Below are 288,358 nucleotides of genomic sequence, written 5' to 3' on the forward strand. Positions count from 1 at the left end.
TGCGTATTCTGAGTACAGTTCTGTGAGGTAAATTGTTTTATCCATAATAACCCAAGTGAGTAGAAAATCACAGAGGAGTATCCCATTTAATTATTTTCCAAGTATGTAAACAGGTCTTGATTCAAATGGCTACTCGGTAACACTTCTGGTTCAATTTAATTTCACGGGAACGCAGTGAATAGTAATGAACTCAATTCATTAAACATTACACGTTCCTTTATTATAGAATGGTCCACTAGAAAATCTGGAGATGCACATCTCCAGGCCTGGAGAAAATTCAAGGTGAAAGTGCTCGAATAGGTGTCCTTCACTAGAATAGAAAACTTGTTAGCTCACTTTATAACAACACGAAAGAGGTAAGTTTATTGCATCAGCTGATCAACAGCACTTGAAAAAGTATTCGGTCACTAGTCAGAGGTATCTTGGTGCAGGAATACAAACACGATATTATAACGATTCATCTAATAAGTTAACTGTGATGATTTATTCAATTCCATTGGTGAACGACAATCTCTGATAAAATACCATGGAACCTATTTGAATTTTTTATTTTATTAAACTAGTATAAAATTTCACCTGTTGATTTCCGTTGTCATCCGGTGATAAAAATTGTCCTTCCCTTGCACAGTTCTTTTACATTACATCACATGAATGTTCGCTCCATTTCTTGATTTAAAATGACTTGTTTTCATTGTTATTTTCAAAATTAACTCTGTATTATGAGTTTTAAATTTAAGACGACATGAAAATAGAAATTCAGAGATTTATCTGGAATCTAACAGCGTGTTAGAAGTAATAAAATGAACGGGTAACATACGCGTAAAGGTAATTAAATAATTGATATATAACATGGGCTTCGGCGAGGGAGGAGAGCTGTAGAACAGATAATCTCTTAAATACAAAATCATTTACTGTAAACTCATCTGTCCTTGGTAGCCTCTGTGAGAAAAAAATAGTTCGATCCAAACAGGATTTCATTCTGCCGTCCGAGATGTCATTGAGACCAAAATTCTGAATCGTTTTGATAATCAAAGCCATGTCAATGAAAACGGTGCTATGTAAAAGTGAAACGTATTTCCAGTGACTATGACCGGCATGCAAAGCTTCAAAATGATTCTTTCTTCCTTTCATTCCATCATTCATTGATTCATTCGATCTTTTATTCACATTCTGTCATCCGTTAGTATCTTATATATCCTGGAATGGAAGCTCCGAGAATAGCTGCCCATTCTGTCTCTCGGATGAAGTACTTTTAGATGGTTCGTGTGCATCAATTTTTATGATAACCACATATTTTCTAAAGGATAGCAGGTTTCGTTTCCTAAGTGTGCCTAATGTATCTGATGGACCTACGCACGAATGCTGGATGTTATTTTATATTTCATGAATGTGCAGAGCATTTATTTATAGGAAGTTACTTATATAATAATACTGCACTGCATTCTTTCGATCTAGTGACAGGCTAATATTGATTTATTAAACATGAATACTTTGTATTTTCTTACGGAGTACCATGAGATGCTATTGGGCAGAGGAGTAATGTAGAATATATTAAATTGTAATTTGAAATACATTGCATTCAACTTGTAGTTGATATTATGTATTAATTCTCATTGTTAACCAAGTTATATCGTTTAATATTTAACAATTTGGGAATTAAAGCGCGCGATGGGGATGTCATAACCACAGGAAACGAAATGTATCATACGATAACAGAACAACCCACTTCAATATGATTGATGAATACATGTTAACGTGATAGATTCATTTATGCAACACTAAAATGGTACATTCCACAGTATTAAACTAGAGGTGGATTTTTTGATTTCGCGTTAAATGGTATAAATCATTATTTGCGATAGAAAGTCAAAGAAACTCTGACACCAGTTCACAAGTAACCTAAAACTTTGCTCAAACGGCTTTTGGGATATTATTGTAATACAATTTTTCCAACGATATTTTAATCGCTCAATACGTGAAATTTGTACCATAGAAAAGTACAGATCACCCATGCTTTATATTTTATTTGAACCTTGTGACAGTAATACATATCTTAAGGTTGAAGAGTCCAAGTGAATAAGCATAAAAACTGTGATGTGTTCAAGCTATTAATGTTTCAAAAGATCGTCACCATAAGACCTATCTGTGTCGGTGCGACGTAAAGCCCCTAGCAAAAAAAAAAAAGTTTCAAAAGCAGGCTGGGAGGAGGTAGCATATTTACAGCTGGACGTATTGGAAGTCAAAGTTTATTAGCCAGATGTGAAGCAACTAAGTATTCTCTGGAGTATAGACTAATGGAATAATGTTGAATTTCTCTAGTATCTTTTTCCTATTATTTGCCCTGAAATCGAATGATGTCATAGGTTTGCGTAAATTTTTGGGCACGTTGAAGTAATCTGATTTTGAATGCTGCCCACCGTGGTTACAGACTATGAGATGTTGTGGGAGTTTGACATTGATTCCAGTTATTTTAATCTTTCATATTCAATTTCCTATAACTTTTCGACAACTATTGCTTTCGTCCGACCCTGACGGTATTAATATTGCGATGTCTTTATTTTTCCTGCCTTTCATAACGATTTCTAACGAAATTCTCATTATCTGAAGGGGCAGAGGCTAGATCGCTTTCTCCTACGAAACTAGCCCTTCTTTATCTCCCATTATCATCTCCATAGATCACAGATGTTTTTTTTTGCAAAACGTGGACTATTGTAATGTTTGAAATAAGCCATATATAATTTGTATTTATTATAGTTCCACCAAAGTGTAAGAAAACTTGTTTGAGCAAAGAAGCACCAAGGAAAAGTAAAGAGATAATGCACAAAATGTACTATGTAACCATACATACTTATGCAGCTGAGACTTGGTCTTTGACTAGCAGGAAAGAAAGTAGAATTCAAGCCAGTATGATAGGAAAGACGAGGATAGACAGAGTGTGAAATGAAGATGTTAGGGAGGAAGTTGGGATAGGAATGCTGAATGAGAGAGTTGAAAAGAATAAACTAAGGTGGTTTGGACATGTAAAGAGGATGGAGGAGAATATAGGCCTAATTCCATGATAGATGTTGGAGGCAAAGTGCGAGGGCAAGAGAGCAAGAGGGAGACCTAGAAAAGGATAGATTGAATCAATGAAGAGCGGCATAAGAAGACGAAATTTAGACTGGGATAAGATCGTGAAGGAGGAATGGTGGAAGGAAAGAGGAAGATGGAGCAGTGCCATAAATACCTCAAGCCAGCAGGAGCTGGATAAGGATGATGTAGTTAGAACCTGTTGTTCAGCTCAAAATACTTTCTCATATTGACAATTTTCCTCTATTTGTCAAATATGACATTATATTATATGCGTATTAAGTAAGTTTATGGAATTTGGCGTATATATGGCCATTGCTTTTTTAGGTTGATAAATCTGCTCTGGGCACAGTTGACTGCCTCAGACGGTTGAGGCGCTGGCCTTCTGACCAAAACTTGGCAGATTCGATCCTGACTCAGTCTAGTGGTATTTGAAGGTGCTCAAATACATCAGCATAGTGTCTTTGCTGGCAGGTAAAAGGAGACTCCTTTGTACGAGTGTAAATATGTGAAGAATGTATTTGTTGTATATATTAGCTCAGTAGGTCTGTGAAGCAACTAATGTACATGGGGCTTGCCCTTTTTCGCTAGACCATCCATATAATCCGTTTGATTTGTAGTAAAAAATAATAATAATAACAACAAAATTCCGGAATACCCGCGTCACCGAAAGCCGTAAAAGTAGTAAGTGGAACGTAAAGGCAATGGCATTATTATTATTATTATTATTATTATTATTATTATTATTATTATGATTATTATTATTATTATTATTATTGATCCGCTCTAAATTGGTGTACAACTCCACAAACTACATAAGTATGTAAATTAGGTGTATAACCCAAAATTTAAGTATTCTGTGACAAATGTTAATTTTTTGAGTTCCCTACCATGCAAATATTTCTCAAGAATGTGAAGACAAAAACTATTTTATTCCCTGAAGAGTTGAAGTTTTTACTTTGCTTTTAAATCGTTGCTTACGTATTGGATGCGATGTTGACGCTGCACAAAAGAGTTTATTCGCCTGTGACCTGTATGTTCAGTTCAATTCAACGAATGTTATAAGGGTCCTGTAGTTCTGCTGACTTTCCCTTAAAATGATGCTTGACTTGATACAGAATTTTGTCTAAGACCAAGCTGTCTCAAATCAATCAATCAATCAATCAATCAATCAATCAATCAATCAATCAATCAATCAATCAATCAATCAATCAATCAATCAATCAATCAATCAATCAATCAATCAATCAATCAATCAATCAATCAATCAATCAATCAATCAATCAATCAATCAATCAATCAATCAATCAATCAATCAATCAATCAATCAATCAATCAATCAATCAATCAATCAATCAATCAATCAATCAATCAATCAATCAATCAATCAATCAATCAATCAATCAATCAATCAATCAATCAATCAATCAATCAATCAATCAATCAATCAATCAATCAATCAATCAATCAATCAATCAATCAATCAATCAATCAATCAATCAATCAATCAATCAATCAATCAATCAATCAATCAATCAATCAATCAATCAATCAATCAATCAATCAATCAATCAATCAATCAATCAATCAATCAATCAATCAATCAATCAATCAATCAATCAATCAATCAATCAATCAATCAATCAATCAATCAATCAATCAATCAATCAATCATTCAATCAATCAATCAATCAATCAATCAATCAATCAATCAATCAATCAATCAATCAATCAATCAATCAATCAATCAATCAATCAATCAATCAATCAATCAATCAATCAATCAATCAATCAATCAATCAATCAATCAATCAATCAATCAATCAATCAATCAATCAATCAATCAATCAATCAATCAATCAATCAGCATTTAGGGCTGTCGTCCAGGTAACAGATTCCCTATCAATTGTTTACCTATATTTTTCGTAACCTTTTCAAGAATTTTGGAAATTTGTCGAACGTTTTCCTTGATAATTTATTCCAGTCTCTTTTTCCTCGTCCTATAAATGAATATTTACCCCAGTTTGTCCTCTTGAATTCCAACTTTATCTTCACATTATTATTAAAAGCACCACTCAAACGTATTCGTCTACTAAAGTCATTCTACGCCAACTCTTCACTGACAGCTCGAAACATACCACTTAGTCGAGCATCTCGTCCCCTTTCTCTCAAATCTTCCTAGACCAAAGTTTGCTACATTCTCGTAATACTACTCCTTTGTCGGAAATCACCCAGAGCAAACCGTGCTGCTTTCCTTTGAAGCTTTCCCACTTCTTTTATCAAGCTGTCCTGGGGAGGATCTCATACACTCTAGCTGCAGGCGTACCAAAGTCTTATACTTCCTCCCCCGTACATTCTTATTACAACCCCTAAATACTCTCTCATCGATGTGAAGAGATGTGTAACCTTTCTTAACAACCTCGTGAATATGATCCTCCAATGAAGATCATTCCTTATGTTAATACCCACGAATGATACTCAGGTATGTTATTGAAAAGAACTGTGCAAGACACCAGGAGGACTGAACGTTTCTCACTTAAGTTTGAGAAGCACAAGAATTTCGGCTAATTTTCAAAACGGTCATCGCAGTTCGAACAACGTTTCATACTGAGGTGGTCATTTGTTCAATAACGGTGACATTCCTCGGCTGTTGTCGCGGCCATGGATGATGTGGCACTCCAAGGCCCTCGGGAACGCTCTTGCTTGGCCTCAGAGGGCGATGACCGTGAAACCTATGCCCGCCATACAATTCATACTCCATCATGTAGTTATCCGGCAGACCTTCCTCTGATATACAACCCAATGGAACGTCAGGAAGATCAAGTGTATTGGCGAACGAGATGCTTTTCGGCAAACGAGGTCGATGGAAGTAACCAGGGGACGGCGGAGCGCAGGAACACATTTCTTGGATTGGCGCGAACACCGGGACTGCATCTGGTGGCGGTCGCTTCGGAGTTCCCACCAGAAAGAGCAGCGCCGCTCCCACCATCGTGGACAGGAAAGAAAAGTAATATCCAGCTTTAGGATGACTTTCATTGATGTAACCTGCAAAGCAAAGAAGAAGGAAGCGTTTGATAAACTCAACTACGTACGTGTTACTGCTACATTATCATCCAGACATGGGATTTTTAGCCAGTAATAGGTTAGAATGCTAACTAAATAGAAAGTGTTTTTCAACCCGTTCTTCCATAATGTAGCAAGAGTAACATACATTCTAGGAGTTCTATAGGCCATACCCCTAACATCTATGCAAATCTCATAGCATAACCGCTGTACAGGGTAGTGTATACCTGTTTCTCGCTTAATATTTTTGCGTTCTAAGCTAATTAGCGCCTAAAAGTCCGGACTCTGCTCATAACATTAAGAAAAAGAAAAAAGAAATTACTTAAGGGAACATTCAGCAAAGGCGTCCAAAGATAAACCTCTAAGTGGTGGTCATCCCCAACAAATTATACATTTGAAATTTGGGGAACGTAATATAGAAGTGTTGATTGGACGAAGCTATTTAACATACTGAAGGTGATGGGGATCAGATAACGAGAACGAATAACTAGCTACAATCTGTTTAAAAATCAGTCTGCGGTGATAAGAATCGAGGGCTTTGAAAAAGAAGCAGCAATCCCAAAAGGCTGCAGTTGTCCCCCCCCCCTCTTTTTCATTGTTTATACAGAACGGGCAGTAAAGGAAATCAAAGAGGAATTTGGGAAGGGAATCACCATCCAAAACCCTGAGATTTACTGATGTTATTGTTATTTTATCTGAGACAGCTGAAGATCTGGAGAAATTGCTAAATGGTATGGGCAGAGTCTTGAGTTAGGAGTACAAGATGAAAATAAAAGTCCAAAACAAAAGTAATGGAGTGCAGTCGAACGAAGTCAGGTGGTGCAGGTAATATTAGGTTGGTAAATGATGTCTTAAGGGAAATAGATGAGTATTGTTACTTGGGTAGTAATATAACAAACGATGGCAGAAGTAAGGAGAACATAAAATGCAGACTATCACAAGCAAAGAAGGTTTTTCATAAGAAAAGAAATTTGCTCACTTCGAACACTGATATAGGAATTAGAAATATGTTTTTGAAGATTTTTCATCTGGAACGTGGCATTGCATGGAAGTGAAACATGGACGATAACTAGCTCAGAAGGAAAGAGAATAGAAGCTTATGAAATGTGGTGTTACAGAAGAGTGCTCAAGGTGAGATGGATAGATCGAATCACTTATGAGGAGATACTGAATCGAGTTGATGAGAGGAGTTGTATTTGGCTAAATTTGACGAGAAGAACAGATAGAATGATAAGACACATCTTAAGACACCCAGGACTTGTGCAGTTTGTTTTTGTGGGGAGTGTGGGCGGTAAGAACGGTAGGGGTAGACTAAGGTATAAATATGACAAACAGATTGGAGCAGATGTAGGACGCAGTAGCTACGCAGAAATGAAATTAAATGAAAATATTAGCGCAGAATAGGGTAGCATGGAGAGCTACATCAAACCATTCTATGGATTTGTGACTCAAACACACACACAATATTGAAGTATGCCCATTATCGATAATTTTTACAAAGATGAATGTACAGTGTGGTTATTGCACCAAGGATTGGCAGCGATATGCGAGTAAGGAAGGTGCTGGCTTTAAGACCGAAGGCTGAATACCAGTAACGAGCAAGGGAAGCGATAACACAGTCAGCGAAAACCGAGTCGTGTACAATGCTGAACATTTATTACAGTAGTAAGTGCGAACAAGATTAAAGTTCGTGTTCATTGGGGGACCTGCCCTCCGACAATTCAAATACTACAATTCTCGATTCTTAGCAATTACAGGGGCCTTAGGCAACATACCGATTCAACTATCATGAGGGCTACACTCATTTGACCAAGAAATCGAGGCTCAGCCTCGGGAACAATGTTCTTTAGTGACAACATACTGAATTACTTAAAAACCAAGTTAACACATTAGCCTTTTCAGAAATAAGCCCTCTTACTATTTACTGAGGCCCTTAGCCTCTACTGACAAGAGAACAAATATGTTACATTCTGAATATTAAACAACTCCCTCCTTAAGCCTGAAGTTGGTTGACAAGCATTTCTCCTACCTCCACGCTCACGGCTAGGCGACAAGGTGGCTTGCTCGCTCCAAGCGAACTGAACCAAGTTCTCTCCGAATTCCACAGCACCGTGCCCACCCTCTGCAGGGGAGAGGAGGGGCAAGGTGGAGAGACAACGCGACAAGTGCGCAGGGCGGAGGAAGGCTTGCCAACATAATATGGAAGGTGCCACCAGGGCGGAAATAATTTTCGCTTTTCCCTGGGGCCATAAGGGGGACGGGACAACATGTGTATTTATTAAGATACAAGGAGAAAACATACTAACTACAAATATACAATATACGCAGATCGATCTGTATAAATTGAAGATTTAAGAGAATACGGCGAGGGAGAGTATCTCTTGGTACAGTTATAATTGCAGTAGAGCACAGCTAAACTGTTAGCCCGTCTGCTCAATGACAGAAGGAGAAGTGTTGTGTACAACTGATTCTACTTGAGCGGTACTTTACCTGTGATGGGAACTCCAAGAAGAACTGGTAAAGCCTCTGCGCCTTGGACAAAGCTCCAAGCTCGTGTGAAATGCCTCGTTCTCACTCGTTCCATGGTGAACATCTTGAGGGAGTAGAGGAAGCCGCCAAGACACACTCCGTACAGCCACACAAAGAGTACGTACCCATGGTAACCCTGCACCGCGCTCAGCGCCAGTAGAGACACACCTGAAAGGAAAATAACCGCAAAGAGTAATCAGCTTTAGGAACACTCAACTCTTTTATCAGAATCAACAGTGTGAATTATTCCAAGTGATTAACATGCAACAGGGTTTTATTATACAGTACCATAAGTCAATGTATCCATTGACAGTCTACTAGTATTGAGCGAGTTCTATAAATTCTGAATGATGAATACGCTAGTTATAAGAAAACATCGATTAATTTTTGACGAAATCATCTTTAGTTTGAAACAATGTTCACGTATGAGGTAAATATCCCGGTTTTGAGAGCCAAGAATAACGGCCGAGGGGATTCGTCGTACTGACCACTCGTCACCTCATAATATGCAGGTCTTCGGGCTGAGCAGCGGTCGTTTGGTAGGCCAAGGCCCTTCATGGGCTATTGTGCCATGGGGTTTAGTTATGAGGTAAATATATCCTTACAGGAATTATACTGCCAAACACGTTCTCAGTTTCATGTTACTGATTGTTGTTTGAAGGGTATTTATTTTAGGATTCACAGCATTTTCCCATTTAATTGGGGTCAGCATTACATAAGGGTTAAGCCCTGTTTTACGGCCGGGCATGTTCATTGACGTCAGCCTTGTTTAGAGAAATTTGTTCACATATTTAATAATAATAATAATAATAATAATAATAATAATAATAATAATAATAATAATAATAATAATAATAATAATAATAATCATGTAACTCAATGCAATGACACTGACCGCTATCATGATATGAATTTTAAAGCCTCAATATCAGTTTTGTCAACGAACTGAGGCCTGTGTAATTGTTAACTATTTGTGGACCTAGGATCATGGAGAGTGTTTTTGGGCTCGAGATTCAGATAGCAAATCCAGTAAATGATTGGAGTGTCTGTTAAGGAAAAATCTAGGGAGAAGAAACTAGTAAAAATATCACTCTTATCTAAGAAGTAAAACAGAAAAACAGTCCCATGTCTATCATCTTTGCTATATCTACCTGGTCCGATAAACGTTTATTTGTTGTGTTTGCGAATATCATATCCCATTTATAAGTGAAAAGCAAAGCTGTCTACAAACAGGCATTGAAAATGCAGGGTGAAGTGGAAGATACAGGCTTCCATTATCCGTAAGCTCGGCATTAAATAGGATGGAGTGAATAGCTCTATGACCGGTCGTCTTTGCGCCCAGGAACTAACATGTTACTCATTTCTGGAGTAGATTGAGTGAACCCTTCGGTGATGAGCCTATCCAGAAGTGAAGTATCGTTTCTAATTTTTTTGACTGCCGGGTGGAGACTATAACCTGCGTATTTCCGCGTGAACAGCGAAATGCTCATATACAAATCTAAAAAGTCATTCTTTCTTTCTTTGATTATTGTTAGACTGAAAGTTTAATACGGTATCCACAATGATATGTAAATATGTAGTTAACTGATCCCCTTATTATTAAAATATAACTTTGGACTCACGAAGAGAACTCTGTCGTCAAAGTCCCGACACACGGTAGCCACTCACCAATCCCCACCATCGCCGCCTGACACAGGTACTGCCTGGAGATAAGGCACTGTTCACTGGGACGGACCACCACGAGGCCGAATCCGACACATCCCAGCGCCGTGGCGAACCCGAGGAACGTCTGCATAAGCACCAACGCGCTGTCCTCAAGTCCCTCTTTGTAGCCCTGCAGCGCCTGGAACCAGCAGAAAATAAATACAGAGTGTTAGAGAGTTGGTCATACTGATAAATAATTAGGTCGATATCTCGCGCGGATGTCATTCTATCAGCCAATGAGATCGCTTCTTGTCGGCTTTGTGAGGCGCTGTTGCTAAATCTGAACTTGGGCTAAGCCCGGGTTGAGAGCACCAATCGGAGAAAAACTTCGCCTGGGGAGGGACTGAACTAGGGACCTACAAGCTGACAGGATTGTGTCATAGCAACTGCGCTACTGTGACACCGGCGGTGTGCTTTTCTTTGACGCTGATTGCATATTTAGCAACACAGCCACTTGAATTCACCAGCGAAGCGATCTGATTGGCTAACTTACGAAGCTAATAATTTTCTTTTTTGTTATTTGCTTTACGTCGCACAGACACGGATAGGTCTTTTGGCGACGATGGGACAGGAAAGGCCTATAAGTGGGAAGGAAGTGGGCGTGGCCTTAATTAAGGAACAACCCCTGCATTTGCCTGGTGTTAAAATGGGAAACCACGGAAAATCATCTTCAGGGCTGCGACAGTGGCGTTCGAACCCACTATCTCCCGAATGCGGGCTCATAGCTGCGGGCTCCTAACCGCATAGCCAACTCGCCCGGTCTAATAACATAACAACGGCGCGAGATATCGAATTGCATCCGGGAGAAAACGGGTTCGAACCCCACTGTTGGCAGTCATGAGGATTGTTTTCCGTGTTTTCTCAATTTCTCACCAGGCCAATGCTGGGGCTGTACGTTAGATAACGCAATGGCCGCTTCGTTGCAACTCCTAGCCCTTTCCTATCCCGTTGTCGCCATAAAACCTATCTCTGCCGGTGCGATGTAAAGCAAATTGTGAAAAAAAATGACACTTTTAGTGATACTTTCATTTTTAGAAGTGTTGAATGTCATCTCCTTTTGTCAACATGACTTGATTACATGTAACAAGCTTTAACAGCTTCTTTTGATATAAAAACGCGTATTGACTATAAAATCAAGTAGCGAATATTAATGAATAACTTAAATTATATTTAAGTGGTCCAGCTATTCAATACACATATAATTTATTGCATCTAGTACATGTTTCTTCCCCTAAGAGACATCATCAGCTGGAATAAATTACATAGACTAATAAGTAAAAATACACAAATGACATAATTAGATTGGAAGGACAAATCGCAAACACTTTTATATGCAAGGACATTTAAAATAAATTATTAGCAAACTTTGTTAAAGTTGAAAATGAAATGGCGTATGGCTTTTAGTGCCGGGAGTGTCCGAGGACATGTTCGGCTCACCAGATGCAGGTCTTTTGATTTGACTTCCGTAGGCGACCTGCGCGTCGTGATGAGGATGAAACGATGATGAATACGACACACACACACACACACACCCAGTCCCCGTGCCAGCGAAATTAACCAATTAAGGTTAAAATTCCCGACCCTGCCGGGAATCGAACCCGGGACCCCTGTGACCAAAGGCCAGTACGCTAACCATTTAGCTATGGAGCCGGACTTTGTTAAAGTTGCAAGTCATACATTCAATAAAATTGGTTGAATTATTCATTAAATCCTTGATGATAAATTTCGTGGGAGCCAACAGTTGTATTCATAAAATCGTTAGATGCTCGTAGTTTTAAATCAATGGTTTTTATTCACAACAACATGCACTAGAAGTAACAAATTTTATATATACATATTGAATAGGCGGACCACTTAAATATAATATTTAAATCATTTTTAAATATTCGCCACTTGAATATAACTTGAGTTAACAAGGGAAGAATATCGTCCCTGTTCTGCCAAAACGGCGAATGTCCTATGCATTATTTCCCTTCAGACTGGTCATGCCTTCAAGCCATATATTGACATGCAGTCCATCAGAACAATTTTCGTTGAGTTCAATTTCCTATGTCCGTGGGTAAAGGAAAATGAACTTTACTGTACCATACTGAAGGAATGTATGTTTGCATGGCATTTACCCACTCCTAAAGTGCGATGTATTTGAGGTTCATTTTCCTTTACACATCTGCATAGGAAAATGAACTCAACGGAAATTGTTCTGATGGAATGCATATCCATATGTGGCTGGAAGGATTGACTAGTCGTAAGGGAAATAATGGATAGGAAGAGCATTGTCACATTGGCCGTTTTGGCGGAACAGGGACGATATTTTGTTACAGTTACCTTTATAACAATAAAAACTACTTCCAGGTACATGTGGTTGTATGCACACGTGTCTGGCATTATCTTGCTAAAATATAGTCTTGAATTTTTTGCATGTAAGAAGAGAAGGCCTACTTGTCTCAGAACGATATTTACTTAATGGGGCTGGAGCGATTGCACCATTAATAAAGGGTAAGTGGACGACATTGCAGGCAAAATTGATATAAAATAGGTAAGATTTGAACTGGAATACCTTACTTCAATTTTTGCAATATAAATTAAGAACTCTCAGAACAGACAAATTTGTACTTTTTCGAAAGTTATTGTATATTTCTTAAATAGAGTACAATATAATTTTTAGTATTCACCCTAAATTTTAGGTACACTTTACTAAGGAACAATTAAATACACAGAGCTGAAATTAAGAATTCTATTTTTGTGTACTGTCATATGTGAGATGTACCTAAAAAGCAACAAATGTGTTCCTTAGTGACACATAGAGCTTATTTTTTAAATTGCCATTTTCAAGATCACAAATTTAAAGTGTCTGAAAATAAAAAGTAAGTACAATTTTTGTTCTGACCAAAGTCTATTATCACTCACCAAGTCTATTAGGTATAATTCAGAAATTTTACCTCCTGAAGTACAGCCATTACCTAGAAAAGTGTACCTGAAATTTGGGATGCATGATAAAAATTAAGTTGTACTATATTTAAAATATATAGAATAACACTATTTTCTAGTAATATTGAAAACTTTTAGGATGCTAACAGATAAGAAGAAGTTTACCTGTTCTGCGAATTTTGATGTTTTATTGCAAAAAATGGAGTAAGATATTCTCGTTGAAATATGATCAATGTTTACGTCAGGTTTCTCTGTAATGTTATCCACCTCCCCTTAAGGACACGGCCGCTACCTTCCCAGTCCTTGTGTCACCGGCAACCTTCGATGTGTTAGTCTGACATTAAACCACAAGCAAACATAAATCTTACTAGGCACTAGTAATAATAACAGGAATACAATCTAGATGTGATTAGTTGTCATGCCCGGCATCCAAAGCAGTAATCTTTTACATTGGCTGTTGACGCTGTACAAAATTATCTCAGGTAGAAATAAACGATGGGCGGTTTCACATAACATAACCAAATTTATTATGAGACAGCAGTAACAACACTAAAACAAACACACATCGAGCCCACAACACCAGATATGGTCGGGCGTCACGGTAGTAGTGACGAGGTGTGCACTGATGCGTGCTGCCACCTGACGCGACACAGTTCTGTAAGACTGGTTGCGGACCACAGGGGACCAAGATGTAAGAAGAACCGAACAATGACATTGGGCGTCTGGTGCAAATACAGAATAACGCCATTCAGCGGGTTACACTCATGATATTCACTTAACGTTTCATAGGGGGTAAACTAATGGCCAACCTTCATTGAATGTGGGTGGAACGTTAATATCAAACTTAAATTCTGAATATCCTATTAAGAATTTTATCAATCAATCAATCACTACTGATCTGCATTTAGGGCAGTCGCCCAGGTGGCAGATTCCCTATCTGTTGTTTTCCTAGCCTTTTCTTAAATGATAGCAAAGAAAATGGAAAATTATTGAACATCTCCATTGGTAAGTTACTCCAATCCCTAACTCCCCTTCCTATAAACGAATATTTGCCCCAATTTGTCCTCTTGAATTCCAACTTTTTCTTCATATTGTGATCTTTCCTACTTTTAAAGACACCACTCAAACTTATTCGTCTACTGATGTCCTCCCACGCCATCTCTCTACTGACAGCTTCGAACGTACCACTTAATCGACCAGCTCGTCTCCTTTCTTCCAAGTCTTACCAGCCCGAACTTTGCAACATGTTTGTAACGCTACCCTTTTGTCGGAAATCACCTAGAACAAATCGAACTGCTTTTCTTTGTATTTTTTGCAGTTCATGAATGAAGTAATCCTTGTGAGGGTCCCATACACTGGAACCATACTCTAATTGGGGTCTTACCAGAGACTTATATGCCCTCTCCTTTAGATCCTTACTACAGGCCCTAAATACCCTCATAACCATGTGCAGAGATCTGTACCCTTTATTAACAACCATATTTATGTGATTATCCGAATGAAGGTCTTTTCTTATATTAACACCTAGGTACTTACAACGATCCCCAAAAGGAACTTTCACCCCATCAACGCAGTAATTAAAACTGAGAGGTCTTTTCCTATTTGTGAAACTCATAACCAGACTTTTATCCCCGTTTATCATCATACCATTGCCCACCGTCCATCTTACAACACTATTGAGGTCCCCTTGCAGCCGCTCACAATCTTGTAACTTATTTATTACTCTGTACAGAATAACATCATCCGCAAACATCCTTATCTCTGATTCCTCTTCTTTACAGATATCATTGATATATATAAGGAAATATAAAGATCCAATAACACTGACTTGAGGAATTCCCCTCTTAATTATTACAGGTTCAGATAAAGCTTCAGCTACTCTAAGTCTCTGAGATCTATTTCAACCACTCATACAGTCACTCTTTTTTCTAGTCCAATAGCACTCATTTTTTCCAGTAGTCTTCCGTGATCTCCTTGAACTCATTGTCGAATAAATTAAAATTAAAATCCACAGCCGATTCCCAGTCATCGACCGGGTCAGGATTGGGAGGAATGAAGCCCTTATCTAGCGGCGAGGATAGGAATTGTTCCGACTGCCGAAGCTTGTCGCACTCGTCTGGGGCAATGATTAATGACTGACAGATGAAATGAAATGACATTGGAGAGTGTTGCTGCAATGAATGGTGGCAGGTAAACTGGAGTACGCGGAGATAAAGCTATCCCGACTCCGCCTTGTCCAGCACAAATCTCATATGGGGTGACCGGGATTTGAACCACGTAACCCAGCGATGAGAGACCGGAGCGCTTCCGCCTGCGCCACGGATGCTATTGTTGAATAAATAGAAATGTTAGATGTTCAATAGAAATTACGCTCTAATGTATAATGGACATGAAGGGCCAATTTTTTAATTGAAATGTGAGATTTTCATTGTATTCTTTTCTATCTTGGCGCAGCTCTTTGTGGCAGTTCACCTCTCGTGTTACGAGAGACTCTTGTGCAACTCCTCTTCTTACGACTCATTCCACAAAACGATCCTGGGCTGAGTGGCATTGCAGAAAATGTAATTATTCATCACTCACTGTGGAAAGTCTGTGGGCCCCATTAAGCCCCGGGCCCGACTGCAAGCCCTAACGCTCCACTGGACTAGCTCCTATTCGTAGGCCAATGACAATCATTTCATCAGTGACTCAGGCGTGTATAATGGCTTCTTCATGGTGTCGTCTGGCGCCGTGGCTAAATGGTCAGTGTGTTAGCCTTTGGTCCAGGGGCCCTGAGTTTCGATTCCCGGCCGGCTGGGAGATTTTGACTTTCATTGGTTAATTCCGATGACTCGGGGTCTGGGTGTGTGTGCCTTCTCCGTAATTAGATAGGACCCCAGCTTCACAGAAGGGCAGGTTTCCTCAGAAGACCTCCACCAGGCCTCTTCGGAAACCACACGCCATTATAATAATAATGAATAGGTGCGATCTACCAGCACACCTTTCTCTTCAGATGGTTTGAGGTATCTACAGTACTAATTACGTTTCTTGATAGTTTTACTGGTGATTCTAAAATAACTTATTTTATAATTTAACGCCGGCCCCGTGGTGTAGGGACAGTAAAGGGATTTTTACCTGCATAGAAGGGCTGCTTAGAGGTCCACTCAACCTGCGTGATTACAAGTGGGGAACTATCTGACGGCATTCCTTGCGACAAGTATGATGACGGTGATTGGATTCAGTGCAATAGTTACATGAAAAGTGCATCAAAATTCAGGAAGAATTGTTTTATCATTGTCTTGCATGCCAAAAGTGACGATCACAATTCAGGGAATCGTATTTTATTGCTTAGTATTTCATAATAAATACATTAATTGACTTATAAGTGTTTATATTCACCAGTCCAAATTACAGGATCGCATGGTCCAAGTTACACGCTATCGGTCCAAATTGTACGATAACAAATTTTAGAATAAATATTACTTTTAAACAAATCCTAAAGATAATATCAACATGTATTTTCACCAAATTATATGGTACATTGTACTTATTATCGTGAATGAAATATGAGAAATTTTTATTACGGTCAATAGAGTTATGGTCCAAATTACACGGACTTCCCCTACGCCTGAAATGTATGAAACTCAGCTACATAACTGGAGAGCGACTAGATGATACTTTTCGTCCGACTCGTACTGGCCTTCGGTTCATAGTGTCCCGGGTTCTATTCCCGGCCGGGTCGGGGATTTTAACCTTCATTGGTTGCTTCCGTTGGCCCGTGGACTGGGTGTTTGTGCTGTCCCCAACATCCCTGCAACTCACACACCACACATAACACTATCCTCCACCACAATAACACGCAGTTACTTATACACAGCAAATGCCGCCAACCCTCATCGGATGGTCTGCCTTACAAGGGCTGCACTCGGCTAGAAATAGCCACTCGAAATTATTATAATAAACTTTTTCATGTTAATCTATTAGCGTCTGAAAGACCTTTCCCTGGACTTTACTATCACACAATTACTTCACCTCTCCTAGCTCATTGTTTAAAACAATTAACTTCCCTGCATGTGTTTAGAGCAAAGTATATACGATCTGAATGAGAGAGAGAGAGATCCTCATTACACCGTTCATAGCGATCTTAATATCGGCAGACTAACCAGGTAGAAGACGGGAGTGTATAGTCCCAGCGCTGCAGTGCCGGATGATAGAAGCAACATCTGCACCGTCCGAGTACGCAGAGGAGACAAGTCGAAAAGTGGAGGCTTCTCCACTCTCGTATGCGTCTTCTTCTCCTTCATCTTTTTGCGTTGGTTCTTGAGGTGGAGGATGGCACGTCTTTGAGGATGGTACATGGAGGCGGAGCGATACAAAGTGCCCAAGAAGAAGGCGAGACACAAGGCCACAGTTATAGCTTGGAGTCCTAGCCTCCAACCCCATTTACTGAAAAAGGAAAAGTTGAATTGAAATAATATACAAACCTTCATGAACATTTATTTACAATTTATATGTCGAACTTTGCGACAAAACTTCATCATTTTTGTAACACTCCTTGATGATATCAACTGAAATATGTGTAACAGACTGAAGAGCGTTTTGGCATATGGGTAGTGAACATTCATTGAGTGTGATGTTTTATTGTTATATCACATTTTCAAATATTGTTTAAAAGTAAATGCTATTATTTCGGGGCGTCAACTCATATGGATATTTTGCCCCTACTGGCACCATATTGTATGCACCTGCGTGTAATTGGAATGGCGAAAGTGTGGAATGTTGTGTGTGAAGAAAGAAAGATTAACGACGTCAAAGACACCCAGTCCCTAGGCCAGTAATTTTAATCATTACAATTAAAAACCCCTGACCCGGCCGGCAATCGAACCAGGGGCCGCCGGGTGACAGGCGGACGCGTTGCCCCCTACACCGCAGGGCCGGACTATATCCGCATCTCTGAAAATGTCTTAAGTTGAACGAAGTTGCGGCGTGTCATGGGTTTATATGATGGGAAGGACAGGCGTAATAAAATTAAATGCATATACGTGTTAGTCGTACCAAAAGAATATCAACTTCGGCCATGATATTCTGACTGGAAGCACATTAGGTCCTCAGTTGGTTCACCAGAAAATCTGAATGCTCCTGAAATACAAGTAAAGGACGTTGCATGCCTCCGCCGAAAAGCCACCCTTGGTTACCACCTGTTGATCCTCTATTACGATGTTCGTTTCCCTTCAAGGTTAATTCGTAACCTTACTCCCACATATTCCCCCCCCCCCCCGGCCCCGATCTCTCTCTCTGTGTTAGTGTACACGTGGTCACTGAACTCAGCCTCTGGATCGGGAATCTGCACAAGTACAGAGTGTATTCAGGGAATTTGCAGACATGTGCTGTGCTGGTGCTTTTATGTGTTATTGCCGGACTGAGTGGCTCAGACGAAGCATTGGCGTTCTGAGCTCATGCTGTTAGATTCGATGCCGGTTCATACCGGTGGCATGTGAAATACGTGAGTCTTGTGTCAGTAAATTTACCTGCACGTAAAACAACTCCCGTGCTGGGAAATTACGGTATCTTTGCTTCTCCGAGAACCGCAAAGGTAGTTAATGGGACGTAAAATTAATAATATTATTGAAATAATTTGTTTGTGTCTGGTTTTAGTACTTACCCCACAGCCTCCTTGTAGAGCACTGAGAAGAGCGCTATCCCGACACCACCCCCTGCCTGCACCACCATCTCCACGAACTCTCGTCTCCTCTTGAAGTAGTGACCCAGCATCAGCGAGGAAGTCTCTCGCACCATTCCTGTTCCCACTCCCATGACTACGCCGTAACTGTAATATAAACGTAAGGAATGTCATTTTATTGAACTGAGAAGATTTCAAGTAAGGTAAGGATGTGAATGAATGGATTTGGAATGAAATCATAGACCTTATTTAGACGTACACCACAGAATTCAGCGTCAACTGCACGACCCCTCTAACAAAGCACAGTACGATACCTTTTGTCTATGCCTTTGAAGATCTACTGCTCGAGGTTCCTTTCCAAGATATAACGCCACTTTCGCTTCTGGGAATTACGAAGAAACGAGCCATTATTCATCGTAAGTGACAGTACGTTTCCAGATCCAGCCACGCAGGGAATTTTTGAGAGGAAATTTGAGGACATTAGCTCGTCGCTGAGACTGAATTGCAGTACTTCTTATAAATCTACTCGTCAAATTTTGAACAGTATATTGAGGTAATGAATTTCATAGCAACTGTGAGTGCTGAAAATTGACTTATCCGAACAAGTTTTCTTTGAGCACGGCCCTTCATGTCCTCAATCCTCAGCGGCTGAAGTGACAATAATGAATTTTTTAACTACCCTTCAGTTGTCCCGCAGGAGCGTGTGGATCTAACAGGAACAGAAAATCAACGTCAATCGATTGAGCCTGCTACAAAGAACTTTTCCGGCACTTGCCGTGAAATGAAAGTGGGAAACCACAGAAAACCACTTTCATGACGTTGAGGTTCGAACCCACGCGTAGCGAGTGCGGTAACCTATCTTCAAAAATACATGGATTACAATTACGGTATAAAGATGGATTTCCCACCTAATCAATACTTTTTATTTTATATTGATGTATTTAATACATTTTACACTATCGGTTTCGGCCTTTAATGTAGGCCATCTTCAGTTGCTGAAGAACCTTAATTTTACTAAAATAACATGCAGTGTTAAAAACTACTTTTTTCTAAGTTTCAGACGACTTAAACTATTTATAAGTTTAAATTATACAATGTTGTGATGAAACCTGTGTCAAATTGGGATATAAATTCTATCCAAATGTTCATTTGTGAAGTGTCACTGGTGTGGTCTTGATGTTCTGTTAACATGCTCTTAATGAATTGTACATTTCTGTTAAAACAAGTACATATTGTGCATGTTTAAAATATGCCAATTTAGGTGAAATGAATACATTGAGTTAAAATCTTATAGTTGGGTACTGATCGCCACCAGATTAACTTGTGAGTTAATGTCGAATGTTTTGGAGTAATATGGTGGGAGAATGCCTTCTTGCTTAACTTGTGATCTGTAGTAAACTTGTAATGAGATGCATCGGAATATTCTCTTGCTATCTCCAGTCGATCGCTTACGTGTTTTTCGTGTACTGCTTCTTGTGTGGCGAGGGCTGGCCTTTGTGACGGTGACACTTCACAAATGAAATTTTACATATAATTTAAACCCAAATTTGACGCAAGTTTTACCACAACATTGTTTAATTTAGAGATAAATCGTCTTAAACTTAGAAATAGGTAGTGTTTAACACTTATTTTACCAAAATTAAGCTTCTTCAACAGCTGAAGATGGCCTATAATAAAGGCCGAAACCGGTACTGTAAAATGTATTGAATACATCAATATAAAATAAAAAGTATTGATTAGGTGGGAAATCAAACTTTATAATTGTGATCGTTGGAAACATCAACGCGGGGGTAATGAAGCTGACCTGGAAGTTCAGCTCGGTGAAACAGATATGACTTGCTGTGTATCTTGACTTTTTAAAACATAATGCGCCCGGACTATTTAAAAAGGCGTCACTCCCTTGTGTCAGCAGGAATATAATGACAGTTACGTCAGTTTGTTGCTGTACATTAATAAAACGTTGTATATCAGTCTAACACATAAAATCCATCTATAGAGCCCTACACGGATACTGATATCTGCGATGTTAGTGACTTGGCGGATGCAAACTGGAGATATTTCTATTTATTCACCTTTACTCTGGTAAAGGGCTACTCTAGGAATCTCGACAAGTTATTTTTCCTCGTGGTGAGGCGACCATTGAACCACTGACATTCATATGGGAGAATGGTGATACGTAAAACATTCTCAAGACCAGAAAACAGCAAATCTAACCTAAGCCTAACTTGCTCCTGCCCACATTTAGTGCAATGAAGGAGCAAAGGTTCCAAAAGAGAACAACGCAATATGTCGATAGTTGCCATAAGAGGAAAAAAAAATGGAAACCTACAACCTGTTTTCCAGTCATTGACCGGGTCAGGGATGTAATGAATGAAACTTATATAGGCCACTACCAAGGTGATTTATTAATGAGTGATAAATGCTATGAAATGATAATGCAGACTGTTGATGGAATGAAAGATGACAGGGAAAACCGGAGTACCCGGAGAAAAACCTGTCCCGCCTCCGCTTTGTCCAGCACAAATCTCACATGAAGTGACCGGGATTTGAACAACGGTATCCAGCGGTCAGAGGCCGACGCGCTGCTGTCTGAGCCACGGAGGCTCTTGTAACAAGAGGAATTCCCTCATAAACCTGTGACTGTGAGAGTTCCGATGCAAGGTATCAGTCATGTTGTATTATGTTAACAGATCTATCCGTTTCAATACCTTGAAGTTAAATACTTGCAATGACCGCGGATAACCGTTTGCGGGTGCGCATGCAGAATAATATTTTGTACATCTGCGCAGGCCTCTATCTATCTGTAGTCACGTGACAACTACCTGAGCGCAGTGCTTACGAAATAATGCCCCTACGAATTTCCACGAATTACTAGCGAAAAACAATACATTATATTAGCACAAAAGGAGTCCAATGTAGTTTATATCGTTGACCAAGTGGCTCAGACCTTCTGAGCTCAAGTTGTCGGGTTCGATTCCTGCTCAGCCCAGTGGTATTTAATGTGCTCAAATACGTCAGTCTCGTGACGGTAGATTTAATGAGACTAAAAAAATTCCTGTGGAGCAAAATTCCGGCACCTACGCGTCTTAGAAAATTATAAAGATAAATAGTGGGACGTGAAACCTACAGCATTATTATAACAACAGAATCGATGACATGAATTATCTTTCGTGTAGCAGAATTTGAAAGTTCGCTGTAGTAGTATTACTAATAGCGGCACACAGGTGCGCGAAGTGTTTTAGTAATACAGGTTGAGCCAAAAATCCGTTAACATCTTACGAGGAAATACTTCACAGGATATTGGAGGTGGAGAGGTATTAATTGACACACATGATTGGCATGACATGGCGTTTTATTGACACCAACAACGAGTGCACAAAGAGGCCAAACGATGGCGCTGGACAGCAACGGATCATGAACAAATAGCCAGACATGCTTGGCATGACATGGAGTTTTATTGACACCAACAACGAGTGCAAAAACAGGCCAACAGATGGCGCTGGACAGCAACACGTCACGTACAAATAGCCAGGCATGCTTGATATGACATGGAGGTTTATTGACACCAACGAGTGCAAAAAGAGGCCAAAAGATGGCACTGGACAGCAACGCGTCATGCACAAATAGCCAGATATACTTGACATGACATGGAGTTTTATTGACACCAACAGCGAGTGCACAAAACAGGTCGACAGATGGCGCTGGACAGCAATAGGTCATTGATGCCGCATGAGACGCGTGAACGGCACAAAAAGAGCTGTCGCGGGAGAGGGCGTCAGATGCACCTGCAGAGGCGGCATATTGACATTTCCAGAAAAGGCGCTGTTGGCGAAGCTTAATTTACTTTATTTTGGTGTCAGAAAAGCCTCATGGCATGCCAATCATGTGTGTCAATTTTTACCTCTCTACCTCTAATATTCTGTGAAGTATTGCCTCTTCAAATGTTAACGGACTTATGGGTCAACCTGTATCACCATCGTCGGGTGTATAGCGTTTAACGTTACTGTGACCGAACGAGTAGCTACGTGGTAGGGACCACGAAGTACACAAGCTTATAATCGGGAGATGTTGGGTTCAAACCCCACCACCGGTTTTCCGTGATTTGGCACTTTCGAACCAGAAAAATGTCGCTGAAAACTTCAGTTAAAGTGACATTAAACCACTAGCAAGAAGTAAACAATAACAATACATGAACATTGTGATTGTTTTACTTACCTTTGTGAAATATCCCCTTGGATCCATGATTTGACTTATATTACTGTTTGAGTCATCAGTCCACACACTACTTTGCTGCAACCCTCCATGCCACCCTGTTCTGTGCTAACCTTTTGATTTCTACGTAAATCCTACATCCTACATCTGCTCCAATCCGCTTGTCACATTCATACCTTGGTCTACGCCTACCATTCTTTCTGACTACACTTCCCCTCAAAAACCAACTGCATAACTCCTGGGTATGTGTCCTGTCATTCTATCTGTTCTTCTTGTCAAATTTAGGCACACCGATCTCCTTTCACTAGTTCGATTCATTATCTCTTCCTTCGTGTTTCAGTCTCCATCTCACCTTCAGCATTCTTCTGAAACACAATTTTTTAAAAGTTTCTAATATCTTTCTTTCTGAGCTAGTTATCGTCCATGTTTCACTTCCAAACAATACCACGCTCAGTCTTCAGAAACATCTTTCTCATTCATTCCTGTATCAATGATGGAAGTGAGCAAATTCCTTAAGAAAGGTCTTCGTTGCTTGTCTAGTCTGCATTTTATGTCCTCCTTACTTCTGCCATCGTTAGTTATTTTACTACCCAAGTAACCATATTCATTTAGTTCCTTTAAGACTTCATTTCCTAATTTAACATTTCCTGCACCACCTGACTTGGTACGACTGCACTCCATTACATGTGTCTTGACTTATTTATTTTCATCTTGTACTCCTTACCCAAGACTCTGTCCACACCATTCAGCAACTTCTCGAGATCTTCTGCAGTCTCAGATAAAATAACAATATCATCGACAAATCTCAGGATTTTGATTTCCTCTCCTTGCATTGTGAATTCATTTCCAAATTCCTCTTTGATTTCCTCTGCTGCCTTTTATCTATAAACTTTTGAAAAGGAGGTGGGAAAAGCTGCAGCCTTGCCTCACTCCTTTATGGATTGCTGCTTCATTTTCAGTCCTCGATTGTTATCACTGCAGATAATTATTCGTTCTCGCTATTTGATCCCGGTCGCCTTCAGAATTTTAAATATGTTGGTTCACTCAACATTATCGAATGCCTTTTCAAGACCAATGAACGCCAAGTGCGTGTGCTTTTGTGACTTATATTAGCTGGATTTCAATTCTCCTGAACTTGACCTATTTTACAGAGGTCACAATGCTGCAGATTTATGTGATAAAGGCACTATATTTATCACAATATTGTTGTATGTGTTCTTGACATTTCGCCTATTTTCCTTTGAAATGTGAGGAAGATAAAACGAAGGAACATTAGCAACAGCTCCCTGTAGATGGCATATATACTCAATCTTCATGAATAAAATGTGCTATTTTGCTCTAACAGAAAGCAGATGCAGAACGTATCATAAATCTTGGGCAGTACAGCGTCCACTCTATGTCTGCTACTTTCAGTTCTGCCAGAGACAGTCTCATTTCTTATTCAACAATCTCTCTTAGCTTGAAAGTTGTCTTTATATTTCTCTCTTCAGTTAGAGTAAGAACGAAAGAGCACAGGTGTGCACTGTGCAAGCAAAATAACATCACCAATGATATCCGGTTATATTTGTTTCTTATTTATTATTATTATTATTATTATTATTATTATTATTATTATTATTATTATTAAGAAATTCATCGGAATTGGGAAATATCCCGGCGGCAATGATCACTTACTGTACTGGGATGAAGTAAATTTAAAACATAATTATCCAACAGCAGCAGCTGGAACAAGATTACAGCAAAACTTCTATGGGAGGAAAATATTACAAGAAATACTACTAGTTTAAAATTATAAATCCAGCATTACTACATACATATTCACACACTACTTAAATATTTCCAGTGCTTAACACTACGGCGTACAATATTGTAGGTTGAGCAGTACAATGACCTACTACTAACTCAACATTACAACACCGTCATATACAAATTCACACATAAATTAAATAATTCAGATGCCTTAACACCTTAATTTACAGTGGACTGAACGTTGCACTAAATATGACACCATCATATAGAAATGTGCACGCAACTTTAGAATGGTGGAGCCTATTCTCGAAGCATTTTACATCTTTAAGAAAAAGGCTCTAGACAGATGCAGGTAATTCATTCCAATCATCAGTTTCCCGATTTAAAAAACGAATATTTGCCATAGTTTTCTGCGACCTACCTTTTACATTTTGCCGATGACCTGTCCTACTTATATAAAAGGGCTTTTCTAGTCGACTGTTCAACTTTCCCGAACCTGGCTTATTCGTGGAGGCAATATACGTGGCATATAACACATAAATGATATAAGTAAAGAAGTGAAGTCAGAGATGAGGCCTTTTGCCAATTGTCTTTTTCTGTATAGATTAATAAATAAGTTACAAGATTGTGAGAAAATGCAAATTGACCTCTATAATGTTGTGAGATGGACAGTAGGCAATGGTATGATAATAAACGGGATTACGAGCCAGGTTGTGTGTTTCACAAATAGGAAAAGTCCTCTCAGTTTTAATTACTGAGTTGATGGCGGGAAAGTTCCCTTTGGGGATCAATGGAAATAGATAGGTTTTAATGTAAGAAAAGATATTCATTGTTTTAATCACACAAATGGGATTGTATATAAAGGTTACAGGTATTTAAGGGCTGTAGTTAGGATGTAAAGAGGTGTGCATATGTATATATCTGGTAAGACCCTAAGTAGAGTATGGTCCCAGTGTATTGGATCCTCCCGAGAATTACTTTATTCGAGAACTGGCGAAAATATAAGGGAAAGCAGCTACATTCGTTCTGGATGACTTCCCACAAAAGAGTAGCGTTACATAAATGCTGCAAAGTTTGGGCTGGGAGGACTTGGGAGAAAGGAGAGGAGCTGCTCGCCGAAGTGGTATGTTCCGAGCTGTCAGTGGAGATATGGCGTGGAATGACATTAGTAGACTAGCAAGTTTGAGTGATGTCTTTAAAAGTAGGAAATATCACAATATGAAGATAAGCTTTCAAGGGGACGAATTTGGGCAAATATCCGTTTATGGGAAGGAGAGTTAGGGATTTTAATAATTTACCAAAGGAGATGTTCAATAAATTGCCAATTTAAGAAAAGGCTAGGAAAACAATAGGGAATGTCCCATTAGGGCGATCGCCCTAAACGCAGATCAGTAGTGATTGATTGAAATACGTATTCGTTCCCTTCTATCGCTAGCGTCTCCCACCCGAGTTTCTCTGTCATACATTCCACACAATTTCTGGGACTGAAATCGTTAAGCACGAGTCTTGGAGCCTTTCACTGTACCCTTCCAAGTTTTTTAATGAGTCCTGTTTGTTAGGAATCCCATATGGCTGCTCCATATTCCAGGACTGGCCTGATGAGTGATGTCTAGCCTTGCACCTTCGCCTGGGAACTGTTGCCCTTATGCACCCTCATCACGAAGTGAAAGAACTTGTACACTTTAGAAAGTACACTTCCTACATGGATCTGTCTTTACGTGGATACCTAGGTACTTTCATGAGTCACTTTGTACGAGAGCGTCCGATGCTAGACATTATAGAAAATCCCCTTGCTTGTGTTTCTTTCCCATTCTTATGACTGAATTTTCAAGAATTTATTTTCATTTTGTTATTTTCTCTTTCATTTTACATTCCACACAATAAATGGATGTATCGTCCCAGCTGACTTTGTTTAGAAGAGAGTACTCCGATCCCCTAGTTTTGGATCGCCAGGAATTATGGAGAGAGTAACCATTTATTACAATCCAAATTATTGCTGATACCTGCGTGGTTTTGTGACAATTAATTTATCTATTAAAATTACTCTTACTCACTATTTACTCTCGATATCTAAGTTGTATTTTCTAAGATGTTTATATTTTTATTTTTGTGCTCGGCGTTAACATTGTTATATTGTGTCCTTGCAAGTATTTATTTGTGTCTCTACTCTGGGCAATGTTATCCTTACCTTACAATAGACATTATGAACTAATTGAATGAATGAATGAATGAATGAATGAATGAATGAATGAATGAATTGCCTGATTGTGTTGTATTCATGCATGCATGAGTAGATGAACACTCCTCTGTCCCAATCATCGATTAGCACCACCTGGGGAGAGATCTCTTATTATTGAAATGATGAATCAACGAATGAATGTTCTCAGCGCAAAGGTACGGAACGTCATGAGCAGAGGAAGGGATATTTAATATATTGTAATCTAAGCACGTTCACCTGCAATTAACACATAGTTACTAATGAAGAATAAACAAACAATGACAACAAGAATACAACCGTAATACTAAAAGTGATCAATTTGTTGTGATTCAATAAAATTACTTTCGTATTTTTCCAAAGTCTTAAAAGTTCCTTTGTTTTTAACAGTCCTCGTTTAGCGATTTACAAATTTCAGACTGTTTGGGGACTAAGGTGAAAAAATTAAATGTTTTGTATGCCTGTGAGTTAGTGTATCTTTTCCGTTTTACGTGTATAACGGTAAAACTACTAAAGGCATTTCAAACAAACTTTATATTTAAAATGTACATACTAAGGAATGCCTTTTTGAGGTACATATCTCAAAATCCCTGAATATAGTGTGCGTTTGCAGGGAATCTAAATCGAATTATTCTAAATCGATGGTTTTCTTTTAAAACCTCGTATGTCCAAATGTTCTTCCTACTCATTATATTCCTTAAGACTGGTCGCGCCTCCCGGTCATATATTTGTATGAGGTCCATCAGAATAATTTTCGCTGTGTTCATTTTCCTTTGCTAATGTCTAAAGGAAAATGGACCTTACCGTACCGTATTGTAGCGATATTGATTGCATGGTAAATTTACACCCTCCTACAGTATAATGTATTTAAGGTCCATTTTCCTTTACAAATTGGCAGAGGAAAATGACCATAACGAAAATTATTCTTTTGGACTGCATATAAATATGAGACTGGGAGGCGTGACCAGTCTTAAGGAATACAATGGATAGGAAGAGCATTCGGACTTACGAGGTTTTTAAAGAAAGCCATCGAAATATCTCCGTTCTTTTGGGTTTACGAAGAAAATAATTACAATGAAATGATTCAAATACTGTATAATGTTAAACATTTCTCTTTCAGTGCACGATTTTGGTAGAAAGAAGTGTTTAGAAATTTTGAATTACATGAGGACGAGCAAGACGAGTAAGAGGCAAGTCCAAAACCAACGTTTCGATCCTGCATGACTCTGTTCTGTACCCTACTGATATTTTAAATACTCTTCCTGAACACGAAGTTAATCTGGAAGTTGGACCACTTGTTAAGCTTTTGAGCCATAAGTGCGTTTTCAAACTACACCAGCGGAAATGGGAGAAGCAACAACGTGAGGGAATGTTGATAGGGAGGTGAAGTTTGGTGAGGGCATAAAGGGATTGAAACTGCGCTAATGATAGAAGATATATGTAATATTACTATAGATTCGCCATGCAGAGTTCAAACTGTATTCCCAAATACCCGGTCAGAAAAATAAATATATCCCGGAAAATATTGACGCGGGATTAAACATTGTAATCAAAATCACAGAAGATTCTGGAAATAGCCTCAATCTAAGAAATGAAAACCTGAGGATCCGACTCCACTTTACTCAGAGCTCAATCCGAGAAAGTTCGTCTGGACGCTGTAACGCATGCACAGTAGTGAACTTGTAAGAACACAGAAGCAGCTCCTTCTTGATAATGTTTCGACACGACGATCTTTTCATTCCCACTTGCACAGATAAACGGCCTTCAGATTTCGTCGTACTTCGTTCCCGGATTTCCTTCACTCGAGATGTTCCAACACTTTTCGGATACTTGCGGTTTTTATTCGCTTCAGTTTCACGCCATTTTGCCACTAAGTTTTGCAAACAGTTCCGCATGGGTTTCCCACGAATCGAGCTGCGCGTAACACTCGACGATGACCACGTGCCTGTTTTGTCGTGAGTAGAGATGGCTGAAAAATATCGTAGCAGTTACTTTGTCACAGTTACATGCTTGTCACTGTTACAAATGTAACGAGGACAAAATATAACAGGTTACCGAGTAACGACAACAGAATAACGTACTAGTGAAAACAGTAACTGGGAACTGGGAACAGTCACTAGTAGCTGTTTGCAGACAGAGAATGTGTCCCTTTCTCCGCTGTGCCCACGTTTGCGACACACAGCGCGCTGCTGCGGCGCGTTAGTACAACTAACCTTTTTGATCCACCTACGTGTCAGGAAGCACTGAAATAATTTCAAATACTAAACAAATAATCGGACAAATCAGGTAGCAAAGCAAAATTATGTCATATCAACAGCAGAATATAGGAAAGATTACCCAAGAATAAAGAAGGCGGATAATGTGCATAATGGCATTATGGATAATATATACACATTGGTATCCTAAAATCTACAACTTTCTTGAACTCCGGAAAATATTTTAAATTATTGCAATATACAGGGTATCCTTGAAAAGATTCCAATATGTAACCAATATTTATAGGAACGCTTTCCCTTCGTTTATTGTATGCTACTTTCTCTGTAAATGTAGGAAATATTTTGTAAAACAACATGTATTTCCAGGAAATATTCATGGGATGTATAAAAAAGTAAATTAGATTTTAATTAAATTTTATAATTAACTTTTCTCAGAATTCCTTTACAATAAATGAACACTCTCTCCCTATAAATTTGCTTTCATCTGAAAAAGTAATTGTGTTTAATTCTGTCACCTACCTTTCTTCTTGGACGGGAGATCTGGTTGCAGTCGAGGTTGGGACAGGGAAAAGGACAGACTTTTAAAGAAAGAATCTCGATACACGGAAAGATACAGTGCCCTGGAGATTCAGGACTCTACTGGCTCACAAGCTTCAGTAAGCACAATGAGGAAACATGATACTCGGGAGACCAAACCCAAACACTAGACACCACTCCTGAGGGTATCTTTTAGTGAGGTTTGATTTCCCTCAAGTATCTCTATGGCTCATAAACCATCAACGCCTCTGTTCTTACTTATTTTGTAACTTAGGAATAGTAGGAGTAGTTACTCGCCATTTCTGACGCGATAAACAATTCTGTGTTAGGTGATTAAGAGGTGTATTCAGTCACCACGGATTTGCATTTAGGGCAGTCGCCAAGGTGGCAGTCTTTTCTTAAATAAGTGAAAAGAATTTCGAAATTTATTAAACATCTACCTTCGTAAATTATTCCAATCCCTAACTCCTCTTCCTATAAATGAATATTTGCCCTAATATTTTCCCTTGAATTCCAACTTTATCCTTACATTGTGATCTTTCCTACTTCTAAAAACACCGCTCATACTCATTCGTCTCCTAATGTCATTCCACAGCATCTTCGCACTGACAGCTCGGAACATACCATTTAGTCGAGCAGTTCGTCTCCTTTCTCCCAAGTCTTCCCAGCCCATACTTTGCAACATTTTCGTCAATTGTCGGAAATCACCCAGAACAAATCTTTTGGGGTCTTTCGAGTTCTCGAATCAAGTAATACTGGTTAGGGTCTCACACACTGGAACAATATCTAGTTGGTGTCTTAGCAGAGACTCCTTTACATCCTTACTACAACACCTAAACAATCTCACACCATGTGCTGATATCTCTACCTTTTATTTACAATATTTACAAGATTTCTGCTTATATTAACACTCAGGTACTTACAGTGATCCTCATAAGGAACACGGTAATTATCTAAAATGTTACAGGGGGAAGCACCAGTAGTTAACAGAAGAAGGTATCATTTCTATCAGTAAGAGAGACAGTTACATGTTATTATTCCCTGTCAAGTGTCCCGAGGTCAATTGCTAGCGACTTAAGATGTGATTCTCATTAGGCCGAACGGCATCAAGGAAGGGATTGGGTGGCCAAGAGCTGATTGTTTCGTGTGATTGCCGACGTGTGGGAGTTGTGTGATTTTGGTATGTAGTTTAGCAACATTGCAATTTTAATGTACCGCTGAAGAACACTGTTTTTCCTTATAATTAATATTAGGTTATTACTATCTTTATAGTGAGCCTCCGTGGCTCAGACGGCAGCGCGTCGGCCTCTTACCGCTGGATATCATGGTTCAAATCCCGGTCACTCCATGTGAGATTTGTGCTGGACAAAGCGGAGGCGGGACAGGTTTTTCTCCGGGTACTCCGGTTTTCTCTCTCATCTTTCATTCCAGTAACACTCTCCATTCTCATTTCATAGCATCTATCAGTCATTAAAAAATCGCTTTGGGAGTGGCGACCCCATCGTACTAATAGCCTATATCTGCTTCATTCATTACATCCCTGACCCGGTCAATGACTGGAAAACAGGTTGTATGTTTTCATTTTCATTTTCGTTATTTTTATAGTGTAAATGAGCATAATATACCGGGTAGTCGAAAACAACATGAACCGGATATATGATCGTAAGAAAGTTATTCATGCTGATAAATAATTGGAAAAATATAGTCAGATATCTCGCGCCCTTACATTTTTGAGCTGCTGAAGTTAGCCAATCAGATCGTTTCGTGGGCGACGTCAGGTGGGCTTGGCGAGGCGGTATTGCTAAATGTGCACGTGGCTTATCACCGGCTTGAGAACAACAATAGAAGAAATAAACTTCTCCAGGGGAGGGACTTGAACAAGCACGCTACGGTGCCATTGGCTGAAACCCACGGCGTGTTGGTGTTTGATGTTCACTTCTCGGCGTGGTTCCCGAGTTGGACCAGGCCACGTGATTGGATAAATTCAGCTGCTGATAGAATGACAACGGAGCCAGATCTCGACCAAAAGCTGGACAGACGGACTTAAAAATGTGACCCAAAGTTCATTCATAATTTTGGTTTTAATTGCATATTAAATGTTTAAAAATTCAAAATTCAGGAGGAATGCAAAAGAGTTCTAGTGAAATTCGTCTTCATTCAGACAGTATATACTTTTAGATTAACATAATTTTGAAATACGAATAGGAATTGTGTGTTTGTCAAAATAAGCACTTTAAGAATTTAGAGTGAAATATTTTTTCCACCTAGAATGAATTCAGCGAATCCGCAACGGACGTCCTGGAGAAAGAAACTGAAATTTGTAAACTGGAATCACATTTGGCATAACCATACCAGGGTTACAGAAATTGGAATTCGGAAACCTTACGTCAGTTGGCTTTGCAGTCATCTCCAGGTTCCTAGGTATGAAGGATCGTCGGTTTACAGACAGCACGTTGCAAAACATCGAAAGACTTCAAACTGCAGCGATAAGAACGGAGGGCTTTGAAAATGAAACAGCAGTCCAGAAAGGAGTGAGGCAAGGTTGCAGTTTGTCCTCCCTACTTTTCAATGTTTATTTAGAACAGACAGTAAAGGAAATCAAAGAGGAATTTGGGAAGGGAATCAAAATCCAAGGAGAGTAAATACAAACCCTGAGATTTGCGGTTGATATTGTTATTTTATCTGATACTGCAGAAGATCTGGGGAGATTGCTGAATGGTATGGACAGAGTCTTGGGTAAGGAGTAGAAGATGAAAATAAAAAAGACCAAAACAAAAGTAATGAAGTGTAGTCGAACGAAGTCAGGTGATGCAAGAAATATTAAATTAGGAATTGAAGTCTTGAAGGAAGTAGATGAATATTCATTCTTGGGTAGTAAAATAACTAACGATGGCAGAAGTAAGGAGGACATAAAATGCAGACTAGCACAAGCAAGGAAGAGCTTTCTTAACAAAAGAAATTTGCTCATTTTGAACATAGATACAGGAATTAGAAAGACGTTTTTGAAGACTTTCCTCTGAAGGGTGACATTGTATGGAAGTGAAACATGGACGATAACTAGCTTAGAAAGAAAGAGAATAGAAGCTTTTGAAATGTGGTGTTACAGAAGAATGCTGAAGGTGAGATGGAATCACGAATGAAGGGATACTGAATCGAATTAGTGAGAGGAGATTGATTTGGATAAATTTGAGGAGGAGAAGAGATAGAAAGATAGGGCACATCTTTAGACATCCAGGGCTTGTTCAGTTGGTTTTTGAAGAAAGTGTAGGTGGTAAGAACAGTAGGGGCAGACCAAGGTATGAATATGACAAGCAGATTAGAGTAGATGTAGGATGCAGCAGTTATATAAAGAAGACAAGTTTAGCATAGGATAGGGTGGGATGGAGAGTTACATCAAACCAGTCTATGGACTGATGACTCAAACAGCAACACAACTTGAACATAATTTGATACCCCTGCTTTTTAAGCACTACTTTCATTTTTCTCTTTTCGGATGTGGTTTACCCAGCTCGATAGTTACAGTCGCTTAAGTGCAGCCAGTATCCAGTATTCGGGAGATAGTGGGTTCGAACTCCACTATCGGCAGCCCTTAAGATGGTTTTTCGTGGGTTCCCATTTTCACACCAGGCAAATGCTGGGGCTGTACCTTAATTAATGCCACGGCCGCTTCCTTCCTACTCCTAGCCTTTTCCTATCCCATCGTCGCCATAGGACCTATCTGTGTCGGTGCGACGTAAAACAACTTGCAAAATATATATTTACTAGAGAACAGTTGTTTAAAAGATGATGATTCTAATTGAGAATGTGGATTAAAAAATATGGAGTTGCCAAAAAGCCGCTAAGACCTAAAACAAAGAACCAATAAGTCAAAAAATGCCGGAAGAAAGGCAGAAAAGGACAAATAAAACCCAAAATTCTCTGGCGTACATCGATCGAGAATGAACATTGTTACGGATTTCGTCTTTGGGCACTCGAGTAGAAAAATGATATTTCCTCAACTTCCGGCGAGCCCTACTTATCAGTGTGCCCAACGCCTTGGCACTGATATACTCTATTCACGTAGTTGCCGACCTTAACTCATGTACATAGATCAGCGTTCGTGGCCTTACTTCCATTTCCCTTACTTTATTGTGTTCTGTTCATGCTTCCTTTCTTTCTTAATCTGTTTATCTTCCAGGGTTGAATTTTCCCTCGGAGACAGCGAGGGATCTCATCTCTACCGCCTCAAGGGCAGTGCCTGGAGCGTGATATTTTGGGTCTGGAGATACAACTGAAAAGGAGGACCAGAACCTCGCCCAGGCGGCATTACCTGCTATGCTGAATAGTGACCTTGTGAAGGATGCGAAGATCGGAAGGGATAGAGGAGGAAGACGGAAGGAAGCTGCCGTGGCATTAAGTTTAGTAACACACCGGCTTTTGCTGGATTATAAGTGGGACACCACCAAAAAGCTCTTCGAGGATGGCTGAAGTGGGAATCGAACCCGGACCTCCGGCGATGGCAGCTAATCATGCTAACCACTACATCACAGGGTCTGTTTGTGCACTCGCGTATGTTTTTCAATTTATATGTTACTTTATGATATTTTTCTCTTTCTTTTTTACTTTTATGTTCCGTACTTCCTGTTATTTTATTAGTTGAGGTTTAATTATTTCTTTGTTCATTGGATATTCTTCAAGTGTGTTATTAGCTTGGTTATTTTTGATTTCGTAATAGAATAGTACATTTTTATTAATACTATTGCGCTTTGACGGCCCCACCGGTCTCTATGATGTTTTAAGGTTTCTTCCTTCCTGTTCTTCCAATATTTCTTCATTCTGTCTGATCATCATTTTCGTTCTTCTACTGAATATACTATTTTACTTGTTTCTCTTTTATAAATTTTTGGTAGGAATCTAATTTTACTATTCTTCATTTTATTTACTTTGTTTGATTTATTCTTTTAATCCTCCAGTGTTATGTCTAATTCTTTCATGCCTTTCTTATTTCTTTTATCTAGACAGGTTGTTGATTTTGTTTTCAAAGCTACTCCGAAATTCTTCCTATTAACCTGTCTTGAGGTGCTGTCAACAGATGACCAGAGAATGATGTTCTTTTCCTTAAATAAATAAATAAATAAATAAATAAATAAATAAATAAAAAACGTCTTCCACTGAGTTTCGGGATGTTAACTGAGTAGAGATGGTTTCGATTCCCACCTCAGCCATCCTCCAAGTGGTTTTACATGGTTTCCCCCTTTTCCTCCAGCAAATGCTGGGATGGTACCTAACTTAAAGCCTTGGCCACTTCCTTCCTTCTTTCTCGCCTACCCAAACCCTTGTTCAGCATAGCAGGTGACACCGCCTGGGCGAAGTACTGGTCCTCTTCCCCAGTTTTATCTCCCGACCCAAAATCTTACGCTTCAGGACACTGTCCTTTAGGTGGTAGAGGTGGGATCCCCCCGTGAGTTCGAGGGTAAAACCGACCCTGGATTGTAAATGGATTAAGAAATGAAGAAATAAAGAAAGAGACAACGAAAGAAAACATAAGAAAGAAAGAAATATGCCAGAAATATATCAGCGCATCAATGTGACAGTGTGTTGAATTTGAACATTTGATGTAGGTTTCATGTGTTGTGCTGGTAGCGTACCTTCTGTTTCTGTGATTAATGTCCTATAGAGAGCTGGAGAGAATTAGTTCTAACATTAAAGCATTTTGCAGAGACGATATCCATACAAAATATTTTCTTCCTCTACGTGTGAGAAATGTATACCTCCTTGTCACACTCTGTACATTTAACGCTCCATCAGTCAAGTAGATCGCTTTCTTCTTCTTCTGATGCCGTCTCCTCACAGAACGTTCAAAGAAATATTGATATGTGTTTTAGAGATATGCTTTTAGTGTTTTAATTTACATTGTATTTGCTATGTGTTTGACAGACTGAAAAGCCTTTGCTACATTTAACTAAGTCAACACTGGAAAACATGGCTTCATTTTTAACAAAAAAAAAAAAACGACTTGAGCTAGACATTCAAAGTCATTGTTCACATTCCCTTCTTATTAGAAGACTTCATATCAATATTTCTTTGAATTTCTTTCTCAATGATAAATGGTCGCATAATCCCGCATCACTTAACTTCGTTATTTATTTATTTGAGTTATTGTTCAACAGGCATTTATGCCCACTTACAGAACATTTCCATTTCTTATTTCTAATGTTATAAATAATTTACAATAAAAATTACTATAAGATACCTAATATTATACTTGTCAAGTATGGACAGTGGTAAGTGTGTGTTAAAACTTGCATAGATGGCATTATTATTATTATTATTATTATTATTATTATTATTATTATTATTGTGAAAGAAGGTGCTGGATAGAATGGGTCTAACTACAATATCAACAATTAATTTAAAACTTTAAATAAAGGTTATATTTCTTTCCATAAAACAATCTTAACAACTTTCACTTAGTGAAATAAGAATGACAAATTTGGGATAAAATTAGAGAGCCCCATAATAGGGAAATTAACAATTTTGGGCTTAAGCCCCCGATTTACAAGTTCTTGAGCTACAAGATCGAATTTACAAAATCTGCAAAATCTCAATGTTTAGACAAGGACAGGAATATCCCAATTTAAGAGCACTTTGCTCTAAGGATTACAAGTACGGCCTTCCAAAGACACCCCTCAATATTGCAGTAAACTTAGAAAAGAGCTTACATGCTCTCCAACATTAACAAATTTCTTAAAGCCTACTCAAGTCAACATTACATCAAAAAATCTCTGGCTTCTCTAGGCACAATTTACAATTGAAATATAGGGGTAGATTATTGGCCCGAACACAAAATGAATGGAGGCGTACACTTGCACTCCTAGAACCTTTTAAAACCCTAATTGGGCTCTCGGCCCGATGATGCAGAGGCTAATCCCAAGCTACTGAGGTGACTCGAATGAAAGTTAATTTAATGCGTTACAGAAAAGAAAAACAAATTAAAGGTCGTAGTCACCTCAAACGAGTTGAAGGGAAACTGGAGAGGGTAACGCACTCTCTATCCCCGATTTACAGTTTTAAGAATTTATGAAATTTTACATTAGCCGAAATGAAGTTTACATTTTAGAAAACAGAAGGTTACATCATTAGAAATTTGAACCTTTCCCTCGTATATGTCTGCGGAGGTAGCTACAGAAAAATAAGTCTGGTGTTCATTACCTTGGCTGCTGGTCTGCCTGGCAAAGAATGAGGCGCCCCACCTCCTGTCTTAACATACACACACTCTCAGAATTACGGCGATCAAGAGACAAGGTAGTCGGAAAGGCCGCAGCATATATACGAGAGGGGACGGTTCTAGAGGGTTCTGGACTAATACGGATACAGTCTGTCGATTTTATTGGCAGAATCAAAAGTTACACCCAAAAAACCAACAAAAAGCCTGTGATAGACTGAAAAATAATTACAGAAAATTGCTATTGTCCAAATTCAAAACTGGCGGAATGAGAAGGAAGTATTGCAAACCTAGAAATATATAGAAAAAATAAATGAAAATTTAATTTACTTGAAAAAACCCATAAACACAAAATTTCTTTCAATAACAAATTCTTTTACCTTGCACCAGAGTGCATGACCTCAGTTTTTTATGGCATCTATTGAGAAATGTAGAAACTTTTGATGTACAGAAAAACAAAACAAAATAATTCTAATCAGTTTAGGTAACTTAGAAATGCCAAACTTTTCAATTATGCAGTAGTGACTTCATGCCGTAGCAGTTTCACGTTTTGTTGGATAGATGGAGTTCATTAAGGCGCTTCGTTTGAATGAGCGGAGTTGAAGTGTACCTCCCGGTACAATTATTATTATTATTATTATTATTATTATTATTATTATTATTATTATTATTATTATTATTATTAAATGTACGCGTGATGATCATCAGCAGGCTCGTAGTTCACGAATATCACCTCCTGAACCAACCGACTGCAATTGTTGATAATCGAAACAGACTTGGGAGTGAATTTTGACAGTAAATTGTTGTTTGCGTGAACATAAACATTATTACCTCGCGCGCTTATGTCACTCCTTGGTTTACTCTACAAGTTTTCTGACATTACAGATGTAAATGCCCTCAGAGAATTCTACGTTTCGTTCATAGTATCGATTGTTGAATACGCCTCTCCAGACTGGTCCATTTCTTGATCAAATCTCAGCCAGCTTGACCGTGTACAATCTTTCTTCTGTGCAATCGTCAGAGACAGGTTCCCTGCACGTCGCAATTTTAGCCCTATCCAAGTGGTTTGGAAGCTAAAACTCAGAACTCTTTCTGCTCGGAGAAAAGTAGCCGACCTAAAGCTGCTATACTGCACCCATCGGATGAGTCTGATTGGCAACATTTTAATAATTGTATTTGTTAATAAATAGTAATAGCCAGCGTTCTTAAACAAAGGGACAGCATTGGAAATTAGTGGTAGCTAGCTCGTGAGAATGAAGCCTTGATAGGAACCCACGCTTTTTTCTCTGCTAAAAATAAATTATTGGGACACCTGTTATTACATCATCTTTTGGAACTGCGTAGTTAGAATGGAAAAGTACTGGCAGGAGTGACTGAGATGGAGAATCATGGTTCTAAATACCCGAATCCCCTTATTTTGGAATGAACTCGTCCATATAGATGAACAGCGGAGTATGTGCTCCAATCAGATTGCTGCATTTAAATAATTTCAAAATTTGCGCGACCAAATGATATGTGGCTTGTAATTAATCCCTGTCAGTATTTAAGGAAGATTATATTAAGAGGAGATGTCAGTAATTATTATAGTAATTCTGAACTAACTTATTGGTTTGTGGCAAATGGATTGGAATATTGTGTATCCAGATGTTTGTTATCACCGGCAGTGGGAACCCCTTGCCAGCGTGGAGAGTGGTTTATCAGCGCGGCAGAAGATATAGTCCAACTAACGCCTACTGTATTGTAAAAGAAATTACGAACAATTTTAGAGTCACGATGCATCATGGCAGTAACAAGAATTGATGCAATTTGTGTGTACAAAGCATTTCATGTTTTTGGTAATTTTGTTTTGGAGCTACCCAGCATTCCTTTGGTTGGGATTTTTAGTGGCAAGAATTAGTGTTCCTACGCCGATTAGTGCGCCAACATCCCCGAGTAGTGGCTTCTCATGAGTCAGTCATCATCAAGAGTCTTGTGGGGGTCAGACGTGTCTTAACTTTGCTCCGTATTCAAGTACAAAGGTACAGAATTGTGTGTATTTATTACTACAGTGGAGGTGGAAATACGCTTTATAAACAGTAGTTGGGCTGTTAAGGTATTTAAAACCACCCAAGTGAGTGGAGTATTAAATTGACAGATTTTACGAGTGTTCAGTCTATGCAGGGCGAAGACGAAACTTTGAATTATGCAGTAGTGCATCTTAGGTGACGCAGTTGGAGTGTGTAGCCCGCAGAGCAACCCAAACAGTTTAAAATATGTGTGTAAGCCGTAAATGGTGGAGAACAATTAGCCTGCTACCGCGGAGCTGTTAGTATGTTTGAAACATTTGAGCGGAGGAAATACTCTCCCTCTCTATAAGTATTTAGGTCGAGTGGGGATGGACACTTTCTCCCCCAGCTGGGGCTTTACAAAGGAAACCGTTGAGCCCATGCAAGACTTCGCTTCGTGAGAAGCAGCAGTGTGTTAAAGCAGAGTACGTAAAATCCGGCCTAAGTTCCAAAATATCTGAGTACTGCGTATGTGTGTATATATGTATTACAGTGTAATGTCTAGTTTTAAAACAAGTTATCGTGTTTAATATTATGAGTAGGAAATAAACGTGTGCAAAGTGTCAAGCGAGAGTGGAAAGTAGTAATATAAGCCAATGCCGGATACAGCAAGAATGGTCAATGATATTAACATGTTGGTCATGAATCTGTAAGACAACATGGCTGCCTTTAGTCCTGGCGATCCCGAAGTGCCATCAATGTGAGTACACAATCTCATGTTTGATTTAAAATCTAAAGCTTTCCTTTGATAATGGTATCTTTATTTAAATAGGTATGCGAGTGACGATGATGTAACTATAAACCCGAGTACACAGCCAGAAAATTAGGATAATTCCGTTTATGAGTAGTGTAAATATTTATATTTATTATTATTATTATTAATCGTGTGTGTACTAAATCTGATCTGTTAGTATCGAACAAGTTATATTTTTGAGGCAATTATAATGGTGTTTCGCATATACCCGAACTATTATTATTATTATTATCAGTAGCATTGTCAGTATTGCATTTAGGCGGAATTTTTTTTTGTTTCACGCAAGCACAGTTATCGTGGTGGGGGAGTGATGAAGTCAATTAATGATAATAAAACATATATATATATATATATATATATTCAATAGTTACTGTCGAGAATTCTGTTGGGACGACAGTAACACTGATACATCCACATATTGGTTGTTATGGCAAGTAACACGGTTAGACAGTTGAGTGAACAATGCTAAATAAAAGGATTTATTTTGGCTCAGGTAAAACAAGGTGTTGTCAAATGATAAGAACGATATTGAGCAACGGTAATTTATTTGAGATGTTTGAAGGTCCGTAGTTGAGAGTATATGGTAACACATAAGGTTATTTACCTGAAGATAATTATGGGGAACAAAGAGTATGGTGAACATATTCTCAATAAAAATGGAAATATAAGTATCAGCGTGATAGCTGAGAGGTAATAGAATTCGTGCAGGATAAGAAATGATGATGACGTCGTAAATGAATAAATGTGAGGAAATAAATAAGCCAGTTAAAGAAGGTATACGAGTTAGAAGGACCAGATGATACATGTAAATGGTTTAGCCGTGATACAATATCGTTTATTCAGAGAAAGTTATAGTACGCATTTGAATGATATTTTAAAGTTAGGTTGGTAACATGGATCACACAACTGGGCTGGTGTGGATGCTTGCCAGTAGGAACTATTTTATTGGTTTTAACAGATGATGATTATTATTATTATTATTAATATTAAATATATTTTATTACTTTATTTGCCTCGTATTAGCCATCATTTAGGTACATTCTTTTATTGTCTGTGCATTGTCTATGCATTTTATTCTGAAGAAACCACAGTAACATTTGCAATGGGTCATGGCTATATTTCAGCGAATTATAATATGTTGAGACGCTGAAATAAGCCAAAAGTGTGGTGTGTGCTGATGACAAGGTTCATATATGTATATATTAGTGGAACTTTAGGTATTAGGTTAGGATTTCTGGCTGCGTTATCTCGCTTGGTGTACATATTAGCATAAATTAGTGTATGTTTATTTAAAGTAGGAGAGATGGTCTTTTCTAGATTAGTTTTACGATATCTAAGTAAGGGTCACTCGCATATATCGGAAGTAAAGCTTTAGATTTGTGTGCAACAACAACCAAGGTCCATTATGTGAGTTAAAGTTACTGAATTCTCAGGTTAAAGCAAGTATTGTTTATTGCACCTAGAAGGAAGATATTGAAATTATGGGAACTCAGTAACGGTTTTGATAAGAGAAATATTATTATTATTATTAATATTGGTGAACTCTATTATGAGAATTTCATGGTTATGCCTTTACACAGTGGATTAGGTATTTCATTAAATTATGGCAAATATGGTTTTATAGATAAAGAAAACCCAATAAGCACTGTTAAGAAAGATTCTATTCAAATGGTGTTACTCATGGCAAACGAATGTTCTAAGATAACTGACATAAACATACTACAATTTATCAGGATGGTGGATCAAGAGTACCGTAATTACAGGTCATGTTAAGATATTATTATTATTATTATTAATATTGAATATTATTATTTAACATTTTACCAATGCAATTCACAAGCAATTAGGGAGTCTTGATGAATACCATATTAATCACTTGTGTCAATCAATTGTGGATTTATTAATTAATTAAATAATTTACATTTTATATATTTTTTAAATTCAATTTATCTACGATTTGGTTAACAACAGTATTGGATTTTGGTAGGCGATTATAAATTCTTTAGGATTTCTTTTATGATATCCAACATAGAAATAACATTCATTAAGTGATATTACTATTATCGTTTCAATTATTATTATTATTATTATTATTATTATTACAATATTATTATTATTATCATCTCGATGCATTGTACATTCACTGATGTCACTATATTGGAGGATTTGAGTCACAAGATAATGTTTTCCAGTGGTCAGTTAGGCAATTAATTATGTAATTAATAAATTTGAGTACAATCAAATTAGTAAAATTAATTAATTATTATATTATGGTAACTTTTGGTATGCTTGTTTGCAAACTTATTTCACATATCTGAGAGGTTAGTAGTGACATTCCTAGATTTTGATCTGCGCAAAATCGTCGTATTATTTCAATTATTATTATTATTATTATTATTATTATTATTATTATTATTATTATTATTATTATTATTACTATTGTATTACATTTTAGGTTGGTTTTCTAAACTTCAGATATGCATTTGGGATATACTGTGGAGACTTTCCTGTATTCTTTTAATTAGTTTACAATGTAATTCAGTGATATCAAAATAATTTTATTAATTAATTAATATCGATATATTTTTTTTAATATCTAAAAAACAATTTTATCTATTATAATTATTTTGACTGATGGCAAGTAGTATTTTGATGAATAACTTGAATTGGCTGTATAAAAAGAAATTATTCACATCAATATTATTATTATTATTATTATTATTATTATCATTATCATCACTAAATGTTCTCATGAGTATATTGTTATTCAATTGATCCACCTGGTCTATAAACAACATTATCCTAGTAAATGAGTACAGTTACACAGACATTATATAATTGGATGAACAAATATGGGAAACATCATTTAAACAAATTTTATGGAAAATTATAAATGTTATTCTTTAGGGATTAACGAGGTGGTCATGTGTGTCATTAATGAGAGTTCTAGCTGTACAGTCTCATATGGAAATAATGTAACATTAACAAGTCTATTTTACATTTTATAAAATTTATTTACTTTTCTCTTTTGATTTATCAATAAAATTTTATACACATATTTAAACTCAAATCAGTCTGAGTCATAAATTATTGTAGTCAATAGTTTACCGAATGCACTATCCCTATGCATCCTGATTCGACGACAGGGACTGATCGCGCCTGAGAAGAGGACCTCACCACCTTCGGTAAGTATATTTTTTTTTAGGGCAGCCGAGGCAACATTGACATCTAATCTACACCGAAGGAGCTCTGCAAGGGTGCATAGGTAATCAGGAATAAGTTGTAAAATGGTCACCCAACGCTGGGGCTTGACTGTCGTCTATAAGGGAATGGTAAGTCAACGTTAGGGTTATTTAAATGACCAGACTGAAACTTAGAACATTCATTGAACTTGTAGTAAAATGAACACTGTGTAAAAGGCGGAATTTCATATATGTGATACATATTGAATATATGTTATTAATGTTTATTTATGTAAAACATGGGACATTTGTTGTTGTTGTATATAGCACGTAAGGTCACCTAGGCATAGAGGCAGACTTTTATGCATAATGGTTATAACACAGGAGCAGTGGGAGCAGCTGGTCGCGAGCATTAATATGCTCAACACCAAGGTAGAAACTGTACAGAGTGAGATGAAGGAAGGACAGGACGAAATTACCAAGAACTTAACAGAAAGTTTAGAAAATAGTCAAACAGTACTCAAGGACGAAATTACTAGGAACTTAGCGGAAAACTGAGAAAGTAGTCAAACAGTACTCAAGGACGAAATTACTAAAAACTTAGAGAATAGTCAAACAGTACTCAAAGAAGAAATTACTAAAAACTTAGAGAGTAGTCAGGCAGTGCTTAAAGATGAAATCACTAGGAACGTAACTGAAAGTTTTCCCAGAAACTAGAGGATACGCGGGCTATGTTGGAGACACTCGATGATAAAATTGTTAGTAGTCAGGGCGAACTGAGAAAGGAATTCCTAGATAACCAAGAAAAGTTATTAAGGCTCTGCGAGACTAATAGGGCACACACTAAGCAGGAGTTGCATAATTTAGCCGTTGCACATAAGCAACTAATTAAGCAGATAGGCGATGTAAGCATATCATTTACAAAAAGTTTGCAAGAAACCAAAGAAGAAGTGCAAGCTCAGTGTGAAAAGATGTCACAAAAGATCGTTATGATCGAAGATAGGGTCAGTCAGGTGGAGACGGAGACACGTGATAACCTTACGGCGGTTAGCACAAAAATGCAGGAGACCATGGAAAGGTTGGACCAGGGATTCAAAACGGTCGAGGCCAACCGGGTAGCAGACCAGGAAAAGGTGACACAACAATTCGCTGACATGAAAGAAGACATAGTTGAATGGCAGGTGGACATGAATAATAAATGGGAACAGTTAGACAAAGGCTTGATCTCTAGTGAAGAAGGGGTTAGAGAAGAGGTGAAAGAAGTCCTAAATAAGGAAATACACCAGTTGCAAGTACAAAGTGATAACTTGGCAACGTTAATAAAATTTGTGACAGAGGAACAAAGCGAAATTAAGAAACAGCTGGCTCAAACCACGACACCACAGGTAGTGACAGATGCTAATCCGTTCCGGGATTTGTTGATTAACAAGGAATCCAATACTCCATTAACTTCAGTTGGAGGTGGACAAACAGTTGCTGCACCGGCAAATCTCATAAATGTGCTTAAGATTACTGACGAACAACCGAGAAAATTTAACGGGAGTGGGTCGTTAACTCCAAAAATGTTTCTGAAAGATCTTAAGGCCTACTTTAGGGAAATGCAAGTACCTGAAGAAAAGAGGTTGAGAATCGCAGAAAGATATCTCGAGGGCTCTCCTAAAACATGGTTTATTGGTTTCCGATTTTTATTTGAAACTTTCGAAGATTTTGAAAAGGCATTTCTGAATCGGTATTGGGGAAGCGACGCTCAACAGAATTTAAGGCTTGAGTTGTATTCCAGAAAGTACAATTCCAGTATGCCTACGAGATACAGTGATTACTTTTTGAACCAGCTGGTCAAGATGAAAGAGCTAGATAATCCTCCTTGTCAGCAGGAGTTGGTTCAATCCATAGTAAAGCAGTTTCCTCCAGATGTACAAAGGATGATGATTACCGCCAAAGCACAAAGTCCTGAGGAAGCGGAAGGAATTTTGCGACAGCTGGACAACACTGTAAATATGAGCACTCCGAGGCAAGCCAAGGCCACAGAGCACAGGGCATTTGTAGTTGACGCGGTGAAGGCAAATGATAAACAAGACGAGAAGGGACGTGTCACTGGTACAATTTCAAGACGACTACCGAATGAGAGGAATACACCAAGTGGTCGAGAATTTTATGAACATCGGCAGTATCAACAGAACTACAATTATCCCAGGTCATATTCGAGAAGATACTGGAACAAGGAGCAAAATAGATACCAAAATAGGAATAGAAGTCAGCCATATCAACGGTACAGTCGAAGAGGAACGTGGAGTGATCATCCATCGCAGAGATCAGGCTACAGGAATCCGGAATACCGCAATTATGAGAAGAAAAGGTATGTGCAGGAACTGCGGGAGCAACAGCAACAGCAAAAGCAACAAAAGTGGAAGCAAGCGTTGGACAGACAAGACTTAAATCCCGATCTCACTGGAGCAGAGAGTATTGAATTTCAGCGAGCAAGGGAGCAGGATGGTCGACGCCAACAATCGCTTAATCCAATGGCTCAAGCTTACCCACCTGGGGGTAATAGTCAAGAAAAGAAGAAGAGCACCAATTTTGAATTCTCAACTAAACCTAACTGGAATTAATAGATACTATGCTAAATTCGCACCACTTTACATAGGCCCATATCGTGTCACTCAAACCTTTAACAACAATGCATACAAGATAACGGATCTGGACGGGAACAACGAAGTCATTTTCAATGCTTCAAACTTGAAACTCTATAGACAGCCACGACACGAGGTTCCACCACAAGTTAATATCGCCGAACAGTGGGGAATATCATCAGAAGAAGATGACGTCTGCTCCGAGAAGGAGGAAGAAGATGCGGAGGACACGGATTCATCATCAGATGAGGAAACGACATCCCTTGTTTCCGAGGATGAAGACAACACCATTTCGGCCCAACGCCAGGGAGAAGAGAGAAGAGAATGCTGTCCAGTATGTCTGCAAGAACAAGTAGAATTGAGGAAGGTTTTACTAAATATAGCAGAACAGTTAATAGAGGAACAGAGACGCCATCTTCAAGAGAATCAAGAGCTCCGGAGTAACTTGCTTAAGTCAAATAGAACATAAAATAGTACAGACTCACAGATGGTTGCAAGTGATGCACACAAGTTACATTATCAACATGGAGGTGGAAAAATTTTCTCGATACTCTCAAAATTTTTATTTGAAGTGGGAGAGTGTTGCACCCATCGGATGAGTCTGATTGGCAACATTTTTATAATTGTATTTGTTAATAAATAGTAATAGCCAGCGTTCTTAAACAAAGGGACAGCATTGGAAATTAGTGGTAGCTAGCTCGTGAGAATGAAGCCTTGATAGGAACCCACGCTTTTTTCTCTGCTAAAAATAAATTATTGGGACACCTGTTATTACATCATCTTTTGGAACTGCGTAGTTAGAATGGAAAAGTACTGGCAGGAGTGACTGAGATGGAGAATCATGGTTCTAAATACCCGAATCCCCTTATTTTGGAATGAACTCGTCCATATAGATGAACAGCGGAGTATGTGCTCCAATCAGATTGCTGCATTTAAATAATTTCAAAATTTGCGCGACCAAATGATATGTGGCTTGTAATTAATCCCTGTCAGTATTTAAGGAAGATTATATTAAGAGGAGATGTCAGTAATTATTATAGTAATTCTGAACTAACTTATTGGTTTGTGGCAAATGGATTGGAATATTGTGTATCCAGATGTTTGTTATCACCGGCAGTGGGAACCCCTTGCCAGCGTGGAGAGTGGTTTATCAGCGCGGCAGAAGATATAGTCCAACTAACGCCTACTGTATTGTAAAAGAAATTACGAACAATTTTAGAGTCACGATGCATCATGGCAGTAACAAGAATTGATGCAATTTGTGTGTACAAAGCATTTCATGTTTTTGGTAATTTTGTTTTGGAGCTACCCAGCATTCCTTTGGTTGGGATTTTTAGTGGCAAGAATTAGTGTTCCTACGCCGATTAGTGCGCCAACATCCCCGAGTAGTGGCTTCTCATGAGTCAGTCATCATCAAGAGTCTTGTGGGGGTCAGACGTGTCTTAACTTTGCTCCGTATTCAAGTACAAAGGTACAGAATTGTGTGTATTTATTACTACAGTGGAGGTGGAAATACGCTTTATAAACAGTAGTTGGGCTGTTAAGGTATTTAAAACCACCCAAGTGAGTGGAGTATTAAATTGACAGATTTTACGAGTGTTCAGTCTATGCAGGGCGAAGACGAAACTTTGAATTATGCAGTAGTGCATCTTAGGTGACGCAGTTGGAGTGTGTAGCCCGCAGAGCAACCCAAACAGTTTAAAATATGTGTGTAAGCCGTAAATGGTGGAGAACAATTAGCCTGCTACCGCGGAGCTGTTAGTATGTTTGAAACATTTGAGCGGAGGAAATACTCTCCCTCTCTATAAGTATTTAGGTCGAGTGGGGATGGACACTTTCTCCCCCAGCTGGGGCTTTACAAAGGAAACCGTTGAGCCCATGCAAGACTTCGCTTCGTGAGAAGCAGCAGTGTGTTAAAGCAGAGTACGTAAAATCCGGCCTAAGTTCCAAAATATCTGAGTACTGCGTATGTGTGTATATATGTATTACAGTGTAATGTCTAGTTTTAAAACAAGTTATCGTGTTTAATATTATGAGTAGGAAATAAACGTGTGCAAAGTGTCAAGCGAGAGTGGAAAGTAGTAATATAAGCCAATGCCGGATACAGCAAGAATGGTCAATGATATTAACATGTTGGTCATGAATCTGTAAGACAACATGGCTGCCTTTAGTCCTGGCGATCCCGAAGTGCCATCAATGTGAGTACACAATCTCATGTTTGATTTAAAATCTAAAGCTTTCCTTTGATAATGGTATCTTTATTTAAATAGGTATGCGAGTGACGATGATGTAACTATAAACCCGAGTACACAGCCAGAAAATTAGGATAATTCCGTTTATGAGTAGTGTAAATATTTATATTTATTATTATTATTATTAATCGTGTGTGTACTAAATCTGATCTGTTAGTATCGAACAAGTTATATTTTTGAGGCAATTATAATGGTGTTTCGCATATACCCGAACTATTATTATTATTATTATCAGTAGCATTGTCAGTATTGCATTTAGGCGGAATTTTTTTTTGTTTCACGCAAGCACAGTTATCGTGGTGGGGGAGTGATGAAGTCAATTAATGATAATAAAACATATATATATATATATATATATATTCAATAGTTACTGTCGAGAATTCTGTTGGGACGACAGTAACACTGATACATCCACATATTGGTTGTTATGGCAAGTAACACGGTTAGACAGTTGAGTGAACAATGCTAAATAAAAGGATTTATTTTGGCTCAGGTAAAACAAGGTGTTGTCAAATGATAAGAACGATATTGAGCAACGGTAATTTATTTGAGATGTTTGAAGGTCCGTAGTTGAGAGTATATGGTAACACATAAGGTTATTTACCTGAAGATAATTATGGGGAACAAAGAGTATGGTGAACATATTCTCAATAAAAATGGAAATATAAGTATCAGCGTGATAGCTGAGAGGTAATAGAATTCGTGCAGGATAAGAAATGATGATGACGTCGTAAATGAATAAATGTGAGGAAATAAATAAGCCAGTTAAAGAAGGTATACGAGTTAGAAGGACCAGATGATACATGTAAATGGTTTAGCCGTGATACAATATCGTTTATTCAGAGAAAGTTATAGTACGCATTTGAATGATATTTTAAAGTTAGGTTGGTAACATGGATCACACAACTGGGCTGGTGTGGATGCTTGCCAGTAGGAACTATTTTATTGGTTTTAACAGATGATTATTATTATTATTATTATTATTATTAAATATATTTTATTACTTTATTTGCCTCGTATTAGCCATCATTTAGGTACATTCTTTTATTGTCTGTGCATTGTCTATGCATTTTATTCTGAAGAAACCACAGTAACATTTGCAATGGGTCATGGCTATATTTCAGCGAATTATAATATGTTGAGACGCTGAAATAAGCCAAAAGTGTGGTGTGTGCTGATGACAAGGTTCATATATGTATATATTAGTGGAACTTTAGGTATTAGGTTAGGATTTCTGGCTGCGTTATCTCGCTTGGTGTACATATTAGCATAAATTAGTGTATGTTTATTTAAAGTAGGAGAGATGGTCTTTTCTAGATTAGTTTTACGATATCTAAGTAAGGGTCACTCGCATATATCGGAAGTAAAGCTTTAGATTTGTGTGCAACAACAACCAAGGTCCATTATGTGAGTTAAAGTTACTGAATTCTCAGGTTAAAGCAAGTATTGTTTATTGCACCTAGAAGGAAGATATTGAAATTATGGGAACTCAGTAACGGTTTTGATAAGAGAAATATTATTATTATTATTAATATTGGTGAACTCTATTATGAGAATTTCATGGTTATGCCTTTACACAGTGGATTAGGTATTTCATTAAATTATGGCAAATATGGTTTTATAGATAAAGAAAACCCAATAAGCACTGTTAAGAAAGATTCTATTCAAATGGTGTTACTCATGGCAAACGAATGTTCTAAGATAACTGACATAAACATACTACAATTTATCAGGATGGTGGATCAAGAGTACCGTAATTACAGGTCATGTTAAGATATTATTATTATTATTATTAATATTGAATATTATTATTTAACATTTTACCAATGCAATTCACAAGCAATTAGGGAGTCTTGATGAATACCATATTAATCACTTGTGTCAATCAATTGTGGATTTATTAATTAATTAAATAATTTACATTTTATATATTTTTTAAATTCAATTTATCTACGATTTGGTTAACAACAGTATTGGATTTTGGTAGGCGATTATAAATTCTTTAGGATTTCTTTTATGATATCCAACATAGAAATAACATTCATTAAGTGATATTACTATTATCGTTTCAATTATTATTATTATTATTATTATTATTATTATTACAATATTATTATTATTATCATCTCGATGCATTGTACATTCACTGATGTCACTATATTGGAGGATTTGAGTCACAAGATAATGTTTTCCAGTGGTCAGTTAGGCAATTAATTATGTAATTAATAAATTTGAGTACAATCAAATTAGTAAAATTAATTAATTATTATATTATGGTAACTTTTGGTATGCTTGTTTGCAAACTTATTTCACATATCTGAGAGGTTAGTAGTGACATTCCTAGATTTTGATCTGCGCAAAATCGTCGTATTATTTCAATTATTATTATTATTATTATTATTATTATTATTATTATTATTATTATTATTATTATTATTATTATTATTATTATTATTATTATTATTATTATTATTACTATTGTATTACATTTTAGGTTGGTTTTCTAAACTTCAGATATGCATTTGGGATATACTGTGGAGACTTTCCTGTATTCTTTTAATTAGTTTACAATGTAATTCAGTGATATCAAAATAATTTTATTAATTAATTAATATCGATATATTTTTTTTAATATCTAAAAAACAATTTTATCTATTATAATTATTTTGACTGATGGCAAGTAGTATTTTGATGAATAACTTGAATTGGCTGTATAAAAAGAAATTATTCACATCAATATTATTATTATTATTATTATTATTATTATTATTATCATTATCATCACTAAATGTTCTCATGAGTATATTGTTATTCAATTGATCCACCTGGTCTATAAACAACATTATCCTAGTAAATGAGTACAGTTACACAGACATTATATAATTGGATGAACAAATATGGGAAACATCATTTAAACAAATTTTATGGAAAATTATAAATGTTATTCTTTAGGGATTAACGAGGTGGTCATGTGTGTCATTAATGAGAGTTCTAGCTGTACAGTCTCATATGGAAATAATGTAACATTAACAAGTCTATTTTACATTTTATAAAATTTATTTACTTTTCTCTTTTGATTTATCAATAAAATTTTATACACATATTTAAACTCAAATCAGTCTGAGTCATAAATTATTGTAGTCAATAGTTTACCGAATGCACTATCCCTATGCATCCTGATTCGACGACAGGGACTGATCGCGCCTGAGAAGAGGACCTCACCACCTTCGGTAAGTATATTTTTTTTTAGGGCAGCCGAGGCAACATTGACATCTAATCTACACCGAAGGAGCTCTGCAAGGGTGCATAGGTAATCAGGAATAAGTTGTAAAATGGTCACCCAACGCTGGGGCTTGACTGTCGTCTATAAGGGAATGGTAAGTCAACGTTAGGGTTATTTAAATGACCAGACTGAAACTTAGAACATTCATTGAACTTGTAGTAAAATGAACACTGTGTAAAAGGCGGAATTTCATATATGTGATACATATTGAATATATGTTATTAATGTTTATTTATGTAAAACATGGGACATTTGTTGTTGTTGTATATAGCACGTAAGGTCACCTAGGCATAGAGGCAGACTTTTATGCATAATGGTTATAACACAGGAGCAGTGGGAGCAGCTGGTCGCGAGCATTAATATGCTCAACACCAAGGTAGAAACTGTACAGAGTGAGATGAAGGAAGGACAGGACGAAATTACCAAGAACTTAACAGAAAGTTTAGAAAATAGTCAAACAGTACTCAAGGACGAAATTACTAGGAACTTAGCGGAAAACTGAGAAAGTAGTCAAACAGTACTCAAGGACGAAATTACTAAAAACTTAGAGAATAGTCAAACAGTACTCAAAGAAGAAATTACTAAAAACTTAGAGAGTAGTCAGGCAGTGCTTAAAGATGAAATCACTAGGAACGTAACTGAAAGTTTTTCCCAGAAACTAGAGGATACGCGGGCTATGTTGGAGACACTCGATGATAAAATTGTTAGTAGTCAGGGCGAACTGAGAAAGGAATTCCTAGATAACCAAGAAAAGTTATTAAGGCTCTGCGAGACTAATAGGGCACACACTAAGCAGGAGTTGCATAATTTAGCCGTTGCACATAAGCAACTAATTAAGCAGATAGGCGATGTAAGCATATCATTTACAAAAAGTTTGCAAGAAACCAAAGAAGAAGTGCAAGCTCAGTGTGAAAAGATGTCACAAAAGATCGTTATGATCGAAGATAGGGTCAGTCAGGTGGAGACGGAGACACGTGATAACCTTACGGCGGTTAGCACAAAAATGCAGGAGACCATGGAAAGGTTGGACCAGGGATTCAAAACGGTCGAGGCCAACCGGGTAGCAGACCAGGAAAAGGTGACACAACAATTCGCTGACATGAAAGAAGACATAGTTGAATGGCAGGTGGACATGAATAATAAATGGGAACAGTTAGACAAAGGCTTGATCTCTAGTGAAGAAGGGGTTAGAGAAGAGGTGAAAGAAGTCCTAAATAAGGAAATACACCAGTTGCAAGTACAAAGTGATAACTTGGCAACGTTAATAAAATTTGTGACAGAGGAACAAAGCGAAATTAAGAAACAGCTGGCTCAAACCACGACACCACAGGTAGTGACAGATGCTAATCCGTTCCGGGATTTGTTGATTAACAAGGAATCCAATACTCCATTAACTTCAGTTGGAGGTGGACAAACAGTTGCTGCACCGGCAAATCTCATAAATGTGCTTAAGATTACTGACGAACAACCGAGAAAATTTAACGGGAGTGGGTCGTTAACTCCAAAAATGTTTCTGAAAGATCTTAAGGCCTACTTTAGGGAAATGCAAGTACCTGAAGAAAAGAGGTTGAGAATCGCAGAAAGATATCTCGAGGGCTCTCCTAAAACATGGTTTATTGGTTTCCGATTTTTATTTGAAACTTTCGAAGATTTTGAAAAGGCATTTCTGAATCGGTATTGGGGAAGCGACGCTCAACAGAATTTAAGGCTTGAGTTGTATTCCAGAAAGTACAATTCCAGTATGCCTACGAGATACAGTGATTACTTTTTGAACCAGCTGGTCAAGATGAAAGAGCTAGATAATCCTCCTTGTCAGCAGGAGTTGGTTCAATCCATAGTAAAGCAGTTTCCTCCAGATGTACAAAGGATGATGATTACCGCCAAAGCACAAAGTCCTGAGGAAGCGGAAGGAATTTTGCGACAGCTGGACAACACTGTAAATATGAGCACTCCGAGGCAAGCCAAGGCCACAGAGCACAGGGCATTTGTAGTTGACGCGGTGAAGGCAAATGATAAACAAGACGAGAAGGGACGTGTCACTGGTACAATTTCAAGACGACTACCGAATGAGAGGAATACACCAAGTGGTCGAGAATTTTATGAACATCGGCAGTATCAACAGAACTACAATTATCCCAGGTCATATTCGAGAAGATACTGGAACAAGGAGCAAAATAGATACCAAAATAGGAATAGAAGTCAGCCATATCAACGGTACAGTCGAAGAGGAACGTGGAGTGATCATCCATCGCAGAGATCAGGCTACAGGAATCCGGAATACCGCAATTATGAGAAGAAAAGGTATGTGCAGGAACTGCGGGAGCAACAGCAACAGCAAAAGCAACAAAAGTGGAAGCAAGCGTTGGACAGACAAGACTTAAATCCCGATCTCACTGGAGCAGAGAGTATTGAATTTCAGCGAGCAAGGGAGCAGGATGGTCGACGCCAACAATCGCTTAATCCAATGGCTCAAGCTTACCCACCTGGGGGTAATAGTCAAGAAAAGAAGAAGAGCACCAATTTTGAATTCTCAACTAAACCTAACTGGAATTAATAGATACTATGCTAAATTCGCACCACTTTACATAGGCCCATATCGTGTCACTCAAACCTTTAACAACAATGCATACAAGATAACGGATCTGGACGGGAACAACGAAGTCATTTTCAATGCTTCAAACTTGAAACTCTATAGACAGCCACGACACGAGGTTCCACCACAAGTTAATATCGCCGAACAGTGGGGAATATCATCAGAAGAAGATGACGTCTGCTCCGAGAAGGAGGAAGAAGATGCGGAGGACACGGATTCATCATCAGATGAGGAAACGACATCCCTTGTTTCCGAGGATGAAGACAACACCATTTCGGCCCAACGCCAGGGAGAAGAGAGAAGAGAATGCTGTCCAGTATGTCTGCAAGAACAAGTAGAATTGAGGAAGGTTTTACTAAATATAGCAGAACAGTTAATAGAGGAACAGAGACGCCATCTTCAAGAGAATCAAGAGCTCCGGAGTAACTTGCTTAAGTCAAATAGAACATAAAATAGTACAGACTCACAGATGGTTGCAAGTGATGCACACAAGTTACATTATCAACATGGAGGTGGAAAAATTTTCTCGATACTCTCAAAATTTTTATTTGAAGTGGGAGAGTGTTGCACCCATCGGATGAGTCTGATTGGCAACATTTTTATAATTGTATTTGTTAATAAATAGTAATAGCCAGCGTTCTTAAACAAAGGGACAGCATTGGAAATTAGTGGTAGCTAGCTCGTGAGAATGAAGCCTTGATAGGAACCCACGCTTTTTTCTCTGCTAAAAATAAATTATTGGGACACCTGTTATTACATCATCTTTTGGAACTGCGTAGTTAGAATGGAAAAGTACTGGCAGGAGTGACTGAGATGGAGAATCATGGTTCTAAATACCCGAATCCCCTTATTTTGGAATGAACTCGTCCATATAGATGAACAGCGGAGTATGTGCTCCAATCAGATTGCTGCATTTAAATAATTTCAAAATTTGCGCGACCAAATGATATGTGGCTTGTAATTAATCCCTGTCAGTATTTAAGGAAGATTATATTAAGAGGAGATGTCAGTAATTATTATAGTAATTCTGAACTAACTTATTGGTTTGTGGCAAATGGATTGGAATATTGTGTATCCAGATGTTTGTTATCACCGGCAGTGGGAACCCCTTGCCAGCGTGGAGAGTGGTTTATCAGCGCGGCAGAAGATATAGTCCAACTAACGCCTACTGTATTGTAAAAGAAATTACGAACAATTTTAGAGTCACGATGCATCATGGCAGTAACAAGAATTGATGCAATTTGTGTGTACAAAGCATTTCATGTTTTTGGTAATTTTGTTTTGGAGCTACCCAGCATTCCTTTGGTTGGGATTTTTAGTGGCAAGAATTAGTGTTCCTACGCCGATTAGTGCGCCAACATCCCCGAGTAGTGGCTTCTCATGAGTCAGTCATCATCAAGAGTCTTGTGGGGGTCAGACGTGTCTTAACTTTGCTCCGTATTCAAGTACAAAGGTACAGAATTGTGTGTATTTATTACTACAGTGGAGGTGGAAATACGCTTTATAAACAGTAGTTGGGCTGTTAAGGTATTTAAAACCACCCAAGTGAGTGGAGTATTAAATTGACAGATTTTACGAGTGTTCAGTCTATGCAGGGCGAAGACGAAACTTTGAATTATGCAGTAGTGCATCTTAGGTGACGCAGTTAGAGTGTGTAGCCCGCAGAGCAACCCAAACAGTTTAAAATATGTGTGTAAGCCGTAAATGGTGGAGAACAATTAGCCTGCTACCGCGGAGCTGTTAGTATGTTTGAAATATTTGAGCGGAGGAAATACTCTCCCTCTCTATAAGTATTTAGGTCGAGTGGGGGTGGACACTTTCTCCCCCAGCTAGGGCTTTACAAAGGAAACCGTTGAGCCCATGCAAGACTTCGCTTCGTGAGAAGCAGCAGTGTGTTAAAGCAGAGTACGTAAAATCCGGCCTAAGTTCCAAAATATCTGAGTACTGCGTATGTGTGTATATATATATTACAGTGTAATGTCTAGTTTTAAAACAAGTTATCGTGTTTAATATTATGAGTAGGAAATAAACGTGTGCAAAGTGTCAAGCGAGAGTGGAAAGTAGTAATATAAGCCAATGCCGGATACAGCAAGAATGGTCAATGATATTAACATGTTGGTCATGAATCTGTAAGACAACATGGCTGCCTTTAGTCCTGGCGATCCCGAAGTGCCATCAATGTGAGTACACAATCTCATGTTTGATTTAAAATCTAAAGCTTTCCTTTGATAATGGTATCTTTATTTAAATAGGTATGCGAGTGACGATGATGTAACTATAAACCCGAGTACACAGCCAGAAAATTAGGATAATTCCGTTTATGAGTAGTGTAAATATTTATATTTATTATTATTATTATTAATCGTGTGTGTACTAAATTTGATCTGTTAGTATCGAACAAGTTATATTTTTGAGGCAATTATAATGGTGTTTCGCATATACCCGAACTATTATTATTATTATTATTATTATCAGTAGCATTGTCAGTATTGCATTTAGGCGGAATTTTTTTTGTTTCACGCAAGCACAGTTATCGTGGTGGGGGAGTGATGAAGTCAATTAATGATAATAAAACATATATATATATATATATATATATATATATATATATATATATTCAATAGTTACTGTCGAGAATTCTGTTGGGACGACAGTAACACTGATACATCCACATATTGGTTGTTATGGCAAGTAACACGGTTAGACAGTTGAGTGAACAATGCTAAATAAAAGGATTTATTTTGGCTCAGGTAAAACAAGGTGTTGTCAAATGATAAGAACGATATTGAGCAACGGTAATTTATTTGAGATGTTTGAAGGTCCGTAGTTGAGAGTATATGGTAACACATAAGGTTATTTACCTGAAGATAATTATGGGGAACAAAGAGTATGGTGAACATATTCTCAATAAAAATGGAAATATAAGTATCAGCGTGATAGCTGAGAGGTAATAGAATTCGTGCAGGATAAGAAATGATGATGACGTCGTAAATGAATAAATGTGAGGAAATAAATAAGCCAGTTAAAGAAGGTATACGAGTTAGAAGAACCAGATGATACATGTAAATGGTTTAGCCGTGATACAATATCGTTTATTCAGAGAAAGTTATAGTACGCATTTGAATGATATTTTAAAGTTAGGTTGGTAACATGGATCACACAACTGGGCTGGTGTGGATGCTTGCCAGTAGGAACTATTTTATTGGTTTTAACAGATGATTATTATTATTATTATTAATATTAAATATATTTTATTACTTTATTTGCCTCGTATTAGCCATCATTTAGGTACATTCTTTTATTGTCTGTGCATTGTCTATGCATTTTATTCTGAAGAAACCACAGTAACATTTGCAATGGGTCATGGCTATATTTCAGCGAATTATAATATGTTGAGACGCTGAAATAAGCCAAAAGTGTGGTGTGTGCTGATGACAAGGTTCATATATGTATATATTAGTGGAACTTTAGGTATTAGGTTAGGATTTCTGGCTGCGTTATCTCGCTTGGTGTACATATTAGCATAAATTGGATGCCGTTACGCATCAGTAGACTAAGCGCCATTTGATGAAAATTGAGATTTTAGCGCCATCTTGTAGAGGAAGGCTTGAACTATTTATAAAAAATTCCCCACTGCATTACAAGAGGCCGTTAGTTGTTAGTAAACAGAAAACCTAAGCGACAAAGCGGAAATCAGTAAAAACGTAAATTGCATCAGTAGACTATGCGACGTACCAGTCTGCATCATTGGATCAAGCGCCACATTCCTCACATTGCGCGCGGATGACAGCGTGGGAGCCTGCATTTTCGATAGAGCTGACATTTTTACGTGGTGATACATTGAGTGGTTTATCAAGTGACGAAATTCAGCGATGTATCAAGTACTTCCAAAAGTAAGGAGAAGGACAATGTTACTAATGCAGCTTGCTAAGAAGGTTGCGTCTGAGAATCATTCTCTAGAATTTGATGGTGAATCTCAGGAAGTAAATCTAAATAAGTCAAGACAGGGACGACCACGGGAAAGTAGAGTTCCTTTTCACCAGGCATTAATACCTCTGTGGCCAAAAGGAAACCCTATCTCTGAAGCCAAACTAAGAGACTTTGGTTCGCTGATGCACCTAATACCTACAGATGCCAAACAATTTTACCAGAATCTTCAAGCAGATTCTCAGATCGTGGATGACGTAGATGAATTTAATGGAGATCCTGATTTCGAGATTGAATGAACTGAGAGCAACAATCTTATTACCTGTCCAGTGATTTGTGTGTATTTATGGGAGAAAATATCTTTAATCACATTTTCTGTCTCAAGCAGAACAAAACTTACCCATAGGCTTAAAAATATCACGTCAATACTGTACTCTCAGAATATAATAGGCCTATCGTGAAGGAAAATCCATTAAAAATTGTATAGTCTAGAATGGCTCATGTCTTACCATTTGTATTTGACTCAAATAAGTTGAAATTCCTAAAATCAGTAAGTCGTTATAGCAACGACTTTAGAGAATAGCTTCCCTTCTAGAATTTCTCCAACTAAAACTTGAATAATGTACCGGAGTTGTGGCGCGGCTCGTGGTGGATCAAGCACTTAGCGGGCCTTTTCAGACAGTAGGAGATTTAGTTTTTAATCATGGCTGCCGCCACGTTGTATTTTTTTGAAGTTTTACTCAGTAGATATTCAACAGTTAGGTGTTATTGGTGTAGCATCGTGATACATTATTCGCACTTGAGAAAAACCTTAAATTGCATCAGTAGACTAAGCGCCATTTCTTGAAGAAAATCTATGTAGTGCGATTATAAAAATGTTGAAATTTGGTGAGAAGGTACAATCTATTATCCTACAACACCAGTAATACCATATTTAGTAAAATTATGTTCGCCCGAATTTACACATAGAACCAAATTTAAACGCGATTATCTCGCAACCAACTTTTGGCGCTTGGTCTAGTGATGCATAACGGCATCCAATTAGTGTATGTTTATTTAAAGTAGGAGAGATGGTCTTTTCTAGATTAGTTTTACGATATCTAAGTAAGGGTCACTCGCATATATCGGAAGTAAAGCTTTAGATTTGTGTGTAACAACAACCAAGGTCCATTATGTGAGTTAAAGTTACTGAATTCTCAGGTTAAAGCAAGTATTGTTTATTGCACCTAGAAGGAAGATATTGAAATTATGGGAACTCAGTAACGGTTTTGATAAGAGAAATATTATTATTATTATTAATATTGGTGAACTCTATTATGAGAATTTCATGGTTATGCCTTTACACAGTGGATTAGGTATTTCATTAAATTATGGCAAATATGGTTTTATAGATAAAGAAAACCCAATAAGCACTGTTAAGAAAGATTCTATTCAAATGGTGTTACTCATGGCAAACGAATGTTCTAAGATAACTGACATAAACATACTACAATTTATCAGGATGGTGGATCAAGAGTACCGTAATTACAGGTCATGTTAAGATATTATTATTATTATTATTAATATTGAATATTATTATTTAACATTTTACCAATGCAATTCACAAGCAATTAGGGAGTCTTGATGAATACCATATTAATCACTTGTGTCAATCAATTGTGGATTTATTAATTAATTAAATAATTTACATTTTATATATTTTTTTAAATTCAATTTATCTACGATTTGGTTAACAACAGTATTGGATTTTGGTAGGCGATTATAAATTCTTTAGGATTTTTTTTATGATATCCAACATAGAAATAACATTCATTAAGTGATATTACTATTATCGTTTCAATTATTATTATTATTATTATTATTATTATTATTATTATTATTATTATTATTATTATTATTATTATTACAATATTATTATTATTATCATCTCGATGCATTGTAAATTCACTGATGTCACTATATTGGAGGATTTGAGTCACAAGATAATGTTTTCCAGTGGTCAGTTAGGCAATTAATTATGTAATTAATAAATTTGAGTACAATCAAATTAGTAAAATTAATTAATTATTATATTATGGTAACTTTTGGTATGCTTGTTTGCAAACTTATTTCACATATCTGAGAGGTTAGTAGTGACATTCCTAGATTTTGATCTGCGCAAAATCGTCGTATTATTTCAATTATTATTATTATTATTATTATTATTATTATTATTATTATTATTATTATTATTACTATTGTATTACATTTTAGGTTGGTTTTCTAAACTTCAGATATGCATTTGGGATATACTGTGGAGACTTTCCTGTATTCTTTTAATTAGTTTACAATGTAATTCAGTGATATCAAAATAATTTTATTAATTAATTAATATCGATATATTTTTTTTAATATCTAAAAAACAATTTTATCTATTATAATTATTTTGACTGATGGCAAGTAGTATTTTGATGAATAACTTGAATTGGCTGTATAAAAAAAATTATTCACATCAATATTATTATTATTATTATTATTATTATTATTATTATTATTATCATTATCATCACTAAATGTTCTCATGAGTATATTGTTATTCAATTGATCCACCTGGTCTATAAACAACATTATCCTAGTAAATGAGTACAGTTACACAGACATTATATAATTGGATGAACAAATATGGGAAACATCATTTAAACAAATTTTATGGAAAATTATAAATGTTATTCTTTAGGGATTAACGAGGTGGTCATGTGTGTCATTAATGAGAGTTCTAGCTGTACAGTCTCATATGGAAATAATGTAACATTAACAAGTCTATTTTACATTTTATAAAATTTATTTACTTTTCTCTTTTGATTTATCAATAAAATTTTATACACATATTTAAACTCAAATCAGTCTGAGTCATAAATTATTGTAGTCAATAGTTTACCGAATGCACTATCCCTATGCATCCTGATTCGACGACAGGGACTGATCGCGCCTGAGAAGAGGACCTCACCACCTTCGGTAAGTATATTTTTTTTTAGGGCAGCCGAGGCAACATTGACATCTAATCTACACCGAAGGAGCTCTGCAAGGGTGCAATACAAAGCAGCTAATGGTGTATTTAAGTCTCCAGAATTAGTTTCCTAATTCCTCTTCCACGTCCCATCCAGTAGTACCAGATTGAAGAACCTCTTCCTTACTCCCGGATTTCTCTTACCCAAAAGTGCCACCTCTATACGTATTCCAGCTACATTTAATACTTTATTTATCACCACGGACCTATCATATCCTTCCTTCTCTCATGACATTTCTCACGTAACTTAATTTTCCTTCTGGTTCTTGCCTGTCTCTTCTCTTGTATTTAAGTGAGTTTTCCTTTGTTTATGTAAATATGAGTGATCCAGGATTTTACATTTTCATTGTGCATATTTGTGTCCTTTGTAAATCTATATAAATAAAGTTGTAAGGGGTCCGCTGTCTGTATTTTCGTTTGTTTTGACAATTTTTCAGATATTTATCCGTTTTAGGTCAACTCAAGACTGAACTGTTTTTTTTTGTATTTTTCGTGTCTGTTTGTCTCTTTGTTCCAGCATTACAGCGAAACGGATGAATAGATCTCGACTAAACGTCATATTTAGTGTATACTCATCCTGGCGAAGGTTTGGTATGCATATCATTTTAAACTCTTTGAACAGACGGGGGTTTATAGGAAAAGCAGAACAGTTTTCCTCCATTTTCTCTTATAGTATTGATTTTCTGTAAACTCCGTGAACTTTATATGAAACGTCTCTTTATTATAAACAACTTTCGTTATGTTCATAATTTAGCTTTCTCTTCAAATGACGGAGAAAATGACTACTTTCTACGGATATCATGCTCTGCATTGAGTGACCGACAGACCGACAACGAACCTACAGGTTACCATGGCAACGTCTCTGACTGCTTGCCAGCAGGAAAGTAACGTATTGCCATTTTCCTCATAATTTCTGTAAATTCGTGGTTGTTCCTTGAGTAGAAAGCAAGAGAGTGGTCAACTGGACATTCTGCGGGATATTGGCGGAATATCGTTGGAGGTTACAACCGTCCTCGAATAGTTTAAGTAATAACACCATTAGTCAACTTCTTATCTGTTTGCCTAAGAATCCCAGCGTTAAATTTCTCCTCTGTTACCGCCTTCTTATATCCAGAACTCACACCAGCATAATTTATTGAGGGGCATTTGATTTTCCAATACATTCACTTGGTATTTACATATGTGTATTGTACTCATCCCGCTGTCCTCAGTTATAATCCTATTTTCTATTAATTTCAACTTTCTAAACTGTATTACTTTCTTCCTTAAGTACTCCATACTTGAGTGCTAATCCAGAAACCTGGACAATCTTTTCTTTGAGGAAATACAACTTCCAAGTTATGCATATGTATAACTTTTGGTCCCGGAAAATATCGGAAAATGGATGAAATTTTAACGACGGTGCAGACCTTCCTTTCGGAATAATTGGTGGCTAAACCGTAAGTTGTATCACAAAAGATCGCGTTTCAATTTTCAGAGATCTACAACTTTGGGCCTATGACTTTTTGTCGTATCTGTATCCCTTATTCGTTAAATAGTACTGCATTTCTCGAGTTCAAGTTAATTTTGTACTTTTTACACGTATATGTTATTGTTTGGCACACTTATAGGAAAGATGCAATCATGATATTGAGTACGCACATTGACATGAAAAGTGGCCATATGTGCGCAAACTTTTATGACTCCGGGGTCACATGAGTATCAAAATAATAAAGTAGTATGTGAAAACTGTACCAAATATCACCCCATTCCATGACCAACTGAATGTAACCCATAAATATAGGAGATACGAGAAAATGTCATAGGACCAACCATGTAGAACACTGAACGGGGCGTCTCATGGTGAAGTCCGTTTGTAGGTGCAATTTAATATCGTTTTACACACTGCCTTTACAGTAATTTAAGGAGAAATCCGTATACGATGTAGAATACCGTAGCGAAGCACGGGTACATTTGCTAGTGTTTGTATATTTTTCATTTTAGATTAATAACTATTGTACATATCTCGGATCTTCGTAATTCGTTGTTATGCTGATGCTTATCTTATCTATCTATATAAATAAAATTGTTCGTGTCTGTTTGGTTGTCTGTTTGTTCCACCATCACGTCGAAACGGCTGGATAGATCTCAACCAAACTTCATATTTAGAGTATACTCATCCCGGGGAAGGTATCGATATGCATATCATTTTAAAATCTTTGAATGCACGGGGGGTTTATAGGAAAACCAGAATGGTTTTTCCACCATCACGTCAAAACGGCTGGATAGATCTCAACCAAACTTCATATTTAGAGTATACTCCTCCCGAGGAAGGTTTTGATATGCATATCGTTTTAAAATCTTTGAATACACGGGGGGGTTTATAGGAAAACCAGAATGGTTTTTCCACCATTACGTCGAAACGGCTGGATAGATCTCAACCAAACTTCATATTTAGAGTATACTCCTCCCGGCGAAGGTTTCGATATGCATATCATTTTAAAATATTTGAATACACGGGGGGTTTATAGGAAAACCAGAATGGTTTTTTCCACCATCACGTCGAAACGGCTGGATAGATCTCAACCAAATTTCATATTTAGAGTATACTCATCCCGGGGAAGGTTTCGATATGCATATCATTTTAAAATCTTTGAATAGACGGGGGTTTATAGGGAAACCAGAATGGTTTTTCCACCATCACGTCGAAACGGCTCGATAGATCTCAACTAAACTTCATATTTAGACTATACTCATCCCGGGGAAGGTTTCGATATGCATATCATTTTAAAATCTTTGAATAGACGGGGGGTTTATAGGAAAACCAGAATGGTTTTCCTCCATTTTCTCTTATACTATTGATTTTCTGTAAACTTCGTTTACCGTACGTGAAACGTCTCTTCATTATAAACAACTTTCGTTATGTTCATAATTTACCTTACTCTTTACATGACGGAGAAAGTTACAATTTTCTGCTGGTACCATGCTCTGCATTGAGTGACCGACAGACCGACAACGAACCGACAGGTTACCATGGCAACGTCTCTGACTGCATGCCAGCAGGGAAGTAACGTATTGTCATTTTCCTCATCATGCTTTTAAATTCGTGGTTGTTCCTTGGGTAGAAGGCAAGAGAGGCGTCAATCGGCCTATCTGCGGGATATTGGCGGTATATCGTTGGATGTTATAACCGCCTTCGAATAGATTAAGTAATAACACCATTAGTCATCTTCTTATTATTTGTTTACCTAGGAATCAATGGACCTAAATTTCTCCTCTGTTAACGCTTTATTATATCCATAACTCACACTAGCATAATTTATTGAGGGGCATTTGATTTTCCAATACATTAACTTGGCATTTACATATTTGTCGTTATCCGGCTGTCCTCAGTTATAATCCATTTTCTATTACTTTCAACTTTCTTAACTGTATTATTTTCTTCCTTAATTACGCCGTATGTACGCGAGTGCTACAAACTACTGGATGTATTTCCACCAATACTCATATTTAGAATACACCTGTCCTTGATAGGTTTTAGGGCAAATATTGTTTCTAAATCCCTGAACTGACTGGGGGTTTATACGAAACCGAAACAGTGATTTTGCACTTCCACAAAATATACACAACCAACGTTAATTTAAAGCTACCTGCCTTGGTAGAAATTAATTTCTAAACCTTTTTTCTCATGTGCTTCATTTCGATACGAGGATTAATAAGGGAGATATCATTAACGGACCGTTTTTTTTTGTACAAGTCCCATCGGACTTAACTCACGAGCGGGTGCGTGTAAAGCGTATTCCTTACAACTTGAAAACTACTGAAGACATTCGAACCAAAATTCATATTTAGCATCCACCTGTCCAAAGGTAGGTTTTAAACGTAAATAACATTTCATGTTCCGGAATGGACTGGCGGTTTATAGGGAACCGAAATGGTGATTTTACTCTTCCACAATATATACAGAACAAGACCAACCTGACTGGAAATCGACCAAACGTGATGGAATTCCACCTCTAAACCTTTTTTTCATGTGCATTTTTTCGTCAGGAGGATTAATAAGGGAGATATCATGAATGATCAGTTTTGCAGGTTAAGTCCAGCGGACATAGCCAAAAAGGTGTTTTACATGGAGCAGATTCCTTATCTATATAAATCAAATCGTAACGACTGTGTGCCTCTACACTGACTATTTTGGCGAAATTTTTCGTACAGCTTTCCGTTTAAGGGGTAATAATGACCATCTGCATAATTTTTGGTTTAGTTTCCTGAAAGTCCTAATTTTTACCCGCCTAGCCAAAAATCCAAATTGCGGCATAATCTGCCAGAAAAAAAAGAAGATAATTGAAATTTGACAAAATTATACGTTTTAGCCTGTAACGAACGGAATACATCCAAGATCATTAAATTTTTCACTTTTTATCCCCGAAGAATATCGAAATATGCAGGCAATTTTAATGATGGTGCAGACCTTCGGAAATTCCTATCATATAACAGATTGCACAATCGCCGTTCAATTTGGAATGATCTACAACCTTGGTCTTATGACTTTTTGCCGTATCTGTATCCCTTTTACGTTTGATTTTTCTCTATTAATGGATGTTAAGTCAATTTGGAATTTTCACATGCATAATTCATACCTTCGATTACTTATATGAAATATAGAATCATCAAACTCTTCACGAAAATTGGCCCACCCAGTATCCATATATGAGCCAAATGCTATGTATGTAGCTGTCACATAATTATCCGAAAAGTAATGTAATGTGAGATAATCTTACAAGAACGTTACCCTGTTCCACGTTTCTAACTCAATCTGACCCAAGAATAGATGACATATCATAGGACCAGCCATTTAGGCCACTAAATCCGGCGTGTCTTATGGTATAATCCTTTGTCGATATGACGTACGTTTAGTAGCAGTTAATCTGTAAATGAAGGTCTTCAATATTGTAAACACGCATATACTTTCGTATGTCGATCTATATATATTCACTGATGTCGATTTGTAGCGGTCGAGAAGGGGTGGGTCTGCTATTGTAATCAGTACTCCCCACACCGACTTTGACTGGCAGTATGAAAGGGTTCCTTCTCCAACTCCTGTGTAACTGTCATTAGTACGGAAGGTCTACAATTGTAATGAATAGTTCACTTCTCGATTTGACTTGCAGAAGGCAAGTGAGCATGCAGTTTTGTTTAAAACTCCCCTACCCGATTGTGTTTGGCAGTAGGCAAGGGTGCCCGCCATTATAAAGAAATGTCCTCATCTAAAATGTGACTGGCATTAGGCATAGTGGCCTGCTATTTTGATGGAAACTCACCAACTTGGTGTGACTGGCAGTAAGCTGGCTGGAAGTAGGAAAATGGGCCTGGCATTATAATGATAACTGCACAACTCAATTTCGAGTGATAGTAGGGTAATTGCCTGCCATTATAATAAAAACTGTAATCTGTCTGGAAGTAGGAAAGGGGGGCTGCCATTTTAACGAAAACTCCCCAAATCGATTCTGTCCGCATAGGAGGCAATGGGGCCTGCAATTATAATGTAAACTTCCCAACTCGATTGTGAATGGCAGTAGGCAAGTGAGCCTGCCGTTATATCACAAATCCATAACAAACACTTTACATTGGAAACAACGTACGGGGACCTCCCCATGCTCTTTCTCGGATAACGCTAAGAGACATGCAATTTTAAAACAATCTTATTTACTGCATGCACACTATTTACTTCGATATTCGAATACAATGTAGAATACCGTAGCGAAGCACGGGTACATTCGCTAGTACTACATAAAATAATATCTTAAATACATAAACCATCATTATAGACCGTTATGCCTTTCAGCGTTCAGTCTGGAAGCCTTTGTGAATTTACTAAGCGTCGCCACAATCCTCTATTTGAAACCACCAAGTTGTTTCCAAGGAGTTCCTCGCCTGTCAAATGGAAGTGGGATTCCGTTACTGCCGTAGGTCTAAATCTTGCCTAAAATGTTCTGAGCTTGGTAAATTAGTGAAGCAGGATGCTACCCTACTTACACATAGTCCAAGTGAGGATCTCTCCTCTAACGGGTTAGGGACCACAGATGGATTGTCTAGTCTTAGCCACCTGGGCACAAGGAGGGCCATGATTCAGAATATGTCCGAGATGCCCACTCCCATTCCGTAGCAACTGGTATCCCTACTCTCAGGACCACTTACTAGGCCACTCAGCCGTTGCCCATGGTTCACGAACTAGCACCTCACTGGTAAGCGATGTACAGTGTGTTGCGAATATCTTGGACAGAGACGAAAAGGTATGATGAAGGGATTCTTCTAACTCAGGTAAGGTTCAGCCTCGTTGATGTCATTGCCGAAAGGAAAACTCAACTTCTCAGCCACGTGTTAAATCACTCCAATTGGCGCATCACCAACTGGAAGGGTGTGTTGAAGGTAATATACCCAGAAGATGGCCTAGAGCAGCGTTTCTCGATAGCATCACACAAAGGTGACCTTATCACGAAATCAAACAACTGACTGAAACAAGGCAGCACTTTATACAGAGATTAACAAACAATTTGTTTTATAATTACCTGAGCATAACTTGGTGAAGCTGTTGAGCGAATGAGGTGAAGAGACAAGCTAGAGCCATGACCAGACCTCCGAATACAGCTGTGAGGCGCGTCGATTTCCGGCGGCACACAGCGACCACAATCGGTGCTGTTGCGAGAGACACAGCGAGGCAAAGACATCCAATCCAAGCTGCAACAAACCACAAAAACTAGCGATACAATACGCAAATTTTAACAATGCTGTTTTGACATCTGTACATAATAGTGAATCATGCTGTAAGTGTTATAGGTAAGATCAAGACTACGATTTTAGATCGAAAGGACACCACAGTTGATTTGGATGTCGTCTTCAGTGTTCAAAGTTTCGAGATTGATTCCATGCACAGTCGATTTGTTAAGGGTGCTTAAAGTTATTAATAGCTGAGTTATTATGTTAGTAGAAGTACCGGTATACACTCAGCTGCACAATGGGTGGTCTATCTGGTCCGTTGTGGGAGCTTCATTGCAGTTCACGGAATGGCTACACGCAGTAACGTAAAGATGGACAAGTTGCCGAATGTTGTGGGAGCTGAGAAATAGGCGGAAACTCAATTTGTTGAAATACTGCGTGAGGACTGTGCATATTTTAGTGGGTTAACGTCACACTAATATACTAACGATTTTCGGCGACGGTGAAGGGCAAGGATTGGGAAGATAATGGCCGTAGCTTTAATTAAGATACCGCACCAGCATTTGCCTGATGTGAAAATAGGAAACAACGGGGAAAATTCTATGCACTTCTCAGGGTTCAAACAGATGTATTATATAAACATTCGGGCTAGATTCTTTTGGGTGTTATCAGCCCCACAATTGCTGTCTTCCGGCACTGCACCGTGTTCTGGGTAGCCATTTAAACACGCATTTGATATCCTCTTCCACGATCTCTCCTGACATGCGCTGTCCACACGTCAATATTCGGACAAACGACATCCAGGTTGCAGTATATTCGGTAAGGTAGAGGAGCGGTTATGCCAGTATGAGACGGTCTAAGTCCATGGGGGTATATCCGGACTTATTTTAAAAGTTGAATGTCTCTGTTGCTTCAAACAATCCTTTGTTAATCAATATAAATATAATTGTACATCGTACGCGTATGAGTGGTGTTTGCAGCTGTATAAATAGCGAAGAGCAGAGGTCCTAAAAGAGAACCTGTGTGGAATGCAAGCCTGTACAGCGATGTAGCTGAAGAAGACGACACAGAAGAAGGAGAAGAAGGTCAAGGAGGCGTCCAAGATGAAGCGAAAGGAAAACAAGAAGACAACTCGCCGGATGAAAATATTGAGAAGGATTGTCTTCTATGCGAATGTGGAGAAAGTGAATGTAGTGAGAGAAGCTGTTGTCACACAACCCCATACAAGTAGTACAGATATTACAAGCACAATGTAGGGGCCGATGACCTAGATGTTAGGCCACTTTAAACAACAAGCATCATCATCATCATTACAAGCACAATGGGAACGAGCTATACTAAACTGCATAGAATTATAAAACTTAATCTGCAATTCAGACGGTATCCGGATGACCGTAGACTGCCTACAAGTGGATCGTTGTACGAATGTACGTGAGATTACACTAAGAAGAGAATCAATGTATGTCCAATGGACAGGGGGCTATTTTGAACAATTTTTAATGATGAAACGTGTAACAATATACCAATATATTGTGAGTTTTCCTTTCACTTTCTTTTCCATACGAATGCGCCTGCTTGGCGCGGCAACCCAACGTCTTGCGCAGTATGTATCTGAAGCACCCGGCACGCACTGGTTCGTTAAAAGCCCATTTTCTCACGGCAAACATTTTGAAAATCTTCAAAACTGAGTTAGATGAAACACAGGAATTGTCTTTACGATGCACAATATTCTTTATATTTACAATATGCTTCAAACTGAAACCATGGATTAGAAGGGAGGCCACTTTGGAGAAAAACCACCAACAATGGCAATCAACTCTTATAACCCAGTGGCGACTGCTTCTTCATGAGCTAACGAGAGCCACGGGCGTGATGACTCAGTGTCATCGACATAGGTTTTGAATTTCAACTGAAGCATTTTTAGATAGATAAGTTATTTGTCCTGGCAAAGATAGGGACGAGTATCCCCGTCTTACACTTAACCAGTACACAAAATAGGTTGAAAACTAACTAATTGCACACTATTAAAATGTAACCTATCATAAACTTAAACTATGTATAAGAGAATTACTAAACAAAATAGAAGTATCTGTGAAATATAACTCTTGTCCTGTGAGTTTCCACCCAGGTTGAGAAAGGTACAGGGGAAGAAGAGGATTTCAAAGAAAAGAGGACGAGGAATTAGGAAAGTGATTATGTCTTGCTGCCTTGCTATTTGTATCTTTCCACAAGATATTTCTCGGTCACTGATATCCCTCTGACGACTTGGGGCAGATTGTTCCATTCATGAATTGCAGTAACTGTGAACGAATTGCCATATGCTGAGAACTTGTGACTGGGCATGTTCTGTGCTCTTGTGTTTATAGAATAGAGATTGTAAAAACGTTATTCAAGATAAGGAGGATAATTGACATTTCAAATTATTTTCAATAAATTTGAAATGGCAAGTCATGACCTATTTATTGCATCCCGCATAAAAATGTAGGTTTCGTGTGTATAGTCATGATATTATCAGATACCTAAAATTACAAGCTTGCTTTAGATTACTATTGTTATCTGAAAATGAACTCATTTGCGACTACACAGAGTACTTAGAGGCGTTTATTCCCAGTAGTACAGGCTTGGCCTCTGTAACTTTCGGCCATAATCCCAAAGAGGGCTTTAGACCTTTCGTTTCAATTTTCAAGGAGAGCAAGTGTCCGCCGCCACGCAATTTTGATTTTTGGACCAGTAACTTTCACCTATTGTTTTTCACAAAGGCCAAGAAGAATGGATATCCAATACCCTGTGAAATTCCATTTTATGCCTTTTTTTTAAGAGGTTAGACTGTTGAGCATACTTCTTGAATTGTAAAATGTAGGTTGGGCCTTTGATCGGCCCAGGCATTTATGGAAATAGGTTCCTAAATGCAAATTTTATAGGACAAAGATGCTCTGAATATGGTGTAAAGGGAATTGGGAGATTCGTCTCCTTGACTATGTTTTGAAAGGGGCCGCAGCGCTCTTGGAGAATGTATAATTAGAGAGCTTCGAGCTCAAAGTTTTTAATTAATTGTTATTCGATTTTCTAAAATTGTTACCCAATCTTCTGAACATTTTAACCTGAATTGTAAAGTTTGTCTTTGAAAAGAAATAAAAATAATAGCAGAGAAAGAAAATATAGTTATAATTTAAAGTTTTAAGTTAATCGTCTGATTGTCCCATTCATGCCCGCACCTCCTTTCCCCCCTCCAAACCAAACCAAACCCCCTGGCACTACAGCCCTACCAAGCGACCGCTGCTCAGCCCGAAGGCCTGCAGATTACGAGGTGTCGTGTGGTCAGCACGACGAATCCTCTCGGCCGTTATTCTTGGCTTTCTAGATCGGAGCCGCTATCTCACCGTCGGATAGCTCCTCAGTTCTAATCACGTAGGCTGAGTGGACCTCGAACCAGCCCTCAGGTCGAGGTAAAAATCCCTGACCTGGCCGGCAATCGAACCCGGGGCCTCCGGGTAAGAGGCAGGCACGCTACCCCTACACCACGGGGCCGGCTTCTTTCACCCCTCCGCTCCACAAAAATACGGTATTAATAATAATAATAATAATAATAATAATAATAATAATAATAATAATAATAATAATAATAATAATAATAACCCTCGGAAAATGACGCTACCCGAGGGTCGACGGGGCAGACTTGGAGCGTGACAGCAGGCAAGCTACCAGTAACATGATGCTGATCAGGCGGGCACATGTCGGGTCACCCGAAAATTCTGCAGCCGACAATTCAGCCAGGAGAACTCAACAGCTACTTACTCCTCGTGCCGAAGATGTTTCAGAAGTACAGCTGAGCACCAAGGCAGGTAAACCGAGGCAGCGCTTGAAAGGGGCAGATGAAAATAACGAATTCCTAATGCGCTCCTACTTTATAACTACGAACTTACAGAAAGACCTTACAACGTACAGGAAATGCACAGGTGTTTTGTGGACAAATTCCTTCAGTTCTCCTTTGTCACAGAACTAAGAGTTGCAGACCAAAGGCGTGTAATAGTAACCAACAACAGACTCCCTGCCACAATAATTCATAATCTTAAGGAAAAAGCTGCTAAAATTCTATCTACAAGGCCGAGCAGTGAAGGCAACTCCATCTCAATGTCTCAAATTCGGCAGGACTATCCTGGAAGGAAAGAACCACAGGGAGACAAATATGTGGAAATAAGAGAAACTGGTGATAGGTCAGGTGCTGATGAAGCATGTCGTGCTGAAGACATGTTTAAAGAGGCAATGGCGGAGTTCGTGGGTCTCAAAGTGAACTATAGACCAAAACTACCCAAAATTCTAGGAACACCATTGGGCACATGACATCCTACAGCAGTATATAGAACAATCCAGTAGCATAGAGGAAACAAATGCCCTCATTTATTCCGCAGCAGTAACTGTAGTTAGGCTGAACAACCAAAATCTAATAACCCTCTCTAGAAGCTCTTGTAAGAACGCAGATTCAGAATACATTCCACCATGGCAACGTCGATTACAAAGTGATATCCAAGAGCTAAGAAAACCACTGGGCAACTTTCCTCATACCTCTGTAACAAAACGAAAACTAACAGAAACTTGAGGAATTTGTTCAGGAAAATCAACACCCACACAAATGATCCCGAACACAGAGAAAAGAATACATTGACACCCAAAAACAAATTTTGTTCGCAAAAGCAGCAAGGCTCAGGAGGTACAAAGTGTCTCGAGTTAGGAAATTGCAAAACAAACTTTTCTACAAGAATGAGGGCCAGTTCTACAGAACGCTCAAGCAAAACTTGCAAATTATGGCAGAAGAACCTCCAAGTATGCAGGACACGGAGGACTTTTGTAAACCTATTTGGTGTGGCAGCACAGTCCACAATACAAACAAAATATGGATTAAAGAAGAGAAAAACAACAATGGTTATACAGAAATGAGTTTTGATACCATAGAAGAAAGCCACGTGAATAATGCTGCCAGGAGAACTCAAAGTTGGAAAGCACCAGGTACAGACAAAACACAAAATGTTTGGTAGAAACATTTCACTTGTGTTCACAAGAAAATAGCCTAACAATTCACTTACCTCGTTTATCATCCTCAAGAGTGTCCTGAATTTCTTACATCAGGAATTACATACCTTCTACCTAAGGAAGGTGAAAATGCTAAAGATCCATCAGCTTACAGGCCAATCACTTGTCTACAAACGATCTACAAACGTTTTACGTCCATACTCACAGAAGAAATGTATAAAAATATCAGCAACCATAACATTCTGACTGAGGAGCAGAAAGGATGCAAAAAGTCATCACTAGGGTGCAAAGAACAGATAATCGTAGACTCCGTTGTAACACAACAGGCAATATACTCACAAAGGAACCTGTACACTGCGTATACAGATTATCAGAATGCATTTGACTCAGTTCCCCACTCACGGTTAAAAGAAGTACTTCATTTGTACAAGATCAATCCTGCCATAATTCATTTTCTTGAGGTTACTATGCACAATTGGAAGACAGTGCTCTGCACTAAGACAAAAAATAAATGTATCATGTCCGACAAAATTAAAACTGAACGTGGTATATTTCAAGGAGATTCATTGAGTCCTCTGTGGTTTTGCCTTGCAATGAATCTCCTATCCAATCTTCTAAAAGCTCCTTGTTTTGGATTTGATATTATATTAAATATAACAATAGGATAGACAGAATATCTCATATGGATGACCTGAAAGTGTCTGCCCAGAGCGAAGCAGAAATGAACGCCCTGCTGAATATAATAGACTCTTACTCATCTGATGCGGGAATGACGTTGGGAGTAAAGAAGTGTAAGCTGCTAACAATTAAACGTGGTCGGTACACAAACTTCCAACCATATGAGATTCACACCGGATCCATGATTGGAGGAATGACACAAACAGAAACATGCAAGTACCTTGGATTTGCTCAGAATGCAACTCTGGAACACAAGAAAATCTTTCGTTTTTTTGCTATTTGCTTTACGTCGCACCGACACAGATAGGTCTTATGGCGACGACAGGACAGCAAAGGGCTAGGAGTGGGAAGGAAGCGGCCGTGGCCTTAATTAAGGTACAGCCTGGTGTGAAAATGGGAAACCACGGAAAACGATTTTCAGGGCTGCCGACAGTGGGGTTCGAACCTACTATCTCCCGAATACTGGATACTGGCCGCACTTAAGCGACTGCAGCTATCGAGCTCGGTCACAAGAAAATCAAACAGGAACTCATTGACAAATATACATCGAGGTTGCACCATATTTTTCACAGCCACCTAAATGCCAAGAACAAAATTAAAGCAAAAACACCTACGCTATTCCAACTCTTGTTTATTCATTCGGAATTCTGAAATGGTCTGCTACAGAAATAGCATACAAAGAAAAACGAGAACTTTGCTCACATCCTATAGATTAAATCATCCAAATTTATGCATGGAAAGGGCCACTCTTCCACGAAAATCGGGAGGCCGAGGAGTACTTGATCTTCAAGTCATACTCCAGAATCAGATAAAGAACCTAAGGAGATACTTTCATAAAAACAAGAAAACGCCCTTCTCCATAAAGCTGTAGTAGTTGCTGACAAGTACACTGTACTGTATCCATATAATGCCTCTGACCCTCATATAAATCATCAAGTATCCCCGCAGGAGAAAGAAAGGACCTGGCGAAAGAAGAACCTCCACGGAAAATACTACAGCAATCTAAACCAATAGAGTATAAACAACAATGCGTCGTGTATGTGGTTACAAACTGGGCGCTTATTTGCGGTGACAGAGAATTTGCAATTGCTATACAAGACCAAGTAATTGCCACAAACAATTACAAAAAGTACATCATCAAAGACACCAGCGTACTCTCCGACAAATGTAGACGATGCTCCGTTCACCTCGAGACGATAGACCATATCACTGGGGGCTGCCCAGTACTTGCCACCGTAGAATCCACGAGACGACACAATCATGTCTCGGGAATTATACACCAGGCACTTCCTCTGGAAAACCAGCTAATTCAGGAGCCTATCCCTTATTACAACTACCATCCAACACCATTCCTGGAGAACGAGTCAATATAAGCTTTATTGTGACACTGCTCTAGTGACAGTCAAAACAGCCAACCATAACAGATCAGACATCATACTGGTAAACAAGAAAACTGGGACAACTTTCATTATTGATATCGCTATCCCCAATGACACCTACATTTACAGGAAGTACCATGAAAAAATCTACAAATACAAAGAACTTGCAGAAAAAACGAAGAGGATCTGGAACATGAGACTGGTACGGATAGTCCTTGTGATTCTGTCAGTCAACGGCCTCATTTCACACACACTTCACAAGAGTCTGCAAGAACTGGGTCTTCCTGCAACATTCTGTCCTCCTGTCAACACTCATTGTTGTGGGATCGTTCCTCTCGCAAGAGTGAAGATCCCGTGATCTAGAGTTTTGTATATACCTGTACATCAATATTTGTGTTGTAATGTATAAATACTTCAATTATTGTAAGCCACTTGGTGCATCCCGTGCCCCGTTGCTACCCATAATTCCTGTCGAGAAGTGTATGAATAATAATAATAATCATAATAATAATAATAATAGTGGGGATTTACCAGTTACCTCCATCGGGTGCGTCCCATTGGAATTGGGGAACCTCGCTGGCTCTGGCGCCAGCAGAGTCATAGGGTAGTGGGGAAATAAAACACCACCGTGAAAAAAACTGGTCCCTTGCCAGGGTTACGGCAAGGCTGGTAAATGACCAGAAGCCAGAAAACATCTTGAGGCAACCTGTAGGGCTAACAACCCTAGTTGTAAAAGGATGGGTACCCGTCGAAAGCAAAGCCAAGTCAAAAAGCATGATGGCACAACATTTCAAGAAACATACCCCAGGGGGTAAATCTTCGGATAAATCCCTCGTCGTGAACGCCACGGCGACGAGTCTCGTTCAGATTCTGGGGGAGACTCGACATCATGCAAGAGATGAGTCGAAGCGTCTCGGTGTACCCCGAAGAGTCAAAATCTCAGGCCAAAATCTAAAATCTTTCTAGCAACTTTCAACATAAATTCACTTACACAAACTGGCAAGCTGAAAACCCTCACCAAAGGTCTTCACGAAAATCAGATATCCATAATGGCCCTACAGGAAACAAGGTACCCAGATGAAGAGATTTTTGAATCCGAAGGCTACCGATTTTTCAAGAGCAAAGCGCAAAGAGAAATCCTCAATGGAGCTGTGATGCTTGGAACCACGTTTGCTGTTAGAACCAAGATCCTTAAATCGGTTGCAAATTTCGAACCTGTAAATGACAGATTGTCTACACTCACAATTAAATGCGCGAACAATACCTACGCCCTAGTTAACGTACATGCTCGTACAAACGATAAGAACAAGTCTGCTCCAGACGAAGTTGATAATTTCTGGGACCTACTGGATGAAAAATTAAACAAAATCCCCAAACACCATGTCAAGCTTCTTTTGGGTGACTTCAATGCCCAACTAGGTCGTGAACAGAAGTACAAGAAAGTTGCAGGAAATTACCCTACTCACAAAAGAACCAATCCCAACGGCAAAAGACTGGTGTCCATTTGCGAAAATCACAACCTACAGGTCATGTCGACCAACTTTCGCCATCTACCCAGAAAGCAAATGACTTGGCGTTCTCCCGTCCAAGCTCACGGACAGTTCCAAATTGATCATGTTGCAATCTCCAGGAGAAACAGCCCTGAGATTATGAATGTCAAGGTAAAGAAAGGCATCAATGTGGCCTCAGATCATTATATGTCTCTTATCAAATTCAAACCAATTCCCGCAAACACAAGGAAGACAACCAAACAGATCACACGCTTCGACAATTATAAACTTCGGCAAAGGGTCGAGGAGTTCCAAGAGAAGGCTAGACCAAATGACTGTGACATTAACAATGCCAAAAGTCTCCTTGTTGAGGCCGCCAAAGACGTTGCAGAAATCAAGAGAAGCAAAAGGCATGCCTGGCGGAATGGTACCTGCGAATCAGTCTTCCAAGAAAGACTCAATGCGTGGAAACAGTACTACTCTACAAAATCAGAAAATGATTGGGAAACCTACAAAACCCAACCTGCCCAAGCAGCTAGGGTGTTCAGAACTGAGAAACGTAAATACGAAAAATCTCTCAATGAAAAGATAGAACAAAACTTTAGGAAGAATGAAAGCAGACAGTACTACAGAGCCTTCAAACACAAACTCACTGGCTATAAACCACCATCTCTATACTTTGAGCGAAAGGACGGCACACTGGCGACGTCAAATGAAGAAAATTGCAGCATTCTAGCAGACTACTTTAAGAATTTACTTAATTGCTCTAAACCGCAAAGCCCTATTGATACCAAGGAACCCTTACTCAGGTACCCAGATTCCAGACCACCCGACAGAGATGAAATCAAGCGCCACATTGCCCGTCTCAAAAATAACAAAGCGCCGGGTGAAGACTCAGTAGTAGCAGAACTATGGAAATATGCCCCAGAGAAATCACTTGATATCTTGCAAAAGCAAATAGAAGAAATTTGGAACAAGGAGACCCTACCCGAAGATTGGAAAATAGCTTTGATCCATCCATTACACAAAAAAGGCAGCATGAAGAACATCAACAACTACAGAGGAATATCTTTGCTACCCGTGACTTACAAAATTCTATCACTTGCCATCCTGGAGCTTTTGGAAGCACAAGTCGAACATCAAATAGGTGAATACCAAGGAGGGTTCAGGAAAGGTCGCTCAACAGCTGAACAGATCCAAAATCTAAAAACGATCATCAGATATTATACACTAAGGTCCAAGCAGTATGTGTCTCTCTTTGTGGAATTTAAGAATGCGTACGACTCCATTGACCGGGAAGTCCTGCTAAACATCTTAAATGAATTTGAAGTTGATTTGAAACTGCTGGCATTAATTAAAGCCACCCTGACCGATACAAAATCCAAGGTGAAGTTCCACGGATGTCTCTCGCATTCCTTTGACATCAAAACAGGAGTCGGGCAAGGTGATGGGCTATCCCCGATACTCTTCAACTGTGTTCTTGAAAAGATCATCAGAACCTGGCGGGTGAGATTACAGGAAACCAACTACAGTCCATTGAGAATAGGAACCAAATCCAAGGGGATCGCAACAGACTGCTTAGCATTTGCCGATGATATTGCTGTTCTCTCAAACGACATAGGAACCGCTAGAGCTCAAGTTGAAATTTTAAAGGAAATCGCCGAACAAACTGGTTTGCAGATATCGTTTGAGAAAAGAGAAGTAATGACTAACATCGAAGAGGCTCCACCAAAACTCCATACAAAATACGGAGATATCACCCGAGTAGACAAATTCAAATACCTGGGTGAGATCATAATGAAAAATGGACTGGACAAAGAAGCACTTCAGGAGCGAGTACGCAAACTGGAAATAGCCTACCAAACATCCCGCACAATCTACAACAAAAAATGCCTTTCCCAAAACACCAAGATACGTCACTATGAAACAGTTCTGAAGCCAGTAGTTCTATATGCAGCCGAAACCCTGTCTCTAAATGCCAACAAAGGACTCCTTGAAGAACTGGAGAAAAGAGAACGCAAAATTGTGAAAGGAATCTTGGGATCAAAGTACAGAAATGGAATCCATCAAAAGAGATCCAACAAGGAAGTCTACAGCAAAATAGAGAAAATTACCGACACAATCAGAAAAAGACAGGCACGATTTTACAGTCATCTGAAAAGAATGGACGGAAGAAAGTTAACTAAATAAATCTTTCACTTTTTTTATTCAAACCCCAAAACCACAATTCCCTGGTTTAGAAATACCAAAGAAGACCTGCAAATGCTACATATCTCAGCTGAAGACGCCCTTAACAGAGATCTATTCCGCAAGAAAATATTGACGAACGGGCTAAACCGAGACGAGCAACCGAAGAGAAGACACGGTACCTCTTGGACAGAGGAGCGTAAGCAGGCCCACTCCCAAAGAATGAGGGAAATTTGTGCTCTAAAGAAGGCCAAGTTCAGTGTCAAATGCAACAAGACTTAACGTGGTCCTTGATGGCCCCAGCGAAGTATACATAATAATAATAATAATAATAATAATAATAATAATAATAATAATAATAATAATAATAATAATAATAATAATAATAATAATAATACGTAACTTACAGTATGATATACTTTTTAAAAGTCCTATATAATAAGTATGAAACCTTTGTTAATTGTTGTTAATATTATTGAGACTTTTTGTATGTATTAAGCGTTAAAGTGTTTCTTTTGAGAAAACTGTTGATAATGGAATTTTTAAGTTACTGCTAAATTCAGCAAGTAACAATTTGTAAAAAGAATGCAGCATTGACTTAATCCTTTCCCCTTGCAGCCCCATATAATCTAGAAAATGGAGTAATGGGTATAGGTTTCCATTATCTGTGACAGTACTATGAGCAAAGTGTGTTCTCACACTCCCCTTGGTAGATAGGATAATGGGTGCAATGACCCGGGGCATTTGACCTGTAGGCGAGGTTAGGACGTTATAAACTTGCGTACGAGGGCAATTCTAAAATCACGGGCTGAACCTGGAGTATCCCAATCGGTCATGTGACATTTTGCTCTAGCGCCTGACACTCGGGAGCTGTCATCGGCGAAGTTCGTGCATGATCGTCGTGGCCGGATATATAGCCCCACCCTCCCTCTGCTTGAGCTTTTCAAAAGTAAGGATTTCCATTTTTCTCGAGCTCATTGTAATGTGAACGGAATTACAGGCTCAGTGATATAACTGAACGCTCACAATGCGATTGCGTGTCCAGTTCTAAGAGTGCTGATTGGTAGACATCCTAAAGAGTAATAAGTGGCTGATATTATTATCTACTTACAAATATTCGTATTGTCCTATCGTTATGATGGAGGCCCATATCATATTGCAGATGCAGAAGTCTATCACTGCTTTACCTGAATGTTTCATCTTAAAAATGTCTATTCAATTTTCTATAATTAAAATATGTAGAACATATTGAGCACACCATGCTATTCATTACTAGCTTAATTAATAATTTCACTCCAAAATTCTCAGAGAAAAACTCAAGTTCACGTCTTAACAAACCTCATTACAGATTGGGAGAAGTATTTTATCGTGTCGGAACTTCGGGAATGCATACACTACAAGAAAGGAAATCAAGTGTTGTCTATAATTAAAGAATGTACCAAGCACACGAAGTTATTCACGAATATTTTACAATTAAATAATACACTAGCTTAATTAATCACTTCACTCCGAGATTCTCAAAGAAGGAAAGGTAAGCGGGACTTGTGACTACACAATGCGTTCGTCCATATGAGGCGAGTGACAACAAATATAGCCGATGACGGCTCCTGAATGTCAGTCGCTAGATGCAAGTTAATCTGACGTGTAGGTGAGGACAGGGCGTCATTATGACGTGTTAACTTAACCTTGCCCAAGAATGCTAGCCTAACCTCACACAGGCTGTTTACGGGCTCCTCTTGGAGTAGCCCAGTTGGTCAGGTGACCTCCAAGTAGAAGGTAACACGTCGTAATGATATCCTAACATCACCTATATGTCCTCTGACAGATTAGGCTCCTCCATGGGGACTCTGTGAGGTTAGAATTGCCCTCGTAGGTAAGGTTATAACGTCCTAACCTCATGTAGGGTTCAAAAGCCCCAGGTCATTGCACCTATTGACCTAACCGTTTGGGCTCCTCCAAGGGGAGTCTCTGAGGTTTGGATTGCCCTCGCACCTAACGTTATGACGTTTTAATCTCATCTAGATGTCAATGCACCAATTGTTTGAGAATCATCATAGTCATACTACTAGGCCCGTTGTTTTAGCACCCTCTTTTTCCTTCTACTAAACTAATGCTGACTCAGCGTGAGGAAATACTGATTCAGCACCCATTGTCCCGGAACACACTTTGGTCATAGTACTTGTGACGTTGGCACAAAGTCTGATAAAGTTCATAGCACTATGCCTCGCCACATTTATATACCTCGTGGAATCAACCTTGTACTCATTGCCGATACAGGCTGTTTGAACCATAGAACCATGTGTCTGTTCGGAAGTGGATAACTCGCCTAGGCAGCCTTCAAGTAAAATCAATAATAGAATACACAACAGATTCGAATTTGATAGGATGCATACGATATCATTTTGCTACCTGCACGGCTGAAATCTAGTTAAGACAAACAATCCAATACCAGAAGTATTTAATTTATAAGTCTAACAGAATGGAATTGATCCCTTATCCAATAAAGCACCCCTGTTCAGTGCAGCTTAACGAGAAACGAGCTTTAAGAAATTAAGTTCATGGCTTTATTATTACTGGCAAGCCGATTACCTTTACCTCCACACGTCTTTATGACAATCCTTGACTATGTAATTCCTTTAACGTAAGCACAGTGTGTCTCCGGAAATTTAATTTCTCTCTTTAATACTTATGAAAACGTGTATATCAGGAACAAAAGTTTAAATTATATTTGTGTGCTTCTAGAAGTATTTTTACTAAGTTATGTGTGTTTTGCATGGCCAGCGCGATATTTATAGAATAACTTTACCGAGTGATTGGTGCCAATGAAGACTAATAAAGATATTTCGATGAGTGGAAGGAGGTACAGTCAGGTGTGAAGCCTTGCGAAAATAATATACGATAATAATAGTAATAATAAAAATATAAATTGCTTGGGATTCGGGGACGACTCACTGTTGCTAGCTAATAACATTCAAAAACCCAGTAATGAGATAACAAGTATACAAAATAAAGAACAAAAATAGGACTGCAAATATCACTTGAAAAGACTGAGATAATGGTAGCCGATTCACTTGTAATTAACCACATAAAAGTAAATGACAGGAAAATGAAAATAGTGGAACAACTTAATTGTCTATGAGAAATTATAACATATAACTTGGACGAGAAACCTGCGTGTCAAAAAGAACTAATAAAATGATAAAAGCACACAAATTAACATGGTCGACATACAATAAAAATGTGTATAGATCAAAACGAAATTAAAACATTACAAGGCGGTAGTTCAATAGGGGTTGCCATACGGAAGCAAAACTCTTCAGAGGAACAGAATCGACAAAGTACTAAATGCAGAGATAAAAGTAGCACGGGCATGCATAAATAATAATTATTAAAATTATTACTACACTTCCACCTAAGTTAATCTCTCTTCGTCACTCCGAAAATAAAGTTATTTTCGAATCCGTTTGTCGTACGAAGACGAAATTTCAAATGATGGCTTTGATTTTGTTCCCTAAAAGTTAAATATGGACAAATTAGTTAAAGCACGAGCTAGCATGTCAATCTAAACAATTCACTTACAACACAAGAGTCCTAGGTTCGAGATGTGGCAAATTTGAATGCATTTTTCAACATGAAAAGTGAACGGTGGCGGGAAGATTGTGTTAAGGTTTCCAGCCTCAAGCTTGCAGAAAGGAATATATTATTCATTACAGTGAAACTCTGTAATGGTGCCATGATGCAGCGCCAATTACTAACTACCTTTTTTACATCTTAGGAAAGATTTAAATATTCTGAAAAAGATATATAACTTCGTAATTTATATTCCAATTATTTCGGTTTGTAATTAAATGTTATGAATACTAAGTGAAGGAAAATATTTTATTTGGTGTAATGATCAAAGCTGAATTAGAGTGAATTTATCAGACCGTCTAATATTCCCTCAGCTGGTGAATAAATCATTACAGATTTTATAAAAAGAGAGTTTTACTATAATGAATACAATATTTCTCTCTGGAAGCTTCATGGATGGAGTAAAATCAATTTAAAAAATACTTCACGTCTACCGATGGTCTTGGCGTGCATAAAATGATGCGGAGATCAATTATCATATCTTGGTGTGCACCATATAATTATCGTCTTGTCGTGATGGATGCGTGTCTGGGCGCACCCAGCAAGTACCGGTACCCGCCTACAGGGAGCGACGACAGAGGAGCGGCTCTGAAACTCATATTCGCTTATTAAGGAGAAAATATCTTCAAAATTATGAAATAATACATCATTACATCCTCCCGTGGAATTTCACAGAGTGAATTCATCGAAGAGAAATGATGCTTGTTGTTTAAAGGGGCCTAATATCTAAGGTCATCGGCCCCAAAGAGAAATGTTTTCAGATACTGTGCAGTGAATATCTTGTCTGAACTCTTTGCTATTCTTTCGGATTCTGCTGTTATCTCCAAAAGCAATCGGTTGAGAAAATTTGAGGGAGGTAAATTTCGAATTTCGGAAACGTATAGAAAATAATAAACCCGGCGAGTTGGCCGTGCGGTTAGTGGCGTGCTGCTGTGAGCTTTCATTCGGGAGATAGTGGGTTCGAACGCCACCGTCGGCAGCGCTGAAGATGGTTTTCCTTTGTTTCCCATTTTCACACCAGCCAAATGCTTGGGCTGTAAATTAATTAAGGCCACGGCCGCTTCCTTCCCACTCCTAAACCTTTCCTATCCCATCTTCGCCATAAGAACTGTCTGTGTCGGTGCGACGTAAAGCAAATTAAAAAAAAGAAAAATAATAATATCATTGATTTTTACGTCCCGCTAACTACTTTCACGGTGTCTGAATTTTGTCCCGCACGAATGTTTTACGTTTGTAGTAAGGGTAACATAAATTGTAGGCGTTCTGATGGGCTGAACCCCTGCGTTGTGCAAATTAGACCATGCTTGTTACTCGCGCCAAAATAAAAATTCCGGCTTTCATGATAATGAGATATTGGCGTTTCCGAAGACCTTAAAAAGTAGTTAGTGGGACGTAAAACAAATAACATTATTATTATTATGATAATGAGATAGGGAGAAGCTGAACCCCGTTGTCGGCACGTAGCCTACTCCTTTCCAGTAATACCAGGAGGTCTGCTTAAAGCTTTACGTCTCCATCCGACGGACGAATCATTTTCAACAGCGTAATATACTATCACTCCATGTGAACACTGCAGAGAGGTTTAAAAATGAATGCTAGTGAAAATAGTTCCGACGTGTATGATATGAAAAATATAATTTCCAAGGCTAAGGTCGTCTTACGAGGGAAGGAATTGAAAAGGATAGGTACATAAGGTCTATGATTACCCCTGTTTATTATTTTTCTTTTTTTTGCTAGTTGCTTTACGTCGCACCGACACAGATAGGTCTTATGGCGACGATGGGACAGGGAAGGTCTAGGAGTGGGAAGGAAGCGGCCGTGGCCTTAATTAAGGTACAGTGCCAGCATTTGCCTGGTGTGAAAATGGGAAACCACGGAAAACCATCTTCAGGGCTACCGACAGTGGGGTTCGAACCTACTATCTCCCGAATACTGGATACTGGCCGCACTTAAGCGACTGCAGCTATCGAGCTCGGTCTATTTATTTATATGTGCGAGCTGGGCTTAGTTTGAAGTCAGAGTAGTTGTAACTTGGAAGCAAAAGACGTAAGCTTTTTTGTGCCAATCCCTAAATTGTACAATACTCAACTTAAGAGTGTTCAATGCATGCCCCTAGGTGGCACTGCAAACCGAAAGTAGTGGCATCTCTTAATAAAGTTGAAAATCATGTACTCTTCAGAATGTTCAGTATATTTCCGTAAGATTTTTCACCGTACTCGGTCGTTTGAAGTGTTGCCTACCACTAGGGAAAGCACTTATTGATGGTATAATAATAATAATAATAATAATAATAATAATAATAATAATAATAATAATAATAATAATAATAATAATAATAATAATAATTTGATGTCTTTGGGAACAGTTCTGTGCTCCTCTGCACCGGGCACGTGCGCTCTTGCGATGCTGGATGTAGCCATTGATACTGTAAAATAAGCCGAATGCTGTGGTTTCCATGCCTGGCGGTCAGAGTAAATGAGACGAATTCGGACCTCTACTTCATTTCTCTTCTTCGTTTTTGTACGTCTCTTCCACGGACAGTTTAATTAAAGGTATAACCAGCAATAAACTCTATCTTCATATGTGTTGTTTGGAGTATTGCCCCCGGTACTATCACCGAGCACGGCTCAGTGATAATTAATTATAGTTAATGAGAAACACTTTAATCAGCTACAATTTCTCAGAGGCGAGCCCAAAAGCAAATTACTCGTACATTATGTAGTGGTTAGCGTGATTAGCTGCCACCACCGGAAGTCCGGGTTCGATTCCCGGCTCTGCCACGAAATTTGAAAAGTAGTACGAGGGCTGGAGCGGGGTCCACTCAGCCTCGGGGGGTCAACTGAGTAGAGGTGGGTTCGATTCCCGCCTCAACCATCCTGGAAGTGGTTTTCCGTGGTTTCCCACTTCTCCTCCAGGCAAATGCCGGGATGGTACCTAACTTAAGGCCACGGCCACTTCCTTCCCTCTTTCTTGCCTGTCCCATCCAATTTTCCCATCCTCCTACAAGGCCCCTGTTCAGCATAGCAGGTGAGGCCGCCTGGGCGAGGTACTGGTCATTCTCCCCAGTTGTATCCCCGACCCAAAGTCTGAAACTCCAGGACACTGCCCTTGAGGCGGTAGAGGTGGGATCCCTCGCTGAGTTCGAGGAAAAAACCGAACCTGGAGGGTAAAGAGATTAAGAAGTAGAATAATAATAACAAGAAGAACGATTACAAGTAAAAATTACTAAGAAGTTATTGTTATGGGTACAGGAATTGAATTACTTGTACCGAATTACTTCTTAACTCAGGATATTAGCTCCCTTCAGATATTTAGTTCTAATAAACTGACTTGAAGGCACTGATTTCGCTCAACAATGGCAATGAAAGAACGGAAGCGCAGATATTTGCCTGACTTCAAAACATACAGTGAATCTTAGAGAGTGCCAGACCCCTGGTGTGTGGGTAGTGTGCCTACTTCTTACCTGGATGATCCGGGTTCAATTTTCGGCCAGTCCAGGGATTTGTGTTGTGAGCAGAGTGCCGGAACAAGGTTCAGGCTGCCTCGTGAGACCAAATGAGGCGTTGTGTGAGAAGAGAAGCAGCGGGTCCGTGCAGGAAAGCCAAGTAATACGACCGAGGCTTTCGTTAGTGTGGCTACGTGGAACTACAGTATCTGGGCTAAAGTCGTCTTGGCAGGCAAAGGCCCTAATGACTATCGCGCCGCAGTTTGTTCCATTTTTGAATTGTAAAAAGCATACCACTCCTTGGATGAACGGCCAGCGTAATGGTGAATTCCTCAAGTTCCGCGCTGTGTGTTTGTGTTTGCCTTAATTTACATACCGCACATTACACTACAAATCGCTACAGAAAGACGTAATAATAAGTGCATCGCATGTATGTAGGAGGATGGGAACACGCCGCCATGTTTTACCAAGTACCTTTCTTGCTAGGACGTTCATGTAACTAGGCAAATCATTGCCGAGGAATCTGTTCATTTTCGCAAAATATAGAAAAACAAAGAATGTCATGTATCCACTCGCGTTTTAAAGAACATGATGGAAGAAAATCGCCATTTATGTAAGCAAATAGTTTGATCAAATTAATAGACATATGCCTGGTTGCAGAAAAGCCAGTCAAATTTTGTCTGGAGTTTGTTTGGCAATCAGTATGGGTTTGATTGGCAATCATATTATGTGAGTTTCATAAATAGTAATCAATGTTTGATCGACGATCAATCTGCCATCAGATTTGACCAGGAAATTCATGCTTTAAATTCAAGGATGCTTTTCATTCATTAAATACAGCTGATTAGACGTTGCAATGATAAATACATTCACGTTCATGTAGAAAATGCGATTTGAGTGACGTTCTATTTTGCTTTACGTAGTCATTATTCTCATATATAACCTCGACCTTGAACCTGACGCCAGGATGGGCATCCAGTCGTAAAAGTGAGCGACATTACTCCAATTTAGCGAACGAAGGTAATTGGGAAAATGTCAGGAGAAAGAACAAGAAGAATGTTGTTGGCTTTAAGTCACACTAACTAATTTTACAGTTTTCGGAGTAGCCGAGGAGCCGTAGGAGTAGCGTGCCTGCCTCTTAGCCGGAGGCCTCGGGTTCGATTCCTGGCAAGGTCAGGGATTTTTACCTTCATCTGAGGGCTGTTCGAGGTCCACTCGGCATACGTGATTACAATTGAAGAGATTGTGAGACGGTGAGAAGGCGGTCCCGGTCTAGAAAGCCAAGAATAACGACCGAGAATATTTGTCGTGCTGACAACGCGACACCTCGTTATCTGCAGGCCTTCAGGATGAGCAGCGGACGCTTCGTAGGCCGTGGAACTTCGAGGCTCTTGCGCCGTGGAGTTTGGTTTGGTCGAGGAGACGAAAATTAGCCCAGCAAGAAGAAGTAGAAGAAGAACAGGAACAATTTTATGTTAATGAAATTTAAATGAGGTATCTTTTTCTTTTTATTAGTGGTTTAACGCCCAACTAATAGATTTTCGGTGACGCAGGCATAGGAAAAGACTAAGACTGAAAAGGTGGAAGTGGAGACATTAATTAAAGTAGAGATCAAGCGTTCAACTGGTATAATATAGGAAACCACGGAAAGCCATCTTCATTGCTTCCGATCATGGGGTTCGAACCCACCATTCCATGAATACAAACATCGAGCTGTACTACGCAGTACGGATAAGGAAGTTTTGATCTATGAAGAAAAGTACAGCAATAATTTCAACTCGCTGCGTATTCTGAAGGACATTTTTTTTGCTAGTTGCTTTACGTCGCACCGACACAGATAGGTCTTATGGCGACGATGGGAGAGGAAAGGCCTGGGAGTTGGAAGGAAGCGGCCGTGGCCTTAATTAAGATCAGCCCCAGCATTTGCCTGGTGTGAAAATGGGTAACCGCGGAATACCATCTTCAGGGCTGCCGACAGTGGGGCTCGAACCCACAATCTCCCGGATGCAAACTCACAGCCGCGCGCCTCTACGCGCAGGAAGGAAAGTAGAGATGAGTATGTTGGCTAAATGTGGCAAACGTGTTGGCTACGTTGGTGAATATTGACTACTGGAATTTAAGGATATATGTGGGTGTCTGTAGCGCCGTACAGTTGACTGAAAATTCTGCCTCTCGCGGCCCGATTACCCGGAGTCTGAAAGTCTGTCATTTTATCGTACTGATGTCGCATACGTCCTTTAAGCATGCCTATAGGTCGGTAACTCTTGTACAGAGGCTATAATATCACATCCACGTCTCTGAGGACTGTTCGTATAAACCACACGGAAAATAGCTGAAGCACGGAGGGAATTTTGAACATTTCATATGCTGGTATGGAATTAAAATCAAAGGTAAAATATATGAAACGACACGATTTCATGAGAAAATTGATCTGATTGCAGAAAAGGAACAAGATCTAGAGATCTCTCTAAAGAAGTGAATGACCACATAAGAAGCATCAGCAGGATTAAAATAAACATACAGTATCTGAAACGAAGATCACGTGACGGAAATCAGACTGCAAATGTCTGCTTGGTTGGAGAAAGACTTACCTATGTGAAACAGTTCAAATGCTTGAGAAGTCTCGTCTCACAATTAAGTATTTATTTATTTATTTTCCACCTAGTCGATACAATGATTGCTTAAGGCAATTTTTAATGGTCAAAAGTGGTACATGTTTCGTATATTATCAACATCTTCAGCCACATAACACTGTTTAGATTAAAAATATATAAATTGACAAAGTAATGCTTTAGAGGAAGTGTCCTTACAATTAACATAAGATTGACAACATTAAAACAAAATAAATAAATAAATAAATAAATAAATAAATAAATAAATAAATAAATAAATAAATAAATAAATAAATAAATAAATACTTAATTGTGAATCTATTGAAGTGCGATACGGACCATGAAGCTGATTTTATGTAAGTCTCATCTCGTCAGGTGGAACACGTTAAAATGATGTCCGCTCTCGTATTTCAGGCCAAGGAAGCCTTCAATAAGAAAAGACGTCTACTACTGTAACATCAAAGGCTACCTCACTTTCTGTGAGGAAACATTTTACTTTGTTCGAAGCATTTCAACCTGGACTGTGTTGGAGAGGGACAAGGCAAGAATAAGAGCATTTGAAATGTGGTGTTGGCGTTGAATCCTATAAATACCATGCACAAGGAAGGTAACAAATGATGAAGTTTTGAATAGAGTGGAAGAGAAACTCTCATTGTTACAAACTACTGAAAATCGACGCAACAGCTGGGTTGGTCATCTATTGCGTCATTAATCCTGGCGCATTTCACTGATCGAAGGAAAAGTGGAAGGGAGACCAAGAAGAAAATTTCTAGACGACATAAAAAGAAGACGTCCCTACCACCTAATTGAACACCTGAATCAAGAGCGGAAGTCATTGGAAGAAGATCATGCTGCCCACCAACCTTCGGCTTCAGCAGACAAAGAGGAAGGAGAAGCGGGAATGTTCTGTTCCTGTGTGTATTAATACACTGCGTAGAGTTGTAGAAAACGTGTTCTAACATGGAAGTAAAGCATTTACGGCCCGGGGTCCATATAACATATGTACTTCTTCTTCTACATGTGGGCAATGTGCCCTGGAAGTTAGGCTACATCCTGTACACACGTCACGGGGCGGAATTTGCATTTAGAATTTCATATGAGGCAAATGATATAGCTTTTAAAATGTTCTACTCCACGTAGTTTTGTTGCCAGGGCAGTACAAAGCTTACTAATGGTATGCCACATGAAGGACCAGAAGTGGTATTTAGATGGGCAAATTTAGATTCTTCAAACCTTCGGTGAAAATTCCCCATCCTCACAATCATTCATTCACAAATTGAATTTATATCTATATTAAAAAACTGTAACGACTGTGTGTCTGCACATTGACAATTTTGGCGAACGTTTCATTCATTTATCCGTTTCAGGTGTAATAATGACCATCTCCACATTTTTAGCTTTGGTGTCTGTTTGTTTGTTTTTATGAGTTCTTATAACTTGAGAACTACTGGATATATTTATAGCAAACTTCATATTTAGAATCCAACTGTCATTAGGTAGGTTTTAGTGCTAATATTGTTTCTAAATCCCTGAATTGGCTATGGGTTTATACGCAACCGAAACAGTGATTTTGCACTCCCACAAAATATACACAACCAAACGTAATGGAAATCTACCTGCCTTAATGGAAATTGTTAGAAACCCTTTTTTCTTATATGCATTATTTCGATATGAGGATTAATATGAGAGATATCATTAACGGACCGTTTTAAATCTAAGTTCGAGTGGACTTTCCTTAGTTTTTTAATTATTTGTTTGTCTGTTCGTCCCTTTGTTGATTTCTTGTAACTGGGAAGCTACTCTATATATTTCTACCAAACTTTATATCTGCCCTTATTAGAATCAATATTGTTTCTAAATCCTGGATTGGTTTGGAGGTTTATAGCAAGTCGAAACAGTGATTTTACCCTCCCACAAAATATACGTGACCAACGTTAATGGGAAACTACCACCCTTAATGTAAATCGATTTCTAAAACTGCTTTTCTCGTGTGCACCTTTTCCAGAGGAGGATAACAGGGGAGATATCATTAATTGACTGTTTTACAGGCTGTCATATAATGTCAAGTTGGGTTAAATGGTTTAATTAAAGAGCCATTTTACTATTTTCGAAATGATATATAATAACAGAGATGAAATGAAATGGTGTATGGATTTATAGCCGGGATATGTCCGAGGACGTCGGCTCACCATTGTGCAGGTTTTTGATTAACCCCCGTAGGCGACCTGCGCGTCGTGATGGGGATGAAATGACGATGAAGATGACACGTACACCCAATTCCCGTGCCAGGAGAACTAACCAGTTATGGTTAAATCTCCCGACCCCGCCGGGAATCGAACCCGGAACCCCTGTGACCAAAGGCCAGTACGCTAACCATTTATCCATGGAGCATAAGAGAGGTTGTCGTCAACGACTGGTTTCATGAGTCTTCAGCCACTGTGCCATTCCCGGTTTCAGATGAACAACAATATGTAACCGAGAAATAAATTACGCACAACTACGGACAAGGAACTGTGTCGTTCAATAAACTCTGGCATCTACCCCATTCTGTCTCCACTTTGTTCAGCGTTATCGTACTTCACGTTACTGCTACCTGCTTTTGTAGAAGAATATCAGTTTAACATCCCGTATTAAACGTTTTAATACAGGCATGTTACTTTTCGAAAATTCATGAAGGAATCGTGAAATTGATTACCAATACCCGCGCGAGAACGATATAAAGTTACTTACATTTTTTAGCTTGCCTATTTTCAGAGAATGCCAGAAATCTTTCACTCACTGCGACGCTCCCAAGACTACTGCGTGCCCGTAATGGAGCACACACAGCAGGGAAACTCACGGTGATTGGTTGCATTAATGCGCTGAAATTATTAGTGTGTCTGAGGCCTTGTGTTACCTAGCGATATAATGTATGACTTATAGTTTGCCAGAAATAATCTTCGTTACACAGGCTGAGTTTCGTAACACCACCTCTTCGTGCAAGCTGCGGAATGAGAAGCTGTAACGTCAAAATGAAACTGAGACAAAATAGAGAAACTGCTTACTGACGAATTGTGTTTGAGAAATATAATCAATTTTCAATGAGGAAAAATCAATTATTATTACTACTAGTAAAGTCGTTCAGCCTCGGAAGACAATGCGGACAGCATTTACAGAGTGAGAAGGCAAACTTGTATAGATGTTCGTGGTTGAGAAATGGACATAACTTAATATTACAGTCGGATAAATATTGAAAAATTACAGCGAATAACGGTGGAAATAGGTTTCATAAGAGGATGATAATTGGGGTTGGTATTATTTATTTATTCAGCGTATGGCAACACATTGGAATATGCAGAGATATATAAATTATACACTGAAATAACTAGGACGTTATTATAATTAGACATAAAACATAGTATACAATGACAAGGTATGCATTTATATAGTGAGAGTTAATTTGACTATTCAGTTAACAACATCTGGAGTTAACGTTATAAAGTCCTGCAGATCATCCGAGTAGGACGTAATACTACACTGCTGCACGATGTGTTGAATGGTCTGAGGAGCCGCTCCACAAACACAAGATGGATCAGAAATTTTGCTTCATTTGAAGGGAAAGTCATTACGTACTCCATGGTTTGTACTAACCTTGTTGGCCGTTTTCCACGTGCGTTGAGGCAGATCAAAACCAACTGGTTTAATGTGGATATTTAAAATAGTTTTAATGTCTGGTGGTGCATGATGGATCAATTTTTCTTCCCAGCGATCATTTATATTGAAGCCCTTGTTTAAAAGTTCAACCGCAGATAATATTGCTTGATGTATGGATTTTAACCTGCCGGATGTTGCACTTGGAATGTCGTTACAGTACGAATTGGAAGGTCAGAGTGATCCAATATTTTCTTCTCAGATTGAGGTTGGTACTAGAGTATTTAACTTAACTGGTGACAGTAGGATGTGGCTATTTCTCCAAGGTCTTCTGGGCAATGAGGGGGATCCTGTGTGGATGACTCGGATAGCATCCATGACCCCAACGCTTTTTATTAAATGTGAAAGATTTCTGCATGTTAGTCTAAATGTCTTGAACCAGATTTGCGTTCATAGTGCATAATGCTCTTGCTATCTGTGACGTTTACAAGTACTCAGACCATTCCCTGTAGACCTGTTGCTTGATTGTGGGCAGGAAATCAGAATATAGTAAGTGTAGAGGCGATGTTCGCATATAGTGGCTTCTTTATCTTGCTGACCTATTATCTAGTTCATCTTTACAAAGCATGGCCTTTAATCCATAGGTGATGTACTTCCTGGGCTGCTTTCTGGGCGGTATAGATTAAGTTCAAAGTATATATTACATACTGATGAGTAGACAGGTCCGAACGACAATTTTCGAGCTTTTCAAGTGCATTTTGTGAGTCAGAAAGTATTGGAATCTGACGGAAGTGACGAATTCCATATCTAATGGCTGAATGAATACTAAAATTTCTGCAGTAACGATCGACGTCTCTTGAGAAAATCACATGTTCATAATATTATCTCTTTCAATAAAATATGTAATGCGATGTTACCTAGCGACCGTGTTGTGAAGTTCTGATGGATGGCCATGTGCAGCTCTCAAGGTACTGTTGCAAGGTAACTGAATGATACCATTTCGTTACACACATTTTCGGTTGACCCCTAGGGCTAAGACGTATTTATTTTCCTCCAGCTATTCTTGATGAAAGTTGTGAGTTCGTTCCTCACTTCAACTATTTTGATGCCCTTTATCACGTCATTTTTAAAACTGCCCATACATCAGAAACTGTGCATCTCAATTTTAGTACATTGCATGCAACTATTCTTATGTTTAGATACGTATTGAAACTTGCTATAATCTGCATACAGATTTTATTATTGTTTTCCAACTATTCAATACATACATTGTTTTTTGTCGCTAGAAAATCATTTTGCTACAGTTCTACGATAACAGGGACATGTTCCGCTCGACTTACGAGCATCCTCATCCTTTATAACTTTTCTCAAGGTTGAGACATAACGTTATTGACTTTGCTTATAACTAATTTGTGCTTAATTATAATCTTAAGTGGCAAAACACATTAACAGAAAGACGTTTGAGAACACAATGAACAGATTAACATTTAAAATGACAGTGTTAAAAATGGAATAAACATTAATTATATTAATGCTGATGTCCAAAACATGGCAAGTTCCAATAAAAATGAAAATATGAATTTCTTCTTTTTTACGAACTCAATTGTTAATGAGCTATTGTATTGTGCTGGTTAAAATTTGAGACATTAGCCCTATTAAAATTAAATCGTAGCCTACCTGAGGCTTAAAAGTCTTAATATACGTGTCGAAGAAGTGAGAAATGTTCTACGTCTCGTATTAATTTGATGCTTGCTGCAATAGTCTATTGCTTATATCTATTGATCATTTTTAGTACATTCACAAGTTTCTGGGTACTCACGTTATTCCAGTGGTTCTTCAGGTATTCTCACGTTATAGCCCTCCACAGAAACATTCCTAATCTGAGGTCTGATTCAGAACACGTTCGCTTTCCGGATTTCTCTTTCCTTTCCACGTCTTATCCCTTGGGGAATACGTCATTTGTGTTCACCCCGAATTCAATGAATTTATCAAACGCTCGCTCGTGGTTGCACGAGTAACTTTCTGGTGTTTATGCTCCAGTGAAGCTGAATCAATGTGCGGGACGTGAGGCCACTGAAAGGAAGCGAGAGCCATCTGTACTGTATTCATCATTCAACACTCCTGGACTCGGGTAGCCAGGTCCTTTGCTCAGCGATAGCAAATTGCCCTATCTGAGAAGCTGTGTACAGGAGCACGTGCTGTTGTACATTAGGTGTACCGTGAGGTGTACACATCAGTGGTGTCAAACTCAAACCAGTGTGCGGGCCATGTAACAGCGGGCTGGTGATAAAGAAGAGAACATTATTTCAGTGTGGGATAATGACGATATCCCTAAATGCAGATCAATGTTGATTGATTTGATTGATAGTATATTTTACTGAAAATGATATAATTGATATCCAATCAGAATATCATACCGAGCGAGTTGGCCGCGCGGTTAGGGTCGCGTAGTGATGACCTTGCTTTCGGGAGGTAGTGGGTTAGAACCCCACTGTCGGTAGCCCTGAAGATGGTTTTCCGTAGTTTCTCCTTTTACACTGGACAAATGCTGGGGATGTACCTTAATTAAGGCCACGGCCGCTTTTTACCACTCCTAACCCTTTCCTATCCCATCGTCGCCATAAGACCTATCTGTGTCGGTGCGTCGTACAGTAAAGTAAATGGTAAGATGCACGATGGTTAGTGTCATCATGGCGGCTCACGTTAAATTCCTTCGCCACAGAAACAAAAGATTTATAAATAATTGTTATCAGAAGGAATTAAAAACTTCCATATTCATCATTGAACACTCTACACTTCTTGTCAAATTTTGTCTTAACTTCAATTTTACTGTCTTGATTTTTAATCTCGGAAAAGGAAAATTAAATCATTAACACGAATAATTGTATTATGATGCTGGATTTAGCATTTTATACGAGTAGTATTTCTGGTGACGCCCCCCCCCTGGTGTAGGGGTAGCGTGCCTGCCTCTTACCGGGAGGCCCCGGGTTCGATTCCCGGCCAGGACAGGGATTTGTACCTGGACCTGAGGGCTGGTTCGAGGTCCACTCAGCCTACGTGATTAGAATTGAGGAGCTATCTGACGGTGAGATGGCGGTTCCAGTCTCGAAAGCCAAGAATAGCGTGCTGACCACACGACACCTCGCAATTTGCAGGCCTTCGGGCAGAGCAGCGGTCGCTTGGTAGCCCAAGGCCCTTCAAGGGCTGTAGTGCCATGGGGTTTGGTTTGGTTTTAGTATTTCTTGTAACGTCTTCTTTCCATCGAGATGTTTGTTGTACTCTTGTTGTTGTTGTTGTTGTGTAATTATGTTGTATCTTTACTTTATAATCACTTGTAATGCTAAGCTAGTGAAGAGGTCAAGCTATAGTATTGTAAGACGTAGTGTTAAACACAGGATATTCTTAAGTTGTGTGCGAATTTCTGTATGATGGTGCTGGATTTAGAAATCTTAAACTAGTAGTATTCCTTGTAATATTTTTTTGCATGGAATTGCTTGTTGTACTTTTGTTGTTGTTGTTGGATAATTATGTTTTAACATTACCTTATTACCACACTATTGTACATAACAATTGCCACTGGGATATTTCCCAATTGCGATGTATGTGTTAATAATAAAATGCTGAGGTAAAGCCAGATCGTCATGTGTATTGTGTGCGTGCGTACAAGTTTACAACTGACGTTCAGAGAAGACGAACGAAGCTGTTTCTGCATCCAACTACTGGTTCCACCTGCTGACGTCAGAGTGAACTACGTGCTGCCTCCCGGCGAGCACTTACCACTGAACCGACCGTTGTACTGCATTAGGAATCACCATAACTACCAAACAAGAGGTTTTCTATTGCGTGATTTTTATTATTATGCATTTATGTTTGGCTCTCATGAATCGAAACTTAGTAGAAACTTCAAGGTTTGCACCGGGGCATTTGAAATAATACCGCAGGGTCAACCTGGTCTAGGCCACACATTGGCCTGTTTGAACACTAGCATAAACAATGGGTACACGGTCTCCTAAAACGCCTACCGTTTATGCAACTCTATCTACAAAGGTTAGGCGCGGGCTGGAGAATTCCGTGCAACGAAATGTGCGTAAATGCGATCTATCCTGTACTGCACTGAAATCCACTCCGTACGAGTCAGGACGGGACCCCTTGGATAAAGGCCTTCGTGGCATGGAGCCAGCAATAATAATAATAATAATAATAATAATAATAATAATAATAATAATAATAATAATAATAATAATAATAATAATAATAATAATAATAATAATAAATCTCAACCACTTGCATTTAAATGAAGCGCCTTGAAGAACGCTATCTATAACATAAAAATTGAAACAACTATTTCAAGAAGTTGGAACATTTTCCCTTAGATGTCTCCATTTAAGAACTGATGTCATGCATTCTGGTGCAATGTGGAATAAATAAAAATTAAAACAAATTTTGTGTTCATAGGTTTTCTGAACTGAATTGACTTTCTTTACTTCAAGGTTAGCAACACTTCTTGCTCATCCCGCCGACTTTGGATTCTGGCCAATCAGAAATTTTGTATATTTATTTTTCAGCTAATCATAGGCTTCTTGTAACTTTTCGATTGTCCAATAAAAATGAGAGGGTGTGTCTTGTCTTAGCCCAGAGCCTTCTTGAACCTTCCTCTTGGGTATAAAAGCTGACGCCTTTTCGATTTAACTTGTCTTATTGATCGTCGTTCTACCGAATGTGGGTGTTAAGAGAGGAGGTGGCGGCGAGCAGAACATCAGCTAAGGTAATGGCCACCATATTTCTAACCCTGTAGGTATCTCTGCGAGCTAAACTCGAAGGGAAGTTTCCAATCTTTAACTATGTAACAGTCTATTTCCAAAAATGTTTTTTTTTTTGCTATTTGCTTTACGTTGCACCGACACAGATATCTCTTACGGTGACGATGGGACAGGAAAGGGCTGGGAGTGGGAAGGAAGCGGCCGTGGCCTTAATTAAGGTACAGGCCCAGCATTTGCGTGGAGTGAAAATGGGAAACCACGGAAAACCATCTTCAGGGCTGCCGACAGTGGGGTTCGAACCTACTGTCTCCCGAATACTGGATACTGGCCGCACTTAAGCGACTGCAGCTATCGAGCTCGGTTCCTAAAATGTAAACTTCTCTTTCTTCTCATGTAAGGTAGGTAGGTAAGGGTTATTCTGCCCGAAGGCAGGTCCGAACTTCCGCAGAGGTGTTCTTGAGCCGGAGTTTACGTGCGGTAGGGTGCCCAGTTCCTTTCCGCTCCTCCATTCCCTTACCCCCACCAACAGCGAGTGGCAACCCTTCCAACTCCTGACCACGCCCAATGTTGCTTAACTTCGGAGATCTCACGGGATCCGATGTTTCAACACGGCTACGGCCGTTGGCTTCTCATGTAAAAGGTCTAGTAAATCAAGTGTACTTAAGGGAAATTCGGGAATAGAGAGTGTGACACCCTCTCGAATTCCCTATCAACTTGTTTTTGAGGTGACGATGTTTTTGTAACGGTTTTCTCTCTGTAGGCTTGTAACTTTTCTTGTCCATCCAGTCACCTCAGTCGTTCAGGATTAGCCTCTGCATCATCAGGCCACAAGCCCAAGTAGGGTTTTAATGTTTGGTTTCAAGGAACACAAGTATTCGCCTCCATACATTTTGATTTTCGGGCCAGTAATTGAGCCTGTTATTTTGTACGAACGCCAGGTAGAATGGGTACTCGATACCCCTGTGTAAACTTTAATTGATATGGTCTTGTAAATTATAGGTTGTGCGTAGAGTGGCCTGAGATTGTAATTTATTGAGCAAGGACGCTCTAATCCGAATTGTAAAAGTTAATGGTTGCCTTGAGTAGGCTGTAAGGGTTTGGGAGCGCAGTCTCTTTGGTAGAATTGTAGAGCACTGAGGCCCTTTTCTTCGAATGTGAAATATATTTGTGTGGTGCCTTTGGAACTCGTAACCGTTGGAGCAAAGTGCTCTTGAAAATTGTGATTTATTTCCTGTAAAACTAATTGGGAGATTCCTCTCTTTGACCATCTGTCTGAACGCTACATTAGTGATGTAGGGACTTCTGTAAATAGGGAGCTGGAAGCTCGATTTTTGTAACTAACCTTTTTGCAGGTTTTTCTGGTTTTCTATTTTGTAAAAACTACCTCTGTATCTGAAATCTTATTATTTGTTAAAATTTAATATCTGAAAAGAAATATTACCTTTATGTTAAAGTTTTAAATTTATCTTTGAATATCGTAGATAGACCCATTCAAACCAGCACCTAACTTCACCTCTCTGTTCCGCGGAAAACACGGTAATAATAATAATAAATAATAATAATAATAATAATAATAATAATAATAATAATAATAATAATAATAATAATAATCACTAGGACCTGGCGAACAAAGCTATTAGAAGGTGATTATAGTCTTCTGAGAATGGAAACAAAATATAAGGGGATCATGATCGACTGTCTAGCGTTTGCTGAAGACATCGAAGGATGTAGAAACTGCTACGGTGCAAATCGACCTCCTAGAACAAACTGGCTTGTAGATATCTGTTGAAAGAAAAACGAAGTAAAGGCTAACATCAAAGATGCCCCAGAAAAATTCCAGGGAATGTAGTAACAACGGAAAATGTACTGGATTAAGAAGCTCTTACGGAACGAGTACACAAACTTGAAGTAGCCTATGAAGCGTCGCGCTCAATATACACAAAAATGCCTGTCTTAAAATACTAAACTACATGATTATGGAACTGTTCTGAAGTCAGTAGTTAGTCGTATGTCGATGGCCTAGATTGAATACCTCGTATCTCACAAACTTCTTCCTATCCATTATTTCCCTTAAGACTTGTCACGCCTTCCAGCCGCATTTGGATATGCAGTCCATCAGAACAATGTTCGTTTGGTTTATTTTCCTGTGCATACGAGTAAAGGAAAATTAACCTTATAAAAATTATACTCTAAGAGTTAGTAAATACGTCACGCAGACATACTTTCCTATAGTACGGTGCGGTAAGGTCCATTTTCCCTCACACATCGGCAGAGGAAAAAAGAACACAACGAACATTGTTCTGATGGCCTGCATATTCATGTGTGGCTGGAAGGCGTAACTAGACTTAAGGGAAATAGTGGATAGGAAGAACTTTGTGAGATACGAGGTATTCATTCTAGGCCATCGATGTATGCATTTGAAACCCTATCCCTAAATGCTAATGAAGGACTCCTCGAAGAACTGGTGAAAAAGAGCGCAATCAGAAGTATCATGGGATCCGATTATAAGCATGGCACTCATAAAAAATCTAGCAAAGAACTGTACAGTAAATTAGAGAAAATTACAGTAATAATACGTAAGAGACGGGCTCGATATTATGGTCATCTCAAACGAATGGACGGAAACTGGCTGACTAAACAGATCTTGCAAACCGAACATCAAAATGCCCTGGCATATGAACACTCCAAATGCCGCATATGAAACCCAAAGACGCCTTCAATAGAGATCTCTTCCACAAAAGGTACTGACGAATGGGTTAAACCAAGACAAGCGACCGAAAGGAGGAAAATATACCAGCAGAGCAGAGGAACGCAAGCTGGCCCACTCACAGAGAATGAGGGAATTTTGGACTCAAAAGAAAGGGAAGCAAACTGCCAAATGTAACAAGACATAAAGTGGCCCTAGATGGCCCCAAATAATAATAATAATAATAATAATAATAATAATAATAATAATAATAATAATAATAATAATAATAATAATAATAATAATAATAATAATAATAATAATAATAATAATAATAATAATAATAATAATAATAATAATAGTCTTTTTGCGAGGGAGTGTGGAAAATCTTTCATAAGACGCTTGTGAGGGTCCGCACTCAACAAGTGTGTGGAGATTCTTACCCACTAAAAACCACACTCCCTTTTCCCACGACGTTTATCTCCGCCCCGGAAACCGCTCTCGCATTACTTCAGGGCGGATGTCGTGCTTAATGCATCTTGTGCTTCTTCCTTCTTCTGCTTTACTGTCTGTCGTAATCGTCCAGGTCCTTCTTCTTCTGACGCAGAATATTTTCTACGTAGACTGCCACCTGGTCCCAAGATTCTCGACTTCGTAGCATTACTGACACGATCCCTTCTGGTGTCAATTCTCCGTGCGTAACTTCTAAGCATCTTCTTTGTGGCAGCCAATGAACACACACAAAGAAAGTATGTGATACGTCATCGATATCGCCGCAGTATATGCACACCGGACTAGTTGCTAGCCCTATCCTATGAAGAAATTTTCGGAAGTATCCATGACCTGTCAAGAACTGTGTGAGATAGTAGTTCACTTCACCATGATTTCGGGCAACCCATACGCCCAGAGAAGGTATCAGTCTTTTAGTCCATTTCCCTCTGGAATCATCTTCCCATCTTGTTTGCCATCGTTGCATTCTGCGACTGTGAGCCAAAGCCTTTGCCCTTTTCCTTCCTAGCTCTTCTTGTGTGAACCAAATTTCTTGTCTTTCGAAGGCCAACAAGTCAATGGGAGCTACTGCTGCTACTACTAGAATCGCGGGTTCTGATACTGTGCGATATGCGCAAGCAATTCGTAAAGCTGCTCTCCGTTGTACAGCCGCAATTCTTCTCCGATATTTCACAATTTTTAACGATTCAGCCCAAATTTCCGAACCGTTTAGCAGTATCGATTGAACAATTGACATGAGAAGCCGCCTTTTACTAGATATCGGTCCCTTGATATTTCCCATGAGTCTACTCAGTGCAGTCATGGTTTTCGCTGCCTTATCTGTTACCCGTTGGATGCGGTCCCAATATGTAAGCTTGGTATCAAGCGTTACACCAAGATATTTTGTGCTCCTAGTTGTTTCGATGGCTATCTGTCCGATCTGCATCGGTACAACAGTATTAATCCTTTTCCTCGTCAGGAGGACAATTTCCGTTTTGTGATCTGCGAGTTCTAACTTGTGATTTATCATCCATTCTTTGACACGTCGCATCACCTGATTCAATTTAAATTGAGCCAGCTCTAGGTTACGGGTTACTATCACAGCAGCCACATCGTCAGCATAACCCACAAGTTTTACATCTTCTGGCATCTCCAGACGTAACAAATCATCATACATGATGTTCCAAAGGTGTGGTCCGAGAATTGAGCCTTGCGCTGCACCAGCTGTGAGCCGTTTTCTTCTCTGACCGTCTTCCGTGTCGTATAACAATGTACGGTCTTTCAAATAGTCTCGCAGTATATACATGAGATATTCTGGTAGCTTGAAAGTGTCTTCTAGAGCTTCCAAAATATCACTCCATCTTGCCGAGTTGAAGGCATTTTTAACATCTAGAGTCACAAGAAGCGTCAGTTTCCTAGAATAATGATTACCCGTTTGAATTCGTTCTGCTGTCTTCACCACTTCCTTCACAGCATCTAGCGTTGAGTGACCTCTGCGAAATCCATATTGTTGGTCGGATAGGTCGCCAGCTAATCGGACTGATGCTAGTATTCTCGGTTGTAGGAGCTTCTCTAAACCTTTCCCGACAGTGTCCAGCATACATAGATGTCTGTAACCCCCAGTTTTCCCTTTACTGATCAGAACCAATCTAGCTATCTTCCAACGAAAGCTAAAAATTCCCGCTTTCAAACAATGATTATACATTCTCAACAGCAGTTGAGGACATAATTCGACTGCCACCTTTAGTACTTCTGCTGGAATACCATCTGGACCAGGGGCTTTCTTATTTCTAAGGGAATTAATTGCTGTTATCAATTCTTCAATTGTAAAAGGTGGTACATTGTCTAGTTCTTTCTCGGCCTCATCATCAATCCTCTCTGTATGATCAGGGAATAGTATGTGTACTATTTCTTCCATGGTACGTGGATCCATGATAGGGCTTGGTAGCATCCCGAATTTCTTCATGACAATTTTATACCCTAATCCCCATGGATTTTCACCCACTTCATTAGACATTTCCCACCACTTGTCGGCTTTACTCTTTTTAATTGTATTTCGCAGTCTTTTCTTCATAGTCTTATACTCTACTGAGAGAGCTGCGTCGTTATGTCGTGCTCTTTGTGTCCTTCGTCTGAGTCGCAGGCATTGTTTCCTCAACTCAGCAATTTCTTCATTCCACCAATATGCTGGACGCTTGCCTCTCCGTTGTTTGATTCTGGTCATTGATGCGTCGCATGCTTGCTGAAGGAGTCTCATGGTGTGTTCCACGCATTTATTAGCAATAATGCTTCTTTTGCCTCCGTGACATGTGTCCGTCATACAATTCATTCCATTCTGTATTACTTCATGAAATTTTTCTCTATCCATAGTGGCTATGTTCCATCTTTCTGACTTGGGCGTGGTAATCCTTAGATTCGGAGTCTCTTGAAGTACACGAAAAGTGATATACTGATGATCGCTTCCAGTATATTCTTCAATTACTCGCCATTCAGTTATCCTAGACGCAATGTCTTCAGAAGCAAAGGTTACATCTGGTATAGTTCCCTGACACCCTGGTCGCCGAAAGGTTGTCACATTACCAACGTTGATAATCATTAATCCCAATCTCGCGACCATCTCTATTGTACGCCGCCCTCTAGAATCTGTTTGAGGCATGTTCCATTCAACTGCTTGAGCATTAAAATCACCAGCAACAACTAGGTTAGTGTTCATCCCTTGCAGAGTATCTTCAAGCCCATCTAGTTTTGTCTGGAAGTCAGAAATAGCCTCGTTCGGGGTGAAATAACAGCTGACAAAAATTACCTTCTCAACTTGGACCCACACAGAACCATCTCCGCATCCTTGATTTGTAACTGAGTATTTTCCAAGGTCTGGTACCCATATCGCAGCTGTCCCTAGATTGTCTGAAAACCAGCCTGGTTGATCTCTGTCTAGATATTGTTCGCTGAGAATTAAGATGTCTGCTCCTATCTCATAGATCATCTGCGTCAATAGATCATTGGCAGTTAGACTCCTGTGTATATTGGCTTGAAGGATCTGTACCATTCACCACTGCTTTTTGGCCTTTTCTAGTGCTTCACGAAACACAATACACTTGCCTGATCAAGAGCATGATGTCGTTTTGACTCTTCAACGCCCATATCTGTGCAAATTATGCCTCGTGGATTCGCTTTGCATCCTACTGCCTTGTGACCAGCTTCTCCGCACTTAAAGCAGAGTTTACTTCTGTCCAATCCTTGGCAGTTTCGTGCTTGATGCCCATATGACAGACATCTAAAGCACCGAGGAACTACGGCCCACCGTCTTACTCTGCAGTATAGCCAGCCTAGTTTAATTTTGCCTATGTCTAACAGCTTTCGTGCCTCGCTATCTTCTATCTCCACGATGGCGATTTTTTGTCCCCTGCTGTTCGGATTTGTGATTGAGACCTTCAATTCTTGATTAAGATTTTCTAATTCTCGTCTTACAGCCTCCTTTACGTCGGAGATAGTGGTGGCACTGTCCATGTCCCGAATTTCCAATGTAGTTCTAGGCGTCAAAACCTTTATTCGCCATCATGTCCAAGAGCGCCTTTAAGTGATTTATTAAAATTGTCTCTATTCTCCTTTTCCGTGGCCTTATTAAATTCAAGAAGAACTGCTCCAGACATAGTTTTCCTGATCGATCTAACACTGGCGCCACTGTCTTCTGGGTTCACCTTGCTGCGGATATCCTTCACAACATCTGCAAAAGTCTTGCCATTCATTGGTTTAATGAGTACGGCTTCTGGGCGGCTTCTTATAGTTGAACGTTTCCGTTGCTCGTTCTTTTTAACAGTTTCAGATGCCGGTACTGGTTCAGGTTGAGTACCTTCATCTTCATCTGCCTTCTTCTGACTTTGTTCCCTCTTCTTCTTCTTCTTCTTCTTCTTCTTCTTGGATAACGCTATTTCCCAGTTATCCTGTTCCACGTTTCTGTTTGTGGTGCTCTGTTCTACTTTCTCTTGATCGGGCAAATCCTTTTGCATTAATGCCCTAGTTGCTTTCCAAGCTTTTCTGTGCGTAGATCCCGCATCTAGGGCTTCCTCCAATTTCTTTAAACCTTGATGAATTTCAATCTTCATATTTTTCTGCTGAATTGCAAGAATACTTTTCAACAGGCCCCTGGCGATTTCCAGTTGTTCTTCCTCTTTTAGCATATCCTCCATAATTTGTTGAGTGATATCAAGCCTCGGATTCGTTTTCGCATTCTGCTCAATACTTCTATTGCATGTATCATGCGTGCGCTCCACGTCCATGATATTGTGGCCATGTTCCATAGATGCTGGATTCAAATCCACAGAGTCGCACTGGATTGCAGCTCCCGACATCGTGCCGTGAGTAGGGAGTCCAGCTGGCCGTGACTCAGGTCGCAGAGATATATCTATTCTCTGTTATTTTCTATGACGAAGCTAGGTAACCTTTAAACGCATTTTCACTAACACACAATGTCAATGTCTTGAAATTTTCACCCACTACCGTAGTTTATCCTATTAAATATTGAAAGCACGGATATTAAATATTACTTACACTCACTTTCCATGTCAATATACGGGTGATTACCAACGAAATCTTCGATCATTTCATGGACAACAGACTTACTCTGCACAACAGCAATCTGCACATTAATAATAATAATAATAATAATAATAATAATAATAATAATAATAATGATAATGATAATAATCTTGTTTGTGGAATTGCTTTTCTGTCAGTAGCCTACAAGATCCTGTCACTATCCATCTTTGAAAGACTAGAACAGCAAGTTGAATACGAACTCGGGGAATACCAAACAGGTTTTCGGAAACCATACCATAATAAGATACCATATGCTGAGAGGTAGAACCTATGTATCTACATTTGTAGACTTCAGGAAGGCATACGACTCCATCGACCGTGATGTGTTGCTTAACATCCTTGAAGAAATGGGACTCGATGGGAAACTTCTGGTGATAATAAGGGCAACGCTAACTAATACCAACTCCAAAGTAATATTCCAAGGATGTCTCCATGAACGCTTTGTGATCAAGACAGGCGTTCGTCAGGGAGATGGGCTGTCACCTCCTTTGTTCGACTGCGTACTTGAGAAGGTAATACAGGAGTGGCGAAAGACGTTAAGAGAAAGAAACCTTTACAAGCCCTTAAGGATTGAGACAAAGAAAAACGGAATGGAAATAGTTTGCTGATATAGCCCTGATGACAGAACATTTCGAAAGTGCAAACAGAACTGATCAATGTGTTGAAGAAAGTAGCAGAACAAACAGGTTTAAGAATTTACTTTCAAAGGACACAAGTAATGTCGAATATCAAAGATGATATGGCACAACTAAACACCAAATATGGAACGATAAACCGTATTAGTAAGTTGGGGAATGGATTCAGCAAAATGGACTTGACAAAGAGGCCATAGCAGCAAAAATCAAGAAAGTGGAAGTCACTTTCCAAACCACCCGCAACGTATACAACAAAAAGTGCTTTTCCCTGAACACAAAATTTCGTCACTATAGCACTGTCATCAAACCAATATCGCTGTATGCTTCTAAATGCCTTATCCTATCCGAGAAATGTTGCTTGCGGATTTAGAGAGGAAAGAAAGAAATATCCGACACACCATACTTGTTCCAAACTACAAAAATAGCATGTGCGTTAGAAAATCCAGACAGGAAGTATACTTTAAGATAGAGAAGATCACGGACACAATGCGTAAAGGCAGAGTTCGCTTCTACGATCATATACGACGGATGATCGACTCTCGATGGACGAAACGTATCTTCAGTATACACTGACTGACAGAGCAAATGTAACACCAAGAAGGAGTGGTTCGAAAGGGATGAAAGTTGGGGAAAAACAGAGACGGCACGGACGAATAATTGATGTTTATTTCAAACCGATATGCAGGTTACACAATGCGCACGGCATCGACTCAGTAGGATGTAGGACCAACGCGAGCGGCGATGCACGCAGAAACACGTCGAGTACAGAGTCAATAAGAGTGCGGATGGTGTCCTGAGGGATGGTTCTCCATTCTCTGTCAACCATTTGCCACAGTTGGTCGTCCGTACGAGTCTGGGGCAGAGTTTGCAAACGGCGTCCAATGAGATCCCACACGTGTTCGATTGGTGACAGATCCGGAGAGTACGCTGGCCACGGAAGCATCTGTACACCTCGTAGAGCCTGTTGGGAGATGCGAGCAGTGTGTGGGCGGGCATTATCCTGCTGAAACAGAGCATTGGGCAGCCCCTAAAGGTACGGGAGTGCCACCGGCCGCAGCACATGCTGCACGTAGCGGTGGGCATTTAACGTGCCTTGAATACGCACTAGAGGTGACGTGGAATCATACGCAATAGCGCCCCAAACCATGATGCCGCGTTGTCTAGCGGTAGGGCGCTTCACAGTTACTGCCGGATTTGACCTTTCTCCACGCCGACGCCACACTCGTCTGCGGTGACTATCACTGACAGAACAGAAGCGTGACTCATCGGAGAACACGACGTTCCGCCATTCCCTCATCCAAGTCGCTCTAGCCCGGCACCATGCCAGGCGTGCACGTCTATGCTGTGGAGTCAATGGTAGTCTTCTGAGCGGACGCTGGGAGTGCAGGCCTCCTTCAACCAATCGACGGGAAATTGTTCTGGTCGATATTGGAACAGCCAGGGTGTCTTGCACATGCTGAAGAACGGCGGTTGACGTGGCGTGCGGGGCTGCCACCGCTTGGCGGCGGATGCGCCGATCCTCGCGTGCTGACGTCACTCGGGCTGCGCCTGGACCCCTCGCACGTGCCACATGTCCCTGCGCCAACCATCTTCGCCACAGGCGCTGCACCGTGGACACATCCCTATGGGTATCGGCTGCGATTTGACGAAGCGACCAACCTGCCCTTCTCAGCCCGATCACCATACCCCTCGTAAAGTCGTCTGTCTGCTGGAAATGCCTCCGTTGACTTCGGCCTGGCATTCTTAGCTATACACGTGTCCTGTGGCACACGACAACACGTTCTACAATGACTGTCGGCTGAGAAATCACGGTACGAAGTGGGCCATTCGCCAACGCCGTGTCCCATTTATCGTTCGCTACGTGCGCAGCACAGCGGCGCATTTCACATCATGAGCATACCTCAGTGACGTCAGTCTACCCTGCAATTGGCATAAAGTTCTGACCACTCCTTCTTGGTGTTGCATTTGCTCTGTCAGTCAGTGTATTTGACTCAAAACCAAAAACGGCAATGCCATGGTACGTTAATGTCAAGAAAGATCTTAAAGAACTGGGTCTACAAGCAGAAGATGCACAAGACCGAAATCTTTTCAGAGCAGCCATCAAGACTTTTGGGACTTTCCGGGACGAAAAACGGGCAACTGGTGACAAGTGGACAGAAGAACGTCGTGCTAAACACAGTGAGCTAATGAAGACTACGTGGATCAAGCGAAAAATGAACAAATGCCAGAATGTAAAGTGAGGCTTATCGTGGTCCCTAGTTGGCCGATTAGCGAAGTTGAATGAATGAATCTTGTCTGTAATCCTGGTGGCGGTGGTGTTGTCAGCGTGGTGCGCCAACTCCTGTCATTGCCCGGGTTAATAATCGATAGACTAGTTTGATGTAGTTCTCCATTAATCGCATCCTCTTCAAGCCTTTTAATTTCCACGTAACTACCTGATCCTGAGTCTATTGTAATATGTTTTTTATATTCAAGCCTTGGCCTACCTCTCACTAACTTTCTTAACTCGAACAGTTCCCTAAACAAGTATCACGTCCTGGGTTTCTCTCAATATAGCCCACACGTTTATAACTTCTTCCCCTTAGATTTTGTCACATCATTATTCTCTCATCAGCCTGATTCAGTATACCATCATGATCCTATCTGTACTTCTCACTCTTAGCATTTTTCTGTAACACCACATTTTAAGAACTATTTTCACTTCTTTTGCACCAAAGACATCTTATTAACATGTATATGTAGCCTATACGTTTGATGTTAGTACATTTATTTTCTTAGGAAAGAACTTCTTTGCTTGTTCAACTCCGTTTTTTATGTCATACTGACTTCTGCTCAAGTAACCATATTCACCTATTTCCTAACTCCCATCAGAGGGGGAAATACCACACTTATCCTCATAAAGGTGTGTATATGTATTATTATTATTATTATTATTATTAATATTATTATTATTATTATTATTTATCCTATCATGCAAGTGGCTATGTCGTTTGAGTCAAGTAGCTGCATTCGGGAGATAGTGGGTTCGAACTTCTCTGTCGGCGGCCCTGAGGATGGTGTTTGGTAGTTTTCCCCATTTCCACACCAGGCAAATGCTGGGATTGAGCTCTAATTAAGACCTCGGTCGCTTCCTTCCCACTCCTAGCCATTTTCTATCTCTAGTTGTGTCGGTGCGACGTAAAGCAGTTCATATATTTAAAAACATTATTTTCTGTGTCAGCCTCCGTGGCTCAGACGGCACCGTGGTTCAAATCCCGGTCACTCCATGTGAGATTTGTGCTGGACAAAGCGGAGGCGGGAGAGGTTTTTCTCCGGGTACTCCGGTTTTCCCTGTCATCTTTCATTCCAGCAACACTCACCACTATAATTTCATAGCATTTATCAGTCATTAATAATCACCTTGGGACTGGCGACCCCATTGTAAAAATAGCCTACATTGTGTCGCTGACCCGGTCACAGACTGGAAAACAGGTTGTATGTTTACATTTTTATCGTCTGTGTCAGTTGCGAAGTGGTCTTGTATCGACGATTTTTTATTCATACTTGGATAAAGATGGTGGATTTCTTTAAAAGAGAAAAATTACATAACACGCTCAGTCGTTCTTGTCTGCAAGTAACAGAATAATCGTGATCATATCGTATGTTTCTTACGCAAATTGTCTCGGCACTGTAATCTGCTGATATAAACCTCTCGGTTTTATTAGTGACCGAGCTCGATAGCTGCGGTCACTTAAGTGCGGCCAGTATCCAGTAATCGGGAGATAGTGGGTTCGGGCCCCACTGTCCGCAGCCCTGAAGATGGTTTTCCGTGGTTTCCCATTTTCACACCAGGCAAATGCCGGGGCTGTACTTTAATTAAGGTCACGGCCGCTTCCTTCCAATTCCTAGGCCTATCCTCTCCCAACGTCGCCATAAGACCTATCTGTGTCGGTGTGACGTAAAGGAAATTGCGGTTTTATTAGTGTAGTTAATTACAATGGTGTAACCAATTGATATGAACGGGACATCAAAATTCCACACAAGTGACATTATTTAAAAAAGTAAAATTTCAGTTGGCCCATTCAGGGAAGCCATGCAATACGACTGAGGATGCTGACCACTGTTACCTGCGTAACAATTTTTTCCCCCTTGGGAAATATTTTTGAACTAGCCTAAAGGCTGTGGAAAAACTGTGTCTTTAGAAGTGGTTCGCCGCTTCTTTATTTCTTCTTTTCAAACCTTATAATTGACTGTATGCACGTCCTATCGGTGCCTGACCGTATTCTCCTGCACTCTAGTGGCGTAGGTATGTACTACCTCGCGAGCTACGTTACCACTCAGGCGCTTTGCCTCTGCGCACATGTGATCGTTGGTGCCGGGACTGCTGAATCTTGGGAAATCGCCATTGCGTTTTGGTGACATGGAAGAGATGGACGTGTGTGGCTTCTCTCTCCCTAAGGAGATAATTTCACCGAAAATGTTCGAGCCTGGCTAAGTTATATATACGGGGCTTTTGCCCTGGGGATTTCTGCAAGCTTTCTGGTTAATTTTTCCTCGTCTGGAATTTACGTGTTATGTTTAATTAATGTAAGTAAGTCAACTTAGGCTACCGAAGCTGCCCTCACAACTTTCATCTGGAAGAAACTGTAAATGTTGTTACAACTAAACCTTTACTGATTTTTGGTGAAAGACCTGAAAATTTTCCTATGTGCAGAAAGTGCGCGTGGTACCATGTAACTGGCGTCATCTAAAAAAAACTAAGTCTTGCCTTGTGGAATTTTAAACTTTCGGCTTGTTAATTGGAAATTATACAATGTGTAATTATGTCTGTTAATTTGGGGCTTGCGTACCGTGTGAAAGTAATTTTTGGATTCTTCAATAATGTAATTGGGTAACCTAGGGTTTATTGATGACCTTTCTTGGCTTAAAGGTTTTGTGCTAAAAAGGTATTATTTAACCTGAATAATTTAACAAGCGAGTCGCTTCAGGGGTGTGGGTGTTACGTGTACATTGTGTCCCGGTTCCTTTCTTTCTTGTTTCTCGGGTTGATTTTATTTTAATTTAACTTAATTTAATTTATTTACTGGTTTCTGGGTTATTTTCTGCGTCTGTTTTCTTGGTCCTTTGTTGGTTTACGCCTATTGTTGTTTGCGGCCTGCGATTGGCCCGTTCCTTCCCTTGAACCATTGTTGGTCGTTGCCATGGGAATGCTAATGTTGTTGATGTTGGTTGTGATGATTGATGATTTGTATTTGATGTGCCGGTGATGTATTCTACCTTCTCCGCGGATTTCCTTGGTCCATTTCATTTTTCTTTGTCATTTTAATTTTACCTTCTGGTCGTTTTCCCTCCCGGTGTTTCGGTGCTTATTATTATTATTATTTTAATTTCTTGAAAAGTGCACGTAATACCTACCCATCCTTGCAGGGGGTCGTTTGACACATCCTAAAAGGTGGTTTTCTGTTAAAGGAGGTTAAAAGGATGTTAAAAAAAACTTTGGTACTGTACTAAGAAAACTTTTGGTCGTAAGAATACTTGAGAGTTGAGGAGTGGTTTCATAAATCTGCATTATCTTAATAAGTCCTTTAAGAACTAAATTATCATTTTCTTTATAAACGGTCGACCGTAGGGTTTTGCTTTGAGTTTAAGTATTTTCCAATTTTTAATTTTATTATTTTCCAGCGAGGATATTACTTTCTTGTTTACTTCTTTATTATTTTGATTAAATATCTTTGTTCCCCAAGGTGTTGGTGTTTTCCTTTTAAAAGGGGTGATAATTTGGGATGACCAGGTGTATTTTATCCGCTCCTTTGGGGGCCCTGTTTAATTCTCTAATGGTAAGTGCCTTTGTTTTTCCTTCATTGGTCTTTGTCTTGCACGTTTCCACCTATCTGAACCGTGCCTTTCGTACACGGTCAGACACTTGGTGCTGTCACTTGGGGTAGTTATGCTATTAATTGCTCTAAGTGTCACAGTTCGTGGTAGCAGCTCTGTGGTTAATTTGTTTGGGTGTTGTGGGATTAATGTAGGCTCGTTGTATCCTCACTTTTGTAATCTGGTCTGTTACCCCCAACAGACCTCACAGTTCGTGGCAGCAGAGCTTTAGTTAATTGATTTGTGTGCCTCTTACTTGGATCTACCTGTAGGTCTGTTGCATCCTCATTAAATTTATTTTGGCACTGTGTACTATATGCTTTATCTCCCTTTCATTAAGCTTTTCTATTTTGTTGGTGCCAACCACCTGAGTTTTTTTGCATTGTCCCTTTAAAAAACCTGGTCATTGGGGAACTTTAAATTATTTGTGGTTTCAAAGAGTGTAAAAAACTGAAACTTGTAAAGTATCTTACTGTGAAAGGAACGCTTTTATTTGGATTAATTATTTTTGATTTATTGTTTCATGTACATCAACTATGGCGAGGGCTGTGCTGTTCCCTTTCCAACTCAGGAAATCAGAGCTAGTTTATGAGCTCACTATCAGGGGTATCAATCCTGCTAACACTGTTGCCGAGTGCGCTGCTTTGCTGACATCGCATGTCCAGGTTCCTATTAATCTTGACTCTGTAAAGATGTGCTGCAACTTTGGTGAGTCCTTAAATTTAATTACTGACTCCCTTACTGAAATTGAGGTTGTCAGATAAGAATTCATTGAAACTTCCCCCTCTAAGGGGCAGATTAACAGACTTAAGGCTAGGGTGTGGCATTATTTAGGCCGCATCCAAGATTTGATTACTATGTGTCCCCAACCTAGTCTTGTTTCTGAAAGCACTAAGCTGTTAACAATTGCATCTAGCATTTCTGCTGAACTAGATTATGCTAGCAAGTAAGGATATGGAGAATTTATCAGTTGTTGAGAGGGAAACCTCATTGCCTTCTAGTCATGCTGATGCCTCACTTAATAATCAACCTTCATGTTGTGCTGCCTCCCCAGTTCTTGAAAATTTGTTAGCCCGTTTAAATTGTGCTCCCTCTCACTCTTCACTGAAGGATCTTTTCAACGGAGTTAAAAATTTCTCCGTCAATTCTATTGAAGAAAGTACCAGGTTTCTGAGGTTCCTGGTAGAAATGACAGAGTCAGGTAGCGTGTATTCTGTTGATGACTTGGGAATTTTCCGAGCCCTATTCTCTCATTGTGAGGGAATTTTGAAACGTGAAATTTCTGAAGCAATTTCGAATAATTTAACCATTATGGAATTTCATGAACTGGTATTGTCAAAATTTATTCCTTCATTGGCATTGCAGAGTTTGATTCCTCAGTATTGCTTTCGGACTCAATTGCTCCATGAAAACCTTTTGAACTATGTACTAGACTTGCAGTTTTATTGCAAGGTATTTAGAATTTCTGTGCCAGAAGAGGAAATGGTGGCCCGTATTTTGAAAGGTATTTCCCCTGCCTATCGTTCATACCTCTCCCTCACAAAGAGTCCGACTAATTATCTTGAATTGGAAGCTGCGTGTACATTTACTGAAGATGTAAAGCACGGAGATGCTGCAAGACCTATCTGCCACCCTCCTCCTACTGTGAACCCTGTTTTGCCTCAAACTAGGGATAGTGGGTCTTCAAAAAAATGTTATAATTGCGGGTCACGTGATCACCTTAGGAACGCTTGCCCCTCAGTCAAGCGTGGCTCTGGTCCTTGTTGTTATTTGTGTGGCTCGAGGCAGCACCTTAAAAATAATTGCCCTACTTCGTTCCGAAAACGCAGTCAATGACTAAGGCCTAAAGGTAACTCTGGTGAATCGCCTGCGCCCGAATTTTTCGTGGATTCCGAAAAGGTTATTTGCCCGCGGGAATGCAATAAGATTTCTGCTTTGGTTGGGTCTAAAAGTACCTTCGCGAAGGTGGAACTGAATAATGAACCCATTGTTGCTCTTATGGACTCGGGTAGCGTCGTCACCTTAATTGATGCTAATTGGTATAATGAAATGAGGTCCCCTTGTAAACTGCCTGAGTTGAAGAAGGTCAATGTTGCATGTGTCACGGCTAATAAGCATAATATGAAAATTTTGGGGTCCGTTGATGTGAAATTGCGTATTGGTAATTTTACTTGGAAGGTTCTTTGCTTGGTGACTCCAAAGCTAGCGTGTAGCATGATTTTAGGTACGGACTTCTTGTCAAGAACTGGTTTAATTTTGGACCTCCAGGCTAGGAAATTTCACTTTAAATTTTCTCCAAATGGTAAATTCGATATTATTGATGCTCCCTTGGGTACCTTCTGGGTTTCTTGCGTAGGTAGGGCGCTACCTAGGGAGAACAACGAAATAGATCAGTTGGATCTTAGTCATTTGGATTATCAGCAGGCTAATAGTGTGCGTGACTTGTGCCACCAATTTCCCGATGTCTTCACTAGCAAGTTAGGAGTTACTGATGTTCTTGAGTATCAGATTGAGCTATCTGATAACACACCTGTTAGATCTCCTCCTTACCGTCTTTCACCACCTAAGATGTTAGAACTCAAAAAGATTATTGATCAGATGCTTGCCGATGGGGTCATCAGACCGTCCACTTCTCCCTATGCATCTCCTGTTTTCCTAGTACCTAAACCCTCTGGGGGCTATCGTGCTGTAATTGACTACAGGGCTTTGAACCGCAAGATCATCTTGCAATCTATCCCTTTACCGGATTTGCACACTTGTTTTGGGTGGTTCTCAGGAGCCAAGTTTTTCACTGTGTTAGATCTCAATCAAGCGTATTACCAAGTCCCGTTGTCTAAGTCATCTATTCCACTGACTGCTTTCATTACTGATTGGAACCTTTACGAGTTTCTGAGACTTCCGTTCGGGATCTCTTGTGGGGCGGCCGTTCTTACGAGGCTGTTAGATTCGATACTTTCGGGTATTAAATTCAAGTTCGTTTTTCATTACCTGGACGACCTCGTAATTTTCTCAAATTCCTTTGAAGAACATGTCGAACACGTTAGAGAAGTCCTGCATCGCTTGAGAAAAGCTGGACTAACTGTTAAGTTGTCTAAAGTAGCGTTTGCTAAGCCGAGTATGTCTTTCCTTGGACACGTGGTTTCCTCTGATGGTGTCTCCATCGACCATTCTAGGACCCAGGCTATTAGGGACTTTCAACCCCCTAAAGATGTCAAAGGCATCGCACGTTTCGTGGGCATGGTGAACTTCTTCAGGAAGTTCATTCCAAATTTTGCAGAGATAGCAGCTCCTCTAAATCATCTCAGACGTAAGGATGTCAAGTTCATCTGGGGCCCCTCCCAGCAAGAAGCCTTTGAGACCCTGAAGCTTGCCTTGTCAAATGCTCCTGTGTTGGCTATACCCGACTTTAGTAAACGCTTTATTGTACAAACCGATGCCTCTGGAAAAGCTGTTGCTGGTGTACTCTTACAGGAATATGAGGATGGTCGTAGACCGGTTGCCTATGAGTCTAGGATCCTCAATGATCTGGAGAGTAAGTACTCCATCTATGAATTAGAATGTTTGGCCGTGCTGTTTGCTCTTGAAAAATTCAGACCTTTCATTGAACATGTAAATTTTGATCTGGAAACAGATAATCAGGCTCTGTCGTGGGTCTTGAACCGTCCCAAAAGAACGGGCAGAATCACTAGATGGGCGCTTAGGATCTCAGCCTTCAGTTTTCAAGTAAAGCATATTAGAGGGTCGGAAAATGTCATCGCTGACAGCCTTAGTAGAATGTTTGACGGGAGTTTTGGTCTTGATGAAAAATCTAAGGCTGAAGAATATGATGAAACTAATGTTGCTAGCGTGGGTGCCATTCTTTCGGACCTACCTCTGTTGTACCACGAGTATGCAGATCATCAAAAGGCTGATCCTGATTTGAGAGAAATCATCAACAAAATTAGTGATGGTATTGTGGTTAAGCCTTATTCTCTGGTGAAGGGTGTTTTATGCTGCAAAGGTCGAAGGGACACTAATTTCAAAATTGTTGTACCCAAGGTTTTAGTGCCAATCATCTTCAAGTACTATCACTCTTGTCCCATTGGTGGCCATTTAGGCACCTTTAAAACTAGGCAGAAAATTAGACAGTTTTTCGTTTGGAAAAGAATGGATGGTGATATCCGAAACATGATTAGGTCCTGTAAAATTTGTTCTATCAGCAAGCCTAGTTTGAACAACCGTGTAGGTCTATTATCTTCTTCACAAGCTTCTCGCCCTATGGAACGGTTATTCATCGATTTCGTTGGTCCGCTCCCTCGCTCTACCTTGGGAAACACTCATATCTTCGTTGCTATTGATGCGTTTTCTAGATTCTCTTGGATTTTCCCCACTAGATCTACTACTGCTCGTACCACTATAAGTTGCCTTAATTCTATTTTCGCATCCTTTGGCCCTCCCAAGTTTCTGGTTTCTGATAATGCCAGTGCTTTCACTGGTCACTTGTTTAAGAAGTACCTTTTTGAGCTAAGCATTTCTCATGTCACCACTACCCCATACTATCCTAACCCTTCTTACGCCGAGAGGATGAACAGGAACCTCAAATCTGCTTTAATTGTATATCATCACAATAACCAATCCAAGTGGGACTCTTGCCTGCACTGGTTGGCTCATGCCTTCAATTCTGCCACACATGAAACTCATGGTAAAACCCCCATGTCACTTATGTTCTGCTACACCCCGTACTCCCCTATATCCAATGTTCTGGGTATTGATGATCTTCTTCCAGACTTGTCTAAACCAAATGACGTTCAGAAAACCTGGGATGAAGCAAAGAAGAAGTTGTCTGTATCCTATGAGAAAGGTAGGGTTAAGTATAATAAGGGTAGAAAGTCACCTAGGTTGAAGGTTGGAGATCAAGTTTTTGTGAAGACCTATCCTATTAGCAAGGCTATTAACAAGTTTTCAGCCAAACTTGCTCCTCGATATCATGGTCCCTGTACTATTTTGCAGTTTTTATCTCCGGTGTCGGTGCTGGTGAGTGACCCCATCGCCAAGAGGATTAGACGGGTTCATTTGTCCCAGTTAAAAACAGGTTAACGCATGTTCGGACTTGCGGATGAGAGCTACCTTTCAGTGAGCAAATTTAATTGGTCTCCGTGGGTTATTATGTAATTATTCTGGTCTAGTGTGAAGTTAATCATGTAATATTTTTCTCCCTTTTCTCATGTACTGTATTTGTTTTGAGGAGTTTTGGTATTGCTTGTCGTACTTAACTTCTTTTCCTGTCAACCATGGTTGCTTAGTTGGGTGAGAATTTTTACCACGTGTTTAAGCTTTGGTGCCTTATCTGCTGCGTTCGCGCCTCCGGTGATTCTTGGCATGACCATGTAGTACCTTCTAGGGTGTACTTGTCTAAACATTGTATTTTGGAAAGGTAATTGTGGTTTGCGAGAAGTGTCTGTACTTTCTCTTGGTCCATTGGCACCCAATTTCTTAATTGTTAATATCTAACTACTCTTTGGGTCTGGCTGCAGGTCTCTCCCTCTTATCATAATTCGATTATATCCTGATCATTTACGTTTGCAAAATTTTGATAATAAATTTATTTATTGGCTCTTGTACTGCTATTGGCTTGTTTTGGAACTCATTTGGAAAATTCTGGGCAATTTCTGCTCTGTGCGTTGTTGTTAATCCGGTAGGAAATCTGTTAGTCTCCTAACCCCTATTTATCTTGCCCTGTCTTGGTCTTTGGTCCTAGTTCTTGTTATCTGTTTCCTTGCGGGTAATATTTCGGTTATCTTTTCCTATTGTGGTTTGTTAGGTGTGCTTTGTTGAAACGAATTAGCTTTTGGTTTCCTTGTTGGTGTAAGTTGACTAGGATCTGGATATACCCGGTGTTATGGTCCTGTTGGTTATGTTTTGGATTGGATGTGGGTAATGGCAATAGCGGAACTCTGTCAATTGGAAATGGTGGTGGTTGGTTGTTTGTCTCTACGGCATGGACTTCATAGTCTTCACTGCCTTCTATCTCCAATTCCTGGTGACTCGATTCCCTAGGTTGCGAGTGCTCTGATGTCCTTCTCTGGGGCATTTCTGTTATCTGTTGTGAATTCCCGGTTTACTGAGTTATCCTTTCCTAACCATTCTTGTACCTTTGGTTTTCAAAAAAAAATCCTGCCCCGCCTAACCTAATTGGGTAAATTTTTCTTTGGGTTTTCCTTCCTGGTTGTGGCAGATAACTAGGTGGTTTCTTATGATATTTCTGCTTGCAAGTGGTATTAGTTCTAACCTCTTCTGAAGTCCTTACTTCCCTGGTTTTGTCTCTATGGGTGTATTATTCTTGTAGTATGTTATTTAAACGAGTCGTAGCTCCATGTTGTCCTGCCCAGTCTATTTGTTATTGTGGTGTTTTGCACGTTTTGCACAAATGGATCCTGAACCTGAGGAGTGCAGTCTCCTTTCGTGCCTTGTAGGTATTGGTTTTGGTCCTGTCTTAGTAATGTTGTAAACGGTACCGTGGTTTGGTTTTAGGTTTACCTTGGTGAGGTAGAATGACGGCTTCACGACATGTTGTTGAGGGTAGTTGTTTTTTTTCCCCTCCCTTTTAGCTAACGCATGTCCGTTGTGGTCCTTTATTGTTGTATTGTTGTCGTGTAGTATTGGTTAATTATTATGGCACTTCGGTATGGGCGGTGTTGCCTTTAATTTACCCTGTGTCCCGGTAGATTGGGAAATAAACCCTGGCATGGAATTACTTCTCTCTGTAGGTGTCTTATCTGCTTGCATATAATGTGTGATTTCTGTACGACCTGGTCTATTTTTAATTTTAATTTTCTGCATACCCTAGTAATCTGACATCATCATGCAATTATCCTATACTGTAAAGTTCTTCTCGAAATAACCTGCCAGCCTATTGGTCCTTTTTTCTTCTGGAGTGTTTGAAAACCTTGGCTATCGTTTATCATCTTGTCGTCCTACGGTGCTACAGTTGAGTATGGGATCAGCTGGTGCTTCATAGGCGGCACTGAAATCTTCCCACTATCTGGTGATGTGTTGGTTTGGTGGTGTTTCTTATTTCTCTGTTATTTGAAGTGTTTTCTAGTTACCTGGTTCGTGACCTTCCTTTCATATCTTATTTCCCTTGTACTATTGTTGGCGAGGTACCTGTGACTCTGTGGCCACAGTGTGAGTCTCAGTTATCACTTTGTTTTAGTCTGGATTTGTCCGAGATTTCTTGTGGATTGCCGGTAGGGAATCTTGTCAGATCTGTGTTCCCATATTCAAAGGCGTTGGCTTGATTGAGGTGCTTTATTGAACCTTTTAATTGATTGAGTCGCCCATTGTTAAGGTATATGTTTGTATGTGTAGTAAAATTGTGGGAAATATGATTTTAGATTGGGTAACACTCCTATTTCCTTTCGGCCAATTTCTGTCCCGTTTCATCATGGTGTTAAAGATTGTGTATCATAACCTCTGCTACCCTCCTATTACTCTTTGCTTGGTGTTGTTTTGGCTCGTTGCTGATGACCAACTATACGCGTACCCTCCATCTGAATGATCTTGAAGTCTCCAACCGCAGCCTGTACATTCATCTTGTCTTGAGTAATTATTTACTGTGACCCATGAAATTTTGATTCTTACCTAGTATCCTGTTTCTGGAAGTTTCTTTTAATGGTAATATTAAAAAGGGGTAGACTATTTCCAATCCTGTTTCTTGTTTATTTGGGGTTTTGCATGGAATGTATACGTGGTATTAAAATTGATTTATTGCTAAATGTATTTCTTGTCCTTGGGCATGTGCTTAAAGGGTTTAACTCTGGTTAATTGACTCACTGATCGGTGGTTCTATTCCGTTTTAAATTTAGCTTAAGGGAGGTTGTAAGCTTAATTAATTTGTAGTTCAGTGTTACGTTTTTCAACATCCTTTTCCTTGGTCTGGGTCTTGGTTTCGTAATATTATGTATGGAAGGGAGTTTCTCTTAGCTTTTCCGTTATTGCAATTACTCAGCCCCCTTGAGTTGGTGCTTGTCTGTAAGTTTTTCTATGTAAAGTTGCCTCCTGGTTTCTGTTTGTCAATGGTGACGTTATTGTGTAACCATCCTGGTAGGATTGGTTGTATGCTTTGAAAGGTGTTTGGTGGAGATAACTATCTTGGTTTCACAGGTTATTGTTTTCCTTGTGTCTTGAAAATTGTATCCTTGGCCATATATTTTAGTTAGCATGATACCTTAAATGTAATGTAATTTGGTTTTTGGGTATGGATTGTTTAAAATAATTATCGTATTCTGTTGCTGTGCCATACCGTAATCTTAAGTCATGTTAATCTAGGTTAAGGTTAGGTTAAGTATTTTCCGGTTGTACCTTGTGATTGTGTTTTACGCTCACCAAAGTTGTTTTCTCTCTTCCCTTTCCTTTCTGGGCGTTTTTCCTTTTTCGGGTTGTCGTTACCATCCAAACCAAAGGGTGGAAACCAAATGAAGGCGTTTCTTATCTAACGCAAGTCCTATAATATTACAAAGTTAACAAACATGTAGTAATTTAAGTCTAGGTATGTGATCGGGTGCAGTTAAGACCTAGAAGGTCTAATGTTCTGAAAGCAAATAGTTGTGAACTTTACCTAAAGGTGTGTATGTACCACAAGGTAGCGTAACCTCCGATCAGATGACGCAAACGAACTTGCGGAAGATAATAGTTCGCATTAAAGTTTAGCAAGAAATCTAGAGAAGAAGTGTTACCTGTGATCTGGACCATTAATAATTTTCCTGCGACTTGGGTGTTGCACAGTTTGGTGCATGGAACTTCATTATTATTGAAAGTGGATAGACATTTGGTGTCGTCTAAGTGAACTGTACTGTTCCTTTAATTTAAATCACATGTGTTTGGGTTCTTAGTGACTGTTGGACTCGTTCTGCTGGTGGTGCATAAACTGAGGCTGGCGATTGGTGGTCATTTTCACATTCGGACTATTCTACCAAAAACTTAGTTTGCTTCAAGGCCACCGCCTTATGATGGTAAACTTGTGCTGGACATGTCAAGTTTCGGGGAGGGAGACTGTTACCTGCGTAACAATTTTTTCCCCCTTGGGAAATATTTTTGAACTAGCCTAAAGGCTGTGGAAAAACTGTGTCTTTAGAAGTGGTTCGCCGCTTCTTTATTTCTTCTTTTCAAACCTTATAATTGACTGTATGCACGTCCTATCGGTGCCTGACCGTATTCTCCTGCACTCTAGTGGCGTAGGTATGTACTACCTCGCGAGCTACGTTACCACTCAGGCGCTTTGCCTCTGCGCACATGTGATCGTTGGTGCCGGGACTGCTGAATCTTGGGAAATCGCCATTGCGTTTTGGTGACATGGAAGAGATGGACGTGTGTGGCTTCTCTCTCCCTAAGGAGATAATTTCACCGAAAATGTTCGAGCCTGGCTAAGTTATATATACGGGGCTTTTGCCCTGGGGATTTCTGCAAGCTTTCTGGTTAATTTTTCCTCGTCTGGAATTTACGTGTTATGTTTAATTAATGTAAGTAAGTCAACTTAGGCTACCGAAGCTGCCCTCACAACTTTCATCTGGAAGAAACTGTAAGTGTTGTTACAACTAAACCTTTACTGATTTTTGGTGAAAGACCTGAAAATTTTCCTATGTGCAGAAAGTGCGCGTGGTACCATGTAACTGGCGTCATCTAAAAAAAACTAAGTCTTGCCTTGTGGAATTTTAAACTTTCGGCTTGTTAATTGGAAATTATACAATGTGTAATTATGTCTGTTAATTTGGGGCTTGCGTACCGTGTGAAAGTAATTTTTGGATTCTTCAATAATGTAATTGGGTAACCTAGGGTTTATTGATGACCTTTCTTGGCTTAAAGGTTTTGTGCTAAAAAGGTATTATTTAACCTGAATAATTTAACAAGCGAGTCGCTTCAGGGGTGTGGGTGTTACGTGTACATTGTGTCCCGGTTCCTTTCTTTCTTGTTTCTCGGGTTGATTTTATTTTAATTTAACTTAATTTAATTTATTTACTGGTTTCTGGGTTATTTTCTGCGTCTGTTTTCTTGGTCCTTTGTTGGTTTACGCCTATTGTTGTTTGCGGCCTGCGATTGGCCCGTTCCTTCCCTTGAACCATTGTTGGTCGTTGCCATGGGAATGCTAATGTTGTTGATGTTGGTTGTGATGATTGATGATTTGTATTTGATGTGCCGGTGATGTATTCTACCTTCTCCGCGGATTTCCTTGGTCCATTTCATTTTTCTTTGTCATTTTAATTTTACCTTCTGGTCGTTTTCCCTCCCGGTGTTTCGGTGCTTATTATTATTATTATTTTAATTTCTTGAAAAGTGCACGTAATACCTACCCATCCTTGCAGGGGGTCGTTTGACACATCCTAAAAGGTGGTTTTCTGTTAAAGGAGGTTAAAAGGATGTTAAAAAAAAACTTTGGTACTGTACTAAGAAAACTTTTGGTCGTAAGAAAACTTGAGAGTTGAGGAGTGGTTTCATAAATCTGCATTATCTTAATAAGTCCTTTAAGAACTAAATTATCATTTTCTTTATAAACGGTCGACCGTAGGGTTTTGCTTTGAGTTTAAGTATTTTCCAATTTTTAATTTTATTATTTTCCAGCGAGGATATTACTTTCTTGTTTACTTCTTTATTATTTTGATTAAATATCTTTGTTCCCCAAGGTGTTGGTGTTTTCCTTTTAAAAGGGGTGATAATTTGGGATGACCAGGTGTATTTTATCCGCTCCTTTGGGGGCCCTGTTTAATTCTCTAATGGTAAGTGCCTTTGTTTTTCCTTCATTGGTCTTTGTCTTGCACGTTTCCACCTATCTGAACCGTGCCTTTCGTACACGGTCAGACACTTGGTGCTGTCACTTGGGGTAGTTATGCTATTAATTGCTCTAAGTGTCACACCACGTAACACTTCAGTATCCGCAGGCCATCTGACAGGTCGATTGAATTGGCTGACCGGCGATAATGACCTGTGTGTGCGACGAGTTTTTTGTTTTTATTGCATTTCAGTATCAGGGACTGAACAATTTTAACATTGAAGTATTTGAGGTCTTCAATCGTGAAATAACCAGAGTTTTGCCTCAGTGTCAGTTGGTTGGCTACACTTCCTTGATGATGATGTTGTTGATGACAATTATTATTATTATTATTATTATTATTATTATTATTATTATTATTATTATTATTATTATTATTATTATTATTACTTCTTTCTTTCTTTCCTTCTTAATCCGTTTACCCTCCAGGGTTGGTTTTCCCTCGGACTCAGTGAAGGATTCCACCTCTACCGCCTCGAGGGCAGTGTCCTGGAGCGTGAGACTTTGGGTCGGGCATACAACTGGGGAGGATGACGAGTACCTCTCCCAGGCAGCCTCACCTGCTATGATGATAAGGGGTCTAGTTGGGGGATGGGAGGATCGGAAGGGATAAACAAGCAAGAGGGAAGGAAGCGGCCTTATGTTAGCTACCATCTCTGCAATTGCTTGGAGGAGAAGTGGGAAACCACGAAAATCCACATTGAGGATGGCTGAGGTTACTTAGCTGACCCGAGGCTGAGTGGTGCCGGTTCCAGCCCTCTTACCACATTTAAAATTTCGTGATAGTGCCTGAAATCGAACCAGGGCCTCCGGGAGTGGGAGTTAATCACACTAACTACTACACCACAGAGGCGGACATTATTAGTATTATTATTATTGTACCGGTTGGTACACCTATACGCCGCACATTTGAATTTTCCGCCTTAAATTACTTTCTACCGGAGAAACTCTGAACTTTAACAACTGAATTAATCCAACAGTTCCTCAGAAGATGTTACTGTGTGTATTTCGATTTTTTTTTGGTTGATCAAGAAGTGTGGACCTTCTCTGACAGATGTCTCTACTAAAAACTATGATCATGCACCCTGGTGCGATGGGAAGGAACTTTTGGAAGAAATTTTGTATTCGAAAGTTTGTCTTTACTAAATTTTGTTCTTTCATATTTTGGGTTGGCAATATTAATCTTTCTTTCCGCCAGTTTTGAAGTCAGCCAATCCCGAATCTTTCTTTTTTCTTCTTCGATGTTGATGTATAACGTTTAGCTACCCAATAAAGTTGAGTGGATGTGTCTTAATTATTCATGAAAGGTCTCGAAGCTTCCACGAGGGTTTAAAAACTGCTGATTTTCTCGGCTTTTGGCCACTTCAACAACATCTAGCGCAGTGTATGGAAGTATAGCAGGGGGCGGGTTGCGCCTCTTCCTTCGAGCAGCAGCTCTTCAGCAAAGGTAATGGCCTCTTAACATCTTTATTTCTTTCTTGGTCAGCAGTTTAACCCCCGGGGAAGGTTCGAAACCTTTTCAAGTATCCCACCTGTTTAAAATGTAACTTAGTGCCGGCTTATGTAAACATTTTCTTATTACTTTAAATGTAAATCGGGGAGAGAGAGTGCTTTATCCTCTCGAGCTCCCCTTAATTTCGACTTGAGGTGACTATGTTTTCGTAACTGATTTTCTAATCTTTCCTAATGTGTTAAAATTTTCTTATACAAGTCACCTATATAGTGTGGGAATAGCCCCTGTGTATCGGCCTAGCGCCACTTAGGTTTTAAAATGTGTATTTAGGAGTGCTAATCCACGCCTCCATTCCTTTTGTGTTTTTGGCCGTTTTTATTAACCTAGTATTTGTCCACTAAGGCCCGGTAGAATGGGCACAAGATACCCCTGTTTCTTTGTAAGTGTGCCTTGAGGGCAGTTTGTAGTGAAGTCCGTTTATGGCCTTTGATAGGCTTGAAAGATTCACAGCGGTCAGCTCTTTCTGGTATTTTGGAAGGTGCCTCTAGGAGGCTTGACATTACGAGGTGGGAGCAAATGCTCTATGTATTTAGGGGTTTTCTGCCCTTTGGTAATTTGTGGTTGTGAGCTGAGAGCTCAGAAATTGTTAAACTTGGGGGCTCGTAGCCCAGAATTGTAAAAAACCCCTTAACTTGTGCTTTCGTTTGTAAAATTGCATTGTACCTGATTTTTCTTTGTTATTTCACCTAGTGAAAATTGTTAAATCTTGTTATCAGTTGAAAATATAACCTTTATTTGAATTTTAAATTAATCTTTCGGACTTGTAGTTAGACCCATTCCAGCCCGCACCTTCTTTCACGTCTGCTGATCCACCAAAACACGGTAACAATTATTATTATGACTGGCTCCATGGATAAATGGTTAGCATGCTGGCCTTTATCCAGGGGTCCCGTGTTCGATTGTCTGCATGGTTGGGGATTTTAACCTTCATTGGTTAATTCCGATGGCTCGGGGACTGGTTGTGTGTGTGCTGCCTTCATCTTTAGATTTCATCACACGCGCAGGTGGCCCATACTGCGTCAATCTTCACCAGGCCTCTTAGGAGTCTAAAGACCCTTTAAATATTATTATTATTATTGTTATTATTATTATTGTTATTATTATTATTACTATTCACAATCTATTTTTGTCAATTATCGACCACGTAAATAACTCTTCATGACTCAATATTTCTCCATTCTCTTGCTTACAGCTTCTTCGTTTCCAGCCGTCCAATTTTGTTCCTTCTTGGTCGGTGTATCTGTTTCTTGTTTCTGAAAGTGGTTCTGTCTTAAAAGTATCATAACTGTAGTAATTTCATCATAAATAAGAGTTCTTTGGCATGCCAATCATTTTCAGACGTTGATAATCAAGATTAATTGTTGTTGAACATCTTTGGTAGGGTGTGAAGCCGGTAGACAAGGTCCTAAGCTGTTACTAGTCTATGTGATTTTGAACTTCCTTCATAGGATATTAGATTGGCAGAAAATGCACTGGTGTAATAGAGTATGATAGGCAAAGCATTAATGCATCACTGGTCTATCTGACTTTGAACTTGGTATCAAGGTTATGAGGCTGCTAAACAAAACTCTACGCCATTCTCTCCGGTATTGACATTCGCTGCAAGGGTATGAGGCTAGTTGATAATGTACTAACCAATCAGTGGTCAGGTATGAAAGTTTTCTTCACGGTAATAACCGATCGTTTATCTGCTGATGCCTATAATTAGCATATAGTTCTTCGTGCTTTTCCTTCCTACGAGCTGGAGGAATCTAAATGAATTTTAGTGCTCAGTCTGTGTAATTTAAACGTCTACACACGCGTAGAAACACTGTGATTACTGAAGTGCTTTAACTCAGTAATTTTATTACAAAATTCATGCAAACGAGGAATGATTAACAGGTATAAACCATAATAATACCGAACATTGAGTTAGGGTCACCGGAAAAATACTACTAATGTGTTATCATATCGAGTTGTGTTCAATGAGTGTACATGAGCATGCATTAGACGTTGGGCTATTACACGGTCTGAAAAGATTCGCTATGCTTTAGGTAATACATCCTCCCCCATACTGTATATGGTATCCTCTGGACCGCCCCGGGAGCTCATGAGGTAATGGGATGTCCGAGTTAGCTAGCGGCTACACTTATTTCAATTTGTCTGCAGGTGTATGAAATTGGCACGACATGTCTGTAAAACTCGCCGGCAGCCAATCGTGTCCTTGCCATTCCCAGTGTCGAAGCTGGACCGTGATGTATAATTGCATTCTACGTGCACAGCTCCTCGTATATTACATCCAATGACATCCATTGAGGAAAGCAATTACAGTATCCGCCCTCGAGTTTATCTGCAATTTATGGCAAAGAGATGAAATCAATTGTAGCTCACAAAACATTCTATCTATTTTTAGCATGTGCAAAGAAAATTAATGATGGTTGACGGAGAAAATAAACGAATTGAGTGATTTGGCCAAATTGTACCTATCCTTTGCATTTGAGCTAGTGCAGGCGTGGTGTAGATGAGACGAGACTGACTACTATCTGGCGGTCACAGCTTCGATTCAGGGCTCACCCAAGTATTTTAATTTCGAACTGAGGACTCTTTAAGACTGAGTTATTATTATTATTATTATTATTATTATTATTATTATTATTATTATTATTATTATTATTATTATTATTATTAACAAACACATCACAATGGGGTATTATCGCGGCAGCGATCATCTCTTACTGTAGTCTGACATTATAGTAAAGTTAAAGCATAATTACCCAGAAACAACAACAACAACAACAACAACAACCACAACAAGAATACAACAAGAAATTTCATTACAATATACTAGAGCCATTTCGTATTGTCGAGCTCAATGCCTAAATGGTTAGCGTTCTGGCCTTTGGTCACAGGGGTCCCGGGTTCGATTCCGGGCAGGGTCGGAAATGTTAAATTTAATTGGTTAATTTCGCTGGCACGGGGCCTGGGTGTATGTGACGTCTTCATTTCATCCTCATCACGACGCGCAGGTCGCCTAGGGGGTCAAATAAAAAAAGACCTGCATCTGGCGAGCCGAACTTGTCCTCGGACACTCCCGGCACTGAAAGCCGTACGCCATTTCGTATTGACACTACAAATCGCTACAGAAAGACGTAATAATAAGTGCATCGCATGTATGTAGGAGGATGGGAACACGCCGCCATGTTTTACCAAGTACCTTTCTTGCTAGGACGTTCATGTAACTAGGCAAATCATTGCCGAGGAATCTGTTCATTTTCGCAAAATATAGAAAAACAAAGAATGTCATGTATCCACTCGCGTTTTAAAGAACATGATGGAAGAAAATCGCCATTTATGTAAGCAAATAGTTTGATCAAATTAATAGACATATGCCTGGTTGCAGAAAAGCCAGTCAAATTTTGTCTGGAGTTTGTTTGGCAATCAGTATGGGTTTGATTGGCAATCATATTATGTGAGTTTCATAAATAGTAATCAATGTTTGATCGACGATCAATCTGCCATCAGATTTGACCAGGAAATTCATGCTTTAAATTCAAGGATGCTTTTCATTCATTAAATACAGCTGATTAGACGTTGCAATGATAAATACATTCACGTTCATGTAGAAAATGCGATTTGAGTGACGTTCTATTTTGCTTTACGTAGTCATTATTCTCATATATAACCTCGACCTTGAACCTGACGCCAGGATGGGCATCCAGTCGTAAAAGTGAGCGACATTACTCCAATTTAGCGAACGAAGGTAATTGGGAAAATGTCAGGAGAAAGAACAAGAAGAATGTTGTTGGCTTTAAGTCACACTAACTAATTTTACAGTTTTCGGAGTAGCCGAGGAGCCGTAGGAGTAGCGTGCCTGCCTCTTAGCCGGAGGCCTCGGGTTCGATTCCTGGCAAGGTCAGGGATTTTTACCTTCATCTGAGGGCTGTTCGAGGTCCACTCGGCATACGTGATTACAATTGAAGAGATTGTGAGACGGTGAGAAGGCGGTCCCGGTCTAGAAAGCCAAGAATAACGACCGAGAATATTTGTCGTGCTGACAACGCGACACCTCGTTATCTGCAGGCCTTCAGGATGAGCAGCGGACGCTTCGTAGGCCGTGGAACTTCGAGGCTCTTGCGCCGTGGAGTTTGGTTTGGTCGAGGAGACGAAAATTAGCCCAGCAAGAAGAAGTAGAAGAAGAACAGGAACAATTTTATGTTAATGAAATTTAAATGAGGTATCTTTTTCTTTTTATTAGTGGTTTAACGCCCAACTAATAGATTTTCGGTGACGCAGGCATAGGAAAAGACTAAGACTGAAAAGGTGGAAGTGGAGACATTAATTAAAGTAGAGATCAAGCGTTCAACTGGTATAATATAGGAAACCACGGAAAGCCATCTTCATTGCTTCCGATCATGGGGTTCGAACCCACCATTCCATGAATACAAACATCGAGCTGTACTACGCAGTACGGATAAGGAAGTTTTGATCTATGAAGAAAAGTACAGCAATAATTTCAACTCGCTGCGTATTCTGAAGGACATTTTTTTTGCTAGTTGCTTTACGTCGCACCGACACAGATAGGTCTTATGGCGACGATGGGAGAGGAAAGGCCTGGGAGTTGGAAGGAAGCGGCCGTGGCCTTAATTAAGATCAGCCCCAGCATTTGCCTGGTGTGAAAATGGGTAACCGCGGAATACCATCTTCAGGGCTGCCGACAGTGGGGCTCGAACCCACAATCTCCCGGATGCAAACTCACAGCCGCGCGCCTCTACGCGCAGGAAGGAAAGTAGAGATGAGTATGTTGGCTAAATGTGGCAAACGTGTTGGCTACGTTGGTGAATATTGACTACTGGAATTTAAGGATATATGTGGGTGTCTGTAGCGCCGTACAGTTGACTGAAAATTCTGCCTCTCGCGGCCCGATTACCCGGAGTCTGAAAGTCTGTCATTTTATCGTACTGATGTCGCATACGTCCTTTAAGCATGCCTATAGGTCGGTAACTCTTGTACAGAGGCTATAATATCACATCCACGTCTCTGAGGACTGTTCGTATAAACCACACGGAAAATAGCTGAAGCACGGAGGGAATTTTGAACATTTCATATGCTGGTATGGAATTAAAATCAAAGGTAAAATATATGAAACGACACGATTTCATGAGAAAATTGATCTGATTGCAGAAAAGGAACAAGATCTAGAGATCTCTCTAAAGAAGTGAATGACCACATAAGAAGCATCAGCAGGATTAAAATAAACATACAGTATCTGAAACGAAGATCACGTGACGGAAATCAGACTGCAAATGTCTGCTTGGTTGGAGAAAGACTTACCTATGTGAAACAGTTCAAATGCTTGAGAAGTCTCGTCTCACAATTAAGTATTTATTTATTTATTTTCCACCTAGTCGATACAATGATTGCTTAAGGCAATTTTTAATGGTCAAAAGTGGTACATGTTTCGTATATTATCAACATCTTCAGCCACATAACACTGTTTAGATTAAAAATATATAAATTGACAAAGTAATGCTTTAGAGGAAGTGTCCTTACAATTAACATAAGATTGACAACATTAAAACAAAATAAATAAATAAATAAATAAATAAATAAATAAATAAATAAATAAATAAATAAATAAATAAATAAATAAATAAATACTTAATTGTGAATCTATTGAAGTGCGATACGGACCATGAAGCTGATTTTATGTAAGTCTCATCTCGTCAGGTGGAACACGTTAAAATGATGTCCGCTCTCGTATTTCAGGCCAAGGAAGCCTTCAATAAGAAAAGACGTCTACTACTGTAACATCAAAGGCTACCTCACTTTCTGTGAGGAAACATTTTACTTTGTTCGAAGCATTTCAACCTGGACTGTGTTGGAGAGGGACAAGGCAAGAATAAGAGCATTTGAAATGTGGTGTTGGCGTTGAATCCTATAAATACCATGCACAAGGAAGGTAACAAATGATGAAGTTTTGAATAGAGTGGAAGAGAAACTCTCATTGTTACAAACTACTGAAAATCGACGCAACAGCTGGGTTGGTCATCTATTGCGTCATTAATCCTGGCGCATTTCACTGATCGAAGGAAAAGTGGAAGGGAGACCAAGAAGAAAATTTCTAGACGACATAAAAAGAAGACGTCCCTACCACCTAATTGAACACCTGAATCAAGAGCGGAAGTCATTGGAAGAAGATCATGCTGCCCACCAACCTTCGGCTTCAGCAGACAAAGAGGAAGGAGAAGCGGGAATGTTCTGTTCCTGTGTGTATTAATACACTGCGTAGAGTTGTAGAAAACGTGTTCTAACATGGAAGTAAAGCATTTACGGCCCGGGGTCCATATAACATATGTACTTCTTCTTCTACATGTGGGCAATGTGCCCTGGAAGTTAGGCTACATCCTGTACACACGTCACGGGGCGGAATTTGCATTTAGAATTTCATATGAGGCAAATGATATAGCTTTTAAAATGTTCTACTCCACGTAGTTTTGTTGCCAGGGCAGTACAAAGCTTACTAATGGTATGCCACATGAAGGACCAGAAGTGGTATTTAGATGGGCAAATTTAGATTCTTCAAACCTTCGGTGAAAATTCCCCATCCTCACAATCATTCATTCACAAATTGAATTTATATCTATATTAAAAAACTGTAACGACTGTGTGTCTGCACATTGACAATTTTGGCGAACGTTTCATTCATTTATCCGTTTCAGGTGTAATAATGACCATCTCCACATTTTTAGCTTTGGTGTCTGTTTGTTTGTTTTTATGAGTTCTTATAACTTGAGAACTACTGGATATATTTATAGCAAACTTCATATTTAGAATCCAACTGTCATTAGGTAGGTTTTAGTGCTAATATTGTTTCTAAATCCCTGAATTGGCTATGGGTTTATACGCAACCGAAACAGTGATTTTGCACTCCCACAAAATATACACAACCAAACGTAATGGAAATCTACCTGCCTTAATGGAAATTGTTAGAAACCCTTTTTTCTTATATGCATTATTTCGATATGAGGATTAATATGAGAGATATCATTAACGGACCGTTTTAAATCTAAGTTCGAGTGGACTTTCCTTAGTTTTTTAATTATTTGTTTGTCTGTTCGTCCCTTTGTTGATTTCTTGTAACTGGGAAGCTACTCTATATATTTCTACCAAACTTTATATCTGCCCTTATTAGAATCAATATTGTTTCTAAATCCTGGATTGGTTTGGAGGTTTATAGCAAGTCGAAACAGTGATTTTACCCTCCCACAAAATATACGTGACCAACGTTAATGGGAAACTACCACCCTTAATGTAAATCGATTTCTAAAACTGCTTTTCTCGTGTGCACCTTTTCCAGAGGAGGATAACAGGGGAGATATCATTAATTGACTGTTTTACAGGCTGTCATATAATGTCAAGTTGGGTTAAATGGTTTAATTAAAGAGCCATTTTACTATTTTCGAAATGATATATAATAACAGAGATGAAATGAAATGGTGTATGGATTTATAGCCGGGATATGTCCGAGGACGTCGGCTCACCATTGTGCAGGTTTTTGATTAACCCCCGTAGGCGACCTGCGCGTCGTGATGGGGATGAAATGACGATGAAGATGACACGTACACCCAATTCCCGTGCCAGGAGAACTAACCAGTTATGGTTAAATCTCCCGACCCCGCCGGGAATCGAACCCGGAACCCCTGTGACCAAAGGCCAGTACGCTAACCATTTATCCATGGAGCATAAGAGAGGTTGTCGTCAACGACTGGTTTCATGAGTCTTCAGCCACTGTGCCATTCCCGGTTTCAGATGAACAACAATATGTAACCGAGAAATAAATTACGCACAACTACGGACAAGGAACTGTGTCGTTCAATAAACTCTGGCATCTACCCCATTCTGTCTCCACTTTGTTCAGCGTTATCGTACTTCACGTTACTGCTACCTGCTTTTGTAGAAGAATATCAGTTTAACATCCCGTATTAAACGTTTTAATACAGGCATGTTACTTTTCGAAAATTCATGAAGGAATCGTGAAATTGATTACCAATACCCGCGCGAGAACGATATAAAGTTACTTACATTTTTTAGCTTGCCTATTTTCAGAGAATGCCAGAAATCTTTCACTCACTGCGACGCTCCCAAGACTACTGCGTGCCCGTAATGGAGCACACACAGCAGGGAAACTCACGGTGATTGGTTGCATTAATGCGCTGAAATTATTAGTGTGTCTGAGGCCTTGTGTTACCTAGCGATATAATGTATGACTTATAGTTTGCCAGAAATAATCTTCGTTACACAGGCTGAGTTTCGTAACACCACCTCTTCGTGCAAGCTGCGGAATGAGAAGCTGTAACGTCAAAATGAAACTGAGACAAAATAGAGAAACTGCTTACTGACGAATTGTGTTTGAGAAATATAATCAATTTTCAATGAGGAAAAATCAATTATTATTACTACTAGTAAAGTCGTTCAGCCTCGGAAGACAATGCGGACAGCATTTACAGAGTGAGAAGGCAAACTTGTATAGATGTTCGTGGTTGAGAAATGGACATAACTTAATATTACAGTCGGATAAATATTGAAAAATTACAGCGAATAACGGTGGAAATAGGTTTCATAAGAGGATGATAATTGGGGTTGGTATTATTTATTTATTCAGCGTATGGCAACACATTGGAATATGCAGAGATATATAAATTATACACTGAAATAACTAGGACGTTATTATAATTAGACATAAAACATAGTATACAATGACAAGGTATGCATTTATATAGTGAGAGTTAATTTGACTATTCAGTTAACAACATCTGGAGTTAACGTTATAAAGTCCTGCAGATCATCCGAGTAGGACGTAATACTACACTGCTGCACGATGTGTTGAATGGTCTGAGGAGCCGCTCCACAAACACAAGATGGATCAGAAATTTTGCTTCATTTGAAGGGAAAGTCATTACGTACTCCATGGTTTGTACTAACCTTGTTGGCCGTTTTCCACGTGCGTTGAGGCAGATCAAAACCAACTGGTTTAATGTGGATATTTAAAATAGTTTTAATGTCTGGTGGTGCATGATGGATCAATTTTTCTTCCCAGCGATCATTTATATTGAAGCCCTTGTTTAAAAGTTCAACCGCAGATAATATTGCTTGATGTATGGATTTTAACCTGCCGGATGTTGCACTTGGAATGTCGTTACAGTACGAATTGGAAGGTCAGAGTGATCCAATATTTTCTTCTCAGATTGAGGTTGGTACTAGAGTATTTAACTTAACTGGTGACAGTAGGATGTGGCTATTTCTCCAAGGTCTTCTGGGCAATGAGGGGGATCCTGTGTGGATGACTCGGATAGCATCCATGACCCCAACGCTTTTTATTAAATGTGAAAGATTTCTGCATGTTAGTCTAAATGTCTTGAACCAGATTTGCGTTCATAGTGCATAATGCTCTTGCTATCTGTGACGTTTACAAGTACTCAGACCATTCCCTGTAGACCTGTTGCTTGATTGTGGGCAGGAAATCAGAATATAGTAAGTGTAGAGGCGATGTTCGCATATAGTGGCTTCTTTATCTTGCTGACCTATTATCTAGTTCATCTTTACAAAGCATGGCCTTTAATCCATAGGTGATGTACTTCCTGGGCTGCTTTCTGGGCGGTATAGATTAAGTTCAAAGTATATATTACATACTGATGAGTAGACAGGTCCGAACGACAATTTTCGAGCTTTTCAAGTGCATTTTGTGAGTCAGAAAGTATTGGAATCTGACGGAAGTGACGAATTCCATATCTAATGGCTGAATGAATACTAAAATTTCTGCAGTAACGATCGACGTCTCTTGAGAAAATCACATGTTCATAATATTATCTCTTTCAATAAAATATGTAATGCGATGTTACCTAGCGACCGTGTTGTGAAGTTCTGATGGATGGCCATGTGCAGCTCTCAAGGTACTGTTGCAAGGTAACTGAATGATACCATTTCGTTACACACATTTTCGGTTGACCCCTAGGGCTAAGACGTATTTATTTTCCTCCAGCTATTCTTGATGAAAGTTGTGAGTTCGTTCCTCACTTCAACTATTTTGATGCCCTTTATCACGTCATTTTTAAAACTGCCCATACATCAGAAACTGTGCATCTCAATTTTAGTACATTGCATGCAACTATTCTTATGTTTAGATACGTATTGAAACTTGCTATAATCTGCATACAGATTTTATTATTGTTTTCCAACTATTCAATACATACATTGTTTTTTGTCGCTAGAAAATCATTTTGCTACAGTTCTACGATAACAGGGACATGTTCCGCTCGACTTACGAGCATCCTCATCCTTTATAACTTTTCTCAAGGTTGAGACATAACGTTATTGACTTTGCTTATAACTAATTTGTGCTTAATTATAATCTTAAGTGGCAAAACACATTAACAGAAAGACGTTTGAGAACACAATGAACAGATTAACATTTAAAATGACAGTGTTAAAAATGGAATAAACATTAATTATATTAATGCTGATGTCCAAAACATGGCAAGTTCCAATAAAAATGAAAATATGAATTTCTTCTTTTTTACGAACTCAATTGTTAATGAGCTATTGTATTGTGCTGGTTAAAATTTGAGACATTAGCCCTATTAAAATTAAATCGTAGCCTACCTGAGGCTTAAAAGTCTTAATATACGTGTCGAAGAAGTGAGAAATGTTCTACGTCTCGTATTAATTTGATGCTTGCTGCAATAGTCTATTGCTTATATCTATTGATCATTTTTAGTACATTCACAAGTTTCTGGGTACTCACGTTATTCCAGTGGTTCTTCAGGTATTCTCACGTTATAGCCCTCCACAGAAACATTCCTAATCTGAGGTATGATTCAGAACACGTTCGCTTTCCGGATTTCTCTTTCCTTTCCACGTCTTATCCCTTGGGGAATACGTCATTTGTGTTCACCCCGAATTCAATGAATTTATCAAACGCTCGCTCGTGGTTGCACGAGTAACTTTCTGGTGTTTATGCTCCAGTGAAGCTGAATCAATGTGCGGGACGTGAGGCCACTGAAAGGAAGCGAGAGCCATCTGTACTGTATTCATCATTCAACACTCCTGGACTCGGGTAGCCAGGTCCTTTGCTCAGCGATAGCAAATTGCCCTATCTGAGAAGCTGTGTACAGGAGCACGTGCTGTTGTACATTAGGTGTACCGTGAGGTGTACACATCAGTGGTGTCAAACTCAAACCAGTGTGCGGGCCATGTAACAGCGGGCTGGTGATAAAGAAGAGAACATTATTTCAGTGTGGGATAATGACGATATCCCTAAATGCAGATCAATGTTGATTGATTTGATTGATAGTATATTTTACTGAAAATGATATAATTGATATCCAATCAGAATATCATACCGAGCGAGTTGGCCGCGCGGTTAGGGTCGCGTAGTGATGACCTTGCTTTCGGGAGGTAGTGGGTTAGAACCCCACTGTCGGTAGCCCTGAAGATGGTTTTCCGTAGTTTCTCCTTTTACACTGGACAAATGCTGGGGATGTACCTTAATTAAGGCCACGGCCGCTTTTTACCACTCCTAACCCTTTCCTATCCCATCGTCGCCATAAGACCTATCTGTGTCGGTGCGTCGTACAGTAAAGTAAATGGTAAGATGCACGATGGTTAGTGTCATCATGGCGGCTCACGTTAAATTCCTTCGCCACAGAAACAAAAGATTTATAAATAATTGTTATCAGAAGGAATTAAAAACTTCCATATTCATCATTGAACACTCTACACTTCTTGTCAAATTTTGTCTTAACTTCAATTTTACTGTCTTGATTTTTAATCTCGGAAAAGGAAAATTAAATCATTAACACGAATAATTGTATTATGATGCTGGATTTAGCATTTTATACGAGTAGTATTTCTGGTGACGCCCCCCCCCTGGTGTAGGGGTAGCGTGCCTGCCTCTTACCGGGAGGCCCCGGGTTCGATTCCCGGCCAGGACAGGGATTTGTACCTGGACCTGAGGGCTGGTTCGAGGTCCACTCAGCCTACGTGATTAGAATTGAGGAGCTATCTGACGGTGAGATGGCGGTTCCAGTCTCGAAAGCCAAGAATAGCGTGCTGACCACACGACACCTCGCAATTTGCAGGCCTTCGGGCAGAGCAGCGGTCGCTTGGTAGCCCAAGGCCCTTCAAGGGCTGTAGTGCCATGGGGTTTGGTTTGGTTTTAGTATTTCTTGTAACGTCTTCTTTCCATCGAGATGTTTGTTGTACTCTTGTTGTTGTTGTTGTTGTGTAATTATGTTGTATCTTTACTTTATAATCACTTGTAATGCTAAGCTAGTGAAGAGGTCAAGCTATAGTATTGTAAGACGTAGTGTTAAACACAGGATATTCTTAAGTTGTGTGCGAATTTCTGTATGATGGTGCTGGATTTAGAAATCTTAAACTAGTAGTATTCCTTGTAATATTTTTTTGCATGGAATTGCTTGTTGTACTTTTGTTGTTGTTGTTGGATAATTATGTTTTAACATTACCTTATTACCACACTATTGTACATAACAATTGCCACTGGGATATTTCCCAATTGCGATGTATGTGTTAATAATAAAATGCTGAGGTAAAGCCAGATCGTCATGTGTATTGTGTGCGTGCGTACAAGTTTACAACTGACGTTCAGAGAAGACGAACGAAGCTGTTTCTGCATCCAACTACTGGTTCCACCTGCTGACGTCAGAGTGAACTACGTGCTGCCTCCCGGCGAGCACTTACCACTGAACCGACCGTTGTACTGCATTAGGAATCACCATAACTACCAAACAAGAGGTTTTCTATTGCGTGATTTTTATTATTATGCATTTATGTTTGGCTCTCATGAATCGAAACTTAGTAGAAACTTCAAGGTTTGCACCGGGGCATTTGAAATAATACCGCAGGGTCAACCTGGTCTAGGCCACACATTGGCCTGTTTGAACACTAGCATAAACAATGGGTACACGGTCTCCTAAAACGCCTACCGTTTATGCAACTCTATCTACAAAGGTTAGGCGCGGGCTGGAGAATTCCGTGCAACGAAATGTGCGTAAATGCGATCTATCCTGTACTGCACTGAAATCCACTCCGTACGAGTCAGGACGGGACCCCTTGGATAAAGGCCTTCGTGGCATGGAGCCAGCAATAATAATAATAATAATAATAATAATAATAATAATAATAATAATAATAATAATAATAATAATAATAATAATAATAATAATAAATCTCAACCACTTGCATTTAAATGAAGCGCCTTGAAGAACGCTATCTATAACATAAAAATTGAAACAACTATTTCAAGAAGTTGGAACATTTTCCCTTAGATGTCTCCATTTAAGAACTGATGTCATGCATTCTGGTGCAATGTGGAATAAATAAAAATTAAAACAAATTTTGTGTTCATAGGTTTTCTGAACTGAATTGACTTTCTTTACTTCAAGGTTAGCAACACTTCTTGCTCATCCCGCCGACTTTGGATTCTGGCCAATCAGAAATTTTGTATATTTATTTTTCAGCTAATCATAGGCTTCTTGTAACTTTTCGATTGTCCAATAAAAATGAGAGGGTGTGTCTTGTCTTAGCCCAGAGCCTTCTTGAACCTTCCTCTTGGGTATAAAAGCTGACGCCTTTTCGATTTAACTTGTCTTATTGATCGTCGTTCTACCGAATGTGGGTGTTAAGAGAGGAGGTGGCGGCGAGCAGAACATCAGCTAAGGTAATGGCCACCATATTTCTAACCCTGTAGGTATCTCTGCGAGCTAAACTCGAAGGGAAGTTTCCAATCTTTAACTATGTAACAGTCTATTTCCAAAAATGTTTTTTTTTTTTGCTATTTGCTTTACGTTGCACCGACACAGATATCTCTTACGGTGACGATGGGACAGGAAAGGGCTGGGAGTGGGAAGGAAGCGGCCGTGGCCTTAATTAAGGTACAGGCCCAGCATTTGCGTGGAGTGAAAATGGGAAACCACGGAAAACCATCTTCAGGGCTGCCGACAGTGGGGTTCGAACCTACTGTCTCCCGAATACTGGATACTGGCCGCACTTAAGCGACTGCAGCTATCGAGCTCGGTTCCTAAAATGTAAACTTCTCTTTCTTCTCATGTAAGGTAGGTAGGTAAGGGTTATTCTGCCCGAAGGCAGGTCCGAACTTCCGCAGAGGTGTTCTTGAGCCGGAGTTTACGTGCGGTAGGGTGCCCAGTTCCTTTCCGCTCCTCCATTCCCTTACCCCCACCAACAGCGAGTGGCAACCCTTCCAACTCCTGACCACGCCCAATGTTGCTTAACTTCGGAGATCTCACGGGATCCGATGTTTCAACACGGCTACGGCCGTTGGCTTCTCATGTAAAAGGTCTAGTAAATCAAGTGTACTTAAGGGAAATTCGGGAATAGAGAGTGTGACACCCTCTCGAATTCCCTATCAACTTGTTTTTGAGGTGACGATGTTTTTGTAACGGTTTTCTCTCTGTAGGCTTGTAACTTTTCTTGTCCATCCAGTCACCTCAGTCGTTCAGGATTAGCCTCTGCATCATCAGGCCACAAGCCCAAGTAGGGTTTTAATGTTTGGTTTCAAGGAACACAAGTATTCGCCTCCATACATTTTGATTTTCGGGCCAGTAATTGAGCCTGTTATTTTGTACGAACGCCAGGTAGATTGGGTACTCGATACCCCTGTGTAAACTTTAATTGATATGGTCTTGTAAATTATAGGTTGTGCGTAGAGTGGCCTGAGATTGTAATTTATTGAGCAAGGACGCTCTAATCCGAATTGTAAAAGTTAATGGTTGCCTTGAGTAGGCTGTAAGGGTTTGGGAGCGCAGTCTCTTTGGTAGAATTGTAGAGCACTGAGGCCCTTTTCTTCGAATGTGAAATATATTTGTGTGGTGCCTTTGGAACTCGTAACCGTTGGAGCAAAGTGCTCTTGAAAATTGTGATTTATTTCCTGTAAAACTAATTGGGAGATTCCTCTCTTTGACCATCTGTCTGAACGCTACATTAGTGATGTAGGGACTTCTGTAAATAGGGAGCTGGAAGCTCGATTTTTGTAACTAACCTTTTTGCAGGTTTTTCTGGTTTTCTATTTTGTAAAAACTACCTCTGTATCTGAAATCTTATTATTTGTTAAAATTTAATATCTGAAAAGAAATATTACCTTTATGTTAAAGTTTTAAATTTATCTTTGAATATCGTAGATAGACCCATTCAAACCAGCACCTAACTTCACCTCTCTGTTCCGCGGAAAACACGGTAATAATAATAATAAATAATAATAATAATAATAATAATAATAATAATAATAATAATAATAATAATAATAATAATAATAATCACTAGGACCTGGCGAACAAAGCTATTAGAAGGTGATTATAGTCTTCTGAGAATGGAAACAAAATATAAGGGGATCATGATCGACTGTCTAGCGTTTGCTGAAGACATCGAAGGATGTAGAAACTGCTACGGTGCAAATCGACCTCCTAGAACAAACTGGCTTGTAGATATCTGTTGAAAGAAAAACGAAGTAAAGGCTAACATCAAAGATGCCCCAGAAAAATTCCAGGGAATGTAGTAACAACGGAAAATGTACTGGATTAAGAAGCTCTTACGGAACGAGTACACAAACTTGAAGTAGCCTATGAAGCGTCGCGCTCAATATACACAAAAATGCCTGTCTTAAAATACTAAACTACATGATTATGGAACTGTTCTGAAGTCAGTAGTTAGTCGTATGTCGATGGCCTAGATTGAATACCTCGTATCTCACAAACTTCTTCCTATCCATTATTTCCCTTAAGACTTGTCACGCCTTCCAGCCGCATTTGGATATGCAGTCCATCAGAACAATGTTCGTTTGGTTTATTTTCCTGTGCATACGAGTAAAGGAAAATTAACCTTATAAAAATTATACTCTAAGAGTTAGTAAATACGTCACGCAGACATACTTTCCTATAGTACGGTGCGGTAAGGTCCATTTTCCCTCACACATCGGCAGAGGAAAAAAGAACACAACGAACATTGTTCTGATGGCCTGCATATTCATGTGTGGCTGGAAGGCGTAACTAGACTTAAGGGAAATAGTGGATAGGAAGAACTTTGTGAGATACGAGGTATTCATTCTAGGCCATCGATGTATGCATTTGAAACCCTATCCCTAAATGCTAATGAAGGACTCCTCGAAGAACTGGTGAAAAAGAGCGCAATCAGAAGTATCATGGGATCCGATTATAAGCATGGCACTCATAAAAAATCTAGCAAAGAACTGTACAGTAAATTAGAGAAAATTACAGTAATAATACGTAAGAGACGGGCTCGATATTATGGTCATCTCAAACGAATGGACGGAAACTGGCTGACTAAACAGATCTTGCAAACCGAACATCAAAATGCCCTGGCATATGAACACTCCAAATGCCGCATATGAAACCCAAAGACGCCTTCAATAGAGATCTCTTCCACAAAAGGTACTGACGAATGGGTTAAACCAAGACAAGCGACCGAAAGGAGGAAAATATACCAGCAGAGCAGAGGAACGCAAGCTGGCCCACTCACAGAGAATGAGGGAATTTTGGACTCAAAAGAAAGGGAAGCAAACTGCCAAATGTAACAAGACATAAAGTGGCCCTAGATGGCCCCAAATAATAATAATAATAATAATAATAATAATAATAATAATAATAATAATAATAATAATAATAATAATAATAATAATAATAATAATAATAATAATAATAATAATAATAGTCTTTTTGCGAGGGAGTGTGGAAAATCTTTCATAAGACGCTTGTGAGGGTCCGCACTCAACAAGTGTGTGGAGATTCTTACCCACTAAAAACCACACTCCCTTTTCCCACGACGTTTATCTCCGCCCCGGAAACCGCTCTCGCATTACTTCAGGGCGGATGTCGTGCTTAATGCATCTTGTGCTTCTTCCTTCTTCTGCTTTACTGTCTGTCGTAATCGTCCAGGTCCTTCTTCTTCTGACGCAGAATATTTTCTACGTAGACTGCCACCTGGTCCCAAGATTCTCGACTTCGTAGCATTACTGACACGATCCCTTCTGGTGTCAATTCTCCGTGCGTAACTTCTAAGCATCTTCTTTGTGGCAGCCAATGAACACACACAAAGAAAGTATGTGATACGTCATCGATATCACCGCAGTATATGCACACTGGACTAGTTGCTAGCCCTAGCCTATGAAGAAATTTTCGGAAGTATCCATGACCTGTCAAGAACTGTGTGAGATAGTAGTTCACTTCACCATGATTTCGGGCAACCCATACGCCCAGAGAAGGTATCAGTCTTTTAGTCCATTTCCCTCTGGAATCATCTTCCCATCTTGTTTGCCATCGTTGCATTCTGCGACTGTGAGCCAAAGCCTTTGCCCTTTTCCTTCCTAGCTCTTCTTGTGTGAACCAAATTTCTTGTCTTTCGAAGGCCAACAAGTCAATGGGAGCTACTGCTGCTACTACTAGAATCGCGGGTTCTGATACTGTGCGATATGCGCAAGCAATTCGTAAAGCTGCTCTCCGTTGTACAGCCGCAATTCTTCTCCGATATTTCACAATTTTTAACGATTCAGCCCAAATTTCCGAACCGTTTAGCAGTATCGATTGAACAATTGACATGAGAAGCCGCCTTTTACTAGATATCGGTCCCTTGATATTTCCCATGAGTCTACTCAGTGCAGTCATGGTTTTCGCTGCCTTATCTGTTACCCGTTGGATGCGGTCCCAATATGTAAGCTTGGTATCAAGCGTTACACCAAGATATTTTGTGCTCCTAGTTGTTTCGATGGCTATCTGTCCGATCTGCATCGGTACAACAGTATTAATCCTTTTCCTCGTCAGGAGGACAATTTCCGTTTTGTGATCTGCGAGTTCTAACTTGTGATTTATCATCCATTCTTTGACACGTCGCATCACCTGATTCAATTTAAATTGAGCCAGCTCTAGGTTACGGGTTACTATCACAGCAGCCACATCGTCAGCATAACCCACAAGTTTTACATCTTCTGGCATCTCCAGACGTAACAAATCATCATACATGATGTTCCAAAGGTGTGGTCCGAGAATTGAGCCTTGCGCTGCACCAGCTGTGAGCCGTTTTCTTCTCTGACCGTCTTCCGTGTCGTATAACAATGTACGGTCTTTCAAATAGTCTCGCAGTATATACATGAGATATTCTGGTAGCTTGAAAGTGTCTTCTAGAGCTTCCAAAATATCACTCCATCTTGCCGAGTTGAAGGCATTTTTAACATCTAGAGTCACAAGAAGCGTCAGTTTCCTAGAATAATGATTACCCGTTTGAATTCGTTCTGCTGTCTTCACCACTTCCTTCACAGCATCTAGCGTTGAGTGACCTCTGCGAAATCCATATTGTTGGTCGGATAGGTCGCCAGCTAATCGGACTGATGCTAGTATTCTCGGTTGTAGGAGCTTCTCTAAACCTTTCCCGACAGTGTCCAGCATACATAGATGTCTGTAACCCCCAGTTTTCCCTTTACTGATCAGAACCAATCTAGCTATCTTCCAACGAAAGCTAAAAATTCCCGCTTTCAAACAATGATTATACATTCTCAACAGCAGTTGAGGACATAATTCGACTGCCACCTTTAGTACTTCTGCTGGAATACCATCTGGACCAGGGGCTTTCTTATTTCTAAGGGAATTAATTGCTGTTATCAATTCTTCAATTGTAAAAGGTGGTACATTGTCTAGTTCTTTCTCGGCCTCATCATCAATCCTCTCTGTATGATCAGGGAATAGTATGTGTACTATTTCTTCCATGGTACGTGGATCCATGATAGGGCTTGGTAGCATCCCGAATTTCTTCATGACAATTTTATACCCTAATCCCCATGGATTTTCACCCACTTCATTAGACATTTCCCACCACTTGTCGGCTTTACTCTTTTTAATTGTATTTCGCAGTCTTTTCTTCATAGTCTTATACTCTACTGAGAGAGCTGCGTCGTTATGTCGTGCTCTTTGTGTCCTTCGTCTGAGTCGCAGGCATTGTTTCCTCAACTCAGCAATTTCTTCATTCCACCAATATGCTGGACGCTTGCCTCTCCGTTGTTTGATTCTGGTCATTGATGCGTCGCATGCTTGCTGAAGGAGTCTCATGGTGTGTTCCACGCATTTATTAGCAATAATGCTTCTTTTGCCTCCGTGACATGTGTCCGTCATACAATTCATTCCATTCTGTATTACTTCATGAAATTTTTCTCTATCCATAGTGGCTATGTTCCATCTTTCTGACTTGGGCGTGGTAATCCTTAGATTCGGAGTCTCTTGAAGTACACGAAAAGTGATATACTGATGATCGCTTCCAGTATATTCTTCAATTACTCGCCATTCAGTTATCCTAGACGCAATATCTTCAGAAGCAAAGGTTACATCTGGTATAGTTCCCTGACACCCTGGTCGCCGAAAGGTTGTCACATTACCAACGTTGATAATCATTAATCCCAATCTCGCGACCATCTCTATTGTACGCCGCCCTCTAGAATCTGTTTGAGGCATGTTCCATTCAACTGCTTGAGCATTAAAATCACCAGCAACAACTAGGTTAGTGTTCATCCCTTGCAGAGTATCTTCAAGCCCATCTAGTTTTGTCTGGAAGTCAGAAATAGCCTCGTTCGGGGTGAAATAACAGCTGACAAAAATTACCTTCTCAACTTGGACCCACACAGAACCATCTCCGCATCCTTGATTTGTAACTGAGTATTTTCCAAGGTCTGGTACCCATATCGCAGCTGTCCCTAGATTGTCTGAAAACCAGCCTGGTTGATCTCTGTCTAGATATTGTTCGCTGAGAATTAAGATGTCTGCTCCTATCTCATAGATCATCTGCGTCAATAGATCATTGGCAGTTAGACTCCTGTGTATATTGGCTTGAAGGATCTGTACCATTCACCACTGCTTTTTGGCCTTTTCTAGTGCTTCACGAAACACAATACACTTGCCTGATCAAGAGCATGATGTCGTTTTGACTCTTCAACGCCCATATCTGTGCAAATTATGCCTCGTGGATTCGCTTTGCATCCTACTGCCTTGTGACCAGCTTCTCCGCACTTAAAGCAGAGTTTACTTCTGTCCAATCCTTGGCAGTTTCGTGCTTGATGCCCATATGACAGACATCTAAAGCACCGAGGAACTACGGCCCACCGTCTTACTCTGCAGTATAGCCAGCCTAGTTTAATTTTGCCTATGTCTAACAGCTTTCGTGCCTCGCTATCTTCTATCTCCACGATGGCGATTTTTTGTCCCCTGCTGTTCGGATTTGTGATTGAGACCTTCAATTCTTGATTAAGATTTTCTAATTCTCGTCTTACAGCCTCCTTTACGTCGGAGATAGTGGTGGCACTGTCCATGTCCCGAATTTCCAATGTAGTTCTAGGCGTCAAAACCTTTATTCGCCATCATGTCCAAGAGCGCCTTTAAGTGATTTATTAAAATTGTCTCTATTCTCCTTTTCCGTGGCCTTATTAAATTCAAGAAGAACTGCTCCAGACATAGTTTTCCTGATCGATCTAACACTGGCGCCACTGTCTTCTGGGTTCACCTTGCTGCGGATATCCTTCACAACATCTGCAAAAGTCTTGCCATTCATTGGTTTAATGAGTACGGCTTCTGGGCGGCTTCTTATAGTTGAACGTTTCCGTTGCTCGTTCTTTTTAACAGTTTCAGATGCCGGTACTGGTTCAGGTTGAGTACCTTCATCTTCATCTGCCTTCTTCTGACTTTGTTCCCTCTTCTTCTTCTTCTTCTTCTTCTTCTTCTTGGATAACGCTATTTCCCAGTTATCCTGTTCCACGTTTCTGTTTGTGGTGCTCTGTTCTACTTTCTCTTGATCGGGCAAATCCTTTTGCATTAATGCCCTAGTTGCTTTCCAAGCTTTTCTGTGCGTAGATCCCGCATCTAGGGCTTCCTCCAATTTCTTTAAACCTTGATGAATTTCAATCTTCATATTTTTCTGCTGAATTGCAAGAATACTTTTCAACAGGCCCCTGGCGATTTCCAGTTGTTCTTCCTCTTTTAGCATATCCTCCATAATTTGTTGAGTGATATCAAGCCTCGGATTCGTTTTCGCATTCTGCTCAATACTTCTATTGCATGTATCATGCGTGCGCTCCACGTCCATGATATTGTGGCCATGTTCCATAGATGCTGGATTCAAATCCACAGAGTCGCACTGGATTGCAGCTCCCGACATCGTGCCGTGAGTAGGGAGTCCAGCTGGCCGTGACTCAGGTCGCAGAGATATATCTATTCTCTGTTATTTTCTATGACGAAGCTAGGTAACCTTTAAACGCATTTTCACTAACACACAATGTCAATGTCTTGAAATTTTCACCCACTACCGTAGTTTATCCTATTAAATATTGAAAGCACGGATATTAAATATTACTTACACTCACTTTCCATGTCAATATACGGGTGATTACCAACGAAATCTTCGATCATTTCATGGACAACAGACTTACTCTGCACAACAGCAATCTGCACATTAATAATAATAATAATAATAATAATAATAATAATAATAATAATAATAATAATAATGATAATGATAATAATCTTGTTTGTGGAATTGCTTTTCTGTCAGTAGCCTACAAGATCCTGTCACTATCCATCTTTGAAAGACTAGAACAGCAAGTTGAATACGAACTCGGGGAATACCAAACAGGTTTTCGGAAACCATACCATAATAAGATACCATATGCTGAGAGGTAGAACCTATGTATCTACATTTGTAGACTTCAGGAAGGCATACGACTCCATCGACCGTGATGTGTTGCTTAACATCCTTGAAGAAATGGGACTCGATGGGAAACTTCTGGTGATAATAAGGGCAACGCTAACTAATACCAACTCCAAAGTAATATTCCAAGGATGTCTCCATGAACGCTTTGTGATCAAGACAGGCGTTCGTCAGGGAGATGGGCTGTCACCTCCTTTGTTCGACTGCGTACTTGAGAAGGTAATACAGGAGTGGCGAAAGACGTTAAGAGAAAGAAACCTTTACAAGCCCTTAAGGATTGAGACAAAGAAAAACGGAATGGAAATAGTTTGCTGATATAGCCCTGATGACAGAACATTTCGAAAGTGCAAACAGAACTGATCAATGTGTTGAAGAAAGTAGCAGAACAAACAGGTTTAAGAATTTACTTTCAAAGGACACAAGTAATGTCGAATATCAAAGATGATATGGCACAACTAAACACCAAATATGGAACGATAAACCGTATTAGTAAGTTGGGGAATGGATTCAGCAAAATGGACTTGACAAAGAGGCCATAGCAGCAAAAATCAAGAAAGTGGAAGTCACTTTCCAAACCACCCGCAACGTATACAACAAAAAGTGCTTTTCCCTGAACACAAAATTTCGTCACTATAGCACTGTCATCAAACCAATATCGCTGTATGCTTCTAAATGCCTTATCCTATCCGAGAAATGTTGCTTGCGGATTTAGAGAGGAAAGAAAGAAATATCCGACACACCATACTTGTTCCAAACTACAAAAATAGCATGTGCGTTAGAAAATCCAGACAGGAAGTATACTTTAAGATAGAGAAGATCACGGACACAATGCGTAAAGGCAGAGTTCGCTTCTACGATCATATACGACGGATGATCGACTCTCGATGGACGAAACGTATCTTCAGTATACACTGACTGACAGAGCAAATGTAACACCAAGAAGGAGTGGTTCGAAAGGGATGAAAGTTGGGGAAAAACAGAGACGGCACGGACGAATAATTGATGTTTATTTCAAACCGATATGCAGGTTACACAATGCGCACGGCATCGACTCAGTAGGATGTAGGACCAACGCGAGCGGCGATGCACGCAGAAACACGTCGAGTACAGAGTCAATAAGAGTGCGGATGGTGTCCTGAGGGATGGTTCTCCATTCTCTGTCAACCATTTGCCACAGTTGGTCGTCCGTACGAGTCTGGGGCAGAGTTTGCAAACGGCGTCCAATGAGATCCCACACGTGTTCGATTGGTGACAGATCCGGAGAGTACGCTGGCCACGGAAGCATCTGTACACCTCGTAGAGCCTGTTGGGAGATGCGAGCAGTGTGTGGGCGGGCATTATCCTGCTGAAACAGAGCATTGGGCAGCCCCTAAAGGTACGGGAGTGCCACCGGCCGCAGCACATGCTGCACGTAGCGGTGGGCATTTAACGTGCCTTGAATACGCACTAGAGGTGACGTGGAATCATACGCAATAGCGCCCCAAACCATGATGCCGCGTTGTCTAGCGGTAGGGCGCTTCACAGTTACTGCCGGATTTGACCTTTCTCCACGCCGACGCCACACTCGTCTGCGGTGACTATCACTGACAGAACAGAAGCGTGACTCATCGGAGAACACGACGTTCCGCCATTCCCTCATCCAAGTCGCTCTAGCCCGGCACCATGCCAGGCGTGCACGTCTATGCTGTGGAGTCAATGGTAGTCTTCTGAGCGGACGCTGGGAGTGCAGGCCTCCTTCAACCAATCGACGGGAAATTGTTCTGGTCGATATTGGAACAGCCAGGGTGTCTTGCACATGCTGAAGAACGGCGGTTGACGTGGCGTGCGGGGCTGCCACCGCTTGGCGGCGGATGCGCCGATCCTCGCGTGCTGACGTCACTCGGGCTGCGCCTGGACCCCTCGCACGTGCCACATGTCCCTGCGCCAACCATCTTCGCCACAGGCGCTGCACCGTGGACACATCCCTATGGGTATCGGCTGCGATTTGACGAAGCGACCAACCTGCCCTTCTCAGCCCGATCACCATACCCCTCGTAAAGTCGTCTGTCTGCTGGAAATGCCTCCGTTGACTTCGGCCTGGCATTCTTAGCTATACACGTGTCCTGTGGCACACGACAACACGTTCTACAATGACTGTCGGCTGAGAAATCACGGTACGAAGTGGGCCATTCGCCAACGCCGTGTCCCATTTATCGTTCGCTACGTGCGCAGCACAGCGGCGCATTTCACATCATGAGCATACCTCAGTGACGTCAGTCTACCCTGCAATTGGCATAAAGTTCTGACCACTCCTTCTTGGTGTTGCATTTGCTCTGTCAGTCAGTGTATTTGACTCAAAACCAAAAACGGCAATGCCATGGTACGTTAATGTCAAGAAAGATCTTAAAGAACTGGGTCTACAAGCAGAAGATGCACAAGACCGAAATCTTTTCAGAGCAGCCATCAAGACTTTTGGGACTTTCCGGGACGAAAAACGGGCAACTGGTGACAAGTGGACAGAAGAACGTCGTGCTAAACACAGTGAGCTAATGAAGACTACGTGGATCAAGCGAAAAATGAACAAATGCCAGAATGTAAAGTGAGGCTTATCGTGGTCCCTAGTTGGCCGATTAGCGAAGTTGAATGAATGAATCTTGTCTGTAATCCTGGTGGCGGTGGTGTTGTCAGCGTGGTGCGCCAACTCCTGTCATTGCCCGGGTTAATAATCGATAGACTAGTTTGATGTAGTTCTCCATTAATCGCATCCTCTTCAAGCCTTTTAATTTCCACGTAACTACCTGATCCTGAGTCTATTGTAATATGTTTTTTATATTCAAGCCTTGGCCTACCTCTCACTAACTTTCTTAACTCGAACAGTTCCCTAAACAAGTATCACGTCCTGGGTTTCTCTCAATATAGCCCACACGTTTATAACTTCTTCCCCTTAGATTTTGTCACATCATTATTCTCTCATCAGCCTGATTCAGTATACCATCATGATCCTATCTGTACTTCTCACTCTTAGCATTTTTCTGTAACACCACATTTTAAGAACTATTTTCACTTCTTTTGCACCAAAGACATCTTATTAACATGTATATGTAGCCTATACGTTTGATGTTAGTACATTTATTTTCTTAGGAAAGAACTTCTTTGCTTGTTCAACTCCGTTTTTTATGTCATACTGACTTCTGCTCAAGTAACCATATTCACCTATTTCCTAACTCCCATCAGAGGGGGAAATACCACACTTATCCTCATAAAGGTGTGTATATGTATTATTATTATTATTATTATTATTAATATTATTATTATTATTATTATTTATCCTATCATGCAAGTGGCTATGTCGTTTGAGTCAAGTAGCTGCATTCGGGAGATAGTGGGTTCGAACTTCTCTGTCGGCGGCCCTGAGGATGGTGTTTGGTAGTTTTCCCCATTTCCACACCAGGCAAATGCTGGGATTGAGCTCTAATTAAGACCTCGGTCGCTTCCTTCCCACTCCTAGCCATTTTCTATCTCTAGTTGTGTCGGTGCGACGTAAAGCAGTTCATATATTTAAAAACATTATTTTCTGTGTCAGCCTCCGTGGCTCAGACGGCACCGTGGTTCAAATCCCGGTCACTCCATGTGAGATTTGTGCTGGACAAAGCGGAGGCGGGAGAGGTTTTTCTCCGGGTACTCCGGTTTTCCCTGTCATCTTTCATTCCAGCAACACTCACCACTATAATTTCATAGCATTTATCAGTCATTAATAATCACCTTGGGACTGGCGACCCCATTGTAAAAATAGCCTACATTGTGTCGCTGACCCGGTCACAGACTGGAAAACAGGTTGTATGTTTACATTTTTATCGTCTGTGTCAGTTGCGAAGTGGTCTTGTATCGACGATTTTTTATTCATACTTGGATAAAGATGGTGGATTTCTTTAAAAGAGAAAAATTACATAACACGCTCAGTCGTTCTTGTCTGCAAGTAACAGAATAATCGTGATCATATCGTATGTTTCTTACGCAAATTGTCTCGGCACTGTAATCTGCTGATATAAACCTCTCGGTTTTATTAGTGACCGAGCTCGATAGCTGCGGTCACTTAAGTGCGGCCAGTATCCAGTAATCGGGAGATAGTGGGTTCGGGCCCCACTGTCCGCAGCCCTGAAGATGGTTTTCCGTGGTTTCCCATTTTCACACCAGGCAAATGCCGGGGCTGTACTTTAATTAAGGTCACGGCCGCTTCCTTCCAATTCCTAGGCCTATCCTCTCCCAACGTCGCCATAAGACCTATCTGTGTCGGTGTGACGTAAAGGAAATTGCGGTTTTATTAGTGTAGTTAATTACAATGGTGTAACCAATTGATATGAACGGGACATCAAAATTCCACACAAGTGACATTATTTAAAAAAGTAAAATTTCAGTTGGCCCATTCAGGGAAGCCATGCAATACGACTGAGGATGCTGACCACTGTTACCTGCGTAACAATTTTTTCCCCCTTGGGAAATATTTTTGAACTAGCCTAAAGGCTGTGGAAAAACTGTGTCTTTAGAAGTGGTTCGCCGCTTCTTTATTTCTTCTTTTCAAACCTTATAATTGACTGTATGCACGTCCTATCGGTGCCTGACCGTATTCTCCTGCACTCTAGTGGCGTAGGTATGTACTACCTCGCGAGCTACGTTACCACTCAGGCGCTTTGCCTCTGCGCACATGTGATCGTTGGTGCCGGGACTGCTGAATCTTGGGAAATCGCCATTGCGTTTTGGTGACATGGAAGAGATGGACGTGTGTGGCTTCTCTCTCCCTAAGGAGATAATTTCACCGAAAATGTTCGAGCCTGGCTAAGTTATATATACGGGGCTTTTGCCCTGGGGATTTCTGCAAGCTTTCTGGTTAATTTTTCCTCGTCTGGAATTTACGTGTTATGTTTAATTAATGTAAGTAAGTCAACTTAGGCTACCGAAGCTGCCCTCACAACTTTCATCTGGAAGAAACTGTAAATGTTGTTACAACTAAACCTTTACTGATTTTTGGTGAAAGACCTGAAAATTTTCCTATGTGCAGAAAGTGCGCGTGGTACCATGTAACTGGCGTCATCTAAAAAAAACTAAGTCTTGCCTTGTGGAATTTTAAACTTTCGGCTTGTTAATTGGAAATTATACAATGTGTAATTATGTCTGTTAATTTGGGGCTTGCGTACCGTGTGAAAGTAATTTTTGGATTCTTCAATAATGTAATTGGGTAACCTAGGGTTTATTGATGACCTTTCTTGGCTTAAAGGTTTTGTGCTAAAAAGGTATTATTTAACCTGAATAATTTAACAAGCGAGTCGCTTCAGGGGTGTGGGTGTTACGTGTACATTGTGTCCCGGTTCCTTTCTTTCTTGTTTCTCGGGTTGATTTTATTTTAATTTAACTTAATTTAATTTATTTACTGGTTTCTGGGTTATTTTCTGCGTCTGTTTTCTTGGTCCTTTGTTGGTTTACGCCTATTGTTGTTTGCGGCCTGCGATTGGCCCGTTCCTTCCCTTGAACCATTGTTGGTCGTTGCCATGGGAATGCTAATGTTGTTGATGTTGGTTGTGATGATTGATGATTTGTATTTGATGTGCCGGTGATGTATTCTACCTTCTCCGCGGATTTCCTTGGTCCATTTCATTTTTCTTTGTCATTTTAATTTTACCTTCTGGTCGTTTTCCCTCCCGGTGTTTCGGTGCTTATTATTATTATTATTTTAATTTCTTGAAAAGTGCACGTAATACCTACCCATCCTTGCAGGGGGTCGTTTGACACATCCTAAAAGGTGGTTTTCTGTTAAAGGAGGTTAAAAGGATGTTAAAAAAAACTTTGGTACTGTACTAAGAAAACTTTTGGTCGTAAGAATACTTGAGAGTTGAGGAGTGGTTTCATAAATCTGCATTATCTTAATAAGTCCTTTAAGAACTAAATTATCATTTTCTTTATAAACGGTCGACCGTAGGGTTTTGCTTTGAGTTTAAGTATTTTCCAATTTTTAATTTTATTATTTTCCAGCGAGGATATTACTTTCTTGTTTACTTCTTTATTATTTTGATTAAATATCTTTGTTCCCCAAGGTGTTGGTGTTTTCCTTTTAAAAGGGGTGATAATTTGGGATGACCAGGTGTATTTTATCCGCTCCTTTGGGGGCCCTGTTTAATTCTCTAATGGTAAGTGCCTTTGTTTTTCCTTCATTGGTCTTTGTCTTGCACGTTTCCACCTATCTGAACCGTGCCTTTCGTACACGGTCAGACACTTGGTGCTGTCACTTGGGGTAGTTATGCTATTAATTGCTCTAAGTGTCACAGTTCGTGGTAGCAGCTCTGTGGTTAATTTGTTTGGGTGTTGTGGGATTAATGTAGGCTCGTTGTATCCTCACTTTTGTAATCTGGTCTGTTACCCCCAACAGACCTCACAGTTCGTGGCAGCAGAGCTTTAGTTAATTGATTTGTGTGCCTCTTACTTGGATCTACCTGTAGGTCTGTTGCATCCTCATTAAATTTATTTTGGCACTGTGTACTATATGCTTTATCTCCCTTTCATTAAGCTTTTCTATTTTGTTGGTGCCAACCACCTGAGTTTTTTTGCATTGTCCCTTTAAAAAACCTGGTCATTGGGGAACTTTAAATTATTTGTGGTTTCAAAGAGTGTAAAAAACTGAAACTTGTAAAGTATCTTACTGTGAAAGGAACGCTTTTATTTGGATTAATTATTTTTGATTTATTGTTTCATGTACATCAACTATGGCGAGGGCTGTGCTGTTCCCTTTCCAACTCAGGAAATCAGAGCTAGTTTATGAGCTCACTATCAGGGGTATCAATCCTGCTAACACTGTTGCCGAGTGCGCTGCTTTGCTGACATCGCATGTCCAGGTTCCTATTAATCTTGACTCTGTAAAGATGTGCTGCAACTTTGGTGAGTCCTTAAATTTAATTACTGACTCCCTTACTGAAATTGAGGTTGTCAGATAAGAATTCATTGAAACTTCCCCCTCTAAGGGGCAGATTAACAGACTTAAGGCTAGGGTGTGGCATTATTTAGGCCGCATCCAAGATTTGATTACTATGTGTCCCCAACCTAGTCTTGTTTCTGAAAGCACTAAGCTGTTAACAATTGCATCTAGCATTTCTGCTGAACTAGATTATGCTAGCAAGTAAGGATATGGAGAATTTATCAGTTGTTGAGAGGGAAACCTCATTGCCTTCTAGTCATGCTGATGCCTCACTTAATAATCAACCTTCATGTTGTGCTGCCTCCCCAGTTCTTGAAAATTTGTTAGCCCGTTTAAATTGTGCTCCCTCTCACTCTTCACTGAAGGATCTTTTCAACGGAGTTAAAAATTTCTCCGTCAATTCTATTGAAGAAAGTACCAGGTTTCTGAGGTTCCTGGTAGAAATGACAGAGTCAGGTAGCGTGTATTCTGTTGATGACTTGGGAATTTTCCGAGCCCTATTCTCTCATTGTGAGGGAATTTTGAAACGTGAAATTTCTGAAGCAATTTCGAATAATTTAACCATTATGGAATTTCATGAACTGGTATTGTCAAAATTTATTCCTTCATTGGCATTGCAGAGTTTGATTCCTCAGTATTGCTTTCGGACTCAATTGCTCCATGAAAACCTTTTGAACTATGTACTAGACTTGCAGTTTTATTGCAAGGTATTTAGAATTTCTGTGCCAGAAGAGGAAATGGTGGCCCGTATTTTGAAAGGTATTTCCCCTGCCTATCGTTCATACCTCTCCCTCACAAAGAGTCCGACTAATTATCTTGAATTGGAAGCTGCGTGTACATTTACTGAAGATGTAAAGCACGGAGATGCTGCAAGACCTATCTGCCACCCTCCTCCTACTGTGAACCCTGTTTTGCCTCAAACTAGGGATAGTGGGTCTTCAAAAAAATGTTATAATTGCGGGTCACGTGATCACCTTAGGAACGCTTGCCCCTCAGTCAAGCGTGGCTCTGGTCCTTGTTGTTATTTGTGTGGCTCGAGGCAGCACCTTAAAAATAATTGCCCTACTTCGTTCCGAAAACGCAGTCAATGACTAAGGCCTAAAGGTAACTCTGGTGAATCGCCTGCGCCCGAATTTTTCGTGGATTCCGAAAAGGTTATTTGCCCGCGGGAATGCAATAAGATTTCTGCTTTGGTTGGGTCTAAAAGTACCTTCGCGAAGGTGGAACTGAATAATGAACCCATTGTTGCTCTTATGGACTCGGGTAGCGTCGTCACCTTAATTGATGCTAATTGGTATAATGAAATGAGGTCCCCTTGTAAACTGCCTGAGTTGAAGAAGGTCAATGTTGCATGTGTCACGGCTAATAAGCATAATATGAAAATTTTGGGGTCCGTTGATGTGAAATTGCGTATTGGTAATTTTACTTGGAAGGTTCTTTGCTTGGTGACTCCAAAGCTAGCGTGTAGCATGATTTTAGGTACGGACTTCTTGTCAAGAACTGGTTTAATTTTGGACCTCCAGGCTAGGAAATTTCACTTTAAATTTTCTCCAAATGGTAAATTCGATATTATTGATGCTCCCTTGGGTACCTTCTGGGTTTCTTGCGTAGGTAGGGCGCTACCTAGGGAGAACAACGAAATAGATCAGTTGGATCTTAGTCATTTGGATTATCAGCAGGCTAATAGTGTGCGTGACTTGTGCCACCAATTTCCCGATGTCTTCACTAGCAAGTTAGGAGTTACTGATGTTCTTGAGTATCAGATTGAGCTATCTGATAACACACCTGTTAGATCTCCTCCTTACCGTCTTTCACCACCTAAGATGTTAGAACTCAAAAAGATTATTGATCAGATGCTTGCCGATGGGGTCATCAGACCGTCCACTTCTCCCTATGCATCTCCTGTTTTCCTAGTACCTAAACCCTCTGGGGGCTATCGTGCTGTAATTGACTACAGGGCTTTGAACCGCAAGATCATCTTGCAATCTATCCCTTTACCGGATTTGCACACTTGTTTTGGGTGGTTCTCAGGAGCCAAGTTTTTCACTGTGTTAGATCTCAATCAAGCGTATTACCAAGTCCCGTTGTCTAAGTCATCTATTCCACTGACTGCTTTCATTACTGATTGGAACCTTTACGAGTTTCTGAGACTTCCGTTCGGGATCTCTTGTGGGGCGGCCGTTCTTACGAGGCTGTTAGATTCGATACTTTCGGGTATTAAATTCAAGTTCGTTTTTCATTACCTGGACGACCTCGTAATTTTCTCAAATTCCTTTGAAGAACATGTCGAACACGTTAGAGAAGTCCTGCATCGCTTGAGAAAAGCTGGACTAACTGTTAAGTTGTCTAAAGTAGCGTTTGCTAAGCCGAGTATGTCTTTCCTTGGACACGTGGTTTCCTCTGATGGTGTCTCCATCGACCATTCTAGGACCCAGGCTATTAGGGACTTTCAACCCCCTAAAGATGTCAAAGGCATCGCACGTTTCGTGGGCATGGTGAACTTCTTCAGGAAGTTCATTCCAAATTTTGCAGAGATAGCAGCTCCTCTAAATCATCTCAGACGTAAGGATGTCAAGTTCATCTGGGGCCCCTCCCAGCAAGAAGCCTTTGAGACCCTGAAGCTTGCCTTGTCAAATGCTCCTGTGTTGGCTATACCCGACTTTAGTAAACGCTTTATTGTACAAACCGATGCCTCTGGAAAAGCTGTTGCTGGTGTACTCTTACAGGAATATGAGGATGGTCGTAGACCGGTTGCCTATGAGTCTAGGATCCTCAATGATCTGGAGAGTAAGTACTCCATCTATGAATTAGAATGTTTGGCCGTGCTGTTTGCTCTTGAAAAATTCAGACCTTTCATTGAACATGTAAATTTTGATCTGGAAACAGATAATCAGGCTCTGTCGTGGGTCTTGAACCGTCCCAAAAGAACGGGCAGAATCACTAGATGGGCGCTTAGGATCTCAGCCTTCAGTTTTCAAGTAAAGCATATTAGAGGGTCGGAAAATGTCATCGCTGACAGCCTTAGTAGAATGTTTGACGGGAGTTTTGGTCTTGATGAAAAATCTAAGGCTGAAGAATATGATGAAACTAATGTTGCTAGCGTGGGTGCCATTCTTTCGGACCTACCTCTGTTGTACCACGAGTATGCAGATCATCAAAAGGCTGATCCTGATTTGAGAGAAATCATCAACAAAATTAGTGATGGTATTGTGGTTAAGCCTTATTCTCTGGTGAAGGGTGTTTTATGCTGCAAAGGTCGAAGGGACACTAATTTCAAAATTGTTGTACCCAAGGTTTTAGTGCCAATCATCTTCAAGTACTATCACTCTTGTCCCATTGGTGGCCATTTAGGCACCTTTAAAACTAGGCAGAAAATTAGACAGTTTTTCGTTTGGAAAAGAATGGATGGTGATATCCGAAACATGATTAGGTCCTGTAAAATTTGTTCTATCAGCAAGCCTAGTTTGAACAACCGTGTAGGTCTATTATCTTCTTCACAAGCTTCTCGCCCTATGGAACGGTTATTCATCGATTTCGTTGGTCCGCTCCCTCGCTCTACCTTGGGAAACACTCATATCTTCGTTGCTATTGATGCGTTTTCTAGATTCTCTTGGATTTTCCCCACTAGATCTACTACTGCTCGTACCACTATAAGTTGCCTTAATTCTATTTTCGCATCCTTTGGCCCTCCCAAGTTTCTGGTTTCTGATAATGCCAGTGCTTTCACTGGTCACTTGTTTAAGAAGTACCTTTTTGAGCTAAGCATTTCTCATGTCACCACTACCCCATACTATCCTAACCCTTCTTACGCCGAGAGGATGAACAGGAACCTCAAATCTGCTTTAATTGTATATCATCACAATAACCAATCCAAGTGGGACTCTTGCCTGCACTGGTTGGCTCATGCCTTCAATTCTGCCACACATGAAACTCATGGTAAAACCCCCATGTCACTTATGTTCTGCTACACCCCGTACTCCCCTATATCCAATGTTCTGGGTATTGATGATCTTCTTCCAGACTTGTCTAAACCAAATGACGTTCAGAAAACCTGGGATGAAGCAAAGAAGAAGTTGTCTGTATCCTATGAGAAAGGTAGGGTTAAGTATAATAAGGGTAGAAAGTCACCTAGGTTGAAGGTTGGAGATCAAGTTTTTGTGAAGACCTATCCTATTAGCAAGGCTATTAACAAGTTTTCAGCCAAACTTGCTCCTCGATATCATGGTCCCTGTACTATTTTGCAGTTTTTATCTCCGGTGTCGGTGCTGGTGAGTGACCCCATCGCCAAGAGGATTAGACGGGTTCATTTGTCCCAGTTAAAAACAGGTTAACGCATGTTCGGACTTGCGGATGAGAGCTACCTTTCAGTGAGCAAATTTAATTGGTCTCCGTGGGTTATTATGTAATTATTCTGGTCTAGTGTGAAGTTAATCATGTAATATTTTTCTCCCTTTTCTCATGTACTGTATTTGTTTTGAGGAGTTTTGGTATTGCTTGTCGTACTTAACTTCTTTTCCTGTCAACCATGGTTGCTTAGTTGGGTGAGAATTTTTACCACGTGTTTAAGCTTTGGTGCCTTATCTGCTGCGTTCGCGCCTCCGGTGATTCTTGGCATGACCATGTAGTACCTTCTAGGGTGTACTTGTCTAAACATTGTATTTTGGAAAGGTAATTGTGGTTTGCGAGAAGTGTCTGTACTTTCTCTTGGTCCATTGGCACCCAATTTCTTAATTGTTAATATCTAACTACTCTTTGGGTCTGGCTGCAGGTCTCTCCCTCTTATCATAATTCGATTATATCCTGATCATTTACGTTTGCAAAATTTTGATAATAAATTTATTTATTGGCTCTTGTACTGCTATTGGCTTGTTTTGGAACTCATTTGGAAAATTCTGGGCAATTTCTGCTCTGTGCGTTGTTGTTAATCCGGTAGGAAATCTGTTAGTCTCCTAACCCCTATTTATCTTGCCCTGTCTTGGTCTTTGGTCCTAGTTCTTGTTATCTGTTTCCTTGCGGGTAATATTTCGGTTATCTTTTCCTATTGTGGTTTGTTAGGTGTGCTTTGTTGAAACGAATTAGCTTTTGGTTTCCTTGTTGGTGTAAGTTGACTAGGATCTGGATATACCCGGTGTTATGGTCCTGTTGGTTATGTTTTGGATTGGATGTGGGTAATGGCAATAGCGGAACTCTGTCAATTGGAAATGGTGGTGGTTGGTTGTTTGTCTCTACGGCATGGACTTCATAGTCTTCACTGCCTTCTATCTCCAATTCCTGGTGACTCGATTCCCTAGGTTGCGAGTGCTCTGATGTCCTTCTCTGGGGCATTTCTGTTATCTGTTGTGAATTCCCGGTTTACTGAGTTATCCTTTCCTAACCATTCTTGTACCTTTGGTTTTCAAAAAAAAATCCTGCCCCGCCTAACCTAATTGGGTAAATTTTTCTTTGGGTTTTCCTTCCTGGTTGTGGCAGATAACTAGGTGGTTTCTTATGATATTTCTGCTTGCAAGTGGTATTAGTTCTAACCTCTTCTGAAGTCCTTACTTCCCTGGTTTTGTCTCTATGGGTGTATTATTCTTGTAGTATGTTATTTAAACGAGTCGTAGCTCCATGTTGTCCTGCCCAGTCTATTTGTTATTGTGGTGTTTTGCACGTTTTGCACAAATGGATCCTGAACCTGAGGAGTGCAGTCTCCTTTCGTGCCTTGTAGGTATTGGTTTTGGTCCTGTCTTAGTAATGTTGTAAACGGTACCGTGGTTTGGTTTTAGGTTTACCTTGGTGAGGTAGAATGACGGCTTCACGACATGTTGTTGAGGGTAGTTGTTTTTTTTCCCCTCCCTTTTAGCTAACGCATGTCCGTTGTGGTCCTTTATTGTTGTATTGTTGTCGTGTAGTATTGGTTAATTATTATGGCACTTCGGTATGGGCGGTGTTGCCTTTAATTTACCCTGTGTCCCGGTAGATTGGGAAATAAACCCTGGCATGGAATTACTTCTCTCTGTAGGTGTCTTATCTGCTTGCATATAATGTGTGATTTCTGTACGACCTGGTCTATTTTTAATTTTAATTTTCTGCATACCCTAGTAATCTGACATCATCATGCAATTATCCTATACTGTAAAGTTCTTCTCGAAATAACCTGCCAGCCTATTGGTCCTTTTTTCTTCTGGAGTGTTTGAAAACCTTGGCTATCGTTTATCATCTTGTCGTCCTACGGTGCTACAGTTGAGTATGGGATCAGCTGGTGCTTCATAGGCGGCACTGAAATCTTCCCACTATCTGGTGATGTGTTGGTTTGGTGGTGTTTCTTATTTCTCTGTTATTTGAAGTGTTTTCTAGTTACCTGGTTCGTGACCTTCCTTTCATATCTTATTTCCCTTGTACTATTGTTGGCGAGGTACCTGTGACTCTGTGGCCACAGTGTGAGTCTCAGTTATCACTTTGTTTTAGTCTGGATTTGTCCGAGATTTCTTGTGGATTGCCGGTAGGGAATCTTGTCAGATCTGTGTTCCCATATTCAAAGGCGTTGGCTTGATTGAGGTGCTTTATTGAACCTTTTAATTGATTGAGTCGCCCATTGTTAAGGTATATGTTTGTATGTGTAGTAAAATTGTGGGAAATATGATTTTAGATTGGGTAACACTCCTATTTCCTTTCGGCCAATTTCTGTCCCGTTTCATCATGGTGTTAAAGATTGTGTATCATAACCTCTGCTACCCTCCTATTACTCTTTGCTTGGTGTTGTTTTGGCTCGTTGCTGATGACCAACTATACGCGTACCCTCCATCTGAATGATCTTGAAGTCTCCAACCGCAGCCTGTACATTCATCTTGTCTTGAGTAATTATTTACTGTGACCCATGAAATTTTGATTCTTACCTAGTATCCTGTTTCTGGAAGTTTCTTTTAATGGTAATATTAAAAAGGGGTAGACTATTTCCAATCCTGTTTCTTGTTTATTTGGGGTTTTGCATGGAATGTATACGTGGTATTAAAATTGATTTATTGCTAAATGTATTTCTTGTCCTTGGGCATGTGCTTAAAGGGTTTAACTCTGGTTAATTGACTCACTGATCGGTGGTTCTATTCCGTTTTAAATTTAGCTTAAGGGAGGTTGTAAGCTTAATTAATTTGTAGTTCAGTGTTACGTTTTTCAACATCCTTTTCCTTGGTCTGGGTCTTGGTTTCGTAATATTATGTATGGAAGGGAGTTTCTCTTAGCTTTTCCGTTATTGCAATTACTCAGCCCCCTTGAGTTGGTGCTTGTCTGTAAGTTTTTCTATGTAAAGTTGCCTCCTGGTTTCTGTTTGTCAATGGTGACGTTATTGTGTAACCATCCTGGTAGGATTGGTTGTATGCTTTGAAAGGTGTTTGGTGGAGATAACTATCTTGGTTTCACAGGTTATTGTTTTCCTTGTGTCTTGAAAATTGTATCCTTGGCCATATATTTTAGTTAGCATGATACCTTAAATGTAATGTAATTTGGTTTTTGGGTATGGATTGTTTAAAATAATTATCGTATTCTGTTGCTGTGCCATACCGTAATCTTAAGTCATGTTAATCTAGGTTAAGGTTAGGTTAAGTATTTTCCGGTTGTACCTTGTGATTGTGTTTTACGCTCACCAAAGTTGTTTTCTCTCTTCCCTTTCCTTTCTGGGCGTTTTTCCTTTTTCGGGTTGTCGTTACCATCCAAACCAAAGGGTGGAAACCAAATGAAGGCGTTTCTTATCTAACGCAAGTCCTATAATATTACAAAGTTAACAAACATGTAGTAATTTAAGTCTAGGTATGTGATCGGGTGCAGTTAAGACCTAGAAGGTCTAATGTTCTGAAAGCAAATAGTTGTGAACTTTACCTAAAGGTGTGTATGTACCACAAGGTAGCGTAACCTCCGATCAGATGACGCAAACGAACTTGCGGAAGATAATAGTTCGCATTAAAGTTTAGCAAGAAATCTAGAGAAGAAGTGTTACCTGTGATCTGGACCATTAATAATTTTCCTGCGACTTGGGTGTTGCACAGTTTGGTGCATGGAACTTCATTATTATTGAAAGTGGATAGACATTTGGTGTCGTCTAAGTGAACTGTACTGTTCCTTTAATTTAAATCACATGTGTTTGGGTTCTTAGTGACTGTTGGACTCGTTCTGCTGGTGGTGCATAAACTGAGGCTGGCGATTGGTGGTCATTTTCACATTCGGACTATTCTACCAAAAACTTAGTTTGCTTCAAGGCCACCGCCTTATGATGGTAAACTTGTGCTGGACATGTCAAGTTTCGGGGAGGGAGACTGTTACCTGCGTAACAATTTTTTCCCCCTTGGGAAATATTTTTGAACTAGCCTAAAGGCTGTGGAAAAACTGTGTCTTTAGAAGTGGTTCGCCGCTTCTTTATTTCTTCTTTTCAAACCTTATAATTGACTGTATGCACGTCCTATCGGTGCCTGACCGTATTCTCCTGCACTCTAGTGGCGTAGGTATGTACTACCTCGCGAGCTACGTTACCACTCAGGCGCTTTGCCTCTGCGCACATGTGATCGTTGGTGCCGGGACTGCTGAATCTTGGGAAATCGCCATTGCGTTTTGGTGACATGGAAGAGATGGACGTGTGTGGCTTCTCTCTCCCTAAGGAGATAATTTCACCGAAAATGTTCGAGCCTGGCTAAGTTATATATACGGGGCTTTTGCCCTGGGGATTTCTGCAAGCTTTCTGGTTAATTTTTCCTCGTCTGGAATTTACGTGTTATGTTTAATTAATGTAAGTAAGTCAACTTAGGCTACCGAAGCTGCCCTCACAACTTTCATCTGGAAGAAACTGTAAGTGTTGTTACAACTAAACCTTTACTGATTTTTGGTGAAAGACCTGAAAATTTTCCTATGTGCAGAAAGTGCGCGTGGTACCATGTAACTGGCGTCATCTAAAAAAAACTAAGTCTTGCCTTGTGGAATTTTAAACTTTCGGCTTGTTAATTGGAAATTATACAATGTGTAATTATGTCTGTTAATTTGGGGCTTGCGTACCGTGTGAAAGTAATTTTTGGATTCTTCAATAATGTAATTGGGTAACCTAGGGTTTATTGATGACCTTTCTTGGCTTAAAGGTTTTGTGCTAAAAAGGTATTATTTAACCTGAATAATTTAACAAGCGAGTCGCTTCAGGGGTGTGGGTGTTACGTGTACATTGTGTCCCGGTTCCTTTCTTTCTTGTTTCTCGGGTTGATTTTATTTTAATTTAACTTAATTTAATTTATTTACTGGTTTCTGGGTTATTTTCTGCGTCTGTTTTCTTGGTCCTTTGTTGGTTTACGCCTATTGTTGTTTGCGGCCTGCGATTGGCCCGTTCCTTCCCTTGAACCATTGTTGGTCGTTGCCATGGGAATGCTAATGTTGTTGATGTTGGTTGTGATGATTGATGATTTGTATTTGATGTGCCGGTGATGTATTCTACCTTCTCCGCGGATTTCCTTGGTCCATTTCATTTTTCTTTGTCATTTTAATTTTACCTTCTGGTCGTTTTCCCTCCCGGTGTTTCGGTGCTTATTATTATTATTATTTTAATTTCTTGAAAAGTGCACGTAATACCTACCCATCCTTGCAGGGGGTCGTTTGACACATCCTAAAAGGTGGTTTTCTGTTAAAGGAGGTTAAAAGGATGTTAAAAAAAAACTTTGGTACTGTACTAAGAAAACTTTTGGTCGTAAGAAAACTTGAGAGTTGAGGAGTGGTTTCATAAATCTGCATTATCTTAATAAGTCCTTTAAGAACTAAATTATCATTTTCTTTATAAACGGTCGACCGTAGGGTTTTGCTTTGAGTTTAAGTATTTTCCAATTTTTAATTTTATTATTTTCCAGCGAGGATATTACTTTCTTGTTTACTTCTTTATTATTTTGATTAAATATCTTTGTTCCCCAAGGTGTTGGTGTTTTCCTTTTAAAAGGGGTGATAATTTGGGATGACCAGGTGTATTTTATCCGCTCCTTTGGGGGCCCTGTTTAATTCTCTAATGGTAAGTGCCTTTGTTTTTCCTTCATTGGTCTTTGTCTTGCACGTTTCCACCTATCTGAACCGTGCCTTTCGTACACGGTCAGACACTTGGTGCTGTCACTTGGGGTAGTTATGCTATTAATTGCTCTAAGTGTCACACCACGTAACACTTCAGTATCCGCAGGCCATCTGACAGGTCGATTGAATTGGCTGACCGGCGATAATGACCTGTGTGTGCGACGAGTTTTTTGTTTTTATTGCATTTCAGTATCAGGGACTGAACAATTTTAACATTGAAGTATTTGAGGTCTTCAATCGTGAAATAACCAGAGTTTTGCCTCAGTGTCAGTTGGTTGGCTACACTTCCTTGATGATGATGTTGTTGATGACAATTATTATTATTATTATTATTATTATTATTATTATTATTATTATTATTATTATTATTATTATTATTATTACTTCTTTCTTTCTTTCCTTCTTAATCCGTTTACCCTCCAGGGTTGGTTTTCCCTCGGACTCAGTGAAGGATTCCACCTCTACCGCCTCGAGGGCAGTGTCCTGGAGCGTGAGACTTTGGGTCGGGCATACAACTGGGGAGGATGACGAGTACCTCTCCCAGGCAGCCTCACCTGCTATGATGATAAGGGGTCTAGTTGGGGGATGGGAGGATCGGAAGGGATAAACAAGCAAGAGGGAAGGAAGCGGCCTTATGTTAGCTACCATCTCTGCAATTGCTTGGAGGAGAAGTGGGAAACCACGAAAATCCACATTGAGGATGGCTGAGGTTACTTAGCTGACCCGAGGCTGAGTGGTGCCGGTTCCAGCCCTCTTACCACATTTAAAATTTCGTGATAGTGCCTGAAATCGAACCAGGGCCTCCGGGAGTGGGAGTTAATCACACTAACTACTACACCACAGAGGCGGACATTATTAGTATTATTATTATTGTACCGGTTGGTACACCTATACGCCGCACATTTGAATTTTCCGCCTTAAATTACTTTCTACCGGAGAAACTCTGAACTTTAACAACTGAATTAATCCAACAGTTCCTCAGAAGATGTTACTGTGTGTATTTCGATTTTTTTTTGGTTGATCAAGAAGTGTGGACCTTCTCTGACAGATGTCTCTACTAAAAACTATGATCATGCACCCTGGTGCGATGGGAAGGAACTTTTGGAAGAAATTTTGTATTCGAAAGTTTGTCTTTACTAAATTTTGTTCTTTCATATTTTGGGTTGGCAATATTAATCTTTCTTTCCGCCAGTTTTGAAGTCAGCCAATCCCGAATCTTTCTTTTTTCTTCTTCGATGTTGATGTATAACGTTTAGCTACCCAATAAAGTTGAGTGGATGTGTCTTAATTATTCATGAAAGGTCTCGAAGCTTCCACGAGGGTTTAAAAACTGCTGATTTTCTCGGCTTTTGGCCACTTCAACAACATCTAGCGCAGTGTATGGAAGTATAGCAGGGGGCGGGTTGCGCCTCTTCCTTCGAGCAGCAGCTCTTCAGCAAAGGTAATGGCCTCTTAACATCTTTATTTCTTTCTTGGTCAGCAGTTTAACCCCCGGGGAAGGTTCGAAACCTTTTCAAGTATCCCACCTGTTTAAAATGTAACTTAGTGCCGGCTTATGTAAACATTTTCTTATTACTTTAAATGTAAATCGGGGAGAGAGAGTGCTTTATCCTCTCGAGCTCCCCTTAATTTCGACTTGAGGTGACTATGTTTTCGTAACTGATTTTCTAATCTTTCCTAATGTGTTAAAATTTTCTTATACAAGTCACCTATATAGTGTGGGAATAGCCCCTGTGTATCGGCCTAGCGCCACTTAGGTTTTAAAATGTGTATTTAGGAGTGCTAATCCACGCCTCCATTCCTTTTGTGTTTTTGGCCGTTTTTATTAACCTAGTATTTGTCCACTAAGGCCCGGTAGAATGGGCACAAGATACCCCTGTTTCTTTGTAAGTGTGCCTTGAGGGCAGTTTGTAGTGAAGTCCGTTTATGGCCTTTGATAGGCTTGAAAGATTCACAGCGGTCAGCTCTTTCTGGTATTTTGGAAGGTGCCTCTAGGAGGCTTGACATTACGAGGTGGGAGCAAATGCTCTATGTATTTAGGGGTTTTCTGCCCTTTGGTAATTTGTGGTTGTGAGCTGAGAGCTCAGAAATTGTTAAACTTGGGGGCTCGTAGCCCAGAATTGTAAAAAACCCCTTAACTTGTGCTTTCGTTTGTAAAATTGCATTGTACCTGATTTTTCTTTGTTATTTCACCTAGTGAAAATTGTTAAATCTTGTTATCAGTTGAAAATATAACCTTTATTTGAATTTTAAATTAATCTTTCGGACTTGTAGTTAGACCCATTCCAGCCCGCACCTTCTTTCACGTCTGCTGATCCACCAAAACACGGTAACAATTATTATTATGACTGGCTCCATGGATAAATGGTTAGCATGCTGGCCTTTATCCAGGGGTCCCGTGTTCGATTGTCTGCATGGTTGGGGATTTTAACCTTCATTGGTTAATTCCGATGGCTCGGGGACTGGTTGTGTGTGTGCTGCCTTCATCTTTAGATTTCATCACACGCGCAGGTGGCCCATACTGCGTCAATCTTCACCAGGCCTCTTAGGAGTCTAAAGACCCTTTAAATATTATTATTATTATTGTTATTATTATTATTGTTATTATTATTATTACTATTCACAATCTATTTTTGTCAATTATCGACCACGTAAATAACTCTTCATGACTCAATATTTCTCCATTCTCTTGCTTACAGCTTCTTCGTTTCCAGCCGTCCAATTTTGTTCCTTCTTGGTCGGTGTATCTGTTTCTTGTTTCTGAAAGTGGTTCTGTCTTAAAAGTATCATAACTGTAGTAATTTCATCATAAATAAGAGTTCTTTGGCATGCCAATCATTTTCAGACGTTGATAATCAAGATTAATTGTTGTTGAACATCTTTGGTAGGGTGTGAAGCCGGTAGACAAGGTCCTAAGCTGTTACTAGTCTATGTGATTTTGAACTTCCTTCATAGGATATTAGATTGGCAGAAAATGCACTGGTGTAATAGAGTATGATAGGCAAAGCATTAATGCATCACTGGTCTATCTGACTTTGAACTTGGTATCAAGGTTATGAGGCTGCTAAACAAAACTCTACGCCATTCTCTCCGGTATTGACATTCGCTGCAAGGGTATGAGGCTAGTTGATAATGTACTAACCAATCAGTGGTCAGGTATGAAAGTTTTCTTCACGGTAATAACCGATCGTTTATCTGCTGATGCCTATAATTAGCATATAGTTCTTCGTGCTTTTCCTTCCTACGAGCTGGAGGAATCTAAATGAATTTTAGTGCTCAGTCTGTGTAATTTAAACGTCTACACACGCGTAGAAACACTGTGATTACTGAAGTGCTTTAACTCAGTAATTTTATTACAAAATTCATGCAAACGAGGAATGATTAACAGGTATAAACCATAATAATACCGAACATTGAGTTAGGGTCACCGGAAAAATACTACTAATGTGTTATCATATCGAGTTGTGTTCAATGAGTGTACATGAGCATGCATTAGACGTTGGGCTATTACACGGTCTGAAAAGATTCGCTATGCTTTAGGTAATACATCCTCCCCCATACTGTATATGGTATCCTCTGGACCGCCCCGGGAGCTCATGAGGTAATGGGATGTCCGAGTTAGCTAGCGGCTACACTTATTTCAATTTGTCTGCAGGTGTATGAAATTGGCACGACATGTCTGTAAAACTCGCCGGCAGCCAATCGTGTCCTTGCCATTCCCAGTGTCGAAGCTGGACCGTGATGTATAATTGCATTCTACGTGCACAGCTCCTCGTATATTACATCCAATGACATCCATTGAGGAAAGCAATTACAGTATCCGCCCTCGAGTTTATCTGCAATTTATGGCAAAGAGATGAAATCAATTGTAGCTCACAAAACATTCTATCTATTTTTAGCATGTGCAAAGAAAATTAATGATGGTTGACGGAGAAAATAAACGAATTGAGTGATTTGGCCAAATTGTACCTATCCTTTGCATTTGAGCTAGTGCAGGCGTGGTGTAGATGAGACGAGACTGACTACTATCTGGCGGTCACAGCTTCGATTCAGGGCTCACCCAAGTATTTTAATTTCGAACTGAGGACTCTTTAAGACTGAGTTATTATTATTATTATTATTATTATTATTATTATTATTATTATTATTATTATTATTATTATTATTATTATTAACAAACACATCACAATGGGGTATTATCGCGGCAGCGATCATCTCTTACTGTAGTCTGACATTATAGTAAAGTTAAAGCATAATTACCCAGAAACAACAACAACAACAACAACAACAACAACCACAACAAGAATACAACAAGAAATTTCATTACAATATACTAGAGCCATTTCGTATTGTCGAGCTCAATGCCTAAATGGTTAGCGTTCTGGCCTTTGGTCACAGGGGTCCCGGGTTCGATTCCGGGCAGGGTCGGAAATGTTAAATTTAATTGGTTAATTTCGCTGGCACGGGGCCTGGGTGTATGTGACGTCTTCATTTCATCCTCATCACGACGCGCAGGTCGCCTAGGGGGTCAAATAAAAAAAGACCTGCATCTGGCGAGCCGAACTTGTCCTCGGACACTCCCGGCACTGAAAGCCGTACGCCATTTCGTATTGACGATTTTCACTTTACAAAGAATATTTAATATGTCTTCCTATTCATCTTTAGACGGAGCAATAGTCAAACATGTTTCAACTCGTTTGAGCCATCTTCAGTGAAAAAAGGGGGTTAAAGTTATTTTCATAATAGATGATAAAAGTGTGTTCAAACATAATGAAAGAAAGAAAGAAAGAAAGAAAGAAAGAAAGAAAGAAAGAAAGAAAGAAAGAAAAACTAAGGAGACACGACGGAATTAAAAAAAAAAATCAATATGTTGTGCCGGGACGAAACCTCCCATGTGTTTTTGGAGATATACTGACCCGCAGCACATACATTATGAAGAGCGAGAATGCCTTGACGACAGTCACACAATATTGCACCTTAGATGACAGAACCTTACCGGCCAAAGTTCTAAGCTAAAATATTTCAGATAGGAGGTTTCGTCCCGGCAACGATGATATACTCATTTCCATCATTAGATGGAGTAGTAAATAATCCACTCGTTAGAGATATCTGCAGTGAAAAAGTTTAAAGTGATTTGCAGAATTGAAGATAAAACAAATGAGACATGTCGGAAACAAACAATAAGTGATTATGGCGAGGTTGTGAACCTATTAGTCTAAAACTGCAGTGTATTATAATTAAAAACACAGGACGACATCACTGTCGTAAAAATTCAGAATGACAGTCTGTCCCCCTTGAATCACCATCACAAATAGCTAAGAGGGGAGCAAAAAACTAGAGAAACTACGTTTGAGAGGAAACATGTGCCAGGTAAAATGTGTGTGACACATAGTTAAGATCGCCATTGAAGTTCAAATTGTTTGAATAGTTGCACTCTCGAAAGGCCGGACATTCTCAATTTTAGTGGTCCCGTTCTCAATGATCGTGTCCAATGTTGGCTAGGTGTGTTTTCCTTATTTTTGATAGTCAGCAGGCCAGCGAAGAATTGAGAAGCCATGTTAGACTAAGAGGTCCACAACCTCTCAATAATGACTTATTATTTGTTTTCGTCATGTCTCATTTGTTTTCATTGTTGTCTTCATTAGGTTTTAACACATTTTTAGCATCATTTATGTAAATATCTTTAACCATTTTTTCACTGCAGATGTCTCAGACAAGTTGATTATTATTCCATCTAATGATGGAGATGTGTATGTATTGAATACGATGATATATTTAATTTCCTTTGTAAAGCAATTACAAGGAAGGAAAATATTACAAGTAAAACGACTTGTTTAACATTCAAAATCCAGCTTCATCATATACAAATTCACGCGCACCAAGCTCGATAGCTGCAGTCGCTTAAGTGCGGGCACTATCAAGTACTCGGGAGATAGTATGTTCGAACCCCACTATCGGCAACCCTGAAGGTGGTTTTCCGTGATTTCCCTATTTCACACCAGGCAAACGCTGGAGCTGTACCTTAATTAAGGTCACGGCCGCTTCATTCCAACTCCTAACCCTGTCCTATCCTATCGTCGCCATAAGACCTATTTGTGTCGATAGGACGTAAAGCAACTAGCAAAAAAAAAAAAAGCGCGTAAATTAAGTATCTCAAAATTTTACACTAAGATTGAGCGGTCAAATTACTATTGTCTTACCATTGTAAATACAGCACCTTCATATACAAACTCACACATACCTTAAATAATTCAGATGCCTACAGTTTACAGTGGGCTGAGCGTTGCATTAAAACATGTTAATTAATTCCATCGCGGGCTCTCCTTCAGTTTCCTCCAGGCCGTAAATAATCATGTTTCTTCTCTTCTCCTTCTACCATCCCACTATTGAAGTACCTGCACTTGTTTAGTATGCTCTTTCTTCTTCGTCTTTTCTTACCTTCTCCTTTATTTCTGTTAGTCCTTCGGTTAAGCTGTCCTTCATATCCTTAATTTATTGAGGCTGTACCTCGAGTAATCTTTGGGCTCGTGAGCGTGAGAAGCTTCGCGCACAGCTTCCTTGATTTTCGCCATGTCCTCCCATGACAATGGGGCTGGGTTCATCTCGACGTCTCCAATGACTAACAGAGTAACCACTATAGTTGCCGCCATCAACAGGCCTATTCTTCTATTTTATATCCCGTCTTGATGAACTTGACCCGGCCTGCCGTACTCCTTTACTGTCGTGCTGCACTGTTGCATCCACACTATTCTTCCTGCACTTCCGGATCGTTATCTCACATGTCTGCTCACTAGCTCAGCATCACGGGGTTAACTGAGAAGCTGTCTGATGTGACAGACACCGAACGAGTGACCGTGCGGTGAGCTGGCACTTGGGAGATAGTGTGTTCGAACCCCACTGTTGGCATCCCTGAAGATGGTTTTTCCTTGGTTTTCCATTTTCACACGAAGTAAATATACGGCTCCTTGGCTGGATGGTTAGCGTGCTGGCCTTTGGTCACAGGGGTCCCGGATTCCATTCCTGGCAGGGTCGGGAATTGTAACCATAATTGGTTAATTCCGCTGGCACGAGAGCTGGGTGTATATGTCATCTTCATCATCATTTCAACGTCATCATAGTTCGCCTATGGGAGTCAATTCAAAAGACCTTCACATGGCAAGCCGAATTTGTCCTCAGACACTCCAGGCAAATTAATTAATTAATTAAGGCTACGGGCGCTTTCTTCGCACTCCTAGACCTTTCCTCTCCCATCGTCGCCATAAGACCTATCTGCGTCGGTGCGAAGTAAATCAAATTGTAAAAATAAAATGACATTCTGTGGACTCGTTGTCACTAGATTTACACCAAGGAGGGAGTGGGCCAGTGCTTTTGGGATTCTTGAAGGGAAATCATTTTCTCATGGGTCGGATTCCATTTATAACTAGATGTACCGCGGCTATTACCACGATATAAACAACCACATAAAACAACTAGGTTGTTAGCTGGCTCGCCTTCTCTTCCCGACAGCACGGCAATGGCTTGTGCTCTAGCATAGCAAATACGGCGAGTTTGTCCATTTGAATCGCGCGCCCGAAAGAAAGAAAGAAGGAAAGTAAATTGTCTCCATCAATTCGCTTGTACCATCGTTCTTAACGTAACACGAAGAGAATCCCTGATTTATTGTCGATATAGTCATGGCACACTGCAAAAGTAGTAAAATGTCAGTATGATTATGAATACTTGTTATCCCAGAAATTTGTTATCGTTTGTTTTTGGTCTGTTCATCATTCCATGACGTTTATTTTCCTAATACGATATCACTGTCGAGTTGTATTAATAATAATCCGCCACTCGTTCAGACCTTATCATTTATTTAGTCATTGTTTCGCTGACGGGCAAATTCCATATATTATCTAGAAAAGAACTCGATGGTGTTTGGTGAAATGCGGTTATTATTATTATTATTATTATTATTATTATTATTATTATTATTATTATTATTATTATTATTATTATTTATTTTTTATTTATTTATTTACTTATTTATTTATTTATTTATTTATTTATTTATTTATTTATTTATTTATTTATTTATTTATTTATTTATTTATTTAATCCGTTTACCTACCAGGATTGGTTTTTGCCTCGGACTCAGCGAGGGATCGCATCTCTACCGCCTCAAGGGTAGTGTCCTGGAGCGTGGGGAATACAACCGGCGAGGACAACCAGCACCTCGCCCTGGTGACCTCACTTGCTATATTGAACAGGGACCTAGTGGGGGGATGGGAGGATTGAAAGGAAGATACAAGGGAGAGGAAAGGAAACGGTCGTGACATTTTAGGTCCACCCCGGCATTTGACTGGAGGAGAAATGGGACATCACGCAAAACCACTTCGAGGATGAATAAGGCGGGAATCAAACCCCCTCTATTCAGTTGACCTTCGGAGGCTGAGTAACCCTCATTGCAGACCTCGCACCACTTTGGAAATTTCGTGGTAGAGCTGGAAATCGAACCCTTGCCTGCGGGCGTAGCAGCTAAGCACACTAAGTACTACACCACAGAGGCGGACTGAAAGCGATTATACTACCAAAAATATTGTAATCATGTGTAATAGTTCATCTCAATGTGGATAAACAGTACCTTACGTTACGCTGCTCACCATGAAAAAGAAGAGAAAAACAGTTAAAGTCTGTCTAAATCTTGCCGTGGGTAGATATGTTTGATTGATGTCTTCATAGTAGAGGATTATGGTACACACATCTTCATTATAGAAAGTTATCCCTTTCAGCATTTTGTGTGCAAGGCTGCATTTACTAAACGCCTCCACAATCCTGTATTTGTCCTCGTTTAGTTTTATTCCTCTTGTCTTTAAATCATTAGAAAATGAATCTAGGTATCGTATTTTTGGTTTTCCTCTACTACTCTCGCCCTCCGTAAACGAGTCTACTATTTTGCTAGGCAATTTGTTCTCATCTATTCGCGTCACATGTCCCCACCACCTAAGCCGATTTATGCGTACAGTTGAATCCATCGAATTCATTTGTAACGTCGCCTTTAATACCCTCCTGGTATTGTTCCCATCTGATTGTATCAGCGACCATTCTTGATATTTTCAAGTCTGTTACTTCTACGTGTTTACAATTATTTGCTTTACGTCGCACCGATGATCTTATTGTGATAATGGGAGAGGAAAGGGCTGGGAGTGGGAAGGAAGCGGCCATGGCCTTAAATAAGGTACAGCCCTAGCATTTACCTGGTGCGAAAGTGGAAAATCATGGAACACCATGTTCAGGGCTGCCGAGAGTGGGGTTCGAACCTACTATCTCTCGGATGCAAACTCACAGCTGCACGCTCCTAACCGCACGTCCAACACACCCGGTCTGTTACTTCTAACTTATGATGTAGAGGGAGAAATTTTAGACAGTAATCGGTTAGAATGTAGACTTACTGTAGCGATAAAAATTATAGTCTAATCTGCTCAACGGTTATGTTATGAGTTTTACATAAACATGAGGGGTTCCGCCGACCAGAACCCCTAGAATTTATGTTACTCTCACTACATTACGGAAGAGCGGTCTACACGACAACTTCTCATAACAGACTTAGTTTGCATTCAGACCTATTAGTGCACAAACATTTGGGGTCTACTTTTATGAATAAGACACCATCATGAAAATAATGTCCCTTAGGGGGAAATATAGATACAGCGCTGATAGGTCAATCATTCGTCAATACGCAATAGCGCATCTGTAGTTAAATGAGTGTCAATGCGTAACATAAAGTCACATCTCTTGTTAGGATTCTACGCAAACCTGTGGCAAAAGGTCATAAGATTTACCCTATCTGAGACCCCATATATTAGTTGCTTTTGAGAAGAAGACTGGTAGTCGTGTGGCATTGTCGCCGGTTTCTTATGAAGTCAGCTGCTGTTCAAATTCCGGGAAGCTTATTAAGACTTTTAGAAATGGTAATTCACATCCCTCCTGTAGTTCGGATTCCAGGTACAACCGGCGGCAAGGCCGCGACGCTATGATTACGACATGAACAGTCACGTGAAAATACAAACTTGTTTGCGTTTCATTCCTTTACAGCCATAACGCAGATAAGAAGAGCGTAGAGATAGGGACAGACAGTTTTAAACAACGGAAAACCATCTTCAAGGAGACGCCGCCGCGGACTTCAGAACCCGTCCCCGACGCCGGCCGGCATCCTGACACGCTCTCTGACGAGTCTACCAGCCCTAGAGGACACCCAGGTACTGTCAACTGTGGAGACAGCCTACAAACCTACCAATGGGAACGAGCGTCCATGGATAAGGTTACATATTTGAACCTGGCATGTTTCTTAATCTTCTTTGTGTTTGCTATTGTCATTTCCTTTGTCTTTCTTTTGTATGTATTTCGACCACAGTCATTGTAACATGTTTCTTTGTATTTTATAATTCATAATAAAGCACTGGCGGAGTCAGGCTTCACCGGCTTCGTCGCCTTTATCCCTCACTGGCTTGCGGGCTTCGCCCGGTGCTTGCTCCATTACACGCACGCCCTTGTTCGGCTATAAAAGGCGGAGGGTGGACAAGCACTGTGACAGTCAGCAGCCAGGGAGGGAGAAGGCAAGGGACGGGTTCGGAAGTCCGCGGCGGCGTCTCCTGTCCCAGGACCTGCGATTCATGTTGGTGCTGTGCTCGGCTTGGCCCCCCGAGTGCCGCGGCCCCGTCCTCGTCCTCGTCCGCGGCTGTCCGGGGTCGGCCGAGCCACTGGTTGAAACGTGAAGCCCTCCGGCGCCCAAGCTAGGGATTCGGATGTCGCCTGGTCCAATTGTATGGCCTGTGCCCAGCCGCGACTGGTAGCGATGTACAGGAGGTTTGCTCTGGTGGCGAAGTAAGTTCTCTGTGGACCATCGAGGTTGTCCCATGCCGAAAGGCCTCATAAGACCGATTCGATGTCGTGTCGATCCCTGCCAGTTGGTAACAGTAGGAGTTGTTGGTCCAGGTGTCGGGCCAGCTGGAGAACCTTGGCAGGATCGGGGTTTAGCCATCCGGCCGTCACTTCGCGTGGTCTGAGCTGTCTCCATACTGAGGGCTGGTTTTGCTGCTGCTGCTGTGGTGGATGATCCGGATGCTGCTGTTCCATTACGGTGTCGTCGTGGTCGTTGTTTACCATTTTCACACCAGGAAAATGCTGGGGCTGTACCTTAATTAAGGCCACGGCTGCTGGATGTGTCTTTCATGGCGAGGTTAAGAGGGAGGTGCATAAGTATGTCTGCAAATGATGATGAATATTCGGAAAATAGAAGGAAATTCTTCTCATTGGCAGGTTTCTCCACACAACGTAGGCTGGCAGGCGATGAGCGTATGGTGTTCAACCACAATAACGTTGAAATGGAGGCAGAATATAATGAAGGAAGGAGGACAGAAATCCACATCATTTTCAATTTACGCTGTAAGAAATAAGTTTTTTTAATGTTCATTACAGTTTATATATTTCGACCAATTACAATAAAGCATTTTATAATGTACGTAATGAATTACAATTTCCACTATTACATTTCAAGGCGTGCTTAAGAAACAGTTCTATTATAATATTGAGTTAAGAAGGATAAGCTGTGGCTTGTGGGTGTTTGGGTTTAAATTATCTGATAAACTCACCAACAATCCAATCTTGCTTACTGGGAATAAAGTTAGTGAGGCTATTTATTTGAAGGCATACTGGGCATCAGTCTGGTAGAAATATTTACGTAGTTTTACTATAATCTTGGATAGTAAATATCTATGTCCACACTCCCAATGAACCTACCTCTCGCCATTTAGAGGCTGGCTATTATCACTGAACGCCTCTTAAATTTGAAATACTATTTTCAGGAATTCAGTGAAAAGGGAAAGTTACACAACACTACAAAACTGTGCAAAATCATTGTTGCATTAAGTAATTATATTACTTTTTGCTTAATTAATAACAGGATGGAAATACTGTCATTCCCTTCCAAGGAATTGTACATCGTAGTTTGTATGTTAAAGCCGTGTACGTTTGTAGATTTAAACACAAACATTATAACGAGTCAGTTTTCTTTGAATGAATAAATATAATAAAATAAAACAGACTCCTTATATCAAGCGCAGAATAAATAAAACCGGAATATCTTGAAAAGGTCAGGATTTGTTGTTGTTGCGGTTATAGAGTTTTATTTTAAATAATGTACCGTAAGCAGCACTTCGCTGAATAGCGGGGAAAAGCTTCGTAAACACAGTCGAACGTCAATGCTCTGTCGCTTCCCTGCAAAGTGTGTTTGCACTCTTCGTGTGCTCCTTACGTAAGCTGCCCGCATTGATGTCACGTCAGCCCGGCCGGACTGGGCAACCCTCAAGGGGCGCCCAGCTGAGCACCTCTGGGGTAGAGTTTACTACTATCGGCACACTTTATCTTGGTGCATTTACACCCTAGTGCTGAATCGGTCGACCTCGGCAATCTTCGAGATTCGTACTGGCATCCTTTGAAACACAAACTATGACTCGCTTAAGCATCATTGTGCGACATCTGGCGTACACTTTACGTACTAGTACTGTTGTTGTTTACACAGCAAAGCCAAACCATATAATTCATGCTAGGAGCAAGATTCGCATCGAGAAATATATAATTTGTATGTGACATAGTTGTTGGCTTAAGATAATAACTGTTTAGAAACTTCATATCGATCGATCATATTCTCGATTCAATTCAGATTTCATTTTTATTCAGTTGGCAGCACTATCGGAACCGGGACAGCTCCCTCCTTACTTCTCACCCCGTACAGAAATGCGCCAAGATAAAGTGTGCCGATAATATCTTTTTAGTAGGTTAAGTAGGTTTGCATTCTGACCCCTCAGTACCTAAAAACTGGACTCTGAAAATGTATCAATTGATTTTCTGTATTTTTCTTTATTGTGACGTTGATTGATAATTTAGAGTTATTGTTGTTTTTATTAATTTAAAGTTTCAAATTATTTTCTTTCACGTGGAAGTTGTCGTTGTTGCAGCCCGACAACTGTATGTTCAGCACTAATCTTGGTCATCTCGGACATTCTCTTTCTCATCCCATCACAGCCCCCATACCGATGAATGCTGAACTTGGACTTACATGGCTTCCAGAGTGCCCAAAAGCTATTGATTCGACACTAATATTGGTCGATTTCGATGACATTTATCATGTTGCTCCCTACCAACCCACAAGCGCAGTGCTGTTCTACCGTCACATTATTTTACTTTATTCTAAGTAATATGTCTACGGTGGTATTTTAAGACGCTCAAATACGCCAGCCTCATGTTGGTAGATTTACTGGCACGTACAAGGAATCCTTTGGGACTAAATTCTGGCACTTCTGCGTCTCCGAAAATAGTAACATTAGTTAGTGGGACGTAAGAAACAAATAACGTTATGTATACCAAGTTTGGCTGATACTGCAGGTTTGCTTGTGAACACGTAGCCGATATTGCACCTTAACTCTGTGCAACCCGCCAAGTACAGTCATTTAGTGATTTGATTTCAGGATTACTCAAAACTGACTGAACGTAGGGGACCTATCAATGCCTGATGATTGACCGGCAGGTAATTCCGGAGATAATGAAACAAGAATGAAACAAATCGGTCTAGAAGAACGACCGGATGGACTGGTAAAAACTGTTTTGGTGAACTTGTTGGTGATAATCCCGGTCTAGAAAGCCGATAATAAAGGCCGAGAGGATTCGTCGTGTTGACCACACGACAACTCGTAATCTGCAGGCCTTCGGGCTGAGCAGTGGTCGCTTGGTTGGCCAAGGCCCTTCAAGGGCTGTAGTGCCATGGGGTTTGTTTTTGTTTGTTTGTTTGTTTGTTTGTTTGTTTGTTTGTTTGTTTGTTGGTGATAATGGCTCACTAAATTCATATTATTTAAAAACATCCAAGTGTTACTTTTTTCTTCGGCCAACAGGAATATTAATAAAGCAATAACTTTGGAGCTTAATGTTTTGGTATTTGTTACTTGGAATAAGTGAACGTTCCTTTAAAAAGGATAATAAAGTATTCATGTTTGTGACGTTATATCGTTTCAAGACGCGTACACATGATGTAAACTGTTTAATATTTCACGACTGACACAGCGTCCTTAGTGAGATTTACAAAGTTATTTTCTCGTTGGAAGTACGGAAACAAGTTAGCCACGACAGAATTATTTAACCCTCGCTCTAGTGAAAACCCCTAGACCTCTTTAGCATTCTGAACCAGAAGCCGTGTTTACAGGCGGCATATTAAGTGTTGTTGACATTCATATTTCATACAGGCTGAAAGGACAAGGAATTATATTTAAGCGCGCTTGGAGGAAAAAAAGGAAATTTCCCCTTCGTTTTAATTAATACGGTGATATCTAGTTTAGGATATGATCCTTATGGAGGGATTTCAATAGGCTACAGACAAAATTAATTCCTGTATGGATCATTAGTCAGAATCGCTTAAAGGAATATCATTAATTACCACTAATCTGCATTTAGGGCAGTCGCGTAAGTGGAAGATTCCCTATCTGTTGTTTCTTCTTCAATAATTTCAAAGAATTCGGAAATATATTGATAAATTATTCCAATCCCTAACTCCTCTTCCTATAAATGAATATTTGCCCCTATTAGTACCCTTCGATTCCAACTTAATCTTCATATTGTTATTTTCCCTACTCTCAGATCACTACTCATACTTATTCGTCTGCCAATGCCATTCCACGTGACCTCTCTACTGACACATACCACTTGGTTGAGCAGCTCGCCTCCTTTCTCTCAAGTCTTCCCAACCCTAACTTTCCAACATTTTCGTCACTATATTCTTTTGTTAGAAATCACCCAGAACAAATCGAGCTGCTTTTCTTTGGACTTTTTCCATTTCTCGAATGAAGTAATCATGGTGAAGGTCCCATACACTAGAACCATACCCTGATTACGGTCCTTATAATATGTCCTCTCCTTTACATCCTTTCTTTCTTTCTTTCTTTCAATCTATTTATCCTCCAGGGTTGGTTTCCCTCGGACTCAGCGAGTGGTCACACCTCTACTGCCTCAAAGGCAGTGTCCTTTAGCGTGAGACATTGGGTCGGGGATACAACTGGAGAGAATGACCAGTACCTCTCCCAGGCGGCCTCACCTGCTATGCTGAATAGGGGCCATGTGGGGGATGGGATAGACAAGGAAGAGGGAAGGTAGCGGCCGTGGGCTTAAGTTAGGTACCACCTCGGCATGTGCCTGGAGGAGAAGTGGGAAACCACGGGAAATCCGTTCCAGGATGGCTGAGGTGGGAATCGAACCCACCTCTATTCATTTTACCTGCCGAGGCTGAGTGGATCCTGTACCGGCCCTCGTACCACTTTTCAAATTTCGTGGCAGAGCTGGGAATCGAACCCGGGCCTCCGGGTGTGGCAGCTAATCACACTACCCGCTACACCACAGAGGCGGACTATATCTTTTATACAGCCCTAAGTACTCTCATAACCATGTCAAGAGGTCTCTAACCTTTATTTAAAATCCCATTTATATGATTACTATAATTAACATCTTTCCTTATATTAACACCTAGGTACGCACAATGGTCCTCGCCGGGCTGAGTGGCTCAGACGGTTAAGGTGCTGGCCTTCTGACAACAATTTGGCAGGTTCGATCCTAGTTCAGTCCAGTGGTATTTTCAGGGTGATCAGATACGTCAGCTCCGTGTCGGTAGAATATCTGGCACGTAAAAGAAGTCCAGTGGGACAAAATTCCGGCACCTCCGCGTCTCAGAAAACAGTCAGAAGTAGTTACTGGGACGTAATAATAGTAATATTATTATAACAATGATCCCCATGGCGAAATTAAAACTGATAGGACTTTTCTTGTTTGTGAAACTCACAACCTGACGTTTCATCCCATTAGAAGAGAAAACAATATTCTGAACTTGGATGACAGAACAATGGAAATCGGTGACAATAAATAAGTAGGATTTCATAAACAAGTAATGCCAGTCCTTATAGCGATAAAACTGTTATTATTGTTTCAAATTAGGGTCTTCGGAATTCAGTTCCTTTTAATCAGTAATGAGCGTCGAGGCCTTCGGTTTGCAGAGTCCCGGGTTTTATTTCCGGCCAGGTCGAGGTTTTTTAATCGCGTCTACTGAATTTCTCTCTCTTCAGCACTGTCTGTTTGTGTTTGTTCCATTGCACTTCTCTTCATATACACAAAACACACTGAACTACCAGCCTCCATAGAGATATCCACTAGAGAATAGATCCCTCCACAAAGGCAGGAAGGGCATCCGGCAGTAAAACAGGTTCAAATTATCATGTGTTGCACAGTTCATACTGTCACCCTATCATAGTGCCAGGCTGAGTGGCTCAGACGGTTGAGGTGCTGCCGTTCTAACCCCAACTTGGCAGATTCGATACTGGCTCAGTCCGGTGGTATTTGAAGGTACTTAAATATGTCAGTCTCATGTTGCTAGGTTTACTGGAGCGTAAAAGAACTCCCGAGGGACAAAATTCCGACATCTCGGCGTCTCCGAAAACCGTAAAAGTAGTTAGTTTGATTTCCCGATTTAACGCGCTTTAGATTGTCCCTAACAATGTATTAAATCGACAGTTTACTACATTATTGACTAGCTGATGTATCCGTGCTTCACTACGGAATTCTAGATTCTATACAGAATTCTAGGTTAGGTAGTGTACACGTTGTGAGTGAGATTGTATTAAAATTGCACAGCTCTTAACGTTACCCCAGAAACCCGACGGGGAAGTCACCAAACGTCTTTCCTTACGTGAGGACTGGGTTAGGGAGTTTTCATTGTAATGGTAGGCTCTCTAGCCCACCGTCAGTAAAAATCAAGTTGGGGAGTTTTCATTACAATGGCAGACACTCACTCTCCACCTGCCCTTTTTACATCCTCAGAAATACTGCCTTAGTGGTTTTTCCGACTGAAATCAACATAGGTCATTACAATGTAGCCAGTAGGAATGTCGCGATTAAAAAGCAATGCTATCATGTTGAACCCATGACCTTTGAGTGATAAAGAACCTGAGTCCTAAATTCATTACATGAGGCACAATTTAATTCCAGCGCGCCAGGCGAGGAGGGGCTTTGGTTACTTTTTTATTTCTGACCAGATGCGGCACGGCGAGAACAGGTGGGATATTCTCATTCTCACGCAACAGAAATTACGTCACCCACACGTGTATAATGTGCTTCGGTACAAAATTAATTTGGTGCTGAACTATTTTAGCTGAAATTCCGTTTTAAGGAGAATCGGCGACGAAACCGCCGTGGTAAACGCCAGCAGTGCGTAAATGAAACAATTGGTTGTTCGTGGTAAAGATTTTAGGCTGCTAAGTGTCCCAAGAAATAAAATTACCTAGAAGATGGGCCTGTTTGCCTAAACTGTTACATCAACGAAAATATAGTGCCTAGCTTGTGACCTAATTTAAGCAATCATTTTTTTAAAGAGAAATCCTTCATGCTTACCATCAGCACCGCTACCAAACTAAAAAATTATGTGTTATTTCAGAATAAGCCCTAATAACATTTTCAGTGAGGTAAAACTGTGTCAGTAAACTTTTGGCGGTAAATGGGAGTGAGAGAAAAATTTATAAAACGACGAACCACGCCGCGCCATTAGCGATTACCTCATTGTGTCCAGCGGATTCATCTTACTCCATATATGTTTCTCATTGCAAGGTATATGTCCACTCTTCCTGTCAATATACTCATTAGTATCAGTTAGATTAGTTTTTGATTCGCCCGCATTCAACGAACAGGACCACCGCTCGACTGAGCCCTATGTCTAGCCGGCACAAAGGACAGGAAATGGTCCAAGACAGACAGACAGACAGACAGACAGACAGACAGACAGACAGACAGACAGACAGACAGACAGACAGACAGACAGACAGACAGACAGACAGACAGACAGACAGACAGACAGACAGACAGACAGACAGACAGACATTACGGAAAAGTAAAGAGTGTATTTCCTTGTTACTGTGGACATGATCCATACAGAAATACCATTCTTTTCAAATTCTGAGCAATGTACAGACAAAATTCTTATTTTATACACACAGCGTGATTCAGCCTCCCCTTCCAATGTAGTTTTATGCAACCCACAACATTCATTCCGTTCTGAAAACATCTGCCCTGCCGGTATGCTCAGACAACACAACCGGATATTTTGGTATTTACCACCTCACCATGATAGGACGTCGTAATGTTATACTAGTATTAAACATTGGAAGACATGCGTGTGCCTTCTTGATAATATGAATCTGACACGCCGGCGAAACACTAAATTGATATTGTGACCTAATACTTTCTACAAGCTGCACAGTGTGCCGTACGGTTCCGTAGTGTAGTTTGTAAAGGCGTGCAGGAGCGGGCTTGCAAGTTAGGTGGGAGTTTCGAGTCCTGGGCGAAGATTACAAATTTTGAAATTTTTGTTAATAAGTACTGTACGCAATGTAAGTTCAGTACCCGATTTCATGCAAATTGTGTGCGAATGAATGTGTGGACCTAAGAAGGGCCGATTAGTTAGCATGCCGGACACATACGGAACGAAAATAATAGGAACGTAACTGCCCTGACAATGTTTTACCGCAGTAAATGTTCGATGTGATGACCGTTTCGGTTTATGCATATTCGGGTCCGGTGTTCAATAGATCGTCTTGCGCACTGAAGGACTACAGGTGTAATTGCTCGGCAGAAGCCCGTGATGAGTTGCTGGAGCTAGTCACGATTTTCAGCGTTAAAGCCGATGTGATCTGGTGGATCAAGAAATAGGGCCTCATCGTTCTATCCATTTCCCTGGCAGTTCCTCGTTCAGATGGTTTCGAACAGGCAAAGTCGAATGTGGTGGAGCTCCATCCTGTTGCAACCACATCGCCAAACTATCGTGCAAAGCACATCCTCCAGCAGTTGTGGGAGTTCCTGACGCAGAAAATGCAGGTAGTGTGTGCTCCTCAAATAACCCTCAAAGAAATAAGGACCAATCAGGCGATTCCCCAAGATTCCACACCGAACATTCACTCTCCATCGTACTTGATGGGCCGCCTGCCGCACACAGCGAGGATTGTCTGAACTCCAACAGTGCATGTTGTGGCGATTGGCGTTCCCGTTATTGTGGACGCGCGATTCGTCCGAGAATAAGATATGCGATGCGAATGCTGCATCATTGTCCAGCATGCCTAATAGCCACCGACAGAACTCCATTCGAGCTACGAAATCCCACCCATGGAGCTCTTGGTGTAGCTCAAGATGGTATGGATGCAATTTATGTTCATGCAGTATTAGCCAGATGGACGGCTGGCCGGTGTTCACCTGTCATGTAGTCACCCTTGTACTGATGTGTGTATTATTGCGAGCTGCCTTCAGAACGGCGTCGTCAGTTCCACACAATGTAACGGGCGTATGCAAGAATATTTGAAAGATGCAGGATTAGAAACGCCGCTGGCACATTCCGTCGATTGCTAGGCGAACGCCTAACCACATCCGCTACGCTACACTGTTGGAAACACGCTTGTAGTACGACGACAGCAAAATACATGCGCCATCCGGTTCAGTGTTTAAAAGGAATTAATTACTGCACTATTACCTAGTTTTATGCATTGATTCCCTTCTTCGTTATACCCGTCACGAGGCACGACACATTAACGTACTTACATGGTAAAAAAGCGTTCTCCTTTTTCTCAGGTTCAGTTTTCCCTCTGGCTGAGCGAGGGATCCCACCTCTACCGCCTCAAGGTCAGAGTCCTAGAGCGCCAGAATTTGGGTCGGGGGATACAACCGGTGAGGAGGACTAGTACATCGTCCAGGTGGCCTCACTTGCTATGCTGAACAAGGGCCTTTGTAGAGGGATGGGAAGATTGAAAGGGACAGGCAAGGACGAGGGAAGGAAGTGGCCGTGGCCTAAGTTGGGAACCATCCCGGCATTTGCCTGGAGGAGAAGTGGGAAGTCAAGGAAAACCACTTCGAGAATGGCTGAAGTGCGAATCGAACCCACCTCTACTCAGTTTATCTCCCGAGGCTGTGTGGACCCTGTTCCAGCCCTCGTACCACTTTTCAAATTTTGTGGCAGAGCCGGGAATCGTACCCGTGTCTCCAGGAGTGGCAGCTAATCACGCTAACCACTACAACCACAGAGGTGGACTGAAAGGACGTTGCTACATGATTGCAGGGCATCGTGTTATGCGAACGGATGATGTAACATTTCGTTAGGGTTTAGGATCGTGTGCAAAATGTGCTCACTGCACATTAGTACCATGCCGTACGCCTGCAGGGGATTAGCACCCCTATAACCACGTGCCCGTTAGCTGGGCTGCAGCAAACGATATGGGAAGGGGCTGTTGAATCACACTGTACAGATATAGTTGAAATTGTTAATTTAGTTTTAATGTACAATATCAGCTGCTGATGTAAAACTTTTCCCACGGGAGAATAATAGGAAGTTCACTTTTGAGTGGTATCTGCAACTGCCTCTGTATACGAGGATCATCTGTAACAGACAGAGTTCCATTTCCCGAGGTATTCTCTGCCTGATTTCACAAAAGTGTACAACATGCGAACTTCAATAGTGGTATTTGTCCTTATCGCTTATCACACTGAAGATGTTTTCTTTTGATTTAGTCGTGAGGCGTTTCTGCATGGGTCGTGCTAAGCGGCAGATACAACTGTACTGGATCCACACACACATATACACAAAACATCGCAGCAGGCTTTGAGTAATAAAGCAATTATGAAAACCTTCAAAACTGACGCTGAGTTTCGTTTAATCTCTATACATGCCTTTATTCAACTACTACTAGAACTTCTACATTCCTTCCCCGAAACGGACGGCGTGACTCCCATACGGTGATGCCGTCTCTCAGGCCAGGAGAAGGAGATGTTCAGTAAAGATGAGGGGTTGGCGACCGTGGCCTATACTAGGAACTTTCCCGGCATTTACTTTAGCGCAGGAGGACGGAAAACCACCTAAAACCATTCTCAGGGGAGCTGACAGTGGGGACCAGCCCCTCTCCGTATCCCGAATACAGAGGCGTAGGTTCACGGTAGAACCGTGGCGACCCCTTCTCTGCTCGGTTGGTCGGACGCAATGCAGAGCTTTCGGGCCATGCACCAGCCGTGCCCTCTTCTTGTCCGAAGCCCACTCTGCACCCACCGACGCATTTTTTCAAAATTTATTTTGTCTGTAGCAAGTTCATGAGAGTTCCTGGGTGAAAACTATGCCCTTCTACTCATCTGTGTCCATGAAATTTCGATGAGTCGGAAAATATCCATCGCGTACATTGGCGAGTGAAAAACAATTTGTCATGGAGGGAAAATATACACCCATATCAGGAAAGAAACTCCCTCTTCTCAAAAACTGTTAAAATATATCTGTTTTCTGGAATTTTGAGAATAAGAAGGGTTGACGGGCAGGGGTAAGGCTTCGCTTCTTAACAAACGGGTCTTTTCAGGGGAATTGATTTTATTATTTAGTGATTCAGCGTTTTAATTTGGAATAAGCCGAAAAGTGGGGAGGTGACCTGTTAAAACAGGTCGTAAGTTAGCGATGTTTGTAACGAGTGTTCGGCTTCTTGCTCCTTACGACCCGTTTTAAGAGTAGGAATCCTGGGTCGATAGACTGACTGGAGAGGATGCTAGACTTGGTCATCTTGGCTGGTTTGTTTACCTGAAATCTAATAATAGGAATACGAAGTTCCATTCGTATGTTTCTATTATATTTCAGGGTTGGGGCTCTCATCAGTTTACGAAGTATTTTATTTTGGAAGGTCTGTAATTTAGAAAAAGGTATTTTATGAATATAGCTCCAGACCTCACAGCCGTACAGCAGGATGGACCTGAAAAGTAGTAGACCCTGTCTCTGTCTCGATTCGAGCTAGCCGAATGTGTTGAGACTTTTAGCTCTGCGACCGTAAATGTGTCCGGGGTACTATTTCTGAATAATCTAATCTATAACTGCATTGATGTGAGAGGATAAGGAATTTGTCAGATTATGACGTGTAGCCGGATGGGGGTAACTAATTTAAGATTACCTGGGTCGCTTGTAGCGAAGGGAAATGGTGTCATAATTAACCAACGTGGAGATGAGAGCTTTGGGCTTATAGATTACTCCAGAATAGAATTTTCGGGGCGTCTTCTTTATTCCGGTACTAATCACTTCAATGTTGAGAGTTTGATCGATATCACAATTCTGTTCTAACCAGTGTTCACTGAGATGTGACTCAGCGCACTCTTTTGTATGCGCTTCACCTAATCCATGGGTTTTGGGTGCTTTTCCCCAGACCGGAGTGGCGTATTCTAGAATTTTTCTGAGGCAGATCTTTCTTCATAGCAATTTAGTACTCAGATGATGAAAAATCTAGAGAGTGAATGTAATTTATGGTATAAACGGAAACTTTTGACATAATTCTGGGATAATATATCCATCATTCGAAGAAACATACCGTTTAGTGTTTAGTAACGTTTGGAAACAAGTTTGAAAACCATGACTTGTAAGCAAACTTACCGGCGTCCATAGGTGACTGTGGCTCCCCCAGGTGGTGCAGCGCGTACACGTAGAGCAGCCCGAAGGCGAGCTGAAGACCGGAGGTGAGAAGATGGACGAGGAAGCCAGCACCACACACTATCCACCCCCAGCCACCCTCGGGGTAGTAGTGCTGCCTAATGGTGGTGGTATCCACGTCACGTCGCCGCAGCGCCGGGACATTGCGATGCAGACTGTACATGTCACGCTCACAGAGCACCACGGGGCACGAGTCGTCATCGTCCTGCAGAGCGCGTCGAGGTGTCCCTGGGGTACCTGGAGCTCCCGCAGGACGGCCATCTGGAACACGGAGTAGATTGACGGGAAGTTTACTAAAGTGTTATGGTAATGGTGAGCAGATTCCAATAAATATAATAAATCTGGAGGAAATAAATTAAGACAATGCTTCAGTTTACTTTTTGACTGAGGTATCATTATGTAATTGAAATGCACTCTACCGATTTATTTCTTAGTCTATAAAAAATCCACAGTTCTAACCCTTCAGGTAAACAACTCATTGTTGAAAACTTCCTAGGGATATGAGCTACGAATCTTGGGTAAATCAAATGTAATAAAGTATGAGAATATTTTTTTATTTATTCCTAAATTTACAATCCTTTTCATAGTCATCGTTATCCGTTCAATTAGATTGTCAGTTTGCCTTTTTCTACCACTACGAGCGCTAGAGTTTCACTTGAGGCCATATAACTGCATTCGATGTGGACATTAAAAAAAAAACGCCCGAGAATATTGAACAAAGGAACAATTGTTGTTGTTTGAGTCATCAGTCCATAGACTGGTTTGATGCAGCTCTCCATGCCACCCTATCCTGTGCTAACCTTTTCATTTCTACGTAACTATTGCATCCTACATCTGCTCTAATCTGCTTGTCATATTCATATCTTGGTCTACCCCTACCGTTCTTACCCCCTACACTTCCTTCAAAAACCAACTGAACAAGTCCTGGGTGTCTTAAGATGTGTCCTATCATTCTATCTCTTCTTCTCGTCAAATTTAGCCAAATCGATCTCCTCTCACCAATTCGATTCAGTATCTCTTCATTCGTGATTCGATCTATCCATCTCACCTTCAGCATTCTTCTGTAACACCACATTTCAAAAGCTTCTATTCTCTTTCTTTCTGAGCCAGTTATCGTCCATGTTTCACTTCCATACAATGCCACGCTCCACACGAAAGTCTTCAAAAACATCTTTCTAATTCCGATATCAATGTTTGAAGTGAGCAAATTTCTTTTCTTAAGAAAGCTCTTCCTTGCTTGTGCTAGTCTGCATTTTATGTCCTCCTTACTTCTGCCATCGTTAGTTATTTTACTACCCAAGTAACAATATTCATCTACTTCCTTTAAGACTTCATTTCCTAATCCAATATTTCCTGCATCACCTGCCTTCGTTCGACTGCACTCCATTACTTTTGTTTTGGACTTATTTATTTTCATCTTGTACTCCTTACCCAAGACTTCATCCATACCATTCAGCAACTTCTCGAGATCTTCTGCAGTCTCAGATAAAATAACAATATCATCGGCAAATCTCAAGGTTTTGATTTCCTCTCCTTGGACTGTGATTCCCTTTCCAAATTTCTCTTTGATTTCCTTTACTGCCTGTTCTATGTAAACATTGAAAAGGAGAGGGGACAAACTGCAGCCTTGCCTCACTCCTTTCTGGATTGCTGCTTCTTTTTCAAAGCCCTCGATTCTTATCACTGCAGACTGATTTTTATACAGATTGTAGATTATTCTTCGTTCTCGGTATCTGATCCCTATCATCTTCAGAATCATAAATAGCTTGGTCCAATCAACATTATCGAATGCCTTTTCTAGATCTACGAATGCCATGTACGTGGGCTTGTCCTTCTTGATTCGATCCTCTAAGATCAGACGTAAAGTCAGGATAGCTTCACGTGTTCCTACATTTCTTCTGAAGCCAAATTGATCTTCTCCCAACTCAGCTTCAACTTGTTTTTCCATTCTTCTGTAAATAATACGTGTTAAAATTTTGCAGGCATGAGATACTAAACTAATGGTGCGGTAGTTTTCACACCTGTCAGCATCGGCTTTCTTGGGAATAGGTATAACCACATTCTGCTGAAAATCGGATGGGACTTCTCCTGTCTCATACATCTTGCAGACTAAATGAAATAACCTTGCCATGCTGGTTTCTCCTAAGGCAGTCAGTAATTCAGAGGGAATGTCATCAATTCCAGGTGCCTTGTTCCTATTGAGGTCACTCACAGCTCTGTCAAACTCTGACCTCAAAATTGGGTCTCCCTTTTCATCAACATCAACAGCCTCTTCATGTTCCAGAACCAAATTATCTACATCTTTACCTTGATACAACTGTTGGATATGCTCCTGCCATCTTTCTGCTTTGTCTTCTTTCCCTAGAAGTGGTTTTCCATCTGAGCTCTTAATATTCATACACCTAGATTTCCTTTCTCCAAAGGTTTCCTTGATTTTCCTGTATGCAGCATCTACCTTTCCCAGGACCATACAGCCTTCGACATCCTTGCATTTCTCCTTCAGCCATTCTTCCTTAGCTGCCTTGCACTTTCTATCCACTTCATTCTTTAATCGCCTGTATTCTTTTCTGCCCTCTTCATTTCTAGCATTCTTGTATCTTCGTCGTTCATCAATCAGGTCTAGTATCTCCTGAGTTATCCACTGATTCTTAGTTGATCTTTTCTTCCTTCCTAACATTTCTTCAGCAGCCCTACTGACTTCATTTTTCATGACTCTCCACTCTTCCTCTATAGTGTTTCCTTCAGCCTTTTCATTTAGTCCTTGTGCAACATGTTCCTTGAAACAATCCCTCACATTCTTTTCTTTCAACTTGTCTAGATCCCATCTTTTTGCATTCTTTCCTTTCTTCAATTTCTTCAACTTCAGATGGCATTTCATTACCAACAAGTTGTGGTCAGAGTCCACGTCTGCTCCTGGGAAAGTTTTGCAATCCAACACCTGGTTTCTGAATCTCTGCCTAATCATAATGAAGTCTATTTGATACCTTCCAGTGTCTCCAGGTCTCGTCCACGTATACAACCGTCGTTTGTGGTGTTTGAACCAAGTATTGGCAAGGACTAAATTATGATCAGTACAGAATTCAACCAGACGACTTCCTCTTTCGTTCCTTCGTCCCAATCCAAATTCTCCTACTGTACTACCTTCTCTTCCTTGGCCTACCACTGCATTCCAGTCTCCCATCACAATTAGATTCTCGTCACCTTTTACATATTGTATTAAATCTTCTATCTCCTCATATATTCTTTCGATTTCTTCATCATCCGCTGAACTAGTAGGCATATAGACCTGCACTATTGTGGTGGGCATTGGTTTGGTGTCTATCTTGACGACAATAATTCTTTCACTATGCTGGTCGTAGTAGCTTACCCGCTGCCCTATTTTCTTATTCATTATTAAACCAACTCCTGCATTTCCTCTGTTTGATTTTGTGTTGATAATTCGGTACTCGCCTGACCAAAAATCTTGTTCTTCCTGCCAACGTACTTCACTTATGCCAACTACATCTAACTTTAGCCTATCCATCTCCCTTTTCAGATTCTCTAACCTACCACAACGATTCAAACTTCTAACATTCCACGCTCCGACTCGCAGAATGTCAGTATCCATCTTCCTGATGATCGCCCCCTCTCGTGTAGTCCCCACCCGGAGATCCGAATGGGGGACTAGTTTACCTCCGGAATATTTTACCCGGGAGGAAGCCATCATCAGTACATCATTCATACAGAGAGAGCTGCATGTCCTCGGGAGTTAGTTACGGCTGTAGTTTCCCGTTGCTTTCAGCCGTGTAGCAGTATCAACACAGCTAAGCCATGTTGAGTATTATTACAAGGCCGTATCAGTCAATCATCCAGACTGCCGCCCTTGCAACTACCGAAAGGCTGCTACCGCCCTTTCGATGAACCATTCGTTAGTCTGGTCTCTCAACAGATACCCATCCGATATGGTTGCACCTGCGGCTCGGCTATCTGCATCATTGGGACACGCAAGCCTCCCCACCGCGGCAAGGTCACATGGTTCGCAGAGGAGGAAGGAACAATTACAGAATAATAATTATATAAATAAGTTAATTTGGATAGTATTTGAATAAAAACGAATGGGAGTAAAGAAACAAGCAATTTTAGGCTGTTTTTCCGCAATTGCATAGAGACCGGAAGTAATTGTCGAATTTTTTAAAAATTTTGATATAACTGTCCAAGAATCATAATTTGAAACCTATCCGGACCCTTTGGCCCTTCAATTTTTGGCACAATTTAGGAAATGTCTTAATTTTACGTTTTTCATAGCATGGGGACATCATCTTTGTCTGCTAAGGAATATTTCCAACATAAAAAGCCAAATATTATTTAAGATACTTTCTCTCTTTCTTTCTTTCTCTGAAACGATTGAGGCGCTGGCCTTCTGACCCCATGTTCGCAGGTTCCATCCTGGCTCAGTCCGGTGGTATCTGAAGATGCTCAAATACGTCAACTGCGTATCGGTAGATTTACTGGTACGTAAAAGGACTCCTGTGGAACTTAAATTACGGAACCTCAGAGTCTCCGATAACCGTCCCATCGTATTGATACGGGGTCACAGTTTAGTGTCTCGTTACAACCAGCCAATTCGCTTGGTAGCTCGTAAGACCAGCTGAGCTGTCGTCTGATATGAGAGGCAGCATACCCGGTCCAGAAACCGTGGGACGTAAAGCTAATAAACATTATTATTATTATTATTATTATTATTGTGTTCCGTGATTTTCCATTTTCACACCAAGCAAATGCCGGGAATTACGGCCACGGTCAGTCGCTTCCTTCCCAATATTAGCTCTTTCTTGACCTATCGTCGTCGTAAGAACTCTCTATGTCGGTGCGACGTAAACACGAAGACGAAGAAGATGAGATTGACGAGTCAGCTTTAGGTTCTAAGCCACCCATAGTTGTACAAATGCGGATTTAAAAAATACCTGTTTTAAGTGCAGAATTTACAATCAGTCCTATTCAGTGGAATCAGAATCAGACCGTAGAACTGCGCTTTATTGCAGTTTCGTATTCTGAAAGAGGACAAGGGTATCACACACAATCCATTTTGGACCGCGCCTTGCGGAGACGGCTACTGCCGAGCGAACTGGCAAACAGACATTGCGGAGTGACATGGTCAGCGTTTGTTTCGGTTTCTGGACCGGGTATGCTGCCTCTCATATCAGACGACAGCTCAGCTGGTCTTACGAGCTACCAAGCGAATTGGCTGGTTGTAACGAGACACTAAACTGTGACCCCGTATCAATACGAGCTCGCTGAAAGAGTATCTTGGTATCAATTATTTTTATTCCGTAAAGTTGGTTTATGAAATAAAATTTGTATACCAAAGTAAGAGAAAGCCGAGGGTTGGCGTATCAGCGGCTTCAAGACGAACACGTGGGTGGTAAAAATAGCATCCCAGTCATACATTTTCTTAAGAAATTGGCGTGAAAAACGAGAAAACGTTGGTGCACGGCAAGACAAAGGGACTAGGGGAAACAATACACTCGATATCCACGCCCCCGCTGGCAGATGGCAAAAAGTGTGACTAAAAGGTTAGATGAAATTTGTAAAATAACGCAATTGAGCCCATTTATAAATTCATAACCATCATGAACCACCGTGGAGGGGACGGATAGATTTTTAGTCAAGGAGAAGGCGAAGCTCGAACAAAAGGGTAAAATGTATCTCACCCTGACCTAAGTGAGCAGGGGAGGAATCGAATCCAAGAGCGCCAGGAGAGGACGCACAACCGGACTGCCAATGAGAGGAAGCGTCATATTAATTACTATTTGGTGATTGGAGGAGACGGAGAGAAAGCGAAGAAAATGATATTCAGGAAGAAAGTTTATTTAATCGTATGGTGATTATAACTACACATTTATAAGTCCAGGTCCTAGTGTTTCAGCCACTCTATAGCACTTTCTGAAAGATGAAACAGATCGCTGGGGCTTCCAGAGTAGGCATGAAGAGGGCAGCGCAGGATGACATGGTCCATGGTCTGCTCCTCTTCATTACATTCACACATTGGAGAATCCATCCAACCCCACTTATGGCGTAAGAAATTGCAGCATCCATGCCCAGTTCTCAGTCTGTTGAGGCGACACCTTAGTTTTCTTGGGAGGTCGAATCCCTTCATTTTCAGTGTTGGATTTGGGTCATGAGCATTTGTTCCAGATGTTGAAATTGACCACTCATCCCGCCAGCTCTCGTTTAGATTAAAATTATCCCTCAAGAGTCGGCCAGCGAGTATACTTGCTGGTCTCCTAGATCGAAGTCGTCGTGTCGATGGGTAACAAAATTCCTGGTGAACTGGTAATGAGGGAGATGACCAGATCTTCTTTGCTTCTCTCAGCAGAGCTTCCTTTCTCCTCAGGTGGGGTGGTGGGACATGACTAAGTAAGGGTAACCAGTGGCGAGATGTTGACTTTACAGTACCAGTTATGCAGCGCATGGTATCATTCAACTTAGTATCCACTTTATGCACATGTGCCCTTTCCATCCATACCGGGGCACAGTATTCCGCTGCAGAGTAGACAAGACTGATACCCGTTAATCGTAAGCAGTCAGCCGAAGCTCCCCAGGAACTGCCACAAAGCTTGTGCAGGATGTTATTCCTTGTAGCGAATTTGTGAGAGAGTTTGGTGAGATGTTCCATGTAGCTCAGGGTTGTGTCCAGTGTGACTCCTAGATATTTCGGGAACGGGTTGTACTTTAGTTTTTCATCAAGGAATAAGACAGATGGCTCATAGTTTGCGAGTCGGTTGCTGAGATGAAAACATGAAACCTCGGTCTTAGAAGCAGTTAGGATCAAACGCCAAGACTCGAAGACAGTTGCCATTTTGACCAAGTCTGCTAAAAGAATACCTTCTCCATCCTCAAAATTTCTGCTTTGAGCTACCAATGCAATGTCGTCTGCATAGATGAACTTAATAGCTACTAGGGAAGGAGGTAACCGAGATGATAACATTAGCCACACGGAGCACTTAGGATTCTGACATTCTTACATTTTACTTGCACTTAAATATTCTTTACTATTTTACTTCGTGTTATTGCGCCGCGTAGGCATTCTTAACTTTACTTGCGTATGAACGCACTTGTTTGAAGTTGTACTCATGAACATATGTGCTGCAACTATTCACTATGAGAGTCATGACTAGTTAGACTTGAAATAGTACTTTTCGGATAGACAGTCAGTTACAGCTAAATGACTGAGTCGTACGGAATATGTTAGTCACTGAAAAGTTGCAATTCACCTAGTGACGTGACAGTACGCGCGTGTTTGGCCAACGTCGAGGTCCCGAGATCGTATTCCGAGAGTACAGGACAGTGTTTATAAGCAGTGCGGGAAAGCTTCTGTCGGGCGACCGCGGCGAGAATCAGCTGATAAACTGCGACAGACTATGATAGCACCTAGATTAATGCCAATAAATCTTTCAGGATGCTATAGTAGCAATAAAATGTTAGTAGCTACATCATAGATAGCTCAGTAGCTAACTACAGTTACTAAGTGTTACCAGCCTACCGCCGAGGTATTGCTGGTGTACGAGTGGACCAGCTGACCCAGCCGCAGAATCATCAGATCCGGTTTGAGAACACAGCGAGGGATAGCAGCAACTTGAACCAGATTGAAGATGGACCTGATTCCAGTGACTATGGTAGCGTAAGAAGGGTACGGCCTTCCGACCTATGGCAAGACGTAACATGAAAGCTGAGTAGCAAATATCATTTTAATTACGTAGTTTTTTACGTAGAGGGGTTTTGTAAACAGTAGTCTTAGTTTGTTTGAATTATCATTTCTAAACCGCAAGCGTCAGTAACATAGTGTCAAAAATATAAAAATTGGTTAATGAATCGGATCCATTTCATGTAATTTCACCTTTCTTTGTAGGATAAGGATAATGTAAAGATGCATGTCATTTTGAAATAAATATAAATAAAGGAAGATTATTTTTCACGATTGTGTTTCATTCAGAGAAAGTTTGAATAATAAACGCGCAGAAATCCTCAGATGTATTGTCAGATCTAGTGTAATCGTCTTATAAATAAAGTTGTAGGGGGTCCGCTGTCTATAATTCCTTTTGTTTTGGCAAATTTTCAAATATTTATCCGTTTTAGGTCATCTCAAGACCGAATCGGTGGTTTTTACTTTTCGTGTCTGTTTGTTTGTCTGTTTGTCTGTTCCACCATCACGTCGAAACGGCTGGATAGACCTCAACTAAACTTCATATTTGGAGTATACTCATCCCGGGGAGGGTTTCGATATGCATATCATTTTAAAATCTTTGAAAAGGCGGGGTTTTTATAGGAAAACCACGACGGTTTTCCTGCATTTTCTCTTATACTATTTATTTTCTGTAAACTCTGCGGACCGTATGTGAAAGGTCTCTTCATCATAAACAACTTTCGTTATGTTCATAATTTACCTTACTCTTCATATGACGGAGGAATTTACTATTTTCTTCCGATGCCATGCTCTGCATTGAGTGACCGACAGACGGACAACGAACCTACAGGTTACCATGGCAAAGTCTCTGACTGCTTGCCAGCAGGGAAGTAACGTATTGCCATTTTCCTCATCATTCCTTTAAATTCGTGGTTGTTCCTTGGGTAGAAGGCAAGAGGGTCGTCAATCGGCCATTCTGCGGGATATTGGCGGAATATCATTGGAGGTTATAACCGTCCTCGAATAGCTTAAGTAATAACACAAATATTCATCTTCTTATCTGATTACCTAAGAATCCCCGCGCCTAAATTTCTCTCCGATTACCGCTTTCTAATATCCATAACTCACACCGGCATAATTTATTGAGGAGCATTTGATTTTCCAATACATTCACTTGGTATTTACATATTTGTCGTCATCCGGATGTCCTCAGTTATAATCCATTTTCTATTAATTTCAACTTACTAAACTGTATTATTTTCTTCCTTAATTACCACGTATGTATGCGAGTGCTAATCCCGAATGCTGGACACTCTTTTCTTTGAGGAAATATTCTAAGCTATGCAAATGTATAATTTTTGGCCCAGGAAAATTCCGAAATATGGATGCAATTTTAACGACGGTGCAGACCTTCGTTTCGGGGTAATTGGTGGCTAATCAGTAAGTCGTATCACGAGTCAGAAAGCAAATGGCGTTTCATTTTGGAGAGATCTACAACTTTTGTCCTATGACTTTTCGTCGTGTTTCTATCCCTAATGCGTTAAATACAGCTGTATTTCTCGATTTCAAGTTGATTTTGTACTTTTACACGTATATGTTATCATTTGGCACACTTATAGGAAAGGTAGAATCATGACATTCGGCACGCACATTGACATGGCTATTGGCCATGTTATAGCCAAATTTTATGATTCTAGCTGTCATATGAGTATCAAAAATATAAAGTATTATGTGAAAACTGTACAAAATTTCACCCCATTCAATGACTCTAACTCAATATAACCCATAAATATAGGAGATACGAGAAGATGTCATAGGACCAACCATGTAGAGCACTGAAGCGGGCGTCTGATGGTGAAGTCCGTTTGTAGATACGTCGTACAGTTTCAAAGCAGTAACTATCGAAATAAAGGTCTGCACTTCTAGAGTGTGTCTGTACATTGATAATTTTGGTGAAATTTTCGTACAGTTATCCGTTTCAGGTGTAATAATGACCATCTGCATATATTCAGTTTTGGTGTCTGTCTGTTTGTCTATAACTTGGAAACTACGTGATATATTTCCACCAAACTTGATATTTAGAATCCACCTGTCCTTTGGTAGGTTTTAGGGCAAATATTATTTCTAAATCCCTGAATTGAGTGGGGAATTATACGAAACCGAAACCGTGATTTTGCATTCCCACAAAATATACACAACCAAACTTAAAGTAAATTTACCTGCCTTAATGGAAATTAATTTCTAAGCCTTTTTCCTCATGAACATCATTTCAATACGAGGATTAATAAGGGAGATATCATTAACGGACCGTTTTCAGGTACAAGTCCCACCGGACTTAACTCAAGAGCGGGTACGTGTAAAGCGTATTTTTTACAACTTGAAAACTACTGAAGATATTTGAGTCCAACTTTACATTAACATCCACCTGTCCAACGGTAGGTGTTAATCGTCAATAACATTTCATGTTCCCGGAATGGACTGGCGGTTTATGGGGAACCGAAATGGTGTTTTTACTCTTACACAATATATACAGTACAAGACCAACCTGACTGGAAATCGACAAACGTGATGGAATTCCATCTCTAAAAAACTTTTTTTCAGGTGCATTTTTTCGACAGGAGGATTAATAAGGGAGATATCATAAACGGTCCGTTTTTCAGGTTGAGTCAAGCGGATATAGCACAAAAGGTGTTGTACGTGGAGCAGGTTCCTTATCTGTCTATGTAAATAAAATAGTAACGACTGTGTGCCTGTACATTGACTATTTTGGCGAAATTTTCGTACAGCTACACGTTTAAGGGGTAATAATGTCCATCTGCATTTTTTTGGGTTTAGTTTCTTGAAAGTCCTAACTTTTACACTCCTCACCGAAAACCCAGATTGCGGCATAATCTGCCAGTCGAAGAAGGATATTGACATTTGGCAAAATTATACGTTTTAGCTTGTAATGGACGGAAAACTTCCAAGATCTTTAAATTTTCCCCTTTTTATCCCGAAGAATATCGAAATATTGAGGCAATTTTTATGATGGTGCAGACCTTCGGGAAGTATTATCACATAACGGATGGCACAATCCCCGTTCAATTTGGAGTGATCTACAGCCTTGGTCTTACGATATTTTGTCGTATTTCTATCGCGTTTACGTTTGATTTTTCTCTATTTCTCGATGTTAAGTAAATTTGTACTTTTCACATACATGATTCATACCTTCCATCACTTATAGGAAAGATAGAATCATCAAACTCTACCCGAAAATTGGTCCACCCAGTAGCCGTATGTGAGCCAAATGCTATGTATGTAGCTGTCCCTTAATTATCCGAAAAGCAATGCAATGTGAGATAATCTTACACAAATTTTACCCTATTCCACGTTTCTAACTCAGTCTGACCCATGAATAGATGAGATGTCAAAAGACCAGCACTTTAGGCCGATAAATCCGGCGTCTTATGGTACAATCCTTTCCGGATATGATGTACCGTTTAGCAGCAGTTAATCTGTAAATGAAGGTCTGAAATATTGTTAAACAAGCACACACTTTCGTATGTCGAACTATATATATTCAATGATGTCGTGTTGTAGCGATCGAGGAAGGGTGTGTCTGCTATTGTAATCAATGCTCCCCACACCGACTTTGACTGGCAGTAGGAATTGGGTCCTTGTCCAATTCCTGTGTAACTGGCATTCATAAGGCAGGCCTACCATTGTAATGAATAATTCACTTCTCGATTTGACTTGCAGAAGGCAAGGGAGCATGCAGTTTTGTTCAAAACTCCCCTACGCGATTGTGCTTGGCTATAGGCCACGGTGCCTGCCATTATAAACAAATGTACCCATCTAAAATGTGACTGGCATTAGGCATACTGGCCTGCTATTTTGATGGAAACTCACCAACTTGGTGTGACTGGCAGTAAGGTGGCTGGCAGTTGGAAAAGGGGCCTGTCATTATAATGATAACTGCACAACTCAATTTCGACTGGTTGTAGGGAAGTTTCCTGCCATTATAATAAAAACTCCTCAATTTGTAATATGTCTGGAAGTAGGAAAGGGGGCTGCCATTGTAACGGAAACTCCCCAAATCGATTGTGACCGCGCAGTAGGCAATGGGGCCTGCAATTATAATGAAAACTTCCCAATTAGATTGTGAATGGCAGTAGGCAAGTGAGCCTGTCGTTATCATCACAAATCCGTAACAAGCACTTTACATTGGAAACAACGTATGGGGACCTCTCCATGCTGTTTCTCGGATAACGCTAAGAGACATGCTATTTTAAAACAATCTTATTTACTGCATGTACATTATTTACTTCAATATTCGTATACAATACAGAATACCGTAGCGAAGCACGGGCACATTTGCTAGTCTATCTATATAAATCAAATCGTAACGACCGTGTGTCTATGCGTTGACTATTTTGGCGACATTTTCGTACAGCTTTCTGTTTAAGGGGTAATAATGACCATCTGCATATTTTTAGCTATATTTTCCTGAAAATCCTAAAATTTACCCCCTCGCCCAAAATCAAGATTGCCTCACAATCTGCCATACGAGATGAAAATTTAAATTAATCAAAATAATACGTTTTAGCGGTAACCTACGGAAAACTTCCGAGATCTTTAAATTTTTCACTTTTTATGCCGAAGAATATTGAAATATGGAGGCAATTTAATGACGGTGCAGACCTTAGTTTTGAGGTATTTCGTGGCTAAACGGTAAGTCCTATCACAAAACGGATGGCACAATCTCCGTTCAATTTGGAGTGATCTACAACTTTGGTCCTGTGACATTTTGTCGTCCCTCTCTCCCTTATAGGGCTGTATATTTCGATTGTTCGTAAATTATGTGTTTTTTATACGTGTGTTACTTAGTTTGACACACTTATAGGAAAGATAGAGTCATAGAATTTGGCGCGCACATTGACATGACCAATGGCTATATGCGAACCAAATTTCATGATTCTAGCTTCCACATAAGTATGTGAAAACGATGTAAAATATTAAAAAATGTACAAAAATTTCACCCCATTCAAATATCGTAACTGAATCGAACCCATAAATACGGGAGACTCGAGAAAATGTTTTAAGACCAAACTTGAAGAGCGATAAATGGGATGTCTGATGGTGCAAACCGTTTGTTGGTATGATGTACCGTTTAGGAGCAGTAAACCTCGAAATGAAGGTTTGCACTTACAAACGTGCCCATGCTTATATGTCATCTATATAAATATAATCGTAAAGACCGTGTGTCTGTACAATGAATATTTTGGCGGAATTTCCGTACAGTTATCCGTTTCAGGTGTAATAATGACCATCTGCATATTTCTTAGCTTTGGTGTCTGATTGTATGAGTGCTTATAACTTTGAAACTACTGAATATATTTCTATCAAACTTGATACTTCGAATCCACCTGTCCTTCAGTGGGTTTTAAAGCAAATATTATTTCTGAATACCTAAATTTAGTGGGGGTTTATCCGAAACCAAAACCATGATTTTGTACTCCCTCAAAATATGCACATCCGAAATTAATGGAAATCTACAATCCTTAATGGAAATCTATTTCTAAAACTTTTTTCTTATTTGAATTATTAGACAGGAGGATTAATAAGGGAGATATCATGAACGGTCCGTTTTGCAGGTTAAGTCTAGCGGACATAGCCCAAAAGGTGTTGTGCGTGGAGCAGATTCCTTATCTATATAAATAAAATCGCAACGACTGTGTGTGCCTGTACATTGACTATTTTGGTGAAATTTTGGTACAGCGACCCGTTTGAGGGGTAGTAATGACCATCTGCATATTTTTGGTATAGTTTCTTTGAAGTCCTAATTTTTATCCCCCTGACCCAAAATCCAGAATGCGCCATAATCTGCCAGACAAACAAGAACATTGAAATTTGAGAAAATTTGTACGTTTTAGCCTGTAACGGTTGGAAAACTTCCAAGATCTTTAAATATTTCACTTTTTATCCCCGAAGAATATCGAAATATGGAGGCAAATTAAATGATGGTGCAGACCTTCATTTCGAGGTTTTTCGTGGGATAAACGGGAAGTCCTTTCAAATAACGGATGGCACAATCTCCGTTCAATTTGGAGTGATCTTCAACCTTGGTCTTATGACTTTTTGTCGGATCTGTATCCCTTATACGTTTGATTCGTCTCTATTTCTCGATTTTTAGTTAATTTGGACTTTTTACATGCATAATTCATACTTTCAATCACTTACAGGAAAGTTAGAATCATCAAACTCTACACGAACATTGGCCCACCCAGTACCCACATGTGAGCCAAATGCTATGTCACATAATTATCCGAACAGTAATGCAATGTAAGATAATCTTACACTAATTTCACCCTCTTCAAAACTTCTAACTCAATCTGACCAATGAATCAATCAATCAATCAGTCAATAAATAAATAAATAAATAAATAAATAAATAAATAAATAAATAAATAAATAAATAAATAAATAAATAAATAAATAAATAAATAAATAAATAAATAAATAAATAAATAAATAAATAAATAAATAAATAAATACTGATCTGCGTTTAGGGCAGTCGCCCTCTGGCAGATTCCCTATCTCTTGTTTTCCTAGCCTTTTCTTAAATTATTTCAAATGGGAAATTTATTGAACATCCCCCTTGGTACGTTATTCCAATCCCTTCACTTATAATGCCAACGATATTCTTCAGTGCACCACCTGTCACTCTCACGTCCAAACAAAACTGGGTTCAGGAAGCACAAATGAGCACCCATTCCCACGAATATGTCAAATTCTATCAATATTTGTCATATGAACCAATATATTGAAACTGTTGCACTCTCAGTCTTTTTAGCCTTTACGTTAACACTGCTATGAATTCAAAGCAAAATCTTAAAGTAATTGATCGTTGAAAATGTTTGAAATGGAGTATATTTTCCAAACAGTATTGCGATCGAGATTTCAACTGTTTCTTAGAAACAATTCAAGAATATAGTGATTATTATTAGAGGTAGTAATATCCTTCAATAAACATTGGACAGGCTTGGACTGCCTAACCGTAATATAAGTATGCAAGAGGTCTTCCTTTCCACTAAGTAATTGCCTTAGGTTAAAATAATAAGACATCGCACCCTGGTTCTCTTTCCCACGAGTGAACACTAAAACAAACCAGGGAGTTTGTCAAGTTAACGCGTATAGCGTAGCGATTTCAGCATTTATCTACAATTGAAACATCTCATCTGCGATCGAAACTAAGATTTTGGGAACTTGAGGATTATCCCCACCCTTGATCTACCGACAATGTTATGCTACTCGATAAGATGTACCAGAAATATAAATATTAAATGAATGATGCTGTTAGGTGGAGACCCGTTCCCTGTGCGGTCCGCCCCCACCAGATATAAGATGCGTATCCAATAATGTCCCCAGCGGAGGCGATAATGAGATTCATCAACAAGCCGAGAACTCAGGTGCAGAGATTTCCTTAGCAACTGTTAAGGTGTGCTCTGGCCCGAAGACCGATCCGCGTTCGGATACGAGCCAGCAATGTTCTCTTCGACTGAGGGGAGGTATCATGGCGTACAATATTGTACTACATTAATTCTCTCTTCCTTCGAGAGGTAATTCATTGCCTCGTGCCAGAATTGCGTATCGAATGTCTCGGCTAGTTGGTGAATCTCTTCTTGTGGTTGATCGCCACGCTGAGTTGGGGGCGTGGTTGGGGCCCCCTGTGGGAGGGTGGGTGGTTGGGGCCCCCTGAAATATACCAGCTAACCATCGCTGATGGAGCTCTGGGTGTTATGTGCATCATAAAATATGAAGGTAATGTACAATGTGTAGCCTTATAAAAACATGAAGATATGTCCGGAAGTGTGAATGTAATGTAGAATATGCAGCAAATAAAAAAGTACATTGACGTATGTTCTTGTCTCCTTGTGTACGTACAGTATACAATAGCCGTGATCATTAGGAGTAACAATATCCTTCAGTCTAAACTGGACAGACTTGGACTGCCTAATGACCACAATATAATTGTCCGAGAGGTCTTCATTCGACTAAATAAATAATTGACATATTCAACTAAGTGAAATGAAATAACTTCGAAATCCAAAGAATGACGAGATACGAGAAAATATCATAGGACCAGCCATTTAGGCTGCTAAATACTGCGTATTATTTTACAATCCTTTGTTGATATGATGTACCGTTTAACAGAAGTTAATCTGTAAATTAATGTCTGCAATATTGTAAACATTTATATACTTTCGTACCGGTATGTCGATCGATATATATATATTCATTGATGTCGATTTGTAGCGATCGAGAAAGAGTGTGTCTTTTATTGTAATCAGTGCTCCCCACACCGACTTTGACTGGCAGTAGGAATGGGGTCCTTCTCCAACTCCTGTGTAACTGGCATTAGTAAGGAGGGCTTATCATTGTAATGAATAATTCACTTCTCGATTTGACTTGCAAAATGCAAGGGAGGATTCAATTTTGTTCAATACTCCCCTACGCGATTGTGCTTGGCTATAGGCCACGGTGCCTGCCATTATAAACAAATGTACCCATCTAAAATGTGACTAGCATTAGACATAGTGGCCTGTTATTTTAATGGAAACTCACCAACTCTGTGTGACGTGCATTAAGCTGACTGGCATGAGGAAAAGGGGCCTGTCATTATAATGATAATTGCACGACTCAATTTTTACTGGTTGTAGGGAAGTTGCCTGCCATTATAATAAAAGTTCCTCAACTGTTTTCTCCCTGGAAGTAGGAAAGGGGGCCTGCAATTGTAACGAAAACTTCCCAAATCGATTGTGACCGCGCAGTAGGCAATGGGACCTGCAATTATAATGTAATCTTCCCAACTTGATTGTGAATGGCAGTAGGCAAGTGAGTCTGCCGTTATCATTACAACACCGCAACCCACACTTTACATTGGAAACAACGTATGGGGACCTCCCCATGCCATTTCTCGGATAACGCTAAGGGTCATGCAATTTTAAAACAATTTTATTTATTGCACGTGCAGTATTTACTTTGATATCCGTATAAAATGTAGAATACCGTAGCGAAGCATGGGTACATTTGCTAGTCGGGCAATATTCATGCTTTTGAAATGAATGATCGTATGCATGGAAATGTGTGAAATTTCTCGGTATTTTAGAGAATGAAATTGGTTATTATGTCCGTGTTGTCTGTTTTCGATATTAAGCGATAGGAGAATCGGCTAGGGAATTCCAAAGCGTTATATTAACTCAGAAAATGTGTTCCGTTATCTGGTGAACTGATAATTATTAAATCAATGTCATCAAGATAGAAATTCAGTAAATTGGTGACATCGTTGAAGGAGTAATTAACACAGTAGAAAGGTCATCGTACTTTGTAGAATGTTACAGATAGACGTGGATAGATTCTTCATTCACCGGGCGAGTTGGCCGTGCGGTTAGAGTCGCGCAGCTGTGAGCTTGCATCTGGGAGATAGTGGGTCCGAATCCCACTGTCGGCAGCCCTGAAGATGGTTTTCAATGGTTTCCCATTTTCACACCAGGCAAATGCTGGGGTCGTACCGTACTTAAGGCCACGGCCGCTTCCTTCCCACTCCTAGGTCTTCCCTATCCCATCGTCGCCATAAGACCTATCTGTGTCGGTGAGACGTTAAGCAAATATGTCTTCATTCAATACTACAATCATCGTGAGAAATAAGATTATAACACTGAATGTGGCGGAGTGCATAGAAGTCTTCGATATTGTCCCCGTCAATTTTAGCTTTTCGAGTATTTTGCTATGTGCCTGCTAATAGCCAGTGTCATTTATACAATGTGGGCTAGTTTAATGTTATTTTTGGCAACAGTCTGCCATCTCATTCATTCAGCTCTTCGAACGTTTGGAATTCCAAGAGTATTGATTTTTCTCTTCACCCTTATCAATCGATAACACGTGGCAATCACCTGACAAGCTGGCCTGTTCCAAGGTTAAACCCACTGCCTCTTCCGCTTGCTCGCCCATCTTCGTGTAACTTCTAGAACAATCTGAACCAGTTAAGCGTACACAAGCCAATAAGTATTATTCCGAGAGCCAAACCTCCAAATGAGAGGCTATAGAAACTCAGTGTTTTCCTTGATCAACCACCCTTTTTATACGTCGAAAAGTCTACTACACAACTTAAGTCACGTGTACATTTGAATAATTCAGTCTGGCCTAGCACGAACTTGTTCTAAATTTTTTTCTGCTCAGAAATAACTTTAGAAGAAAGAAGCGGACTACCACCAGCATAATATCGACACCATTTGCAGGATGTCTACTGTGCATTCAAGAGGATCAATTCATCCTACGTGGGACTTGAAATCTACAGCAGCCATGTGGTATTAAGCATGTAGGCGCCACTAATATCGGAGGGAGTTCGTGATGGATATTTTAATCATGGGAGCATGACAGACCGCTCCGGGAATCGAGCTTCATCGAAAAAATTAAGTACAATTTTACAATATTTGCTGTCCATCTTTGTAGGAAATTTAACGATCTTCTTCTTTTAAATATTTCTATTAGATTTGGGTAATGTAGTGATATTTTTCACGTTTCATCTTGCATTGGTAAAGGTTGTTTTTAGTATGAGAGTGTGCGAATTGGGATCTATTAGAGTAGCTGTAGAGTAGCTTGTCTTCTGAGAATATTTCTAACTCACTGCAATTATTTAATATCATGTTCAGTAATCAATGACTCTCGGATAAATTAGAACTTAAAATGATTATTTCAGAATTTTATGAAACATTGTGGGACGAGGTATAGGTTATGTTTCATCCAGTGCATTGCCATGCGATTATGCAGGTTGTGTCATGTTATTTACATATTAATTCAGATGTTGATGGTAGATTAAAGAATCATTGCTAATAATAATAATAAAAGTAATAATTTAAGATCGGGTTAAATGAAATCATAATGGTCATGAGTGATAAATGATGTGGAATATGTAATGTGTGCTCAATTGTAGTGTGATTATTCCTGGAAAATGGTAATCCTCCGGGATATTTATTGACTTTGAGAAGCATGTGTCACGTGTTACAACGAATTCCGAGATAAATGTGGAGCATGTGTTAAGATATATTTCAATGTTTAGGGAATAATAATAATTTATAGACCCTCAATGACCACGTATCCGATTATAATAAGTGTTATCCCAGGCGATGTGCATGATTATTGTTCTACCAAGTATTCTGAATAATATTTTAGGTTTTGAAGGTATCGCCATTGTAATGTCAAGATAAAGTTCAATTAAGTGATAATTCTATAACGAATCACACCAGCTGAACAAGTTGAATTTAATAAGTTTTAAGAGTGGCATTGAGTTAATAATTTCTCGTGTGTTATTTGAGAAATTATCATTAATTAAGGGAGAAAGTAAAGTATATTTTTGTAAGTATTGTACAGTGTTGAAAGGGATACCATAGTCATCCACCACTCAGATTACGCGGAAGTATAGAGTTTTTGTTTTGTTTAAAGTGATACATTTAAAATCAAGCTTTAAAACATCATGGAGATTTATGATGGAGTCCATTCCCATTAATTTATTTTTAATTAGCCAAAGGGTTCGGACCCCACTGTCGGCAGCCCCAAAATGGTTTTCCATGGTTTCCCATTTTTACACTAGGAAAATGCTGCTGGAGCTGTACCTTAATTAAGGCCTCGGCCGCTTCCTTCCCACTGCTTGGCCTTTCACATCCCATCCCACTTGTGTGTGTCGGTGTGACGTAAAACAAGTTGCAAAAAAGTTAGCCAAAGGAAGGCTAATGTTTATTCTTCTTGTATTCTTTCAGAATAGCCCAATATGTCAACGATGTTCAAGATATAAGAATTAATTTATTTTGTAAACTTACTCAACTATCATAACTTTGTGAGGGCCAAGACTAACTTTAACAAGAATTATTTTTGTTTGTTAAATTTATTATTATTTGTGCATACCTTATGACAAATGTGAAGCCTATTTTTAAATTGTTGTTTTCTTGCATTTTCGTCAACCCTTGTGCTTTAAATCCCTCCAAAATTACGACAGCTTGCAATTGAACGGTCCACCTTGGGATCTCTTGTCTGCTGGCTGAGCTTGAACGGGAAATAGCGGGCAATATGAACAAATTAATGTATCGGCAAGCCTTGGGATAATGAAAGTGATATTGAGAATTGAGTACTTCAAGTTATAGACATGGCTGGGACGGCCACGGTCATTTATATGCGTAAGATAGCATCGTCGAATGTATTAATGAGAGTAGGGAGCATGTGTGACCTCCTAGTGAGTGATGCCGTCACGACTAGTGTATTGTCTGGCGAGGTAATAATTAAAAGCCCTAGGATTGTTATAAATGTAGACTTATGCACAGTAATTGTCCGCATAGTCATTTGATAAGTTGGGGCGTGTAGTGAACTTGATCCCTTCGAGAAATAGGCAGCGCGAGGGAATGTTTTCGGTGTTCGAGACTCGGGAAGCGTATATTCTAGGTTCATATCAGTGTTAATAATCGTCAACATGAAAGACAGGCGAGGAGTGCTTGATGGCCGAGTGCCAATGTTGTGAATTTTGGTCTGTATGTGAGATAGGCATTATGTTTTCAGGTATTGTGACTGCATAACGTATTATTTGATGATTTAACTTGTGTTCTAAATAACTTGTGTCCGTGTTGAATTGAAATCCACGTAAGGGATTCTATATGTGATTTAAGATAATGTGTTGTGCATAATAAGTAACGTGATACAATTCATTTAACCAAATATTAGTGTTAAGTTATTAGTAATCCCCCAAATATCCACGTAGAGGTCGGTTAGGTTTTCACCACAATGTTTTGTGGATGTGAAATTAGCTGCTCATATGTTCGACGAGAAATAAAATACAAGTTCACTTCGATTAAAACTCAGCACTACGTATGTTAAGCCAAAAATTTTGAGGTAACTTTGATGTTGATTGTCGTAAAGGACTCTGGACGTTTACAAACGCAGTGAGATAGAGACTTATTGGATTCAGGATGGTTAATCTGCAATTTTTGTTGATTTCATTGTTTGTAGATGTTTTGAGTAAATTAGGAATTTGGTTTCACCAACTGTTGCCCATTATTTTAGTAGATAGCTTCACCCGTTATGCAATGTTCCCCAAAATCAGTCTTAACGGTAAAATTTATATTTATCTTAGAGAGTTAGGACCGGACACGTCTGAGTGGCTGGCTAGTTGGGGCATCACCAGATTTTGGTGGCTATATGGGGACAACTAAGCTTGCAATCAGGAGATCTTGGGTTCGAACGTAACAATCAGCTGCCCTAAAATGACTTTACGTGGTTTCCTCATTTCCTCACTAAGAAAATAGTAGTTCTGATTCCTGTCCGTCTCATTAACTGAATGATCAATATTTCGCACGTTTTTATATATTTTTAGTAACGTAACATATTTTCACATATTCAAAAAAATTGTGTCAGCTCGTTTAATTTACAATCTATAGTAAAATAACATGGCTTTGCTGGCGAGATGTAGTGTTTACAGTGCACTTTGTCATGGTATGGGCTAGGATAAATTTGTTACTTTCATTGACCTGTCTCTTTCTTATCCTTGGCTTTGGCAATGTGAAAGTGACTGAGGTATGAGCGATGCTAGTAATGCCATTCCTTCTGCAGCCAGTCCCTGGTAAGGATTGTGTGAAAATATCGTTCTGGCTCGGTGAGAAAACAGGTGGAAAGTACCTCACTCCGCATTTCCCTAGTACGTCTCTTCACTGACGCCTAGGCTATCTGGGACAGCTGTTGGTTGAACTATGGGGGATCAAACCAGCCTTCGGGATGAATACCCAACTTATTCTTCTTCTTTTTCTACCGCTTTTCCCACACCTCTGGTTCCGCGGGTGCGAACTGTGTCGCACACGTGGATTTGGCCCTGTTTTACTGTCGGATGCCCTTCCTGACGCAAACCCTATATGGAGGGATGTAATCACTATTGAGTGTTTCTGTGGTGGTTGGTAGTGTAGTGTGTTGTGTGAGTATGAAGAGAAAAGTGTTGAGACAAACACAAACACCCAGTTCCCTCTTCCCTTGAAACTGAAACTCTTATAGAACGCTTTTCATTCTTCTCATTTCAGTCCATTTAATACCTGGAATTCATGTTTTGATTATGCCTTTAATTTGATTATTATTAACACTGTAAAGATTAGATAAGCCTCCGTGGCTCAGGCGGCAGCGCGCCGACCTTTCACCGCTGGGTTCCGTGGTTCCAATCCCGCTCACTTCATGTGAGATTTAAGCTGGACAAAGCGGAGGCGAGACAGGTTATTCTACGGATACTCCAGCTTTCCCTGTCATATTCCAATCCAGCAACTCTCTCCAGTCTCATTTCATTTCATCTGCCATTCATTAATCATTGCCCCAGCAGGGCGCAACAGGCTCCGGCAGCCGGCACAGTTCCTATCCTCGCCGCTAAATGGGGACTTCATTCATTCCATTTCTGACCCGGTCGAATGACTGCAAACAGGCTGTGGATTTTCGACACTGTCAAGATTAGAAAGGAGGCTATATAAATTATCTAAAGCAACAGCGATGACTTTATCATAAAATATGGAGGTCTTTAAAACAATTTTACTGTCAATTTAATAACCATAAGTCATAATTATTAGAATCCGGATTTTTAGTTACTGATAGGTTAGAATGCAAACTTACTTAAGCGAGTAACAAGTATTCCGTACTCTGTACAACGGTTATGCTATGATACTTGCAGTGGTGTTAGGGGTACGGCCAATAGAACTCCTTGAATCTATGATACTCTTCCTACATTATTGTACTACGGGTTGCATCACACTTCCTATAAACCAAATTACTTTGCATTCTATCCTGTTACCGCCTAAAAATCTGAGGCCTGTATCATAATAAAAGGATTATATGAACCCTTTTTTCAATTTAGTGCATGGATACTATTACATATATTATGAATATTGCATTATTAATTACACATTTCACCGATATTTACTACGTATTTCGCTCTTTGATATTAAATAAACATCCGGGCTCTCAAACACCCAGCTCCAAAGCCAGAAGAATTTATCAGATGCGATTAAATTCCCCGACCCGGCCGGAAATACAAACCGGGACCCTCTGAACCGAAAGCCTCAACGCTGACCATTCAGCCAAAGAGTCGGTCTGATAGCAATGGACACACGACGTTATCGTTATTACAGCTGCTTCTTTCCCTACCTGACCTTCGGAGAAAAGGTAATGCGGAGTGTTTGCATGAAGAGGAGTGTATTTTGACAAAGACAGAATCCCTGAGTTAGTCTAATTAACCAAACGGGGTTAAAAGTTGTGATGCGGACGGGGATCGAACTCGTAATCCCCTGAACCGAAGACCTGTCGTTAACCATTCGCCAAGGAGCCAGACGTAACGTTAAACCCCAATCCATTAAGTCCTCAATCCATAATTAAAGTAGGTGGACTCGCCAGGATTCGAACCCGGGGCTTCCCAGCTGGAAGCAGACATGGTATCCCTACGTTATCGGGCGAGTGTAAAAAGAAGCACAAATAATGTTCAGTCTGGGTGAACACTGAGCATTAATGTACATTGTCGCTTTGCTTTTCTCTCATCACGGTAAGTGCACTCTTTGACAATAGGTAGTCATCGATATCATGATGTTGTGAAGATTACTCTCACTCTACAAGATTGTTACAGCTTCTGTTATTACCAGACACATTACTGCCTTGTGTTCAGGTCGTAGGAGCTGTTACAATCCCTTCAATCTGCGGCGTGAATCGCGCTAATGTGTTATCTCGTTTGTGTGGAGATAAATGGCTGACTAGATGTCTCTTTCTTCCGGATGATCAACGATCTCTTCGCTTGTACCGAAAATTACATGCAGCAGAAGATAATTGGTATCCATTAACAGCTTCTATCCGTGACGTGGTTAACACTGCAGGTTACGAACACTTCGGTATTGTGCTATAATTATCACTGCTCACAGTTACAAGATGGAAAGAGAACGATTAAAAGAATCTGTAAAGCACTATTATCTTATAAATAAAGTTGTACTGTGATTTATTTTGCATTTTTAGATCAACTGAAGATCGCATCAGTAGATTTTAGCTTTCACATCTGTTGTTCTGTTTATTTGTTCCACCATCACGAGTAAACGGGTGAATAGATCTGCACCTAACTTCATATGTAGAGTCTACTCATCCACGGGAAGGTTCTGATATGCATATCATTTTAAAATCACTGAATTGACAGGGGTTTATAGGAAGACCAGGAGAGATTTTTCAATTTTCAATTTGTTTTTACACTATTCATTACGTCTTGACCATGCTTCATATTTAGTGTCTTCTTACACAACAGGAGGCTTCACTTTGCATATCATTTAAAAATCACTGAATACACATGAGGTTTATAAGAATACAGAAGATATATTTTGTCTGAAACTGTTGGTTATGTGTAAATTCTGTAAACTATATGTGAAACACCCTTTCATTTTAAATATGTATTGTTATGTACATAATTTCGCTTACTCTTAAAATGACGGAAAAATTACTATTTCCCACGGAATTCATGTTCTGCCAGTGATGGGCACCCTCGCCGGTCTGCAGTTATTTGAAGGATCTATAACAAGGGAAAATGAGAGCATGCACAATATTTCACTGTGCTTGAAAATTAACCCCAAATAATGTAGCTGAACACCGAGGAAACATGAGGTAAAACTTTCCCCTTCGTGCTAGTCTGTCTGTGTGACTGGTTATTTATCTGTTCTTATATTAGTAAAAGAGGGAAACTGCTCGACTTGTTTCAACAAAAACTATGTATTTGGAACCTACTCACTCCTAATTATGTTATCGGGTGCATATGTTGTCATGGATTTGGTATTTATAGGAAAATTATTTTCAAATATTTTCAAAACACACTATAAAAAACGTTTAAGAATGTGCTATTTCCTTTCCTTAATGCCATGTACGTATTTATCGTAGGACGGATAATAATGGAGCCTGAGAACCACTGAGAATTTCGCACAACGTCGAACCAGGAACTGTACCGTAAAATTAATTCGTCCTTCTTCTTTTCGACTTCGTTCAGCTTCTGTCTCGTGTTTTCATGGGAAAACATCGTTATAACATGTCGCAATAAACGTGTGTGTGGAGCCTACTTCGCATAAATCCCTGAAAGAAACACGTAATCCACTTCAAATTCACGTGCAAAGAACGGCTACAAATTCTAGCTCGAAAATAACAAATTTGGCATTTCAGGTGGGCAAAATAGATCAATCTGCTAATGATTTTTGCTATATAATTAAGTGGGATACCTTCGTTAGATAAAAGTCCGGATTTTATCGGAATAATCAGTGTACTGGTGTGATTCACAAGGCCTAGAGTTCTATTCCCGCCCATTCCGACAAATTTAGCCTTATGTGGTTAATTCCTGTGCTTAGGCGCTGAGTGTCTGTGTTTATCTTAATAAACATCATCACTCAACACATCACATGAGTAATATTCTCAGAAAGGAACAATATTGAACATACCAGGTGGCCCGGCAGAGCCGTTTTTTCTAATTTTAAGTGTTCCTCATGCAGTGGTGATGAATGGGATGTCTAATAACAGGGGTATTACTGCCTGCAGGTAAGTTACGTCAGAATACAAAGAGACAACAACTGGACGGCTGCTCGCTGCCAGCTCTACCCCTCTAATGCACCCCTCTGCGTTAGTAGGCCTCGTCTTTGAACGCACAGCAGTGGGATGGTATAGCCTATTGGTACAGTTACTGACAACATATTGATAAAGGCTGGTGTGTTCAGCAACGACGAATACAGATGCATGATTTTAATCTGTGAGAATCTGGTCGGAATGCAGCCGAATCTTTCTGACGGTATGCTCAGGCGTTTCCCTAGAGCTATCAGCCTTATATACACGTATTTTACCGAACATAATTGAAATTAAGGGCTAGTGAAACTCGCAAAGCATTTATCATATACAAGTCACTTTTTGGTGTAGTAAAATTACTAAATGATTTACATCCGAATTAGGCCTATAGCACGTTGTAGCGCTTCTTTATTAACCATCTATTAGGCATCCCTTTCATCATTGGTGCATTCGGAACAGTTAGAAGCATAAAGTACGGGCTGGAGGGCCACCCGCTATTTCTCCAAGTATGATTGATGCCAGGAAAGGCGTCGGACCATGAAACCAAACCAAGTGCACAAGTGTCAGGGAGTTCACTACCAGAGTGCGAGAAAATCAGCGGTAGGAAACTGGACGAGCACTGTATACAGTCTGCTGTTACCTGCCGCCGGAGGAGGTGAAAGTACAGCTCACAGATTTCCGAGAAACCCAGGCTCGAATCAATTGCGTAGCAAAACAAAATGGCACTATTATCGTGTGCGGTGATTTCAATATAAGCCAATTAGCCTGGGCTTCAGACGATTCGGGAACTATTAATCCTATCCTCATCCATGTCAACGTGGAAGCCGGTTTTCTTTTAGAGATCACCAATGAATTTAACCTTCGCCAAGTTTGCGGTTCTCCAACACGAGGAAATAACTTCCTGGACATTGTTTTCGTGTATGAAAAAGTCACTAATAATACCCTGTCTGAGGCAACAGGACAGTTAGTACGATCAGATCTTTCTGCGCTTGAGCTCAGACTTCATATTTCCCGTGTTCCTCGTTTACCACAGACTACAAAATCATTATTTGTTTGGACAAAAGCAGACTTTCCTGATCTACGAAATATCTTATCCCGCTGTCCGTGGAACTTGCTCGAATCCTGTCCATCTCTTGATGCCACCAGTTGACTTGTTTTATGGCTTACTGCACAGCGCTCTTAAGGACGCCGTACCTTCCCTATAATGAAGACTTGGTAAGATTCCGAACTTGCAGACTAAATGAGGGTAAAGGAAAGAGCAAGCAAACGAGCTGCAAGGTCTTCACTTCCATCAGATTACATCGAATTCGCGGCGCTAAGAAAGAAATACAAACAAATGCAGCGGAGAGAGTATAGGGATTATGACGGGTCTGTTGAGGAAGATATTACTCGGATCAGACATCCAATCAATCAATACTGATCTGCATTTAGGGCAGTCGCCCAGGTGGCAGATTCCCTATCTGTTGCTTTCCTAGCCTTTTCCAAAATGATTTCAAAGAAATTGGAAATTTATTGAACATCTCCCTTGGTAAGTTATTCCAATCCCTAACTCCCCTTCCTATAAATGAATATTTGCCCCAGTTTGTCCTCTTGAATTCCAACTTTATCTTCATATCGTGACCTTTCCTACTTTTATAAACGCCATTCAAACCTATTCGTCTACTAATGTCATTCCACGCCATCTCTCCGCTGACAGCTCGGAACATACCACTTAGTCGAGCAGCTCTTCTTCTTTCTCTCAATTCTTCCCAACCCAAACATTGTAACATTTTTGTAACGCTACTCTTTTGTCGGAAATCACCCAGAACAAATCGAGCTGCTTTTCTTTGGATTTTTTCCAGTTCTTGAATCAGGTTATCCTGGTGAGGGTCCCATACACTGGAACCATACTCTAGTTGGGGTCTTATCAGAGACTTATATGCACTCTCCTTAACATCCTTACTACAACCCCTAAACACCCTCATAACCATGTGTAGAGATCGGTACCCTTTATTTACAATCCCATTTATGTGATTACCCCAGTGAAGATCTTTCCTTATATTAACACCTAGATACTTACAATGATCCCCAAAAGGAACTTCCACCCCACCAACGCAGTAATTAAAACTGAGAGGAATTTTCCTATTTGTGAAACTCACAACCTGATTTTTAGCCCCGTTTATAAACATACCATTGCCTGCTGTCCATCTCACAACATTTTCGAAGTCACGTTGCAGTTGCTCACAATCTTGTAACTTATTTATCACTCTATAGAGAATAACATCATCCGCAAAAAGCCTTGCCTCCGATTCCACTCCTTTACTCATATCATTTATATATATAAGAAAACATAAAGGTCCGATAACACTGCCCTGAGGAACTCCCCTCTCAACTATTACAGGGTCAGACAAAGCTTCACCTACTCTAACTCTCTGAGATCTATTTTCTAGAAATATAGCAACCCATTCAGTCACTCTTTTGTCTAGTCCAATTGCACTAATTTTTGCCAGTAGTCTCCCATGATCCACCCTATCAAATGCTTTAGACATGACAATCGCGATACAGTCCATTTGACCTCCAGAATCCAAGATATCTGCTATATCTTGCTGGAATCCTACAAGTTGAGCTTCAGTGGAATAACCTTTCCTAAAACGAATTGCCTTCTATCGAACCAGTTATTAATTTCACAAACATGTCTACTATAATCAGAAAGAATGCCTTCCCAAAGCTTACATACAATGCATGTCAAACTTACTGGCCTGTAATTTTCAGCTTTATGTCTATCACCCTTTCCTTTATACACAGGGGCTACTATAGCAACTCTCCATTCATCTGGTACAGCTCCTTCGACCAAACAATAATCAAATAAGTGCTTCAGATATGGTACTACATTCCAACCCATTGTCTTTAGTATATCCCCAGAAATCTGATCAATTCCAGCCGCTTTTCTAGTTTTCAAATTTTGTATCTTATTGTAAATATCATTGTTATCATATGTAAATTTTATTACTTCTTTGGCCTTAGTCTCTTCCTCTATCTCGACATTATCCTTGTAACCAACAATCTTTACATACTGCTGACTGAATACTTCTGCCTTTTGAAGATCCTCACATACACACTCCCCTTGTTCATTAATTATTCCTGGAATGTCCTTCTTGGAACCTGTTTCTGCCTTAAAATACCTATACATACCCTTCCATTTTTCACTAAAATTTGTATGACTGCCAATTATGCTTGCCATCATGTTATCCTTAGCTGCCTTCTTTGCTAGGTTCAATTTTCTAGTAAGTTCCTTCAATTTCTCCTTACTTCCACAGCCATTTCTAACTCTATTTCTTTCCAGTCTGCACCTCCTTCTTAGTCTCTTTATTTCTCTATTATAATAAGGTGGGTCTTTACCATTCCTTACCACCCTTAAAGGTACAAACCTGTTTTCGCATTCCTCAACAATTTCTTTAAACCCATCCCAGAGTCTGTTTACATTTTTATTTACCGTTTTCCACCGATCATAGTTACTTTTTAGAAACTGCCTCATACCTGCTTTATCAGCCATATGGTACTGCCTAACAGTCCTACTTTTAAGTCCTTCCTTTCTATCGCATTTATTTTTAACTACCACAAAAACAGCTTCATGATCACTAATACCATCTATTACTTCAGTTTCCCTATAGAGCTCATCTGGTTTTATCAGCACCACATCCAGGATATTTTTCCCTCTGGTTGGTTCCATCACTTTCTGAATCAGCTGTCCTTCCCGTATTAACTTATTTGCCATTTGTTGGTCATGCTTCCTGTCGTTCGCATTTCCTTCCCAATTTACATCTGGTAAATTCAGATCCCCCGCTACAATCACATTTCTTTCCATGTCGTTTCCCACATAGCTGACTATCATATCAAATAATTCCGAATCCACATCAGTGCTACCCTTTCCCGATCTGTACACTCCTAATATATCAAGTTGCCTATTATCTTTAGAAATGAGCCTTACACCTAGAATTTCATGTGTCTCATCTTTAACTTTTTCGTAGCTTACAAGTTCCTCTTTCACCAGAATGAAAACTCCCCCTCCCACCTTTCCTATCCTATCTCTACTATACACACTCCAGTGCCGTGAGAAAATTTCTGCATCCATTATATCATTTCTCAGCCATGATTCAACTCCTATTACAATATCTGGTAAATATATATCTATTAAATTACTTAATTCTATTCCTTTCTTTACAATACTTCTACAGTTCAGCACTAACAATTTTATGTCATCCCTACTTGATTTACAGTTCCCTGTTCCCTTATCACCGCTCCCTAGGCCATCCCGTTTCCCTGAATGTACCTCCCTATTACCCTTCCAAACAAACTTTCTAACTTATACGTACCACTGCGGTTTAAATGAAGGCCATCCGAGCGCAGATCCCTATCTCCTACCCACCAATTAGGATCTAGAAATTTCACTCCCAGTTTCCCACATACCCACTCCATAGTCCCATTTAAATCCCCAATCACCCTCCAGTCAGTATCCCTCCTACACATTATTCCACTAATAACAATCTCCGCTTTCTTAAACTTCACCCGTGCTGCGTTTACCAGATCCCACAGATCTCCAACTATATTGGTACTTATATCAGCTTGCCTTACGTTGTTGGTACCAACGTGAAACACTACCACCTTCTCCTTCCCCTCTTCCCTCTCTTCTACTTTTCTCAACATCTGCCTCAACCTAATTCCTGGATAACATTCTACCCTGGTTCCCTTTCCTCCACACACTTTCCCCACATGTCTAACGATGGAATCCCCCATGACCAGAGCCTCAACCCTACCCACCTCATTTGATCCCCTCACCTCCTGGTCAGCCCTATCTTTCCTGATAGCTGCAGAAGCTACTTCCTCCTCCCTTTTCACCTTCCCATGACCCTGTTCCACCTGTCTTTTCCTATCCTCTACTCTACATTTCCCTTTCCTACCTTTTCCCTTCCTCCTACTTCCACGCATCTCAGCAACAGTTCCCTGTCCCTCATCTTCCCTCTGTTGTTCTACCTGGAGTGACTCGTACCGATTTCGCACAGACACCTGTCCTGAATTCTGATCCTGAATAGAGCCCTTGGCCTGCAATCTCCTTCCCCTTAGAACATTAGACCACCTGTCTTCCACAACTCCTCCCTTTCCTTCCCCTCCCTCTTGTACACCTACTGTAACCTGTACATTGTTTGAGGGAGTCCTATCTTCCTTCCTGTCTTCTGTGAGAATCCTAATTATCTCCCTCAAACTTTCCAACTCCTCCCTCATACCCCTCGATGCCTCACCACACCCACAATAAGTACACTCGCGCTCGTTAGCCATTCTTTACGGGGGGAAAATTTTAAATTATAAAATAAAATAACTTATTTGCAAAAAAATAAATGAACGGAGGGATATATTGTCTGGGATAGTACACAACAATAAGGTATTTAATATACGACTACACTACAATACTACTTAGTCGTGCTCTATATTTTTATTCTACAACCCCTAACAGGATAAAAGCTGCTGTTAATTACTGAATATCGAAAGTAATACACAAGAACTACACAATTCCAAACTGCAATTAAGCCTATCCTAATTTCAACAATATTTTAGTAAGAGTTTCTACGGATACCTCTACTACACCAGTACTACACAAATATTTTACAATAATAAAATAAGCACACTAAATTCTAATAGGATATTACTCGTATACTACTGTACAGTACACTACAGTAATTTTTAAACTACTTTCAGACGTATCCTAATTACGATACCGGTACCGTACCGTATGTCACTACTAAGCACAACAGAAATGAAATTTGCAAGAACTACTGTACTCAAAGATTACCAACGAAGCTAAATGCTTAGACAAATTATTATTAGTATTAGGGTCTAATATATACACACAAAAGATAACACACGAATATAGCACGCGAGATACGGCACTATCTAAATGTACTGTATCTATACTACAATGTACCTACACTCTACACTACACTGAGTTTGGTTAAATGCTTAAGTATCAAAAGGATTGCCGTACACGAAGAAAAACACGAATATAACTGGCAAGATACTATCTAATTTATTATACCTTATCTTCACTACAATTCTACTGAAATGTGGTTATGTGATTATTACAGCTGGTGGATTACTATTATTTTCCGTACTCCACGGGACGGAGAAAAAAAAAGTGTCCTTAATTAGGCCTACTGAAAAATACGAGGTTGTCTACAATAATTTATCAAATATTTCTGTCAAAGCTACTACTACTATTACTCCAGGGACTTGAACTGCAATTACTGGGATATATGAACTTTATTATTATTAGCTAACCGCTCATAAATACTGAAAGATCGAGGGAGCGAAATATAAATTACGGATACTAACTACCTACTCAGAAGTACAAATGAATGGAATACAAGGTCAGCGGATTTTTATTTACTTGACTACACTACACCCTTTGTTCACGACTGTAGCCAACAATGCAATATTTGAATACGAGGAGCGACAATAATCAATAACAATACGACTGTTAACTATTACCGTGTAATCTCTTTAACTTCTTTTTAAATGGAAGTTTACAGGCGTATCGTGTTTTTTAATGTAGTAAATTATTACCTTCGCGATAGTTTGATTCTGTCAGTAGTGCTCTGGAGTTCCTGGCTGAAGAATTAAATCGTCCAAAATTTTACACTTCCGCTTGGTTCGTAGATTTGAATGAAAAATATTTTGCACTTGTGACTTCTAGTAGCACAACCATAGCATTCAGTAAAAATGATTCTGATGCATATAATGAAAATATTTCCTTCCTCAACCATTTTGTGGACATCTTTCCTAATCTCAAAATAGGAGTGAGAGATGCTTGGAAACCTGTACAAACTGGAATTATTCTTTGCACAAAATACATACTTGAGTTGTAGGCTGTGTTACTGAATGCGTACCAGGTTCCCACAAGATTCATTAGAGGATATTTTCACTTGTAAGAGCAAAGCAACCTCTCCGTACAGCATTACAGTTCAAACATAACTTGAAGTTCACCACAATTTCTCAATGCATGAAGGATGCGAGAAAAGGAATCTATGGGAAAGATGATAGGTAGGCCGTAAAAGATCTTCCTGAGTGCACTAAGCAAATAGTGTCAGAAGAAAGTTAAAGTGCAAAAATCTGAAGTACTTCAACATTTCAGCAAATCAAGCCTAATCTTGACCCCCAGAGAAAAGAATTCTCAATCTCTGTATTGTTTGTTGGGTTATCTAATTAAGAGTGTTAGGAAGAATTCCAGGCACTGTGAGAAATGATTAAAGAGCTTAGGTAGTTCAGAGCCCTGTGGCTTACCTTATGAGAGATTAACTCAAATCAAATGTTTCAAAGAGAGCATATTATGGTTTGTAAATGAGCTTACATTTCAATCTGTATTAGAAATGGCAGAATTGTTTTCTAACTACACTGATCTATTGAAATCTCAAAGCAAGTCTGTTGACATAAAAAGGTTTCTGGTATCTAATGTGAAGAACGAAATTTCTGCAATTCCGGTGCCTGACTGTCATAATTTGTATTCATAATGAGGTACAATGTATTTAGGCTAAAAATGTATTTGACAGAAGAAAGAAAAGTAAAACTATCCACAAAGATGATGGTGACTGAATTGGCACAGCAAATACGGCAAGTTCCTCAAATTGGATTGCACGCCCGGAATGAACAAAGTAACCACATTTTCTCCGGCAATCCCATTCTACCATCGTTCTTAACATAACATGAAGAGCGTCCATGAGTTTTTGTCCGTATAGTACTGATACACCCTCAGTTTTGTCAAAGTTCTGTGACACAGAAATGTGACTGTAATGTAGGTCTAACACTACCTCTCCTTCTGCCAGTCTATTATATGGCTTTCGTACAATATCTAACCCATCAACTACGGGTGCCATAGCAAGTAATTAATAAGAGCCCAGTTTTTATACGCGAAATAATGAAGTAGTGATACGATAACTCATCACGGAACACATTGTGGAAGGAGGGTATGCACATGTAATGTACGTCACGAGAATGTCAACGGAGGATAAGCTCAGGAAATTACAAGAAACGTCTACAACATTGGGAGAAGAAGCTATGGAAGTATGAAGAGTGCAAGTTAACGCTTTCACCAAGAAGGAACCGAAACCCTCCCTGGGAAAGTGTGTACACCTGTCAATAATCTAACAGTGAGTTTTCCCGAATTGTTGATCCAGAAAAACATAATTGCATTCACTCGGGGGTGAGACTTCACATATGTACAATATGCTGTAATACGTTATCATGACACAAACTAGAGATTAACCAATACTAGCAGTTTCCCGCTGGCTCTGCCCGCAATGTACAAAGTATGGTGTTGTTCGTTACTATCCTCACGGATGTATTTGCAAAGTTTCGAGTTAATGAAATAAAGCACATGATCTGCTGCGGTAACAGAATGTAATATTATGTCAACAAAACACTTGAAAATATATCACACAAAGAAATTGAATGAAACGTTCTTTGGAACAACACTACGCGCTGAACTGTTAAAAAGTCCTTCAAAGATCTTCGTCATGGAGACAAATGTACTCATAATTTTTCTCAGAATCTACCAATTTAAGTAGTTATTACCTCAAAAGAACTTGATTCACTGAGTGTTTTAGACCAAAACGAACTGCGTACCTTAATTAGAACGAAAGATATGATTGCCTCAATGAGCAAAAATGTTGTGCACTCATAACTTTCCTCAAAATCAACCAATTTGAATAGTTAAGAGCTGAAAGGAAAGAACTTGATCCACGGAGTGTTTTTAGGCCAAAACGAACTCCGTACCTCAATTAGAACCAAAGATATGATTGCTTCAAAGAGACAAAATATTTAAAAAATCAAATATTTTGAGGAAGGCGGAAGTTCCGTGATTTATAGCACCTGATGACAAATCTGTGCATGAATACCTTTCAGTTAAAATAAAAATGAAGGAAATAGACCGGATAGAATGGCAAGACTGACTGACTTTAGGTTTCATAATTTTTTAAAATATATTGAGAATACTGCTCTTTAGTACCTGCTCACCTGATGAGTTAAACTGAGCACCGTCCCTGCATTGCAGGAGGCCATAGCCCTTAGGGGATTCACACGGCTAAGTTATTTATTTATTTATTTATTTATTTATTTATTTATTTATTTATTTATTTATTTATTTATTTATTTATTTATTTATTTATTTATTTATTTTTATATGCATCGGATGAGCAATGGTTTAAATTCTCTTAAGGAAATGCGTTTTTAAAAGTTATTGTTCTTTAATTTTGAATGTTGGCTATTATGTAAAAGTTACTGAATAACTTATAACATCCCTTCAACTATATGGTAATAGCTAAAGGAATCTCGACACCCTTGGAAGTACACCATCACTCGGGATAACTGCCCGAAGGTGCTGGTAAATCAAGCGGAAAGCTTCAAACAAGGAAAGCTCTCTCCTTCATATATTTGTTTTACCTTTAGGAAAAACAGTGGTAACTTTAATTTGCTCCCAGTAGAGAAGGAAAGTGAAAATCAACCTCTGTTCTATTGTAATATATCGATTCTAAATTGGCTGGATATATTTCCACCTCACGGCATCTAATATATTGTTTGTTCTGATTCCTGTTGCAACATACATCTTCGGTTATGTCAATTTTGTACTTTTAATAATTGCATGGGAATACGTGAATCATTGCCGCAGATACAAGCGACATAAGGGGGATATATCGCCCGTGAGGATCCTGTACTCATTATAAGTACATACATTTATTATTTTTACGAATAAAAATTAAAGCATGTAACTGCAAACTCGTTCATTTATTTCAGTTTCGGTATGAGCATCAACAAGGCACAAGGACAACTGGGAAGTGTGAAAGGATAAAAAAAATGCACTTGGTTTTTTATTTTATTAAATTTTCCTAAGTTTTCTGAACAAAGTGATATTCATTTTAATATTTGAAAAATATTCAAAAGGACTGCTCATCTCTATAAGTTGAGTCATGCCACGCCCCTTTGCACTCTGATCTACATTTCTCCTTCCTCTGTGGTGATACAATTTTCTAGTAAATTTTGTTGAATTAATTTTTATGTTGGCTAGTCTGCTGTAGTCTGGGTATGCGATGCCACGGCTTCTTTTGTTTTGTGTTGTGTTTGTATGAGTAAACAAGTTGATCCATTTGAAGTTATAAAAGTTATTTTGTTGCACGTTGGTTTCATCTTCACACTATAAGTGGTGTTATAAAATAGTGGTAATGCCTAGAGTAGATAATGTGTACCAAAAACGTAAATCCCAAGGGAATAAATATATTAAAGTAAACAGTTGCGAACCTCTAGTTCATTCTAACCTGGAAGAACAAAGTAGTCAAAGTGATAATGTAGGCCTAAATATTCCAAGCTGTTCGAGTAGGAGATTTGGGTGAAGAAGTTGTTGACAGTGATTCTGTAAATAGTACTGGTAAGGGTAGTTATTATCCGAATTCATTAGCAATAACACCTCTTGTTTATTACTGAAGATACTAGTGTTAGGAAAGGACTTTCTTCTAAATTGGTAGTTATTGTCATAATTGTAACATAAATAAATCAACTAGGACTTCAGGAAAAACTCCAGATAGATATTATAATATAAACTGAACAATGGTGTATGGCATGCGCTGCATAGGCAAAGGACAGAAAGCTGCAGAGAGCCTCTGTGCAATGTTAGACTTACCTCCTCCACCTAAGAAATATAGTAATTACTATGGGATTTTAAAGAAACATCTGCATGAAGTGAGTAATGAAACAATGAGAACTGCAGCAACAGAAGCTATCCAAGAAAACAATGGTGATAGTGACATTACTGTAGGATTAGATGGGATATGGTAAACGAGAGGCCACACCTCCTCTCATGGAGTATTTGCTGTCACATCTAGTGACACAGGTAAGGTATTGGGCTTTGAAATTCTCACAAAGTACTGCAGAGGGTGCAGGTTCATCAAGGACCACAAATGTGTAAAGAACTCTGAAGGCTCCAGTGGGGGCATGGAAGCAGCTGGTGCTAAAGAACGCTTCCTTCGATCAGTTGATGAGAGAGGAGTGCGGTATGTGAATTACCTAGGAGATGGGGATTCTAAAGGATTTAAGTTAGTCAGTGAAACACAGCCTTATGGCCCTAATATAAGTATAGAGAAACTTGAATGTGTAGGCCATGTGCAGAAAAGAATGGGTGCCAGGCTTAGGAGGCTAAAAAAGACTTGAAGGGCAAAGTGTTGCATGACAAAAAACAAATAGGTGGTGCTGGTATGTTAACTGATTCAGAAATAGACTTCATTCAGACTTACTGTGGGTTAATGAATATTGAATTTTCACGACCGCATTGTAATCGAAACAGACTTTCAACGTAAATACATATATTTTTAGGAAACTAAAATTAATTACATTTTGTATTACCTTTACGAAACATGACTTGTGGAGTTCAAAATGCTGTCTTTATTTTCCATATTATTCCATATTTTGGAGTTTATCACATATATGTTCCACATTCTTGATCGATAAAATCAATAGTCCACATTTATGTTAAAAATTTTAAATTAACTGTCCTCTCAAAAATGGAGAAACATTAAAAAATATATTAAAATATTTATTATATTAATTTGAGTGCAGTTCAACAATCGACAGTGTGCTAGTGGTTTCCCCATTATTTCGTAATTCTGGCATTTCATTGCTTCATGGGACTCTATTTTAAGAACGTTCTGCATGCCATGGACTCTGCAGTTTCAGCCTAAATTAAAGCAGCAAGAACAGTTGTCTGTGACACAAATGTGACGAATGACGAAAGTTACAATCTGCTTAATTTTTCGTGCAACTCAAAAGCACTCAAAAAACCGGGCGAGTTGGCCGTGTGGTTCGAGGCGCGCGGCTGTGAGCTTTCATCCGGAGATAGTAGGTTCGAATCCCACTGTCGGCAACCTTGAAAATGGTTTTCTGTGGTTTCCCATTTTCACACTAGGCAAATGCTGGGGCTGTACTTAATTAAGGCCACGGCCGCTTACTTCTGACTCCTAGGACTTTCCTATCCCATCGTCGCTATAAAACCTATCTGTGTCGGTGCGACGTAAAGCCACTAGCAAAAAAATCACTCAAAATGAAAATAACTAAATGTATATATTTGATTAATTATTAGTACATATACATCCGTTCCCTAGTGGTAACACTAGTATTGATCGTACAGATTTTAACACTACATGGAGCCTTCATATTATATTCATATAGGAAGGGATCATTTCACTTGGGTTTTCAACATGACTCTTGGACAATGCTACCGAGAGTTTCATTGTAAAACGTAAAATATTGAACACACGATAACTTTTGTTTAGTGCAAAGTGCTTGGATCAATTCCAGTTCTATAATTCCAGTGAATGTAAATGTCTGTCAAAGAGTATAACATGTTAAAACTTGGTGCCAGCAAGCTATTTTAACTTAAAAGAAACATTTTCATGCAGAGCGGTTTTATTGAAGCAAGTAATTTCTTGTTCATGCATTGTGCTTTTATACTTTATCCGAGTATGCCGTAAATCACCGGAACCATCCATGAAAGCAGGACGAATGTTTGGAAGAGTTTGAGAAGAAGACATTGTGGAGTCTTACTTCCTCAGAAACTACAGAAATAAGTCAAGTCGTGTATCAAACAATTCGTAGGTGACATAAAACAATATTTTACAAATTCAACCTGAACATTCCGTGATATATTGTCACTAAAATACAAGATTTTTAAAGAAGTTTCCAGGCTACTTTATTACAAAAATGTATTCATTGTACAGTATGATTACAAGCTTAAGATTATCACAAAAATGACAGAAAGTGCTTTTACAAGATAGTTCACAGTTTCCCAACAAAGAACGTCTATAAATAAATAAATAAATAGGTTCATCAGTTAATAAAATACAACTTTTATTTTTAATTGAAATTGAAACCGACTTTCAACTTATTAGGTCGTGTTACGTACATTCAGTACGTGTTGAAGAGATGTTAAGTACAGAACAAAAATGGCCAACCAGACACCAGTGGGATCCGAACCCACAACCTCCCGATTTCGCGTCGGTTGCTCTACCAATTGAGCTATGGTGGCCTAGGCCATCTTTGTTCTGTTGGAAATGATCTAAGCTACAGGTCTGGTACTACTACCATCACACTGTTGCTTGTTTTGCCACGAAGTGTCAGAGGCACACCTTAGCAAATCCATCATAAGAAATGATAATACCTGTTCATCATTTATATAAATATGGTGTTGGGAGTGGTTACAGATTCTTCTTCTTCTACTACTTTTTGTGCTTTTCACAAACCTGTTTGATCGATGATGCGTACTTCGTAGCACATGTGGATTTGGACTTGTTTTACTGACGGATACCCTTCCTGACGCCAACCCTATATGGAGGGATGTAATCACTATTGCGCGTTTCTGTGATGATTGGTAATGTGGTGTTCTGTCTGAATATGAAGAGGAGAGTGTTAGGACAAACGCAAACACCCTATCCCCCAGCCGGGAGAATTAATAAGAAGCAATTATTATCCATGACTCGGCTGGGAATCGATCCGGGACCTCCTTAACGGAACGGTAGTATGCTCACCATTTAGCCAAGGAGTCGGACCAATAACTACAGAGTCAAAGGGAATACGTTCTTGTAAAGAGCAAAGGCTTTAATTTGTTATTCACAAACTAAACAGCTCGTTTCCCACCAATCGATAAATCATTCCTCTCGCACCAAACACAAGACCATGAACGACGAAAATTCTCTGTTGCCTCAACTTCCACGATATTGATTCTTACAAGAAAAAATAGTTCATTTTTCAAAGGAGTTTTTTCTTCTCGTTATCGAGATTTTCAGTTTTATCGATTGTGTTTGTTTCATAGCGTATCGTCAAGTCGAAAATACAGGGCGGTCGGAAAGAACGTAAACCGATTATATGAACGCTAGGGTGTGGTTCATACTGATAAGTAATTTAAAAAATACCTTGATAACTCACGCCGTTTTTATTTATCAGCTGCTGAGTGTTAGCCGATCAGATCACTTCGTGGGCGAATTCAAATGGGCTAAATCTGCACGTGGCTTGGTCGGGCTTGAGAGTCATCCCGAGAAACACACCGATGGGTTCAGCCAATACCAGCAGGGCGATCCTTGTTGAAGTTTCTCCCCTGGAGTAGTTTATTTCTCCTATTGGCGCTCGCAAGCACGCCGTAAGTCACGTACAGATTTACCAACACAGCCTCGTAAAGCCTATTTGAATTCGCCCGCGAAGTGATCTGATTGGCTAACTTCAGGGTTTCTTCGACATTGCAACATTCACAAATTGATTCGCTCCGGCACTATCTAAAATAAATAAATAAATCTATATATATATATAAAATAAGAGTTCTGTCTGTACATTGCTCAGAATATGAAAAGAATGGTATTTCTGTACCGGTCATGTCCACAGTAACAAGAAAATGCATTTCTTACTTTTCCGTAATTTCTGTCTGTCTGTCTGTCTGTCTGTCTGTCTGTCTGTCTGTCTGTCTGTCTGTCTGTCTGTCTGTCTGTCTGTCTGTCTGTCTGTCTGTCTGTCTGTCTGTCTGTCTGTCTGTCTGTCTGTCTGTCTGTCTGTCTGTCTGTATGTACACGCATCACGAGAAAACGGCTGAAGAGAATTTTATGAAAATTGGAATGTAAAGTCGGGTGATGAACTGCTACAATCTAAGCTATAAATTATTTTAATCACGCTGAGTGAAATGGTAGTTTAGGGGAAGGCGTGAAATTTAATTCTCAAATATTTATGTTATTAGTGGTCGTGTCTTAATGAAAATCGCTAGACAAAGATGGGAAATAAGTCGCTACAATATAGACTATACACGCTGAGAAAAATGGTAGTTTAGGGGGGGCCTAAAATTTAATTGTCAAATAATTATTTTATTAGTGGTCGTATCTTCACGAAAATTGGTATGCAAAGTCGGGGAATAGGTCGCTATAATCTAGGCTGTCAATAATGTTCTTCGCACTGAGTGAAATGGTAGTTTAGGGGAAGGCCTGAAATGTGATCTATATACGAGTATAAAATAAGTGTTTTGCCTGTACATTGCTCAGAATTTGAAATGAATGGTATTTCTGTATCTGTCATGTCCACAGTAGCAAAGAAATGCATTTTTTACTTTTCCGTGATTTCTGTCTGTCTGTCTGTCTGTCTGATTGTACACGCATCAATAGAAAACGGTTGAAGAAAATTTAATGAAAATCGGTATGTAATGTCGGGTGATGAACCACTACAAGCTCGGCTGTAAATTATTTTATTCACGCTGAGTGAAATGGTAGTTTAGGGGAAGGCCTGAAATGTAATTCTGAAATAAGTTATTTATGTTATTAGTGGTCGTATCGATAAATCTATATATATATAAAATAAGAGTTTTGTCTGTAAATTACTCAGAATTTGAAAAGAATGCTATTTCTGTGTCGGTTATGTCCACAGTGACAACGAAATGCATTTTTTCTTTTCCGTAATTTCTGTCTGTCTGTCTGTCTGTCTGTCTGTCTGTCTGTCTGTCTGTCTGTCTGTCTGTCTGTCTGTATGTATGTGTGTATATATATATGTAGGTACACGCATCACGATAAAACGGCTGAAGAGGATTTAATGAAAATCGGTATGTAATGACGGGTGATGAACCACTGCCTTCTAGGCTACAAATTATTTTATTCCCGCTGAGTAAAATGGTAATTTAGGGGAAGGTCTGAAACGTAATTCTCAAATAAGTTACTTATGTTATTAGTGGTCGTATCGATAAATACTATAGAACTAACCTAAGTTTAGTTATTCAAGTTTAAAAACTTCATGTTTATTCCGTATTGAACCGAGAATCTAATGGAAACAAGAGAGGTCCACCTATTCAATACCATATAATGTTATAAGAAAACGTCTAATAACACATAACACATAATAATTACGCTCCCAGAGGTACTAGTTTGAACCGAGAATAGTACCCTGGAAACACGGCGTCCGCCAATATTTTTCATCAAAAAGATCTTGTTATCTAATACTTAAAGAAAGCGGCTATGTTAGAGAAGACATATGTTTTATCACGTAAAATAGGAATTTACGTCTTTTGTCTGGTTGTGTTATTTTAATAACAGCCATTTTTAACCAATAGAAAAATTGTCTCTTAATTCTTGCACTGGTTACTCTAATACTCTAAATGTTTAGCAAGTAAACCTTTTACACATATTGCACCCATAAGCGAATTTACGTAATTAATTTACAAATTAAAAGTTGAATATTTCGCATATTGGGATTCTACAGTAGGCTGTGAATCTAGCAGTCACAAAGGAACTTTCTGGCGCCAGTCTGATGGCAAGGAAAATCCACGAAACTCTTCTTAGAGCACGACCAACTTGTAAACCGCCCTAAGTACTCCATACAATAAATTTTATGGTACCGCCTAGGAGTGACAACTTTCTATTTGGTTCTCACGAGAAAATCACGCGTTGAGGCCTGACCTACTTAGCAAGGACAAAGAGTCAACGACAATACCCACCAACCCTTGGGAGGAAATGGAAGCATCCACGCTACGAAGAGCGCGGAAGTCTCAGCCAATCACAAAATTCTAAATTTGAATGAACTGTCATAGCGGGAATCTACAGTCAGTATTTCGCTATCTGAAGCCCGGTGTAGTGGTGAAAAACAGTGTCCTGACTTCTTTGTAATATTTGGAAATTTATCAGTGCGAATGTGTGGTTAATTAGTGCCTAATTAATAGAATTTTAACTTCACACGGAATAGTGGTTTTGCCCGGGAAATGAACTGTCATGGCGGGAAGGAGCCATTCGCTGGAAGAAAATAACGCCGGTGACGCGCGCCGTCGTGTGGATTATCCTGTGATCGTTTCCCACGGCGCAATATAACAAGTAAGTCAGACCGAAATTAGGAAGTTTTTGTACATAAATTTTGAAACTTCAACCTACGGATGTACGATAAAGCGCTCCCGAGGGCTAGATCATTACGCCACATCCCTTCCACAGAACTATTTTCAAGGTGGGGGGAGAACTCATTACAAAACCCCAGCGACCAGGGTGTTGAATCCTCAGTGAATCTAGAGTGTCAGTATGATAGTGTGACAGAGAGTGACAGTGGCACAGTGTGACGGTGTGACTGTGTATTTCACTGTATTCTGTATTCGTGAGTTAGTTGAATCTTCAGTGTGTTTAAGGTGTGCCAGCTAATTCAGTTAGTCAGCTTTACTTTTGGCTGGTAAGAAAGAGATTAGAGACACTTGTTGGCATTTGAGAGAGACATGTATTATTTTACTTGGGAGAGTAACATTTCAGAAATGAACACTTTAACAAACTTTTACTATTTATGCAGAGATAACAGGCAATAGCTACACTTTCAACACTTGGCTTAAATGAACTCACATCACGAGTCGAGAGGGACAAATCCATGTTTTCAGCATAATTACATAAAACCTCTCTAATCCACGGGTAGTTTGACATTTGTTGGAAAGCTATTTTTGTCTTCGTTTTGGGAGGACAATCAACATAAAATTTCTCCACATCATTGGAAACTGTACTTTAGCTTGCTTTTACCACTTAATAAACTATTTTGGGCAAGCGAAATGTTTGCGGGGAGTAACTAGTAAAGGCAGACAGGGAGGAGAATGACTTTTCTTTAATGAAGGCCGCAGTGGTAGACCTTGAGCAAACTGTTATGGTCCGTAGGGGTGAATGATCGGTAAGCTTTATGTAAACAAAGCTGAGAGAGCGGTGTGCAGATCAGCAGGTGATTTTTCAGGCAGGTAGCGGAGACGAACTTCCAACTTCACGACAGGAGTCTACGCAGTGCTCTCGTCTAACCTTCACTGGAGTGCGAAGAAATGCGAGTGTTTTTTTTAGGTTAATGTAAGCGTGTGTAACGGCATGATAAAAATGTATCAAGTTTGCGTGTGTGAAAATTTGGAATACCACATCAGCTTCAAGATGGAATTCTAATTCACCATGATGGAGTCCGGAGGGTAATCCAACATGCCTCCATCACCCAGGTATGAGCATCAATAGAATAATGTAAATAAATATGTAGGACCGTGCCTAATCGATGATCAAATGTAGCTTAGACTGTTAGGTAGGATTGTAAATAATTCACATTTTAATAATCATAATTATAACTATAATAATAATATTAGTAATAATAATAATAATAATAATAATAATAATAATAATAATGTTGCACTTTCAGCTAGGGTTATTTCCGCACTTCCTTTATGTTTGATGTGTTTGTGTATTTGTTATGGATTATTCTGTAGTATGTCACTTTGACAATTTAGGAAGCTATGTTATTTGATCTCAATGAGTGTAATGCCGATTTATAATATAATTATAATAATCATCATGTTATTAGATCGTTGGTTTTGAGTCATATTTCTGTCGGAGTTTTGATCTTGTAGACGCCGCCTTGTTGATTTTAATGTTTATTTTTGCTATTTTGCGCTTTCAGTTTGTTTTATGTTGTGGAATCATCCTTCAGATGACCGTTTCCGGTAGTACTTATCCCGTGTATTTTTGCGACGATGTTTGGTAGACGCGAGTATTTATTTCTGTGTAGTTGCGGTTACACATTTTTCTACATCTGTGTTTTGAGAGGCAATCTCGTAATTTTTTTTATTTAGAAACAGTGAGTACCAGGAAGCCATTGATGATTCAGCTCTGATATTTTGTGATATGTGAAGCAGAGAATGATCGAGAGATCGCGCTAAATGAGTAATATCCCTGATGATCTACGTTGATAATGGAAATGTGATATTTGGACCATGTCATGAACTGTCGTAAGGAATAATGATGTGCACGACAGATATTTCGCCCGCCGGATACGAGCGAGGCCGTATTGTGAGAATAATGAATAATAATGACGTCGAGAATAATGATGAGTAAATAGAATTGAGAAATGAATAATTTAACCAAGAGTGTTAAATGTGTTACGACATGGGTTATGATTGTAGGCAGAAGCCTGTATTTGTTTTTAAATAATTCCAGGGAGAGTAGATGCTCGGCAAAACATGCTAGCCGTTGTACATGTGAGCAGAGCGACGAATCAATGTGTAATTTTGATAGTCGTGTAAAGTCATGGATGACATGAAATAACAGTAATTATTGTCCATAAAGGTTAAATAGTATCATGGCCAGACATTTGTCGTCTGAGGTTAGAGATTGCCGTCAAATTCGCAATATTTTGCTACTCGCAGCGGGGTATATTTTCTGGAGACTCCGATTTTATTTTGCGCATTCCATCCTTATTAATTTACAGTAGGCCGCGATGTTGGGATCCAGTTTTGTTTATTTGTTTTTCTCTCTGAGTGTACTTTATTACCGTTTATTTGTAGGACGTGATCGTATGTGAATTATTTATATTTGATTTGATGTAAATAGATAGGTGTAGTTAGGCTAGTTTGATTTCTGTATTGTTTTCTTTTGTTGGAGCAGTGTTTCTCCATTAACAGATTTAATTATGTAAATAAGATTTCATGTGTTAGGATAACGGATCATCGATTAGGTGACAGTCAAAACCATAGTAGTGGTATGCTCATACCAGGCATTCAGTAATTACCAAACCTTTTAAATCCACTACATTTTAATTAGGAAATGAAGCGATCTTTAATAAACCAGGTGTATAGAAATTGCCGCAAATGAATGAGGTAAATAAGATGGCATCTGCCTCCATCTAATAGTGGTACCACAAATAATGAATTCATACTGAAGTGCAGTCAGCGGCAAATTAAGTAAATTTTAATGTACAAGGATCGCTTTCATTTGAAGTGTAAACATGAGGCACTTGGCCTAATCATTTGGATTATTTTAAGAAGTCCAGGCTATCACAGTCATGCAAGTGAAGTTTAAATAATTAGATGAGTGGTGTAACACTCAGGTTCATGTTTCAGTAATTTCCTTTTAATCACGAGGTGTTTGAATAAGACAGTGGTTATGTGGTAAATGGTGTACGATGTTCATGGCTGTTTTCTTTGAATTATTCTTTAGTTGTTACATGGTTAGTGCAGTCCACGATTATTTTAAAGCTGGGTGTTTCCCAACTAAGCCACATGTTTTAAAGACTTGGTAAACTCCTCCTCTGAGTCAGTGATGCTTTGATGACGTAATTAATGAATTAGTTAATTATTCAACTACATTAATTAGCTTTGAGTGACTTTTTTTCTTACGTAATACAATTCTGTACTTCAAATGTGGTGGTATTTTCTGACCAGAGTTTTAATTTATTTACGTCATCGTCTTGAAGACAGTGTCAACACAATCTGGAACATAATTATTTTGATCGACTTTCAGTCAATTTTATTAGGCAGACATTTGTGTTATTGTAAGGCAGATCCGCAATCTTTAATTTTCTTAGTCTCATTTGTTTCACTTTGTTTTCATTTCTCACCAGTTTAGTTTACTTTCATTTTGGCATTTTGCACTTTATTCAATAAATCAGTTTGTTATTTTAAATTTTAATTCAGTCTTTGGGTACCGTCATTCTTTAGTTAGTTTACCCCTACTTTTCATTTCCTCACTCCTTGATCGACGGGTGGCCTATCTTCGGGGATACCAACGGACGGTCCACGGCTGAGGAAGAAGAGTCTACATGCAGCGGTGAGTATCATTTGAATGTCATTTATTACAGGAGCAGCCGGCGCACAGAAGAAGGAAGAAGTTCACCGCAGTTGTTGCCTTAAAAGGGCACAGGGGCCGGAGTGAGGAGTGAAAAGCGTGTCGCCCACCTTTGGGGCCAGATTTGCTTATCCCCGGGATTTTGCACTTTATATTTAATTTATTTTTGTACCCAGACTGACAGCCATGAACATAGGTTTACTGAGTGTTGATAAATATGAATGCTGTGATAGCACTGTTTGACAAGTAGTGGTATTAACTATAAATGACATGTTTTGTATAATTTTATCCAAATTTAGGATAAAACTGTTTTTTATTGGTGATTACTGTGTCTTGCATGTGTTGGAAGTATTGTTGGGGAACCTGAAGGTCTCAGTCGCTTCTCTCAGTATACGAAATGTCGATTAGTCAGGAGCAGTGGGACATGTTAATAAAAACAATTAACGATTTAAGCGTAACAACTAGTGAGTTGAAATCTAGTCAGGCCGAACTATCAAACAAAATAGAATGTAGCCAGGCAGAATTAGCTGTTGAACTTAAAATAAATCAAGATGAGTTAAAATCCAGTCAGGCTGAACTTGCAAACAAGGTAGAAGGTAGCCAGGCAGAATTAGCGGCTAGGATTGAGAGTAGTCAGCCCGAACTTACGAATAAAGTAGAGGCAATACAAGAACAGGTATTAGAAGAATTTAAACAGTGCGAAGAGAAGCTCGAGCAAAAATTTATAAAGAGCCAGGTCGAATTGAAGAAAGAATTACAGGCAAACCAGGACAAACTCATGCAGGCGTGTAATGCGAACAGGCAGGAGACAATGGAAGAAATAAAGAAATTAGCGGATGTACAGGCGCAAATACAAGAACAGTTATACAGCCAAAGCGCAACCTTTAAGGAAAGTATGAGGGAAACCAGAGTTATGATACAAGACCAGGGCAAGGACTTAGCTCAAAGTATCATATTCTTAGAAGAACGAATAGATGAAATTGAGGACGAGACCAGGAAAGAAATGAGTAAAGTATGCGTGCAGGTTGGAGAGACTCAGGAGAAAATGAGTAATGAAATCATGACCCTAAAGTCGGAAACCCAGGACATTACAAAGAAGTTAACAGAACTGTCGGAGAAAATAGCAGAGACTGAGGGTGAGATTGCACTTAATGAGCAATCAATAAGACATTAGTTTAACGAGGTCATTGAGGGAAAAATTCAGGCAATTAAGACCCAGGGCGAAAACCTATCGACCTTGGTCAAGCTGCTGGTAGACAAACAGGCTGCGGAAGCGCAGGTAGTAAAGGAGATTAGGGTACAGCCGCAGTATGAGCAGACAGAGAGTGAGCCGATGACACAAGTATTCAACGTGGAAAGGACAATGCCGGAAAGTACACAAAGAAATGAAGCTTCCACCCAAATAATAAACATTGTGCGTACAAGTGACGATCAACCAAAGAAATTTAGTGGGACGTCACAAATCACCCCGAAAGTATATCTTAGGGAATTAAAACAATATTTCCAAGATATAAAAGTCCCAGAAGACAAGAAACTACGTGTGGTAGAAAAATACCTTGAGGGACAAGCAAAGACATGGTACTATGGTTTCGTGGACACGTTTAAGACATTCGAAGATTTCGAAAAAGCTTTCCTCGAAAGGTACTGGTCCTTGTCAACTCAACAAGCACTCAGAATGGACTTGTACACTCGCAAGTACATGTCAACACAGCCCACACGTTATCTCGACTTTTTCTTAACTCAATTAGTCAAACTCAGACAACTAGACTCCCCTGTGTCTGACGCAGAAATCGTTCAGACAATAATCAAGCAATTTCCGCCGGACGTGCAGCGAATGCTAATTACGGCGAGGGTAGATGATCCAGCTCAAGTTGAGGCAATTTTAAGGGAGCTAGACGCCACATCAACCAGTAATGCACCGCAAAGAGTGACTAGGCAGATGCAAGAACATAGGGCTTACCTAGCTAATGCCACAAGTGAGAATACACGAGGCAACGCGCAGGTAAACGGCCCGAATTCAGGTGCTGTACCGCGGAGAAATATGAACACGAGACGCCAGGAGGAAGAGATCCAACGTCCGTGGTACCGAAGACCTAATTATCCAGACAGGCGACCGAAATATCAGGACAGGCAGCCATACCAAAGGAGGTATCTATCACGAGATAGAAGGCGATGGGAAGATAGAGGAAGAGAAAGACCTTATTATCGTGACCGTGAAAGGAGATGGGACGAGAGAAGAAATTACCAGCGAGATAGGAACTCGGACCCAAGATACCAGGAGGGGCGCCGATATATTAGTGATCTGAATAATAAACAGCAGCGCGATCCATGGAAACAGGCAATCGAATCCCAGGATATGAATCCGGATATCACGGGAGCCGAAAGCCTCGAGTTCCAGCAGGCAAGAAGGAGAGGAAGCGAGGACTGCAGGCCGCTCAACCCTAATGCACCAACGTACGAGGGGACCGGTGCTAAGAAACAAAAACTTCAATTTCAAATTAGTAGCTCCATCAGACACTGACACGACCGCACGTTTAACCATTGAGAATGAAGAGTGGGAAGTAGCACAAGTAGATTCATGGATAGCACAGCCAGAGGACCTAAATGATGAATTCAAACAGGAGAGCCCACAAATTTTACCTCTACCTGTGATTAAAGTCAAAATTAATGGAACGAGTATTTTAGGACTTTTAGACACTGGTGCTAGTATCAGCATTATTTCGAGGACTCTGTTTAATGACTTGAAAGAGAAAATGAGCCTACCTGAGATCCCGGTCTCGACTGTAAAAATAAAAGGGATCGTGCCAGACAAGGTGACTACCTGTAAGTCGCAGACATACCTGGAGATGACAATAGGAAGTTCAACCTACAGTCATACATTTATTATAATGGCTAGAGTCAATTACAACATAATTCTCGGAGCCGATTTTCTCAGGGAAACGCATGCCGTCATTGACCTTGCAGGGGGCGTTGTGAGATTCCGAAGGAATGGAGGTCATGACAGGGTTGCAATAAATCCGGAAACTGATGAGGAGGACGAAGCAGATAACAGTACTGACGGAGAGTTCCACGATACTTTGGGAACCGAGCGTATGAATGAACAATTAAATATTTTGAACCATGAGGGGATATTTACAGACATTTTTATGGCTGATACTTCAGAAGACATTGAGAAATTAATTAACGACAAGGTTGCAGAATTTAAAGGAACAAAAGAACAGAAAGATAAATTAAGAGTTTTCTTAATTGAACATCAGGCCGTATTCGATTCCAAAGTGGGCCTAATACCTAATTTCACGTACGCTTTCAATGTTTTGGACTGGGAACCATACAAACGAAAGCCGTATCCAGTGCCAGAGAAATACCACGAGGAGGTCAAACAAATAATTAAACAAATAGAGGAAAACGGGATAATCTCGAAGCGACCCACTCCGTACGTGAACAGCCTTGTCATTGTAAAGAAAGCCGATAATTCCCTGAGGCTGTGTTTAGATGCTCGCCAATTAAATTCCAAATTAATCCCAGAGAATGATCAAGCCATGCCAATTAAGGACGCAATTCGTCGATTTAAAGACATGGAAGTTTTTACAGGTGTAGACCTGACCAGTTCCTTTCACCATATCCTTCTGCATGACAAGTCGAAATTACTAACAGGGTTCATGTTTGATCAGCAGACGTATGTTTTTGAAAGGCTTCCGTTTGGTACGAGGAACTGAAGTAGTGCGCTCATACGAGCACTTGACAGGAACCTAACAGACGAAGTCAAAGCAGTTACCACTTTGTACATCGATGACATGATAATAGCGACTAAAACCTTTGAAGAAAACCTCCAAAATTTAGGTAAACTGTTCAAAAACCTTATAGAAACTGGATTCAAGGTGAACATCAAGAAATCGCACTTCTGTCAGCCGGAAATCCTATTCCTAGGACACGTAATAGACGGCAAGGGAATCCGACCAAACCCGGTAAAGTTAGAAGCAATAAGTAACTTCCCTAGGCCTACCAAGGTGAAACACGTTCGCCAATTCCTTGGTATGTGTCAGTTCTTTAGGGAACACTGTAAACATTTCACCGAAGTCGTTGCACCACTACAAGACCTGCTGCGTAAGAACAACAGATGGAAATGGACACAGGAAGCAGAGACAGCGTTCACAAATACTAAAGAATTGTTAGCCAGGAGTATAAAATTAGCATATCCTGACTTTAACAGACCATTCATCCTTCAGACGGACGCATCTAAAGTTGGTGTAGGTGCAGTCTTATTCCAGGAACAGGACGATGAATGTAAAACCAAGGACTATTTAGGCTTTTATAGTAGAAAACTGAGGTCGCACGAACGGAACTACACAACTACGGAGTTGGAAATGCTAGCTATAGTCCAAGCCCTACAGCACTGGCGAAAAGTTATTTATGGATTTCCAATCGTCATAAGAACCGACCACAAAGCTTTAACGTTTATGTTAAAGTCAGCTGTTTCATCTGACAGAATTACTAGATGGTCACTGTTCGTGCAGCAATTTAATTTCACCATTGAACACTGTACAGGCAAGGCGAACATTTTAGCTGACGCCTTAAGCAGAAACCCAAATAAACATGAAGAGCAAGTAAATTATGTGGACTTAACACAGGAAGACCGAAATGTACTGCTCCGACTGAGCCAGTTACCAAACTTTCAACAGGCTGACCCAACCTTACAGCCGATTATCCAGTATTTCCAGGGAGCAATTCAACAAAGGGACCCTCGGTATGACGAAATTCACAAGGCCGCAGAAGAATACAGGTTGTTAAATAATCAGTTGTTAAAATATGCAGATAAGGACCATACAAAATTGAAGATCGTAGTTCCGAAAGAATTACAGGAAGAGTTGATACGGCATGTACACCGTATTATTGGGCACGGAGGTATTGATAAGACCGTCGCCACAATTCAGGAAACCTTTACCTGGAAAGACCTTAGGAAGACTGTCAGAGATGTAATAGTAACATGCGACACTTGCCAGCGTGTCAAGGCGAACTCCTACCTTGTAAAACGGAAGCCAATTCCTATTCTACCGTCAAAGCCCCGTGAGTTATACGCGATGGACATTTATGGAAAAATCCCGAAATCACGGAGAGGCAATCAGTTTATATTAGTCACCATGGATGTATTTTCGAAATTTACAAACCTTTCTCCAATGCAAAAGGCCAATACTAGGTCAGTTTTGAGATGCCTTAATAGGGAAATAATTCTGGCTATGGGAAAACCGGAGAAATTATTAACAGATCACGGAACACAGTTCACCTCCGCAGAGTTCAAAACAGGTTTACGGCAACTAGGAATACAGCATGTTCTGAGTTCAACACGTCACCCAGAGTCGAACCCGGCAGAAAGAGTAATGAAAGTCATCACAAAATTCAGCAGAATTTATATCCCAGAACAGCATTGGCGATGGGTCGATATTCTTCCATTGATCACTGACTGCATAAATAATACTGTCCATGAAGCAACAGCAAAAATTCCGGCCACAGTGCATAATGGCTTACAACCGGCTAGACCATGGCATCCAGTCGTCAATTGTCCGCCTGAACCCCTATTATCTCCGGAAGTGTGTACACAGCAGGTACGAGAGCGTTTAAGAGAGCAAGCTGACCGCAGGCTAAGACGGGTTCGGCGAAGAAAATTTCACAGGCCATTAAGAGTAGGTGAAATGGTATTGATCCGTAGAGCAGCCATCTCCGATCCTGAAAGGAAATATTACGCAAAATTCGCACCATTGTACATCGGTCCTTACCGCATTGTTCAAGATATGCAAAACAATGCATATAAAATTAGAAGTTTAGATGGAGAAAATGAAATGGTTATGAATGCCTCCAACCTCAAAGTATATAAATTAGCACCAGGCGCAGCTCAAGTGAATCTCGTGGAAAAACCAAGGAGCTCAAACGCAGGAGAAGACACAAGTTCCGGCACGGAAGGAGAAGTTGATGATGACGATGACCCATGTACTGAAGCAGAAGAAGAAAATGACCAGGAAACCCTATCAGCGAACCCAGGAGACGACAGTCATTTCGAGATTGAGACAGGTCAACAAACAGAAGAAAATTGTCCGGAATGCGAACAGAACTCAGCCGAGATACTGGCAGTCATGAAACAGATTGCAGATGACCTCGAGAAAGAGAACAGAATTTAGAGAGAGAAATCAGAGAAGAGCTCAGACATAAGCAGAGGTATACTTCATAGTCAGATGTATACATTCGCTTATGGCTGCAAGTATGTGTATATCATTGGTTGAATTGAGAAATCTTCCACTATCGCGTAAGATTTCTAACGTCGTAGGGGAGCATTGCACCCATAAGCGAATTTACGTAATTAATTTACAAATTAAAAGTTGAATATTTCGCATATTGGGATTCTACAGTAGGCTGTGAATCTAGCAGTCACAAAGGAACTTTCTGGCGCCAGTCTGATGGCAAGGAAAATCCACGAAACTCTTCTTAGAGCACGACCAACTTGTAAACCGCCCTAAGTACTCCATACAATAAATTTTATGGTACCGCCTAGGAGTGACAACTTTCTATTTGGTTCTCACGAGAAAATCACGCGTTGAGGCCTGACCTACTTAGCAAGGACAAAGAGACAACGACAATACCCACCAACCCTTGGGAGGAAATGGAAGCATCCACGCTACGAAGAGCGCGGAAGTCTCAGCCAATCACAAAATTCTAAATTTGAATGAACTGTCATAGCGGGAATCTACAGTCAGTATTTCGCTATCTGAAGCCCGGTGTAGTGGTGAAAAACAGTATCCTGACTTCTTTATAATATTTGGAAATTTATCAGTGCGAATGTGTGGTTAATTAGTGCCTAATTAATAGAATTTTAACTTCACACGGAATAGTGGTTTTGCCCGGGAGATGAACTGTCATGGCGGGAAGGAGCCATTCGCTGGAAGAAAATAACGCCGGTGACGCGCGCCGTCGTGTGGATTATCCTGTGATCGTTTCCCACGGCGCAATATAACAAGTAAGTCAGACCGAAATTAGGAAGTTTTTGTACATAAATTTTGAAACTTCAACCTACGGATGTACGATAAAGCGCTCCCGAGGGCTAGATCATTACGCCACATCCCTTCCACAGAACTATTTTCAAGGTGGGGGGAGAACTCATTACAAAACCCCAGCGACCAGGGTGTTGAATCCTCAGTGAATCTAGAGTGTCAGTATGATAGTGTGACAGAGAGTGACAGTGGCACAGTGTGACGGTGTGACTGTGTATTTCACTGTATTCTGTATTCGTGAGTTAGTTGAATCTTCAGTGTGTTTAAGGTGTGCCAGCTAATTCAGTTAGTCAGCTTTACTTTTGGCTGGTAAGAAAGAGATTAGAGACACTTGTTGGCATTTGAGAGAGACATGTATTATTTTACTTGGGAGAGTAACATTTCAGAAATGAACACTTTAACAAACTTTTACTATTTATGCAGAGATAACAGGCAATAGCTACACTTTCAACACTTGGCTTAAATGAACTCACATCACGAGTCGAGAGGGACAAATCCATGTTTTCAGCATAATTACATAAAACCTCTCTAATCCACGGGTAGTTTGACATTTGTTGGAAAGCTATTTTTGTCTTCGTTTTGGGAGGACAATCAACATAAAATTTCTCCACATCATTGGAAACTGTACTTTAGCTTGCTTTTACCACTTAATAAACTATTTTTGGCAAGCGAAATGTTTGCGGGGAGTAACTAGTAAAGGCAGACAGGGAGGAGAATGACTTTTCTTTAATGAAGGCCGCAGTGGTAGACCTTGAGCAAACTGTTATGGTCCGTAGGGGTGAATGATCGGTAAGCTTTATGTAAACAAAGCTGAGAGAGCGGTGTGCAGATCAGCAGGTGATTTTTCAGGCAGGTAGCGGAGACGAACTTCCAACTTCACGACAGGAGTCTACGCAGTGCTCTCGTCTAACCTTCACTGGAGTGCGAAGAAATGCGAGTGTTTTTTTAGGTTAATATAAGCGTGTGTAACGGCATGATAAAAATGTATCAAGTTTGCGTGTGTGAAAATTTGGAATACCACATCAGCTTCAAGATGGAATTCTAATTCACCATGACGGAGTCCGGAGGGTAATCCAACATGCCTCCATCACCCAGGTATGAGCATCAATAGAATAATGTAAATAAATATGTAGGACCGTGCCTAATCGATGATCAAATGTAGCTTAGACTGTTAGGTAGGATTGTAAATAATTCACATTTTAATAATCATAATTATAACTATAATAATAATATTAGTAATAATAATAATAATAATAATAATAATAATAATAATAATAATAATGTTGCACTTTCAGCTAGGGTTATTTCCGCACTTCCTTTATGTTTGATGTGTTTGTGTATTTGTTATGGATTATTCTGTAGTATGTCACTTTGACAATTTAGGAAGCTATGTTATTTGATCTCAATGAGTGTAATGCCGATTTATAATATAATTATAATAATCATCATGTTATTAGATCGTTGGTTTTGAGTCATATTTCTGTCGGAGTTTTGATCTTGTAGACGCCGCCTTGTTGATTTTAATGTTTATTTTTGCTATTTTGCGCTTTCAGTTTGTTTTATGTTGTGGAATCATCCTTCAGATGACCGTTTCCGGTAGTACTTATCCCGTGTATTTTTGCGACGATGTTTGGTAGACGCGAGTATTTATTTCTGTGTAGTTGCGGTTACACATCTTTCTACATCTGTGTTTTGAGAGGCAATCTCGTAATTTTTTTTATTTAGAAACAGTGAGTACCAGGAAGCCATTGATGAGTCAGCTCTGATATTTTGTGATATGTGAAGCAGAGAATGATCGAGAGATCGCGCTAAATGAGTAATATCCCTGATGATCTACGTTGATAATGGAAATGTGATATTTGGACCATGTCATGAACTGTCGTAAGGAATAATGATGTGCACGACAGATATTTCGCCCGCCGGATACGAGCGAGGCCGTATTGTGAGAATAATGAATAATAATGACGTCGAGAATAATGATGAGTAAATAGAATTGAGAAATGAATAATTTAACCAAGAGTGTTAAATGTGTTACGACATGGGTTATGATTGTAGGCAGAAGCCTGTATTTGTTTTTAAATAATTCCAGGGAGAGTAGATGCTCGGCAAAACATGCTAGCCGTTGTACATGTGAGCAGAGCGACGAATCAATGTGTAATTTTGATAGTCGTGTAAAGTCATGGATGACATGAAATAACAGTAATTATTGTCCATAAAGGTTAAATAGTATCATGGCCAGACATTTGTCGTCTGAGGTTAGAGATTGCCGTCAAATTCGCAATATTTTGCTACTCGCAGCGGGGTATATTTTCTGGAGACTCCGATTTTATTTTGCGCATTCCATCCTTATTAATTTACAGTAGGCCGCGATGTTGGGATCCAGTTTTGTTTATTTGTTTTTCTCTCTGAGTGTACTTTATTACCGTTTATTTGTAGGACGTGATCGTATGTGAATTATTTATATTTGATTTGATGTAAATAGATAGGTGTAGTTAGGCTAGTTTGATTTCTGTATTGTTTTCTTTTGTTGGAGCAGTGTTTCTCCATTAACAGATTTAATTATGTAAATAAGATTTCATGTTTTAGGATAACGGATCATCGATTAGGTGACAGTCAAAACCATAGTAGTGGTATGCTCATACCAGGCATTCAGTATTTACCAAACCTTTTAAATCCACTACATTTTAATTAGGAAATGAAGCGATCTTTAATAAACCAGGTGTATAGAAATTGCCGCAAATGAATGAGGTAAATAAGATGGCATCTGCCTCCATCTAATAGTGGTACCACAAATAATGAATTCATACTGAAGTGCAGTCAGCGGCAAATTAAGTAAATTTTAATGTACAAGGATCGCTTTCATTTGAAGTGTAAACATGAGGCACTTGGCCTAATCATTTGGATTATTTTAAGAAGTCCAGGCTATCACAGTCATGCAAGTGAAGTTTAAATAATTAGATGAGTGGTGTAACACTCAGGTTCATGTTTCAGTAATTTCCTTTTAATCACGAGGTGTTTGAATAAGACAGTGGTTATGTGGTAAATGGTGTACGATGTTCATGGCTGTTTTCTTTGAATTATTCTTTAGTTGTTACATGGTTAGCGCAGTCCACGATTATTTTAAAGCTGGGTGTTTCCCAACTAAGCCACATGTTTTAAAGACTTGGTAAACTCCTCCTCTGAGTCAGTGATGATTTGATGACGTAATTAATGAATTAGTTAATTATTCAACTACATTAATTAGCTTTGAGTGACTTTTTTTTCTTACGTAATACAATTCTGTACTTCAAATGTGGTGGTATTTTCTGACCAGAGTTTTAATTTATTTACGTCATCGTCTTGAAGACAGTGTCAACACAATCTGGAACATAATTATTTTGATCGACTTTCAGTCAATTTTATTAGGCAGACATTTGTGTTATTGTAAGGCAGATCCGCAATCTTTAATTTTCTTAGTCTCATTTGTTTCACTTTGTTTTCATTTCTCACCAGTTTAGTTTACTTTCATTTTGGCATTTTGCACTTTATTCAATAAATCAGTTTGTTATTTTAAATTTTAATTCAGTCTTTGGGTACCGTCATTCTTTAGTTAGTTTACCCCTACTTTTCATTTCCTCACTCCTTGATCGACGGGTGGCCTATCTTCGGGGATACCAACGGACGGTCCACGGCTGAGGAAGAAGAGTCTACATGCAGCGGTGAGTATCATTTGAATGTCATTTATTACAGGAGCAGCCGGCGCACAGAAGAAGGAAGAAGTTCACCGCAGTTGTTGCCTTAAAAGGGCACAATATGTTCTTACAAAATTAAAAATTATGCTCTTGGACTTTTATGTTAGTGAAACATTGGTTTTTGTTCGCACATGGTTCAGTGTTTTTAGATTCAGAGGACTTTTATCAAGAGGACGTATATTCATAGTTTTAAGACAGTTGGTGTTATTTTTTAAGTTTAAGTCATAGGTTAATGTTTATGGATCCCGTTTTTAATTAGGTCTTGCCAGTTCTGTAAAATTTATATGTACTTTATGCATTGTTTATTGTAACTTTGTTTATGTATATTTTTCTTATTTTTGGCTGATGATGACGCACACCAGCATCGAAACCGGTACCGAGTATAATAAAATGTTATCATTTTTCTTATAACATTGTATGGTATTGAATAGGTGGACCTCCCTTGTTTCCATTAACTTTAGTTATGTCGTAAGTTAGTAGTAGTTGTGTAAGAAGTTATTAAATTTCCGATCACTTATGTCTTATACATTGTTACCGTACCGCATATAATCGGAGATATTCATGAATTTGGATTTTTGTTACTAAGTCCATATCAGTGCCGAGTCACGAGAAAATGGGTAAACCGAATTTAGTGAAAATCGCTATGTAAAGTCTGAGAATAAGGAACTACAGTCTACGATATAAATAATTTTGTAAGGCACCCTAATATCACAGAGTCGAAAGAAAACTAATGTGAAGGCCTGCAATATAGAAAGCTCATAAACTTTATCAACAATAACACTACATTGACCATTGTTTGTTGTGATGTGCTTTTTGTCTTATCTTTCCTCTCATCCCCGATAGATAGGATTACTGCAGCGTACCGAGGTTTTTTTAAATTTGCTTGACGTCGCACCGACACAGGTAGGTCTTATGGCGACGATGGGATAGGAAATGAATAGTGGTGTGAAGGAAGTGGCCTTGGCTTTAAGGTACAGCCTGGTGTGACTGGTGTGAAAATGGGAAACCACGGAATACCATCTCTTTTTTGCTTAACGTCGCACCGACACAGATATGACTTATGCGACGATGGGATAGGAAAGGTCTAGGAAGTGGAAGGAAGCCTCAGTGGCTTTAATTAAGGTACAGTTCCGGCATTTGCCTGGTGTGAAAATGGGAAACCACGGAGAACCATCGTCAGGGCTGCCGACAGTGGGGCTCGAACCCACCATCTCCCGAATACCATCTTCAGGGTTGCCGGCAGTGGGGTTCGAATCCACTATCTCCCGGATGCAAGCTCACAGCTGCGCGCCCCTAACCACACGGGCAACTCGCCTAGTCGTACCGACTGTAACAGCCTGCCTGTATATTGGTGGGAAGTAGCTGGGGTGTAAGATAACTTTCTTCCTTAGCATGCCATTCCTCTGGTTCATACACTTTCTGATATATCTGGTACGTAACACTGGTTCATCATAGTATTCGAGCTATTCAATCCCTACTCTGAGCCACTGATTAGAATGTGCAGTGTGCATATTTAACGGAATAATGACAGAGGAATGTTCACGGCAGTCTGCGACCTGGTTATTCCAGCTCTGGAACTTTGGACTCTTAGATCGGTACCGTAGTACTGTTCGTTGAAAGTGAGAAAGTGTGCGGTTTTTCATTTGATCGAGTATTTTATATCATAACATTACTTTCAATCGCTACATTCCTACTGACGTTTTTGTAATGACCTATGTTGAATTCAGTCAAGAAAACCACCAAGTCAGTCTTTCTGAGAATCCCGTAGCGAAGCACGGGTACATCAGCTAGTAAATAAATAAATAAATAAATAAATAAATAAATAAATAAATAAATAAATAAATAAATAAATAAATCGTGATCACCTTGAGAAATCACTAGAATGGTTTAATCTTTGCGCAGTGTTGTATACCAGTGTGTGAGCTGTGTTTTTAGCACATTATTTATTCATGTTGTCCGTCTCTTACAGCATTGCATTTGTTCGTCCCGGCAGTCAACTTATTCCACCCCCTCCTCGCCTCGTTAGAACAACCACATATTTAAGGATTTTCCGCACGGTCTGCTCGTCTCTGGAACCTCCTACGATTGAAGTAAAACTGCTTCCTCTTATACACTTCCTCTACGGAGTAAAGAAAATGTATATGTAAATAGTAACCGATAAGTGGTTATATAAATGATATTAATTAGAATTTCAAGAATGATGTGTGCAAGTAGAATTGAATATGTCCTGCCTCCGCGATGTATGGGGCAACGCGTCCGCCTGTCACCCGGCGGCCCCATGTTTGATTCCCGGCTGGGTCAGGGTTTTTTAGCTCTAAATGATTAATATCCGTGGCCTGGGGACTGGGTATTTGTGTCGTTCTTGACTTTTTTTTCCCTCACATTCAACACTCTATACTTCCTGCATTCCAATTACACGCAGGTTCATATCACATGGTGCAAGTAGGGGCAAAAGATCTCTATAGGTCTACACCCCGAACAAATAGCATTTAAAAATCAGTTAAATATGGACGAATGCATGCGGGTGTGGGAGTGATTGTGAATGAGGATGAGCTCCAATGAATGTGTACACAGGGTATGAGTGAAGGTATAAATCACTGGGTCTTCCTACTATTGATATGTGTAGCATAAATCAAGATATTTGTTATTGTAATAGTGCAGTGTTTGGAGTGTAAAATTTTGAATTTAAAATTGTGCACAGATATGAAAATATTCAGTAGACTTTAAGAAAATGCACATGTGTATATGGAGGCACTTCAGTGTGTTTCTCCATCTAAATAAATTTCGTGTGGCTATTTCTAGCCGGGTGCAGCCCTTGTAAGGCAGACCCTCCGATGAGGGTGGGCGGCATCTGCCATGTGTTGGTAACTGCGTGTTATTGTGGTGGAGGATAGTGTTTTGTGTGGTGTGTGAGTTGCAGGGATGTTGGGTAAAGCACAAACACCCAGCCCCCGGGCCATTGGAAATAACCAATGAAGGTTAAAATCCCCGACCCGGCCGGGAATCGAACCCGGGACCCTCTGAACCGAAGGCCAGAACGCTGACCATTCAGCCAACGATTCGGACGTTTCTTCATCTACCACCCCCAGATTGTACATGTAGAATTTAAGGAAAATATTAATAATAATAATAATAATAACAATAATAATAATAATAATAATAATAATAATAATAATTGTTCCAGGGTTTCCGTGGAACGCAGAGGTGAAAGAAGGTGCCGGGGTGAATGGGTCTAACTACAATGTCAAGAATGGAATTTAAAATTTAAACTAAAGGTTATATTTTGAAAAACTCAAACTTAACAATTTTTCATGACAATGTTACGGGTACAAACAGCAATTCTTAAACAAGATTGGGAAAAATCCAAGATTCAGAACCTTAACACCTTACAATTTTACAAAAGGAAGAGGGGCAAAAATCCCCTAATTCAAGAGCAGTTGCTCCCTAAATCACAATATCTAGCCTCGTCAGAGGCACACTTTAGTTACAAAACTTGAAAAAGAGCTAACAGGCTCTCAGTTTCTTACTGTCTACTCAAGGCAACGTTACATCAAGCTCTGGTCTCCCAGTCCAGCATTTACAAATTGAACTTACTTTTACAGGGGTATTTAATACCCAACCTACGGGGCCTTCATGGAAACGAACAGGTCAAATAACGGGCCCAAACACAAAAGTAATGGAAGCACACGGCGTTCCAATATAATGAACACTTAAAAAACTAAAGGGCTCTAGGCCGATGAAACAGGGGCTATTCCCAAACTACTGAGGTGACTCGTATAGGATTTACTTTAACACCTTACAGAAGAAAAGTTACAAAACGTAGTCACCTCAATCCAAGATGAAGGGGAGCTCGAGAGGGTAATACACTCTCTATCCCCGATTTACAGTTAAAGAGTTTACGAAGTTTTTACATTAGCCGAAAGAATATTTACATTTTAGAAAAGTTGGTTACATAGTTAAAGATTCGGACCTTTCCCTCGGTTTAAACTGCGGAGATAGCAAGAAAGAAAAAGTTATGTGGCCATTACCTTGAAGATGTTCTGCTGATCGATGAAAGAGGCCGCCCGCCTCCTGCTTTGACACACACACACTCAGTAAGATGACGATCAATTGGCCAAGAAACGTAAAAGGCCGCAGTTTATAAACCCTCAGGGAAGGTTCGAGATCTTTCACGACTAAACCAGCCACACCCTCTCAGTTTTATTGGTTAAATCCAAAGTGAAGAAGAAATACGGGATTGGTTGGAAATTAATTACAAAAATTAGGGATTGGCTATATTCAAAACTGGTGGAAGAAAAGGAAGAATTACCAACCCAGAAATAAATGAACATCAATCAGTTACAAAAACCTAGAAATACAAAACTTCTTTCACTTCGCACCAGGGTGCATGATCATAGTTTTTAGTGGTGTCATCTCTAGAAAAATGTCCAAACTTCATGCTCAATATCAAAAGAAAAGGAGGAGAAATTCACTCAATTTAGGAAACTGCACAATAACAAAATTACACAATATTTTAGTGGTGACATCTTCTGATTAAAGTTCCAAGTTGGTGTAGTTTCAGTTTCACTGTTTTACCACTAGAGGAGTTCATTTAGGCGCTAGTTTTATATGCGCGGAGTTGAGGTTTACTTTCCGGTACAATAATAATAATAATAATAATAATAATAATAATAATAATAATAATAATAATAATAATAATAATAATAATAATAATAATAATAATAGTACATGCATATATACTTATTTCCCTCGAAATACACACAACGAATTTGTGGCTTTTTGATATCGTGCATTGTTGGCAACCGACTAGTCTCGTGACTGAGTCGAATATTAAATTGAGTTTATAGTTTAAGAACCGTATTTGGGCCCAGGTACGTTAGAAAACGTGAAAATTAAAAAGTCGATACAACGTCTAGACAACGGGAGCCACGAATATGTTTAATATCTAATTTTACAGAGGAAGTGCCAGTGTATCTAGCAACAAGAGTTTGATCTCTGCATGATATGCAATAGTGTTGCCATCTTAAGGCACTAAATCAATCGCCATGCTGCACGGCTAACAATTAGCCGCCTGTAGTAAGAGGGGAATAACAGAGGCCTCAGGTACTCTCAACTTGGAGCGTGGGTTGGCGACCACGGGGACCTTAGCTAGGTCTAAGCATTGATTACACTCGTGCTTACTTCGCACTCTCATGTATCCTACCCAACACCCCTTGGTCAACTCTTGTTCTTTTCTGATCCCGGCGGTATTACGTATGAATTATTTTGTGCTCCTTCTCTTTCATTGGTTGATTTTCTTTTTTTTTTTTGCTAGGGGCTTTACGTCGCACCGACACAGATAGGTCTTATGGCGACGATGGGATAGGAAAGGCCTAGGAGTTGGAATGTAGCGGCCGTGGCCTTAATTAAGGTACAGCTCCAGGATTTGCCTGGTGTAAAATGGGAAACCACGGAAAACCATCTTCAGGGCTGCCGATAGTGGGATTCGAACCTACTATCTCCCGGATGCAAGCTCACAGCCGCGCGCCTCTACGCGCACGGCCAACTCGCCCGGTGATGTTTTTTCTTAATGTTTGGCCCAATGCGTTGTTTCCCTCTGCTTAGTGTTAATAGAGGGTGGTTCCCCGTTGTGCTTCCTCTGAATATACTAGTCACCACCACCGCCATCTAGAGTGCTGCGTGGTAGCACGTCGCGTTAGATATCAGTTGATTCGCCTCAGTGGGTGATATACAACTTGTGACAATAAAGTTCGGTGAATAGTCGTGTACTTTCAACATAGATGAACAATGCACGACAGTGACCTTGCTGTCCTTCGAAATAGTCCCCTCCCATAAATATGCACTGCTGACATCGGCGATACATGTCCTGGAAACTTTCCAAGGCGGCTTCCTTTGGGAAGGTGTTCAAAAGGCTCGTCATGTTTCGTTCGATGTCAGGAATATCGTCAAATCTCTTTCCTTTCAAAGCGAGTTTGATGCGTGTCTTTTCGGCTCTGACCTTTTTCCGACGAGGGGATCCCCGAAAATGCCATTCCTTGCTTTGCCGTTTCGTTTCAGGGTCGTACCTGAGACACCAGGTTTCATCCTCAGTGACAATACAGTTCAACAAGTTTGGTGTCGCATCCGCCGTTTCGAAACTTTCCCATGAAGCCTCTAAACTGGCTGCATCTGATCGTCAGTCAAGTGATGTGGCACAAGACGAGGACACGTTTTCGTCTTCCCTAACTCCTGGGTCGCAGTGGTTCTCGGTTACTCTGCAGTTCATCCGCTATCATGCACACAGTTAATCGCCGATCGTTTGTGATTAATGTCCTCACCTTCTCAATGTTTTCGTCACTGACGGCGGTCACCGGTCTTCCGCTACAGGGGTTGTCAGAAACACTTTCCCAGCCTCCTCGAAAACGGACGAACCACTCGTACACACACTTCAAGGACAGTGCTTGATCTTCATAAACACGTACCAGCATCGCATGCGTCTCTCTCGGTGACTTGCTAAGCTTAAAACAAAACTGTACTTCGACCTTTTGGTCGTTCATGTTCCTGTTCGCAGTTCAGAACCAACGCACTAAACACACACTGTGTCAAACAGATCCTACACGACACACATACGATGCTGAACTGAACAACGTTGGGAGCAGGTGGTCAAAACCTGCTGCTACGCAGGTGCAGCGTTGCTTGTCGCCAGTGTTGCCGGATCGACCGTTATGACTTCATTCACCGAACTTTATTGTCACAAGTTGTACTTGCACTCAATCGAAGAAAAAATGACTGGCAAATAAATATTTAATTTTATACATTCTCGAATCACGAAGAGATTATATTATTATGCATCTCTAAACGTTACCGTGCGTCTTAGCTTTGATGTTACCTGCGTTGTGCAATGGAATGGCAGCTTAGGTACTATTTTGTTTAGTGCAAGTAAATTTGAGTCCCAGGGCGAAAACAAGTCTCTTTTAATAATCTGAATACTCGATGAGCCGGACGTATCTCTGTTTTATGCATTGGTGGGGGAAATTCGATCTGGCTGAAAGGCGATACTTTGCCTCTCTTGGGAGAAGAAACCCCTCATCGCTTTTTTAAAGTTATATAATGTGGAGGTCAGAATGTCTTGAGGGAGGGGTGGGTTGGAAAGGGTAACCTCACTTCTTAAAAAACGGCCCGTTTCAGGCGGTTTAATTTCTGAGTTTCGTTAGTGAGAGAGTGGTTTAAAATTTGGAAAATGCCGAAATAATTTTTGATTTCCTATTTAAAACCGGTCGTAAAGTAGGCAAAGACCTCGATGTTTAAATCGTATATTCGGGTTATTGGTCCTCACGACCCCTTTTAGGACTAGGATGTTAGGGTCGGTTCAGTGACTAAGGAGGATTCTAGATTTGGTCATCTTTACTATTTTGATAATCTTAGGTCTTAATAAGCGGAATATTAAGTTCGTTTCGTAGCCTATATTTTGATTTCAGGCTAGGGGCTCTTGCCATCATTGTGAGTGTGTTATTTAGGACCATTTATGATTGGAAAAGTGGAGATTTGGAGAAATACCACCAGGCCTCGCAACCATACAGCAGGGTAGGCCTGGCACAAGTTAGGTAAATATTTCTCTTAATATTTTAGGAGATATATTTAGTTTCTAGGAGAGGACTCAGAGCTGTTGCCCATCCCGTTGCTCGTTGCAGGGCTTGTTCTAAGATGACCAAATTTAAGTCGACACTTGGTGAAAATAATTGCTGGAGTTTTTGCAGGGTTAATTTTCAACTTGATTTGGACACGCGGCTCCCGGAATGACGTGATCCACTGTTGCAGTGTGGAGACGGCATCCCCATTTCTCCTTTTGGAGACGCATATTATTGTGTTCCTCTAAACGTTGTTGTGAGGCGTGGCTTTGCTTTTCCTTGCCTTGTACCGCGTCAATGATAATACTTTAAGTGCGAGCTGTGTTGCGATATCTTGTTGTCTTGTTTCACATTGTGCCAGCACGCTTGAAAACATGGGTTGTGTTATTATTACCTGCTCTGCAGAAAGAAACCTGGAAATTCTACTCTTTCCACCCCACTCACTTCTAGGCAGCCCTTTGAGATCCTAGCTGTTAGCCTATACAGAAGTATAATATTACTTTGAATCCTACCACGTGCAGATTATATTCATTTGAAACAAGAGGATATTGGAAGAAAAGCATCTTCTGCAAGCGCCAAATATCGTGCGGTGAGTGCTCATGGAGAAAATCAAATAGTAAGTATTTGAGAAATATGTCGTGCAAAGAAGTGTATTTTGGTAAATTTTCGCTTCGTGCGGAAAAAATAGGTTTAAAACTATAGAAAACGCGTTGTGGAGGATAGAGCGGCTTGTTAGAATTCCAGAGGTCCAAAATCACCAATATCGAGTGTCGAAAGTTTTATCGAGCATCGTGCACGTGTTTGGCGCTGCTGGAATCCTGGACGAGTACCTCTACTGACCCAATGGTAGAACACGAGTTGGAACTGTTTTTTGGGGGTCACTGAAAATTTGCGTTACGGATGTTAGCGTGATGGATATGTAACCATAGCAACGGTGCAAGATATTATGTAAGGTATGGATGGATGGCGAAACATTGTTACCTAGCAACCGTACAGTATATTTCTTATGGCTGGCCATGACCCAGAGACATAGTTTTGATCACTTGATTTTCGCAAAGGGAAAAGCAGTTCCTTTTTGTTGATTCATTTTTAGTTATGACCTATTGTCTTCGGACTTCATTTAACTTAAAGAATTTACTGCATGAGGGTTCAACATTCAAGTTTTTAAAAACTTGCTTTCTACCAACAAAATATCGGCATGTAAAACTTTTGTCAATTTAGTAAAACAGCAGTTATCTTGGTTTTTCCATCAAATAAGCATATTTGTTTACTGTATATATTTAAGTACACCATTCCTGAAAATTCTGGCATGTGCACTCTTTATGAATATGAATTAATTCATAAAAGAAGAAAATAATGTTAGTCTTTTTCTATGAAATTTATTTACACGAACACTGTATCCAACTTTCCCTCAAAATTATAGTCTTCCATACAACTCAAACATTGCCTTTGGCAAATGCCGTCTTTATGAATACAAAGGAAACCAAGAAAGAGAAAGTACAATAATATTATTATTGTTTTATAAAATATTTATCAAGACCAATACTTCATCCACATTTTATTCAACTTCTTGTTCATCAGTGTGTTCAAGAAAGAGTGAAACATTGTTTTTTTCACCTTCTTTAGTGCTCTTCATAACGTTCTTATAGGAGTATTCGGCGTCGTCCAGAATCTCAAAAATCGAGTGTTGAGGAGCTGGCCTTCTGACCGCAACTTGGGAAGTTCCCTGCTGGTGGTATTTGAAGGTGCTCAAATACGTCAGCCTCATATCAGTAGATTTACTGGCACGTAAACGAACTCCTGCGGGACTAAGGTCCGTCACCTCGGCGTCTCCGAAAACCGTAAAAGTACTTAGTGGGACGTAAAGCAAAATAACATTATTAGAGAAATCGCGTGAAGTTTGCCACGTATTTACTCACGTTATTTGATTTTTTCTGTACAATGGCGCCATGAGTTTAAACTTTTTCTTCCTCGTTCTGGCTCTTACAATTTCCATTATATAGCTTCGCCAGAGATATGTTTCATGGCGACGATGGGATACGGAACAGGGCAAAGACCGGCAAGGAAGTGAGAGTGACCGTTATTGCGGTGCAGACCCAGCATTTGCTTGGTGTGAAAATGGAGGAAGCACGGAGCTATATGGAATTCTTGCATTTGGAAATTGGCATATTTTAGGACTAAGAAATAAAATATCAGAAATAAAATTGAAAACCCATATTGACTTGGTAGCCTATTTTATTTTTCACCTAACACGTGGTACCTATGCAAAACCACCATCAACCACAGCCCATTATGTAAAACACGCAACTAAATTTCTCCATCAAAATTTCAACCCTCCAAACTCCACCTGTATTGTTGAGTAGGTACAAGTGATATTTTTATGATACACTTGAACATCTACAGCACTCGTCACCTTGAAACTCACCAGTAGCACCTTTCGAACTTTTGTGTACCTCCTTCAGGGTAAAATTAGATCTACCCATAAGGAAGAAGTTGACTGACCTCACGGATGGTGTGACCAGGTAAACGTACTCATTTCTGCTAAACTTTGAAATGTATGAGAGCGCAAAGAAAAGGAAAACCGGTGCGGTATTTTATTTTGTTTTATCTCAGAAAAAGGCAAATCTAATTCTGCGTCGGAACAAAGATAAAATCTTGGGAGCATAACTTTCTTTGAAATCATTCAGGAAAAGCCTCAGAAAACAACAAATAGGGAATCTGTCACTTGGGCGACTGCCCTAAATGCAGATAAGTACAATAACAAGAGAAACAAAGAAATGCCATTTGGTCGTTGTTTCAATGACGGTGAAATCCTGACATTCACCTCCCCGCGGTAGAGAGGGGGCAACGACTGCAAGTAAAAATTATATTTTATATGCAGGCGGCTAACGAATGAAGGGACTGATTATCTCCCGGTATAAGGAGATCCCCTATACCAAGTACCAACAGTCTCTTTGAGAGTGGATGAGCCGGTAAGGGTAAGAGCACTCTATTGTCCTGGGGACAAGAAATTGTTCCCAAAGGCGGAGGAACCAGTTTGGTCAACGGCATTAGGATGCAGAAGGCAACGTGAAACCATTCCATTAAAGATCCTGAGAGATATTCCAAAAAATCCACAAGGCATGGCTGCAACGTTAATATCGGCGCTGGCCGTGTGGATCGTCTACCTCCGTTTGGAGACGACGGCTTAAGAATAAGTGACTGATTGATTGAATGATAACAGCAAATCCCACATACATACAGTGCAGGAAAGACTTACAGCACAATATACAACACTTATTTTAAAATGGTAATATTTTATTGATGTTTTCTAATATTTAGAAATTGATAACTCGAGCATTTACAGTTGAGGCGCTGGCCTACTAACCCCAACTTGGGAGGTTCGATCCTTGTTCACTCCAGTGGTATTTAAAGGCACTCAAGTACGTCAGCCTCTTGTCGGTAAATTTACTAGCACGCAAAAAGTAACTCCTGCGGGACTAAATTCCGGGATCTCGGCGTCTTCGGAAACCGTAAAACAGTTGTTAGTGGTACCTAAAATAAATAAAATTATTGTTATTTTACTCCTGCAATACCTGATCAAACTCAAAGAAATCCATTCAAACATATACAATTAAATACAAACGGGAAACATCCATTAATTTTCGAGAGAAGATGTTTAGGTTATTGAAAATAATAATAATAATAACAACAATAATAATAATAATAATAATAATAATAATAATAATAATAATAATAATAATAATAATAATAATAATAATAATAATAATAATAATAATAATAATAATAATAATGGCATATGGCCTCCAGAGGCGCCAGGTGTAGTTCATACCCGTCGGCAACCTCAGAGTCTGTGAGGATGGTGCACTACCTAGGACGAAAACCAATGATGAAGACAGTTCATGTATCCCGTCTTCCAGACGTAGGAATTAATAAACGAAATTTAAAATGCTCGTCCCGGCGAGAACCCAGGACCTCGTGGGTAAAAGGCTACCATGCTAATCAGTAAGCTTTCTCGTGATGTTCCGAAGCTCTGTATCGCTGGATGCTGTAATACAAATATCGTTACCATTTCTGAGACTATTCACTTTGCGACCCTCCTCAAGAATGCCTTCATTTCAGACAATCAGTACTTGGCTCATGACGGCCCTATGTATTAAAACGCAGTCAAAACATTATGCAGCCTTGCTTCACACGTGCTTCTATTTCAAAGTAGGCTGATTGTGTTTAGCCAAGTGTCACATCTACTTGTTCAATGAAATCATATGTAAATTATACCATTAATAACGTTAATGCTCCAGCGCGATCAAAAGTTTGAGGGAGTTTCTGCAGTGGACACGCAACGTAGCGCGAATCCGATGCTGGTATATGAGCACGGACATGTAGGCAAAGGGATTGGTGTGGCAGTCTTGTCGTGCCGAGGTGCGTGCGTTAGATGAGGTCACGTTAACTATGGAGACGTTGTTACCAAATGCGTCCAAACAGGACCAACGTGCTGTTATTCTGTTCTTGGCTACCGATGGACAAACACAAGTGGACATCCATCGGAGAATGAAGACTGTGTATGGTTGTCGAATGGTGCACCAAGTTCCCTGCGGGTCGCGTTTCGACGCAAGACGTCGGTCGGTACCGCAGAGGTTGTCACACAGAAAGTACGCCAACTCAAGCGGGAGACACTCGAACATCCGCCCTAGTCCTGATCTCTCTCCATGCGATTACCACGCCTTCGGTCCCCTCACAAAGGTCACAGGTGTTTTACCCCACGGGGATCTTCAACCCGGTGCGTCCATAAGATGAGTGCTTCACTGCTCACGGCGATTCTGCCTGATTGACATCCCGATTCAGGACTGTACGGCTGTCGATCCAACGGATACATTTTGATCGCCCCTTATATTATATTTTGGGATTATTTGCACCACACGAAATTTTGCACATTTCACTAATCCATTTGTCTTATGTTTTCTTGACAGGAATTTCAACGGAAAGGACAACTGGACACTTGATCACCAGGAGGTGTCAAAGCGAGGAGTGCCTTTCTCACTCCAATCTAATAAGTTTCGCATGAGAAACAGAGTTTTCTTGTGACGACATGCTGAGGGATTATGAAGAGAAACGACTTCTACTATGATGATCCATCTTCATTACTGTCAGTGGCAGCTCCACATATATGGTAGCGTGTAGCATGAGATAACGGAGAGGAAACTGAGAAGGTCAGGAGATTGTGAATTTTGAAAGCTTCTGAGATTGGACGAACATTCAATTGATTACACTTTTTTTACAAGTTACTTTACGTCACGCCGACACAGATAGGTCTGATGGCAACGATGGGATAGGAAAGTGCTAAGAGTGTGAAGGATGCGGTCGTGGCATTAATTAAGGCACAGTCCAAGCATTTGCCTCTTGTGAAAATGGGAAACCACGGAAAATCATATCCAGGCCTGCCGAGAGTGGGATTCGAACCCACTATCTCCCGAATGCAAGCTCACATCTGCGCATCCCCAACCGCACAGCGAACTCCCTCGCTCTGGCAACACTTTGAATGTCTTCCAATGTAATTCATTTGGACAGGGAATCCATATCATTAAAGTTTATGCCTTTATGTTTATCTCTTAAATTATCAATGATAATTTTATTTTCAACAGCAAATTCCATTCGTGCTTCCCCCAGTTACAAGCTGCTAGATAAAAGAAAAACATTCCAAACAAACATGTCTTATAAAAGCGATGGTGAGAGAGTATTCTAGGGGAGAAAGGCCAGCTATTCCACATGACACACATAAATGGTTCCTTAGAAATGCAATTTGACTGACCGAGCAAGTGAACGTGCGATTAGGGTCGGGAGGTAGTGGGTTCGAACCGTGGTTTCCGTGGTTTCCAATTTTCACACCAGGAAAATTAAGGGGCTGTGCCTTAAATAAGGCCAGTGCCGCTTTCTCCCATCTCCTTGGCCTTTCCTATCCCATCGTCGCCATAAGACCTATCTGTGTCGGTGTGACAAATTGCAGTTTGATTGAATCTTTTACCGCGAGCAAGACCTCCTTCATTATCTATTAAGACTGCTTACTCAAATAATAATACCCGCTACTTCTGTTTGCTTGTTTCTTTGTTAAATGTTCAGCCGTGTAGCTGGTTGGATCCTCAAATAGCACCATCAAAGTGGTAATAGGGAAACCTTAAAACCGGATGGTAGTGCCATAACGAGTCGTGCAAGGAACGGTGAGGAGTGACATACCATTGTTCTCCTCAACTGGCCCTATGAGTAACACCTTTCATAACATCCAGATGCACTTGTCGTGCTTCGAACGTCATTTCTAAGCAGGTAAAGCAATAACGCACGTCCCACTAACCAACATTTTGAACATATTCGGAGACGCCGAGGTGCTGGAGTTCTTTTATTTGCCAGTAAATCTACTAACACGAGACTGACATATTTAGGCACCTTCAAATATAACCGTATTCAGCCAGGATCGAATCTGCCAAGTTCGGGTCAGAAGGCCAGCACCTCAATCGTCTGAGCCATTCAGCCCACTACCAAAATTTCAGGACACATTCCTCACGTATAGAAGAATAAAATACGTTATATAGGCGCGGTTCCGGAAGCGCTTCCCTGAGATTTCAAGATGTTTGCTCCAACGTCAACGGAACATGATTCAGACACCAAAAAGGATGAGACAAAGGGAAAGGTTCATTTCTATATTTAACCGAATGAACTTTCAATCACTAATTCACAGACCAATGTTTCCGCATTGACATTTAATGATTATTAGCTGCCCAAACGATCTCTTTTTTTTTTTTTTTTTGCTATTTGCTTTACGTCGCACCGACACAGATATGTCTTATGGCGACGATGGGATAGGAAAGGCCTAGGAAGTGGAAGTAAGCGGCCGTGGCCTTAATTAAGGTACAGCCCCGGCATTTGCCTGGTGTGAAATTGGGAAACCACGGAAAACCATCTTCAGGGCTGCCGACAGTGGGGCTCGAACCCACTATCTCCCGATTACTGGATACTGACCGCACTTAAGCGACTGCAGCTGTCGAACTCGGTCCACATGATTTCAAGGTCAATTTCAAGGAATACTGGAAGTTCCTAGAACAACACTTACATTTTTTATATCAAGAAGAATAGCTTCAGAAATACATTGCGAATTTTAATGAAGACGGGAGAAGAAACTTTTATGAGACACTCTTTACTGGGTTTTTAAAATAATGTTTCACCAACTCATTTCGCACATCATTTATTTGTCCATTCATTCATAGATTTTAAGGGGAGTACAAATGGCCATTTTGTTGAAAAATTTAATTTGTCCTTTTATGCAGAAACATTATGTGGAATTTTATGGTTAATTTCGTGTATGATTTATTAAATTTGGTGGGCTGAATGTAATTTTAATTTCATTTCATTTAATTACTTGCATTTTTAGGATTTCACCAACCATTGGTCAGTTTCAAATTAATATCTCAATAAACATTAGAAGGCTGTGGTTTGATTGAAATTTTAGTGCAAACCTTGATGCATAAGTTGGTAGGGCTGGCATAAGTTATCATTTCTGTTTATGTTTTGCGTCCCATCTTCAGGATGTGGAGCTGAAGTACTGAGTGAACTTTCATTCCTACCCTCACTCGCAACTTCTGATACACCAGGACAAGTTCTCTAGTACCGTTCTCCTTTGATTTTTACTTTCTTTGACTCTCCTTTGCTCTTTCCATGATCAAATGTAATAATTAACACACAAGAGCAACAGCACGAAGAATGAAGGAATTACATCGTACAATTTGTACTTCTGTTCATTTCTAGCTAGGTTTAGGTTTCCTTTTTGTGCTGTTTTTGCTACCAAAACTCTTTGAAAGGGAATGGAATGCACTCGGGCAATGTAGAAGATGATAAATACCACAGTGCTGGTTCGTTTTAGTTGTTGTTTCTATTAAAAAGCGAGTTTAATATTGTATTAAATATTAATTTCAGTTTCTGAGAAACTTGCTTTTTCATGCAAATAACCCGTTTCCTCAGGTACTAGAGAAGATGGACTATTGATATTTAACAGTTCATTTGTAATACTCTTATGATTACCTCTAGAATGGCAGAGATGGCTTGTGTGTTTGCAGTAAAATGCACAAAAAGGTAAGGAATTAATGTTATAAAAACAACAGGAAACAAAGTCTATCCTAACTCCTAGAATATATACCCTACTGCAATATAATTAAAGGAGTAAGTGCATGATGAATGAATGTATAAGTAACCTGGAAAAGTTTCATTAAGTTTTATGAAGCAAATTTAAGAATTTAACATTAACGGAATAGACCACTCATACTCCCCTTATAATGTTTTCCAATGTTGTATTAATGATATATGCCTGATGATAAACACAAATTGTTGAAACATGTTCCTGAAACATAATATGAATAAACGTATTCCTTAACTTATTTGAGTGTTAGTCTATAAAGTACTGAAAGGTGGACCAAAGTAATCAAATTTTGAAAACCTAACTGTTTGAAGGAAACGAACTCTTCCGCTATCACAACAACGAATGTTAGTCTGAAACATTAAACCTTAAACTTTAAAGTTAAACGTCAATGAAATCAACCTACTTAACAATCAAATATCAAGTAACATAGTTGAATTGCAATTTGCAGTTGAACAAGAAATACCATTAGAAAAAAGGTAATAGAATGTTACCAAATTAACTGATGTACTTTTATGTTTTAAATTGGGCAAATTATTTTCTTCATCCCTTCCAACAGCGTTTGTCTCACTCAGCGGCAGGTGCCACTGTTTTTCCTGTTAATTTCTAACGCTTTATTGCCTTGTTTAGGTGGTGATGGTGTGGCGCCCAGACACAGTTTAAGGCAACGTGCTGATGCTATTGAGGATCCGACACCAAGTTTCCGGGATTCGAATCAGTGACATTGCGCTTGGTAGTCGAGAGGCTCAATCACTGTGCCAGCGACAATTGGTAATTGGCATCATGAAAGTGAAATGTATTTTCTTTTTCAAATACCTCTGTCATATTTTGACCTGAGACGTAAAGGAGAAACGTAGAGAAGTTGTCTGCTTGCTGACTCAGTGACCCGGAAAAATCTTCCAGTCCGAGTTGTCTTCAAAGGGAAACGCATATACTGTATAGTTCAGATTGAATGAGCAATTACAAGAGCATCTGGATATAGTTTCGCTATTTTGAGGTGGAGGCAGGTCGCAGTATTCGTATAACATCTGATGTTCTTAAGACATGCAAAATTATCTACCAAAGAACCAGAACATAACTTAGGACCTAACAAACAAATAATTATATAAAAGCTTAATAATAATAATAATAATAATAATAATAATAATAATACTAATAATAATAATAATAGTTCGATTGATCGTCAATCTCTGTTCAGTGAAGTCAAGAGTGAAAATCGTGGGAGAAATCTGAGGTGAATTTATCTTAAAAACTGGTGTCCGGCAAGGAGATGGGTTATCACCCCTCCTCTTCAACCTCGTCCTAGATAAGGTGATGTGGGAATGGAAAAATCTGAGAGCGCAAAATAGCTGGAACCCAGTAAACATTAGGACGCAAAATAACAAGCTTGAAAATCCATGCTTAGCCTTCACGGATGACCTGGCCCTTTTGTCCAGCGATGAAGTCACAGCGATAAAGCAAGTTGAAATTCTCCAAGAATGTGTCAAAAAGGTCTGAATTCATATCTCCTTGCAGAAAACTGAATTTTTCTGTTCAAAACTACACATTTATAGTATCAATACAAAATACGGTCAAATCAACGGAGTCCCTCACTTCAAATACCTGGGAGAAATCCTCGAACCAACCGGACAATAAAAATAGCCCAAGACAACCGTGTCCAAAAGCTGAGAAGAGCACATGGGAGAACAAGAGAAAAAAATGTATGTCTCTCCACGTTAAGATTAAACATTACAATAATGTAATCAAACCTGAGACTTTATATGCAGGGGAATCTCTAACGCTTCATAGAAAGAGCAAACTCAAAATTATCCTAAAAGAAGAGCGAAAAATCATGAGGAAAATTTTCGGACCAAGACGCACAGAAGAACTGTACCGCCTCCAATCCCGGAAATCTACAGAAAAGTTATCTAATATTGCGGAAGACTTCAGGAAAAGAAGGCTAAAATTTTAAGGACATGTTAAGAGGCTTCCAGAAACCAGACTAACCCACCAAATTCTAGAAAGAGTTCATAAACTGAAGAATTCCCCTTGGACACAACAAGCAAAAGCGGACATGAAGAACACAAAAACTCAACCTGAATACATTTTGAATCGAAATATATATAGAAATAACATTGACAAGTGGGAAGTTACTCCAGAGAATGAAGTACCAGGTACCAAGTGGAGGGAAGAAAGGAAGATGATCTTTAGTGAACAGATGAAAGCATCCTGGATCCTCCGCAAACGAAATCATAAACAAAGATTCGTGCGTTATGAAACGAAACATTCACGCATAATAATAATAATAATAATAATAATAATAATAATAATAATAATAATAATAATAATAATAATAATGTGAAGGTATTGGGGAGATTGATAGTTATTAATCTCGATTTTGCAAGTTAGGTACTGAGCCTTGGAGTTTGCCTCAAGACGATTCCTGGCTGTTATTTTATGGCTTAAAGGCCACCAATAAATCACGGACTAAAGAACGGAGGAAAATGTTCCCTGCCCAGACAGAAAGGTTTTGGGAGAAGGAAAATCAACATCCGATAAATAAGTTATATCTCGCTCCACAGCTACGCAAAACGCTGTAAAAAATAGAACCAAATATCTCTGAAAAAGAAGCTTTCGCGTCACGCATGTATGAAATGGAAATGGCTTATCAACTGACTGAAGACATTTACAACGAAAAGTCCACATCCCTGAATGCAAAACTCAGACATTATTGCACTGCTATAAGACCAGGGGCTTTGTACCCAAAGGAGTGAGTTGTTATGAACAAGAAAGGCCTGATAGAAAAATTAAACATTTCTTGGCTCAAGTAAAGGAAAAGATGAATATAGACATTGGCATAATCATGAGCTGTACGGAAGATCTCTGTTGTCTTGTAGAGAAGGAGAATTGCATTTTATGGCCTCTTGCTAAGAATGAAACCCACACAATCATCGAGCCAGACCATTACCTACTTTAGAGGTAAGAAGATTCACCTATGTTAGTTCTAGGTGGTGGATAGGGACCTACAGGAGATGGGGATCATTTATGAAGATATACAAGAGGGCAACCCAAGCAGTAGGAATGTAAACGACCACCAGCGTTTTCAAGAAAGAGCAAAGTTGAAGACGGGAAGGATGTGGACGAAGGAAGGGAAAAGAGCAACACCGGCAAAGATGAAGTGGTCCTTAGTACGCCCATGCAAATAATAATAATAATAATAATAATAATAATAATAATAATAATAATAATAATAATAATAATAATAATAATCCGGGAAAGAAAGATAATGAGGAAGATACTGGGGCCAGTCAAGGAAGGTGACAGTCATAGAAGACGGCCTAACCAAGAGCTCTACAAGTACTGTGAAAGAATGACGAATGTAGCAAGGAAGAGACGCCTAGCATTCTATGGGCACATCTATAGGATGCATCCGACCAGGTTGACCAACCGGATTCTCAGCTACTGGCAAAATAGGAAGACCAAGTCACCATGGTTGATGGAAGTGCATAAACATCTACAGGAACTGGGAATAACAGAAGGAAACTTAAAGGATCGAACAACACTCAGGAAGAAACTTAAACGTAAGGAGTTCCAGGACAGACTACCAACGAAGAAGACTGGCGCTCTGGACAAAGGAGAGGAAGGAGCAACACAGCCTGAGAATGCGTAACTACTGGGCAAACATCAAAGCCCATTCCAAAATGTAATAGTTGAATGTCGTGGTCCTTAGCTGGCCTATACGAAACAACAACAACAACAACAACAACAACAACAACAACAACAACAATAATAATAATAATAATAATAATAATAATAATAATGTCCTTGTAATGCTTAATGGTTCTGAAAGAGTTCAAGCTTAGTGGTATTTTGTCCACAAAAGGCATATTTAACTAAAGCAATTATGTAATAATAATTATTATAATAATGTTATTTGCTTTACGTCCCACTAAATACTTTTTCGGTCTTCGGAGACGCCGAGGTGCCGGAATTTAGTCCCGCGGGAGTTCTTTTACGTGCCAGTAAATCTACCGACACGAGGCTGACGTATTTGAGCACCTTCAAATACCACCGGACTGAGCCAGGATCGAACCTGCCACGTTGGGGTCAGAAGGCCAGCGCCTTAACCGTCTGAGCCACTCAGCCCGGCAAAAGCAATTATGTAATGTATCGGAACGGCTGTATCAGGATTCTTTCTCGTAACGGAGGACGAACTATTCAAGGGCCTAACCACCGGAACCTCTCCATTCGTGTTGGAAACTTTAGTACGAAAAGCTAGAGAAAGGTCAGCCTGAAGTCGCGTATATTGCTAGTTCCTTGTAAAGTTCACTGTTGTTAGGTGGTGGTGATTATTGTTTTAAGGGGAAGTACAACTAGGCAACCATCTTCTATGTAACACTAATCAGAGAGAAAAAATGGAAGGGATCCGACACTCCAAAAAATGAAGGTATCGGCCAAAGAAAGACAAGGGCCGCGAAGGGCATGAAAAAGAAATACTCCCTAGTCCTCACAAACCTAATAGCGTAGGGGTCGCAAAAGAACAAGAGTTGACCAAGAGAGGTCGGATAGGATAGATGAAAGTGAGGAGCCTGGCACAAGTAAGTGGAAGCAATGACAGGAATTAATTAAGGGCCCCGTGGTCGCCAACCCACACTCCAAAGTTCAGAGCCCCTTAGGCCCCTTTTAGTCGCCTCTTACGACAGGCAGGGGATACCGTGGGTGTTATTCTACCGCCCCCACCACAGGGTGGGGGGAAATGGAAGGGTCCGACACTTCGAAAAATGAAGGTATCGGCCAAAATAAGAAAAGGGCCACGAAGGGCATAAAAATGAAAGACTCCCTAGGCCTCCATACGTAATAGAGTCGGGGTAGGAAAAGAACAAGAGTTGACCAATGGAGGTCGGGTAGGATAGATGAAAGTGAGGAGCCTGGCACAAATAAATGGAAGAAATGCCAGGAACCAGCTGAGGGCTCCGTGGTCGCCAACCCACTCACTGTTGTTAGCGGGAACTACTGGTGCCGCATTAATTTTGGAAAGCCAGTCCACAAAGTTACTACCTTTGCAGCGTTGAGTTTGCTGCTAGTTGCTGAGTGATATTTCTTGCCTACATATAAAACATGACATAGGTTCCTATGTTCTTTTTAATCGTCGGCGTTCCTGTTGCTATAGTTCAAACCATAAGCAGCAATCTCAATATAAGACAGTGTTTGTTCATTTCAGGCGCTTGGGGCACCGCGACCATTAGCTGTAAGTACAGCCGAATACACACCTCCGGCCAGCTACATCCCTCTCTTTCTTAGGTTTACACACTTTTGTTTATATTGTAACCATGATTTTTCGACGCCACGCTTCTTTTAAGTCGTTCTTCCACCGAGTTTAGCGGGTTCTTTCCCTGGATCATTCCTCAACCCCGCAACTTTCTTCATAAAGGTGGTCCTCTCCATTATGTCCTCTGGTCTTATATCATTTACCCGCACCTCCTTCATCCAGTGGGGATGAGATTCCCATTTTACATGTAAAGTGAGCAATTTGTGCGCCAGTCTCTTCGGGATCATTGCCTTCAGGTGACTGTACAAGGTTAACCTTTGTTTCTACATAAAGGTGGTGATATCTTCGACTGTCGCATACACTTCCTTGTTTGAACTCAGGTGGAAGACAAATCCCTCTGACACTCTCTGAGGAACTTCCTTTCCTTCATCTCAAATGATATACCTTCCGCTGTTTCTGCAGCGTAAAGGCATGCCGGTCTGACTATTACGTAGCAGTGTCTCAGTTTAGTCTGGTAGGAGATGGATTTGGATCTGTATGTCTCATGGCTCATTTTAAATACCAATACCATATTCGTTGCTCTCTCCTCTTCAATTGTCATTTGAAGTAATAATCGCCAAGGTATTTAAACTGCATGGTCCTCCCGACAATCCCACAAGACGTCTCAATGCTGTGAGTGCAGTCTTTTCTCAATCTATATAGAGTATTTGGTCTTTCCAAAGGGGATCCGTAAACCTGTTTTAGCAGCTATTTTTGAAGAATTTCCACCTGTTTTATTGACGTCTGAAGATTATCATTATTACTACTATACCGGGAGGCCTAGTGCTTCCGTGGGTCAGGCGGTAGCGCACAAGCCTCTTACCGCTGGCTTTCGTGGTTCAAATCCCGATCACTCCATGTAAGATTTGTGCTGGTCAAAAGCGGAGGCAGGACAGGTCTTTGTCTGGCTACTCCGAGTTTTTCTGTCAACTTTCGTCCCACCAACACTCGCCGGTATCATTTCCTTTCATCTGTCAGTCATTAGTCATTGCCCCAGAGGAGTGTGATAGGCTTCGGCAGCCGGCAAAATTCCTATCCTCGCCGCTAGATGGGTGATTCATTCATTCCATTCCTGATACGGTCGAATGACTGGAAACACGCTGTGGATTTACATTCTAATTAGCAACGAGTTAATCCCATTTAATTTTATGCACTTGTCTTCCCTTACTACGGTCCTCCTAGATGCAAACAAGTAACGAGTTTTGGCATTATTCACTCGTAGGCCCATTTCACCTCCTTCCTTTTCTAATCTATCCAGTCCTTCCTCTACGTCTTTCAATCTTCTAGACAGCATATCAACATCATCAGCATAAGCCAGATTCTGTGTTACACGGTTGAACAACGTACCGCCTGGATTACTGACCTCCACCTTTCTCATCACACGCTCCAAAACCGCATTGAAGAGCAGGGTAGATAATACATCCCCTTGCCGCAAACCTTGGTTTACTTCAAACTCTTTAGTAAGATTTTCTTCTATTTTAACCATGCATTTAGTATCTGTTACGGTCATTTGTACCAGTCTTATCAATCTAGTTGGGAACTCCATGTCCATCATTGTTTGATACAGTTTCCTTCTCTTCACACTATCATAAGCCTGCCGAAAGTCCACAAACAGCTGATGCACATCCACATTATATTCATAGCATTTCTCCATTATTTGCCTGACAGTGAAGATGTGATCTGTTGTTGATCTACCCTGTCGAAAGCCACTTTGGTAGTCTCCTAGTATCTGCTCAACCAGTGGAGTGAGTCTCATAGACAAAACCTTGGCTAAGACCTTATAAACCACACTAAGCAAAGATATACCTCTATAATTTTCACAATTTGCTTTATCTTTCTTCTCATGAATTGGGCAAATAATTGCTAAGCTCCAATGCTCTGGCATTTGTTCTGTTTCCCAAACTTCCACAATTAGTTGGTGAACAAGTTGCGTCAACTGCTCACCCCTGTATTTAATCATCTCAGCTGAAATGTTATCACTTCCTGGAGCCTTATTATTCTTCAAGTACTTAATTGCCGTCCTCACTTCTTCTATAGATGGTACAGGCACTGGTTTTAAATCTAGGCTAGGATCCTGCCAAGGCTGCCCATCCACTTCTTCCAATCTCACCTTCTCTGCAGCCACATTCAACAGTTCACTAAAGTATTCCGCCCATCGGTCAAGAATCCGGTCTCTTCTCCCAATCATGTTTCCTTCTTTATCTCTACAGAATATAGCATGTGGTTGAAAACCTTTCTGTACGTCCTTTATTTTCCCATAGAACTTCCGTACTTTATGCATATCATATTGTTCCTCCAAATCTGTAATCCATTTCCTCTCTGCTTCTCTCTTCTTTCTCCTACAAATTCTGTCTGCCTCTTTCCTCTTCTTCCTAAATTCTTCTACGTATGTTCTTGTTTTCCTGCTAAACATTTTCTTCCTTGCTTCATTTCTGTCCTCAACTGCTCTTCTGCAGTCATCATCAAACCATCCTTGCCTTTCGGTCTTTACCTCAACTCCTAGTACTTCATCCGCAGTTTCCTGCAATGCATCCCTCAATAAAATCCACTTTCCTTCGATGTTTTCCACTGCCCAGCTTTGTTGTTTAGCCTCCAATTTCTTCTCCATCCTGCATTCATATAGTTGTGCAGTTTCTTTATCTTTCAACTTTGAGACCATATATCTCCTTGGAGCTTTCCCTTTCTTAGCAGACCTGTAAGTTGCAATACGTTGCCTGTATTTTACCCGTACCAAGTAATGGTCCGAATCACAATCAGCTCCCCTACAACTGTCAACTTGTAGTATGTCAGATGCATGTCTCCTATCAATTACTACATGGTCTATTTGATTAAAGGTGACACCATCTGGTGAACACCAAGTGGCTTTCCGTATATTCTTTCTCTGAAACCATGTACTCTTTACCACCATTGAGTTTCCCATGGCAAAATCAATTAGCCTCTGTCCATTATCATTTGACTCATCATGCAAACTTTCCTTCCCAACTGTCTCCCTATAGGCTTCTTCTTTACCCACTTGAGCGTTGAAATCTCCAAGTATGATTTTTACATCTTGTCTTGGGATGCATTCTATTTCTTGTTCCAATTGTCCATAGAACATATCTTTCTCTTCATCCTCAGCCTCTTCTGTAGGTGCATACACACACACAAGGGTGATATTGAAAAAATGGGCCTTCATCCTTAGAGTGCATATTCTTTCATTTACAGGTTAAAATTCAAAACTGCTGACTTATATCTGTCATCCACTAGGAAGCCTGTGCCACCTATTGTACCTTTGGCTCCTCCACTATGCAGAACATTATATCTACCTCTTCTAAAAATACCATTTCCTTTCCATCTGACTTCCTGAATTGCTGTTATTCCAATATTATATTTCTCCATTTCTTGTTTTAGATTGTTTAGGGCTCCTGGTTTATTCAGGGTTCGTATATTCCAGGTTGCTACATACATATCATATTTCCGTTTGCATCTTCCATTTCCTCGCGTGGGTCGTTTACCATTATCATCAGTCCGGCTATTCTTATCTGTGAGTTTCGTAACGAGTTGTTTTTCCGATATAGGGTTGTTAGCCCCATGATCAACCCCCAACCTGGAGGACCAGGGTATCCCTCTTAGTCTGGCCTATCACCTTTGACCTGTCCGGCTTGGGTGGCCCTACCAGGAGCTTATGCTCCCGCCGGCATAGCACTCAGGATCACTTAGGCACGCAAGCTCCCACATCGCGACAAGATGAAGATACCAGCGTGGGAGTGTGGATCAGACTGTCGAGCATAAAAGACAGTGAAGTCTGTTTTATAGGTTTATCTAGAGTTTGGATAAGAAAATTGTGCCTTGGAAAGGCTATATTGTAGTAAATTTTGGAGCACAGTCTCCTAGAGTGTAAAATGAGTGGAGCAAAGGTGCTCTTTGGAATAGTGTGACTTTGAGGTTACAAGCTCATTTTGCAAATTATTGCGTACCTGATTTTTGATCATTCCTGTTATTTGAGTTGAGGAGCTACTGATTTGCTGTTGTTGTTTATCAATATTTAAAGTCAAAGGAATAAAAGAAAGGAAAGAGATAATATTCCAAATTTTAGAGTTTTAAATTATGCTTTGGTCGTTTCTCTCTCCGCCCATTCACCCCGGAATCTGATTACACCTCTGAAACCTAAGGTATCCACTTAACAATAACAACAACAACAATAATAATAATAAAGCAGATTTTGAAGTCAGAAATAATCTCACTAGTTGATGTCGTGATATTCAAAATATCACAGAATTTTACTGTTTTCTACCCACACGTTTTCCTACAGGAAAACTAATATTATAAAGTGACTTCTTGATAATTTAATGGGGACAATCGATGTCTTAGGGCATTTTGTGTTTCGTATTACGGTTGGTACTCAAGAATCAACTGCAAGCCTCACCAGGAGATCATCATCATTGCAGCATTTCAGTCACATTTTTGAAAAAGTGGAAGAATGTCCATTCGACACTGGATATCGTTCGATGTCGGCATGTAAAAATATCTCTGGTGGTACATTTGTTGTTGTTTACCTGACAAAATTATTTAATACTCTGTTATAAGTCATCTAACAGAGATGGTCGAATATGACACGTAGGCAGCCAATATAGGGTCGGGTCTCAGTCGGTAGCTGAGGCCATACTATTATTATTAATGTTATTATTATTATTATTATTACTATTGTTATTATTATTACCATCATAGTTAAGGCCAATAAGGACCACGAGATTTCACGTGTTTGTCTTCTTGCGGGCCTACCAGGTTTCCATACCTTCGGAATGTGCTTTCATCCATGCATCAGAATGGATATTCTTCGGTCGAGTTTGGATTTTGGACTTCTTCTTGATGAATCTGTATACGTTTTTGTTTAATTGGTGCTCGGAGTTGAATGTCTGTTTCTGAGATTCCGTACTTAAAAGATCCTTATCGATCTCCAGCAACCAACGAGGAATTGTGCTAAGACTTCTGAAGTAGGATAACAAACGTTTACAGATTGTTCCAGCTGGTAATCTGAAGAGGAGAGCGTAAAACATCATCCTTCTTTCCCAAATTACGACTGATATCTTTTCGGTGTGGGTGTTTATTTCTGAGTTGCTCCGAAGTCTGTAAATACCATATTTCTGGTTAGGACCAAGAATTTTTCGGATAATCCTCCTTTCGTTAATATTGCCAATTTTTCAAGCACGCTATGTGTTCGACATGTTAAACGTTCTGCTGCATATACTGTAATGCTTCAGGTCTAATTACAGTTTGATAATGTATACCTTTTGAATTTCGAGAGATATAAGTTTTGTTATATATGTTTTGAGTGAGTTGTAAAGCTGTTTCAAACTTTTTGACATGTGTTAATACACGGAATATCTCAGAATTATTATTATTATTATTATTATTATTATTATTATTATTATTATTATTATTATTATTATTATTATTATTATTATTATTATTATTATTATTATTATTATCTATGAATGATGTGCCATAATTGATGAACTTTTCCGTCTTGTATAATATTTTAGCAATTCTCGAAATAGGAATGTAGACGTAATGTGCCAGAATATACTTTCCAAATGCAGTATTTCGCCTTTGACGCACAAAACATTTACATATAAGCATTATCAACAATTCACTGGTCATAAACCGTATCGGTCGATGTAGGATACACCAAAACATGCTAATGCAAATTCCATTTAAAAAAAAAAAGAGTTACTCATAACTTAGCACCGATATAAAACGAAATTTATAGCCGATCTTCAATTTTGATTCGTGAAGAGAAAAGAAAGCCGCATTATACTCAGTGAGTGTTGATGTTCCCTCTCCGATGAAACTGTGGTCAGAAACGCGCTGAGAAGAAATGAGTCTATTAGAACTGGGAATGATGTGGCGTGAGTCCATCAATTAGATGACGGCAGTGCATGAAGGTGTGGAGAAGAGCCCATCTGTGTCCTTTTTTGTTTTAATGTTTGCCCTCGTCTCCTCTTCTTGCACTGACCTCTAAGTTTATGTTTATTCTGTACTGTGCCCCTTTTATGGTCCTATTTATCTATGTATAACTTGACTCTACACAAGTAATATTTTCATCTAAAAACTGGGTATATTGTGGTAGGGACGCCGAATTTCGACCCCTCGGCTAATTTCGTTCCCCTAGAGATTTACAGTTTGCACGGTTGGTGCCTAATGTTTACGCATGCGTAGCCTCATCCCGTTGTCTTGTTGTGACAGTTGGTTGTGTGTACCACGTTTAGTTTCCAAGTACACGAGGATGTACTTTCCGAACTGAGTTGAGTTAGAGCAGCATTCAAATTAAGAGCCCGTTATTCCTAGAGTGAGCACTGGTATGTGTATCAAATGCTGGACTGTATTTCAGTCATGTGGTGTAGTTCCTTGCGTGTAATAGCTACAGTGAGGTGCTTGGCGTCAGTTACTGTAGCGGCCATTAAAATAAATCAGGGAATGTTCGTAATTTCGTCCCCGTTCATTTTATTTGTTATTTATGAAGTTTATTATTATTTCAAGATGGGAAAATGCAAGCAGTGGGAAAAGGAGGCTATGGAAAAGGCCATTAAGGCAGCCAGGGAGAAGATAATGGGTTACAAACTTCCAGGTAAAGCGTTTAACATCCCACGAGCAACGCTGAATGACTGATATAGATATTGATTCGCATAGGGAAACCGAAACTGAGTAGCTGGAAAAGGTATAATGTCAAATAATGGCCCAATTATAATGGTATTATATTGGTATTACTGAAACGCTGTGTTAAAAGGAATACCAATAACACATTTTTCATAAATAGCCTTCAAGTAATTCGTTATAGGGAAAGTGTTTGGTAAGGTCAGAAAGGAAAAATGTATTACAATTACTTGTAATTTTCATACATTTGGTGGGGGACGAAATTACGAACACATTTTTGGTAGCTTAGTTTATGTATTGTTTGTATCAAATGTTGACTATCTTACCTTATAACAGTTTCATTGCAAGTTGCCCGTAAATGGAGAATATATTCAATAATATATATACACAAATTTAGCCTTATCCATAATATTCGTGAATGAGTTCAGACCAGCCACAAGAGGTTGACAATGAGAAGAAGGTTGTCTACGAATCTACAGTGCCCTATTTTAAAATCATGTGCAACCTTGATTGTATGTAGGTGATTGGATTGATGGTGAGTGCTCGTGGAACGACACCGAGCCTTTTTCTAAAGACCTGCAAAATGCTAGGCATCCCAAATAATACCAGAAAAGTCGAAACACGTATCCTCCGGAAAAGGTATATGTCCAGAGTGCTGCCGGATGGAACCTACAGACTGAAAGCGAACTGTGCTGTAGTTTTTCGGGCACCATCTGAGCATGGACAACAGCAGGCTTACGAAGAAAGTCTTCTCACGCATTAAAAAGCTGTAAGAGTAGAAAATACTTAGCTTCCACTGGGATTTGTGTTACTGATGTCTGAGACATGGTAAACTCGTAGTCTCCTCTAGGAAAGATTTTAAAATCTCACAATCTTCTTTCACATGAAAGAAAATGAAAACTATTAGCAGTACTCAAAAGGTATTATGAACGAAAGCGAGCACCAAAAATAACTAGTCACAGGACTTCTTCAGTGGGCTTAAATCACTAATAATAACCACAAGGGATATTGCAATCTCTCCAGTTAACGGATCTTCCGCGATTTGACTAAATCACTTATATGCTATATAACAATGTGTTATTATCCTTAATCTCCTTTTCCATTTTCCTATCTTTTATCAGCAATTTTACAACCATATTTTTGTGTCGGATTTATACTATGTCCCCTGTGACAGCCTTGATATATATCTGGAAGCTATTAAAATAAAATAAATGTTATTTTTGTCATTGAGAATGCTAAGAATATTCTCAGATGTGAACTAAGGGTCACGCCTCTCTGCTGTGTTGAGATACACAAAGAGGTGAAGTCACTGGCTTACGTAAAAGAGTAGAATACAGAATTCAGTTTGTTTTGAAGGCTGGGCGAATATCTGTATGAATATGGATGAAGAAGAGGAATTGAAAGCAGGGACGAAGGCAAAGAAAATGGTGCTGTGTCCTGCATCGTAGGTTGTTTAAAATTATGAAACAGTGTGTGTCAAGAGCCGACCATCAGTGTCGTGTGTATAAATTTACGAGCCATGAATAGATTTGGGAAATCAAAGTTATGACGCGTCAACATCAATTATCATTCCTTACTTCCTTAGGATATTTCTCACTCTTATTTTGAACTCGTATCACAAATCCTTTTTTTGATAATGCTTGAAGTATGGTATACAGACAGACTACAACAAACAAACCATACAATCCTATGATAATGGATCGCGTTTCAGCATCTATATTTTAATAATAATATTCATAATAATATTAACAATAATAACAATCATTTTCCATCAAATATGGGAGACAGATAGCTACCAGACGAATGGAGTGTTGCGCTGATCCACCCATTCCATAGGAAAGGGAACGAACAAGATGTTAACAACTACAGAGACGTATCGCTACTCCAAGTCGCTTACAAAATCATCTCCAGGATACTTCTGAACAGAATTGAAGGAATTCTGGTTAGGGAACTTGGAGAATGCCAGGATGGGCTCCTAAAAGTCCGCTCCTTTGCTGAGAAAATCCTTAATTCGAAATCAGTAATTCGCCACAGTGTGCTGAAAGGCAAATATATAGTGGTTTCATTCATCGACTTCAAAAGAAAGCCTTTGACTCGGCGGACTGAAGGACCCTAGATAAGATCATAAAAGAATTTTGGGTCAAAACAAAACTGGCAAACATCTTAACAGGTACACCTTCTATGGTGAAATTCACGGAGAAATTATCTCAGTAATTTGAAATTAAGGCAGGTGTGTGACAAGGAAATTGATTCTCACCACTACTATTCAACTGCATCCTGGAGAAGGTTGTGAGAATTTGGAACTCTGAACTTGAAAATCAAGGGATATCCTCGATCTGCTTAGGAAGAAAATCGCTAGGAGTTAAAAAATTCAGTTGCTTGGCTTTCGCTGATGATTTTGTGATACATTCAGAAAACCTAGAGGAAGTGGCCAAACAGATCAACCTGCTAGAAAAGATCGCTAGAAAGGAGAGACTTAGGATCCCGAAAAGGAAGACCAAGTTGATGATGAATGAACGTGAACCTTGAAACAGAGATTGGACGGATTCAGAGGGTTAAAATATTCAAATATCTCATACAAGAGAACGGACCAGAGAAAGCTGTCGTAGACGATCGTATCTCAAAAGTGGAGAGTGCTTATAGACTAAATAAAATCATGTGCAACAAGAAATACGTCTCCTGGAATGACAAAATAAGGCGTTACAACACTGTAGTAAAAACAGAATGCCTCACGAGGAATTACAAGTTCTAGAAGCTGGAGATCCTAGAAGGAGGAATACTACAGAAAATGTTGGGCCCATTCTAAACTGAAACCGGCTGGAAACTTCGAAGCAACAATGAAGTTTACAAAAGTATTGAGAAAATTTCAGAGGTCATAACAAGAGGAGTTTTCATTTCTAGGACATTTGTACAGACTGGAGAAAATCATATTAACCAAAAACTTATTCGACTATCTGTGTAACAAGAAGATAAGGACAGCATGGATTAAGAAAGCTTGTGAAGACATAGAGAAGTCCAAAATACAGGTAGTTCATATGTTAGACGGGAGAACATTTCGGACCATGATTCAAAATTTGGAAATCAAAAGAACTGCAAAGACGGGAATTGCCAGGACGGATGGGCAGAAGAAACAGCATTAGCGTCCATAAGAAAGAGTACTGGAGGAGGATGAAACTTCAGACCAAGAAAAAATGAAATTGTGTATTATTCTAAGTGGTTGATTCCGTAATAATAATAATAATAATAATAATAATAATAATAATAATAATAATAATAATAATAATAATAATAATAATGATTGAGGTTGAGGGTACATGAAGAACTGTGTCAGGAAAATCACCGAGAGACTGATGGTGCATTTTAGGAAAAGAAGACTGTAATTCTATGGACTCTTCAATATGGATGGCAGAGGATTGACAAAAACATCCTTCAGATACTTGACAGTAGACGTAAAGTTTCTGACAAGCCTCCCGATCCTAAAATATTGACATTCAGGCATCTTGCCTGGAGTCAGATCAGCATAGTGCACACGGTAGCTGTGGCCGTGTTACTATTTTCATTTTCAGAGTCTTAATTTTTAGGCACTGAAATGGCGTATGGCTTTTAGTGCCGGGATGGGTCCGAGGACTTCTGCTCGGCAGGTGCAGGTCTTTTGGTATGACGCACGTAGGCGACCTGCGAGTCATTTCAGGCACTGATAGGTTAGAATGCAAACTTACTGTACTTAAGGCAGTAACAAGTATACCCTACCCTGAAAAATGAAATGTCGTATGGCTTTTAGTGCCGGGATATCCCAGGACGGGTTTGGCTCGCCAGGTGCAGGTCTTTCTATTTGATCCCTGTAGGCGACCTGCGCGTCATGATGAGGATGAGGAATTAACCAATTAAGGTTAAAATCCCCGACCCGGCCGGGAATGGAACCCGGGACCCTCTGAACCGAAGGCCACTACGCTGACCGTTCAACCAACGAGTCAGACTACCCTACCCTGTACAACGGTTATGCTATGAGATTTGCATAGAAATTAGGGGTACGGCCTATAGAACTCCTAGAATGTATGTTACTCTTGCTACAATGTGGTACAGCGGGTTGCACGACACTTCCTGTTAACCTAAACTAATTTGCATTCTAACCTGTTACTGCATAAAAAATCCTATGTCAAATCATTTTTACCATTGCACTCCTTTTTCGTAAATAATTCACTTGAAGCAAGGCCATACCTTTATACGACTGTTGATGTTGTGATTATAGCCAATAAGCCTTCAGTCGTACGTAACATTGAAACCACAGGGACGTATCATTTAATTTTTAAAATCCTGATCCATGACTTGGAGTTGAAATGCGGCGAGAAGCTTGTGACTTTACAAATCACATCTGTCACACCACATAAATTATTCCGTTTGAGAGCATTCTGCGGTACAACCTTGTGAAGAGATGAGTCTAAACATTACAGCCGTATACAGCAATAATTGCATGGTCATTATAAAGACATTAAGTAGAAACGTGTTAAGCATCTCCGAGTTGCGGCTGATTATTGTGGAATATTCCCATTTGTCGCAGACGTTAGTTGCTTGGCGTGGCGAATATTTGAGTTATCGTAGTCTGCAGAGATTACTTCTGACCAAAGTCACATGTTGTTAGATTATAATGGAAAGCTTTCACCGCATTGGTCATGAAGGCTTCTGGAGGAGTGGGAGGTAAAGGATTTCTCTACCCGTAACCTCAAAAATGGTTTGTATATAATGTAGACTTTGTATACAGTTTGATGCTCGTACATAGGCCGGGGAACGTTAACATTTTATATAATCCTTTATTTAGGAAACTGACGATCAGTAGGTTTATTGTTATGTATTTAGTAAGTATAAATGAGTCCTTAATAGAAGCACGAACCTACGCTCGGTGGTCTCGGCAATCGTGGCTAACTAATATTATTATTACTAGTATTGTTATAAAAATGCATCGAAATCAGGAATATCTCGGCGGCAATGGTCACTTAGAGTAGTGTGATATTAAAGTAAAAACAAATACCCACGAACAACGACGGAAACAACAACAACAAGAATACAAAAGCAGTTCCATGGAAGGACAATATTACAAGAAATACTACTAGTTTAAAATTCTAAATCTGGCATATCATATACAAATGAACACACAAATTAAGTATTTCCAGTGCTCAACACTACAGCTTAATTTTACAAGTGATGATGGAGTAAAGTTAAAAAAGAATTACCAAACAAGAATAACAACATAACTGCAACAACGAGAGTAGAACATGAAATTCCGTGAAAAGAAAATATTACAAGAAATACTACGAGTTTAACATTCTAAATCCAGTAGAAGAACACAAAGTCAGAGTCCGTTATTTACAATTTAGACTTTTCACTTTACACTAGCACTAATGATCTTCTTACGGTCCTGTTTACGAAAGAAAATTTGTCCACAACCGTATGCTGGTTTCTGGCCCTAATTTTATGCTTGTGACCATTTCTTGATAATTACGAGGCTCTCCTTCAGTGTAAACCCCTTCCACATCTCACCATCACCCCCATTATAGTATCTCTTGCACCCACTAACAATCCATGAACGGTGACGGAGTTTACAGAGTATTTCTCCATGGTGTAGTTAGATACTGGAATACAATTTGTCTGATTCTGAGAGTGCACATTGTTCGGCTGTTGTCTGCTTGATTCTAGCCGTGCTGTTGGATCTAATATTACCGAACGATCTCTCTGTATATCGACGGCTAGAATATGTACTCTGGTTTTGTTACGATTTTCAGATAAGCAGTTCACTTTATCGTATCCTACCTCCCGCCTGTTATCGAGAGAGTCTTCTGCGATAAGACGGCGAATTGTGTCATGGCGAGTATTCATAACTAATAAGTCGAATGGACAGTAACCGAGAACATGTCCCAAAGTTTCAGTCTAACCCCAGGCACGCCTGCAGTGGTTGCTCTCACTGCTTCTTTAAACTCCTCATTTCTTGATGCTTTCCTTCCTTGTTGTTACTTTACCTCAGTAATATTTAAATTACAAAAGATATCGGCTTTTTATTTCTCAGCATTTCTCCCATCGACTGGAGCAGAATGTTTATCACGTTGTGTTGTTGAACAAATGCTTTCCACTGGACTTAACTAACGCTAATCCTAAATATGAAGATATGGACAATAAATGCCGTGAATATTATAGGAAGCACTTTCTAGAGGATGGAATGACTCGTTAGAATTCCAATAAGGACAAAATTCACAAACGGAAGCGTCTCAATATTAAAGCTGACGAACTTGGTAAGGCGAGTTCCACGCTGTTTGAGTCTGATATATTGTACAAGTATGTGCAGGAATCAGTTCGAATCCAGTTGAGATTAACACTATAATGGATTATCAGTTCATGTCGCTCACTTTTAACAGTGGGGTTGGCACCGTTTATCGTAATCAAAGTTTATCACTAGTTGATGAGCACTTAAGTGTTGAATAGCACGAAATAGGCAAACATTTGTATTATCACGATGAAATATTTCAAACACTTTTAAATATTGCAGTTACTAAAATAATGTTCTAACACTTGCATAGCAATGGAATAAGTTAAAAACTTCACTTGGTTTTTGACCGAATAAATAGTAAGTTCTGTAGTTCGAGAATTGTATTGAGTTCGGTTCTCGGCGTGAGAACTTACACGTCGCGGTTGATAATCACCACGTCGTGACGGACAGAATAACATAGGGTCTGACCATGCAGAGACCTTGCCAAAGAATGCCTCTCTATTGCTGTGTAGCTCCGCCTTTTATATGGTCAAGGCCTATACGTCATAGGGTAACGTGATTATTTTAAAGTGGATTTACTTCGAGATTTGATAATGGAGACTTTCTTGTACTTGGCTACAGAATGGCGTTTCTCCCAAGACGATACAACCATTATTAAGGAAGAATGCACCCATACAGACTTAAAAAACAAATACCCTATAGTCCCGTTAATCCGAACTCCGTTAATCCGAAAGTCCGGTTAATTCGAACTGAAATATTCAATTTTTAAGATTTACTTGCATTTTAGTAGTAAAATTTTACTAGAATAATTTATTAACATAATTACATATCATAAACCATCAATCAGTGGTCATTTATCTTTATAAAGTCTGTTAGTTTCTTTTGCCGTAGTGACTGGAACCTACTCGAAGATGAAGTGTTAAACCAGCGTCTCATAAACATCACTTCAGTGGGGGTAGCAGCAGAGTGTTGCTCGGCGTAGCGTACGGCAAGTTCTAAGGCGGCCGCAGCATCTAAATGTGACGCTAGTTGTTCATTGTGGTCTTCTTCGTCGTCACTCTGTTCCTCATCAACTCCAGATTCTTTCTCAACCATAGCTACAATTTCTTGGTCTGTTTGTAATTGATGACAGTCAGCTTCCAGCCTCGCACTCATGGCATTTTCATTGTCATTTTCCCCTCTATGGGTTCTTAACTATCCTACCGTAATTTTACACAGTATTTTATTAAAGTAACTGCTAAAGAATGGACTTTCAAATTACAGTGTGTAATGTACTGTATTGTAGAAACTATTTTCCTCAGACGGTTGAGGCGCTGGCTTTCTGACCCCAACTTGCTAGGTTCGATCCTGGCTCATTCCGGTGGTATTTGAAGGTGCTTAAATACGTCAGTCTCCTTCGAAAGAAAATCCCGGCACCTCGGCGTCTCCGGAAACCGTAAAAGTAGTTAGCGGGACGTAGAAACAATAACATTAATGCTAGAAAATATTTTCCGGTTAATCCGAAAATTTCGTAATCCGAACAGACTCCGGTCCCAATTAGTTCGGATTAACAAGACTCTACTGTAGTCGATTTCTACGTAAACAAGAGTAAAGACAAAACAGATATAATGAAATGAATTGGAGAAATCAAAACCGATTTGAAGCAGGTAGGAATTACAGCAGCAGATATCCAAAACAGGGTAATCTTCAGATCGAAAATTAACAAATGGGAATTGGACCAAGAGGAAAGATCAAAGAATAAAGCCAGAACAAGCTGGTATGAAGACATTAAGAAAGTCCACAGTAAAATAATGAAAGAAATATGGGCACAAAGGAAGACAAATGCACACATCTAAGTACTCTGAGTTGTTTAAATGGGATTATTCGCAAATATAATAATAATTTTTATTATTTGGTCCCATTTTATAAAATAAATGACATATTCTCTGAGTGTTTGAAATGATTATGTTCTTGTGAAGAAGAACTAGTACATAGTCACTTGTAAACATACGTTAGTTCTCATATGTGCAGTAAGTCTCTTAACTTAATTTCTTTGCCTAAAGCACTAACCTACCGAGTGTGCAGCAGATATGTGACCAGCAAGGAAAGGTAACCATGGATGACACAAGTTCATGATCCTCTGAAGAGGTGTATCACTACAGATCTCTTTGCAGGCAGAATTCCCATGGAATATAGAAGCGTATTACCTTGTCCTTTCTGCCCTTCAAACCTCCGACTCACATGGCTATCAATCATCAGGATATCCGCAGTCACCTGCAATTATAAACTTACTTGTGCCGAGATTCTGGGATCCCTGAGCCGATATCGTACAACGGACCCACTGAGGTATACCGTTCCATCAACTAAACTTCTTCAAATTTTGGACATTAAATCGTGGTGTCTTGCCAGTAAGTTTCTGACTATTAGTTTTCTAGAAAAATTAGGTAAATTTTTGTCTTTAAAACTTGAGAAGTGTGACGCTAGACTTACGGTTCAACCTATATAGAAGTAAAGTTAATGGATGTCTTGGGAGTGCACCATGGGAATATGTTTTAGAGACAAGAGTTTCAATTATGGAAGGAGGACAATCGGGAATAATTCATTAGTGCGGTACTAGCAGGAGGGTTAGTTCTCATGTGTATTGTATGCCGCAACAACTCCACCTTGTCTGTGGAACTGAGATGGATGAGCATTTCTCTGTTCCCGCTTGAAAGTCATCAAACAGAGAAGATCACAAGGATATTTTTGTAAACATAGTCGCCTGTACCATGCACTCAAAGGAGGACAGAATTTGTAACGAATTTCAATTTATTCAATCATTAATGTAATTCATTTTCCGCCCAACGAACTGCTTTAAAGGTTTTCGGAAGTGCAGAGGTGCCGGAATTTTGTCCCGGAGGAGTTGAACGTACAGCAAATTTACCAACACGAGGATGACGTTTTTGAGCGCCTTCAAATACCATCGGACTGATCCTGAATCGAACCATCCTTGAATTTATTCAATTGTGACCAGTTTACAATAAGCGATAATATTCGTCGTTGATTATAAGAGTTTGTTATGCAAAATTTGACTTTTGTGATCCACTGTTCCAAAACATTACTAACTAACACTTAAACAATTTACAAAATAATAAAATTAGTGGTGTTATACTTTAGGTACTTGGTTCGATCATTTTCGGTCATTATTATTAAAAATACATCGCAGTCGGGAAACATCCCGGGGCAATGTTCACTTACAGTTGTGTAATAATAATAATAATAATAATAATAATAATAATAATAATAATAATAATAATAATAATAATGAAGAGTTAAAACAACAACAACAACAATAACAATAACAACAACAACAACAACAACAAGAGTTTAACAAGCAATTCCACGGAATGAAACTATTACCAGAAATACTATTAGTTTAACATTCTTAATCCAGAATTATCATATACAAATTCGCACGCAACTTAAGTATTTCCTGTGTTTAACACTACGGCTTACAATACTACAGGTTAAGCTCACTACTAGCTTAACATTACAACACCATCATATACAAATTCACATGTTCCTTATGTATTTCAAAATTTTACACTATGAGTTACAACACAACAACAATGACAACAACAACTACTACAACTGCACGAGTACAACAAGCAATTTCATGGAAAGAAAATATTACATAAATACTACTAGTTTAACATTCTATATCCAGCATCATCATATTATCAGCCTTAGCCTGTGTGATTAGTAAAACATTGGAGAACATCTTAAACATTATAATGAATGGACAGATAAATAATGAGTGAGATGACGGGTGAGGTATTACGTCCAGTTATAACGTTATATTGACTCAATGGAAATACTGATGTGCGCTGACCCTCTTCATCTGCCGCTCACCTCCGTTAGATGGCAACTTATTACTGTAGCAGTTTAAAATAACTAGTAGTGTACTGCACCCTGCGGGTTAGGGTAACCACAGTATTTTCCCAACTAGTCAGTTACGTATCTCAGGGTATTCATGCCTCCAGAAAAATGGTTAATTTTTCTATGTTTTGGTTTAACGTGTGTTCAAAGAGAAAGTAACGGTATCATACGCGGTTCAGAATTACGTAATTCAACGCTCAGTAGTAGATTTTGTGAACGTAAACTTCAGTCAACCTTTCAAAAAAAAAAAAAAAAAACATATCCGCATAACGAGAACCTTACTCAATAAGTACAACTACTGACTACCATTATAAATGAAAACTCATTCCATTCTATAAAAATTAATCAAGAAACACATTTATTAAACTATCAGGATTCGCGAAAGAAATGGTTAATGTCAAATATTGCACATAATCTTCCAATTATCAACCTAATAAATAAATATTTTAATTACTGAATCAAATATTCTAGGTCAGCGCTGCCTTACTCCTAAGTTTACATATCTTAACATACTGGGTCGCGTATTCCTGAAATGTATTGTTGCTTTGTTTCATCTTCCTATTAAAATTTACATCTGGTCACTTAAGTATATATTACATCAAATTCTTCAGACCACGGTCAAAATTCGGTATACCAATAAGTTATTCCATCACTCACGGTGTTAATTATACACCCTCATCAAAAATACAATCATAACATTGTTCAAGTTATCGCGGAAATGAACTGAATTTGAATAAAGTGTTCTAAATACAAATATCAGTGACCTAAGTTACATTGAAAATTATCTGAGTTCGTTGGTGCAGACTACAGTGAAGAAAATGAAATATTGAATGACGCACTAAGTTTCTCGGTCCGATTGCCACTTAAATTACGGCTCCTAACTAAGTATTCGCTCTAATAATATTTCAGATTAACAAAACATCGATGATATCCTACGAAAATCTCAAATAATTTCCCTACTCTAGCTAGATAATTTCTTATGTAACGTATTCCAGTTCAATATACACATAGCCAATAAGCATTTTCATATATAGATGTGCAAATGCCTGCACAAAGATATTTCAACACTACATTATCATACTAGTTGCATACAAGTTTGATCTTCCACGCAATTACCATTCATTCAGAATATGATACAATCAATGTATTCATTTACCAATCACCGGTTGTTATTATTGTCAAACCACTTTCACACTTCATTAAAATATGCGTAATTTTATTGTCCATACCTTGCTATAGTTCCTTCCTGGGGCATACTTATATTCCGTAGTCGCTTTACATGTGCTCCTACCTCGCACATTATATAAATCATATACGTTTTACTTCCTGTTAATCTGCGCAATATATCATTTAAAATACCATATATACCTCCATTATTTCATTAATAACATTCAATTCAACCCATATTTAATTCATTTAACATCTATAATTACCGCGTTTAACCTCCAATATTAATTAAACACAACGATACGTATCTCTTCAATAGCGCAGAATTCGTTCCTCAAAACGCATTTTGTCATACAATCCAACATATAACCCCAAATTCAGTATCTATTCTTTCAATATATTCATACAGCAAAGAGTATGGTAATTTAACTTAATCAATTCAAACATGCATCCCTCTGTGACGTAACTGGGTTTGACTGGTATTACATCACTCATGGATCTTTCTAACTAACCGGGATTCTTTGAAAACAGCTGTTACACTATATCACATTTTTAAATCGTATTCCTTCATCCTTGGATAAAATAATGTAGTAAACACGTTACCATTCTGTCACGAGATATCGTCTTAAATATTTCACACTGCACTTTCTTATATTCACAGCACACTTAATTAGCTCACGCTTAGACTATTCAGATCTATTGCATATACTGGTAATACTCTACATAAGAAATTATACTACTTAATACTATTACTTAGCTCGCCATTCAATATCTCGGGCCTTAGTTGCTCTTCGGTCTGGTCGTAGGCCTTGGATTGGGAACTGGGCAAGATCTCCACCACTGGTATCTCAGGTAGAGTGACCTCCTCCACACGGGTCGGGTGGTTTTAACAGCCAGGATGACATCTCCCTCCAGGTTGGTCTATGCCGATTTAGCAAGCCATCATATGTTCAGGAACACAGTAGACAATATGCGTCGATTCTGGAAAATATGAATTCATCATGGTTCTGCGTAATATATATATATATATATATATTTATAGTGATTGCTTCTTTATTTAGGCTGTCCTTGCAATTATTTCTACTAAATATAGCTCAACCTCGAGCTCTCACGTCTCAATCAATTTCTTGTTTCCAAACGACTTTGCGTCTAAGTATTTGGACGGACTTTTCAAAGCTTCTGGATTTTTATTCCCTCTTTACAGTATTTCAATGTTTATCTCTTCGTTTCGTTCAATATTTCCGTCCTCTCAGCTTAAAATTTCACGTTAGATATTGCAAATCTTGCTTATTTTTGAGAGCGATGTTCGGGATATCTTGTCCTTACCACGTCAATTTTTAAGTCAGTTTTTTTAAATAATCTGTTTGATCCTTCTTATTTTTTTAAAAACAATTCTATCGATTCTACACCATTGTACACCGCCTTCATAGTGGTAGGTTTAAGTTAGTCATGGCCTTCTAGCATACATCAATATCGATACCCTATTACACATTTCTTTGCCTTGGCTAGCCTCTACCTTCCGTAGGCGACATTTTTAATACGTCCAGTAAATGCATCGGGTACAGTACGTATACGCCTATAACTAAGAAAATCAGGCTTTCAAATCTACTATCTCACCCAGGGTCGAATCTGAGAATCTAAATCGTGAGTCGCGCCTACTACCTCCGATACACACAGTCGTTGTTGTTGTTGTTGTTTGAGCCATAAGTCCATAGGCTGGTTTGTTGTAGCTATCAATGGCACCTTATCCTGTGCTAAACTTTTTATTTCTAGGTACCTACTACATTTGCTCTAATCTGCTTGTCATATTCATATCTTGGTCTACCTCTACTGTTCTTATCGCCTACATTTCCCTTAAAAACTAACTGAACAAGTCCTGGGTGTCTTAAGATGTGTCCTATCATTCTATCTCTTCTTCTCGTCAAATTTAGCCAAATCGATCTCCTCTCACCTATTCGACTCAGTATCTCTTCATTCGTGATTCGGGCTACCCATCTCACCTTCAGCATTCTTCTGTAACACCACATTTCAAAAGCTTCTATTCTCTTTCTTTCTGAGCTAGTTATTGTCCATGTTTCACTTCCATACAATACCGAGTTCCAGACGAAAGTCTTCAAAAGCATCTTTCTAATTCCTATATCAATGTTTGAAGTGAGGAAATTTCTTTTCTTAAGAAAGAGCTTCCTTGCTTGTGCTAGTCTGCATTTTATGTCCTCCTTACTTCTGCCATCGTTAGTTATTTTACTGACCAAGTAACAATATTAATCCACTACCTTTAAGACTTAATTTCCTAATATAATATTTTCTGCATCGCCTGACTTCGTACGACTGCACTCCATTACTTTTGTTTTAGACTTATTTATTATCATCTTGTACTCCTTACCCAAGACTTACCGCATACCATTCAGCATTTTCTCCAGATGTACTGCAGTCTCAGATAACGTAACAATATCATCAGAAAATCTCAAGGTTTTGATTTCCTCTCCTTGGATTGTGATTCCCTTCCCAAATTCCCTCTTTATTTCCTTTACTGCCTGTTTTGTAATAAGTAATAACATTGAAAAGATGTGGGAAAAAATTGCAACCTTGACTCACTCCTGTTCCAAAGCCATCGATTCTTATAAATGGAGACTGATTTTTATAGTGGTTGTAGATAATTCTTCGTTCTCGATATCTGATCCCGACCACCTTGAGAATATCAAATACCTTGGTCCAATCAACATTATCAAATGCCTTTTCTAGATCCACGAACGCCATGTACGTGGTCCTGTCCTGAATTCGGTTCTCTAAAATCAGACATAAAGTCAGGATTGCTTCACATGTTCCTACATTTCTTCTGAAGGCAACTTGATCTCCTACCAACTCAGTTTCAAACTTCAAGTTACTAATTCTAATAACACTAATTCAGAGAGGTATTAGTTTCGAGTATCATAATTACATCTTGTCACGATTCGCTACTGCAGCCGTTTACAGGTTACATTGCCTTAGCGTGCACTTGAATAAAGAATCACATCATCTTTAACTAGCACTTTACTCTGTATGTACATTAAACGTTGTAATATGAATGTCTTCCCCGGTAGCTGATAAGAGCCGACAAGGAAGGCGGATGCCGCAGTAATAAATTATTTAAAACAGTACAGCGAGTGTTGTATAATAACAGTGCAGTGTTGAAAGAGGTTAAACGATAATTTCAGTATAAGTTATACCATATCCTACGTCGTGTTTTTAGAGAGTGGTACCGTGAGTTCACCCTTCTACCTTAGCCAACGCTGGTTCTCACGACCACCAGACTGCAGTGTTCTTGGATTATTCTCGTGTAACCATTCATTAATTTAGTATGTTTCAAGATAGACTGCCGGGTTGAGTGGCTCAGACAGTTGAGGCGCTGGCCTTCTGACTCCAACTTTGCAGGGTCGATACTGGCTCAGTCCGGTGGTATTTGAAGATGCTAAAATACATCCGCCTCGTGTCCGTAGATTTAATGGCACGTGAAAGAACTCCCGTGGAACTAAATTATGGCACCTGGCTTCTCCGAAAACCATTAAAGTAGTTAGTGGGACGTAAAGCAAATAACATTATTATTATTATTATTATTATTATTATATTTATTATTATTATTATTATTATTATTATTATTATTATTATTATTATTATTATTATTATTATTATTATTATTATTATTATTATTATTATTATTATAAATATAGACAGGGATGCTGTAATAGAAACAGCAAGGGAATTCTTAGGAACAACTGTGTGTAAAGATGGGAAAAGGCGAACATCTTGGTGGAATGATGAAGTGAGAGCAGCCTGTAAACGTAAAAAGAAGGCTTACCAGAAATGGCTCCAAACAATGGCCAAGGCAGACAGGGATTGGTACGTAGATGAAAGAAACAGAGCGAAACAAATAGTTGTTGAATCCAAAAAGAAGTCGTGGGACGATTTTGGTAATAACATGGAAAGGCTAGGTCAAGCAGCAGGGAAACCTTTCTGGACAGTAATAAAGAATCTTAGGAAGGGAGGGAAAAAGGAAATGAACAGTGTTTTGAGTAATTCAGGTGAACTCATAATAGATACCAGCGAATCACTGGAGAGGTGGAGGGAATATTTTGAACATCTTCTCAATGTGAAAGGAAATCATCATGGTGGTGTGGCGAACAGCCAAGCTCATGGGGAGGAGGAAAAGGATGTTGGTAAAATTATGCTTGAGGAAGTGGAAAGGATCGTAAATAAACTCCATTGTCATAAGGCAGCAGGAATAGATGAAATTAGACCTGAAATGGTGAAGTATAGTGGGAAGGCAGGGGTGAAATGGCTTCATAGAGTAGTAAAATTAGCGTGGAGTGTTGGTAAGGTACCTTCCGATTGGACAAAAGCAGTAATTGCACCTATCTATAAGCAAGGGAACAGGAAGGATTGCAACAACTATCGAGGTATCTCATTGATTAGTATACCAGGCAAAGTATTCACAGGCATCCTGGAAGGGAGGGTGCGATGAGTCGTTGAGAGGAAGTTGGATGAAAACCAGTGTGGTTTCAGACCACAGAGAGGCTGTCAGGATCAGATTTTCTGTATGCGCCAGGTAATTGAAAAATGCTACGAGTAGAATAGGCAGTTGTGTTTATGTTTCGTAGATCTAGAGAAAGCATATGACAGGGTACCCAGGGAAAAGATGTTCGCCATACTGGGGGACTATGGAATTAAAGGTAGATTATTAGAATCAATCAAAGGCATTTATGTTGACAATTGGGCTTCAGTGAGAATTGATGGTAGAATGAGTTCTTGGTTCAGGGTACTTACAGGAGTTAGACAAGGCTGTAATCTTTCACCTTTGCTGTTCGTAGTTTACATGGATCATCTGCTGAAAGGTATAAAATGGCAGGGAGGGATTCGGTTATGTGGAAATATAGTAAGCAGTTTGGCCTATGCTGACGACTTGGTCTTAATGGCAGATTGTGCCGAAAGCCTGCAGTCTAATATCTTGGAACTTGAAAATAGGTGCAATGAGTATGGTATGAAAATTAGCCTCTTGAAGACTAAATTGATGTCAGTAGGTAAGAAATTCAACAGAACTGAATGTCAGATTTTTGATATAAAGCTAGAACAGGTGGATAATTTCAAGTATTTAGGTTGTGTGTTCTCCCAGGATGGTAATATAGTAAGTGAGATTGAATCAAGGTGTAGTAAAGCTAATGCAGTGAGCTCGCAGTTGCGATCAGCAGTATTCTGTAAGAAGGAAGTCAGCTCCCAGACGAAACTATCTTTACATCGGTCTGTTTTCAGACCAACTTTGCTTTACGGGAGCGAAAGCTGGGTGGACTCAGGATATCTTATCCATAAGTTAGAAGTAACAGACATGAAAGTAGCGAGAATGATTGCTGGTACAAGCAGGTGGGAACAATGGCAGGAGGGTACTCGGAATGAGGAGATAAAGGCTAATTTAGGAATGAACTCGATGGATGAAGCTGTACGCATAAAACGGCTTCGGTGGTGGGGTCATGTGAGGCGAATGGAGGAGGATAGGTTACCTAGGAGAATAATGGACTCTGTTATGGAGGGTAAGAGAAGTAGAGGGAGACCAAGACGACGATGGTTAGACTCGGTTTCTAACGATTTAAAGATAAGAGGTATATAACTAAATGAGGCCACAACACTAGTTGCAAATCGAGGATTGTGGCGACGTTTAGTAAATTCTCAGAGGCTTGCAGACTGAACGCTGAAAGGCATAACAGTCTATAATGATAATATATGTATGTAAATATAGACTATGGTATTAAGGAGTGAGAATTTATGTTCCTTACTTTCTTAATGTGTTCTCCATCTAGATTTGGTTTTTCCTCGGATTCAGCGAGGGATCCAGCCTCCACGGTCTCGAGGGCAGTGCCCTGGAAGCGTGAGTTTTCGAGTCTGGGATGGAACTGGGAAGGAGGACCAGTACTTCGCCCAGGCGACCACACATGCTATGCTGAACAGGGGCCTTGTAGCGAGATGAGACGATTGGAAAGAGTAGACAGGGAAGAGGGAATGAAGTGGCCGTGTCCGTAAGTTAGGTAACATCTCGCCATTTACCTGAAGGAGAAGTGGGAAACCACGGAAAACCACTTCGAGGATAAATTGAACCACTCACCCTCTTCTCAGTTGACTTCCCGAGGCTGAGTGGACCCCGTTCCAGCCCTCGTACAAATGTTCAAATTTCGTGGCAGAGCCAGGAATCGAACCCGGCCCTCAGGGGGGGGGAGCTAATCACATTAACCACTACACCACGGAGGCGGACATGAGAAACTATTTTGACATACATATGTCTTAGCTCTGGGTTTTATCCGAAAAGTTGTGCAACGAAATAGTGTCATGAGTAACGTGACGTTACCTAATAACAGTACTTTGAGAGTTGCACAGGCTGTGGATCTCTATGTCGTGGCCATCTGTTAATACTTCACATCACAGTCTGCACGCTTGGAGGTAGAAGCGTTGCACACATTTTATTGTAAGACATATACATGATCATTTTATTTCCCTAAAGGGAAATTTAACAGTATTTTTAAAAAATTAGTCATAGGATTCCTTTAAATCCCAAGGCAAAGGTGACAGAAAGTGGAACAGATGGAATATTTTAAGCATAAAGGACGTGTATGGGGAGGGAAGTACACTAACAAGCAGAGGCCAGACCCTGTGTACAACCGATTTCAACGAGCTTCAATGTACCCGTTAGGGGCACTCAACAGTAACTCGTGTAAAAGGGTTTAGGTCAATACGCTTTCGTTTTCCAAAGAAACTGAGTTCAAATGTCACGATACGGGATCCGCTTTGGACCGAGTGGTGCCGAACAGATTTTAATTAAACATGTCAGGTCCTTAACCTAATAATTTCCGAAAAATTGATGAATACCCATTTCTAATGCACTGTATATATACTTAGACAGTTACTCCACATTCAAACGGAGCGGTGGCCGATTGTTTACTGTACTTGTTTGCGAACCTCGACGACGTGATTTTGAGTCTCGTAGCAGCAACATCTTTTATACAAGATATATCTATATTTTTGTATAAGTTTCTTCTTTACGTCGTAACAACACAGGTAGGTCTTATGGACTTGTGAACACATTTAGGCCTACATTAATTTCAGGAGTCCGCCACTGTGTGCAGTGGCTTGTGTGATTAGCTGCCATCCCCGGAGGCCCGGGTTCGATTTGTAATGGAGTTGTATTACTCCATTACCTTAGAACTACATATATTGGATTCCATTTATATTGTTTAATATTATGTTGTGCGTGTCCACGAATTAAGAGTTCGAGATACCATGGTCCCTTCTCGGATTTGCGCATGGGGAGCCATCTTGCGGTGGACTTGGTTATAGAAACACGAGGTGGCTAGTGTGTGCTGCGATCTGTCTGCGAAACGTGAAGTTTACCTGGCGAGGCACCGTGCTCGACAATGATGTCTGAGCGTTTTTGTTTTTTTAATTCTTGGGACTGAATTGAAGAGACGCTCTGAAGCTAAGCTCTTGGTTGTGGTTTAACGACAAGTTAATTATTCAAGAAAAGAAGATGTTGGTGAATTTCGATCCGGGTTAAAGGATTTCCACCTGAGCCTTAGGCTCGTAGTTTGGTTTGTCATTTGAAAAGATTATTCACTTCTAACTAGCCGACCTCGTAAGTAGATTCATATGTACTTCTGAACTGGGTTGATATCGCCGAAGAAACTACTAATCATGACGTTTGAAGACATGGAGAAAATTTATGGCTATGATATCTGAGAAATGGAATATTTAATGTTTCGGACATTTGTTTTGAGTATTTAAACTGAAGGACTTTTCCTACTGGTCTGGTTATGAGCTTGTAAAATTCAATCTAGATTTGGGGTTTCAAGGTTCGATGGTAACTATGATATTAATTTTAACTTTTGGTTCTGTTACTTAAAATTTCATGCGCATGAAGCAAGTTTTTATATTTGGGGAGCTCCTCGCTAAACTAAATATGTATGTAGTATCGATGCAACCTAATTCATTTTTCTTATTTCCGTTTTAATAATAATAATATAATTTTCTGATTACTTAATTTTTCAAACCTATTCGAGGGTGTTAGGTAATGTTTGAATATTGTTAAGATGAAAACTTTTCTTTGGGCTACTCGGTACTGGCGTAGCCATTTTGTATTACGGTGACTCTGTTTTGTTTCTGTACGATGTAATAGAATGCACACGTGGGTGGGCGTTGTCCTGTTGCCTGTGACAGGCGAGGATCTGAGTTGATTATTGACGGCTAGAACCGTGTGATGTAATGGTCTTGATTTTGTCGCCTTGTGGTGCCCCGGTTGCTGTTTGGTGATATTCAAGTGATTTAAGTTTCGGTTTCTGATGTAATGTTCTCTTAGTTAATCCTTCTTGTGGATTATGTACCTTCATTTGGATTATTTCTTGAAGATTACTGAAGTAATATG

The 288,358-nt window shown here is 39.8% G+C and overlaps 1 protein-coding gene across 1 annotated transcript; it reads right to left on the bottom strand.

Annotated features, from left to right (window-relative positions):
• Positions 1 to 5,671: 5,671 nt before the first annotated feature.
• On the bottom strand, positions 5,672 to 184,414 carry LOC136883262 (monocarboxylate transporter 4-like). Its single transcript, XM_067155475.2, has 7 exons — positions 184,159 to 184,414; positions 67,346 to 67,514; positions 18,935 to 19,099; positions 17,436 to 17,718; positions 10,330 to 10,504; positions 8,623 to 8,829; positions 5,672 to 6,114 (listed from the first exon to the last, which is right to left on the bottom strand). The coding sequence occupies exons 1-7, from the start codon at positions 184,376 to 184,378 to the stop codon at positions 5,672 to 5,674; spliced, it is 1,662 nt and encodes a 553-aa protein (XP_067011576.2). The 5' UTR covers positions 184,379 to 184,414.
• Between the last annotated feature and the right edge of the window lie 103,944 nt (positions 184,415 to 288,358).

Source organism: Anabrus simplex, chromosome 1 (genome assembly GCF_040414725.1).
Source record: "Anabrus simplex isolate iqAnaSimp1 chromosome 1, ASM4041472v1, whole genome shotgun sequence".
In the NCBI taxonomy this organism is placed as follows: Eukaryota; Metazoa; Arthropoda; class Insecta; order Orthoptera; family Tettigoniidae; genus Anabrus; species Anabrus simplex.

What these genes read in the sequence shown, in the direction of transcription:
- LOC136883262 (XM_067155475.2), bottom strand. Translation starts at nt 184,378, where the DNA reads ATGTACAGTCTGCATCGCAATGTCCCGGCGCTGCGGCGACGTGACGTG. An exon ending in CTTCACCAAGTTATGCTCAG is followed by an intron (nt 19,100 to 67,345) that starts GTAATTATAAAA and finishes TTTATATTACAG; the next exon opens with TTACGGCGTAGTCATGGGAG. An exon ending in TCTTGGAGTTCCCATCACAG is followed by an intron (nt 6,115 to 8,622) that starts GTAAAGTACCGC and finishes TTTGCTTTGCAG; the next exon opens with GTTACATCAATGAAAGTCAT.